Source organism: Coregonus lavaretus (genome assembly GCF_964263955.1).
Source record: "Coregonus lavaretus genome assembly, chromosome: 25".
Classification (NCBI taxonomy): domain Eukaryota; kingdom Metazoa; phylum Chordata; class Actinopteri; order Salmoniformes; family Salmonidae; genus Coregonus; species Coregonus lavaretus.
Window position 1 is genome coordinate 29,472,802 of NC_140012.1, and position 288,358 is coordinate 29,761,159.

A 288,358-nucleotide genomic window follows, 5' to 3' on the forward strand; every position below is an offset into this window, starting at 1 on the left:
ACAGCAGCTCTCTCAGCCTCAGTGACTCCTTCACCGGCCCCCTCAGCAGCCACTTCCGCACGCTGGGTGTTCTGTCCTCCGAGTCTGAGTCGGACGGGGAAGACGACGGCCATTCATGGCAGGATGCTGATAGAGAGAGCTACTACATCCCTGTGAGGTGGACTGCCTCTCAGTCTAGTTCAAATTACGTCATCTGCCCGTCTCCCAGTCTCTGTACCGTCCGGAGTCCCCGGGGCCTGCAGTCCCAGCTGAGTATGGAGTCAACAAACACCCCTGAAGAATCAAGCAGTAGAGCTTCATACACTGGAGGAGGATATAATCCCATGCCTTCACTGATGCAAGTAGGTCGACTGTCCATATCACCGTTGTCCATATCACCCTCTGTCACACAGAGAGCCAGCAGGGGGACTCTCACTACCCCAGAGCAGCTGTATGAACACCTCCCTGAGCTGGATCACCTCAGCTCCCTCAGCCCCAGGAGAGCTAACCCCATCTGGCTGGGCTCAGAGAGATGGCTGGGGCTGGAGGCCTCACCACCCAGGACCAGCTACACCCTGAGGCACTCCCAGCTGGTCAGCAGGATCCAGCAGGAGGAACCAGAGGAGGTCAGAGGGGCCAGTAGTAGTGACGGTAGTACAGAGGATACTCCGTCCTCCAGCGAAGCCTCGCACCCTGGGACCTCTGGGCTGATGGATCACCTGACCATGGCCCTCCATGACATCCGAAGGGAGGTGGCTCACATTCATATGACAAACGCACAGCAGGGGAGCGGTGCTATGGCAGCTCAGGAGGGCCAATCAGCACCGGCTACCAACCCAGAGACGTTACGCAAAATCAAAGAACGGTGAGAGGAGCTTGAGAATGGGACAAGTACTCAGTCCTTCTGTTCTTGTCATTATGTCAGATGAGTATCATCTCTAAATATAGTTACTCGTCCCTTGATAATGTTTGGCATTCACATTTATTTTGCTTACAGGTATTTTATACAGATGTAGGATCTTAATTTGACCTACACTGAGTGTACTAAACATGAAAAACACCTTTTATAAAGTAGCATGAAATCATCCTATATTCTTCATCTCATTTGTAATCTTCTAACCTCCACAGTCTGTTGGAGGAGTCGTGTGATGAGGAGGAAGGGGACCAGTGTCGTATCTGTCAGTGTGGTGCTGGCTCCCCCACCAACCCCCTGCTCACCCCCTGTCTCTGCTCCGGCAGCCTGCAGTACATCCACCACGACTGCCTGAAGAGGTGGATCCAGACTAAAATACAGTCAGGTCAGTTTGAGTTTAATGACTGATTGAATTGTTGAAATGAATCATGATGGTCTGGCTCTGAACTGACTGAAGGAATGAAGTGTGTGTTTGTGTGTGTTTCCAGGGACCACACTGTCTGCGGTCAAAACCTGTGAGTTGTGTAAGGGGAGCTTAACACTGGATCTGGACGACTTTGACATGGAGGAGTTTTACCAAAGGCATGCCCAGACACAGGTACACATCCCTTCTTTTGCATATCCCTATAGCATACTACCCAGCTGTCCAATAACTGTATCAGTCGGTTGTTGTGACTTACAATTCCGCTAGATGGGCCAGCTGCGAAGTCAAAATTGGATATATTGTAAAAATTCATCAAAATCAAAATGAGCTTTTAGCTCTTAATTTGACGTTAGGCATTTGGGTTAGCCGTGTGGTTATGGTTAATGTTAGGGTTAAAATCAGATTTTATGACTTTGTGGCTGTGCCGGCTATTGACCACTCCGCAGAGCTGCCTCCAGAACAAGATGAATGACGGAAAACGCTAACCTGCTGTGTGATATGTATGGCATGCTAGTAGGAGGAAATATTAGTAGGTTGTTTATCTCATCCATATTCTCTTTTCCCCTCCTCTGACTTCCCTGCCGTCCCAGGTGGAGCAGACCAGTCCAGAGCTGTACATGTTGCTGATCCTTCAGCAGAGGTTCTCAGAGCTGCTGCAGGCGGCCCAGTCACGTAGCAACGTCGTCTCTAGGGTAGGGAGGAACTGTTTCATGGTGATGGTGCTCATGCAGTGAGGGACTAACGTCCTGTTCCCCAATGGTGCAGATTACTCCACTGCTATCCATTTATACATACAGTATCACAAGTTAATGTTGTTGTTACTCCTTCAGAAAGTAGATAGACTTTAAAAGATACAGGCTAAGGTGAGGTGTATTAGTGAGAGAGAGGGATTTAAAACTAAATGACACACTAGGCTAACTCTAAATAATGCAGTATAACTAATTGGTACATTCATGATTATCTGTTACAGTATGAGATAGATTGAAGGTCAGAAATGTTTCTTTATCTTAGATGGCTACCAGACTGTACCTGATTCAGAGAACAGCAGCGGCTAACAGTAGGTGACAACAGTGTTGATCATTTGTTGACAGAAATACTGTACAAATCTAAATGGATCAACACTTGATAGCCAGAGCTCTTATATTGAGTTGTCTGCAATTTACTAAATAATTGTCATCTTTGTCAAATGGATTTGAGGAGTAAATCTGATTTTAAATAATTCGATTTTAAAGATTGTTAGGTTTAAAGGACAACTTTGATTGAAGAATGATTGGTCAATAGAACATGTGTTTACAGGCCTTTTATTGGGGGTTTTTTATATCGAAAAATGTAGATGTTTGATTGTCACATACACCGGATAGTTGCAGTGAAATGTGTCACATTCTCTGAATAGCTATCTCCAGTTGAAAAACAGCAGTTGACTGGTTGTCTTTAGCTCAGCTGGTAGAGCACAGCACTTGTAACGCCAAGGTAGTGGGTTCGATCCCCGGGACCACCCATACACAAAAAAATAAAAATATGCACGCATGACTGTAAGTCGCTTTGGATAAAAGCGTCTGCTAAATGGCATATTATTATTATTATTGATTCTCCATCAGGTTTGGAGGCTTCCTCTTCTTCCCCACACACTGAGGGTGAGAGCCAGCAGAGGGAGCCAGAGAGGCAATCACATGCCAGAGACACCTGACCCACCCACCTGACCTTCACCCCTCTTCCTTCCTGTTTTTAAATCCTGGGTGAAGTGATCTTAATGATTAATTTATTCTAACTTATTTCATGAAATGATTTTAACACACAATGCAGTGCATCTTGTTCAATGGTTCCATCTGGACAGAGGAGAAATAAACTTGACTGAGGTAGTGGATGTAATAAATATATTTATTACTTTCTATTTAAGTGAAATTAATTACTTATTACACTATTTATTACATTTTTATTATTAGGATTTTAACAGCAACTTTGCTTTTATATTGCACACTGTGACATTTAACAGAAATTACTTGATAGATGGAAGAAGGCTCTTTAATGCTGCTAATTGTTGAACAGTAAACAGAGATAAACATCCAGCAAATATAAATTAAATTCTTAAAGAAATCAACTACACAGTCAAAATCAGAGAGCTAGTTTTTATATCAGATGTTTGGTGTGAACCTTCTGTGAATCTTTTTACATACAGACACTGTAGTTTTACTGTACTGTTTTACTGTTTGTCTCAAAGGCTTTCTTTCTTTAATAACTTCCTGGAACCTGTAGCTGAGGAAACTTTGTTCATTGTCATGTTTCAAACCAACTTAAAACAAATTAGCGTAAATACAATCTTTCAATCAATGAGTGTGTTGTTCGGACTCGACTCAAGTTGCAGTGACCATGGGAGAGTTGTTCTTGGTAATGTGCATCAGTGTAATGTGTGTGAAATCACTGATGCTCTTCACTGAGATCCCTGTGATGTGACTCAGCTCCTCCACTACCTGGTGATCAATGGTTGGATCATTACTAGTTCACTGAGCAGCATGCACTGTAGTAACCAAACACTTGTTTTCAGCTAAAGGTTCTAATCCAACTTCAACATAATAGCTTAAACCTTACTAAGTATGGAAGAAATACAAGTTTAGAATAATAATAATAATATGACTGTTTACAAGAAGGATATTATTATAGTATCTAATCACCTGTTCCCAGTTAGTGACATTGAGGATGTATGAGCCCACAGCAATGACACCAACACCAAGGAGCATGCAGTCTTCAGTCACCGACACAAAAGTCTTTCTGTTGGTTTTCACAGGGGACACATGCTTATTTATGGCTGTTACACTGCTGTTAACTAAACACACACAGCCTACTGTTCCTAACATTGAGAAAGGAAAACTACGGCTGCCAATGTCCCTGGTCAAAAGTAGTTCACTATAGGGAATAGGGATGCAGCCTACCTCTGTTCGTCAGATGGGCTCAGGCACTGAGTGGTGGCCATGAGCAGGGAGTCATAGATGGCTGTCCTCTGGAGGTAGGTGAACTGGAGCACGTATCTGCAGAGGTGATGCAGGTGCTCCACAGGGATAGAAGAGTCATTGTACCCTGTAGGATATGGTGTGTAGTGAATAAATAGTTAGTTGCATACCGGTAACCCCAAGAGGCATTTTACTGTATAAACCTTTTACTGCAGTGGGCTAAATCAGGGTCACAGAGGGATTCTTGGTAGTCTTAAACAAATCTACTTTGAAACAAAAGTATACACCCCACACACATGGTTATGGGATAAAAAAAACTAAGACACCTGTATCATGTCAGATATATCTATTTTTATTTCACCTTTATTTAACCAGGTAAGCCAGTTGAGAACAAGTTCTCATTTACAACTGCGACCTGGCCAAGATAAAGCAAAGCAGTGCGATAAAAACAACAAAAACACAGAGTTACATATGGGGTAAAACAAAACATAAAGTCAAAAAATACAACAGAAAATATATATACAGTGTGTGCAAATGTAACAAGTTATGGAGGTAAGGCAATAAATAGGCTATAGTGCAAAATAATTACAAATAGTATTAACACTGGAATGAGATGTGCAAGAGATTATGTGCAAATAGAGATACTGGGGTGCAAATGAGCAAAATAAATAACAATATAGGGATGAGGTAGTTGGGTGGGCTAATTTCAGATGGGCTGTGTACAGGTGCAGTGATCGGTAAGGTGCTCTGACAACTGATGCTTAAAGTTAGTAAGGGAGATAAGAGTCTCCAGCTTCAGAGATTTTTGCAATTCGTTCCAGTCATTGGCAGCAGAGAACTGGAAGGAATGGTGGCCAAAGGAGGTGTTGGCTTTGGGGATGACCAGTGAGATATACCTGCTGGAGCGCATACTACGGGTGGGTGTTGCTATGGTGACCAATGAGCTAAGATAAGGCGGGGATTTGCCTAGCAGTGATGTATAGATGGCCTGGAGCCAGTGGGTTTGACGACGAACATGTAATGAGGACCAGCCAACAAGAGCGTACAGGTCACAGTGGTGGGTAGTGTATGGGGCTTTGGAGACAAAACAGATGGCACTGTGATAGACTACATCCAATTTTCTGAGTAGAGTGTTGGAGGCTATTTTGTAAATGACATCGCCTAGTCAAGGATCGGTAGGATAGTCAGTTTTACGAGGGCATGTTTGGCAGCATGAGTGAAGGTGGCTTTGTTGCGAAATAGGAAGCCGATTCTGGATTTAACTTTGGATTGGAGATTCTTAATGTGAGTCTGGAAGAAGAGTTTACAGTCTAACCAGACACCTAGGTATTTGTAGTTGTCCACATACTCTAGGTCAGACCTGTCGAGAGTAGTGATTCTAGTCGGGTGGGCGGGTGCCAGCAACGTTCGATTGAAGAGCATGCATTTAGTTTTACTAGTGTTTAAGAGCAGTTGGAGGCTACTGAAGGAGTGTTGTATGGCATTGAAGCTCGTTTGGAGGTTTGTTAACACAGTGTCCAATGAAGGGCCAGATGTATACAAAATGGTGTCGTCTGCGTAGAGGTGGATCTGAGAGTCACCAGCAGCAAGAGCGACATCATTGATATACACAGAGAAAAGAGTCGGCCCAAGAATTGAACCCTGTGGCACCCCCATAGAGACTGCCATAGGTCCAGACAACAGGCCCTCCGATTTGACACATTGAACTCTATCTGAGAAGTAGTTGGTCAACCAGGCGAGGCAGTCATTTGAGAAACCAAGGCTATTTAGTCTGCCAATAAGAATGCGGTGGTTGACATAGTCGAAAGCCTTGGCCAGGTCGATGAAGACGGCTGCACAGTACTGTCTATTATCGATCGCGGTTATAATATTGTTTAGGACCTTGAGTGTGGCTGAAGTGCACCCATGACCAGCTCGGAAACCGGATTGCATAGCGGAGAAGGTACGGTGGGATTCGAAATGGTCGGTGATCTGTTTGTTAACTTGGCTTTCAAAAACGTTCAAAAGGCAGGGCAGGATGGATATAGGTCTGTAACAGTTTGGATCTAGAGTGTCACCCCCTTTGAAGAGGGGGATGACCGCGGCAGCTTTCCAATCTCTGGGGATCTCAGACGTTACGAAAGAGAGGTTGAACAGGCTAGTAATAGGGGTTGCGACAATTTCGGCAGCTAGTTTTAGAAAGAGCTGAAATGTATTAAACTGTGAGTTTGCATCCCAATATTACACTTTATATACATCACTGAAGACTGAAATAACAAAACTGTTTGACATAGAAACATCAGATTTATCTTTTCTTTTTTTTTTATATAATCTTTTTTAATTATGAAATTATGAAAAATATGAATAACATTCTGCCCATGAGGCGCAAAGAGGGCGCTTTTGGTCATTGACTGCAGGAAAGGAGTACTACAGGCCTAATTGTAATGTAGCCTCTCATTACAGCAAAGTGTAATGTCTCTTGTTGGTTGTAAATAACTATTGACTATTATTATGGTTATCCTAAGGACTACAGAATGTGAAAGACTTACCAAGCACCTCCAGGAGTATCTCCACATAAGTCAGAGGGTTGGGGGTGTTTAGCCTGAAGTCAAGTGCTTTCAAGATCATCAGCTCCATGTCCATGATAGTTTGTTTGGAGACGCTGTGGCCCATCGAGTGAAGAAACTGCACTGCTGTGTTGTTGTCAACCACCTAGTAAAGTAAAAGGTGAGAAATGTATTATTGACATTATAAATGGTGGTACAAATGGTTATCTACAGTTGATAATGAAAAAGTTTCCCAAAACTCACAGCACTGTGCAAAGACAGTTTGCTTGCTATTTGCACACAAGAGAGGAGAATGAGATGGAACTTCTCACTCAGTTTCTCATAAACAAGGTCCTCGTAATTTCCTTTATGGACACCTGCAGGTGTGTGTGTTGTTGAAAACAGATCCTCCAGGTGCTTTATCGTAAACCTGTTAGCAGAAGATACTCATTACATTGGTCTTACTTTTAATCACATTGGCAGATAACTTAAAGTTCCTATTTGGAAATCATGAATCCTACCTTTCAAGTAACTCAACGGCATGATATCCAACCAAGGGGTCAAGTCTTAACTCTTCGGTGACTAGGAAAACGCATTCTGTGGAAAACAGAGCCAGAGGTTTTAGGCCTATTCAGATTGGATTTCATGGCCTAGTCCTACGGTTGAAGTCTGGAGATGTTTTAGCTAGTTTATTGTGGTAACGTTCGAGCATGGCACTTGCAACGCCAGGGTCGTGGGTTCATTCCCATAAGTCGCTTTGGATAAAAGTTTAAGATAAATAGCATACTGTAGCTATATATATTGTACAGGGGGGATATTGCTTATAACGTTATTGTCGACGCTTCTGTTACTTGCTACTGTGTAGCCGAATAACTTAGTCCAACCGAAGCTAACATAGTTAGCTAGCTTCAATATGAAAAATCCGACTCATCTCTTCTGTTTAAGTTGTTCATCAGTCGATCAGAAAATCGTCAAAATAATATCACATAATTTATAGCTAGTGGGTCCGTGTGCTTATGGATAATTCCTATTTACTTTCATCTCGACTCTAGTGGCATCTGTTTTTTTTTTATATTTGATATTAGATCAGTTTGGTCAACCTGTCACAGGTTACCTGTGAACCCGAAATAACGTCATGTAACGTAACTTCAGCCTAAACAAATGTGGTGCCATTCGCATCTCCGGTGGCGTGATCGCGCAAGGGCCGTTACCAAAGCACAGAGAACAATGAGATATTTGACCAAAGTCACGAACAACCGTTAGCCAGCAGCGAGCTAAAAACTTACCTATCAACCTTTTGTCTTTAAAATCCCCACTGTAACTTGATAAATTGCTCAGTTTGTCTTTGTTTCTGATATTGAGATTGTTGAGAAAGTCTGATAAAATCTCAAAAGAAGCTTCACCAAACTTTAGGTTTTTGCTTTGGCTCGGAGAGAATGGAAATCTCTTCGCCATAGCTACTAGATAACCAGACAGCTTGAGCTTGCTTCTACACGTAAAACAATGTATTGAAATGGAAATAAAATGGCAAGATTAAAAAAAAAACGTCAGATTTCGTTGTCCGCGGAGTTAATTTTAGGAAATGCAGTACTTTATTTTGCCATGAGATGGCGATTGCCACACAAAAAAACTATTTTTTTCGGGTCGAAACCGGAAATGTCTGGGGGACCTATTATAGTGTTGCACAAGCAGATCAAGTTTGTTGCAAAAATGGCTGACCAGAAACCGACAGTGGATCCCGAAGTCCCTTTTGCCAAGAGGATAGATCCAAACAAGGAGGATCTTACCAGGGACGAATTCTACTTTATCAGACAAGTGGAGCTCGCGCAATGGAAGAAAAAATCGCAGCAACTCAGGGGCCGTAATATTGCAACAGGACTTGCTATCGGAGCCATTGTAATGGGTATTTGTATCCTTGCCAATCTCAGTCACGAAAGGTGAACTGCGTAACATATGAGCTAATTTGCCCTAAACGGCATGATATAGCGAGCCATTGTAATGTTGCCATAACTATTAGCAGTTAAAGTCAACCAGACATTATTCATTTATGTCCTTGAAGCTGCAAGTCATTGTAGAAAGGTTATGAAATTCATGTTGTAGTGGTGAAGAACAGCATGACATGTGTTTGCATAACAGCCATGTACTGTAGCAAGCGAGTTAGTTAATTGAATAACTAGGTAACGTTAGCTAGTAGCCAAACAAGGATCTAACTAGAGTTAACTAAGTAGCTCTCTCAGCATGTCACTTTATTGCAAGTTACTACAGTGAACGCTGGTGATGAGTGTAATACATGTCTGCCATAAATGTATGTTGATGATGTTGAAAACGTTAATCCTTGTGCTTATGTAGTAAAGCTCGACTATAGCTTCTTACCCAGCACATACCTCTGTCAGCACATTTGCCTTGACTTTGCTCCTCCTAGATGGCTACACGTTTTACTCAGTGAAACAGGAGAAGATCATGGATGAGCTGGATGAGGAGGCCAAGGTCGCGAGGATGAGGGGTGTAAAGACAGGCGCCAACTGACGTGGCGATCAGATGGACTGAGCTCAGATCGACTGTGTGGTGTGCCACCGATCCTATCGCCTGTAGGCCTACATGCACTGGAAGGGACTAATGCTGACAAATGCTGGTACTACATATTATTCCACTGCTAGCCAATGTCAAGGCAGCATCGGACCCTGTTTTGCCCTGGATATGTAGACATTTACGTGGTTGTGTTGCTGACTTAAGTGTCTTCATTGTGATTAAACATGCTTGTCAATATAATTAATTATCTACTGCCCCCTATTACCCCTTCCCATTTCAGGATACTGAGTCTTGTTAAATAGGCACCAAGAGGACTGAAACAGGAGGGACTTGTCCATTTTAAATGGTTTCTGTTAAGTGCCCCAATGAACATTACCCTATTCTCCTTCCTTTTCTTCCCAGCGAGTAGGCACTTATTTCTATTCCCTTCAAATCAGCATCAAATGATTTCTCCCAAAACTCTATAAAACTAATTCAACTAAATGTCTATCAATAATGTTAATTCTACAGTGGCCTTGAAATAGGTGGGATTAGAATTGGAACCGCTGAACTGAGACAAAGAAACACATATTTATATTGAAATATATTTATGTTGATAAAGGATTGAGTTGTAAAAATTGTATTATGTATTTGTTTTTTCACAACACAATAAATGACATCTTATTGCAAGGTCAGTGTAATGTTTCATGCACTGATATTGCCACAATAGTACTGAAGTGGAGAGGAACACTATCATTATTTCAATTGTATTTATGTCAAAATATGATTTATGTTGTAGCCACAGAGTAAAAATATAAAATAAGACATTGCAAGGGAAAGGCACAGATTGAGCATGGCAGGACAGCAGCTTTGCACATCAAAGCAATACAATCAACCAAGAATCATAAATACATTCAAAAATGTGGATTGTGATCACATTTTCTTTCTTTAAATATAAATCTTATAAGTATCATATGCAATAGAATTCAGTGTGTGTATTTAAGGCAATGGCTTAATCCATTTGTTAGGGTAGTTGTACTCTCCCCTACTTGAGCATATAAATATGCTACTTAATTTACCAAAAAGTGTGAAATGAGTTACTACTAAAGTAGAATTTACTAAAGTGCATAGGGTGCCTGGTTTATTACGCATTGCAGCAAGGTTTATCATTGTCAATGTGTTTGTGCAAGAAAAGTAGCTTGCCAAAATGTCTTTGATTAATTTGTAAACATAATTTACAAATGCATTATTTCATATTTACACATTTACAATCATAGTGAGAACCAGTAGTCTAGACCTATGTCTGTATGTTTGATTCTTTTTGGAGAAAATATAATCTCAGCTAAAAAGTCAGGAGTTGCATCAACCATGAATAGCCAAGTTGTTTTAAATCGATGTGGCTGATTTGGCAGTACCTCCACTTGATTTGTTTTTTAAAAGGAGTAGTTTGAGTCTTAGGTAATCCTCATTTATAGAGCTGTATTGTGCCTAGCTTCCTATACTGTCTAACCTTTTTATATTCCATATGAACACATATCATAATGTGATATTCAGAAAATTATTTAAGGTACTGCCTAACGTTAGAAAACAATGTTCACATCTTTCTACACGTTGACAACAGTCGTCCTTCATAATGCTGTTGAATTAATCAGAAATATTGCATCACTATTGTACATTGGAAAACAGGCAGAACCACAACAACATATCTGGACTTCTGTAGTCAGACTCTAGAGGGCAGTAGCGCGCTACAGTCAGCATCAACAGATTGCAAACAGACAGTCAAACATTTTATATTTTAGTCAATTAGCAGACACTCTTATCCAGAGCGACTTACAGTTAGTGAGTGCATACATTTTTCATACTGCAAAGAATAGAGTGAACAATATGAAACACTGTTTTTGGAGAACCATCAGCGAGAGTTATTGAGCTTCATCTCACTCCACTGTGCTCACAATAAAAATGTCTGCGACAGTCAGATAAGCAGGAAAATATTGATCAACTGCCCCGGCCTCGATCCTATGATCCTAATATTGTAGATGGAACAACCCTTACTGCTCTGTGGCTACAAGGCAGGACTACAGCTGATCATTAAGGCTCTATGTACAATGATCACACATGTTTCTCGCTAACATTGCATAGTATGAAGAATGATGGTGCACTACTTGGCTAGTACTGTTGTGAGCCTTTTATACTCATTAGCTGAGGATTAGGCAGTTTTTAAACTTTTGACCATCTCAATTTAAACACTGTTCTGGTGGCGTTCTAGAGCAGGGGTAGGTTGCACTGAACCGTTGAATCTGGCAAGCTTCTCTTTGGGGTGACTGACAGCGGATGACAGAGGTTCCGTTGTCCCTTCATAGCAGAGGGCTCAGTGACCTCTGACGGACCTGCGACCTATGATTAACCCTGTGACTATTGGATCAGCAGAGAAGGTTCCTGGTTTCTGGGGGATCTAGGTTACTCTCCTCCAATGGGGGACCAGATAAAGGGTTTAGAGGTGATGTCACTTCTTTCCTCCAGCAGGATGGGCATGATCACTTCAGTCACATCTTAGATGAGGTAGTCTGGGCTTATTCTACAGCAAGCATGGCTGAAGATTCTTACTGGTGAGAGAGGAGACAAGGAGATGCAATGATTAAATGTGTAGAGCATCGTGCATGGCACATTATGTTTTCCAGATAAACTTTGATTTTAGACAGCAAAATAAATGTAAGACATGGGTCGTGATTCAATCAGAGGCGCGTTGTAGACAAGCGCATTGCACTACCGACAACACACCTTTGATTGAATCGTTACCATGCTCTGTGTACAGTAAATAAAGACATAATGAGATAACTCTTACCATTCTACTGACATCGGAAGCAAAGGTCACCCCTTTAGAGGGCTTCTCCAGAGAGCTGCTGCTGCTGCCACCCAGAGAGTTCCTCCTGATTATACTTTGGAGGGGGAGCATGTCCAGGCGCTGCAGGCTGTTTCTGCGGGAGGAGGAGGGGTAACTCCTCTCCTTAGAGAGACGGCGTTGGCGACTGGACAGCATGGCGGCAGGAGAGACGATCCCCGCAGGGGGAACCTTCCCCATCCTCTCATACAGCTCCTCAATCTCCCTCTTCTGGGTGGCCTGGAGACTCTGCACCTGTGCCAAGTGTCTGAGAGAGAGAAAGAGAGAGAAAGAAAGAGAGGGAGAGAAATAATGAGAAACAGATAGGTGAGATCTGAGGAGGACTTGTTTAAGTGATTTGAAATAGTTGAGTTGCAAGTTGAGTTCAAAGTAATCAAACGTAAAACCCTTTTCCGATCTCGAATGAAAATGGGTGAATGACTGGAGAGATGCTGAAGGTGAAACTCACTTCTCCCTCATCTCCTGCAGCTCCTCCCACAAGTCCTCGTCCTCGCTCTCTGAGTCGTCACTGCTCAGGTATGTGAAGTTGCGGCTGTAGCTCAGCCACAGGTGGTGCAGGGCCGAGTTGTAGGTGGGGCTCCCTGCACCTCCCTCCCACAGGCCACGCCCCTCTGAATCCACCGCCGTGGCGGACAGGCCGCTGTCTGCAGACGTACCCATCAGACTGAGGCTACACACTCTCCTCCTCCTCCTTCTCACTGTCTGCTGCTCTTCCTTCTCCTCCTCATCTTCTTCCCCCTCTTCTTCCTGCTGCTGCTCTTTGGTCCCGGCCCACCCTACCTGGACCTCCCGGTCCTCCTCCACAGGGAGGTGTCGGTCTGGGGGGGAGAGAGCGAGGGAGGTGTTCAGGCTGGTTTCTGCCCCCCCCTGCTCCTCTGTGCTGCTCTCGGAGGTGGTGGAGCTGCCCACTGACTTGGGCCTGGTGGGGCCTGGGGTGGAGCTGCCCACTGACTTGGGCCTGGTGGGGCCTGGGGTGGAGCTGCCCACTGACTTGGGCCTGGTGGGGCCTGGGGTGGAGCTGCCCACTGACTTGGGCCTGGTGGGGCCTGGGGTGGAGCTGCCCACTGACTTGGGCCTGGTGGGGTTAGAGCCCTGTCCATCTGGTACAGCAGGCACAGGGATCTCCATGCTAGGGGTGACCTGGAAACGACCGACTGTGACGGCAGTAGGCGTTGGATCTGTGGGGTGGAGGAGGTTTATGATCAATATCAATACAGTGATAATAATTATTTTTCACAATCTGCTGTTTGTGTTTACATTCTGTTCCAGTAGTGATATTAATTTCCATTGATATTGACTCATGTACACTCAAATTGATTCAAATGCATATGTCGTCTCAATCTGAAATGTACTTGAAATGTCAAGTGTGCCGTTACACGGATCTACCGCTGATCAGATAGGATCCTGGCCTTAGTTTCATAACTTTCTGTCAGAAAACCAATCCAACTGCCATATCTACTGCCAACATCTGGTTGTGGTCGTGGTGCAGCCGAGGTCTGGCACTAGGTGTCACTCTACTTTACTGGCTTGGAAAGCAGTTTTCTTCTGCTGAATGTGGCCTTGGGACTTCTCAAAAACAGAGCCTGTTCTGTCTGTCTGTTGAGCGGGACGGGCTGGGTTGGGTTGCTCGGGGACCGGAGCAGGGCGGGGTGGGGGTATAAACACAGACAGGTGGGGAGGATGTGGGAGGAGAGGCCTGTAACGAGCGTGGAAGCCTTCTGATTGGTCAGTTCTGCTGGGTAAAGCTTCCCACTGGTTACACACTGGTTGAATCAACGTTTTTCCCACGTCATTTCAATGAAATTACGTTGAACCAATGTGTAATAGACGATGAATTGACGTCTGTACCCAGTGGGTTCTAACTGGTCAATACTGGTAGGCAGGGCTATAATCACACCTACCTAATGGTGCCTTATTCAATGGAACATTCCATCCAGACATGTGGTTACGCAACAGATCCCGAGGCACTGCTAGTGCTTATAGGTGATAATGTCACCAAACACTGATGTGGACAGGATAAAACACAAAACAGAACTGAAAACAACGGGAAGGGCCAATTGGCCCTAACACAGTCATCAGGCCTTATTTAGACCAAATACAACATAAAACACACTTGCATAATAGAGAAAGAGCCTCGATGAGTGTCTGTGTATGTCTGGAGTGTGTGTGTTTTTGTATGTGTATGTGTCTGGGGTGTGTACTCTGTATTTGTTTAGTGTGCTAACAGAAGCAGCATAGGTCTGCCAGGGTCCTCCCCAACCCATCTCCTAACATCAACAGATCAACAGTAAGCTTAGGTAAGGGCCAGTACAGTACAATACAGAATACAGCTAGAGTAGAAGTAGAGAGGGGAAAGTCACTGTGAATCTTACCTGTGTAACTGGGAGATAGTCTGGGCTTGGGAGCACTGGCGTTCATCTCAGGCACCATAGGTCTCGACATTGGTGTGGTTGAGCTGAACGATGATAACTTGGGAAAAAAGAAAAGTTGGGACATTATTTGTCAGAATGGCATTACTTCTCACTGTTAGACAGTCATGTATGAGCTGGTTGGTAACTTACTGTGCTCTCGGAGCTGTCTGGGGGCGAAGGGGACAGGTCAGACCCCGACACACAGCTGGACACATCAGACTGGTCCTGAGGAACAATGTAGGACCCCTCGGAACTATTCTGTAAATGGCTTAAGGGGCTGGAGGACGCTGCTTGCTGTGATACCATCTGTGGGTTCCTTGGTGGGCTGTTGTAGCCCATCGTAGGGGGAGATATGTGATTATGCTGCCAGCCGGGGTGGCCATTTTGATAGTACACAGACCCTGAGCCATCCCTTTGCATCTGTGGTGGAGAGTCTGGGCCCTGGTAGACACTGTGCTGCTGCCCTTGGCCAGGCCTCCCACCCTGGGTGTATGGGAGCTCCACTGGAGCAGTCTGGTAGTGGGGGGAGTAGACGGACGAGTAGACCGACTGGGGGTGGGTTAGCTGGGGCTGGAAGCCTGCTATGGAGGGCATCCCCTGGTTGGCCAGGCTGTTGGCAGGGATGAAGGAGTGAGCCATGCTCATCGCCATGGAGATTACGTTGGCCAGGGAGAAGAGGGGCTGTGTGTGGGAGGGCCACATGTTGGGGTTCTGGGGGTGAGGAGGGAGGGACAGGGGGTTCCCCTCCCTGATGTACTCAGAGGGGCTCGGAGCGTCAGAGTTGGGGCCGCCGGGGGAGGCTGGGGCTGGGGAGGGGACGGAGGGGAACGTGGGGTTCCTGGCGACCCGTGTGAGGGGAGGATGGGAACCCGCTGGTTTTGGGGCGCCGGGGTTCACTGGGTAGGGGACGGGGAAGGGGAAGTGTGTGTGGCCCATGAAGGGGGGCATGTGGTAGTACTGCTGGTGTTGCTGCTGCTGGGGGTGGGGGTGCTCTGGGGAGTACATGGAGGCTGGGTGGTGGTGGTGGTAGTGAGGAGAACCTGGAACATAGAAACAAAACATGTTAGTTATTATTATTACATTCAAAACTTTTATTTCCTGAGAGGGAAGACACAAAACAACATAACATTACCTAACTCAGAAACACCACTTACAGTGAGGGAAAAAAGTATTTGATCCCCTGCTGATTTTGTACGTTTGCCCACTGACAAAGAAATGATCAGTCTATAATTTGAATGGTAGGTTTATTTGAAGAGTGAAAGACAGAATAACGACAAAAAAATCCAGGAAAACGCATGTCAAAAATGTTATACATTGATTTGCATTTTAATGAGGGAAATAAGTATTTGACCCCCTCTCAATCAGAAAGATTTCTGGCTCCCAGGTGTCTTTTATACAGGTAACGAGCTGAGATTAGGAGCATACTCTTAAAGGGAGTGCTCCTAATCTCAGTTTGTTACCTGTATAAAAGACACCTGTCCACAGAAGCAATCAATCAATCAGAATCCAAACTCTCCACCATGGCCAAGACCAAAGAGCTCTCCAAGGATGTCAGGGACAAGATTGTAGACCTACACAAGGCTGGAATGGGCTACAAGACCATCGCCAAGCAGCTTGGTGAGAAGGTGACAACAGTTGGTGCGATTATTCGCAAATGGAAGAAACACAAAAGAACTGTCAATCTCCCTCGGCCTGAGGCTCCATGCAAGATCTCACTTCGTGGAGTTGCAATGATCATGAGAACGGTGAGGAATCAGCCCAGAACTACACGGGAGGATCTTGTCAATGATCTCAAGGCAGCTGGGACCATAGTCACCAAGAAAACAATTGGTAACACACTACGCTGTGAAGGACTGAAATCCTGCAGCGCCCGCAAGGTCCCCCTGCTCAAGAAAGCACATATACAGGCCTGTCTGAAGTTTGCCAATGAACATCTGAATGATTCAGAGGAGAACTGGGTGAAAGTATTGTGGTCAGATGACACCAAAATCGAGCTCTTTGGCATCAACTCAACTCGCCGTGTTTGGAGGAGGAGGAATGCTGCCTATGACCCCAAGAACACCATCCCCACTGTCAAACATGGAGGTGGAAACATTATGCTTTGGGGGTGTTTTTCTGCTAAGGGGACAGGACAACTTCACCGCATCAAAGGGACGATGGACGGGGCCATGTACCGTCAAATCTTGGGTGAGAACCTCCTTCCCTCAGCCAGGGCATTGAAAATGGGTCGTGGATGGATATTCCAGCATGACAATGACCCAAAACACACGGCCAAGGCAACAAAGGAGTGGCTCAAGAAGAGGCACATTAAGGTCCTGGAGTGGCCTAGCCAGTCTCCAGACCTTAATCCCATAGAAAATCTGTGGAGGGAGCTGAAGGTTCGAGTTGCCAAACGTCAGGCTCAAAACCTTAATGACTTGGAGAAGATCTGCAAAGAGGAGTGGGACAAAATCCCTCCTGAGATGTGTGCAAACCTGGTGGCCAACTACAAGAAACGTCTGACCTCTGTGATTGCCAACAAGGGTTTTGCCACCAAGTACTAAATCATGTTTTTCAGAGGGGTCAAATACTTATTTCCCTCATTAAAATGCAAATCAATTTATAACATTTTTGACATGCGTTTTTCTGGATTTTGTTGTTGTTATTCTGTCTCTCACTGTTCAAATAAACCTACCATTAAAATTATAGACTGATCATGTCTTTGTCAGTGGGCAAACGTACAAAATCAGCAGGGGATAAAATACTTTTTTCCCTCACTGTATGTAAAAGGAACACCTTACAAAACCTCAATGAATTCTTTACAGTGTCCTCACACAAACCCTTATGCCAATGTCTCGATAGACATTTACTAGCAGAATCCCCTAGGTTGTAAAATAGTAAATTATATTCTTGCTCCATCACTCTCTCAGATTTTGGATTGTCTTGTCGTTCCTTCCGCCCCACTGCCAAGTGACATCAGAAAATAAATCCCTCATGTGCGGTATAAAGATGGTTTCCATGGCAGGGTTTTGTCTAACAAAATCACTGTTTAAGAGAGCTAGGATGATGATGTCATTGCATAAAGGCCCTGATTGGTTGTATGTAGGGGCATGCACAGTTATGTATGCATCCCAAATGGCACCCTATTGGCCCTGGTCAAAGTAATGCACTATATAGGGAATAGGGTGCCATTTGGGATGCAACAGGGATGTGTTTGGGATTTAGAACATGAATGGAGTGAGGAAGGACTAGTTTTGACATTTCAAGAGTCTGAAATTGAGTTGAGAACCCTACAGTGGAGACTTTAGCCAGAGATATTGATAACTCTTCAGGGACTTTTCCAAACACCATTACACTTCCCCATTCATTGATTTGACATTTAATTCAACAATGGCTCTACAGTTATGAACCAACACGCCTCCCGACACTGAAGTAAACAAGCTACTAACATGTCAATGCAGACGGAAATATACTGTACGTTAGGCAACTATAAATGAGGCGGCGAGCCAAAAGGCATTGCGAAACCGGACTGTGCTGTGGCTGGGTCCAGCAGCGAATAGAGACAACTGGGGAGGGAGGGAGGGAGGGAGATATACTTCAGATGGCCACCAAGTCTTTAGCTAGTGGGGGTGGAGGGGCAGTTGTATGTTTTTTAATTGACTTCAAATGCTTCCCTCTCTTGCAGTGGGAGTTTTGGAGGAGACTTTCTTGAAAAGTGTGGGTGTGTGTGTGCGTGCACGTGTGCTGGCAAACAGATGTTGCAGAGAATCATACTGTAGCGCAAGCTAGGCCAGGAAAGCTTATGCTTCACAGTGAGAGCATTCACGTCTCAAAAATATGCAAAAAGCGCTCTTCAGGTGAGGTAATTACCCAAGAGGCCCTGGGGCAAGGCCGGCGCCGCACCACTGAGGCACAGACCCGGGTTGTGAGGTGGGATGGTTAGTCGGAGCCATGCAAATGTCCTGACAATACTAAGAAAGGAGTCTGAGGAAGGAGGGGTTTTACGACGGTGTCGGGCCCGGTTTGTGTTCTTCTCTGCCAAGATGATGCTATGTCCCAAATGGCACCCTATTCCCTTAATAGTGCACAACTTTTGACCAGGCTCTGGTCAAAAGTAGTGCCTTATAGGTAACAGGGTGTCATTTGGGAAGCAACCTCAGTCTGCAACAGTTTTACCTCTGTGAAGAGTAAACAATGCCTCTTCACATGGGACCGTGGGGAGGAGGAAGAGGAGGAGAGGTGGGTCGTTACAGTACAGTACCTGGGGCGTTTTGGAAAGACTGGGAGCGTAATAGAGGTCTCCCTGCAGGTGAAGTCATGTCTGCTGGGCTGAAGAAGTCTCCTCCACCAGTGGGCCCTGAGGGAGAGTCACATACCCCTACACTGGGGCCAGCCATGCTGAAGTCTGGGAGAACAGACAGACAAAGACAAACACTGTCAGTCTCAGTCATTCAAATGGACATGCACAGCGGCAATAAAATGAAGGAAGCTTATAGAGACAGACACATGCAGGTCTATTTGCCATTCAAACCCAATAGAACATACACTGTGTGCACAATTATTAGGCAAGTCAGTATTTTGACCATATCATCATTATTATGCATATTTCCCAACTCCAAGCTGAATAAACGGGAATGCTTATTGGATTTAAGCATATCAGGTGATGTGTATTTGTGTAATGAGGAAGGTTGTGACCTAACGAGATCAACACCCTATATCAAGGTGTGTATAATTATTAGGCAGCTTCTTTTCCTCAGGCAAAATGGGCCAAAAAAGAGATTTAACTGACTCTGAAAAGTCAAAAAGTATTTCAGAGGGATGCAGCACTCTTGAAATTGCTAAGTTATTGGGGCGTGATCACAGAACCATCAAACGTTTTGTTGCAAATAGTCAACAGGGTCGCAAGAACCGTGTTGAGAAAGAAAGATGCAAATTAACTGCCAAAGATTTGAGAAGAATCAAACGTGAAGCTACCAGGAACCCATTATCCTCCAGTGCTGTCATATTCCAGAACTGCAACCTACCTGGAGTGCCCAGAAGTACAAGGTGTTCAGTGCTCAGAGACATGGCCAAGGTAAGGAAGGCTGAAACCCGACCACCACTGAACAAGACACATAAGTTGAAACGTCAAGACTGGGCCAAGAAATATCTGAAGACAGATTTTTCAAAGGTTTTATGGACTGATGAGATGAGAGTGACTCTTGACGGACCAGATGGATGGGCCCGTGGCTGGATCAGTAACGGGCACGGAGCTCCACTTCGACTCAGACGCCAGCAAGGTGGAGGTGGGGTACTGGTATGGGCTGGTATTATTCAAGATGAGCTAGTTGGACCTTTTCGGGTTGAAGATGGACTCAAACTCAACTCCCAAACCTACTGCCAGTTTTTAGAAGACACTTTCTTCAAGCAGTGGTACAGGGAAAAAGTCTGCATCTTTCAAGAAGACCATGATTTTTATGCAGGACAATGCTCCATCGCATGCATCGAAGTACTTCACTGTGTGGCTAGCCAGTAAAGGCCTTAAAGATGAAAGAATAAAGACATGGCCCCCTTCCTCACCTGACCTAAACCCTATTGAGAACTTGTGGTACCTTCTTAAACGGTCGATTTACGGTGAAGGAAAACAGTACACCTCTCTGACCAGTGTCTGGGAGGCTGTGGTTGCTGCTGCACAAAAAGTTGATCGTCAACAGATCAAGAAACTGACAGACTCCATGGATGGAAGGCTTATGACTGTTATTGAAAAGAAGGGTAGCTATATTGGTCACTGATTATTTTTTTAAATGTCAGAAATGTTTATTTGTAAATTTTGAGTTGTTTGTTTATTATTCTCACTTTAACAGATGAAAATAAACAAGTGAGATGGGGAACTTTTCGTTTTTCATTTAGTTGCATAATAACTCAGCACACTAATAGTTGCCCAATAATTGTGCACACATAGATATTCTCCAAAGACAGCCAAAACCTAACTTTTACTTTCTTAAATATTCAGGTTTGAGGTTTATTAACATTTTGGATTGACTGAGAGCACTGTAGTTGTTCAATAATAAAATGAATCCTCAAACATACAACTTGCCTACATAGGCCAAGTGAGGCCCAGAAATATGACCAAGACCAAGCAGCAGAAGAGGAAGATTAGAAGATTAAGGTTTAGGCATTTTACCAGGTAGAGAGTAGGAAGAGTGTGTCCGCTCCAGAATGTGACTGTGAAGATTAGGCTGGAATAGAGGACACAGATATACACAGTTATTTATATTCATGATACAGTATTCATTCATAAACTACATTAATCATTGCTCTTCCCAGGGGGTTTGTTGTGAGAAGTCAGTTGCATTTAGCCAGGGTCATTTAAAATGATAATATCCATTTTAATAAGGGGTCATTAAGGCAACAATTAAGATCTATTTAGTGTCCAACTCCTTTACTTTGGTCTAAATATTTTAACCACCATAATCTGAACGAAAAACGAACTCTAAACCCTCCTAAACAGGAAACAAACCCTCTAGTCACAGCTCTATTTTATTTCCTTGAATTACTGCAGTGTAATGACTGGTCACGAGAACATGCAGTAACGACTAGGCAAAGACATAAATGTCCAGGGGTCCACTTCGGTTCTTGTCTTCCATGAGGAGTTTTATATCAACAAATAACTTCTCAGAACCCATCTGAGATGTTGTTAAGAATAGAATAATAGAAGCAGATATGCCCCTAACCTAAACCATAACCCTAGTACACAATCAGGACAGAGACAGACAAGTTTCAAAGTTGTGGTTACATTCTCTCAGACAGAACTCATTTTCTATGTTTTTCAAGGGGAAGAGGCCCGGGGGTTTACGTGGGACACAATTAGCCCAGAAACATATAAGGCCATAGCGGTTCTCAGTTAGAGATGTGGTCGGGTTAGCAGCCTGTTTTCAATCAGGTCCTGGTCCAGAGCCAGGAAGGAAAGATTTCCAGGACAGGACAGCCTGAGGTAATTATGTACCTAGGGGGTAGTGTGTGTATGTATGTATGTATGTGTGTGTGTGGCATGCGTGTGTGTGTGTGTGTTTGTAGGAGGAGGAGTTACTGGTCCTCCCGACCCACATGAAATAACACATTGTTCTCCACTGTTCTCCTAGATCCATTTACTGGAAGGCTCAGCACAGCAGGCAGGTTGTGTTCTGAGGATAGGAACATGTCCTGGCAGTACAGACTCTTCTCTCCTGGCTGCCCCTATCTAGGTACATGTGCGTCCCAAATTGCACCCTATTCCCATTATAGTGCACTACTTTTGACCAGGGCCGATACACCCTTTCTCAGTGAACCACTCTGAACCTAAATAATGGTCTAGTTATATTATCTAGAACTGGACTCTAGTCATAGTCATAGACTAAGTCATAGACTGTTCTCTCTGCTACCACAGTCTGCTAAGTCTGGAACCAACAGGACCCTGAACAGCTTCTACCCTCAAGCCATAAGACTGCTAAATAGTTAACCAAATAGCTACCTGGACAATCTGCATTGACCCCCTCTCTTTTGACTCAACACATACGCTGCTGCTACTGCTTATTATCTATCCTGTTGCCTAGTCACTTTACCCCTACCTACACTACCGGTCAAAAGTTTTAGAACACCTACTCATTCATTTTACTATTTTCTACATTGTAGAATAATAGTGAAGACATCAAAACTATGAAATAACACATATGGAATCATGTAGTAACCAAAAAAGTGTTAAACAAATTAAAATATATTTTATATGTGAGATACTTCAAATAGCCACCCTTTGCCTTGATGACAGCTTTGCACACTCTTGGCATTCTCTCAACAAGCTTCATGAGGTAGTCACCTGGAATGAATTTCAATTATCAGGTGTGCCTTCTTAAAAGTTAATTTGTGTGGAATTTATTTCCTTCTTAATGCGTTTGAGCCAATCAGTTGTGTTGTGACAAGGTGGGGGTGGGGGGGGTATACAGAAGATAGCCCTATTTGGTAAAATACCAAGTCTATATTATGGCAAGAACAGCTCAAATAAGCAAAGAGAAATGACAGTCCATCATTACTTTAAGACACGAAGGTCAGTCAATACGGAACATTTCAAGAACTTTGAACGTTTCTTCAAGTGCAGTCACAAAAACCATCAAGTGCTATGATGAAACTGGCTCTCATGAGGACCGCCACAGGAATGGAAGACCTCTGCTGCAGAGGATAAGTTCATTAGCGTTACCAGCCTCATAAATTGCAGCCCAAATAAATGCTTCACAGAGTTCAAGTAACAGACACATCTCAACATGTTCAGAGGAGACTGTGTGAATCAGGCCTTCATGGTCGAATTGCTGCAAAGAAACCACTACTAAAGGACACCAAGAAGAAGAGACTTGATTGGGCCAAGAAACACGAGCAATGGACATTAGACCGGTGGAAATGTGTCCTTTGGTCTGGAGTTCAAATTGGGGATTTTTGATTCCAACCGCCGTGTCTTTGTGAGACGCGGTGTTGGTGAACAGATGATCTCTGCATGTGTTTATCCCACCATAAAACATGGAGGAGGAGGTGTTATGGTGTGGGGTTGCTTTGCTGGTGACACTGTCTGTGACACACTTAACCAGCATGGTTACCACTGCATTCTGCCTTACCATCTAGTTTGGGCTTAGTGGGACTATCATTTGTTTTTCAACAGGACAATGACCCAACACACCTCCAGGCTGTGTAAGGGCTATTATACCAAGAACGAGAGTGATGGAGTGCTGCATCAGATGACCTGGCCTCCACAATCCCCCGACCTCAACCCAATTGAGATGGTTTGGGATGAGTTGGACCGCAGAGTGAAGGAAAAGCAGCCAACAAGTGCTCAGCATATATGGGAACTCCTTCAAGACTGTTGGAAAAGCATTTGAGATGAAGCTGGTTGAGAGAATGCCAAGAGTGTGCACAGCTGTCATCAAGGCAAAGGGTGGCTATTTGAAGAATCTCAAATATTAAATATATTTTGAATTGTTTAACACTTTTTTGGTTACTACATGATTCCATATGTGTTATTTCATAGTTTTGATGTCTTCACTATTATTCTAGAATGTAGAAAATAGTAAAAATTAAGAAAAACCCTTGAATGAGTAGGTGTTTTAAAACCTTTGACCGGTAGTGTATATTTACATATCTACCTCAATTACCTCTTACCCCTACACCAATCGGTATTGGTACCCCGTGTATATAGCCAAGTTATTGTTACTCATTGTGTATTTATTCCTCGTGTTTTTATCTTTATATTATTTTTCTATTTTTCTCTCTGCATTGTTGGTAAGTAAGCATTTCACTGTTTGTCTACACCTGTTGTTTACGAAGCATGTGACAAATACATTTTATTTGATTTTGGTTTGATTTAGTGTACACACCGTAGGGTGGGAGAAGAAAGAGGGAGGCATGGTGGTGCACTTCCACTAATGACGTCATAGGATTTATATGGAGGTTTAAGAGCTTTTTAGTCCTGATTACAGTATTACTCCTGTTGCTTTTGTTCAGAGCACACTTTCTCCATAACTCCTGTCTCTTAGGCATTTTCCCCACTAGGCCCATACTAAACACACTCTTCTACTTGTAACATATTTATGACCTGCCCAGGATAAGCACAGCTGGGGGTATTGTATTTAAACTAATGTAATGTATAATGTACAAATGCTCCCTTACTCTATGTCTTTATTCTTTAGCCATAACTCCCTATAGCTCCCTAAAGCTCCCTATAGCTCCCTATAGTTCCCTAAATCTCCCTAAAGCTCCCTATAGCTCCCTAAATCTCCCCATAGCTCCCTAAATATCCCTATAGCTCCCTAAAGCTCCCTATAGCTCCCTATAGCTCCCTAAATCTCCCTAAAGCTCCATATAGCTGCCTAAAGCTCCCTATAGCTCCGTAAAGCTCCCTATAGCTCCATATAGCTCCCTAAATCTCCCTAAAGCTCCATATAGCTCCCTAAAGCTCCCTATAGCTCCGTAAAGCTCCCTATAGCTCCATATAGCTCCCTAAATCTCCATAAAGCTCCCTATAGCTCCCTAAAGCTCAATATAGCTCCCATAGCTCCCTATAGCTCCCTAAAGCTCCCTAAATCTCCCTAAAGCTCCCTATAGCTCCCCATAGCTCCCTATAGCTCCCTAAATCTCCCTATAGCTCCCTATAGCTCCCTAAAGCTCCCTATAGCTCCATATAGCTCCCTACAGCTCCCTATAGCTCCCCATACCTCCCTAAATCTCCCTATAGCTCTCGAAAGCTCCCTAAATCTCCCTATAGCTCCCTAAAGCTCCCTATAGCTCCCTAAATCTCACTAAAGCGCCCTATAGCTCCCTAAATCTCCCTATAGCTCCCTAAAGCTCCCTAAAGCTCCCTATAGCTTCCTAAATCTCCCTAAATCTCCCTATAGCTCCCTAAATATCCCCATAGCTCCCTGAATCTCCCTAAATCTCCCTATAGCTCCCTATAGCTCCCTATAGCTCCATATAGCTCCATATAGCTCACTAAAGCTCCCTATAGCTCCCCATAGCTCCCTAAAGCTCCCGAAAGCTCCCTAAATCTCCCTATAGCTCCCTAAAGCTCCCTATAGCTCCCTAAATCTCACTAAAGCTCCCTATAGCTCCCTAAATCTCCCTATAGCTCCCTAAAGCTCCCTATAGCTCCCTAAAGCTCCCTATAGCTCCCTAAAGCTCACTATAGCTCCCTATAGCTCCCTAAATCTCCCTAAAGCTCCCTAAAGCTCCCTAAATATCCCTATAGCTCCCTAAAGCTCCCTATAGCTCCCTATTGCTCCCTAAAGCTCCCTATAGCGCCCTACATCTCCCTAAAGCTCCCTATAGCTCCCTAAATCTCTCCATAGCTCCCTAAATCTCCCTAAATCTCCCTATAGCTCCCTAAAGCTCCCTAAAGCTCCCTATAGCTCCCTAAAGCTTCCTATCGCTACCCATAGCTCCCTAAATATCCCTATAGCTCCCTAAAGCTCCCTATAGGTCACCATAGCTCCCTAAATCTCCCTAAAGCTCCCTATAGCTCCCTAAATCTCCCTAAATCTCCCAATAGCTCCCTATAGCTCCCTATAGCTCCCTAAAATACATTGACCGCAAAAGGAAATGAAAATATGTATGTACATTCACACCTAATCCACAAGAGGATTCACACCCAATTCACATAAGATTCCTCCTCAATATATGACCACACAGCTAGCAGTACATACCATGATGACGCAGAGTCTGTGAACATTTGAACATTTGAAAGTCAGTGAAATGGTTTTGGTGATGTGGGAACCCAGAGCTGGTATTGGTACTGGTACTGTTACTGGTATTGGTACTAGTAGTGGTACTTACCTGGGATGCGGACAGTGAGTTGTGGTGTTGTGGGCGTGGTGCTCCATGGCTGCCGCCCACGTGGCCCATGTGCTCCTTCATCAGAGCCTCCGCCCTCTTGATGATGTCACCCATGCGGTGGATAAACCCCTCCTTTTCTGCTGGCAGGATGAACTCATTGTGAACCTGTAAAATACAGACGCAATTAACACATTAATAACACATGAATAACAAAATTATTATAACATTAATTACCTAATAATAACACATTGATAATATATGTCTGTCTGTCTGCCTGCCTGTCTGTCTAATTGTCCATCCTTCCGTTCATCCATCTGTCCTTCCATCTTCAGTTATTGTGTATTGTGTCATAAGTGGCTTCTTGTCCAACCTTCATAGTATACTAATTTGTTGAAGCAGTCTGAGTGTATGTGGTGCAAATTCTATGAATTGTGGGTTGTTTGGGTGGTTGGGTGGTGGGGTGTGGTGTGGTGAATAGGTTGGCTCTCCTGTCAGCATGTCTTAATTCAGCTCGTATAGTGCTGGTGTGCTGCACTAATAGGGGCATTTATGAGACCTGACCAGATCTGTGCCAAGACTGGCCTAAACAAAAGCTTGCTGTGTTTCATTCAGAGTCGGAATAAACAGAACACTCAGTGAACACAACGTTCTAGAATCTACCACCAACAGAAGCCGAAAATACCACTACCTCATCATGCCTACGTGCTTTGTGTATCCCTACGCCAGAACCTCCCCAAGTTCGTAATCAAAACTAAATTAGACACACGTGTGTAAACTGCTTATCTTCTTGCCTCACATCCCCCTAACCAAGATAAAGCTACATGACACAGAAACACAGAGACAAGAGTGTTTTAACTGGAAGTGGAATGTAGAGTCTGTGCTGCTGTGTGAGACAGGAGTAGATAGGGGTCTCTGCCATTAAGATAAGCTGATTGTGCTTCATTTGTCCTGCGTTTATAGGCTCTTCCTTCAGCATAATGAGTCTGTCACACAGAGATAATAATATGACTGTCATCACTGATAATTTGTGTAAACGTTTTTTTTTTTACGACAATAACTTCATAACAATGATATGCAGATGATTCAACTAAATAAATCCCTAAATGACCTAAGGCTATTCACACCCTAGAGGTGACAACTAACCATGACAGCTGCAATGTCCTCTGGGTTGTCTCCGTCCAGGTCGAACTTGAAGGTAACCATCTTGTCATTGTGAGTCTGCAGCTGACACTCCACCACCCGGTCGTCTTTGTCAGAGAGCTGCACAGAGACACCATCCACCAGTGTTAGTTTGTTTATGTTATGTAGAATAGAAAGACACTGGGGAAGCAGCAGAACAAAGATAGAGCACTCTGTGTGTGTGTGTGTGTGTGTGTGTGTGTGTGTGTGTGTGTGTGTGTGTGTGTGTGTGTGTGTGTGTGTGTGTGTGTGTGTGTGTGTGTGTGTATGCGTGTGTGTGTATGCGTGTGTGTGTGTGTGTGTGTGTGTGTGTGTGTGTGTGTGTGTGTGTGTATGCATACATGCACCTACTGTATGTGTATGAGGTAGAGTATGGTCTGAGTGGCACAGTTGGTAGAGCATGGCAGATGCAACGCCAGGGTTGTGGGTTTGATTCCCACTGGGGAACAGTACGAACATGTATGTACTCACTACTGTAAGTCGCTCTGGATAAGAGTGTCTGTTAAATGACTAAAATGTAAATGTTTGTTTCTGCTTCCCCAGGCCATTGAGACAAGGTGTTCTGGTCACAAGAGCATACTGTACCATCAGCATAACCTGTCACTTCTGGTTACTTTTTAAAAGGACATTCTATCCCAAAATGAATGAAAATTTAATTATGTTGACACCATCTGAAATATAATTTTCCCTTTAAAAGCATTACAACCTGTAGCCCAACTGATGCAGCATAGCAGCTTTAAATAAATAGGCTGAATCATAAAAAATGTAAATAAATGTGTCAAATGCTTAAAAGCGTGTCTCAGCAGAATATCTCCCCCAAAATAATACAATGTAATCATATTATTTTGAGTGGCGGTGACGATTTATGGGGCGTTGCTGCTAAATTAATATAGGAGAAACACTGCAAAGTATGCATATCCAAATGGCAACCTATTGGTACCCTATTCCTCCACTATATAGGGAATAGGGTGTCATTTGGGATGGGCCCTAACTGTGGACTTTCAGACTTGACAATCACTTGTATAGAATAGTCTTGATTGATTAATTGATTGATTTGTTTTACTCCAGTGATCCGCAGTCTTGAACGGGCCCTCCTCCAGAACAGCTTGCCAGCCGTGCGCCTGGCAGCAGTCTTGCCACTCCTCTCTGATAGGCCCTCGTAGCCGTCACTCAAACCCGAGGTCATGTCGGATGTGTAGCTGTGAAGATGATTGATATGTTAGTGAATTTGTGTCATAACTGCCATAACACCACTGGTGCATTTTGTGTTGCAGCCATTTATGAGTTAATATATGCTATGCTATGAGGAAGAAATTGAAATAACCAGCTGCCAAAACAGGATCTCTAAGTTTTGGGAAACAGAGCTAGACCGTTATACATGCCAAATAAAGCCCAATGTGAGGATATAGTAAACATCAGTGTGCTGTAATATGGGCCTACAGCGTTTGGGACAAATCTCCTATAGAAAACAAATACACAGTCATAGTAAAGGAACAACAAATCCACATATTCTGTTCAGCAGTGTAGTTTTTATATAATGTAAAAGTGCATGTTACACAGCCTGGGAGAACATGCATTACTTTTTAAAAAAGCTTAAATTCAGTCCCCTCGGTCTCTTAGTGCCGTGGTCCCTGATTTATCCCTCCCTCCATCCACCACTCCAGCAAAGATTTACAGACAGATGCTCTCCTGGTTGGCAGGTTCCACTGAGCTTTCTAACCATCCTCTAAAATCTGAAGTACTTTTTGATAACTTCAGTTCACGGCGGACAAAGCTGGTTGTTCACCCACTCAGGATGGAGGTAATGGGGAAATGGAAATGTTTTTGTTTACATTCTTCTTGTTTATGACATACTTGTTTGGTCTTATGTATTGGTGTTGAGTTTCAGTTTTTAAGTAGTGTTTTTGCTGACTAACTGTAAAAATGTATTTCCCACTTGCGAACTAAAGTATAATCTTTCTAATCGCCGTGTATAGATTCATTAGTAGCACACGCTGAAGATGTTTTGGAACACAAGATACCTTAGACAGAATGGGAACCAGATGACAACACACACAGGCACACGCACGCATTCACACACGCATTCACGCACGCACGCACGCACGCACTCACAAACACCCCCTAGCCAGAAACATCTGATACTAAAGTAAAACAGACAGAAACCTCAAAGTCCATTGTTCTTCAATCACTAGACTAGGGAGGGGCTGTTGTTTCCCTCAGATCAGTCTGCTATTCGGACACACAGATGTGTACGGAGGCGTATGAAGCCTAGAGGTTAGAGGGTGGAATAGGAACCTGGCAACTGGGGGTCTGTTTGTGTATTCCACTGCTGCTGGAAGCACCCCCAAAAACAGATCAAGGAATGCGGCACTGACTGACCCTGTGCCTCTCAACGAGTGTGTGTGTATGTGTGTGCGTGCGTGTGTGTGTGTACGTGTGTGTGTCTGGGTGTGATGGGAAAGGCAGTCTCTTTCTAATAAAAATAGACAATAAAGTATTTATTCTAGGGAAGAGGCTGAGGAGCGTACCTGTCCACAGGTGAGGTGAAACCACTGGGAGCACGTCCTCCAGAGTGTCCATGCTCCGTATTACCCAATACTGCAATACTCTACAAACGGGAAAAGGAGAGGGGACAGTTAAGCATAAGGCAACAGACACAGAAACATAGTGTATAATGGTAATTAAAAAACAAACAGGGACAGTTCAGGTAGAGTTGCTAGTCATCCCCTCTCTACTACTCTTAGACTTGGATAACTAGCTCACTATTTGTCCCATTCACTCACAGAGGGAAAGCGGAGGGCTGGGATGGGGTGGTGGTGAGGGTGTCCGTTGAGGGCGGTAGTCCCTGTCCCAGTGTTCAGGGTCGGCGTGGGAGGGATCAGGGTTGACCCGTTGAGGCTGACCGCTATCTCCAGGGGGTCCTGGAGACCAGAGGAGCTGAGATAGCCGTCTGTCTCACAGTCAGCTGTTACAACAAACACATGAGACATGAGCCATGAGCATGTGACTGACCAGGCAGGGCCGCATTCACTGACGTGACGCACACACACGCTGGGTTGTTTGGATGACCCAACTGCTGGGTTGCAGGCATTGGGTCACTTAGTTGGATTGTTCTCCTTTAAAATAGAAAGGTTGGGTTGTTGATGCTGGGTAAAAAGCTGAGGGATGGGGCTGGAGAAATGTAACCACTCTCAAATTCATAGACAGAGCTATGGATGAAAGGACTGACGATCCAGTGTTCGTTTACATTTACTTTGTTTACAAACATTGTAGTAAAACAAGCTTATATTTTGGGTTCTGATGGGGTATGATAGTTCAACTAAGCTCATGAGGCATTTATAAGTTATATTCTTCAAGAATCAATGGGTGCATATCATTATTTAATAAGTCCTAAATGGATCTAGCAACTGCTGATTGCCCTTTAAGGTTGAACACTGACACTTTTGTAGCGTTAATGAGGCTTACATAAGTTCCTCAAGAGCCTATGCATATCCCAGTGTTGGGATAGTTACCACTTTGTTACAATATATACATAATAATGTATAATGATTTTACACTGAACAAAAATATAAACGCAACATGTAAAAGTGTTGGTCCCATGTTTCTTGAGCTGAAATAAAAGATCCCAGACATTTTCCAAATGCACAAAAAGCTTATTTCTCAAAAATGTTGTGCACAAATTTGTTTACATCCCTGTTAGTGAGCATTTCTCCTTTGCCAAGATAATCCATCCACCTGACATGTGTGGCATATCAAGAAGCTGATTAAACAGCATGATCATTACACAGGTGCACCTTGTGCTGGCGACAATAAAAGGCCACTCTAAAATGTGCAGTTTTGTCACACAACACAATGCCACAGATGTCTCAAGTTTTGAGGGAGCGTGTAATTGGCATGCTGACTGCAGGAATGTCCACCAGAACTGTTGCCAGATAATTTAATGTTAATTTCTCCACCATAAGCCACCTCCAACGTCGTTTTACAGAATTTGGCAGTACGTCCAACCAGCCTCACAACCGCAGACCACGTGTAACCACACCAGCCCAGTACCTTCACATCTGGCTTCTTCACCTGAAGGATAGTCTGAGACCAGCCATCCGGACAGCTGATGAAACTGTGGGTTTGCACAACCGAAGAATTTCTGCACAAACTGCGTGCTCGTCATCCTCGACAGGGTCTTGACCTGACTGCAGTTCGGCGTCGTAAGTGACTTCAGTGGGCAAATGCTCACCTTAGATGGCGACTGGCACGCTGGAGAAGTGTGCTATTTACGGACGAATCCCGGTTTCAACTGTACCAGGCAGATGGCAGACAGCATGTATGGCGTCATGTGGGCGAGTGGTTTGCTGAAGTCAACGTTGTGAACAGAGTGCCCCATGGTGGCGGTGGGGTTATGGTATGGGCAGGCATAAGCTACGGACAATGAACACAATTGCATTTTATCAATGGCAATTTGAATGCACAGAGATACCGTGACGAGATCCTTAGGCCCATTGTCTTGCCATTCATCCGCCGCCATCACCTCATGTTTCAGCATAATAATGCATGGCCCCATGTCGCAAGGATCTGTACACAATTCCTGGAAGATGGAATGTCCCAGTTCTTCCATGGCCTGCATACTCACCAGACATGTCACCCATTGAGCATGTTTGGGATGCTCTGGATCGACGTGTACGACAGCGTGTTCCAGTTCCCGCCAATATCAAGCAACTGCGCATAGCCATTGAAGAGGAGTGGGACAACATTCCACAGGCCACAACCCAACCAACAGCCTGATCAACTCTATGCGGAGGAGATGTGTCGCGTTGCATGAGGCAAATGGTGGTCACACAAGGTACTGTCTGGTTTTCTGATCCATGCCCCTACCTTTTTTTAAGGAATCTGTTACCAACAGATGCATGTCATGTGAAATCCATAGATTAGGGCCTAATGAATTAATTTCAATTGACTGATTTCTTTATATGAACTGTAACTCAGTACAATCTTTGAAATTGCATGTTGTGTTTAAATATTTGTTCAGTGTACAAATGTAACATGATTAACAGGAATTACACTTACTCTCACGGCTGGCCAAAAATAACTACATGAAAGCTACGCCACTTATGGGCCACGCCTCCTGAAAATAACCTATGGATTACATTAAAAAGACCCAGCTGCTGGGTCAACCCAGAATGAAAGTGAATAAAAACCCAACTGATGGTTAAATTAACCCATGTTTGGCTAATTCCAACAACCCAACATGTTGGGTTATTCTAGCAACCCAACTGGCTGAGTCAAAATAACCCAGCGTGTGTTCTGTCCAATATTTACCCAGTGCTGGTTTACCAAATAACCCAAATTGGGTTGTTTTTAACCCAGCATTTTTTATTAGTGTGCACACACACACGGAGAGGACTCAGAGGATTCACTATTGATTAACACCATGGTGAGTACACAATGACAAATGTGGAAGAACACAGCTCCAATATCGAAACTAGATTAACATGAATTATTTGGGACCTACAGTCAAAGAGAGTTTTAATAGACTTCCTGCTGGTCACTAGAAAACATTTGAGGACAATCACATGAACACACGCACGCACGCACGCACACACACACACACACACTCAACTGGAGAGGTAAGACCATCTAGGACTTAATGATTAAGATATCCTCAGGCTCATATTTCATTCTCTCAGGGCCTAGTCAGGGCCATTCAGCACAACAACAGTTATGAAATCAACAAATACTGCCAAATACTGCCATAATGGACATTGCTTTTATAACCTCAGAGAGCTATTGAAATGCCACACCCGGTCTCAAGGTTGAAAATAGACCTTGTTGACCAGTGAGACTGTGACATGTGATATAGTCTAATTCTGCATCCCAAATGGCACTCTATTACATTTTAATCATTTTTACATTTCAGTAATTTTAGCAGACGCTCTTATCCATTCCCTATATAGTGCGCTACTATGGGCCCTGGTCAAAAGTAGTGCACTATATAGGGAATACAGTGCCATTCGGGACGCAAACACAGCCTAAATCAGCTGAAGGTTAAGTTAAGTGTTCTCACAGTTGGCCGAGGAGCAGCTGGTGTGGTGGACCTGGAAGTGCTGGTGCTGGTCTGCCTCTGGTTCCTCTGGTTCAGGGATGAAGCTGGCATTGATGCCCAAGTTGATGCTCAGAGAGCTGTTGACGGGGGACAGGGTGTGGGTCAGAGGGTTCGGGCGGGGGTGACCCTGGCTTTGGGCCAGGGTGGGGGGCGGGGTGGGGACGAGGATGGGGCTCTGAGGAGTCTCCAATGTTGATGGAGACCTGTTGATTTTCGGGGAGGGCGGCTGCGGTGCAGGCTCAGGCTCCTCCTCAATGGCCTCCTTCTTCTTCTCTGTGAGGCGGCGCAGTTTCTCCCGCTGGCGCTTGATGCCGTTGACACGGTACCGGATGGCCTTGGCCACCAGCTTGAAGTCGGCCTCGCACACGAAGCCCAGCACCACCTGGGAGACAGACAAGGAAGGGACATAGCAGAGTCAGGGCACAATACTGGGACAAACAGGGAACATTTCACGGCCCATTTGCTACAGCATGAAAATAATCCTGCAGCAACAGGAAATGTGAATTATTATGTGGATTATGTTATGTTGATACATTTTTTGTAAGGGAAAATCAAGTCTGAAATTTCAAAGTGGAAGTTTAAAACTTCAGAAGCCTTTTAAAACCTTGAATACACTACACGTTTTAAATTCTCCTGCAACAGGGTTATAAAATTAAGATCCTACATCTGTACATCATGAAATGAAAAGACGTCAAGCTCATCACGACTGTGTATGCCTTGTCTGAGCCAATGGGTGGTCAGTAGCCTAGCGGTTAAGAGCGCTGGGCCAGTAACTGAAAGGTCGCTGGTTTGAAAACCTGACCGACTAGGTGAAAAATCTGTTGATGTGCCCTTGAGCAAGGCACGAGTGTCTGTGTGTTTTTGCTCAACCCTTGTACTTGATTGACTCAAATGTAAATGTAGAAAGGCTCATAGGGAAGGAGCCTACCTCCTGTTTCTGTAGCATGAGACAGCTTGGTGTACTTAAGTACACATACAGTGGGGAAAAAAAGTATTTAGTCAGCCACCAATTGTGCAAGTTCTCCCACTTAAAAAGATGAGGGAGGCCTGTAATTTTCATCATAGGTACACATCAACTATGACAGACAAATTAAGAAAAAAAAATCCAGAAAATCACATTGTAGGATTTTTGATGAATTTATTTGCAAATTATGGTGGAAAATAAGTATTTGGTCACCTACAAACAAGCAAGATTTCTGGCTCTCACAGACCTGTAACTTCTTCTTTAAGAGGCTCCTCTGTCCTCCACTCGTTACCTGTATTAATGGCACCTGTTTGAACTTGTTATCAGTATAAAAGACACCTGTCCACAACCTCAAACAGTCACACTTCAAACTCCACTTTGGCAAAGACCAAAGAGCTGTCAAAGGACACCAGAAACAAAATTGTAAACCTGCACCAGGCTGGGAAGGCTGAATCTGCAATAGGTAAGCAAATTGGTTTGAAGAAATCAACTGTGGGAGCAATTATTAGGAAATGGAAGACATACAAGACCACTGATAATCGCCCTCGATCTGGGGCTCCACGCAAGATCTCACACCGTGAGGTCAAAATGATCACAAGAACGGTGAGCAAAAATCACAGAACCACACGGGGGGACCTAGTGAATGACCTGCAGAGAGCTGGGACCAAAGTAACAAAGCCTACCATCAGTAACACACTACGCCGCCAGGAACTCAAATCCTGCAGTGCAAGACGTGTCCCCCTGCTTAAGCCAGTACATGTCCAGGCCCGTCTGAAGTTTGCTAGAGTGCATTTGGATGATCCAGAAGAGGATTGGGAGAATGTCATATGGTCAGATGAAACCAAAATATAACTTTTTGGTAAAAACTCAACTCGTCGTGTTTGGAGGACAAAGAATGCTGAGTTGCATCCAAAGAACACCATACCTACTGTGAAGCATGGGGGTGGAAACATCATGCTTTGGGGCTGTTTTTCTGCAAAGGGACCAGGACGACTGATCCGTTTAAAGGAAAGAATGAATGGGGCCATGTATCGTGAGATTTTGAGTGAAAACCTCCTTCCATCAGCAAGGGCATTGAAGATGAAACGTGGCTGGGTCTTTCAGCATGACAATGATCCCAAACACACCACCCGGGCAACGAAGGAGTGGCTTCGTAAGAAGCATTTCAAGGTCCTGGAGTGGCCTAGCCAGTCTCCAGATCTCAACCCCATAGAAAATCTTTGGATGGAGTTGAAAGTCCGTGTTGCCCAGTGACAGCCCCAAAACATCACTGCTCTAGAGGAGATCTGCATGGAGGAATGGGCCAAAATACCAGCAACAGTGTGTGAAAACCTTGTGAAGACTTACAGAAAACGTTTGACCTGTGTCATTGCCGACAAAGGGTATATAACAAAGTATTGAGAAACTTTTGTTATTGACCAAATACTTATTTTCCACCATAATTTGCAAATAAATTCATAAAAAATCCTACAATGTGATTTTCTGGATTTTTTTTGCTCATTTTGTCTGTCATAGTTGACGTGTACCTATGATAAAAATTACAGGCCTCTCTCATCTTTTTAAGTGGAAGAACTTGCACAATTGGTGGCTGACTAAATACTTTTTTTTCCCCACTGTATATGCTATCTTAATTTGACCAGTTTCTCACAGCAGGAAAATAATCCTGCAGCAACAGGACATGTGGATTATAATACATTTAAATTTTTGTAGGGGTTGATGTCTGACAATTTAAAGGGAAAATTACAAACTTTAGAAGTCTTTTTAAAGCATGAATACACTACATGTTTGCATTTCCTGCTGCGCAGAAAAATTATCTGCGACAACAGTGATCAAATAAAAAAATAGTAGACCTGTACACCCCCTGGACAGAACGCTAGTCTTGTAATTTGCTGTGTAGATAATCAATATGTATTGAGCAGATGCTGTCTATGTATGTAGGGGCTGATGCGTGGTGCGGTCTTCCCAACGCATCACCGGGGGCAAACTACCTGCCCTCCAGGACACCTACAGCACCCGATGTCACAGGAAGGCCAAAAAGATCATCAAGGACAACAACCACCCGAGCCACTGCCTGTACACCCCGCTATCATCCAAAAGGCGAGGTCAGTACAGGTGCATCAAAGCTGGGACCGAGAGACTGATAAACAGCTTCTATTTCAAGGCCATCAGACTGTTAAATAGCCATCACTAAGCGGCTTCCACCCGGTTACTCAACCCTGCACTTTAGAGGCTGCTGCCCTATATACATAGACTTGAACTCAATGGCCACTTTAATCATGGAAAACTAGTCACTTTAATAATGTTTACATATTTTTGCTTTACGCATCTCATATGTATATACTGTATTCTATTCTACTGTACTTTAGTCTATGCCACTCCGACATTGCTCATCCTAATATTTATATATTTCTTAATTCCATTCTTTTACTTTTAGATTTGTGTGTATTGTGTGTGTTGTTGTGAATTGTTAGATATTACCACACTGTTGGAGCTAGAAACACAAGCGTTTTGCTACACCCACAATAACGTCTGCTAAATATGTGTATGTGACCAATAACATTTGATTTGATTTTGATTTGATCTGAGGCCCTTTGATATGCTTCAAGAATCAATGTAAAAGATACAGCTGTAAATCACAGAGTAGGCCTTTAAAGGATGGTGTTACATCCAAACCTGTCCCACTCAGAACACAGTGTTCCAGTCTCAGATCGGCCAGGAGGACAAGGGCTGCGTCCCAAATGGCACCCTATTTCCTATATAGTGCACTACTTTTGACCAGGGCCCATAGGGCTCTGGTCAAAGGTAGTGCACTATATAGGGCACATGTGTCAAACTCATTCCACGGAGGGCCGAGTGTCTGCGGGATTTCGCTTCACCCGTGTACTTGATTGATGAATTAAGGTCACTAATTAGCAAGGAACTCCCCTCACCTGATTGTCTAGGTCTTAATTGAAAGGATAAAACAAAAACCCGCAGACATTCGGCCCTCCGTGGAATGAGTTTGACACCCCTGATATAGGGAATAGGGTGCCATTTGGGATGTAACGAAAGTTGGTCATTTGCCTCCCTCCTCTCTCTATACCCTCGCTCAACACCTAGTCAGATTACGCTGTTAGCACTACACATCTGATTCAAATAATCAAAGCTCGATGATGAGTTGGTTATTTGAATCAGCTGTGTAGTGCTAGGGTAAAAAACGTGCACCCGGGGGGGGGCCCAGGACCGACTTTGGGAAACCCTGTTCTGGATGATAATATATGGGATCTTGATGAAAAGGCAACAGGTATGGAATTGTGGCTGGTGGCCAGGCCGGGTCCTTCTCATTAAAAGTGACCTCTGCTAAAGGGGCTGGAGGACACAAGTGCTACGTCCCAAATGGCACCCTAGTGTGTGGGCCCTGGTCAAAAGTTGTGCACTATACAGGGAATAGGGTGCCATTTGGGACACAACCAAGGAGAAGCTGTTTCGTAATGCATCCCGTCCGAGAGACAGCCATTATATTATTAAAGCCCTGACCTCTGCTATCTTCCTGAGCCACGCTCTCCTCTCACATTTCTACCGCTGATGATTAAACGCTGACCTGTGCCCTTAACACACTACGCTGTCTGCAGCCTAAGCATATGTCAGTGTATGTCCATGATTGTAATCAAATCATAAACTATGTTGCTGGTTGGGGTCTGTTGCAAATAGGATATCTATATCATCTGAATCTATACAGGATATTCCTTCTTCAACTCATCCTGTACTCATTAACACCACTGCATGGTTTGCTATCTATACATACAGTGTCTGGATATGTAAGAGTCACTTTTTTGTTTGTCTCTAAAAATAAGAATGGATGTGTACAACACCGACACTCCAACAATATGTAAGCTGATTCTACTATCTACTTGCATAATAGCTATAGTATTACACTTAGCTGTTTCCACCGGTCCTTAGCTTGTGAGAGCCACAACTGGAAACTCTTCTTTTAATCATTAATGTAGGGGAAGTAAAGGTAAAAGAGGACATGATGTTAGGTAACTGCAAAGATCAAGTGTTGTGGGAAGATACCCAGTGGTAGGCCATATTGCTTTCCCACATGGCCTATTACTGAAACAGTTATCACCTCATGAGTGGTACCAAAGGGAGTGGATACAGTATACCAATATCATGGCTTTCTTACTGTTTTCAATGCTCTGCTGAGAGCTCTGCTCTGAGTAAGATTTACAGTGCATGTATTACATGCAATATGGTAAATAAACTTGCAACTTGAAACGTGAGCTGCTCACCATCTCCTGCGCCACCTCCTCTGGCACGTCCTTGTAGAGTTCGAACAGGAACTCGATTGCGTTGTTGTCCTTGTACTTCCCGTGGAGTTTCTTGGTGTAGTCCATGCGGAGCCACAGCTTCAGGCCTGACTTCACCATGTCGTCCTCCTCAGCCAACTCAACATGGACGCCATTGTTCTCCTGGAAGAACATGTGCTCCAGCAGATCCTGGATGGTGTACCTGAGGTAAAGGAATAATATAACTATTCAATTCCTTTTAATTTGACACATTAATTGTACACCAAAGGATTTGATATATAGTTTTCTTAGCAGAACGACTGGAATTTCATTTCACCATTTGTGTAATATCTCATGTTTTATGTAATGTAAGGATATTATGAGAAGCCCAATAGCCCAATACCTTTCATCTTTGTCCATCCGGATACATCCTTCGATGATCTCTTTGAGCTCTGGGACCTTGACTTTGTAAAAACTGTCTGGTTTCATCCCCTGCGAGGAGAAGCAATCTGGTTAGCATTGGTTATTTACCTGCTTGGTTTAAAATGGAAGGTAACCTATGGTAACCTAGGGGACATAGGAGTAACATAGGGGAATGTATAGATTGCACATACTGTGACCCTTTCTCAGATGTTGCCTGACAGAAACATGTCAGACATTCCTCCCTCATGAGTGAACCCACAACAGTGAATGGGGGGGACATGGAAATGGAAATGGAAAAGACCAAATAGTCTATTTTCTGTTCGTGTTAGTGTTGTCCTTTTAAAGGGCAGTGTGGCTACAAAAAGAATGCAGACCTCTGTCTCTCATCACCCACCCCGGTGCAGCGCAGCGAGCAGTGAATTATGGGTCTGCAACTGTTTCAATCTACCTGAGACAACACTGATAAGAGATTGGAGCAAATCCCCTCGTGTTTTAAACAGCCAAGGTTAACATCACAGCTGTCCTAATGTTACCCCATGTTTATTCTAACATTAAAATAAAACCGTTGGGTAAATAAAGGTTGTCTGGTTTGGTTGGTTAGCTGGTATACATTGTTGTAATTGTGCAACAATGTTGACTTGTTATGTTTGCCTTCTGAGTTTGTGATTTGCCAAGGGGCAGACACAGGCCTGTGTTTTCCTTGATAGCCTATTTATACTGAGACAGAAGATTGAGCTGTGAGACTATGGATGGCAGGAATGGACTGTATCTAAGAGTGTGATATTCTCATTTCATGCCTGGATGAGATGATACTGTTCCCTGAAGTAGGAACAAGTCAATGGGTTCTCTTTGTAAATGCATCAGATACTGTATTATCTGGAAACATACACAGCGTGACAGTATGTTACATAACATCAATGCTCTGAATATCACTATTATCTGGAGATAATTGTGATTGTAAAGGACCCTTTTCTCTACATCGCTTCAACTCTTCCAAACACTTGATAACAAGAAAGGACCACAAAGGACACTGACCTTCAATTGGCCTCCACTATAATTACAATATCCCTATGGCTTATCAATTTAACAAAGGAACAGACAGTATACAAGCAAGCAAACCAATTGAGTATTCTCTTTTGATCTGACTCTGTTCTAATGCACTGCATACTTGCACAGTGGTCATAATGTCTCTGCTTGTGAATCTAACAGTTTATTATGTTAAAACATGACATTATATTTAAAACGTGTTCAGACTAGCAGCGGTAATCTGCCAGGTAAAGGCCCCAGACTCCCCTGAGTAGGTCCTTTTAGTTGTTTATGGAACATTGACATTATGGATGTCGAGTGGCGACCGATCAGAGATGCCTACAGTAACCTGCACTTATGACCCATACACACTCTCTCAGACTGGATCTCTGGCATTGTCACCCTCACTCCCACTCTACAGCCTCTAAAAGGCTCTGTTTGCTCTGCTGTCTGTCTCAAGAAAGAGAGAGAGAGAGAGAAAGGCGCTGTTTGTGTAGAAGGCAGACGTCATTTTCAAAACACATAATTCTACCATCGCCTGCCCAAACCCACTGTGGCGTCACCACCCTGTATGCTCCAGCCCAAAGCCCAAGAACACAGCTCTCAATGTGGAGGTTCCTGTCATTACTGACTCCCTCTCTGAGTAGTAAACACCTCTGTCAGGGAGAAGCTTGGCCTTTCATCGAGTTACTTACTTCTGGATTACTTTAATAAGGTTTTGAGAGTAGTATGCGCCCAAATGGCACCCTATTCCCTATACAGTGCACTACCTTTGACCGGGCCCATTTAGGGAATAGGGTGTCATTTGAGACGTAGCCACAGAGTTTGCGCCAGTTCAGGGAACAGAACCCAAAACTGGAAAATAACTACATTTTTCTAGGAACAGAATCAGAACCGGGAACGAAAGTGATCTATACTATTCCGGAACAGAACCGTTATTTTTAAAAGCATGGGAACCGGTTAATAATGTTATTTCACGTTCCAGGCTTTTTTTTCCAGTCCCACAAAAAAATGCTACAAAACGCCAATGCAAAGCCCTCACTCTGTCACTCAGAAACGTATTCCAGTGTTTGCCTGCCATCTTTGGCAGTCTGTGTGCGTGTAGGCTACATTTCACATTGGATTTACTAACTAAGACGTGTTTTTAATTCTGGTGTCGCTCTGCACACACAAGCCTGTTAGCTAGCTAGCTATAGGAGCCCCCATTGAAGCCGTTCCTCCGTAGGTAAGATGCCCAGCGCTTCAAGCCAAGCCTCTTCCTCCACCCTCTCTTGCTCTATCCCCACTTTATTTTGCTGGTCGGAACAGTGGAATGGAACGAAAATAATAATGGTCCTGTTCAGAATGAAAAGATTGGAAAATAATTTAGGTTCCAACCCCTTCTTCTAATAGATCCCCGCTTCTAATAGTCTGGATCTTTGCAAAAGTAGAAGCATAGAACGAGCTCGGAATCACTGAGTTAAATATAATCTATTATGAGTCATAATTGCGGGTCAGAAGAGAGACGGCATAATGCTACAACACTACAACATGGTAATGCATATTGAGCTTATAATTAAAGGCCCAGTGCAATCAAAAACGTGATTTTCCTGTGTTTTATACATATTTCCACACTATGAGGTTGGAATAATACTGTGAAATTGTGAAAATTATGATAATGCCCTTTTAGTGTAAGAGCTGTTTGAAAAGATAGCCTGAAATTTCAGCCTGTTTTGGTGAGATGGACTTTTGGCCTGCCTGGTTAATAGACCAATAAGAAAGAGAGTTCCAAACCTCTCTGTCAATAACAGTTAGTTTTCAGTTTTCCCCTCCCCACTCAAACCACTCCCAGAGTCCTAGCAAAATTCTTGCTTGAAAAATTGCTCTTTCCTAAGAAGCAATTTTTGTTTCTTATTTTTTACAATTTTAACGGAAAACAATCATGGTAAGGTACTTAACTGTTACCCAGAAAGGATTTGATATTGAGATAAAAACGGCTGCATTGGACTTTTAACAAAAATTTGGAGAGTGGAGTCTTAACATCAAGACTTCATCAAGACATCTACAAATGTAGGATCTTCATTTGATCACTATTTTGTTCCTGCAAATTGTTCTGCGCTGCAGGAAATGCAGATGAGCTTTGTGATTTACATAAATTAACTGAAAACCTACACCAACACACGGTTAAATTAACAGTATTCCACTTTTCATGTAACCTCATTTTGACCAGGTAATAGCCTAACCACCGATCAAGCAACATTATGGACTAAACGTTAAAATCCTGTTGCTGAAGGATTATTTGGCTGCGACAATACAGGCCAAATTAAGATCCTACATCTGCAGGACATCCAGAAGGTTATTTTGTCTCTTCCATTGTGCAAGGGGAGGAAAGCAAACATGTGTGTACAATTACGCTATTGAAGAACACTGCATAGAGAGAGGAGAGTCCCACTCTGTGTGGGATTATGGTCCTGTGTGGCTCAGTTGGTAGAGCATGGCGTTTGCATTTGCAACACTGGGGTTTTAAGTTTGATTCCCGCAGGGGCCACCCATACGAAAATGTGTACATGCACTACTTACTGTAAGTCGCTTTGGATAAAAGGGTCTGCCTAATTGCATATATTCCCACTTACGCTGGTGACTTTACGGTAGATCTGCGCTGCATTCTGGCACTCAGAGTAGGGGTACTCTGAGGTGGCCATCTCCAGGATACACATCCCAAAGGCATACACATCCACAGCCTCATCATACTTCTCTTCATACATCTCTGGAGCCATGAACTCTGGGGTACCTGGAGGAGAGGAGAGAGACAAGTAAATACCAGTCACAAGAACACATACACACACACACCGACAAACAGATTTACACAAACAAATCTTCTGTAGGGGACAGACATTTGACTACACAGGACATGCATCATAGGGTTGGAATCTGTGGCAGAGTGATCTAATAATGAATATCTAGAAAGGGCACTCAAAGGCAATGGCCCTAAACTTGAAAAAACTAAAACTTGAAATGAATCCCTAAAACTAGATGACCCCAGTTGGGTGAACCCCATAGCGACAACAACAGACCTTAAACACTCACCAACATAGAATTACATATTGAACTAAATTAAATTATAGGATCACCAATGACACTTTTAGCGAAGGAGGCCCTTTTGAGTGTGGCCAGGCCCAGGTCTCCTATCTTGACGGAGCCGGTGGGGCCGGTGATGAAGATGTTGTCACACTTGAGGTCCCTGTGGATGATGGGAGGGGTGCGGGTGTGGAGGAAGTGGAGCCCCTTCAGGATCTGACGGCTCCAGCGCTGCAGCAGCTTCAGCTTCATCTCCTTGAACCTCTTCAGGTACCTGCAGGTAAACACAGTCTATTAGGATGCGTCATCTAAAGAGGTTCATATACTAACTGTTCTCCTTCATTACCTACAGTACAGGCCAGACCAGAGAGGACTATCAGGAACCCATCTTTGAGTTTACATGGAAAACTATTTTATCAATCCTTGTTTTATATGAAGATTCTATGATCATGATAAAAGATAGAAAATATTAAAATGCTATGAATTTCTAAGGAGGAATGTGTAGAGGAAATGTGGCAAAACAGGCACAACAGTCTCCTCTACTACAACGTGGATTGGGGCCAGGTTGGGGCAGGAAGGACAAGCTCACGTTTTGAGGGTGCCTGAAGTCATGAGCTCGGTGACCAGAAGGATGCACTTGAGGCCCTTGGAATTGTCCTTCCAGGAGTCATAGAAGCGGACGATGTTTGGGTGCTGCAGACCCTTCAGCATCTCAACCTCCTCGCTGAACCTCTGCCGCTCCACTTTGGTCAGCTTACGCGTCTGCACGGAACAAAACATAGGTATATTCTAGAATGATTACATACACAGTCAGAATTCCATTCTATTGGCAGAGCATATTGCAGGGAACAAACACAACACACCCCATCCCTCAGGCCTGACTTTGTGACTATAGTTTATTATCAAGACTCAATACAGAATTAATAAGCTTATCAAGCTGTGTTGAAAAATATGAAAATGTGTGTGTTCTAAATGAAGAGAAAAAACAGAACCACTGACAGAGTTATTTTACCGCACTAATACGCTTTTCTGTGAAAAACCCCAAGTTGGTCGTTCATCTTGCTGAACCAGATTCCAGTGTTACAATCATATTTTTCCATAGAAACTTGAACTGTGATTTCTACACATTTTAAAAGGAGGTTTCCAAAAGCTGTGAGAAATTGAACCAAATCCAGTGTAATCACGGTGGGTAGGTGGGTGAATAAAGCCATTTTTGTGGTACACTGTTAAAATAGAAAGACTCAAAACACCATCATTGTGTACTGAAACCATGAAAAGTAGTGCACCTAAGCTGAGATCTGATGTTTTTGGAGGGTGTTTGAATGTAAACCCAATGTAATGATACACTGAATGTATTTCAAAACAGAATGGAAGTACTTTTTGGTGTTTCAGTGCATTTAAAAGGCAGCAACAAAACACAAAAATAATGTTTTAGCAGTCCGTGTCTCTCATATAATCAAATGGTTTTAAATTGCAAATGGTTTATAGCATAAATATTGATTGATTATAAATAATGATTTAATTTTCAGTCAATATTTTTAAGAAAACACTGGGAATTGAATAATGTTCTTAGAGCAGACTTTGGCACTAATTATAAGCTACAGCTGCCAGGCAACTTTGTGATATTATAAATAATGTTACAATCAAAATGCTTAGGACTATGTAGGTTATAGCAGAGGTAACATGAGGTGGGCCTTCATCACTGGTATTCATGTGAGAAGGTGGATGTGAACATTTTAGCTCTGGGATTCAAACCAGCAACCTGTCTGTTACTGGCCCAACACTCTTAACCGCTAGGCTCCCTGCCTCCCTGAACCCAGGTGTCCTGCTTGTCAACACACTCCCTTAGTCCACTCAGCCAGTCTTCAGGGCTAAACTGTTGTGGTGAACCACCTTTGTTATGCTGAGCACATTCAGACTTCAGATAATTAGACTTAACATGGACTTTGTGAAATTCAACCTATATTTTTTCTGTGTTTTGTTTAGACAGATTAGAAACAGAAGGAGACAGAGAAGGAGTTAAAGTTGGACAGGCGGAAGCAGGAATTTAACCCCTGACAGTTGGGGAAGCAAGATGCCAAATTTATTTGGAATTTTACCCACTCAACCACACACCATGTGAGGAACTTAACATATCAGAAGCCAAATGTTTAGATTAAAGGCAAAATGTGAACTTCAAACATTGTGCTGACGTACTGTTCAGAATTCCCCCAGTCTGGAGGTGGAGAGACGGCATTTGTGGCAGGTGTGCCCTCCAGCAAACTCTATGGTCAAGTATAAAAACAGGCAAGTTTGCGGGCGCCTCTGTATTCGAATCCTTCACGAACTCAGACAGGTGAGAGCACACCAAATGCTCAGATTAACTGTCCAAAAAAAATCTAAGAAGTATGTGTCAATGAAAACGTGAGTATACAATGTTATCACATTGAAGAAAGAAACCGAAAAGGAATTCACTCAATAAGAACATTTGTTTTGTGTAGCATTTCGGCTGCTAATGCTAATAGTCCAAGTAAAACAGTCATTTTGATTCATTGATTAGTTTTCTTGATGCTACATGAAGTTGTTAATTGACACGTCATTGTTTGCACCTTTCGTGCACTTGTGTTTTATGCAAATTAAGGCCTGCTTTTTAGTTAATACTGCTGGCTTGTTTGCCTACTAGATTTGAGTTTGATCTACTCTTTGATCTATACCCTACATGCTACACTACATAGCCACTGACATTTTAGCCTGCTCTAGCTTTGGCCTACCACAACACATGTTATTGCATCCCACTTTTGACATTAATATTGTTATGTTGTTGCTATATTTGCATAGCTTAATCACTTATTCTATCCACTGGCTGGCCAATCCTAATTAAAGCCAATGAAGACTAATGCCAACTGAACGGTCAACTGTCAATCATATCATCTAACTCAACTGTATTGTGATTCAATTCATCTGAACAACCTTCCATGCCATTCACCATCATCTGAATATAAACACTCGGGTCAGAAACATTAGCATAATGGATGAACGATGGATCGCATTGAGCCCTAGGCTGAACTTTTGTACAAGTTTTGTATGTGTGCTACTGCTAACATTAGCAGTCATTGGCAGATTTTTTTTTTAATGGACATTAAATATAATGCCATATCAGTTGAATTTGAGGAATAATATGATAAATATTTTACAGATTTTTGAACTGTCTTACTTTATCAATATAAAATGTTTCATGTTTTGTCATTTGATAATTTGCAAATAAAATACACCTTTTGAAGCTTCAATCATGTCTTGAAAAAGTAATGTTGTACTCATTAATTATTATCCTGGACCAACTTTTGTATTTTTGTGTGCTTTGTTTGAACATAATACTTACTGTACGTTTGACCTTTTGGAATTACCGATGAGGAGTTTATCAGTACACCATATAAGAGCAGGGAATATATAATAAGAGGGGCGACTCCCACTTACAGTATTTGGAAACTGCAGAAAAAGGGATCTAATTCTGCACTAGACAGGACTCTCAAAACCATGATAGTGTTTTCAACCTTTTCCAGGTTAGTGCTCCCAGTCTCTGGCAAGGTGTTGCACAACTCTTGATTATGTGGTGTTACAACACAACATGTCATATTTCAGAACACCTCAGGTTGAATGTTTGAATACATCTTAAATCTGTCCCAATACCCTGACAACCACGTGTTTCAATAAATACTCCAGCAAAGTTAAGGTTTTGTCTCCTTTAAGGTGGTGGCAGCTCAGTTGCCACTAGTTTTAGTGTTACAAAGCACTTCATTTTAAAGGTGTATGAATGGTTTGATTGAGTCTCTAGTGAAGTAGTGCTGCCGGGAGGCTGCAGTGGGTGGATAGCTGTTTGGAAAACCCTTGAGAGACCTCTAGACTTCTACAACCATGAATCCTGCATTGAGGCTGTTCTGGGAAAAACACTGACGGTATGTTTATGTTTACAATTGACTGACCACGACTCCTCCCTCCCCTTTAGAGAAGGGGGCTGCCACTCATGTTACCAGGTCCTGTCTGCCTCCCAAATGGCACCTTATTCCCTTTATAGTGCACTACTTTTAACCAAGGCCCTGGTCAAAGGTAGTGCACTATATATGAAATAGGGTGCCATTTGGGACGCACACCCTATCAACACTGGGAGCACACTATCTCAGAATCTCAGAGAGCAAGGCACGCAAGGGGTGCCCCAAAAAAGCTGTCCCTGTTCCCACACCGACCGACGTCCATCAACTGCCAAACACTAATTAAACTAGAACATCGATTCCAACATGGTGCCTCTGTTTTCAACACAGACCACATAGGACTTTTGACCAATTATTTTGTATGTATCTATGTGGAGAATTGGTATAACAGTGACAGGAGTATGATGCGACTACAGGTGATACATTCTAGGATTACAGTAATTGATGGGAGACAGTGTCCTTGAAGATAAATTCTGAGTAAACTGTGATCAGATTAAATAATGATCACACTGATCTGATTGGGTGCTTCCCCTGCCTCTGTTTTCATACAGATGAGACCCACTGCATGGTACAGACTGTCATTAAGTTGCAGCTGCATAAGTCTGTGTACATGCGCCTTCGCTTGTGTGCGCATACATCTGTGTATCTGTGTTAGGACACGTGTGTTTAATCAGAACCCCAGAGCAGAGGGCCATGTATCTCCTGTTGATTGAAGACTGACAACCTGACTGGCCTGTTTATCTTGAAGACCACTCTGCAGTACAGCCCATTGTGGTGTGTACGTGCATTTAGCCTCATGGCTAACAGCCTGTCCACTTGGATGCCCTGACAGCTCCTTAAACAACTGTGTTTACTAGAGAGCTCACTCACTATACCACATGGCAAGCACAACACATTAAAATACAGAATACAGAGATTTAGGAAACTTCAGAAGCTTTCCTGGAAGAGCCAATGTCTTATTCAGGCATTCCTGAACTAAAGCATGCAAGAGCCTGCAGAAATGTGCTGCTAGCTTCCAAACGCATTCTGTAACGTGCCTGATTGTCACGATCGTCGGGAACAGAGGACCAATGCGCAGCGTTGAATGCAAACATACTTATATTTATTTAAATGTTTACACGAACAAAACAACAAAAACGATACGTGACGTCCAAAAGTGCGAACACAAACCTACACAGGAAACACGGAACAAGATCCCACAAACACTGAGGGAAAACAAACTGTTTAAATATGGTTCCCAATCAGAGACAACCAGCAACAGCTGACACTCGTTGCCTCTGATTGGGAACCACTCTGGCCAACATAGAAATACAAGACCTAGAATGGAAAACAAAGAGCACAAAACATAGACTCTACACACCCTGGCTCAACATAAAAGAGTCCCTAGAGCCAGGGCGTGACAGTACCCCCCCCCAAAGGCGCGGACTCCGACCGCGCCAACAGAACACCACAGGGGAGGGACCGGGTGTTGGCGGCGGGGGAGGGACCGGGCCTTGGCGGCGGATCCGGCTCTGGGCATGATCCCCACTCCCTCTCTAACCCCCCACAGTACCCCTGGTCCGGTCTGGCCCTGCTGGCCGGAGCTGGACTGAACACTGGTGGAGCGGATTGCTCTAGCTCCGACGTGGAGCAGCTGACCGGTACCGGACCAGGCACCGGTGGAACAGGCACGGGCCGTGTCGGACTGACGACGCACACCACTGGCTTGGTGTGGGGAGCAGGAACAGGCCGAGCCGGGCTGACGAAGCGCACCACTGACTTGGTGCGGAGAGCAGGAATGGACCGGGCCGGGCTGGCGACGCGCACCACTGACTTGGTGCGGGGAGCAGGAACAGACCGGGCCGGACTGGCGACGCGCACCATCGGCTTGGTGCGGGGAGCAGGAACAGGCCGGATCGGGCTGGCGACGCGCACCATAGGCTCGGTGCGGGGAGCAGGAACAGGCCGGGCCGGGCTGGCGACGCGCACCATAGGCTCGGTGCGGGGAGCAGGAACAGACCGGGCCGGACTGGCGACGCGCACCATCGGCTTGGTGCGGGGAGCAGGAACAGGCCGGACCGGGCTGGCGACGTGCACCATAGGCCCGGTGCGGGGAGCAGGAACAGGCCGGGCCGGGCTGGCGACGCGCACCATAGGCTTGGTGCGGGGAGCAGGAACAGGCCGGGCCGGGCTGGCGACGCGCACCATAGGCTCGGTGCGGGGAGCAGGAACAGGCCGGGCCGGGCTGACGACACGCACCACAGGCTCGATGCGAGGAACAGGAACAGGCCGGACCGTACTGGGGACACACACCACTGGCCCTATGCAGGGATCAGGAACGGGCCGGACCGGACTGGTAACACACCCCAGTACCTCTCGCCGTGCCTCCACACTTTCCCTCTCCTCTGTGACCAGTGGCCCCCTTAACCTGGCGGCCTCCTCTGCAAACCCGCTGGACCGCTCCATCGCGGCCTCCTGCTGCCCCGTCGTCCACGGCGTGAGCCCCCCCCTAAAACATTTCTGGGGGTCTCTCCTCCCAGTGGGCCAGGCCTCTATAGTTCTCGCCCAACTCTCGCTCTTCTGCTTCCAACTCCAGCCTCTCTCCTCCTCACATGGCTTGACCCAGTCGAGACTCTTCCTCCACTGCTCCCAAGTCCACCCTCTCTGCTCTTCACTAGGCTTGACCCAGTCGAGGTTGCCACGGAGATCCGCTAGCGATTCCCCTGGCGATGGCTCCTGGACACGCTGCTTGGTCCAGTTTTGGTGGGATCTTCTGTCACGATCGTCGGGAACAGAGGACCAATGCGCAGCGTTGAATGCAAACATACTTATATTTATTTAAATGTTTACACGAACAAAACAACAAAAACGATACGTGACGTCCAAAAGTGCGAATACAAACCTACACAGGAAACACGGAACAAGATCCCACAAACACTGAGGGAAAACAGACTGTTTAAATATGGTTCCCAATCAGAGACAACCAGCAACAGCTGACACTCGTTGCCTCTGATTGGGAACCACTCTGGCCAACATAGAAATACAAGACCTAGAATGGAAAACAAAGAGCACAAAACATAGACTCTACACACCCTGGCTCAACATAAAAGAGTCCCTAGAGCCAGGGCGTGACACTGATTACGGATTGATTATTATTATGTTGACTCATCCAAAACCTGTATCCAATTAACTCCTATTGTTTAATTACGTAGCACTTTGGGATTGTTTTTTTAATGAAAACTGTGTTATAAATTAACTGTATTCATATTATTATTATTACTCACATAGAAAAAATGTCAGGAATAATAGGGAATACCAGAATGTGAATTAGAAGTAAAAGTGATTAAGTGATCACACATGCTATGTTGACTTAGTAGTGAGCAATCTTGGCTAGTCTGGAATGCTATAGTATAGTGGGGTCTCTGGTATTTCCTAGAAAGAGATTAGAGCACCGACAGAGAATGCCACTTGGGTGGATATCATACAACAAGGTCTTTATCCTGTTTTTCCACTGCTGCTCACTGCTGTATCAACTCACTGACAAAACACAGACACCTCATAGATGTTGCACCTTAAGATATGCAACATAACCAAATACATCATTTAAATTGTTGTGCCATATTTATATGGCCTATGACAATGCATAACATTTTAACATTAACCTAATCTAGTGTTGATCTGGTTTATTTCCTATCCTGAATACAGTAGGCCTACACATCTCCCAAAGGTATTGTTGTTGCACTACAGGGGTGTAAAATTTGAATTGGGGTCGCTAAATGTCTCCTCTCTCTTTGTTTGGCTGGAAAATATCAGAGAAGAAGAGGCGAAGCGAGAGGGTTTACTCCCGTCACAATCTGTCCACGCGGAAATTGAGAATTATTCAATGCGCATCTATGGGCTTATTGGGCTTAATAAGCAGACCGCCTGCCTTTCCGCCTTTGCGATAACAACTCCAATTGTTATTGCGGAGACAAGACCATCTCGTTATTATATACAGTGTCTCTGAGAATATGTATTCTTAGCCACTGACATGAGGGAGGAGAGGGAGGTGTGTGTTTTGTTGACTTGGGGTCTGGATAGATGGATGGAAGGGCTGCAGGGACTATTAAGGCCCTGTGCCAACTCCCTCCACAGTTACATAAGCAGTGTTGATGGTTGGACCGTTGGTATTAAGAACACCCTGGCTGCCAGCAGCACCCCTATTATGCAAACTGGGAGACAGATGGCAGCCAACCCAGCACTAAAGGAGGCGTAGACTCTATGGCTTACTTCAAAGGACAGGAAAGAAAGATCACATAACACTGTCCTCATATAACATCCAAAATCCCAAAACAAAGATGTTGTAACAGCACTGCTGTGATATCCATGCTGTGTGTGTGAGAGTGCAGTATATGGAAGATTAGGTTAGCATCAAGGGAGAGAGAGGAAGAGAGAGAGAGTGAGAAAGAGAGGGTGAGAGAGAGGAAGACGAGACAGAGAGCAATCGAAATATCACGGCATGTTTGGTCTAGAATGAATGCAGTACTTTATGTGTCTTTATCCCATTACTACAATATGTATAGGTCATACATACTCCCACATGTTCTCCAGAGGCTCCTTCAGTAAGCCATACAGATAGAGATTTCATACACAACGTTGATAACATCAGAAACAACAAAGTACCCTAACCAGTAGGGGTTAAATGGCCTCTGTTCTGACTAGCACCCATCTTGAACGGTAGGTGACGTCTGACATGTCAAGCTGGGGATTGAGGCTAAAGGGAGAGGAGAAGCTGGTTGACCCGAGCTCACATGCCTTTGATATCCCTGGTCAGGATACACACCGAGAGACAGACTGCGCAGTGTGAGGAACTGAGGTACCAGTGTACACTTTCCAAGAAAAACCTGACTTGCTCTCTGAATGTAGCGGGGAAGAGATGGGATGTTAGGGGGGTAGGGAGGTTAGCCAGTAATCGAATAAGAAATCCGGCTTCAGGCCGCCCTCTCTCTCACCGGGCTAGCACTCTGAAAACCTGACTGCTTTAGTGGCGCCTAAAGCAATTAACTACACAAGCAAAAGACTAATGGACCCAGATTCAAGATTTCTGTCTTTATGTGCATCCCAAATGACACCCTATTCCCTATAAAGTAGTACACTAAATAGGGAAAAGGGTCCCAGAGGGTAACTATTTAGGCTACAGTTGACCTGGACGTTTGGCCTGGTTTGGAGGTTTTACTAGATAGTAGGCTAGCGTGTGAAAGGAAAAACTGCACTTGTGCCTGACTGACTGTCCTTGGAACAGAATGAATTGTGTCATAAAACACTATTATCTTTTACAGCCATTCATTCATTCTTCAAGACAAAGCCAGAAACTCCCATTCCCTAGATAGGTCACTACTTTTGACCAGGGCCTCGGTCAAAAGTGATGCACTATATAGGGAATAGGGTGCCATTTGGGATGCAAACATACAGATCTTAATTTGATCATCCTGTTGAATTAAAACGTATTTCTTTGTGGGGCAAGAGTTGCTAAGATGTTTGTGGAGTAAGTCTCATAATAATAATAATAATATGCCATTTAGCAGACGCTTTTATCCAAAGCGACTTACAGTCGTGCGTGCATACATTTTTGTGTATGGGTGGTCCCGGGGATCGAACCCACTACCTTGGCGTTACAAGCGCCGTGCTCTACCAGCTGAGCTACAGAGGACCACTCATGTAAGTCATGCTTCAAATAAATAGTAAGCAGTAAGTACATGAGTTAGTCATGTCTATCCTGATGTGGAAACCATGTACAGGTATCTAGTGTGGGAAGGATCCCTCAAGCCTACTGTCTCAATATACTCCTGGGTTAGTTTTGAGTGGGGCTGATGCTGCCCTGATGACCACTCCAAAATGGAACCCTATTCCCTATATAGTGTACTACTTTTGACCAGGGCCTGCCCCATAGGTCTCTAGTCAAAAGTAGTGCACTAAATAGGGAATAGGGTGCCATTTGGGACACAACCGTTGTCTGACCTTAGGGTTACTATCTCTGATAGAAGTAAAGGGAGAGGACGTTCTGCGTTCCATCTAGTCTGATAACACTAAGAGGAGAGGAAGCTTTTAAAGTCCCAAAGGTAATTCATCTAGGTTTTATTGGCCAAAAATACAGCAGGTTTCTATTACTGCTTGCTGAGTGAACTTTCTCTAATTCTCTATTCATTTTGACCCTGCTTGACCCTGACTGAAATAGATCATACAGTAAAAATGTTAACATTGCTGCTACTGCCTTGTTTTTAGGCAGTAGCAGGCAGGCAGGCAGGCTGGCAGGCAGGCAGGCAGGCAGGCAGGCAGGCAGGCATAGATAGATAGGAGGAACATTTTAGCAAATATAATTATTTTAACATCCTCGAAAATACTGTGTATGTGTACCACTGACTGTTAGTAGCCTATTTCCACTGGCTTGAGAGACCGAATTTCACGAGGCTAATGTGTCAGAATGTAATAAACAAGTTACGTGTTATGTGAGGTTTCTTACACCTCTGGAGCTAGGTACACAACACAGGTTTTGTTGTTTTTTCAACCCAAACGTGTTCAGTGTATCGGAGCAGAAAACTTAACAGGCTGTCATGTTCCTTCACAGTTACAGTGGGGAGAACAAGTATTTGATACACTGCCGATTTTGCAGGTTTTCCTACTTACAAAGCATGTAGAGGTCTGTAATTTTTATCATAGGTACACTTCAACTGTGAGAGACGGAAAATCACATTGTATGATTTTTAAGTAATTAATTTGCATTTTATTGCATGACATAAGTATTTGATCACCTACAGTGGGGGGAAAAAGTATTTAGTCAGCCACCAATTGTGCAAGTTCTCCCACTTAAAAAGATGAGAGAGGCCTGTAATTTTCATCATATGTACACGTCAACTATGACAGACAAATTGGGGAAATGTCACGCCCTGGCTCTGGGGACGCTTGTATGTTGAGCCAGGGTGTGAGTGTTCTTTATGTTGTTCTAGTTTTGTGTTTCTAGGGTATAGTTCTTGTATTGTGTTTCTATGTTGGCCAGAGTGGTTCTCAATCAGAGGCAACGAGTGTCAGCTGTTGCTGGTTGTCTCTGATTGGGAACCATATTTAAACAGTCTGTTTTTCCACAGTGTTTGTGGGATCTTGTTCCTGTTGTAGGTTTGTGGTTTGCACCTTTGGACGTCACGTATCGTTTTTGTTATTTTGTTCGTGTATCAATAATAAAAGCATGTTCGCAAATAACGCTGCGCATTGGTCCTCTGTATACGACGATCGTGACAGAAGATCCCACCAAAACTGGACCAAGCAGTGTGTCCAGGAGCCATCGCCAGGGGAATCTCTAGCGGATCTCCGTTGCAACCTCGACTGGGTCAAGCCAAGTGAAGAGCAGAGAGGTTGGACTTGGGAGCAGTGGAGGAAGAGTCTCGACTGGGCCAAGCCAAGTGAAGAGCAGAGAGGGTGGACTTGGGAGCAGTGGAGGAAGAGTCTCGACTGGGCCAAGCCAAGTGAAGAGCAGAGAGGTTGTACTTTGGAGCAGTGGGGTGAGAGTCTGGCGAGAGATAGGGAGGCCTGGTTCCCGGGGCGGAGAGACACCCAGAATTTGTTTGGGGGGGGGGCTCACGCCGTGGACGACGGGGCAGCAGGAGGCCGCAATAGAGCGGTCCAGCGGGTTGGCAGAGGAGGCCGCCAGGTTACGGGGGCCGCTGGTCACAAAGGGGAAGGAAAGTGTAGAGGCACGGCGAGAGGTACTGGGGTGTGTTACCAGTCCGGTCCGGCCCGTTCCTGATCCCCGCGTAGGGCCAGTGGTGTGTGTCCCCAGTACGGTCCGGCCTGTTCCTGTCCCTCGCACCGAGCCTGTGGTGCGCGTCGCCAACCCAGTCCGGCCTGTTCCTGCCCCCCGCACCAAGCCTATGGTGCGTGTTACGGATACAGGTATCCTGTGTTTTTGTGTGTTTCTCTCCTTCTGCCCTAATCACAGGTGTCCTGTATGTTCCTGATTGGTGGTCGTTGAGGTGTCTGCTGATTGGACCAATCAGTGAACATTCCTGTTAATTGCACCACCTGTTATTCGTTTGTTCAATCACACATCCCATTTTATAAAAACCAGACTTGTGTTTGTTGCAAGAGAGAGAGAGACTTTTTGCCATATGTGAGTATGGACACGGTGGTGTCCTGTGTGTTGTGTACGCACTAAGTTGTTGGTTACCCTATTGGTAACTTTGTTAGAAGCTATTTCTTTATGTGAGTGTGGACACGGTGGTGTCCTGTGTATTGTGTACTCACTTAGTTGTTGGTTACCCTGTTGGTAACTTTATTAGAATCTATTTCTTTATGTGAGTGTGGATACTGTGGTGTCCTGTGTATTGTGTACTTACTTTGTTGCTGATTACCCTGTTTGGTAGCTTTGTGTGTTTCTGGGAAAAGGGGAGTTTAAGCTAGTTGCCCTTGGGCGTACATTACCCGTAGGAAGAATTCTGTCTAAAAACACTAGTTAGACCTGAGCGGACCACCCACTGTACTTTTGTATGACTAGCAGTAGCCTAGCGGTTCTTCAGGCAGGCTAGATCAGTTTAGGGGGTTTTACACTATTGTTTCATTTCTTGGGTCCTGCTCAGCCCTTTTTCCCAAACCTTTACCGTGTGTTTAGCAATAAACCATTTAAGTTTGACGGTAGTTCATGGTTGTTGTGTCATTTTTGGTTCTCACTGTTCCATGTCACACTTATAATTTGCATAATTTATGTTACGGGTCTCATGTCCATCCACCCTAGACGTTTAGAGCCACGGGGTTCGTAACATAAAGTGGGGGCTCGTCTGGGATCCGATCTATCCCATGCTACTCATGCAAATTAGTAAGTGTCTGGTTCAGTGTTGAGCTTGGCAGCTGTACTACCTGTTTTTTTTGTGTTCAGTAGTCGACGGCTCGTGTTGCTAGTAGGATGGCTACTTTTGATTTGGAAGCATTTTTGGAAAACCCTACGTGGGAGATTTTTGAGAATTGTCGTAGAGTGGATCTACAGGCTTTGGCTGACCACTTTTCTGTACCCATACCGAGGGGTTTAGTGAAAGCAGAAGTTAGGGAAGTAGTGTTAGCGATATTGTTAAACGAGCGAGTGCTTGAGTTACCGCCGCCTGAGTCTGCTGCTCCTGTAGGGGATGTGGTTGCTACGCCTGTAAGCCCATCAGTGTCTGAGGACGAGACTAAGGCTCCAGCCACATTGCCCCGTTATGACCCCCTCTCCCCACTGACTGACAGTGATGCCAGGATGGATGTCCGCTCGACACGGCTCCAAATAGAGGCGGAAGAGCGGGCACAAATCAGGCAAGACAAGCTGGAGATGCGTAAAATGGAGCTAGAGGCAGAACAGGAGACGCGTAAGATAGAACAGGAGACGCGTAAGATGGAACTGGAGACGCGTAGGCTTGATCAAGAACTGGAGACGCGTAGGCTTGATCAAGAACTGGAGACGCGTAAGATGGAACTGGAGATGCGTAAAATGGAACTAGAGGCAGAAACAGCGAGGTTAGTCTCTGCTAATACTATGCCTGCTAGTGAGCCATCCTCACCAGCTGTGTCATCTGCTACGTTTGATATTAGTAGGCAGATCACCTTGGTACCTGTGTTTAGGGAGTCAGAGGTTGATTCCTATTTCAGTGTGTTTGAACGTATAGCGGTAGCATTGAAATGGCCCGACGAGGTATGGTGCCTATTACTTCAGTGTAAGCTAACAGGTAAAGCCCAAGAGGTTCTGGCAGCGCTACCTCTTGAAGACAGTTTGAATTATGAGGTGGTCAAAGCTACTGTTCTTCGTGCCTATGAGCTTGTTCCTGAGGCATATCGACAGAGATTTAGGTCTCATAAAAAGTCTCCTACTCAGACTTATGTGGAGTTTGCTAGAGACAAAGGAAATCTGTTTGACAAATGGCACAGTGCTAGTAAGGTAACTGATTTTAACTCTCTACGGGAGTTAATCTTGTTAGAAGAGTTTAAAAATTGTTTACCGGAACGCATTGTAGTTTATCTGAACGAACAGAAAGTATCCTCACTGTCGGAAGCGTCTGTATTGGCAGACGAGTTTGTGTTGACGCATAAGAGCGTGTTTTCGGCTCGTACGGAGAGCCGGGCTGCGGAGTTGCTAACTTTTAATCCTAGTCGACCAGCAGTACATCCAGCGCGCCCAAAAGATGTGCGTCACTGTTTCTATTGTCATAAGGTGGGACATATAGTTAATGATTGCTTTCTGCTAAAACGCAAACCGGGGATGCCTCAGCACGCCAGGCCGCCAACGGGTGTTGGGCTGATTCGTACGGTTGTAAGGCCGGAATCAAGACTGAAGCCTCATAGTGAATGTGGTTTGAAAGTCCCTGTCCCAGATCACAGTTATGAACCGTTCATTTTTGAGGGGTTTGTTTCTATATCAGATGACGAAGCGTCTCAGCGTCCAGTTAGAATCCTCAGAGATACTGGTGCGGCGCAGTCGTTCATACTAGCTGATGTGTTGCCCTTGTCTAATAATACATATTGTGGTTCCAGTGTGTTAGTACAAGGAATTGAAATGGGATTTGTCCCAGTGCCATTGCACTTTGTGAACGTACACTCTGAGTTAGTCAGTGGATTGTTCAGAGTTGGCGTACGTCCTATGTTGCCAGTAAAAGGTGTGACATTTATAATGGGCAACGATATTGCCGGAGGAAAGGTGATACCCATATTGGAGGTATTGGATAAAAGTGACCAGTCTCTCTCCGAGGAGCTGGCACAGGGTTATCCAGATGTGTTCCCCGCTTGTGCTGTCACACGTGCTCAAGCACGACAAGTGGGTGAAGTGATAGATTTGTCGAACACGATTCTATTCAGAGAGTGTGACCCAGAGGATAGTTCGGGTGCTACCTCTGGTAAGCTGGTGCAGTCTGACCAACAGCCCAGAGAAAGGAAGAAGGATGTGGAACTTGTTGCTGAGGCAATACAGTTACCAGTTACTCGTGAGCAGCTAATCGCTAACCAAAAGGTTGACATTAGCCTGGCTAAATGTTTTTCTAGTGTTGTCTCAGAGGAGGAGCTAAAGAAGAAAAACATGGCATACTTCCTTGATGGTAATCTCCTCATGCGTAAATGGACATCCCATGTTGACGCTGGCGGAGATTGGAATGCTGTTTACCAAATAGTGATTCCTACAGCCTTTCGACAAAATGTTTTATCCCTCGCTCATGATCACCAGTGGTCCGGACATCTGGGAGTCACCAAGACTTATGATCGTGTTTTGCGACATTTCTTTTGGCCTGGCTTAAAACAAGATGTGGCTCAGTTCTGTCGGACTTGCCACACCTGTCAAGTAGTTGGGAAACCGAACCAGGTTATTTCCCCCGCGCCTCTTTGTCCCATACCGGCCATAGGTGAACCATTCGAACATGTGATGGTTGATTGTGTTGGACCATTACCAAAAACAAAATCTGGTAACCAGTTTATGTTGACAATTATGTGTGTGGCCGCCAGGTACCCAGAGGCCATTCCTCTGCGAAGAGGGGTTGGATAATGTGTTGGCAGATGCTTTGTCTCGTGTTTGATGATCTAGGTTTTTTTTGTTGTTATCCCGGCAGGATGATTTGTGACTTTGGGTGTTGTGATGGTACGTGTGTCGCAAACCATTGTGGTTTGCTCTTTTAAGGGTGGGAGTGTTACGGATACAGGTATCCTGTGTTTTTGTGTGTTTCTCTCCTTCTGCCCTAATCACAGGTGTCCTGTATGTTCCTGATTGGTGGTCGTTGAGGTGTCTGCTGATTGGACCAATCAGTGAACATTCCTGTTAATTGCACCACCTGTTATTCGTTTGTTCAATCACACATCCCATTTTATAAAAACCAGACTTGTGTTTGTTGCAAGAGAGAGAGAGACTTTTTGCCATATGTGAGTATGGACACGGTGGTGTCCTGTGTGTTGTGTACGCACTAAGTTGTTGGTTACCCTATTGGTAACTTTGTTAGAAGCTATTTCTTTATGTGAGTGTGGACACGGTGGTGTCCTGTGTATTGTGTACTCACTTAGTTGTTGGTTACCCTGTTGGTAACTTTATTAGAATCTATTTCTTTATGTGAGTGTGGATACTGTGGTGTCCTGTGTATTGTGTACTTACTTTGTTGCTGATTACCCTGTTTGGTAGCTTTGTGTGTTTCTGGGAAAAGGGGAGTTTAAGCTAGTTGCCCTTGGGCGTACATTACCCGTAGGAAGAATTCTGTCTAAAAACACTAGTTAGACCTGAGCGGACCACCCACTGTACTTTTGTATGACTAGCAGTAGCCTAGCGGTTCTTCAGGCAGGCTAGATCAGTTTAGGGGGTTTTACACTATTGTTTCATTTCTTGGGTCCTGCTCAGCCCTTTTTCCCAAACCTTTACCGTGTGTTTAGCAATAAACCATTTAAGTTTGACGGTAGTTCATGGTTGTTGTGTCATTTTTGGTTCTCACTGTTCCATGTCACACTTATAATTTGCATAATTTATGTTACGGGTCTCATGTCCATCCACCCTAGACGTTTAGAGCCACGGGGTTCGTAACAGTGCGCGTCGCCACCCGGCCCGGCCTGTTCCTGCTCCCCGCACCAAGCCTATGGTGCGCGTCGCCAGCCCGGCCCGGCCTGTTCCTGCTCCCCGCACCAAGCCTATGGTGCGCGTCGCCAGCCCGGCCCGGCCTGTTCCTGCTCCCCGCACCAAGCCTATGGTGCGCTTCGTCAGCCCGGTCCGGCCTGTTCCTGCTCCCCGCACCAAGCCTATGGTGCGCGTCGCCAGCCCGGTCCGGCATGTTCCTGCTCCCCGCACCAAGCCTATGGTGCGCGTCGCCAGCCCGGACCGGCCTGTTCCTGCTCCCCGCACCAAGTCAGTGGTGCGCGTCGCCAGCCCGGCCCGGTCCATTCCTGCACTCCACAGCAAGTCAGTGGTGCGCTTCGTCAGCCCGGTCCGGCCTGCTCCTGCTCCCCGCACCAAGCCTATGGTGCACGTCGCCAGCCCGGCTCGGCCTGTTCCTGCTCCCCACACCAAGCCAGTGGTGTGCGTCGTCAGTCCGGCACAGCCCGTGCCTGTTCCACCGGTGCCTGGTCCGGTACCGGTCAGCTGCTCCACGCCGGAGCTAGAGCAATCCGCTCCACCAGTGTTCAGTCCAGCTCCGGCCAGCAGGGCCAGACCGGACCAGGGGTACTGTGGGGGGTTAGAGAGGGAGTGGGGATCATGCCCAGAGCCGGATCCGCCGCCAAGGCGGAGTGCCCACCCGGTCCCTCCCCTGTGGTGTTCTGTTGGCGCGGTCGGAGTCCGCGCCTTTGGGGGGGGGGGGGTACTGTCACGCCCTGGCTCTGGGGACGCTTGTATGTTGAGCCAGGGTGTGAGTGTTCTTTATGTTGTTCTAGTTTTGTGTTTCTAGGGTATAGTTATTGTATTGTGTTTCTATGTTGGCCAGAGTGGTTCTCAATCAGAGGCAACGAGTGTCAGCTGTTGCTGGTTGTCTCTGATTGGGAACCATATTTAAACAGTCTGTTTTTCCACAGTGTTTGTGGGATCTTGTTCCTGTTGTAGGTTTGTGGTTTGCACCTTTGGACGTCACGTATCCAGAAGTCTTGAAAATCCTGAAAATCACTTTGTAGGATTTTTTATGAATTTATTTGCAAATTATGGTGGAAAATAAGTATTTGGTCACCTACAAACAAGCAAGATTTCTGGCTCTCACAGACCTGTAACTTCTTCTTTAAGAGGCTCCTCTGTCCTCCACTCGTTACCTGTATTAATGGCACCTGTTTGAACTTGTTATCAGTATAAAAGACACCTGTCCACAACCTCAAACAGTCACACTCCAAACTCCACTATGGCCAAGACCAAAGAGCTGTCAAAGGACACCAGAAACAAAATTGTAGACCTGCACCAGGCTGGGAAGACTGAATCTGCAATAGGTAAGCAGCTTGGTTTGAAGAAATCAATTGTGGGAGCAATTATTAGGAAATGGAAGACATACAAGACCACTGATAATCTCCCTCGATCTGGGGCTCCACGTAAGATCTCACCCTGTGGGGTCAAAATGATCACAAGAACAATGAGCAAAAATCCAGAACCACACGGGGGGATCTAGTGAATGACCTGCAGAGAGCTGGGACCAAAGTAACAAAGCCTACCATCAGTAACACACTACGCCGCCAGGGACTCAAATCCTGCAGTGCCAGACGTGTCCCCCTGCTTAAGCCAGTACATGTCCAGGCCCGTCTGAAGTTTGCTAGAGTGCATTTGGATGATCCAGAAGAGGATTGGGAGAATGTCATATGGTCAGATGAAACCGAAATATAACTTTTTGGTAAAAACTCAACTCGTCGTGTTTGGAGGACAAAGAATGCTGAGTTGCATCCAAAGAACACCATACCTACTGTGAAGCATGGGGGTGGAAACATCATGCTTTGGGGCTGTTTTTCTGCAAAGGGACCAGGACGACTGATCCGTGTAAAGGAAAGAATGAATGGGGCCATGTATCGTGACATTTTGAGTGAAAACCTCCTTCCATCAGCAAGGGCATTGAAGATGAAACGTGGCTGGGTCTTTCAGCATGACAATGATCCCAAACACACCGCCCGGGCAACGAAGGAGTGGCTTCGTAAGAAGCATTTCAAGGTCCTGGAGTGGCCTAGCCAGTCTCCAGATCTCAACCCCATAGAAAATCTTTGGAGGGAGTTGAAAGTCCGTGTTGCCCAGTGACAGCCCCAAAACATCACTGCTCTAGAGGAGTTCTGCATGGAGGAATGGGCCAAACTACCAGCAACAGTGTGTGAAACCCTTGTGAAGACTTACAGAAAACGTTTGACCTGTGTCATTGCCAACAAAGGGTATATAACAAAGTATTAAGAAACTTTTGTTATTGACCAAATACTTGTTTTCCACCATAATTTGCAAATAAATTCATTAAAAATCCTACAATGTGATTTTCTGGATTTATTTTTCTCATTTTGTCTGTCATAGTTGACGTGTACCTATGATGAAAATTACAGGCCTCTCTCATCTTTTTAAGTGGGAGAACTTTCACAATTGGTGGCTGACTAAATACATTTTTTCCCCACTGTACCAACCAGTAAGAATTCCGGCTCTCACAGACCTGTTAGTTTTTCTTTAAGAAGCCCTCCTGTTCTCCACTCATTACCTGTATTAACTGCACCTGTTTGAACTCGTTACCTGTATAAAAGACACCTGTCCACACACTCAATCAAACAGACTCCAACCTCTCCACAATGGCCAAGACCAGAGAGCTGTGTAAGGACATCAGGGATACAATTGTAGACCTGCACAAGGCTGGGATGGGCTACAGGACAATAGGCAAGCAGCTTGGTGAGAAGGCAACAACTGTTGGCGCAATTATTAGAAAATGGAAGAAGTTCAAGATGACGGTCAATCACCCTCGGTCTGGGGCTCCATGCAAGATCTCACCTCGTGGGGCATCAATGATCATGAGGAAGGTGAGGGATCAGCCCAGAACTACACGGCAGGACCTGGTCAATGACCTGAAGAGAGCTGGGACCACAGTCTCAAAGAAAACCATTAGTAACACACTACGCCGTCATGGATTAAAATCCTGCAGCGCACGCAAGGTCCCCCTGCTCAAGCCAGCGCATGTCCAGGCCCGTCTGAAGTTTGCCAATGACCATCTGGATGATCCAGAGGAGGAATGGGAGAAGGTCATGTGGTCTGATGAGACAAAAATAGCTTTTTGGTCTAAACTCCACTCGCCGTGTTTGGAGGAAGAAGAAGGATGTGTACAACCCCAAGAACACCATCCCAACCGTGAAGCATGGAGGTGGAAACATCATTCTTTGGGGATGCTTTTCTGCAAAGGGGACAAGACTGCACCGTATTGAGGGGAGGATGGATGGGGCCATGTATCGCAAGATCTTGGCCAACAACCTCCTTCCCTCAGTAAGAGCATTGAAGATGGGTCGCGGCTGGTTCTTCCAGCATGACATCGACCCGGAACACACAGCCAGGGCAACTAAGGAGTGGCTCCGTAAGAAGCATCTCAAGGTCCTGGAGTGGCCTAGCCAGTCTCCAGACCTGAACCCAATAGAACATCTTTGGAGGGAGCTGAAAGTCTGTATTGCCCAGCGACAGCCCCAAAACCTGAAGGATCTGGAGAAGGTCTGTATGGAGGAGTGGGCCAAAATCCCTGCTGCAGTGTGTGCAAACCTGGTCAAGACCTACAGGAAACGTATGATCTCTGTAATTGCAAACAAAGGTTTCTGTACCAAATATTAAGTTCTGCTTTTCTGATGTATCAAATACTTATGTCATGCAATAAAATGCAAATTAATTACTTAAAAATCATACAATGTGATTTTATGGATTTTTGTTTTAGATTCCGTCTCTCACAGTTGAAGTGTACCTATGATAAAAAATTACAGACCTCTACATGCTTTGTAAGTAGGAAAACCTGCAAAATCGGCAGTGTTTCAAATACTTGTTCTCCCCACTGTATGTCTTACACCAGTCGTAAAGGGCCTGGGAGGTACACAGAGCTCTTAAACTGGGCTTAAAGGAGTCTCCTGCATGGCACTGGCCAGGTAACAGTGGGCCCGTCTCAAATGGCACCCTATATAGGGCACTATGTAGGTAATAGGGTGCCATTTGGGATGCAACCTCAGTCTCCTGCATGACACCAACAACACTGAGCCATTACTTCCCTAAGTAGTGAGTGTTTTGCCTGGTATACTGGATCCATTCTCTGTTCATATATAATGTGAGCAAGGTATATCCCAGTGATTACAGAGGGCTGAATAACAGACACAGGACACAGCATAGCCCAAAAATCAGGCCACTCAGTTGCTTTTTCCACGAAACAGTGTAATGTCTAATGTTGTACTCCCCATTAATAGTGCCCATTAGATTAGCAAGAGGCATTACATGTATCATATTGCAAACAAGCAAAGAACACTGTGTGTACACAAAGATGCCCTACTAAGCATGAATGATACCAGGTTTACTGCAAGTAGTACCCTGTAATCAAATCAGAGGAGGCTGGTAGGAGGAGATATAGGAGTATGGGCTCACTGTAATAGCTGGAATGGCATTAATGGAACAGAGTCAAACATGTGGTTTCCATATGTTAAATCTGTTTGACCCCATTCCATTTAGGGCGGCAGGTAGCCTAGGGGTTAGAGAGTTGGTCCATTAACTGAAATATTGCTGGCACGAATCCCTGAGTCGACAAGGTAAAAGATCTGTCGATGTGCCCTTGAGCACGGTACTTGACCCTAATTGCTCATGTACGCCGCTCAGGAAAAGAGCGACTGGTAAATGTATTTATTCCATTCCAGCCATTACAATAAGCTAGTCCTCTTATAGCCCCTCCCACCAGCCTCCTCTGAATCAAATATTTAAAAAATATATATTATCTACTGGGTACATTTTAAGAACAAGAATGTATGGATGTACAATATTTGTGAGGGACCGAGAAATAGTCTTAGAATAAGTTTTAGAACCATGGTGTCTGGCAATCTTTAGTGCAGGTAATTCGCCTTCCACATGTGGAAATGTCCATATTCCACAGTCAAGGAGATGTGTGGTACTCTACCGTACAGATGTAGGATATTAATTTGAGCCAGTTTGCTACAGCAGGAAAATAATCCTGCATCAACTGGAAATGTGGATTATAATTAATTGATATTTTTGCAGGGGTTGATACATTCTTTGTAAGGGAAAATCAAGTCTGAAATTTCAAAGTGGAAATGTCATACTTCAGAAGCATTTTTAAACCTCAAATACACTTCAAGTTTAACATTTCCTGCATTGCAGGAAAGTTCTAATGCAACAGGGTGATTAAATTAAGATCTGTATGGTTGCATCCCAAATGGCACTCTATTCCCTACATAGTGCACTACTTTTGACCGAGGCCCTGGTCAAAAGTAATGCACTACCTAGGGAATAGGGTGCCATTTGGGACAGAACCTTTGTTCTGTTTACCACTTTTACTAAGGGGTAATGTTACAGAGAGAGGACAACACTGTATTGTCCGGTGCCAACCAGGACTACAGGATATAGTTAACAACGTGATGGTATGCAAGCGGAGAGGAGAGCCCTTCATAGTGCCCTTCAGAGTCACAGGAAGGAAGCCAACCACCTGAATGAATAATAGACCAACACTGGATACCTTGATACCTGGGGATTCAACTCTATTCAATGACGTGGCCATCCAATGAGATAGTGGCAATAACTACTAGCATTGTGTCAACATGAATTTGATATATTTGACTTTGGGCAACATTTGTTTAGATGTCCAGTTGTCCAGCTTTCCACACTCTAGTTGGGTTGCTTTCTTTAAAAAGAGCAAGGTTTGGTTGTTGATGCTGGGGTATTTATGCTGGGTTATTGAGATATGACCCAGCGCGTCAGATCAGAAGACTGGAGGAGTGGCTTAGCAGGGGTGTGGCTTTCATACAGTTATTTCTGGCCACCCGTGAGAGTAAATATATTTCCAGTTAATCTGTTCTGTTGTATTGTTATCACATGTTAAGGTTGAACACTGACACGTTTGTAACTATAATGAGGCTTGTTGGGATAGTTACCACGTTGTTAAAATAGGTCAATAATAATGTTATTAATGTTATATTAAAATATCTAATGTGCAAAAATATTCAAGGAAAATTTACATTTGCAGTGTAAAAACTTAAGATGATGAACAGGAATGACATTTACTCTCACAGGTGGTCAAAAATAACTATCTGAAATCCACGTCCCTAATAATCCACGCCTCCTAAAAAGAACTTAAGGATTGCATTAAAGAGCGACTGTACATGCCGATTGGCACGTGTGTTTTTCTGTTGCTCATTAGAAAAACAAGGTTTCAGTCCTGGAGGTGTGTTTCCTGTCCGATTCCGCATTTTGTTAATGATGTTTGTCCCCCATGAGACACTGTAGAAACGGAAGCCTATTTCACTTCCTCAAAATCCCCAGAATCAAATCAAATCAAATCAAATGTTATTTGTCACACACGTGTTTAGCAGATGTTATAGCGGGTGTAACGAAATGCTTGTGCTTCTAGCTCCGACAGTGCAGTAATATCTAACAAGTAATATCTAACAATTTCACAACATATACCCAATACACACAAAAGTAAGGAATGGGATTTAAGAATATATACATATATGGACAAGCAATGACAGAGCGGCATTGACTAAGATAGAGTAGAATATTATGGAATAGAATGCAGTATATACATATGAGATGAGTAGTGCAAGATATGTAAACATTATTAAAGTGACTAGTGTTCCATTTCTGAAAGTGGCCAGTGATTTCAATAGGCAGCAGCAGCCTCTAATGTGCTAGTGATAGCTATTTAACAGTCTGATGGCCTTGAGATAGAGGCTGTTTTTCATTCTCTCGGTTCCAGCTTTGATGCACCTGTACTGACCTCGCCTTCTGGATGATAGTGAGGTGAACAGGCAGTGGCTCGTGTGGTTGATGTCCTTGATGATCTTTTTGGCCTTCCTGTGACATCGGGTGCTGTATGTGTCTTGGAGGGCGTGTAGTTTGCCCCCGTCACTTGGCTCTGTCATATCCTCACATGGTCTCTCCTATCATTGCTATACAGACGACACACAATTCATTTTCTCCTTTCCCCCTTCTGATAACCAGGTGGCAAATCGCATCTCTGCATGTCTGGCAGAAATATCAGTGTGGATGTCGGATCACCACCTCAAGCTGAACCTCGGCAAGACGGAGCTGCTCTTCCTCCCGGGGAAGGACTGCCCGCTCCATAATCTCGCCATCACGGTTGACAACTCAATTGTGTCCTCCTCCCAGGGTGCAAAGAACCTTGGCGTGACCCTGGACAACACCCTGTCGTTCTCCGCTAACATCAAAGCGGTGACCCGATCCTGCAGGTTCATGCTCTAAAACATTCGCAGAGTACGACACTAACTCACACAGAAAGCGGCACAGGTCCTAATCCAGGCACTTGTCATCTCCCGTCTGGATTACTGCAACTCACTGTTGGCTGGGTTCCCTGCCTGTGCCATTAAACCCCTACAACTTATCCAGAACGCTGCAGCCCGTCTGGTGTTCAACCTTCCCAAGTTCTCTCATGTCACCCCGCTCCTCCACACACTCCACTGGCTTCCAGTTGAGGCTCGCATCTACTACAAGACCATGGTGCTTGCCTATGGAGCTGTGAGGGGAACGGCACCTCCTTACCTTCAGGCTCTGATCAGACCCTACACCCAAACGAGGGCACTACGTTCATCCACCTCTGGCCTGCTAGCCCCCCTACTTCTACGGAAGCACAGTACCCGCTCAGCCCAGTCAAAGCTATTCGCTGCTCTGGCACCCCAATGGTGGAACAAGCTCCCCCACGACGCCAGGACAGCGGAGTCACTGACCACCTTCTAGAGACACTTGAAACCCTACCTCTTTAAGGAATACCTGGAATAGTATAAAAGTAATCCTTCTACCCCTCCCTCCCCCACCCCCCCATAAAAGAAAAGTGGTTGTCCCACTGGCTATCATAAGTTGAATGCACCAATTTGTAAGTCGCTCTGGATAAGAGCGTCTGCTAAATGATGTAAATGTAAATGTAATGAACAGCATTCTTACATAGGTATTCCTCTTGTCCAGATGGGATAGGGCAGTGTGCAGTGTGATGGTGATTGCATCGTCTGTGGATCTATTGGGGCGGTAAGCAAATTTAAGTGGGTCTAGGGTGACAGGTAAGGTAGAGGTGATATGATCCTTGACTAGTCTCTCAAAGCACTTCATGATGACAGAGGTGAGTGCTACAGGGCGATAGTCATTTAGTTCAGTTACCTTTGCTTTCTTGGGTACAGGAATGAATCTAAGATAATGTAATTTATTAATTTTGATGTTTTTGCAGAGGATGTTTTAGTTGCGCAATTTTATATCTAACTAAGATGTTTGGTGCAGTATATCTCAAGTTGCGCAACATGTTGTCTTATGTAAACAAAGTTGGAGATGCTGGGCAGGTCTGTCTCACTGTCTATGATATTGGATAGAGAGAAATCACTGCAGTTATTCATCACGTTAGTGGAAAAATGGACATCGTCAAATCAAAACCCAACCTTAATTTACCCATTGTGATGCACGGATATTCCAAACTTCATTTTAGACGAGACTGACTATGACCAAGATTATCCTATTGTCACACCCTGGCTATGGGACTCTAGTTGTTGAGCCAGGGTGTGTTTGTTCTATGTGGTGTGTTTCTATGTTGGGGGTTCTGGGTTGTTGTTTTCTATGTTTGCCTTAGTGACTCCCAATCAGAGGCAACGAGTGTCAGCTGTTCGTTGGTTGTCTCTGATTGGGAGCCATATTTAAACTGTCTGTTTTTCATTCGGGTTTGTGGGATTTCGTTCCGTTAAGGTTTGTGTTGTGTATAACTTCAGGACGTCACGCATCGTTGTTTATTGTTTTTGTGTCGTGTTCAGTACAAATAAAGTATGTACGCTTATCACGCTGCGCCTTGGTCCTCCTCCTCATTGGTAGACGATCGTGACAGAAAATCCCACCAAGATGTGACCAAGCAGCGTGTCCAGGAGCCATCGCCAGGGAGATCCCTAACAGATCTCCTTCGCCTCCTCGACTGGGTCAAGCCGAGTGAGGAGGAGAAGGGCTTGACCTTGTGGCAGAAGGGCGAAAGGCTGGCGAGGGACATGGAGACCTGGTCCACGGGTAGGGGAGACGCCCAGAAATTTTTTAGGGGGGGGCTAACGCCGTGGACGACGGGCCAGCAGGAGACCGCGGCAGAGCGGCCCAGCGGATTGGCAGAGGAGGACGCCAGGTTACGGGAGTCACTGGTCACCAGGGGGAGGGAGGTTGTAGAGGCACGGCGAGAGGTACTGGCGTGTGTTGCCAGTCCGGTCCGGCCTGTTCCTGATCCCCACGTAGGGCCAGTGGTGTGTGTTCCCAGTACGGTCCGGCCTGTTCCTGCCACTCGCACCAAGTCAGTGGTGCGCGTCGTCAGCCCGGTCCGGCCCATTCCTGCTCCCCACACCAAGTCAGTGGTGCGCGTCGTCAGCCCAGTCCGGCCCATTCCTGCTCCCCGCACCAAGTCAGTGGTGCGCGTCGTCAGCCCGGTCCGGCCCATTCCTGCTTCCCGCACCAAGTCAGTGGTGCGCGTCGTCAGCCCGGCTCGGCCCGTTCCTGCTCCCCGCACCAAGTCAGGGGTGCGCTTCGACAGCCCGGCTCGGCCCGCTCCTGCTCCCCACACCAAGCCAGTGGTGTGCGTCATCAGTCCGGCACGGCCCGTGCCTGTTCCACCGGTGGCTGGTCCGGCACCGGTCAGAGGCTTCACGTCGGAGCTAGAGCAATCCGCTCCACCAGTGTTCAGTCCAGCTCCGGCCAGCAGGGCCAGACCGGACCAGGGGTACTTTGGGGGGTTAGAGAAGGAGTGGGGGTCAAGCCCGGAGCCAGAACCGCCGCCGAGGAGGTATGCCCACCCAGCCCTCCCCTGTTTTGCTCTTTTTGAGGCGCGGTCGCAGTCCGCGCCTTTAGGGGGGGGGTACTGTCACACCCTGGCTATGGGACTCTAGTTGTTGAGCCAGGGTGTGTTTGTTCTATGTGGTGTGTTTCTATGTTGGGGGTTCTGGGTTGTTGTTTTCTATGTTTGCCTTAGTGACTCCCAATCAGAGGCAACGAGTGTCAGCTGTTCGTTGGTTGTCTCTGATTGGGAGCCATATTTAAACTGTCTGTTTTTCATTCGGGTTTGTGGGATTTTGTTCCGTTAAGGTTTGTGTTGTGTATAACTTCAGGACATCACGCATCGTTGTTTATTGTTTTTGTGTCGTGTTCAGTACAAATAAAGTATGTACGCTTATCACGCTGCGCCTTGGTCCGCTTCATCATGTGTCAACGATCGTGACACCTACAGTGGGGGAAAAAAGTATTTAGTCAGCCACCAATTGTGCAAGTTCTCCCACTTAAAAAGATGAGAGAGGCCTGTAATTTTCATCATAGGTACATGTCAACTATGACAGACAAAATGAGGAAAAAAATCCAGAAAATCACATTGTAGGATTTTTTATGAATTTATTTGCAAATTATGGTGGAAAATAAGTATTTGGTCAATAACAAAAGTTTCTCAATACTTTGTTATATACCCCTTGTTGGCAATGACACAGGTCAAACGTTTTCTGTAAGTCTTCACAAGGTTTTCACACACTGTTGCTGGTATTTTGGCCCATTCCTCCATGCAGATCTCCTCTAGAGCAGTGATGTTTTGGGGCTGTCGCTGGGCAACACGGACTTTCAACTCCCTCCAAAGATTTTCTATGGGGTTGAGATCTGGAGACTGGCTAGGCCACTCCAGGACCTTGAAATGCTTCTTACGAAGTCACTCCTTCGTTGCCCGGGAGGTGTGTTTGGGATCATTGTCATGCTAAAAGGCCCAGCCACGTTTCATCTTCAATGCCCTTGCTGATGGAAGGAGGTTTTCACTCAAAATCTCACGATACATGGCCCCATTCATTCTTTCCTTTACACGGATCAGTCGTCCTGGTCCCTTTGCAGAAAAACAGCCCCAAAGCATGAAGTTTCCACCCCCATGCTTCACAGTAGGTATGGTGTTCTTTGGATGAAACTCAGCATTCTTTGTCCTCCAAACACGATGAGTTGAGTTTTTACCAAAACGTTATATTTTGGTTTCATCTGACCATATGACATTCTCCCAATCCTCTTCTGGATCATCCAAATGCACTCTAGCAAACTTCAGACGGGCCTGGACTTAAGCAGGGGGACACGTCTGGCAATGCAGGATTTGAGTCCCTGGCGGAGTAGTGTGTTACTGATGGTAGGCTTTGTTACTTTGGTCCCAGCTCTCTGCAGGTCATTCACTAGGTCCCCCCGTGTGGTTCTGGGATTTTTGCTCACCGTTCTTGTGATCATTTTGACCCCACGGGGTGAGATCTTGCGTGGAGCCCCAGATCGAGGGAGATTATCAGTGGTCTTGTATGTCTTCCATTTCCTAATAATTGCTCCCACAGTTGATTTCTTCAAACCAAGCTGCTTACCTATTGCAGATTCAGTCTTCCCAGCCTGGTGCAGGTCTACAATTTTGTTTCTGGTGTCCTTTGACAGCTCTTTGGTCTTGACCATAGTGGAGTTTGGAGTGTGACTGTTTGAGGTTGTGGACAGGTGTCTTTTATACTGATAACAAGTTCAAACAGGTGCCATTAATACAGGTAACGAGTGGAGGACAGAGGAGCCTCTTAAAGAAGAAGTTACAGGTCTGTGAGAGCCAGAAATCTTGCTTGTTTGTAGGTGACCAAATACTTATTTTCCACCATAATTTGCAAATAAATTCATTAAAAACCCTACCATGTGATTTTCTGGATTTTTTTCTCTCAATTTGTCTGTCATAGTTGACGTGTACCTATGATGAAAATGACAGGCCTCTCTCATCTTTTTAAGTGGGAGAACTTGCACAATTGGTGGCTGACTAAATACTTTTTTTCCCCACTGTATTTACACTTGGTAGTAGATTTTGACACTAGAATAACTGTTTCTGACTCAGACTGATGCCACATAGGCCATTTTCAAAGGGATTTGTTGCTTTTTAAAGGCAGTCGCTCTTTAAAAAATACCCAGCTGCTGCGTCAACCCAGCATGAAAGTGAATAAAAACCCAACTGATGGTTAAATTAACCCAATTTACCTGGCTGGGTGAAAAATAAACCAGCGTGTGGTCTGTCCAATATTTGCCCAGTGCTGGGTTACCAAATAACCCAAATTGGGTTGTTTTTAACCAGCATTTTTTAGAGTGCAGTATGAGCAGGGATGACTTTAGTAACCCTAAAGGGCGTCTTGCACTGTTAAAGTACATACTATTAGCTGTTGACTGAGAAAACAAGTTTAAATGTTTGTTGTTCTGTTTGGCCATGCGGTGTGAGGTGCTGGTCCCAAAAAAGGTTATAGCCATTAGTGTGTCCAACACTCATTATGCCATTAACCCATTCATTACTGTAGTCGCAACATGTACTGCAAATTGACCGAGGGTTACCTCTGAGGTGGGGTTTTGGGGCACCCTCTTTTTAGGCCCCTCTAGCCCCAGCACTCCTCTTCCTTTGTGGATGTCCATCACCCATTTCGTATGATATGTTATGAATTACAATTTGTATTATATGTTTCGAATTTACAAAACATACAATATGTTACGAATATCAAAACGTATGGTACAGTATGTTACGAGTTCTAGCAATGGTGGCTAGGTGGCTAACGTTAGCTAGCTGTCTAACGTTAGCTAGGCTAGGGGTTAGGATTAAGGTTAGGGTTAAGTTTAGGAGTTATGTTGAAGGATTAAGGTTAGGGGAAGGGTTAGTTAAAAGGGTTAGGGTTAGGGGAAGGGTTATCTAACATGCTAAGTAGTTGCAAAGTAGCTAAAAGTAGCAAGTAGTTAAAAGTTTCTAATTAGCTAAAGTTGTCCGTGATGAGATTAAAACTTGCAACCTTTGGGTTGCTAGATGTTCGTGTTATAGGCTACCCATCCACACCGACCAACCACCCTGCTTTTGTTTTTGCCTTAAGTAACCATCTGTCTTATGTAACCATACCAAACGAAACATATCATTCTAATATGAGTGTTCCGGATCCCCCCCCCCTCCCAAAACAGACGCCCTCGCTCCAAAACAGACCATGGTACACAGGCGCCCACTGTCAATACCATGGAGCTGTGGAGTGATTTCCTAGAGCCTAAACCAGTTTTACCACTTATGTGGGCCTACAGCACCATTGCAGGCGATGGATGGTTTGATATGCATGGCCAGAAACTGAAGACAGATCAAAAGAATGAACATCAGTGACTTAAGTGGTCGGAGCGGAGCAGGAGGAGGGGGCAGCCAATCAAAAACCAGGAATAGGCCTATCTTTCATAGATTGGGTAATAGGCACGGAACAAACCATCCAGTACAGCTTAATTTGAAAAAGAGAACAAAAGTAGAGCTAATCACCCATGGAAATGTGGGTCACCAAAGCATTTTTATTCATATATTTTTATAGGCTGGAAAAGTTAATGATATAGGTTCTGGCTCGTTGATATGAGTCCTAAAAACATATGAGTCCCACTAAAGTATTGATACACAGAGAGGGTTTCTTGTAATGGTAATGACTCAATAGGGACATGCCAATGCCAAGGCTACAGTCACGTGCATAAAAACAGTAAGAACAATAGCTCAATCATTACTACTGGCAGATTGAGATATGATCTTGGTCTGTTATGTTCCACTGGGTTTTCTATGAGCAGTCTTTCTGGTCTCCCATTGGTCAGAGCCAGGTTCTACCTCCAGATGAGAGGCAAGGCAACAACATGTAGGGGGTAAACCACTTCGCTAACACTCCACACAGTCAAGTTCAAGTTTCAAGTTTTAATGTCACATGTACGAGTACAGTACTAAACCCAACAATGCAGTGATCAATATCAATGTAGTACCAAAAAATAACATAAGGTAGAACAAAAAGACACAAGAAATAAAAATAAGAAATAAGAAGTTATATACAGGGTCAGTAGCAGCAGCGTAAATGAAGATTGTATGTGAGTATGTGTGTGTGCATGTCTGTAGAGTCAGTATAAATGAGTGTGGATGTTATACGTGTTTTTTCGGTCAGCGTGGCGGAGGGGATGTTGCCTACCCTCACTACCTTGGGTCGACCCGTCAGGAAGTCCAGGATCCAGATGCAGAGGGAGGTGTTCAGTCCCAGGGTCCTAAGCTTGGTGACAAGCTTGGAGGGGACAATGGTATTGAAAGCTGAGCTGTAGTCAGATGACGCAGATGTTAAGCTACAGGACTGTTTTGCTAGCACAGACTGGAATATGTTCCGTGATTCTTCCGATGGTATTGAGGAGTACACAACATCAGTCACTGGCTTCATCAATAAGTGCATCGATGACGTCGTCCCCACAGTGACCGTACGAACATACCCCAACCAGAAGCCATGGATTACAGGCAACATCCGCACTGAGCTAAAGGGTAGAGCTGCCGCTTTCAAGGAGTGGGACTCTAATCTGGACGCTCAATTGGTAGAGCATGGCGCTTGCAACACCAGGGTTGTGGGTTAGTTTCCCATGGGGGGCCAGTATGAAAATGTATGCACTCACTAACTGTAAGTCGCTCTGGATAAGAGCGTCTGCTAAATGACTAAAATGTAAAATGTAAATGTAGAGATGCCGCTTTCAAGGAGTGGGACTCTAATCTGGACACTTATAAGAAATCCCGCTATGCCCTCCGACAAACCATCAAACAGGCAAAGCGTCAATACAGGACTAAGATTGAATCGTACTACACCGGCTCCGATGCTCGTCGGATGTGGCAGGGCTTGCAAACTATTACTGACTACAAAGGGAAGCACAGCCACGAGCTGGCCAGTGACAGAAGCCTACCAGACGAGCTAAATTACTTCTATGCTCGTTTCGAGGCAAGCAACACTGAAGCATGCATGAGAGCATCAGCTGTTCCGGACGACTGTGTGATCACGCTTTCCGTAGCCGATGTGAGTAAGACCTTTAAACAGGTCAACATTCACAAGGCCGCAGGGCCAGACGGATTACCAGGACGTGTACTCCGAGCATGCGCTGACAAACTAGCAAATGTCTTCACTGACATTTGCAACCTGTCCCTGACTGAGTCTGTAATACCAACATGTTTCAAGCAGACCACCATAGTCCCTGTGCCCAAGAACACTAAGGTAACCTGCTTAAATGACTACCGACCCGTAGCACTCATATCTGTAGCCATGAAGTGGCTACACTGCCCTTTCCCACCTGGACAAAAGGAACACCTACGTGAGAATGCTATTCATTGACTACAGCTCAGCGTTTAACACCATAGTGCCCTCAAAGCTCATCACTAACCTAAGGACCCTGGGACTAAACACCTCCCTCTGCAACTGGTTCCTGGACTTCCTGACGGGCCGCCCCCAGGTGGTAAGGGTAGATAACAACACATCTGCAACGCTGATCCTCAACACAGGGGCCACTCAGGGGTGCGTGCTCAGTCACCCATGACTGCATGGCCAAGCACAACTCCAACACCATCATTAAGTTTGCAGATGACACAACAGTGGTAGGCCTGATCACCGACAATGATGAGACAGCCTATAGGGAGGAGGTCAGAGACCTAGCTGTGTGGTGCCAGGATAACAACCTCTCCCTCAATGTGATCAAGACAAAGGAGATGATTGTGGACTACAGGAAAAGGAGGACCCGAGCACACCCCCATTCTCATCGACGGGGCTGTAGTGGAACAGGTTGAGAGCTTCAAGTTCCTTGGTGTCCACATCACCAACAAACTATCATGGTCCAAACACACCAAGACAGTCGTGAAGATGGCATGACAAAGCCTATTCCCCCTCAGGAGACTGAAAAGATTTGGCATGGGTCCTCAGATCCTCAAAAAGTTATACAGCTGCACCTTCGAGAGCATCCTGACTGGTTGCATCACCGCCTGGTATGGCAACTGCTCTGCCTCCGACCGCAAGGCACTACAGAGGGTAGTGCATACAGCCCAGTACATCACTGGGGCCAAGCTTCCTGCCATCCAGGACCTCTATACCAGGCGGTGTCTGAGGAAGGCGTTAAAAATTGCTAAAGACTCCAGCCACCCTAGTCATAGACTGTTCTCTCTGCTACCGCATGGCAAGCGGTACCGGAGCGACAAGTCTAGGTCCAAAAGGCTTCTTAACAGCTTCTACCCCCAAGCTGTAAGACTCCTGAACAGCTAATCAAATGGCTACCCGGACTATTGGCATTGTCTCCCCCACCCCGCCACCTCCTCTTTTATGCTGCTGCTACTCTCTGTTTATTATCTATGCATAGTCACTTTACCTCTACCTACATGTACATATTACCTCAATTACAGTACCCCTGTATATAGCCTTGCTACTGTTATTTTACTGCTGCTCTTTAATTATTTGTTATTTATCAACAAAAAAATATATTTATATTTGATTTTTTACTTATCAATTTTTTACTAAACACTTATTTTTCTTAAAACTACATTGTTGGTTAAGGGCTTGTAAGTAAGCGTTTCACTGTAAGGTCTACACCTGTTGTATTCGGCGCATGTGACAAATAACATTTGATTTGATTTGATTTGAACAGCATTCTCACATAGGTATTCCTCTTATCTACAGTGAGGGAAAAAAGTATTTGATCCCCTGCTGATTTTGTATGTTTGCCCACTGACAAAGAAATGATCAGTCTATAATTTGAATGGTAGGTTTATTTGAACAGTGAGAGACAGAATAACAACAACAAAAACGCATGTCAAAAAAGTTATAAATTGATTAGCATTTTAATGAGGGAAATAAGTATTTGACCCCCTCTCAATCAGAAAGATTTCTGGCTCCCAGGTGTCTTTTATACAGGTAACGAGCTGAGATTAGGAGCACACTCTTAAAGGGAGTGCTCCTAATCTCAGCTTGTTACCTGTATAAAAGACACTTGTCCACAGAAGCAATCAATCAATCAGATTCCAAACTCTGCACCATGGCCAAGACCAAAAAGCTCTCCAAGGATGTCAGGGACAAGATTGTAGACCTACACAAGGCTGGAATGGGCTACAAGACCATCGCCAAGCAGCTTGGTGAGAAGGTGACAACAGTTGGTGCGATTATTCGCAAATGGAAGAAACACAAAAGAACTGTCAATCTCCCTTAACCTGGGGCTCCATGCAAGATCTCACCTCGTGGAGTTGCAATGATCATGAGAACGGTGAGGAATCAGCCCAGAACTACACAGGAGGATCTTGTCAATGATCTCAAGGCAGCTGGGACCATAGTCACCAAGAAAACAATTGGTAACACACTACGCCGTGAAGGACTGAAATCCTGCAGCGCCCGCAAGGTCCCCCTGCTCAATAAAGCACATATACAGGGCTGTCTGAAGTTTGCCAATAAACATCTGAATGATTCAGAGGAGAACTGGGTGAAAGTGTTGTGGTCAGATGAGACCAAAATCGAGCTCTTTGGCATCAACTCAACTCGCCGTGTTTGGAGGTGGAGGAATGCTGCCTATGACCCCAAGAACACCATCCCCACCGTCAAACATGGAGGTGGAAACATTATGCTTTGGGCGTGTTTTTCTGCTAAGGGGACAGGACAACTTCACCGCATCAAAGGGACGATGGACGGGGCCATGTACCGTCAAATCCTGGGTGAGAACCTCCTTCCCTCAGCCAGGACATTGAAAATGGGTCGTGGATGGGTATACCAGCATGACAATGACCCAAAACACACGGCCAAGGCAACAAAGGAGTGGCTCAAGAAGAAGCACATTAAGGTCCTGGAGTGGCCTAGCCAGTCTCCAGACCTTTAATCCCATAGAAAATATGTGGAGGGAGCTGAAGGTTCGAGTTGCCAAACGTCAGCCTCGAAACCTTAATGACTTGGAGAAGATCTGCAAAGAGGAGTGGAACAAAATCCCTCCTGAGATGTGTGCAAACCTGGTGGCCAACTACAAGAAACGTCTGACCTCTGTGATTGCCAACAAGGGTTTTGCCACCAAGTACTAAGTCATGTTTTGCAGAGGGGTCAAATACTTATTTCCCTCATTAACATGCAAATCAATTTATAACATAACATGTTCACTGTTCAAATAAACCTACCATTAAAATTATAGACTGATCATGTCTTTGTCAGTGGGCAAACGTACAAAATCAGCAGGGGATCAAATACTTTTTTCCCTCACTGTAGGTGGGTGAGGGTAGTGTGGAGTGCAGTGTGTCGTCTATGGATCTGTTAGAGCGGTATGCAAATTGGAGTGGGGCTAGGGTGTCTGGGTTGATGGAGCTGATGTGTGCCATAACTAGCAATTCAAACCACTTCATGATTACAGATGTGAGTGCTACAGGGCGGTAGCTAATTGTGGCATGAAGCCTTAGAGTTCTTGGGAACAGAAATGATTGAAGTCATCTTAAAACATTTGGGGAGTAGAACACTTAGCTAACACTCAACACAGCCATCAACATGTTCTCTCCATTCGCTCATTCCCATCAACTGAAGCGGAACAATGACCAAAATTATGAAGGAAACTTTTAGAAATTATTTTATAAAAAATATTATTTTCAATGGAATAGTCCTGTTTACCGGTATACTAGAAGGGATTAGGATAGGGCATAGGATGTACTGTAAATGAGCTGAAGAGGAGGGGCATTGACCATAGGAATATTGATTACTTGATAGCTGAGAAACTTCAATGATGAGCTTGCAGATGCAGTATGTCCATATCCTAACGCTTACTGAAATACTAGCCACTATCTGATATTGCATTCTATTTTCAGTACCAATTGCAGATGCGGCTAGAACAGGGAAAGCAATTCGTCTTCACCAAGGTCCAGAGGGCTGCACTGAAAATTGGTTACATTTCCTTGCCGTATACATTTGCAAAAATAGTCCTCTATCCATTGTTTTTGGAATTGTCAATGCTTCCTGACTATCTAGCTTTCATTTAGGTGATTATTAGCGAGCTGGACACAGTCAGGAAACTGTATGAATGTAGGTTCATTATCATTTCTACACAGTTTCGATTTGGTTTTAGTTATTTTAAATAATCCTCAGTTCGTCCCGTCCCCCCAAAAAAAAGTATGAAAAATGTATGCACTCACTAACTGTAAGTCGCTCTGGATAAGAGCGTCTGCTAAATGACTAAAATGTAAAATGTAAAAAACTAATAATATATATATGTTTGACACCCCTGGCCTCGAATATCTCTCAAAACAAATGAAGCACATCTGAAAAACATGAATTGATCAGCCCCTCCTCTTCTACAAAGTGCACACACACACGTACGTCTTGTTCTCTGAACCATGTAAAGTTAACACAAACAAACAAATAGAGCTCCTGACTCACTTCAACATGACGTGTTGGCGTCTACACTGCACCATTGTGGGCCCCCTCCACTTTCCCCAGTGAGTCAATGGACCATGAGGTAGGTGCAGATAAGATGGATCCAGTCATATTGTGGGCTCTGAGAGGATAGACAGAGTGACTTACAAGAGCAATTAGGGTTAAGTGCCTTGCTCAAGGGCACATCAGCAGATTTTTCACCTAGTCGGCTCAGGGATTAGAACCAGCGACCTTTCGGTTACTGGCACAACGCTCTTAACCACTAAGCTACCAACCTGCCAGTGTTGATGTCGGCAGCAGCTAAACTAATGAGACACTCCGATACCCTGCCTCTGTTTTGACACTGAACATTAACCACTCTGTCAGAGATAATGGATACACACACGTGTCACACCTTGATCTGTTTCACCTGCCTTATGCTTGTCTCCACTACCCACCAGGTGTCTCCCATTTTTCCCCATCTGTTTGTCTGTTGCCAGTTTGTATTGTCAGGTCGTACCAGCGTGTTTTTTCCCATTTTCCTGTTTCTCCCGGTTCAGACCCTTCTGCCTGACCTGACCCTGAGCCTGCCTGTCGTCCTGTACCTGCCTGACTCTCCTGGATTACGAACCTCTGCCTGCCCTCGACCTGCCTTTTGCGATTTTCGGATCGCTCAAAGATCACTTTGACCGCCGAAAGTGCCTGGAACCCGGAATCTCTGTTGGACACGTTCCTTCATGGATTATTGGAGGTGGTTAAAGACGAGCTCGCAGCCCGGGAGCTTCCCATGGACCTCGACTCTCTCATAGCCTTGACCATACGGATCGGTCTGTTCCCGGTCACACTCGCTCGTCCATGGCTCCCACCTCGCCTCCGAGGAATCCCGGAAGTCCCCGGCGTCTACAACACCGGGAGGTCCGATGTCACCTGAGTTCCCTTGGGAATCACAGAGGGCTGTCGACTCGCCTCCTCTGGAGCCCATGCAACTGGGCAGCGCTAGATTGTCTCCTGCTGAGCGTTTACGCAGACTGAGCACCAAGAGCTGTCTGTATTGTGGGACAACAGGACATTACATATCTACCTGTCCATTAAAAGACCAGGCTCATCAGTAGGTACGAGGACGCTGGTGAGCCGTACGGGGAGTTTCCAATCCTCCATTACTCGTACCCCTCTCCATGCCATCCTGTTGTCGGGTGACCAGTCCAAATCTCTCCGGGTGCTCATTGACTCTGGGGCCGACGAGAGCTTTATGGACGCTACCCTGGTGTCGGAGCTGGGAATCTCCACACAACCCCTCTCCATTCCCATGGACGTCAGAGTGCTGGATGGGCGCTCTATTGGCAGTCACCCACAATACTGTTCCTATTAAACGGCGAGTGTCAGGTAATCACAGTGAGTCTATGCAGTTCCTGCTCATTGAATCTCCTCATGTACCCGTGGTTTTGGGGTTTTCATGGCTCCAGAGGCACAATCCCCTGATCGACTGAGCTACTGGTTCTATCATGGGTTGGAGCCCGTTCTGCCACGCGCATTGTCTGAAGTCAGCACAGCCTGTTCCGGGACGTCTTCCTGCAGACTTGGGAGAAGCCTCGGATCTCTCCACCATTCCTGGACCTCCGGGAGGTTTTCAACAAGGCCCGCACTACATCTCTCCCTCCGCATCGACCCTACGACTGCGCTATCGACCTTCTCCTAGGAACTACACCACCTCGGGGGTGGCTTTATTCCCTGTCGGGTCCGGAGACCAAGACTATGGAAAGGTACATTGAGGACTCTCTTGCTGCAGGGAGTAGTCACCCATCTGCCTCCCCCGCTGGCGCAGGGTTCTTCTTTGTGGAGAAGAAGGACAAAACCCTGCGCCCGTGTATCGACTACCGGGCCTCAATGACAACACGGTTAAAAAACGTTACCCTCTACCACTCATCTCCTCGGCTTTTAAGCCTCTCCAGGGGGTGACGATCTTCTCGAAGTTGGACCTTCGGAACGCCTACAATCTGGTTCAGATACGGGAAGGAGACGAATGGAAGACAGCCTTTAAAATCGCTAGTGGGCACTACGAGTACCTTGTGATGCCATTCAGACTGACCAATGCTCCCGCAGTGTTCCAGGCCCTGGTCAACGATGTGCTCCGTGACATGTTGAACCGGTTTGTGTCTGTCTATGTCTACAACATCCTTGTTTTTCCCCGTTCAGCTCAAGAGCACATCCGACAGGTCATTCAGTGTCTCCTGGAGAACCAGCTTTTTGTTAAAGCACAGAAATGTGAGTTCCATCGCTCCACCATCTCCTTCCTAGGATACGTCATCGCTGCAGGAAATATTCAGATGGATTCTGACAAGGTGAGAGCGGTGGTGGATTGGCCTCAACCCACATCCAGAGTGCAGCTGCAACGTTTCCTGGGGTTTGCTAATTTCTACCAACACCTCATCCGGGGTTACAGCACCCTGGCTTCCCCCTCTCAGCACTCACCTCTCCCAAGGTTCTGTTCCATTCTCCAGCAGCTGACCGGGCCTCAAGCATCGATTCACTACAGCTCCCATCTTAATCCATCCGGACCCGTCCCGTCAGTTCGGAGTGGGGGCCGTCCTAGCATCCCTGCGCTTTCCTTTCCCATCGTCTTAACCAGCTGGGGGCCCGGCTAACCGGATCTTTGTCCCGGACTCTGTCCGTTCCCCGGTCCTGGAATGGGTACATTCCTCTAGAATGACCTGCCATCCTGGCTCCCGTCGGACCCTGGCTTTCATCCGACAACGTTTTTGGTGACCCACCTGGAGACGGCTCTTCGTTGCCTCGTCTCCGCCAGCCCCACCCCCTGGAGCCAGCAACTCGTGTGGGTGGAATACGCCCGCAACACACTTCCCTGCTCGGCCACTGGTCTCTCGCCCTTCGAGTGTTCCTTGGGATATCAGCCCCCACTCTTCCCTGAGCAAGAGGAAGATGTCAGCAAACCCTCTGCCCAGATGTTTGTCTGCCGCTGTCGCCGTACCTGGAAGAGAGCCTGGTCCGCTCTTCTCAAGACAACCTCCAGGTATCGGCGACAGGCGGACCGCCACCGGACCCCTGCTCCCCGCTATCGTCTCGGGCAGAGGGTATGGCTTTCCACTCGGGACCTGCCCCACCGGGTGGAGTCCTGTAAACTTTCTCCCCGTTTTATCGGCCCTTTCCCCATCTCTAAAATCCTTAGCCCCTCAGTATACATCCCACTTTTCATGTGTCTAGGATTAAACCTCTCTCACAGCCCTTTGTCTCCTGTTTCCAGGCCCACCCCTCTCCCCCGTCTCATCCGGCGTACACAGTGAGGCACCTCCTGAGTGTTTGACCTCGGAGCAGGGGATTCCAGTACCTGGTTGACTGGAAGGGTTATGGCCTGGAGGAGAGGTGCTGGGTCCCCACTAGGAACATCTTGTACTCAGCCCTCATCGCTGAGTTCTGCCGCCGGCACCCCGGTCAACCAGGTATGTGCCCGGGTAGGACGCCAGTTGGCGCCCCTAGAGGGGGTGGGGGGGTACTGTCACACCCTGATTGGTTTCACCTGTCTTGTGCTTGTCTCTTCCCCCCACCAGGTGTCTCAAAATTTTCCCCATTATCCCCTGTGTATTTATACCTGCGTTTTCTGTTTGTCTGTTGCCAGTTCGTCTTGTCTTGTCAGGTCGTACCATCGTGGTTTTTTCCTGTTTCTCAAGTTTTTGTTTTTAGTCTTCCCGGTTCTGACCCTTCTGCCTGTACTGACCCTGAGCCTGCCTGTCGTTAAAATAAACATTCTGAGATTCGAACTATCCGCCTCCTGTGTCTGCATCTGGGTCTTATCCTGAGTCGTGATAACATGCACATGCATGTGCACACACACATGCACACACACATTCGCAGGCTGGTGCCTGGATTACAATAGCATGATATAGAACAGTAGTAGAAATACGTAAATTAATTATTTGTATTTTGTTGTTTGAACATGATGCAAATCACCATGATAAGGGTATAATTGTACAAATGAGGGTTTAACGACTTTGTTTAATCTGGCAGTGATGACGTGAACATGCACTAGGGTTGAATGGCGGGAAACTGGTTACCGAGACTTACCGGGATTTACCGCCCCAAACCACTCCCTTTTCCCAGGATAAATAACTGCGAGAAACCCGTAAATTATAATAAATTATTTATATGAACAGCATGGCATGAAATGGAATTGTTAAATTATATGCGATGTCTAAATCTGGATTTTCTACATCCTCTGCATGATGAATCAACACTCAGGGTGGGGACAGACAGCCCATCACAGTATGGAGCGCAGTTCACAATGTATGTAGACCTATCATTTCATGGTAACTTTTTTTCTTGTGACAGGTAGGCCTACACTTGCTGCAGCATGGCCTATGCTACAGTAATATAAAGACTGAATGCGCGTCTAATTTACCATCTCCATCTGGCTTTCGGAGTCAACTTGTTTTTTAATTGTAAAGATTATACTTTTTTAAATTGCAGCTGCAGAGTTTTAAAACAGCCTATCACTCAAATATCCTTGCTTTAAATCAGGGCATGTGCAAACACTCTCTCGCAGTCTTTCTCTCCATCAACTCCATTCAAATTGCATCCAAAATAGATAATCCTGTTCTAGATTGATATATAGCCCTATATACAGTATAGATGTCGTAGCCTACTACTTTTAGGCAATACATTCAATGCACTATTAGCCTTATATTTAGCTAATTAATGATGGGTTATGCATAATAAGCTTCTAATTTATAGCCTCTCTCTTGCGCAGTACGTAAGCACCTGTGCTCCGCTGGCCTCTCCTTAAAAACGCTCCTTAGCTCTTGGAGTCCCATGCAGGAAAAGCTAGACTAGAATAGCTTGCTGGACATCATTTTTTTAGCATTTCTTATACCAATAGACTATTCGAAGAGGGACGCAAGCTCTTTTTTTCTGAACGTTAAATACAGCAGCTCAATAGAACTCACGGGTAGTTTGAAAGAAGAGTGAATGCGCGATGGTGGTAGGCTATAGCAGTTATTATTCAGACCCATAACTTTTCAATCTTCGTGAAGAAAGGTGAAAGCCTTCTGCATCTAATTCTAGTCCTATATTATTCAAGGATGACATTAGAATGATGAAGATAAGGACAACAAAACGTATTTGATTTAACTGTTGAAAGTGAGGAAGGAATGAAGCAACACTAGAGAGAGAAAGAGGAGGTAGGCTAATAACATTAGGGGAAATATTATGAAAGGTATATATGCATCAGCCTACTAACTATACAAATAGACCCTATTATATTTCAAAATTAAAATCAAATTCGCTAGCCTATACTTGTAATTTTGTAGGCTGCATGTGCTGCACCAGAATCTCATGTTGTCTTCTTCTTTATTATGGTTTGAACGATGTGCGTATTTCCAGTCCATAAAATACAGTATAATTATCACGTTTCAGGAGAAGACCAGATGCAGACAGTGTCGAAATAACAAAAGTTTATTACAAAAACAGGGGGCAGGCAAACGACAGGTCAAGGGCAGGCAGAGGTCAGTAATCCAGATCAGAGTCCAAAAGGTACAGAACGGCAGGCAGTCTCAGGGTCAGGGCAGGTAGAATGGTCAAAACTGGGAAAACTAGAAAACAGGAACTTGAAAAAGACAAGAGCAAGGGGAAAGACGCTGGTAGGCTTGACGAAACAAAATGAACTGGCAACAGAATGACACTTCCGGTTTTGGCGGGAAATATTTGGTTACCCGGGAAAAGTGATTTATTCTCGGGATGGAACATTTGTAAAATAACGGGAAGATATTCAACCCTAGCATGCACCAAAAAGCAGAGCTTAAATGTAAACACCAGAGCTTCTAGCTTCTACTCCTTCCAGAGCCCACTTTCACTGCTCTGTTACTGGTTCCAGCATTGCCTAGCGGAGCCTAGGTGATGTGATTCTACCCTCTCACTCGCCCCCTTCACTTCTGCTTCACTGTTACAAAAGACACACATCTAGTACGCCTGAGCACATAGGCTACATGACAATAACTCTCTTGTGTCTGATAGTAAATGCTTTCCATATGCTTGGCAATGTTGATTCGGTTAGGGGAAGAATAATAAAGATGAATGATTTCACCCTTTCTTTTTCTTCACCATTTTTTGCATTACACACATTACTTGCTTATACTAGCTGTGGTAACTGTAGAGTACTGCTTCCAGTTCAGCACGTGTCAGTCAGCTCTATACGCCCAAGGTATAGGCTTGAAATAGTTTATTTGTATTTGTATTGATTAAGGATCCCCATTAGCTGCTGCCAAGGCAGCAGCTACTCTTCCTGGGGTCCAGCAACATTAAGACAGTTACTGTATATACAGTTTAAAATATTACATGACATTACATTTCAGAACACTTTACCCAATGCATTTAGTGTGTTCTCTCAGGCCACTACTCCACTATCATATATTTACAATACAACATCCATGTGTACGTATGTGTAGAGACCTTTAAATGTGCACAATGCCTTATTTCCTTGGTATGTGTTTGTTATTCAACACTGTCCTCCTGCATCTGCGTTAATAGGCTCAACGTGAGTCAATATTTCAAACCTAATTTGTTTTGAGTACTGTGTGCTGTGTTTTGTCGAAAAACAACCAAGTCAAGCCCTGTATTCTGAACACGTCTCTTTACACATGGCAAGGGAAGACAAGACAGTTAGATTCAGGCATTTGTTGTTTGTCCCCAAGCATCATTAATGAGTCTGTGATGAAGGGTTCCTGAATAAGGTTTAAAAGGTGGAACAGGAGAGTTTCAGTGCTGCCGCTCTTATTAATGTGCTATGAAGGGTAGAGGAACTGGACAGTGGGAGTGTATTCTTAAACAACAACAGGTCTTACAGTCTGTTGTGCAATCCTTTTACTGGGTGCCTATTAGTGCACCAGACTTGAATGGTTCTGTGATATTAACTGAGTTTCGACTCATAGCCTCTAAGGCTCCATAATAAATAAAAACCAGAAACATCATAGGCCTATTCATTGTAGGAATAAAGGTGCTCGGATTAAAATCCATCATTGCAAGCATAGCTTCGCCACAGCTCTTTATTGAAATCAAAGGAACTAAAAACACAATTTTGTTGCGCTTTGCAGAGTTCAGGACCTCATCAACGACAGGAAGAAGCTGGAATCATGGCGACCAACAAAACGATGGAATAGGAGGTGAATGCAATGAAAACCTTGTGGCCTGCTTAGTTTACACAGACTCTTTCGTCCCATGCAACGTGAGCCAACCTCTTCCTCTAGCAGTGAAAGGGACCATGTTAGGTGTCATGTATTTTTCATTGGACCGGCTGGCTGGCACACGCTTTCTTGAATCCCCAGTTGTCACAGTAGTACAGTATATTCTGGTTTACCTGTAGGTAAGGCTTGCTAGGCACTTGCATGTTAATACCTACTTTGCAGAAATGACACAAACAGGTCATCATAATATCATTCCCAGATATCAAATTCACTGTTTATGCTATAAAACTAAATTGATAGAGGTTTTAGACTGGAGAACTACTACCATACTGCCTGTATGGTCTACTTTATCATTCACCTACTTCGGCACTATATAATTATTTATCTCAGTATTATTTCCACCCTCCATTACAACAACCATTTAATATTATCTTCACATTGTACAATTGGAATGTGTGCTGTAGTTCTAATAGTTCTAAACAAGGGCCCAGATTCACAAAACACGTCTTATGCAAAAACATAAGAAGCTTCTAAAGAAAAATGTAAGAAGTTCATAAGTGCAATTCCTCAACAATATCTTAAGATTTAATGATTTTCTTACGAACTTTTCAAACATCTTCTTACAAATCTGATTAAGATGTTTGTTGCTAGGCAACCATTTTAGCTAGCTATCTAGCTAGCAATGGCAATCATTTTAGCATATTTCTTACTGAGATTACTGTTCTAAAACATGTTATTGGGTTAAAAATAATGAATACTGAAACTTTCAGATTAAGTTGGGGGTGAATTAAAAATGTTCAATTGCTTTCATGAGCTTTTTCTCTCACAGCCCTGAGTTGAAGACAATGGTTTAGCTATCTTGGAATTAAGAACATTTCCAATACCTTTATTTTCAAGAATCTGATTTCTTCTTAACTTTTTGCTTCAGGAGAAACATAAGAAATAGCGCAATAACATTTCCAATAACCTTTTTGAGGAATAGCAACTTTGCTTAACTTTCTTCTTAAGTCTACAGTGAGGGAAAAAAGTATTTGATCCCCTGCTAATTTTGTACGTTTGCCCACTGACAAAGACATGATCAGGCTATAATTTTAATTGTAGATTTATTTGAACGGTGAGAGACAGAATAACAACAAAATAATCCAGAAAAACGCATGTCAAAAATGTTATAAATTGATTTGCATTTTAATGAGGGAAATAAGTATTTGACCCCTCTGCAAAACATGACTTAGTACTTGGTGGCAAAACCCTTGTTGGCAATCACAGAGGTCAGACTTTTCTTGTAGTTGGCCACCAGGTTTGCACACATCTTAGGAGGGATTTTGTTCCACTCCTCTTTGCAGATCTTCTCCAAGTCATTAAGGTTTCGAGGCTGACATTTGGCAACTCAAACCTTCAGCTCCCTCCACAGATTTTCTATGGGATTAAGGTCTGGAGACTGGCTAGGCCACTCCAGAACCTTAATGTGCTTCTTCTTGAGTCACTCCTTTGTTGCCTTGGCCGTGTGTTTTGGGTCATTGTCATGCTGGAATACCCATCCACGACCCATTTTCAATGCTTTGACTGAGGGAAGGAGGTTCTCACCCAAGATTTGACGGTACATGGCCCTGTCCATCGTCCCTTTGATGCGGTGAAGTTGTCCTGTCCCCTTAGCAGAAAAACACCCCCAAAGCATAATGTTTCCACCTCCATGTTTGACGGTGGGGATGGTGTTCTTGGGGTCATAGGCAGCATTCCTCCTCCTCCAAACACGGCGAGTTGAGTTGATGCCAAAGAGCTCGATTTTGGTCTCATCTGAGCACAACACTTTCACCCAGTTCTCCTCTGAATCATTCAGATGTTCATTGGCAAACTTCAGACGGCCCTGTATATGTGCTTTCTTGAGCAGGGGGACTTTGCGGGCGCTGCAGGATTTCTGTCCTTCACGGCGTAGTGTGTTACCAATTGTTTTCTTGGTGACTATGGTCCCAGCTGCCTTGAGATCATTGACAAGATCCTCCCGTGTAGTTCTGTGCTGATTCCTCAGCGTTCTCATGATCATTGCAACTCCACGAGGTGAGATCTGCATGGAGCCCCAGGCCGAGGGAGATTGACAGTTCTTTTGTGTTTCTTCCATTTGCGAATAATCGCACGAACTGTTGTCACCTTCTCACCAAGATGCTTGGCGATGGTCTTGTAGCCCATTCCAGCCTTGTGTAGGTCTACAATCTTGTCCCTGACATCCTTGGAGAGCTCTTTGGTCTTGGCCATGGTGGAGAGTTTGGAATCTGATTGATTGATTGCTTCTGTGGACAGGTGTCTTTTATACAGGTAACAAGCTGAGATTAGGAGCACTCCCTTTAAGAGTGTGCTCCTAATCTCAGCTCGTTACCTGTATAAAAGACACCTGGGAGCCAGAAATCTTTCTGATTGAGAGGGGGACAAATACTTATTTCCCTCATTAAAATGCAAATCAATTTATAACATTTTTGACATGCGTTTTTCTGGATTTTTTTGTTGTTATTCTGTCTCTCACTGTTCAAATAAACCTACCATTAAAATTATAGATTGATAATTTCTTTGTCAGTGGGCAAACTTACAAAATCAGCAGGGGATCAAATACTTTTTTCCCTCACTGTATAGTTGAAAATGGCAGATAAGAAGAAATGTCTTCTTAAGAAGGTTTTGTGAATCTGGGCCCAGGTCCAGAAAGGCATGAACCCTTGGCATGGGAGAGGAGGAGGTGTTTGAGGTTTGTCGTGTGTGTGTGTGTGTGTATGTTGTGGTAAAGAAGGTTAAATGTTGTTGCTTACACTGAGACAGTGAAGGTCATGGTTCTCTTGAGGAGGCGATGGGGTGAGGTTGTAATGGTAATGTGCCGTCGCAATCTTCGCTCTCTCTCTCCCACTACTCTCTCCTCTTCCATCCTATCATCTCTTCCCTCTGCTAAATCCTTCTCCCTCCAATCTCCTGATTCTGCCTCCTCAACCCTCCTCTCCTCCCTTTCTGCATCTTTTGACTCTCTATGTCCCCTAACCTCCCGGCCGGCTCGGTCCTCCCCTCCTGCTCCGTGGCTTGACGACTCATTGCGAGCTCACAGAACAGGGCTCCGGGCAGCTGAGCGGAAATGGAGGAAAACTAGACTCCCTGCGGACCTGTCATCTTTTCACTCCCTCCTCTCTACATTCTCTTCCTCTGTTTCTGCTGCTAAAGCCACTTTCTACCACTCTAAATTTCAAGCCTCTGCCTCTAACCCTAGGAAGCTCTTTGCCACCTTCTCCTCCCTGCTGAATCCTCCTCCTCCTCCCCTTCCCTCTTCCCTCTCTGTGGATGACTTCGTCAACCATTTTGAAAAGAAGGTTGACGACATCCGATCCTCATTTATTAAGTCAAATGACACCGCTGGTCCTGCTCACACTGCCCTACCCTATGCTTTGACTTCTTTCTCCCCTCTCTCTCCAGATAAAATCTTGCGACTTGTGATGGCCGGCAGCCCAAAAACCTGCCCGCTTGACCCTATCCCCTCCTCTCTTCTCCAGACCATTTCCAGAGACCTTCTCCCTTACCTCACCCCGCTCATCAACTCATCCTTGACCGCTGGCCATGTCCCTTCCGTCTTCAAGAGAGCGAGATTTGCACCCCTCCTCAAAAAACCTACACTCGATCCCTCCGATGTCAACAACTACAGACCAGTATCCCTTCTTTCTTTTCTCTCCAAAACTCTTGAGCATGCCATCTCTAGCCAACTCTCCTGCTATCTCTCTCAGAATGACCTTCTTGATCCAAACCAGTCAGGTTTCAAGACTGGTCATTCAACTGAGACTGCTCTTCTCTGTGTCACGGAGGCTCTCCGCACTGCTAAAGCTAACTCTCTCTCCTCTGCTCTTATCCTTCTAGACCTATCTGCTGCCTTTGATACTGTGAACCATCAGATCCTCCTCTCCACCCTCTCCGAGTTGGGCATCTCCGGTGCTGCTCACTCTTGGATTGGTCCTACCTGACAGGTCGCTCCTAGCTGGTGGCGTGGCGAGAATCTGTCTCCGCACAACGTGCTCTCACCACTGGTGTCCCCCAGGGCTCAGTTCTAGGCCCTCTCCTATTCTCTCTATACACCAAGCCACTTGGCTCTGTCATATCCTCACATGGTCTCTCCTATCATTGCTACGCAAACGACACACAATTAATTTTCTCCTTTCCCCCTTCTGATAACCAGGTGACGAATCGCATCTCTGCATGTCTGGCAGAAATATCAGTGTGGATGTCGGATCACCACCTCAAGCTGAACTTCGGCAAGACGGAGCTGCTCTTCCTCCCGGGGAAGGACTGCCCGCTCCATGATCTCGCCATCACGGTTGACAACTCCATTGTGTCCTCCTCCCAGAGTGCAAAGCACCTTGGCGTGACCCTGGACAACACCCTGTCATTCTCCGCTAACATCAAAGCGGTGACCCGATCCTGCAGGTTCATGCTCTACAACATTCGCAGAGTACGACCCTACCTTACACAGTAGGTGGCACAGGTCCTAATCCAGGCACTTGTAATCTCCCGTCTCAATTACTGCAACTCACATTTGGCTGGGCTCCCTGCCTGTGCCATTAAACCCCTACAACTGCAGCCCGTCTGGTGTTCAACCTTCCCAAGTTCTCTCATGTCACCCCGCTGCTCCGCACACTCCACTGGCTTCCAGTTGAGGCTCGCATCTACTACAAGACCATGGTGCTTGCATACGGAGCTGTGAGGGGAACGGCACCTCCTTACCTTCAGGCTCTGATCAGACCCTACACCCAAACGAGGGCACTACGTTCATCCACCTCTGGCCTGCTAGCCCCCCTACCTCTACGGAAGCACAGTTCCCGCTCAGCCCAGTCAAATCTATTCGCTGCTCTGGCACCCCAATGGTGGAACAAGCTCCCCCACGACGCCAGGACAGCGGAGTCACTGACCACCTTCCGGAGACACTTGAAACCCTACCTCTTTAAGGAATACCTGGAATAGTATAAAAGTAATCCTTCTACCCCCCCTCCCCCACAAAAAATTTTACCAAAAATTTTAAAGTGGTGTTCCCACTGGCTATCATAAGTTGAATGCACCAATTTGTAAGTCGCTCTGGATAAGAGCGTCTGCTAAATGACGTAAATGTAAATGTGTGCACTATAGCCTATTTATTGCTTTACCTCCATAACTTGCTACATTTGCACACACTGTATATATATTTTCTGTTGTATTTTTGACTATGTTTTTTACCCCATATGTAACTCTGTGTTGTTTTTATTGCACTGCTTTGCTTTATCTTGGCCAGGTCGCAGTTGTAAATGAGAACCTGTTCTCAACTGGCTTACCTGGTTAAATAAAGGTGAAATAAAAAATAAATAAATAAAGTGTGCATTTATAACTGTGTCATTAATAGGGCTTTAGACTACTTCTACTGATGGTTTCTTACTTCTAAAGAGCTTTCCTGCTTTCTGTCAGCCGTTGCCACTAACTGTCATCTGACTGTTTTTTTGGGGCTGTCAATGATTTGCCTCTGCTGAGTAGCCATTGGAGAAGGAAGATGATGGGAGATACTGATCAAACCAAAGCAGTACTAAGAGGCGGAGCAATTAAGGTAGCTTCCCCCTGAGGTAAGTCTAACTTAGTGGTAACCACACCAACAACGGCCACCTTTAAAGCTCATTAGAGGTGATTAGGGGCCTTAACCCCGCTAAAGCCTCCCTCCTGTATAAAGAGAGAGCGGAGAAACCAAATCGAACCACTGTGAACAACTGAACATGGCAGCTAGCCAGAGTAAGTCAGGTAATATACTGGCCTCTAAACCAAAATAAACTAAACTATTCTGAGTAGGTGAAGTGAGGGGAATAAGAATCAGGTAAAAATCCCTTGTCTACAGTACATCCCAAATGGCACCCTTTTCCCTTTATAGTGCACTACATAGGGAATAGGGTGCCATTTTGGATGCCCACCTTGGCTCCTGGACCTTTGCCTCCTGGGGGAGATCAGACTGTGTCCTGGCTACTGCTCACTATGCCTGGGGCTCTGTAGCTCTGTAGCCACCACTCTCCTCCTCAGTGGGAGATCTATTTTTATGGGTTGTGTTTCAAACATAAACAACACCTGGCCGGCATGCATTTCTATACAAACAAAGTTTTCAAAGACTTGATTTACCACAATACTTGGGAGTGGTACCAAGATGACTCGGTAGCTCCCCTCTGTCTCTCAATTTAAAACAAATGAACATTCAGCTGAGGTAAAGGTGGGCCACAACTTTTCCCTATAAGAAGTCTTCCCTTACCCACTTCCGCTCAACATAAGGCAGTACGGTAAGAGTTAATAAAGGACTTAAGAATACACCTTTAAATCCTTGACTCAGCTAGCCACCACACTGGAAGCTTTAGCTAGCTGCTACCAGAGCGGAGCATATCTCTATCATTGGCTCTGACTGCTGCTACCCAAGCTGTTGGGGAGCTGCATGCCGTGTTGTATTAAACTGACAGACAGCCGCTTCTGAAAGTCATCATAATAGGGTTTTAAAACAGACTGGGAGGGAGGGGATGGTGGGAACTGGGAAGTGAAATCGCCCTCACTGACTCACCTAATCCCAGAGTTTATAGTATTAGTTATACCTGTGGCAAGTGAGCTAATCCTATGGTGGGATACTTGGATGATGTCACTCATAACAACTCTAGCAATGGAGGAACTGCTCACAACGCTACCCTTTCAAGAAGTGTGTGTGTGGAGGGGTTCAGACAGACACCAAAAAAGGACCCTCAATACAAATGATTCTTACATAACAGTGAGTGAATAATCTAATAGCAGTCAGTCAGTCAGTAGTGGTCTCTTGTGGGATTGAGGATTTGTGGTTGAGAGAGAGAAGAATTCGTCATCTGTGACTTTCGGTAGTTAGCCTGCCTCAGTTCCTAGTTCACATGTGAGCGAGGCTGAGCAAGAGAGAGGCAGGGAGCTGGTGTGCTGGTGTCACTGGTTGTTAATGAAAACACAGCTTAGAGGGAATCACGGCAGGCAGACAGGCAGGCAGATACGCAGACAGGCAGGCAGGCAGACTGGCTCAGTTGGAGCAGCAGACCGTTGACAGGTTGATATGCAAGAGTGGCGCTGACCCACAGGAGCCAGCTCAAAGTCACACAGAATATGGATTACAACCAACTTCACAGAATGCTTTGGACTGAAGCTTTCACCACAGTGAGACACATGAGTTGGTGGGGGTTTGTGTACTGAGAGTGTATGCCTATGGAGTATGAATTAGGCCTATTCTAAAGTGAAGAGAGAACGTATAGGCCTAGGACTCTGAGGTGTCTATGTCCCACCTGGTCCACTGTCACCAAGACAGAAGCAGCTGGTGTCAGCAATGATCAAGCTAATTATCCCTAACCCCATACATCACATGCACAAAATTAATCAAGGATAAACTTTTATGGTGCCAATAGATTTAAAGAAACTAGGTTTTATCATATTAGCAATACACCACGATAAAAAAGGTCTGATGACATCATGATCACCTTTGTTTCATGCACAGCAAATTCTCCAGTGTTAAATCAACAGTGAAAGTTTTTAATTAACAATTAAAGTGTGGACCCATATAGACACTGGAAAGTGTTAAATTAACACACTGCGTGGTGTAAAGCCTTATTTCCCAGAGTGCCTTGCCTTTTGAGTGAATTGTAGAGTTACCACCCATGACTGTATTTGTTAGTGACAGAGACATGGTTGTTGCATATACAGTAGCTGCCATAGTGCCCTAGTAGCAGCCTAAGCACAGAGAGCCAGTAAATGTGTACATACACTGAGTGTACAAAGCACTAGGAACACCTTCCTAATATTGAGTTGCACCCCCTTTTGCCCTCAGAACAGCCTCAATTCGTTGGGGCATGGACTCTACAAGGTGTCGAAAGCATTCCACAGGGCTGCTGGCCCATGTTGACTCCAATGCTTCCCACAGTTGTGTCAAGTTGGCTGGATGTCCTTTGTGTAGAGGACCATTCTTGATACACACGGGAAACTGTTGAGTGTGAAAAATCCAGCAGCGTTGCAGTTCTTGACACACTCAAACCGTTGCGCCTGACACCTACTACAATATCCCGTTCAAAGGCCCTTAAATATTTTGTCTTGCCCATTCACCCTCTGAATGGCACACATACACAATCCATGTCTCAATTGTCTCAAGGCTTAAAAATCCTTCTTTAACCTGTCTCTTCCCCTTCATCTACACTGATTGAAGTGGATTTAACAGGTGACATCAATAAGGGATAATAGCTTTCATGTACGTTTTAAAGTAAAAATGTATGTTTTAAAGTACATTTCCTTCAATTGTACACATTTTGCCATGGGGCGGAGAAAATATTTTCCAATTTTATATAAAATCTCCTGCAAATCTACTCATTGTTCCATGAGGCTGAGAGAGAAAAATTCTGTTTTACAGCTAATTTCCTGCAATTCTACACATTTTGCCATGATTTATGCCATGTTAATGATATCTGAGTGAGAGTGAATAAAAACATCTATGGGGGCCCCATGGAGGTCAGGGCCCCTGGGCACGTGCCCTGCATGACCGGTCGGTATTCGGCCTTGATTACTACAAGTTTAGATAGCTGGTTAAACTAATTTACCAATCTAAAAATGGTTAACTGACATGGCTAATTGAGTGACTGTCAGTGACTAACATAACAAGTGAAAAATTGCTGAAGCAAAACCTAATTTCTAACTTGCACCTTATGTATTCTACTATTGTAATTCTCAACAGTAAATTGAGAACCCGACTGAGTAAAAATAAATAAAAAAATATTACTATTATTATTTTGGGTGGGGGAGTTAGGCACCTGGGGCCCTAAGCGCTTATGCCTGGAGCCGGCCCTGCTTTCAGTGTTAATTTAACACTGTGGAATTTGCTGTTTGACAATAAAATGTCCATCACTCACCTGCAGCTCGCACCATGCCACTTCCACAGTAGTCTCTGTGTCCAGTCCTTTATAAACGGTCTTGAACGATCCCCTCCCAATCTCAATGTTGAATTTCAGGTATCTTCCATCAGGTGAGGTGGCCACAGCTTTGGTCTCAATGTCCTCCCTCTCCTCCTGTTCACATTTGGTTTCATACGGACTGCGTGACAACACTTTGTGTGGTTTATTTTGAACAAGCTCATTGTCTGAGTCCGAGCTGGCATCTTGTGTGTTGGGGCTCGGGACCGAGCTCCAGTTGTTGTCCAGCGGGGTGACGGGGTCCGAGACTTGGGTACAGGGGGGCGTGCTGCCGGTGATGCTCGCGCCCGGGCTGGAGACGGGAGATGGAGACGCCGGCGGAGTATCCGTTTTGTCGTCGTCCTCCTCTACTCTGGCCTCGGTTAACGTTAAAATATTCTCCGCTGACCAGGACAGAGCCTTTGAAAGCGCCCCGCCATATAGTTGTGGGTCAATGTCCATGTTAATTTTGTGAAGGCCATAAGAGTTTCTCCTGGTCCCCAAATTGTAGGTCAATGGCATCGACGGGACTCGGCCAGATAAGCAGTCATCGTTTAGGTCGACGGAGAGGCTTGGGAAGCCGCGTCCAACCTCAACTTGTGACATTGTAGCGGTTCTTATTCCTATTTGTGAGGATCTAAATATATATTTTTAAACCAGAAATAAGAAAATTAAACCAGGCCGTTACTTTACTAAGACATCATGCTATTTTACATGTCTTTCAGCAATTGATGCTATTTTACATTGTAGCCTAGTTAAAACTTTCTAGACATTAGCCTAATTGTGGAAAATAATGGTAAAACTAACATGGCACGTAGCCTAGTAGGCTACACGACCGGTAAAAATAACTTGTTGCACCTAGTTTGCAAGACAATATAAAATATATAGGCTACTGACAAAAAATAAACGATTATCAATTGAAATAGCCTACCTCAAAATGTGTTCAAATTCGTGAAATTCACATAATACTTCTCAGATAATCCGGGTTAACGGGACCGTCCATTTCTCTTGTACGTGTGAGTTGTCAACCGTATCTCTAGTAAAGAAGGCAAAACCGCTGTCTCTATCAAGAGGGTTGTGCGGCTCGTGCGCTCACAGAGCCGCGCGCTCCCAACCCCCCGCCCCCATAGACAGTCTTCTGTAGTCTACCTGGACAAGATCCTCTTCTCAAATAACTGACTTCATGAAATGTAAGTCCTTTCCTGTGTATATAACTTATTTCCTTTGGAATAGTTGATAACACTATTTTCTTGTTCTGAATTAGGAGAAGTGGGCAGTAAGCACGTCAATTACAAGACTGGTATCTCTGTCTATGTACATTTAAGAGGTTAGGCTAAACAAGAGAAGACCCCAAAAACAGAGATCCTATAAATCTGTTATATATAGCCATTTTAAGACATTTGTCAAGTAAACACAGTTTGAATTGAATTAAATTCAGAAATTCCTAACTGACCCCAAACCTTAGCTGCTACTTTAATTAGCTCCCTACAGGAAACATGACTTGGATTATCTGGATTTGTGCCATGCCCTCACAGGCTCCCACAGTCCACCACATAGGCACAGACAGTGTGTACTGGGAAAATTACAAGATGTGTTATTCTGTTAAGGTTGTTGTGGTTTTTGTTACAAACTGTATCAAACTGATAGCTCATATGACCAATTATGTATTCGTCAGCTTTGTTTGAACTCTATTTAAATAAGGAATGCATGAATGTGAGAGGGCACAACATGCTTCTGGCAACTCATTCTTCCCTCGTGTAGTTGTCCTTATTCAGTGAAAGAAAGTCAGAGTTATGGGCTGTGTCCCAAACAGCAGTCTATTTCCTATAGTGCACTACTTTTGACCAGAGCACCACTATATAGAGAATACGGGCCATTATGGATGCAGACAAAACACTGTGAGCCATGATGAGAGTACAGAGTGGGAGAGAGACAGAATAAGTGATAGCCTGTAAAGGGAGCTTGACTAACATAGGCTGAAACAAGACACTTGTTATCACCAAGGCCACAGTTAGCCACACCTGTCACACAGACACGCTCTACAGGGAGTTATCAGCAAACACACACAACAAGACTCCCTCAGCTCAGCTGCACCAAGGACCAAGCCTATGGAGACATACCACATGGATAGTGTGTGAACTGTCAGCTAATTTGTGAAGTCCTCCTCCAACCCAGCTGGTGACTGTAATAAGTAGGTCACCACAGTAACAGCCCAGTCAACATGTCTGTCTAGTGATTCCTGGGAAATTAGTAGCAACATGGTTGTGTAGGCGATATCTTGCTTGCAATAGCTTGGTTACCTAGTCTTTGGGCTTGTTCAACATTGCAGGCGACTGCCGACTAACTCTGATCTACAAATCACTGTGCATCATAAATAACCCCTCATTACTATTTGTAGGTCAGTCAGTCTCAAACACAACCTTTAGTATTACTTTAACTAAATATTAGAAGTTGCAATGTTCTTTCCGATATAAGACTTGTTCCCATTCATAAAGGTGTAGTAAACATGTAACTATTTATCTTTTGACACTAGGGGGCACTATAATACAAATAATTAATCCAAGCTCCCCTGAGCAGAGATACTGTAATACACATTGCCACTATTGACATTTTCATTTTATATACAAAAATGATTGGCACTTGTAATAGCTCAAATTAGACCTTGGCATGTACAGAATTGTCCTCAATCATAACTGCAAGTAGGACAACGTTTCTCTCCCATTTATTTTCTTACAGGATTCCATTGGTAAAAAAAGGAGGTTGAATAGAATACAGCGACAGTGTACAGGAGTGTCACAGGTTCTGTACTAAGGGTTTACAGCAGTCAGTCTGTACATGAGACATCCATCACCATTATTACAGCTGAATTAAACCAGGATTACATTACTCCCATGTGTTTCCTCTTCCAGGGGGTTTTCAAACTCCCCAAACGTCTCCAGGGTGTCTTGACTGGGATCTCTGGTGGTAAAGAAGAACAGCAATACAGAAGGGGGAGCAGAAGTCCATACCACCACCACACCTAATCGCTGCAAGTAGACTTGTTATTAACCAGGAGGGTAAGAATAAAAACGAGTTATAAATACAAAACAGAAGAAAATAGTAAGGGAAAGATACAGATCGTGGGGAAAGTCTCTCTCTAAGAATACCTAGACGCATACGTGTATAGGACTGGCTCCCCTAAATTATTTGTTGCATGTCTGACGGACAACACCTGCCCACATCAAACATCCCAAGGGACTACAACAGAAGTCAAAATAAAGTCACCTCCTAAACTGCTCCTGCAGATGGAATTTACTAGCAAGATTGGTTCCCTTCCAATAAGAAAATGCTTTTAACTTGGGTGAACCAAAAAAGGCAACTTCCTAAACCAAAGAATGACAATTACTATCATCAACCACATGGATTGGGTGCTGAGGTGCAAATAATAGCCTTTTAAACAGCAGAACCTTCATTAAGCTGGTCCCAGATCTGTTTGCACTGTCTTGCCACCTCCTGTGTCACGCAAATGACCACAGGGAGTTGGCAGGACAGCCCAAACAGATCTGAGACCAGGCTAGCAGTACTCTCACAGCCTATAAGGATAAAGGTTCCCAGTCTGAGTTGAGCACTTGATCAATCCCACAATGCAATGCCTCTTCAGAAGAACTTGACCCCCTTCCCGTCGTCCATGGTGATGACCTCTGCCTTGCCGTCCATCTGCAGGGCCTGCAGAGAACGAATCAGCATCCAGTCCTCCAGCCCATGGAATTCTGTGGGAAATGGGTTACATCTAATTACTTTTGCTGTACAGCTCAACCGAAGGTATGAAATAGTACAGATGTCTTTAGGTACTGATGAATAGATAGAAATGCTACCTTCGCTTTCTGTGTCGTCACCGTTGGCGAGCTCATAGAGCGTAAACACTGTATTGGCCATACCGTTTTTAGAGACCTGAAATGATAGGGAGAGGGAACATGAACTCCTTTCATCAAGAAGTATCAACAGAGTACGGATAACACCAGGATTTAGACTATTACTTGCTGGAAAACTACTAGGCTACAGCATATCTTCTATAATGATGCTACATTGCAGTATTCTTCTAACAATGTACATCCCAAATGGCACCCTATTCCCTATATAGTGCATTACTTTAGATCAGGGCCTATAGCAGACCTACTCACCCACTGGTAAATCAGTTTCCCCCATTCCTCTGGCCTCCTCCACATGACTAGACACCGTGTCTTGTTCTTGTCTAACCATTCCAGGTTCCCTGCAAACAATATCGTTAAATTATTGTTAGTGTCAGAATAAGTATCAGAATCCATCCTTCAATAAAAGCAGCCCTGTTACCTTTTTTCCTTAATTCCTCAAAAACAATTAGTATGGCATCCGTTGATAGTTTTCCTGAATGATCAGTTAAGGTTTCTGAGGTGAAACATTCAGTGGGTATAATTTCAGAGAACATCCTTATTACATTTCCCTAGCCTCAAAGTCTTATTTATTTATCCCTTATTTTACCAGGTAAGTTGACTGAGAACACATTCTCATTCATAGCAACGACCTGGGGAATAGTTACAAGGGAGAGGAGGGGGGATGAATGTGCCAATTGGAAGCTGGGGTTTGATTAGGTGGCCATGAGGGCTAGATTGGGAATTTAGCCAGGACACCGGGGTTAACACCCCTACTCTTACAATAAGTGCCATGGGATCTTTAGTGACCACAGAGAGTCAGGACACCTGTTTAACATCCCATCCGAAAGACAGCACCCTACACAGGGAAATGTCCCCAATCACTGACCTGGGATATTATTTTTAGGTCAATGTCCACAATCACTACCCTGGGGCATTGGGATATTTTTCTTAAACCAGAGAAAGAGAGCCTCCTACTGGCATCTGGTCTCCCATCCAGGGACCGACCAGGACCAACTCTGCTTAGCTTCAGAGGCAAGCCACCAGTGGGATGCAGGGTGGTATGCTGCTATCCAACAACAAATAACAGGATAGTAGAGCCAGATGGCCTCCTGTGATTTCTTTGGTTTGGTTAGATCTATGACATGCGTGTCAGTAAGTGAATCTCAGAACATGATAGATAAAAGGATACTATCAATATTCTTGTGGTTGAACACTGGGCTCTCTTGGGCTTCCATGACGTCCAGAGTGTAGAGCTTGTGATGGCGGCAGTAGGACAGAGCAAGGGAGCACCATGCTGCAAGCTGTTTCTGTCTGGTGTCAACATTGGGCTGTAACCTGTCAACCACATCATTGCACCAACTTATATTGATTGACATGTACCTGTAAGTCAAGAGCTAGAAGTAGGTAACTAGCTAATCACTCACTAACGGTTATCCAAGTTTCATTTAGTTTCAGAGAGAGGTGAATAATAATCATAAACATTAGCTGGGAACACAACCATATCATACAGTATTTGTGCAAGTTAGCAAATTGAATGTAATTTCAAGACAATTTACAGTAGCTAGCAACAGATTGCAATACATCATAACGTTAGCTAACTAGCTAGCTATAATGATAAACTAAGTAGATACAACGTCAATACGAATGGCTATCTATCTAGCTAGCTACATGTTGAGAAAATCATTGCCATTGCTATCATTCATTGTATCAAATCTTGTTTCGATGTTTGCTGACACAAAATATGTTCTCCTTGCTTGTGGCTAACGCTAACGTTAGCTGATCCACATCGCTAGCTAGCTAGCGTCAACTAGCATTATTTTAAAAGTAGGTCAACAATTTGCAAACTCCAAGCAATACAATATGTTTTTATACCTGGGTATCTCATTTTTGTTAACTTACGTAAAAAACGGAGGAAAATTATATTGCCAGGGCCACTCAAAACTCATTGCAAAATGATGTAAACACAAGCTGACACCCGGAAGTAAATACAACCTCTAAATCGTTCCCTCCTAGAAAATCATATCACACCATAGAGATAGATAGAGGACTCATTGTATCTGTGGCATTATAGTTTCTAAACCCAGAGGCACAACATCGCGAGACTTCCGGGAACGCTTTCAAAGCAGACCATGGTGGGGTTTGGGGATAGAGAAGTGAAACATTCTTCCTTAGTTCTTAATTTTCTCGAAATCTAAAGGCACAACCTAGATTCGAGCCAATGTCTTAAGTTGTTCGACTCCAACCTTGTGAAAGTGACAAACTGACACGTTTTCATTTTCTTCAAAAATGACTTTATAACAAAGGAGTGCCTTTGATTTGACGGCCTGCGCAGTTCAGCGCGAGACGACCATTAGGCCCGATGACATGTTTCTACGCATGACATCGCCTACAAGTGTGATAGGGGATTTTCCATTTGAGAAGCAATTTTAGCCTATCTTCATACTGTACTGTCTTTGATTATAGTGTCTGTGATGCATGGGCATATCCATTTTGAAATAGTACATTTTCTTCTTCACGATTGGCTGATCACTCCTGATGACTCGGTTGGACATGACTCCAACAGGGTCACCAGGAGGGATCAGCCAATGAAGTTGGAAGTCCCACCCAGTTGACTACATTAAAATGGTGGAAGCCCTCAATAGCGCTGCCCATGCTAAAACAGCCTTTTGGCCACTAGAGGCCTCTATCTTTCTCTATGTATCACACCCATCTATCACATGAATGGATAAGGGTTGGGATAAATTATTTTATATATTTAACCATTTGAAACAATAAATGTTGAGAAAGCAGTGAGTCATGTTAGGTGCCATGTTTTTACAAAGTAATTTTATTAAAGGAACACGTGCATGTTCAGTAATTTACAGCATAAATATGCTATCTATTTCTATGTACAGAACAAACAAAAAAAATGTTATGCTTCTCACAACTGTCTATTCATTTAGGTCTGGCCTTTTCCAACTCTATTAATGCTAACAAACTTATTGAAATAGTATAGCCATATGTCATTATCATTCTGTGTGTTCATTTACAATGAGGATTTGTTTAATTAACATTAAATGTGCCTATTTAAAAAAAAGGTGGTATCTCATTATCCAGTAACAAATCTAGAGAGGCTGTACAAGGGATTCACAGCAGGTTGTTGGTAGTACATATTTTATATATTTCTATATTACACTTACATAATGTACATTGACTGAATAAGATACATTAGCATAACACAGGACTTCTGAGCTGTTCAGAAACATGATATACAGTAACATCAGATCAAAATGTAATTAACCTTTAAACATTTAGGTGTAATCTTTAAAATGCATCTAAAAGGGTTTGTTTGATCATGTGTTAAAACAAAGTATCAAAGCATCTTCAGGTTGCCTTGAGGATTGGGGTGTTAAGATAAAATCATGTTATTGTGATGTTACATTTTTACATGAAAGAAAGATTTCAAAGAAGGCCTATAGCAACAAAAACATTTTGAGATTGTACATAAGTGATGCCATAAGGGGGAATGCTATTTCACATAATAAGGAATGCAGTGAAGTGGCAGAAATTCAGAGAACAATCTGAATTGGCTAATGATTATCCAACTAAGATATTAGAATAACTGCCGTGCAAATATTTGACATCGCCTTCAAATAGGCCTAATGCAAGCAGCTCCTCTATGGTTGCCTCCCAATAATCTCTCCTTTCTCCTGAAGTGTGCACTTGTTCACTTCCCTTCATGATATGAAAGGACATGACTGGTAGGCCTATATGTAAACTCCCTCTAGCCCATGCCTACACCAATCCAATGCTTTTACATTTGTGGGGAGTATTGAATGAGTGCACACTTCAGAAAGAAGGAGAGATTATTTGTGATTATGATTGTTTCAACTGGAATGGAAGATGTATTCGTATTCGTTGAGGACTAGCTCCACTATCTGGTTCTGGAAAACCATGTGCATGGCGATGTTGGCTGACTCCATCTCTGGCCGGAGCAGCGTGGGACCGAAGACGATAGCCACGTTCTGCACAGTCATACGGTTTTCTTCTCCATAGTTTATCACTCTGAGAGAGAGGATGGAGAGAGAGAGAGAGAGAGAGAGAGAGAGAGAGTGTGAGTGAGTGAGTGAGTGAGTGAGTGAGAGAGAGAGAGTGAGAGAGAGTGAGAGAAGCAGAATATAATCAGTTATCATAATATCATCATTACAATAGGGCTCTGGTCAAAAACAGTCCTCTAAATAGCAAATAGGGGACCATTTGAAATACAGGAAACATGTGAGTGTGAAAGACATACTTGCGTAAATGGCTGAAGAGGAGTTCCATGGTGTCATGGTTTGGCCGAGGGAGAGATTCCACCAGCTCTCGCATGTAAGACACTTTGAGGTTGTAATCAACAGCTCCTGAAAACAAGACAGAACAATAAATGTTACACTAATGTATAGATTCAAGGGCACAAGTGTGTTATAATCTCCAATACTTCATAAAAAGGTAAGTGGAGTGGTAAACATGATTTGTCCTTCCTTGATAGTGAAGTAATAGCATAACACAGTGCTACACTGGTTAAGAAAACGGAGGTGCCATTGTGGGGCCAATACTTAACACAGTTTCAGGCTATTCTACACTGAGTGAGGAACTTGGAGGACATTGTGGGGCCACCGCGTCTGGCCTGCTGCTTACTTATGGCCTGGATGAAGTGGCTGAAGTGGCTGAAGGGGAAGAGGGGTTCCGGAAGCTCCCTGAAGAAAAGCTTCAGAGCCCCTGTGATGACGTGGATATCCTCCCACTGGCCATCCTCCAGGTCCAGTTCCTCTGTGGAACAGAATCACATCACACAACACAGTCAAAGAACAAGACACACACACACACAAATATAGACACAGACGCCACACGCACGCACACACACACACACACACACAAATGCATACACACACATACGTGCATACAGAAGGTAAAGAGATGGGCATTACCATGATCTGCCTTGAAGCGTAGTTTCTGAATGACAGCTAGGTTCCCACTGACTCTGTAGAGTCCATCCATGTCCAGACCTGTGAAGCCAAACACACATCAGCATTGGGGTCAATCTATTACCGTATATACTGTGCTGAGTAATACACTGCTATTACAATGTTATTGCTGGCATAAAACATAATCATCATCACTGTGATTACTAATCATTACCTCTCTTTTCCACTGCTCGGATACATTTCTCCACAAAGCTTGGGATTGTAGTTTTCTCCTGGGCACACAGTGCAGCCAGATGACAGCCAAACACATTGTCTGAGGGGAAGGATGATGGATGTTAGTGTACAGTATATACAATGTTGACCCGTATCACAACCACAACAACAGAAGATTTGTACAAACTTTATTGACTCATTCAAATCACATAGTCGTGACAAATCCTGACAGTAAATGTAATGTAGCCTGATTTGGAGCAAGTTAGGCATGTGCAGCATTGTAGGAATGAAGACCCTATGTGCCCACCTCGGATGTAACCCTTCTCCTTGACGGACTGCAGCGTGGGTCGTTTCAGGAGGAACTTGATCAGCTTGGTACGAACCTTCTTCTGATCCGTCTCTCCCCCAGAGGAGGTGGCCGTGCTCGGTCTGGAAGCTGGGGAGGAGGAAGTCAAGGAGGAAGACGAGGAGAAGGGGGTTAAACAGTCACGAAACATGAGCAATTTGACCTGGTGGAGGCTATTGCAGCTGAAACGTCTGCTATTTGGAGCAGGAATAGTGCACTTGGGAGAACTTACACATCCTCCTCTTGTCCAGGGCGCCTGGTGACCTGTCACCCCTGTCTGTACCGGAGGACTTCTCACTGATGTCCCCGTCCTCCTCCTCAGATTGGTGGTGATCCTGGTCCTGCAATGTCATTGGCTAACATGCATGATGTTTGAACCAGCAGCCATTAAGTTAACCATCCTAAATTGACCTTGATCAGGGAGTTTTTCTTATTTTTATTCAGTACATATTTTTCTCCATGCACCTAGAAGCACATTAAGGTGTGCAAGTTAATTTACTTCCAAACATTCAAGAAACTTACCAGCTGTCGAATGGTGTCGACTAGAACTTTGTGCCAGTCGTTGATGATACTCTCAGTGTCGTACTGTATCAGAAACTCAACGCCATTTTTGTTTTTCAACTGAAGAGACAACATACAACAGAGGTTATTATGACATTAAACATTTGCTTTACAGATTGATAGGGAGGTTAACAATCTTTGACTAATGGGAAATATATTCTCACATGATGTTGCTTCCCAGAATCACTTATCACAATGGGCAGTAAATTGTGCATTTATAGTCAATTACATTTGATTTCATAATAAATGGTAAACCCAAATGAATAATTTTATTTGATGTATTTAGTACAACTCCTGGATTATGATTTCATAGCAACCAACTGTCAACTCACCTCTACGACGTTCTTTTTGCTGGATTTATCCTTGGGAGCCCAGCCAATCGTTGCACCTCGTAGCTCCACCGTGACCTCTGGAACGATCTGATTGGTCTTGTTCTGTGGAGAGAGAAAGACATCATGGAGGACAGTTGATGAAAACTGACAGTACTGCATTCCATGAAATTAAACAGTGATGTAAGAGTTCTTTATCTGTGCAGTTAACAGGTGTGCACCTCTCACTTACCGAGGCACCTGTGGCTGCAGACTTGGGGTCTTTGTGGAAGGTCAGAACCCCTCCGTGAAGAACCGTCCATGACTGGGCCCAATTTTTCCTACAGGAAGGCCACTGAGTGTGAGCTTTACTGTACTGTAATGTAATGGATGACTATACATTCAAGTTCATGGCTGATAATTCCATCACTTGCTTCCATGTCTTTCATGTGAGTAATTATGCCAAGACTTTGGATGAGGTCAGAATTACCTTACTCTTTTCCCGTTCTCTGACACTTTAGTTTTGTTGAGAATTCCAGCTTTTTCTAAACTCTGCACCTGAAAAAGGATCCAAACATAACATGCTTTAATTATGTGAAGCCAAGTGTTCAAGTGAGACATCATTATTGATGCATTGACACAGTACAATCCTGTTAACCTCTACAAACAGAAATGCACAAAAAAGCCTGTGGCTAAACTCTCACAACAAGCTACTTTGTAATAGCTTGTTAACAGACACCTCTACCTCTATGTTTTATAATGAACAGCATGGATGGGATGAAGCCATAGACACATTTTAGACTATTGCATGCCCTCTTTCACAGTGTAGTGAGGTGTGATGAGGTGGTGCGGCAGTTGGTGGCTCTGGCTGAGAGTTTTCCCAAAAGTGTTGTGAAGTCAGCTGACCTCAACAGGGGGAAAACCCATCTATTAATATACCAGGAAATATACAATTTCCCAAGTGGCATCTGTTTTCCACTCTCTCAGGTGTAGCTATGCAATATAAGCATTGTCCCATGCAACTACTATTCTACTTACAAATTCACCAATATACGGGTGCAACACATCACTAGCCCTTAGATCAGGGGTGTCAAACTCATTTTAGCTCAGGGGCCACATGGAGGAAAATCTATTCCCAAGTGGGCCGGACCGGAAAAATCATGGTATATATAACTTAAAAACAACAACTTCAGATTGTTTTCTTTGTTTTAATACGATCAACATACAACATAAAGCTGGAGCCTGAGGACAGTGTGTCCAAAATAGTACAAGCACAACATCACTATTAATCATAAAACACGTCAAGTTTATTTGAAAATTCTAAAGAAAAAGAACACACAAACACACAATGCCTCAGTGATTAACAGAACTGTTTCACAGATCACAGAACTATATCAGGGTGTCATTTCTCAGGCAGAAATGTAGATAAAAAAATAATGAAATCCTGTTCCCCAAACAAGTGCAAGAGTCAAGAATAGGTTAAATATACAAATAAAATAAAATCAATTAAAAACAATAGCACATCAACATAAAAACATATAAACATAAATCTGAAAGCGTTGCTCAAACTCCCGTAACAGTCCAGTTATTTTATCTTTGAACCGCTTCATGTCTGCCACATGTTGGGTCGCGCACACATTTTTCAGACAGGGGAAGTGAGCTGCATCACCACCGGCAAGTTGCGTCTCCCACAATGACAGCTTCAACTTGAAAGAACGTATGCTGTCATAATACTGCGTGACAACCAGCTGTTTGTTCAAGTTATTCAGGTGCTCTGTAACATCCACCATAAATGCAAGGTCCGGCATCCATTCTGCGGAATGAAATTCTAACACTGGTTTGCCCTTTTCTTCCATGAACTGTTCAATTTCTTCTCGTAAATCAAAGAAACGCCTCAGCACAGCACCTCGGCTTAACCATCTTACCTCAGTGTGGTATGGCAGGCCATAGATGTGGTCTTTCTCTCTGAGAAGGCTGTCAAACTGACAGTGATTCAGGCTTCTGGATCGGATGAAATTAACAGTTTGGATGACCACCTTCATGACGTTATCCATCTTTAATGACTTGCAACACAAAGCCTCCTGGTGCAAAATACAGTGAAAAGTCAAAAAATCACGTCCTCCATTAGCAGATTGCACTTTCTCTCTGAACTTTGTCACAACGCCTGCTTTTTTCCCGATCATTGAGGGCGCACCATCTGTAGCCAGGCTGACAGCGCGGGACCAGTCCACTCCGACCCTGTCCAGCGCGCCGACGAGTGCGGTAAAAATATCAGCTGCTGTCGTTGTATCTGTCATCGGCACCAACTGCACGAACTCCTCGGTGACGGTCAATGTGTCATCAACTCCGCGGATGAAAAAATGGCCAGTTGTGCAACATCTGTAATGTCCGTGCTTTCATCAATTGCAACCGAAAACGCAATAAATGACTTTACTTTTTGCTTCAACTGGCTGTCCAAATCCACTGAAAGATCGGAAATCCTGTCTGCAACTGTGTTTCTTGTCAGGCTGATATTTGCAAAAGCCTGCCGCTTTTCAGGGCACACAATCTCCGCTGCCTTCATCATGCATGTTTTTACAAATTCACCCTCACTAAATGGTTTTGAAGCCACTGCGATTTCATTAGCAATGAGGTAGCTAGCTTTCACTGCAGCGTCACTGATGTCTCGGCTGTGAGTAAACACAGACTGCTGTTTCTTCAGACCCGCCAACAGTTCATTCACCTTCTCTCATCTCCGCTGTCCTTGAAAGTTGTCATATTTGTCGGCATGAAGACTCACATAGTGGCGACGAAGGTTATATTCTTTCAGCACTGCAACATGCTCTGAACACACCAAACATACAGCTTTCCCATTCAATTCCGTGATTAAATAGGATGACCATTTTTCTTGGAACACTCTGCGTCCACTTTTCTCTTTTTTGACAGAGACATATTGGGGCAATGAGGGTGCCAAAGCACATAATGTTAAAAGTAGAAGCCGTAATAAATATCGCGGGCAAAACAAAGTAGCTCATTGGCTGCACGTGCTTGACCTACTTGCTCTGCCCCGGTATAAACAGTTTGCTTGCTTAACACAATTGCTATTGCGCCATCCAGTGGACTCAATTGGAACAGCAGTTTATTTTATTGAAAAATTGCAGCGCATTTTTATACTTAAAAAAAATAAATATATATATATATATATATATATATATATTTTATTTCAAAATCATCTCGCGGGCCGGATTAAACCCGTTTGCGGGCCTGATCCGGCCCGCGGGCCGTATGTTTGACACCCCTGCCTTAGATAGACAGCATGCGGATGGATACAATATCTATCAGGGCAGTGGTAAGATATTAAAAAACCCACATTGTGCCACTGAGGCTCTGGGCTCTGATTGGAGGGGCTTCTTCTGAGTCTAAACCATTCAGCCTTCAGGAAAAGAAACAAAACACCATTCAGAGGAAAGACAGGTCAGGTCAGAGTGGTCATAGCGCTCTAGCTGGGCAACTTCACAGAACTATCATTTGAGTTAGAACAAAACTGTCATTTGAGTTAGAACAGAACTGTCATATTCAGTCGACTCAGGGCTGATCTAACCTAATGAGGATCAGTAGACTGGGGAGGACAGGGAAGGAGGACAGGAGAGGAGGAGGGGGACTCACGTGATGCTGCCCCATCTCTGGGGAGTTGTCTGCACTGGAACCCTCGCTGCCGTAGTCCGAGGCGTTTCTTCTGTGAGCCGGAAAGAACTTCTGACCAATAGGAGAATAAAGGAAGCTTTACTTTGTCGCAATGTGACCAAAACGACATCACGTCTAAACAGAATTGATTCATATTCCATTATATCAATTGAGCATAGTTCCTAGTTCCTGACTTCCTAGTGTCTGCAATCACTTAATCTTACCCCAGAGTACACAATCTACTATTTTATATGTGAGGTATAGACCACTGTATTGTTACTACAGCAAATGTTACTGGCTGAACACAGTGATCCTAAGAATAGAAGTGAAATGTAATAGAAGGTGTTCCAGGTGCTTGGCTCTCTCTCATTTAGGAAACGGTGTCAAAAGGTACTCAGTATGAGAGCTGAGAGGGTCAGGTGTTTCATATGGTTCTCCCAGTCACTTCACTCTGCCTCTCTAAACACTGCTGTCAGAGCCAGCTGACACTCCTACTGTACCTCTTATAGCTCTATTGTGGTCGGCCCTGGCTAGTGGGATGTGAGGTGTGTGTATTTGTGTGTGTGTGTGTGTGTGTGTGTGTGTGTGTGTGTGTGTGTTAGCAGCACTCACCCCTTCCTCCATGGTTGAGTTGAAGTGAGCTGGACCCATGGTGTGTCTCCAGTTCTTCATAGATAGAGACCCCCCATCCAGCGCAACACCGATTCCCACCTTGGACTGGCCTGATGCTACAGGGGCCTGGAGGGGTCAAATGATAGAGGAGAAACTCTACATAAGAAACTCCCAAATAAGTAATTAATAAGTTAGGTTATCAATGCCTAATTACCATTTGAGTGGGTAATTTCTATCTAAATCTGTATGGTAGAATTAATTGCTATGGGTGTTTAATCTTGATCTAACCTCAGGCAGGTTCCACTGGGATCTGGAGCCGTCTCTCAGGTAGTAGTACGTCTGTCCACTGTCGTCCAATGATTTGATCCACTGTTACCACACACACACGTCTAGTTAAATATCCATTCTGCACTGCATCTTCATGGAGAAAATGTACTGCATATACTGTAGCGGTATCTGACTGAACGCCACCCGATTCAGGTGGCCTGGTAATATTCCTTCAAGCTGAGTGGCATGGTTTCCCCCTAGACTGCATTCCTGGACAGGTCTCTCTTGAAAAGTATATTTTTATCTCAATGAGACTAACCTGAATAAATAACGGCTAAATAAAGGGTCTATTTACCTGCTCAGGTGAGTGTTTGCTGGAGAACACCCAGGTTCCATCAGGGTCTACATTGAGGTTCCAGCCCGCCGGGGCGCTCCTGTCCAGGCTGGCCCTGGGGATGACCGCCTGGATCACATGGCTGGGGGTGTAGTCCTTAGGGAAAGAGTGAGGGCCCACTGGGGACAAAGCCAACGGCTCCTCTTCCAGGGATTCTGGTAGGTCAGCCTCGGCTGGGTCTGGGTAGTCCTCTGCTGGGTAGTCCTGCTCAGGCAGGGGAGGCTGGACACACACATGCATCATGCGCACACACACATCATGCACACACACACGTGTGTGAACACAGATGCACACCCACAGACAGGACAGACAACACAAAGATACATACACACACACACGTTGTGAGAATGTTACATTCAAATCAAATCACATTTTATTTGTCACATGCTCTCACTGTGCTGCTTCAAAACAGATCGAGACCAGGACAATGGATAACATTCCTCTTAGTTTCCTTTTAGCTTTTCAAAGTTCCTAATTTCAACTAAGCAGTTTAAACAGCTTTTAGCTTTTTCTTTCACATCTCTGAAATTGTGAAAACACAAGAATGCAGTTCGCAAAAAGTTACCAATGAGGTCAACGTGAGAATGTACAGAAAGCATTGTCTACTAGTTTGAGGATAATTACATCATCTATGAAAAATAACTGTCTGCTATGTACTGTAGGTGTAGGACTTAGCAGGAGCTTAACTTCATTAAAAAGATGAGCGTTGTATTATTAGTAGACTTCCCATGGGTGAAACTAAAATAGACTAAGTAAGTGACTGTCTAAGTGGAGCAGGCCTTACCGGCCCTTCCTCCAGAGAGCTGTGCACACTCAGAGGCTCCATCAGAGGGGGGTAGGGGCACTCTGGCTCTGGGGGCTCCCAAGACGTCTCCCCCGATACTGGGTTGTAGAAGTACTGGATGCCACTGGTCACATCAAAGCACTGCTTCCAATCAGAGGTCCATGCAGGGGGGGAGGCGGAGGTGGGGGACTGAGAGGAGGGCGAGGGAGACGAACACACAGGCTCCTCAGCGGGAGCGTCAGGGTCTATGTGGGGGTTGTCCCAGGTGGTCTGCCCCGATTCGGGGTGGTAGTAGTACTCCTGTCCACTCTCCTGGTCAGTGTGCACCTCCCATCCCTCAGAGTCCAGGTAAGGAGGAGAGCAGGGAGGGGAGGAGGCAGAGGGAGGGGACTCGGAGATGCTTCTGCGGAGCTCCGCTACATTGACGTACACAGCGTTCTGGGCACTCTCATTGTCAACCTATGGGAAGAGCAGGAAATATGGGGTCAGGGGTCATCTGGAAATGTTTAGAACTACAGTGTGACGCCAAGTTAGCCTGGTCCTAGATCTGTTTATGCTGTGTTGATAATAACCATAGGAGTTGGCAAAACAGCACAACCAGATCTGGGACCAGGCTGAGGCCAAGTGACACTGATTCTAGGCAGTCAGAATGCTTAAATGCAGCAGAGCGCCAAATCGGTGAACAAAAAACTAACATCAACTTTAGTCTCCCAGCTCTATAGACAGTCAGTTGGTTCTGAGTAGATAAAAGTAGCTGTTATATTTCTGGAGAGAAAAAAAGGTACTCTCAATTATAGCACTTAGTACGAGGGTGGGAGAACAGTCTTTCTTCCGGTGCAGTCAGCTCAGAAAGTTAAATCTAAAGATAAACAGAGAGCATCGAGCTCCAGACCACAACCCACTGCCTCGTTTTTGTCTAAATTTACAGACACTCACTATTACGCAGTTACCCACAGACACAGACTCGACAAACTAAAACTGTAGGCCTACTTCACAGTCCGCCCAGGCATTCATGTGTGACATTGTCTTCTGTCTAGGGGTGGTGGTAATGTTCCAGTGGCAAGAAAGAACAATAACAACTGTCCACATACCAGTGCCTTGCAAAAGTATTCATCCCCCTTGGCGTTTCAAATATTTTGTTGCATTACAACCTGTAATTTAAATGATTTTTTATTTAGATTTCATGTAATGGACATACATAAAATAGTCCAAATTGGTGAAGTGAAATTAAAAAAATTACTTGTTTCAAATAATTCTAAAAAATAAATAACGGAAAAGTGGTGCGTGCATTTTATTCACCCCCTTTGCTATGAAGCCCCTAGATAAGATCTGGTGCAACCAACTACCTTCAGAAGTCACATAATTAGTTAAATAAACTCCACCTGTGTGCAATCCAAGTGTCCCATGACCTCAGTATATATACACCTGTTCTGAAAGGCCCCAGAGTCTGCAACACCACTAAGCAAGGGGCAACACCAAGCTCTGGATAAAAGCTTCTGCTAAATTACGTAAATGTAAATGTAAATGTAAAGACCAAGGAGCTCTACAAACAGGTCAAGGACAAAGTTGTGGAGAAGTACAGATCAGGGTTGGGTTATAAAAAAATATCCAAAACTTTGAACATCCCACGGAGCACCATTAAAAATCCATTATTTAAAAATGGAAAGAATATGGCACCACAACAAACTTGCCAAGAGAAGGCCGCCCACCAAAACTCACGGACCAGGCAAGGAGGGCATTAATCAGTGAGGCAACAAAGAGACCAAAGATAACCCTGAAGGAGCTGCAAAGCTCCACAGCGGAGATTGGAGTATCTGTCCATAGGACCACTTTAAGCCGTACACTCCACAGAGCTGGGCTTTACGGAAGAGTGGCCAGAAAAAAGCCCTTGCTTAAAGAAAAAAATAAGCAAACACGTTTGGTGTTCACCAAAAGGCATGTGGGAGACTCCCCAAATATATGGAAGAAGGTACTCTGGTCAAATGAGACTAAAATTGAGCTTTTTGGCCATCAAGGAAAACGCTACGTCTGGCCCAAACCCAACACCTCTCATCACCCCGAGAACACCATCCCCACAGTGAAGCATGGTGGGGGAAGCATCATGCTGTGGGGATGTTTTTCATCGGCAGGGACTGGGAAACTGGTCAGAATTGAAGGAATGATGGATGGCGCTAAATACAGGGAAATTCTTGAGGGAAACCTGTTTCAGTCTTCCAGAGATTTGAGACTGGGACGGAGGTTCACCTTCCAGCAGGACAATGACCCTAAGCATACTGCTAAAGCAACACTCAAGTGGTTTAAGGGGAAACATTTAAATGTATTGGAATGGCCTAGTCAAAGCCCAGACCTCAATCCAATTGAGAATCTCTGGCGCAACTTAAAGATTGCTGTACACCAGCAGAACCCATCCAACTTGAAGGAACTGGAGCAGTTTTGCCTTGAAGAATGGGCGAAAATCCCAGTGGCTAGATGTGCCAAGTTTATAGAGACATACCCCAAGAGACTTGCAGCTGTAATTGCTGCAAAAGGTGGCTCTACAAAGTATTGACTTTGGGGGGGGGGGTGAATAGTTATGCACGCTCAAGTTTTCTGTTTTTTAGTCTTATTTCTTGTTTGTTTCACCCCCAAAAATATTTTGCATCTTCAAAGTGGTAGGCATGTTGTGTAAATCAAATGATACAAACCCCCCAAAAATCTATTTTAATTCCGGGTTGTAAGGCAACAAAATAGGAAAATGCCAAGGGGGGTGAATACTTTCGCAAGCCACTGTAAACAAATACGCAAGGCCAATATTCAGGTTTCATTCAAAAGTTCTGCAATGGTTACTAAACTACAGTAGGCGTACTTTCAAATCTCCAAAATATAGAAATGTCAAAAATGTTAACATGACTCACACTTTTACTGAATATAGTCCAATTCAACCATTGACTGAATATAAATTAATGACATTTTATTATTCCTCTTATCTGGGACCCACAGTTATAGAAAGCATTTTACAGTATGAGGCACAGTACGAAATGCATATACAGTATGTAAATATAGGCTTAGTCAAGGCCAATACACATGGTTAGGTTAGGTGAGTTAGCCTAGTTAGCCTAAATGTTAGTCTTGTTGTCATTGTTGTTGCAGATTGCCTCAAGTAATTGCCCCTCTGAGAAAAATAAAGTTGTTTTAATTGTATTGAATAAATGAGAGTGAAGGAGAGAGAAGTAAATGACTAATGTACTTCTGTGTCCATCATTACAGAAAACATTGGCACACTCACTTACTCTAGCTAAAATCAATGTTTTTCATTTACATTTGACATTTTAGTCATTTATCCAGAGCGACTTACAGGAGCAATTAGGGTTAAGTGCCTTGCTCAAGGGCACAGACAGATTTTTCACCTAGTTGGCTTGGATATTCGAACCAGCAACTTTTTGGTTACTGGCCCAACACTCTTAACCACTAGGCTACCTACAGTTGACGTCCGAAGTTTACATACACTTAGGTTGGAGTCATTAAAACTCGTTTTTCAACCACTCCACAATTTCTTGTTAACAAACTATAGTTTTGGCAAGAAATCAGCCAAGACCTCAGAAAAATAATTATAGACCTCCACAAGTCTGGATCATCCTTGGGAGCAATTTCCAAATGCCTGAATGTACCACGTTAATCTGTACAAACAATAGTATGCAAGTATAAACACCATGGGACCACGCAGCCGTCATACCGCTCAGGAATGAGACGCGTTCTGTCTCCTAGAGATGAACGTACTTTGGTGCGAAAAGTGCAAATCAATCCCAGAACAACAGCAAAGGACCTTGTGAAGATGCTGGAGGAAACAGGTACAAAAGTATCTACATTGGGGGAAAAAAGTATTTAGTCAAATCAAATCAAATCAAATTTTATTGGTCACATGCGTCGAATACAACAGGTGCAGACATTACAGTGAAATGCTTACTTACAGCCCTTAACCAACAGTGCATTTATTTTAAACAAAAAAAGTAAAAATAAAACAACAACAACAAAAAAAAGTGTTGAGAAAAAAAAGAGCAGAAGTAAAATAAAGTGACAGTAGGGAGGCTATATATACACAGGGGGGTACCATTGCAGAGTCAATGTGCGGGGGCACCGGCTAGTTGAGGTAGTTGAGGTAATATGTACTATGTGGGTAGAGTTAAAGTGACTATGAATAAATACTTAACAGAGTAGCAGCAGCGTAAAAAGGATGGGGTGGGGTGGGGGGGCAGTGCAAATAGTCCGGGTAGCCATGATTAGCTGTTCAGGAGTCTTATGGCTTAGGGGTAGAAGCTGTTGAGAAGTCTTTTGGACCTAGACTTGGCACTCCGGTACCGCTTGCCGTGCGGTAGCAGAGAGAACAGTCTATGACTAGGGTGGCTGGAGTCTTTGACAATTTTGAGGGCCTTCCTCTGACACCGCCTGGTATAGAGGTCCTGGATGGCAGGAAGCTTTACCCCAGTGATGTACTGGGCCGTACGCACTACCCTCTGTAGTGCCTTGCGGTCGGAGGCCAAGCAGTTGCCATACCAGGCGGTGATGCAACCAGTCAGGATGCTCTCGATGGTGCAGCTGTATAATTTTTTGAGGATCTGAGGACCCATGCCAAATCTTTTTAGTCTCCTGAGGGGGAATAGGCTTTGTCGTGCCCTCTTCACGACTGTCTTGGTGTGTTTGGACCATGATAGTTACATTTTTTACATTTACGTCATTTAGCAGACGCTCTTATCCAGAGCGACTTACAGGAGCAATTAGGGTTAAGTGCCTTGCTCAAGGGCACATTTACGTCATTTAGCAGACGCTCTTATCCAGAGCCACTCACCAATTGGTGCGTTCACCCTATAGCCAGTGGGATAACCACTTTACAAAAAAAAAATTTGGGGGGGGGGGGGGGGGGGTAGAAGGATTACTTTATCCTATCCCAGGTATTCCTTAAAGAGGTGGGGTTTCAAATAATAATAGTTCGTTGGTGATGTGGACACCAAGGAACTTGAAGCTCTCAACCTGTTCCACTACAGCCCCGTCGATGAGAATGGGGGCGTGCTCAGTCCTCTTTTTTTTCCTGTAGTCCACAATGATCTCCTTTGTCTTGGTCACGTTGAGGGAGAGGTTGTTGTCCTGGCACCACACGGCCAGATCTCTGACCTCCTCCCTATAGGCTGTCTCATCGTTGTCGGTGATCAGGCCTACCACTGTTGTGTCGTCGGCAAACTTAATGATGGTGTTGGAGTCGTGCCTGGCCATGCAGTCATGGGTGAACAGAGAGTACAGGAGGGGACTGAGCACGCACCCCTGAGGGGCCCCCGTGTTGAGGATCAGTGTGGCAGATGTGTTGTTACCTACCCTTACCACCTGGGGGCGGCCCGTCAGGAAGTCCAGGATCCAGTTGCAGAGGGAGGTGTTTAGTCCCAGGATCCTTAGATCCCAGGATTGCTAGCTACCCAACACGACCAGTAGCTAAATACAATATACTTGTCCTAGCTAGCCAACGTTGAATCACTGCTGCGTCATGAAAGGAACTTGACACAGACACGAATGGTCTGTTTAGTGTGTTATCATACTATTGGTGTGTCTTGGCAGTGTCTTCGGCCGTGCCGGCTGTAGCACGAAGCGAGCTAACTAGCCGTTTTTTCGAACAGTCAGAGTCAACACAGTAGCCATTGTGTGCCGGGTGTAGCACGAAGCTAGCTAGCTAGCCGTTCTTCAAACAAAGTCAACACAGTGGCCATTGCTAGCTACCCAACACGTCCAGCTAACTGTACTGTAGTAGCTAAATACAATATACTTGTCCTAGCTAGCCAACGTTTAATCATTGCTGCGTCATGAAAGGAACTTGACACAGACACGAATGATCTGTTTAGTGTGTTATCACACTATTGGTGGTTTGTTGTGACCAAGTGTTTGTGCTAAACTGTGTGTTACTGGATGCTGGCATGCTAGCTAGCTAGTTAACACACTATTGGTGGTTTGTTGTGACCAAGTGTTGGTGCTAAACTGTGTGTTAAACTGTGTGTTATTGGATGCTAGCATGCTAGTTAGCTATGGTGTCATAGTTAGCTAGCTGAATAAAGTGGGTTGAGTCTATTCCTTTAAACATTGAACCGCTGTGGTTCACAACAATTCTGATTTCTAAAGGTGGAAGTTGGGAGAGTTTTTGTTCGGGTGGTTCAGTGAAACAATTTTAGTTTCTGAGGTAGAAGTTTTTGGTGAGGGAGGCCCTGCTCTCTCCTCTCCCAGATGCTTAGCTCATTTCATTCCGATCTCCTCTGCATTTTTGTAGCCATTTGCTACAGCCTGTCAACTATGCCTCTGCCTATCCCTGTTCTCTCCTCTCTGCACAGGCTACACAAACGCACCACACCGCGCGGCTGCTGCCTCTCTAACCTGGTGGTCCCTGCACGCACCCCTCACCTGGAGTTCCAGGTCGCAGGCAGCCTCTGGAACTGCCGTTCTGCTGCCAACAAAGCTGACTTCATCCCAGCCTATGCCAACCTCCAGTCCCTCGACTTCCTGGCGCTGACGGAAACATGGATCACCACTGAAAACACTGCTACTCCTACTGCTCTCTCCTCGTCTGACCATGTGTTCTCGCATACCCCGAGAGCATCTGGTCAGAGGGGTGGTGGTACAGGAATCCTCATCTCTCCCAAGTGGACATTCTCAATTTTTCCCCTAACCCATCTGTCTATCTCCTCATTTGAATTCCATGCTGTCACAGTCACTAGCCCATTTAAGCTTAATATCCTTGTCATCTATCGCCCTCCAGGTTCCCTTGGAGAGTTCATCAATGAGCTTGACGCCTTGATAAGTTCCTTTCCTGAGGATGGCTCACCCCTCACAGTTTTGGGGGATTTCAACCTCCCTATGTCCACATTTGACTCATTTCTCTCTGCCTCCTTCTTTCCACTCCTCTCCTCTTTTGACCTCACCCTCTCACCGTCCCCCCCTACTCACAAGGCAGGCAATACGCTTGACCTCATCTTCACTAGATGCTGCTCCTCTACTAATCTCACTGCAACTCCCCTCCATGTCTCCGACCACTACTTTGTTTCCTTTTCTCTCTCGCTCTCCTCCCACACTACTTACTCTGCCCCTACACAGATGGTAATGCGCCGCCGCAACCTTCGCTCTCTCTCTCCCACTACTCTCTCCTCTTCCATCCTATCATCTCTTCCCTCTGCTCAATCCTTCTCCCTCCAATCTCCTGATTCTGCCTCCTCAACCCTCCTCTCCTCCCTTTCTGCATCCTTTGACTCTCTGTGTCCCCTATCCTCCCGGCCGGCTCGGTCCTCCCCTCCAGCTCTGTGGCTTGATGACTCACTGCGAGCTCACAGAACAGAGCTCCGGGCAGCGGAGCGGAAATGGAAGAAAACTAAACTCCCTGCCGACCTGGCATCTTTTCACTCCCTCCTCTCTACATTTTCTTCATCTGTTTCTGCTGCTAAGGCCACCTTCTACCACTCTAAATTCCAAGCATCTGCCTCTAACCCTAGGAAGCTCTTTGCCACATTTTCCTCCCTCCTGAATCCTCCCCCCCCTCCTCTCTCTCTGTGGATGACTTCGTCAACCACTTTGAAAAGAAGGTCGACGACATCCGATCCTCGTTTGTTAAGTCTAATGACACTGCTGGTCCTGCTCACACTGCCCTACCCTATGCTTTGACTTCTTTCTCCCCTCTCTCTCCAGATAAAATCCTGCGACTTGTGACTGCAGGCCGCCCAACAACCTGCCCGCTTGACCCCATCCCCTCCTCCCTTCTCCAGACCATCTCCGGTGACCTTCTCCCCTACCTCACCTCGCTGATCAACTCATCCTTGACCGCTGGCCATGTCCCTTCCGTCTTCAAGAGAGCGAGAGTTGCTCCCCTTCTCAAAAAACCAACACTCGACCCCACTGATGTCAACAACTACAGACCAGTATCCCTTCTTTCTTTTCATTCCAAAACTATTGAGCGTGCCGTCTTTAGCCAACTCTCTTGCTATCTCTCTCAGAATTACCTTCTTGATCCAAACCAATCAGGTTTCAGGACTGGTCATTCAACTGAGACTGCTCTTCTCTGTGTCACGGAGACTCTCCGCACTGCTAAAGCTAACTCTCTCTCCTCTGCTCTTGTCCTTCTAGACCTGTCTGCTGCCTTTGATACTGTGAACCATCAGATCCTCCTCTCCACCCTCTCCGAGCTGGGCATCTCCGGCGCGGCTCACTCCTGGATTGCGTCCTACCTGACCGGTCGCTCCTACCAAGTGGCGTGGCGAGAAGCTGTCTCCGCACCACGTGCTCTCACCACTGGTGTCCCCCAAGGCTCAGTTCTAGGCCCTCTCCTTTTCTCCCTATACACCAAGTCACTTGGCTCTGTCATATCCTCACATGGTCTCTCCTATCATTGCTACGCTGACGATACACAACTAATCTTCTCCTTTCCCCCTTCTGATAACCAGGTGGCGAATCGCATCTCTGCATGTCTGGCAGACATATCAGTATAGCCCGTTCCATGATCTCGCCATCACGGTTGACAACTCCGCTGTGTCCTCCTCCCAGAGTGCGAAGAGCCTAGGCGTGACCCTGGACAACACCCTGTCGTTCTCCGCCAACATCAAGGCGGTGACCCGCTCCTGCAGGTTCATGCTCTACAACATTCGGAGAGTACGACCCTGCCTTACACAGGAAGCGGCACAGGTCCTAATCCAGGCACTTGTCATCTCCCGTCTGGACTACTGCAACTCGCTGTTGGCTGGCCTCCCTGCCTGTGCCATTAAACCCCTACAACTCATCCAGAATGCCGCAGCCCGTCTGGTGTTCAACCTTCCCAAGTTCTCTCACGTCACCCCCCTCCTCCGCACACTCCACTGGCTTCCAGTTGAAGCTCGCATCCGCTACAAGACCATGGTGCTTGCCTATGGAGCAGTGAGGGGAACGGCACCTCTGTACCTTCAGGCTCTGATCAGTCCCTACACCCAAACGAGGGCATTGCGCTCATCCACCTCTGGCCTGCTGGCTCCCCTTCCTCTGCGGAAGCATAGTTCCCGCTCAGCCCAGTCAAAACTGTTCGCTGCTCTGGTACCCCAATGGTGGAACAAGCTCCTTCACGACGCCAGGACAGCGGAGTCACTCACCACCTTCCGGAGACATTTGAAACCCCACCTCTTTAAGGAATACCTGGGATAGGATAAAGGAATCCTTCTACCCCCCCCCCCCCCCCCCCCCAATTGTAAAGTGGTTATCCCACTGGCTATAGGGTGAACGCACCAATTTGTGAGTCGCTCTGGCTAAGAGCGTCTGCTAAATGACGTTAATGTGCCCTTGAGCAAGGCACTTAACCCTAATTGCTCCTGTAAGTCGCTCTGGATAAGAGCGTCTGCTAAATGACTAAAATGAAATGAAATGAAATTAGTGATGAGCTTAGAGGGCACTATGGTGTTGAATGCTGAGCTGTAGTCAATAAATAGCATTCTCACGTAGGTGTTCCTCTTGTCCAGGTGGGAAAGGGCAGTGTGGAGTGCAATAGAGATTGCATCATCTGTGGATCTGTTGGGGCGGTATGCAAATTGGAGTGGGTCTAGGGTTTCTGGGATAATGCTGTTGATGTGAGCCATGACCAGCCTTTCAAAGCACTTCATGGCTACAGACGTCAGTGCTACGGGTCGGTAGTCATTTACAATTACATTTACATTTTAGTCATTTAGCAGACGCTCTTATCCAGAGCGACTTACAGGAGCAATTAGGGTGAAGTGCCTTGCTCAAGGGCACATTTACGTCATTTAGCAGACGCTCTTATCCAGAGCGACTCACCAATTGGGGGGGGGGGGGGTGGGGGGGGGGGGGGGGGTAGAAGGATTCCTTTATCCTATCCCAGGTATTCCTTAAAGAGGTGGGGTTTCAAATGTCTCCGGAAGGTGGTGAGTGACTCCGCTGTCCTGGCGTCGTGAGGGAGCTTGTTCCACCATTGGGGTGCCAGAGCAGCGAACAGTTTTGACTGGGCTGAGCGGGAACTATGCTTCCGCAGAGGAAGGGGAGCCAGCAGGCCAGAGGTGGATGAACGCAATGCCCTCGTTTGGGTGTAGGGACTGATCAGAGCCCGAAGGTACAGAGGTGCCGTTCCCCTCACTGCTCCATAGGCAAGCACCATGGTCTTGTAGCGGATGCGAGCTTCAACTGGAAGCCAGTGGAGTGTGCGGAGGAGGGGGGTGACGTGAGAGAACTTGGGAAGGTTGAACACCAGACGGGCTGCGGCATTCTGGATGAGTTGTAGGGGTTTAATGGCACAGGTTATCTTAGAGTCCTTGGGCACGGGGACTATGGTGGTCTGCTTGAAACATGTTGGTATTACAGACTCAGTCAGGGACATGTTGAAAATGTCAGTGAAGACACTTGCCAGTTGGTCAGCACATGCTTGGAGTACACGTCCTGGTAATCCGTCTGGCCCTGCGGCCTTGTGAATGTTGACCTGCTTAAAAGTCTTACTCACATCGGCTACGGAGAGCGTGATCACATAGTCATCCGGAACAGCTGGTGCTCTCATGCATGCTTCAGTGTTGCTTGCCTCGAAGCGAGCATAGAAGTGGTTTAGCTCGTCTGGTAGGCTTGTGTCACTGGGCAGCTCGCGGCTGTGCTTCCCTTTGTAGTCTGTAATAGTTTTCAAGCCCTGCCACATCCGACGAGCGTCAGAGCCAGTGTAGTACGAATCAATCTTAGACCTGTATTGACTCTTTGCCTGTTTGATGGTTCGTCGGAGGTCATAGCGGGATTTCTTATAAGCGTCCGGGTTAGAGTCCCGTTCCTTGAAAGCGGCAGCTCTACCCTTTAGCTCAGTGCGGATGTTTCCTGTAATCCATGGCTTCTGGTTGGGGTATGTACGTACAGTCACTGTGGGGACGACATCATCGATGCACTTATTGATGAAGCCAGTGACTGATGTGGTGTACTCCTCAATGCTGTCTGAAGAATCCCGGAACATGTTCCAGTCTGTGCTAGCAAAACAGTCCTGTAGCTTAGCATCTGCGTCATCTGACCACTTTTCCATTAACCGAGTCATTAATCAGCCCCCAATTGTGCAAGTTCTCCCACTTAAAAAGATGAGAGAGGCCTGTAATTTTCATCATAGGTACACGTCAACTATGACAGACAAAATGAGGAAAAAAAATCCAGAAAATCACATTGTAGGATTTTTTATGAATTTATTTGCAAATTATGGTGGAAAATAAGTATTTGGTCACCTACAAACAAGCAAGATTTCTGGCTCTCACAGACCTGTAACTTCTTCTTTAAGAGGCTCCTCTGTCCTCCACTCGTTACCTGTATTAATGGCACCTGTTTGAACATGTTATCAGTATAAAAGACACCTGCCCACAACCTCAAACAGTCACACTCCAAACTCCACTATGGCCAAGACCAAAGAGCTGTCAAAGGACACCAGAAACAAAATTGTAGACCTGCACCAGGCTGGGAAGACTGAATCTGCAATAGGTAAGCAGCTTGGTTTGAAGAAATCAACTGTGGGAGCAATTATTAGTAAAATGGAAGACATACAAGACCACTGATAATCTCCCTCGATCTGGGGCTCCACGCAAGATCTCACCCCGTGGGGTCAAAATGATCACAAGAACGGTGAGCAAAAATCCCAGAACCACACGGGTGGACCTAGTGAATGACCTGCAGAGAGCTGGGACCAAAGTAACAAAGCCTACCATCAGTAACACACTACGCCGCCAGGGACTCAAATCCTGCAGTGCCAGACTTGTCCCCCTGCTTAAGCCAGTACATGTCCAGGCCCGTCTGAAGTTTGCTAGAGTGCATTTGGATGATCCAGAAGAGGATTGGGAGAATGTCATATGGTCAGATGAAACCAAAATAGAACTTTTTGGTAAAAACTCAACTCGTCGTGTTTGGAGGACAAAGAATGCTGAGTTGCATCCAAAGAACACCATACCTACTGTGAAGCATGGGGGTGGAAACATAATGCTTTGGGGCTGTTTTTCTGCAAAGGGACCAGGACGACTGATCCGTGTAAAGGAAAGAATGAATGGGGCCATGTATCGTGAGATTTTGAGTGAAAACCTCCTTCCATCAGCAAGGGCATTGAAGATGAAACGTGGCTGGGTCTTTCAGCATGACAATGATCTCAAACACACCGACCGGGCAACGAAGGAGACCATAGAAAATCTTTGGAGGGAGTTGAAAGTCCGTATTGCCCAGCGACAGCCCCAAAACATCACTGCTCTAGAGGAGATCTGCATGGAGGAATGGGCCAAAATACCAGCAACAGTGTGTGAAAACCTTGTGAAGACTTACAGAAAACGTTTGAGCTGTGTCATTGCCAACAAAGGGTATATAACAAAGTATTGAGAAACTTTTGTTATTGACCAAATACTTATTTTCCACCATAATTTGCAAATAAATTCATTAAAAATCCTACAATGTGATTTTCTGGAAATTTTTTTCTCATTTTGTCTGTCATAGTTGACGTGTACCTATGATGTAAATTACAGGCCTCTCTCATCTTTTTAAGTGGGAGAACTTGCACAATTGGTGGCTGACTAAATACTTTTTTCCCCCACTGTATATCCACAGTAAAACGAGTCCTATATCGACATAACCTGAAAGGCCGCTCAGCAAGCAAGAAGCCACTGCTCCAAAACCACCATAAAAAAGCCAGACTACAGTTTGCAACTGCACATGGGGACAAAGATCATACTTTTTGGAGAAATGTCCTCTGGTCTGATGAAACAAAAATAGAACTGTTTGGCCATAATGACCATCGTTATGTTTGGAGGAAAAAGGGGGTATTGCAAGCCGAAGAACACCATCCCAACCGTGAAGCACGGGGGTGGCAGCATCATGCTGTGGGGGTGCTTTTCTGCAGGAGGGTCTGGTGCACTTCACAAAATAGATAGCATCATGAGGAAGGAAAATTATGTGGATATATTGAAGCAACATCTCAAGACATCAGTCAGGAAGTTAAAACTTGGTCGCAAATGGGTTTTCCAAATGGACAATGACCCCAAGCATACTTCCAAAGTTGTGGCAAAATGGCTTAAGGACAACAAAGTCAAGATATTGGAGTGGCCATCACAAAGCCCTGACCTCAATCCTATAGAAAATGTGTGGGCAGAACTGAAAAAGCGTGTGCGAGCAAGGAGGCCTACAAACCTGACAGTTACACCAGCTCTGTCAGGAGGAATGGGCCAAAATTCACCCAACTTATTGTGGGAAGCTTGTGGAAGGTTACCCGAAACGTTTGACCCAAGTTAAACAATTTAAAGGCAATGCTACCAAATACTAATTGAGTGTATGTAAACTTCTGACCCACTGGGAATGTGATGAAAGAAATAAAACCTGAAATAAGTCATTCTCTCTACTATTATTCTGACATTTCACATTCTTAAAATAAAGTGGTGATCCTAACTGACCTAAAACAGGGAATTTTTTGTAGGATTAAATGTCAGGAATGTTGTGAAAAACTGAGTTTAAATGTATTTGGCTAAGGTGTATGTAAACTTCCGACTTCAACTGTACTTCCGTTGAAATGACCCCCATCTAAAATAGACGATCTGATCCTACATTTTCAGAGGCCCGAGTCTAACCTGGAGTCTTTTCTCATCTGTTCCAGTGGCTTAAGTTTCACCTTCTGTATTCCAATGAGAGGTCTCTGCCTGACTTTATGATTCCTGGGAGGTCCCTCTTGGAACCCTGATGGATATGTCATCATCATGGCACTGTGAGAGGGCCTGTTGATCTCTCCCTCCCTCTCCCATAGTCTAGATTTACATAGGGACCTTGACCGGCTATGCCTTCTGTTTGGGACTATCACACCAGGATCCTTTAGACTCTGACAAAATAACATCTGGTTTGAGGAATGGTGACAGGTCGGAAGCCTATTTATATGGGTCATAAACTCTCCTCTCACAGTCAACTGCGTTTATTTTCAGCAAACTTTACATGTGTAAATATTTGTATAAACATAACAAGATTCAACAACTGAGACATAAACTGAACATGTTCCACAGACATGTGACTAACAGAAATTGAATAATGTGTCCCTGAACAAAGGGGGGGTCAAAATCAAAAGTAACAGTCAGTATCTGGTGTGGCCACCAGCTGCATTAAGTACTGCAGTGCATCTCCTCCTCATGGACTGCACCAGATTTGCCAGTTCTTGCTGTGAGATCTTACCCCACTCTTCCACCAAGGCACCTGCAAGTTCCCGGACATTTCTGGGGGGGATGGCCCTAGCCCTCACCCTCTGATCCAACAGGTCCCAGACCTGCTCAATGGGATTGAGATCCGGGCTCTTCGCTGGCCATGGTAGAACACTGACATTCCTGTCTTGCAGGAAATCACGCACAGAACAAGCGGTATGGCTGGTGGCATTGTCATGCTGGAGGGTCATGTCAGGATGAGCCTGCAGGAAGGGTACCACATGAGGGAGGAGGATGTCTTCACTGTAACGCACAGCGTTGAGATTGCCTGCAATGACAACAAGCTCAGTCCGATGATACTGTGACACACCGCCCCAGACCATGACGGACCCTCCACCTCTAAATCGATCCCGCTCCAGAGTACAGGCCTTGGTGTAACGCTCATTCCTTCAACGATAAACGCGAATCTGACCATCACCCCTGGTGAGACAAAACTGCGACTTGTCAGTGAAGAGCACTTTTTGCCAGTCCTGACTGGTCCAGCGATGGTGGGTTTGTGCCCATAGGCGACGTTGTTGCCAGTGATGTCTGGTGAGGACCTGCCTTACAACAGGCCTACAAGCCCTCAGTCCAGCCTCTCTCAGCCTATTGCGGACAGTCTGAGCACTGATGGAGGGATTGTGCATTCCTGGTGTAACTCGGGCAGTTGTTGTTGCCATCCTGTACCTGTCCCGCAGGTGTGATGTTTGGATGTACCGATCCTGTGCAGGTGTTGTTACACGTGGTCTGCCACTGCGAGGACGATCAGCTGTCCGTCCTGTCTCCCTGTAGCGCTGTCTTAGGCGTCTCACAGTATGAACATTGCAATTTATTGCCCTGGCCACATCTGCAGTCCTCATGCCTCCTTGCAGCATGCCTAAGGCACGTTCATGCAGATGAGCAGGGATCCTGGTCATCTTTCTTTTGGTGTTTTTCAGAGTCAGTAGAAAGACCTCTTTAGTGTCCTAAGTTTTCATAACTGTGACCTTAATTGCCTACCGTCTGTAAGCTGTTAGTGTCTTAACGACCGTTCCACAGGTGCATGTTCATTAATTGTTTACATTTACATTTACGTCATTTAGCAGACGCTCTTATCCAGAGCGACTTACAAATTGGATCGTTTATGGTTCATTGAACAAGCATGGGAAACAGTGTTTAAACCCTTTACAATGAAGATCTGTGAAGTTATTTGTATTCTATCTTTGAAAGACAGGGTCCTGAAAAAGGGACGTTTCTTTTTTTGTTGAGTTATATGGGTAAGTTTGACAATTTTCCTCTGATTAATAATAATCTATTTAGTTTTTTGGTGATCAGATATGGACTCGGTGTCCCATCTAGAGGTTTTTGGTCTGTCATTAGCATCATTATTGATCTCATTATCACCACAAGGTAATCAATACACATAACCAGGCAATTGACCCGAAAATAGATAAACTAAATACAGACAAGCGATCTCTCGCTGTGTTGATTCTGGAATGCCCCCTCCCCTGCCCACTGGAAAAGATATCTACCCAGAGTAAACACTGCACAGTAAACACACACTAACCAGAAGTGAGAAAGTCGGTCTTTGTGTGGGCAAAATGTCAGTGTCACCAATAAACATAAACAACGGACAAAACCCTCAATCTACCCATTACATCAACACCCACAGTAAGCACCTCACAGTAAATGTAATACCCATATGTGAGAAACTATGGTTTTGTGTTGGCAAATGTGTCAACTTACACCTGGCAAAACTCTAACTTCAAGAGTGCTTAACGGATCTATGCACTAAACATGTTACTGAGCAATACTCTCTGGGGATGACGTACACAGCAACACAGGAAAACAAAGTTGGGCTGAAGCAATATATCCGCAGTAGGGTGAGACCAAGTAGACTAAACAGGAAGCAAGAAGGTGATAACAAGGTAGACATAAATACTGTCAATGTTGTATATACTGTACAACAAACCCAACACACTCTGATCTACATTCTGAACCACCTAATTTAGCCATAGATCCATCAAAACCTAGTGCACTGCCAGTTTTACTGAGGCTGTATTGTTGCATTTAGACATACAGTATACAGTTAGTTCTGGACCTACCTGGGTTGCAATTGGTACAGCCAAGACCCCCCGTGCCTGATACCCATGCCGGGTCTTTGCATAAAGATCCACCATGTTTATGTAATCCCAATGAGTAGAGCCATATAATACAGCTGACCAGAGCACAGCTACACCACAGCTACACTAGCTACCACAGGACTGAACTGACAGGAGCTGAGGCAGGCAGGCACACACACACCGCAGTGCGCACACACACCAATGACAGAGACGCCTCGGAAAGGAGAACTGCCTACTCTGTTACAATGACAGTGGGAGGGGGGGTGTTTCAGAGGGAGGGAGGCAGAGAGAGAGCGGCAGAGAGAGAGCGGGAGGCAGAGAGAGAGCGGGAGGCAGAGCGAGAGCGGGAGGCAGAGAGAGAGTGGGAGGCAGAGAGAGAGAGAGAGAGGCAGAGAGAGAGAGAAGGCAGATAGAGGGAGGACATGTCATTTGAACCCACTTCCTTTCGGTCTTACCAATGATGAAAAAGGAAATGTCGGCATGGAAACAAAGCTTTAGGAGAGTGCATTCCTTTTACTCAAGTGGTGAATTAGATTAATTGGCGAGGAAGCCAGGACAGAACTAAGAGGATACTGAAAAAAACCTCTCTGGGTTTATCCATTTCCCAGAAAGAAGGAACTTTAGCTAGACCACTGTACTCACAAAAGTCATGGTTTGACTGTTATAACTCTGGTTTGGGTTATATCTCCTTCTCTTTGTGAAGCAGTCTTTAAATTAACATTAGAACGTCTGTAATCAGCCTGAAAGTAAACGATAACAGTTCAAATCGGACTACTACTATGGTTTCCAAATCAAATGACAACAAATGTTTAAGAATTGCTTGACAAATGTACACAGAAAAGTACAATTGTGCACTGTGTAGAGGAGAAATGTACACATTTCAATGGACAACGTTGCTGTAAAACTAGGAGGAACCCAGTGTAGCTGAAGCTCAGAATGCAGAGTTGGTGAGTGCTTGACTTGAGACAGGAAACTTTAGTGAAGGGACAGTTGCTCAACAATCACTTCCTTCCAGGCAGGATCAGACTGTTCACAGATCAGACAGTTGTACAGTTGAAGTTGGAAGTTTACATACATCTTAGCCAAATACATTTAAACTCAGTTTTTCACAGTTCCTGACATTTAATCCAACTAAAAATTCCCTGTCTTAGGTCAGTTAGGATCACCACTTTATTTTAAGAATGTGAAATGTCAGAATAATAGTAGAGAGAATGATTTATTTCAGGTTTTATTTATTTCATCACATTCCCAGTGGGTCAGAAGTTTACATACACTTAATTAGTATTTGGAAGCATTGCCTTTAAATTGTTTAACTTGGGTCAAACGTTTCGGGTAGCCTTCCACAAGCTTCCCACAATAAGTTGGGTGAATTTTGGCCTATTCCTCCTGACAGAGCTGGTGAAACTGAGTCAGGTTTGTAGGCCTCATTGCTCGCACACGCTTTTTCAGTTCTGCCCACAAATGTTCTATAGGATTGAGGTCAGGGCTTTGTGATGGCCACTCCAATACCTTGACTTTGTTGTCATTTAGCCATTTTGCCACAACTTTGGAAGTATGCTTGGGGTCATTGTCCATTTGGAAGACCCATTTGTGACCAAGCTTTAACTTCCTGACTGATGTCTTGAGATGTTGCTTCAATATATCCACATAATTTTCCTTCCTCATGATGCCATCTATTTTGTGAAGTGCACCAGTCCCTCCTGCAGCAAAGCACCCCCACAGCATGATACTACCACCCCCGTGCTTCACGGTTGAGATGGTGTTCTTCGGCTTGCAAGCACCCCCTTTTTCCTCCAAACATAACGATGGTCATTATGGCCAAACATTTCTATTTTTGTTTCATCAGGCCAGAGGAAATTTTTCCAAAAAGTACAATCTTTGTCCCCATGTGCTGTTGCAAACTGTAGTCTAGCTTTTTTATGCCGGTTTTGGAGCGGCCTTTCAGGTTATGTCGATATAGGACTCGTTTTACTGTGGATATAGATACTTTTGTGCCGGTTTCCTCCAGCATCTTCACAAGGTCCTTTGCTGTTGTTCTGGGATTGATTTGCACCTAAGAATGTTCATCTCTAGGAGAGAGAACGCGTCTACTTCCTGAGCGCTATGACGGCGGCGTGGTCCCATGGTGTTTATACTTGCGTACTATTGTTTGTACAGATGAACGTGGTACCTTCAGGCGTTTGGAAATTGCTCCTAAGGATGAACCAATTTTTTTTCTGAGGTCTTGGCTGATTTCTTTTGATTTTCCTATGATGTCAAGCAAAGAGGCACTGAGTTTGAAGATAGGCCTTGAAATACATTCACAAGTACACCTCCAATTGACTCAAATGATGTCAATTAGCCTAACAGAAGCTTCTAAAGCCATGACATCATTTTCTGGAATTTTCCAAGCTGTTTAAAGGCACAGTCAACTTAGTGTATGTAAACGTCTGACCCACTGGAATTGTGATACAGTGAATTATAAGTGAAATAATCTGTCTGTAAACAATTGATGGACAAAGTAAATGTCGTAACCGACTTGCCAAAACTATAGTTTGTTAACAAGACATTTGTGGAGTGGTTGAAAAACAAGTTTTAATGACTCCAACCTAAGTGTATGTAAACTTCGGACTTCAACTGTAGGTAGCCTAGTGGTTAAGAGTGTTGGGCCAGTAACCAAAAAGTTGCTGGTTCGAATATCCGAGCCAACTAGGTGAAAAATCTGTCTGTGCCCTTGAGCAAGGCACTTAACCCTAATTGCTCCTGTAAGTCACTCTGGATAAATGACTAAAATGTCAAATGTAAATGAAAAACATTGGTTTTAGCTAGAGTAAGCCGAAATGTAGCACCATAACATCCATACTATCACAACTAATAGTATCATAATACGTATCATACCACCGCAACTAATAGCATCATCATAATTCATCAACCAATAGTATAATGATAACACCCCAACCAAGTGTCATGATAACACACCAACCAATAGTATCATAACACACCAACCAATAGTATCACAACACCCCAACCAATAGTATTATAACACACCAACCAATAGTATCATAACACACCAACCAATCGTATCACAACACACCAACCAATTGTATCATAACACACCAACCAATTGTATCACAACACACCAACCAATAGTATCACAACACACCAACCAATAGTATCATAACACACCAACCAATATAGTGGTTGGTGTACAATAGTAGCACTACATCTCCATCAATGACTGCAGTGTGTTTCAGATTCAGGCTGGAGGTTGCGGTTGACATTTTGAATAGTTGTTGTTGTTGTTTACATCCATTGGCTTTGATGCACCAAGCAGGAATATTATCTGCAGTAAACATCAGAGCTGCCACGTGTCAACCAGTTGGCAAGACAGCAGAAACAGACTGGCACCCTGGCTAATACAGTTCCTGGAACATCCCAAATATTTCACCTATATTAGGCACCTGGGCACAAGGTGTTTTGTTATTCAAATGTGCCCGGGCCAGCAGCCTCACACACTATGCTTATGCTATTATGTAAGCACAGAGGAGGCCTGTATTTCAGACTCACAAACAAGGACCTGAGAGGACGACACACTTCATTGATGCAGACAGATAACTTACCAATGGATATGGCCCATAAAAATTCAAGTAATTTAATTCATTAATTTTTAAAAAGTTTGTCAAAGATCATATATCCTCTGTTTTGTGAGTGTTTCAAAATGAAATTCCAACTAAAAGAGATGTTGGCATCTTTCAAAAGATCTTTGGGACGTTGGTCCTATTGAGACATGAAAACATTGGACCGACATCGACATCTCTAGTTTGGATGATCAAGGCTATATATAGACAGACAGTAGTCAGTATTCAATCAAAACTTTCAGGGAAGGGTTTTCCCACCAAAAATCTCTAATCAAACGCATGCATTCTTTTTGACAGTAAATGTAATTAGAAACTGACAGTGCTTTTTATTTATTTTATTTAACCTTTATTTAACCAGGTAAGCCAGTTGAGAACAAGTTCTCATTTACAACTGCGACCTGGCCAAGATAAAGCAAAGCAGTGCGATAAAAACAACAACACAGTGTTACATATGGGGTAAAACAAAACATAAAGTCAAAAATACAACACAAAATATATATACAGTGTGTGCAAATGTAGCAAGTTATGGAGGTAAGGCAATAAATAGGCCATAGTGCAAAATAATTACAATTAGTATTAACACTGGAATGATAGATGTGCAAGAGATGATGTGCAAATAGAGATACTGTGGTGCAAATTAGCAAAATAAATAACAATATGGGGATGAGGTAGTTGAGTGGGCTAATTTCAGAAGGGCTGTGTACAGGTGCAGTGATCGGTAAGGTGCTCTGACAAGTGATGCTTAAAGTTAGTGAGGTTATTCCCTAAAAAGTGCACTACTTTCAAATGGCACCCTATTCCCTACATAGTGCACTACTTTTGATCAAAGACCAATGGTACAGTGTAAGTGAAGGCTACAGTTACAAGACATGTAAGATGATGCAATTCAGACACTAAGGCTCAGACACACCAATAACGGTTGCTGGCAAAAGAGTGAAAGCGAAGCACTGCAGAAGAGGAAACATTGTTATGATGTTGAACTAGCTCCTGAAGGAGACGATTGCAATATTTTGCCCTAAAGGAGAAAAACTCTCTCATACTGTAGCCTTGAGCAATGCTATGAAGCTGCAATCTGCCTGATTACTTAACCGCTTTAGCAATCATCCAATCAAACAATGGGGAAGCAAATTGGGGCCCAAATCACACCACAAAAACAGTCGGCCTATTGAATGAGTCTGACTCCTCCCCCGTTACATCACTCCTCATGGCCCAGAATCCTGGATTACCCCAGAGAATGCAGTGTGGAATTCTAGTTCTACCTCCTACAATCTACATACAGTACAGCACAGCACACCAGCCTTATCACGTCCCTACCTATCTCCTCACTTCACTTTACCTCAGGCCAGGCTGACTGACACTTTATTGACGCTCTTCTGACTGCACCCTGAGGCAGAAAACCAGCTCCAGTATGATCTGCAGGCAAAAAGAGCTCTCGAACATAGATATTCTAGAAAATAGATGGAACATAGATATGTATACAAAAGAGAGAAGACATAGTAATCTCTGAATATACAGTGGTGTTCTGAAACATTATAAGAACCCAATAGTCAACGATACGGGTTAACAACTGCTGCCCAAGAATGCCTGCAGTACTGTACACAGTAAAACCACTTAGCTAAAATGCATATTTACTTAAGGTATGCAGATATCAGGAGCTTTGATAGCCAAGTCCCAAGCAGTTAATGAACATAGAATATGTAAAAAATTAATAAAATAAAAACATGCATCAAGACGACATGAAAGACAATATGATTATTTGACCAAGGAGACAAGATACTTGAGACATTGGCTGTGTTTAGACAGGCAGCCCCATTCTGATATTTTTTTCCCACTAATTGTTCTTTTGACCAATCACATCAGATCTTTTCACATCAGATATTTTTCAGCACTGATCTGATTGGTCAAAAGACCAATTAGTGAAAAAAAAAGATCAGAATTGGGTTGCCTGTGTAAATGCAGCCATTGAATAGTATCTTTACAACTGAGGAGCAGTCAATTGGAGCCTCTAGAGGAGACACAACAAGTACAGAGAAAAATGATGACTTTCCACCTCCCACTCAAGTAGTGTGTGTGTTTACCAAAGCTATAAATCTAGTGAAGTATGCATGAACATGAAGATATCAACACTATTACTATCCTTTTTCACATTAATATTTTGTTTATTACATTTAAGTCATTTAGCAGACGCTCTTATCCAGAGTGACTTACAGTTAGTGAGTGCATTCATTATTTTTTTTATATATTTTTTTCATACTGGCCCCCCGTGGGAATCGAACCCACAACCCTGGCGTTGCAAACGCCATGCTCTACCAACTGAGCTACATCCCTGCCGGCCATTCCCTCCCCTACCCTGGATGACGCTGGGCCAATTGTGCGCCGTCGCATGGGTCTCCCGGTCGCGGCCGGCCTGGATTCGAACCAGGAGCTCTAGTGGCACAGCTAGCAATGCGATGCAGTGCCTTAGACCACTGCGCCACTGCGTTTATAACAATAGTTAAGGAATTGCTGAATAAATTGATCATATAAGCAATGCATTCCTACATTAACTTTCATGTCAACTGAGTTCATTTTTATTTAACTAGGATAGTCCACTCCACTCGATAGTCCAACCATTTTCCACAGAGTCTCGGGATCATGACATCACGTGTTAGCCTAAATGTTGGATTCATCTAAACGTATTCACCCATCCTTACTCTCAAATAACCTCCCCATGATTTCAGTTAAGAAGCCATGCCTAGCATGTGTCCCAAATGACCCCCTATTCTCATTGTAGTGCACTGTTTTTGAACCCTATGGGCTCCAGTAGTGATACGAGCTGTTGCTCTGGTTCACACACTAGTACCAATAAACCAAGACTAACCACTCACACTAGCAAGGCTAAATGACCACAATAAAACATAATATCCCTGAGCAGCACAGCTATAATGGAAGGCCAACAGCTTCAATTGAATATGAAAACATCTCACTCACAGATAGTCCCAAATGGCACCATATTTCCTTTAAAGTGCACTACTTTTGACCAGGGCCCATAGGGCTCTGGTCAAAAGTAGTAAGTAAAGTAAAGTGCACCATATAGGGAATGGGGTGCCATTTGGGCCAGTGTTGCTGCTGAGGAGGGGAACAATCAGACAATGGATTGACCTGTATGTCCTTTCCCTGAACAACACGTTACCCGGTGTTCTATTCTGTCAGAGAGCAGGAACAGATGAGAGTTTCCTTGCATGTGATTTTAGTCTGCAGAACAGAGCAACATACAACAGCTGCTGTATTGTCTGTCTGTAGGTTATGTTGTGATCTGTTCAGACTCAGAAGCTGTCTGTTCAGGGTTCCCAGTGCCTCTCGAAGTCCCAGTCCTAGTCCCAATCACAGCACGGGAGAATGGACACACACACAAACAAAAGTGCACACACACAGTCAGCTGAAACGACAGCGCACCCTGTCAAAACCACAAAGGGGTTGAGATACTGTATGTTGAGTCGAAAATACGTGTTGGCATCTCTTTCAAAAGATCTTTGGGACATTGGTCCTATTGAGACATGAAAACATTGGACCGACATCAACATCTCTAGTTTGGATGATCAAGGCTATAGACAGACAGTGGTCAGTATTCAATGAAAACTTTCAGGGAAGGGCTTTCCCATCAAAAATCTCTGATCAAACACATGCATTCTTTTTGACAGTAAATTTAATTAGAAACTGACAGTGCTTATTTTAACCTTCATGGGGCTTCTGCTTAGCTCTAAATATTATATGAAGGACTGCATCCCAAATGGCACCCTATTCCCTAAAAAGTGCACTACTTTCAAATCGCACCCTATTCCCTAAAAAGTGCACTACTTTTGGTACCAAATGGCACCCTATTCCCTACATAGTGTACTACTTTTGATCAAAGACCTATGGTACAGTGTAAGTGAAGGCTACAGTTACAAGACATGTAAGATGATGCAATTCAGACACAACAATAAGTGCAGAACAGCCCTAGGTTCTGTCCCAAATGGAACCTTCTATTCCCTTTATAGTGCACACATTTTGACCATAGCCCTATGGGCCCTGGTCAAAAGTACTGCACTAAATAGGGAATAGGGTGCCATTTGGAACACTTCCCTTGTTGCTGCATATCAGGGGTGCCACAGGGCCATTTATTGCCACTCATCCAGAACAGCTTAGCCAACTAACCATATCAGATGAATCAAAGGTATGTACACTGAACAAATATATAAGAGCAACATGTAGTGTTGGTCCCATGTTTCATGAGCTGAAATAAAATATCCCAGACATTTTCCAGACGCACAAAAAGGTAATTTCTCTCACATGTTTTGCACAAATTTGATTACATTCCTGTTAGTGAGCATTTCTTATTTGCCAAGATAATCCATCCACCTGACAGGTGTGGCATATCAAGAAGCTGATTAAACAGCTTGATCATTACACAGGTGCACCTTGTGCTGGGGACAATAAAAGGCCACTACAATGTGCAGTTTTGTCACACAACACAATGCCACAGATGTCTCAAGTTGTGAGGGAAAGTGCAATTGGCATGCTGACTGCAGGAATGTCCATCAGAGCTGTTGCCAGAGAATGTAATGTTCATTTCTCTACCATAAGCCACCTCCAACGTCGTTTTAGAGAACTTGGCAGTACTTCCAACCGGCCTCACAACCACAGACCACGTGTATGGTGTCATGTGGGCGAGCAGTTTGCTGATGTCAACGTTGTGAACAGAGTGCCCCATGGTGGCGGTGGGGTTATGGTATGGGCAGGCATAAGCTACGGACAACGAACACAATTGCATTTTATCGATGGCAATTTGAATGCACAGAGATACCGTCACAAGATTCTTAGGCCCATTGTCGTGCCATTCATCCGCTGCCATCACCTCAAGTTTCTGCATGGTAATGCACGGCCCCATGTCTCAAGGATCTGTACACAATTCCTGGAAGCTGAAAATGTCCCAGTTCTTCCATGGCCTGCATACTCACCAGACATGTCACCCATTCAGCATGTTTGGGATGCTGTTCCAGTTCCTGCACATATCCAGCAACTTCGCACAGCCATTGAAGACGAGTGGGACAACATTCCACAGGCCACAATCAACAGCCTGATCAACTCTATGCAAAGGAGAAGTGTCACACTGCATGAGGCAAATGGTGGTCACACCAGATACTGATTGGTTTACTGATCCACGCCCCAACTGTTTTTTATTTTTAAAGGTATCTGTGAACATTTGAACATCATGAAGAACGATCTGGCCTTAATGGCCATGTACTCTTATAATCTCCACCTAGCAAAGCCAGAAAAGGACTGGCAACCCTCCAGAGTCTGGTTCCTCTCTAGGTTTTTTCCTAGGTTCCTGCCTTTCTAGGGAGTTTCTCTTAGCCACCGTGCTTCTACATCTGCATTGCTTGCTGTTTGAGGTTTTAGGCTGGGTTTCTGTATAAGCACTTTGTGACATCTGCTTATGTAAAAAATGCTCTATAAATACATTTGATTTGATTTGACCAACAGATGCATATCTGTATTCCCAGTCATGTGAATTCCATAGATTAGGGCCTAATGAATTTATTTCAATTCACTGATTTCCATATATGAACCGTAACTCAGTAAAATCTTTGAAATTGTTGCGTTTATATTTTTGTTCAGTATATTTACCTAGAGGGCTTCAATTCAGGAAGCAATGGAACTAGCCTACAGTACATGTCATGTACAGATAGAATGAGCAAAGATTTGAGAATGACCTAAATGTGAGCTTGATTGCCAGTGTGCACAGCCTATACACACACTGCATGGCATGGCTGGCACTGCCACCTAACCTAAGCCCTAGCTAGCTGCTTCTTCTGCATTAAACTCTAAACCTCCACACATTACCATGGAGACGGGACCTCCATTGTGGGGAAGTGGGGCTCAACTTGAGAGGTCCTCGCACCTCCACATGAGTTGCAGCTTTCTGCGTCCTAAATGGCACCCTATGCCCTATACAGTTCATTGCTTTTAGTAGTGCAATACATAGGGAATAGGGTGCCATTTGGGAAGTAGGCTCTGTGTCCCGACAGACAGGGGAAAGTGAGGAGGTCATTCATTCCACTGAGGAGGATTGTTGAGAGCCACAAACCAGATCTCTGCCTTTCTGTAATTTAGGGATAGCTTATTATGGTAAAACCGATTTTAGAAAATAAACCAATATCTGCTGTGGCTTTATCTAAGCTTTTTAAATACCCATTCACTTTAATCGGAATAGATATACACGTTTCAGTTTGCAAACTAGATCAAGTTCTGTTATAGCAATGTAGGCCTACTATACAGGCTACTTTCCTACTGTCAAACTTTGCAAACTAGTTTAGTCAGCAATCTGAATGTTTTCACATTGCCACGCGCAACAATGTAATAACTTTAAAATCGTGAGTGGAGCTCATAAAATGTACCTAATATATAGGCTACTCCGAGATGGATACAAATTGTTCCATGCTTGACTGTACATCCTGATACTAGAAGCGGCATACGTCACTTTACCTCCGAACAGGTGAACCAACGATGACAGCGGACTCGCGGAAAGTTTCAGGTTTCTCTGAAAAACTATGTTGCGCCTGTCAAACCAACCAACTCTATTCAATGTAATTTGCATTCGCTAAAGTTTCATATTTTTTATGGTTGGATAATTCTCGTCAATGTCACGGGTGCTCTGGCAACGTGCAGCAGCTGGAAGCAACTACAACCAGCCGTTTGGGAGTGGTTGGTTTGTCCGTAGCCTAAATGTCTGATTAACTCTTTCCTTTCTGGTTACAGTAGGAAGCCTATCTATTCGAACCAGCAGAATGAACCTGTTATGTGGTTGCCCCAACAACTCTCCGCTAACCCCGACACACATTCACTAAAGTAAAAATAATGACTTAAGAGGTAGAAAGAGGATACCACTTTTGGGAAATCTGACAGATACCTATAAATGTTCCAATCAAATTGCATAGGTCCATACGCACCTAACAGTGATTTGGTCCCGCATAACGTATTCCAGACAGTTGCACCAACCTGACCAGATAGAACACTAGAATCAGCTGGTCTGGACCCTACAGTTGCATTCTAGGGGCACCCCTTACCCCGTTGGACTGGCACACAAAATGGTGTGTGTGTATTCATATGTAGATGAGCTGGCATAGAATAATGAATTTAGCCTACTACAGCCAATATATGCTATGCTATGTTAGGAATCTTTCCATACATTAGCAGGGATTTTACCATCTCATGCATGTCTTATGGATAAATTTTTTTATGGATAAACCAAGTTAACAGCACAACTTTCAACCGAACACACTGCATTCTGTTAACGACATTCTCACCATGTATCGTTAATGCAGATCACAAGGCTCTCTTACTGAAAACATATTTTCACTCATGTTTTTGGATCCCAGAAGGTAATACAGCATTTCTCTGAATGTGATAGTTTGTGATTCATTAGCTGAGTCCTGTAGACCACATGACCTTTTGGGAAATCTGACAGAAGTCATACACCTAGTTCTCATCTGTGACTGTGATTCATTGTGTGAGTCCCAATTTGCACCCTATTCCCCTATATAGGGCACTACTTTTGACCAGGGCCTCTGGTCAAAAGTAGTGTACTGTATAGGGAATAGGGTGCCATTTGGGATGTAAGCATTGAGTACAGTAATAATTCCTCTATGAATCATGGAACAAATCAGACCTCTCCTTTTCTTAAAATAAATACAACAGGGTTACTACAATGAAGGGTTCATGACTGGTGCAATAACAACTACCTCACACTCAACATCAACAAAACAAAATAACTGCTAATTGATTTCCGGAGGAAGGCAGACCCAGTGAGACACCTAGTCCTGGATGGTGAAGAGAGAGTGGGGAGTTAAGTACCTGGGAACCATCATGGACAGCACACTCTCTTTTAATGCCAACACTAAGAACATCAATAAAAAATGCCAACAATGACTGTACCTCCATCGCAGACCGAGACAACCGAATGTTAACACCCGGATACTCTCCAACTACTACACCTGCCATATAGAGAGAGTGTGCCGACTTTCTGTCAGTGGCTAATAAGGGTATCCTCAGGCGGACTGTGAATCTAGGGTCCAAGCTCTGCGGGCTGCAGTACAGGGGGCTTCAGGGCCTCTATGATAAACAGGCAAGGAACAAGGCCAAATGCATCATAGAGGACCCCACACACAATCTTGCCCAATGTTTAAGGGTCCCACTGTTCAGTAAGAATAGGAGCAAGGCAAGTTTCACTCCATCAGCCATCAGGCTGCTGAACAGTGGGACATAGGACAGATGCATGCCCAATAAACAGTCAGATAGTAGGCAGCAGTGACTTTGAATATGTGGAAATGTTTACTGACTTTCCAGTTTTCCATACTGCATGTACTACTGAACAAAAATCTAAACGCAAAATGTAAAGTGTTGGGCCCAACATTTTCCAGATGCACAAAAAGCTTATTTCTCTCAGATTTTGTGCACAAATTAGTTTATATTCCTGTTATTGAGCATTTCTCTTTTGCCAAGATAATCCATCCACCTGACAGGTGTAGCATATCAAGAAGCTGATTAAACAGCATGATCGTTACACAGGTGCACCTTGTGCTGCGGACAATAAAAGGCTCAGACTCACACAACACAATGCCACAGATGCATGCTGACTGCAGGAATGTCCACCAGAGCTGTTGCCAGAGAATTGAATGTTCATTTCTCTACCACAAGCCACCTCCAACGTCGATTTACAGAAATTGGCAGTACGTCCAACCGGCCTCACAACCGCAAACCACATGTACGGCTTTGTATTGGCAAGCGGTTTTCTGTCAATGTTGTGAACAGAGTGCCCCGTGGTGGCGGTGAGATTATGATATGGGCAGGCATAAGCTACAGACAACGAACACAATTGCATTTTATCTATGGCAATTTGACTGCAGAGATAGTGACGAGATCCTGAGGCCCATTGTCGTGCCATTCATCCGACTCCATCATCTCATGTTTTAGCATGATAATCAACAGCCGGATCAACTCTATGCGAAGGAGATGTGTTGCGCTGCATGAGGCAAATGGTGGACACACCAGATACTGACTGGTTTTCTGATTCTACCATTACTTTACAGTGCCCTCTGGTTTCAGAAGTTAGTAATAACAACAGTTATTTCCATTGAAGTGCAAATCACATACTTTACAAATAGCCATATATTAATCAATATAAAGTCAAATAAAATACTTGCTTATTATGAATGTATGTAGGATGTTACGCATGTCTACAGTGATCAATCAATCAATAAATCAATCACTGACTCTCAATCTTACCTGATCCGAAGGAGAAGGGGCTGTAACATCAATCGGACCACACGTTTGATCCAGGCTCTGCTGTTGTTCTGCTGGTGTTTTCATTGCAACCAGAGATCCAGCCAGTTCTGTTCCCACTATGTCTGTCAACTCTGAGCGTGGTATATCTGATATAGTCTCATAGATATTGGAGTCCTGATATAAATGAGATTGCCCACTAGGATCCCCTGCTAGTGTTTTCATCATCCGGCCGTCTGAGTTCTGCTGTTCAACTGGATCCTTGATAAGCAGAAGAGGGCTTGACTGCAACTGGGGAAGTCCACTTGTGGGCTCGGGTGGGACAAGGAGCTTTAGGGAAGGGTGCTGCAGCAAATCACCAAGGCCTGGAGCGTCTGAGGCTGAGGTGAATGAGACACCTGGAGCTAAACTATGCCTCTTCAGATCACATGGCGGAATATCTCTAGTCTCGTTGTTTGAGGTCTGCAGTCCCACCATTGTCTTCACGTGCTCATACTGCTTGATATCATCGATGTCTTGTGAGACCCCAAACGCGGACTTCCTGTGAGTGGAAAGTGATCTCGCAGAGTGATCCGTGGACACGTGGACCCTCATCACAGCGCTTGGCCTTTGACCTTTGTTAGACATCTTCAGTGGCTCACAGTCAGTTGTTGCCTGCGGGGATGTGTGACTCTGAGACCCAGGATCGGTGAGGTCCAGTGGGCCCTGGGTCTCCAGAGAGAGCTCCCTCACATACTTTGCAGGGATGTAGAAGGGCTTGGTGCCCTGGTCCTTCCGGACGTGCCACCAGTGGTCGTTGGTCCTGGAGACCAGTATGTACCTGTGAACATTACAGGCCCAAAGAGGCAATGTAAACAATGTGTTTGGGCTGTGCAAAACAGTGTGTACTGTATATGTATTGCTAAGTTGTATCATCTATATCATGTTGTCTGATCTGTTTGTTTGTAATTGTACTAATTTAACCACAAGCTGAAGACACATTTTCATTTTGTGAAATATTTTATGGACAATAAATATTTTCAATTCAATTACCTGTCGTTGGGCTTGATGGAGACCAGAGCCCCGTCCCTGCCTGTGTACTCATACTCAAACTCCACCTGCACCATCTCCATGTTACTGTAGGTAGGCCTATACAGTCAGCTGCTCCGCTAGCTGGGGCCTCTGTGTTGAGATGCAGACAGTCACATTTCAGAAGAGGTCATCTTGGAGCTGGAAACAGTCGATAGGGTACATTTTAAATTTTGTGCATCTCAAATGGCACCCTATTCCCTTTATAGTGCACTACTTTTTACCAGGGCCCATAGGTAATAGGGTGGCATTTGGGACATACACTTTATTTGCATTAGAAACATGATGAAAACAAATTCCGATCAAGTAAACTGAGACAGGACTCTGCTACAATGGTAGTAGGCGTTGGGGAACCTCAACATTGTGGGATTCACAGAATTACATATTATAACTAATTTAATAGGATCTCTGTGGTGGGAGTACTCAGTTACTAACATCCATCTTTGTCCTCTAGCAACATGATACACTTCTGCCTGACAGATTATTATTATGTAGACTGACCAGTATAGCTGTTTTTGTTCCATGATTTTAACTTGAAAAATGGGCAGGCAGACACAATTAAAGGTTGGTTCCCATCGCTGTGCATGAAAATACTGCTACAGGAAGTTGCTGACAGCAGTCACTGCATTGCAGAACGCCCTAACCCCAAATTTAGAGCACTATAGACTCACAACACAGGCACACACACACGCAAACAGAGCACACAGAACAGGAAGCCTGTAGCCCTGCACCACCCTGGGGTGACGATTCTCAGCTCACCCCACAGTCAAGCTGCAATCTCAGTTTCCCATATAAGGCCTCCAAAGACCCATGGAGAACTGCAGAAAACACAGAAGTCAGTTCCTCCCTCTAATTTAAGTATTATGAAAGCATTGACAACCAGGACCAATTACTGGTCAGAAGTCAAATTGGTCAAGTCAATTCCCTCTCCATTCTTACCCATTCAGAGTGGACCATCTGATCTGTCATCATAACACTTGTCTTTTGTTGACAATGGATATTGTACTTGGATCTAATGTCCTAGTGAGAAAGCATTTAAAACATCTTCTTTGAGTTAGAGTAACTTGCTTGATATGGTGTTGAAATAAAGTTTTGATCTTGCTAAAGCCTACAGTAAAAATCCAACCCTACATTATAACGAATCAAATAGAGATGTAATGCAGAACAAGTTACACACATTATGATTTAATCCCCACTAACAAGGGAATAGCCTAAGTGTTGTTCAAAGGGAATCCCGTCACAATAATGCACACTAACATCACAGCAAACTTTTACAATAAAACCAATGTAATTCAAGGCTTGACGATACAATAAATATGCCTACCTGGAAGTGCAAGAAGGCTTGTACCAACTTTGTCCTCTTCTCTCTGAATGTTCAGTGGCTCCCAGATGTCAGAGTGTGTTTAATAACACCTGCCATTTGCATAAAATTCCATCATATTAAACCTGGTAAATCTCTTTCAGCATATCGTTTCCATGACATTAGTTCACTTGTCCAAGAGTCCTGTGTGTTTAGAGGTCCTGTTGTGTCAGTTATAAATCCTAGTAGTCTACCACTTCCCTGTGTGTGTGCACACAGGTTTCAACTTGCCTGACTGCCTCTGTATCATTTCCTGTTCTACCGACTGTGTATAGGAACAACATTGAGAGAATGGCGAGACAGGAACGAACACACACACACACACTCACAGAGAGAGCTACAGTATGCCAAATGGTAATGACTCATTATAGTTCTATTTTCTCATAAAAAATTAAAAAATGTTTCCATTGACCATTACATTCTCTGGTTATAGGCGAACATCCCAGAGAAATTGATAAATTATCAAAAAAAATTGCATAAACTATGGGCCCTGGTCAAAAGTAGTGCACTATATAGGGAACAGGGTGACATTCGGGACACAAACATTGTCTATTAGTGTTAAATACCATCTAGCCTGCATTTAAAAACAAACATTATTAGTCATTTAGCAGACGCTCTTATCCAGAGCGACTTACAGGAGCAATTAGGGTTAAGTGCCTTGCTTAAGGGCACATCGACAGATTTTTCACCTAGTCGGCTCGGGGATTAGAACCAGCAACCTTTCGGTTACTGGCGCAACGCTCTTACCCACTAAGCTACCTGCCGCCGGTGTGTATCTGATGGTTTGGTATAATAACATGGCAGTTGGCCAAAAAGGGGACGCAAACAGACTGGTAACAAGATTATTTCTGATCTGAGTTTTGTTAGGAATTACACCCCTTTGTTTGATTCACATCCCTTTAGCCTCATATTATTTTCCTCTGCTCTGTAAAGTAAAGCAAGTAAGTCAAGTCTACAGTAAACTCATGTCTCACCCATTCCCTAGACTCCTAGAGGATGTTACAGAGGTTTGATCCCTGAGCTATGAATTTCCCTTTGTGGGGAATGTAGGACAAAAAAAACAAAAATTGAACAAGACCAATGTATGGTTTATTACAGAAACTTTATTCCCACATATGCAGTATCAGGAACAACTGCTCTAAACTATGGGCATTGTGTGTGTGTTTGGTCCCACAGCTGGCAGAACATTCCCTCTAAACGTAATGGATAATAACGGAGGTTGTCAACTGCCACGTCGGCCTGCCCGATAGGGCTCTGTTCAAAAGTAGTGCTGTTTTTGGTGCTTGCGTCTACAGCTCCATCAGGGCTCGGATTTCATCAACACGCGACGTCTTCCTCTCACTGGGGTTCTTGGTGCCAAAAGCCTTCTCCACCAGATCCTGCTTCTGCCTCTGAATCTTCACCATGTTCTCCTCCACGGAGCCCTTCACTATGAACTACACACACACAATAAATATTTGCATGTACACACACACACACTGCTTCTGCCTCTGTGTCCATTATAAAACTACACACCAAAACTATATACCGTAGTGACTACATTACCCACAACCCGCAGCCCTGTAACCTCTGACCTTAGTGATGACAACGTCTCTCTTCTGGCCGAGGCGGTGACACCGATCCACACACTGGTCCTCTGCTGCTGGGTTCCATGCCTGTAGACACACATACAAATGTCAGAGTGTGTAGGTGTATGTCTGTGTGTGAGGAAAGTGTAGATTGCTAAACAGTTGACACACTCACTGGGTCCATGAGGAAGACACGGGAGGCAGCGCTGAGGTTTATCCCCACCCCTCCAGATTTGAGTGACAGCAGCATGATCAATGGGCTGCCAGGGGCGTCACTCTGGAACTCCTGGATGACCTGAGCCCGCCTCTTCTGGCTCATAGTGCCGTCCAGACGCACAAACTTGAAACCTTCCTCCCTAGAGGCAGAGAGAGAGAGACAGAGAGTGTGAGTGATCCGGATTAAAATATAAAAAATGTGTTCTGTGTGTGTGTGTGTGTGTGTGTGTGTGTGTGTGTATGTGTGTGTGTGTGTGTGTGTTACCTGAGTGGGATCTCCAGTAGAGTGAGGAAGCGTGTGAACTGAGAGACAACCAGACTCCTGATGCTGTCGTCCTCACTGCGCAGTCTGAGCAGACTAGACATTAGAGCATCCACCTACACACACCGTTTGTTGATCAGGCTGTGCATTACAGTAGCTAGAAGCCATCAAATCTTATCTCACATGAAACCATTCGCCAGGAGTACGGATTCTATGAACATACAGTAATATACACTACCGTTCAGAAGTTTGGGGTCACTTAGAAATGTCCTTGTTTTCGAAAGAAAAGCAATTATTTTGTCCATTAAAATAACATCAAATTGATCAGAAATACAGTGTAGACATTGTTAATGTTGTAAATGGCTATTGTAGCTGGAAACGGCAGATTTTTAATGGAATATCTACATAGGCGTACAGAGGCCCATTATCAGCAACCATCAGTCCTGTGTTCGAATGGCACGTTGTGTTTGCTAATCCAAGTTTATCATTTTAAAAGGCTAATTGATCATTAGTTAGCACAGCTAAAAGCTGTTGTGCTGATTAAATAAGCTATAAAACTGGCAGTTTTCAGCTGTGCTAACAATTGCAAAAGGGTTTTCTAATGATCAATTAGCCTTTTAAAATGATAAACTTGGATTAGCAAACACAACGTGCCATTGGAACACAGGACTGATGGTTGCTGATAATGGGCCTCTGTACGCCTATGTACAGTGGGGAGAACAAGTATTTGATACACTGCCGATTTTGCAGGTTTTCCTACTTACAAAGCATGTAGAGGTCTGTAATTTTTATAATAGGTACACTTCAACTGTGAGAGACAGAATCTAAAACAAAAATCCAGAAAATCACATTGTATGATTTTTAAGTAATTAATTTGCATTTTATTGCATGACATAAGTATTTGATACATCAGAAAAGCAGAACTTAATATTTGGTACAGAAACCTTTGTTTGCAATTACAGAGATCATACGTTTCCTGTAGGTCTTGACCAGGTTTGCACACACTGCAGCAGGGATTTTGGCCCACTCCTCCATACAGACCTTCTCCAGATCCATCAGGTTTCGGGGCTGTCGCTGGGCAATACGGACTTGAAGCTCCCTCCAAAGATTTTCTATTGGGTTCAGGTCTGGAGACTGGCTAGGCCACTCCAGGACCTTGAGATGCTTCTTACGGAGCCACTCAGTTGCCCTGGCTGTCTGTTTCGGGTTGTTGTCATGCTGGATGACCCAGCCACGACACATCTTCAATGCTCTTACTGAGGGAAGGAGGTTGTTGGCCAAGATCTCGCGATACATGGCCCCATCCATCCTCCCCTCAATACGGTGCAGTCGTCCTGTCCCCTTTGCAGAAAAGCATCCCCCAAAGAATGATGTTTCCACCTCCATGCTTCATGGTTGGGATGGTGTTCTTGGGGTTGTACTCATCCTTCTTCTTCCTCCAAACACAACGAGTGGAGTTTAGACCAAAAAGCTCTATTTTTGTCTCATCAGACCACATGACCTTCTCCCATTCCTCCTCTGGATCATCCAGATGGTCATTGGCAAACTTCAGACGGGCCTGGACATGCGCTGGCTTGAGCAGTGTGGTCTTGTCCCCCTTGCGTATGCTGCAGGATTTTAATCCATGACGGCGTAGTGTGTTACTAATGGTTTTCTTTGAGACTGTGGTCCCAGCTCTCTTCAGGTCATTGACCAGGTCCTGCCGTGTTGTTCTGGGCTGATCCCTCACCTTCCTCATGATCATTGATGCCCCACGAGGTGAGATCTTGCATGGAACCCCAGACCGGGGGTGATTGACCGTCATCTTGAACTTCTTCCATTTTCTAATAATTGCGCCAACAGTTGTTGCCTTCTCACCAAGCTGCTTGCCTATTGTCCTGTAGCCCATCCCAGCCTTGTGCAGGTCTACAATTTTATCCCTGATGTCCTTACACAGCTCTCTGGTCTTGGCCATTGTGGAGAGGTTGGAGTCTGTTTGATTGAGTGTGTGGACAGGTGTTTTTATACAGGTAACGAGTTCAAACAGGTGCAGTTAATACAGGTAATGAGTGGAGAACAGGAGGGCTTCTTAAAGAAAAACTAACAGGTCTGTGAGAGCCGGAATTCTTACTGGTTGGTAGGTGATCAAATACTTATGTCATGCAATAAAACACAAATTAATTACTTAAAAATCATACAATGTGATTTTCTGGATTTTTGTTTTACATTCTGTCTCTCACAGTTGAAGTGTACCTATGATAAAAATTACAGACCTCTACATGCTTTGTAAGTAGGAAAACCTGCAAAATCGTCAGTGTATCAAATACTTGTTCTCCCCACTGTAGATATTCCATTAAAAATCTGTCATTTCCAGCTACAATAGCCATTTACAACATTAACAATGTCTACACTTTATTTCTGATCAATTTGATGTTATTTTAATGGACAAAAAAATTGCTTTCCTTTCAAAAACAAGGACATTTCTAAGTGACCCCAAACTTTTGAACGGTAGTGTATATAACATACAGTAATATACACACACATAACAAAAATTATAGGCACGACAACTTTCTACAGGGTGGTATTCAGTAGGAATCAAACAGACCCAAACAGGGAGGGACTACCTGAACGTTTCCAATAAACATTTTGCTACAGTTTGCACAAATGAATATACCCCAGATGTCCAAATGTGTGTGTAACCTTAAAAGTGGTTCTCCAGGTGTGTGTGTGTGTGTGTGTTACCTTGGAGCTGCTCCTCCAGTTCTCCAAGAGGTTGCTCTCCTCCTCCTCTTCCTCCTGAGGAAACTCCACCAGCTCACTGGCCTTGATCTGGCTTCTGCACAGGGGGCACCGCGCCTGCTCCTACACACACACAGACAATAAGTGCCCCTGGGCAATGCCTGCATCAATGGAAAGAGAGAGAGAGAGACATGGCGTGTGTGTAGTTAGCTACCTGCTCGCTGCGTATGACTTCTGCGATGCAGGGTCTGCAGTAGACGTGTGCACAGTGTGTGATGACGGGCAGACGGACAGAGTCCAGACACACAGCACACTCCTCATCAGAGCCAGTGCCCAGCACCAGCCTCAGCTTCACTATCAGACGCTCTCTCAACTCTGCAGGAGTCACAGCTACCACACCTGGAGAGGGGGGGAGAGAAAGAGGGGTGTCAGGGACGGGGTTCATTAGAAATGTATGCATGTGGGTTATTCAAAATACCAGCAAAACAATCAGTTATAAAAGTTACAATAGCTTTCCCCATATATGCGTGTTACCTGTGTATGTAGTTGTCTTGCCCAGTAGGTCAGGATGGCAGCAGAACTGTCTCAGCCTGACCAGGATAGCCAGAACATCTGCATAGTTCCTGAGGACGGTCCCCTCTGCAACGTACCTATACACACACACACACAGGTAAAACACACACGGCCACACACACACACACAGGTAAAACACACACGGCCACACACAGGTAAAACACACACGGCCACAATCACACACCTGCTAATGGTGGTGCGTCCCTCTGTGCGTGCCAGCTCGTATTCCTCCCTCTCCTTCTGTGTCAGCTCCACTTCCTCTATTCTGACGCTCCTCTCTGGCAGAGAGACCAGAGGCCGACCACACACACGGCTGGTCTTCGTACGACGCAGCGTGATACATTTCACTAGCGCCTGCAGGTTCCTACACACACACGGCGGGTCAAACACACACATTTGAGTTGTGTCAGCCATTGTTACAAATGTGAGATGCTGAAGTCAAGATCAGTTGTTGCCACTTTAGCAGGAGGGCTCTAAAAACCACGAGCCAGCCAGTCAGTCAAGCTAGCATGACTCTGTGAACGACTCTCTCGCTGTTATTGACAATATGTGTGTGTACTGACTGCAGGCCGGTCTTGTCCCCCTGTGTGACAGGTCTCTGTATGACTCTGTTCCACCACTCTCTGACGTCAAACGGCTTCAGACGCAGAAACGCCACCAGCATCCACAGATCCCTCAGGTTGTTCTGGATGGGAGTGCCTGGACACAAACGACACTGTGGGCTTATCACATGTTCTACGTCAGCACTTGACATTATCCACTAGCAGTGTGTGTGTGGGGCTAGTACCTGAGAGTATCCAGCGTCTCTGTGTGTTTAGGTTGAGTACGGCCTTGCTCTGCTGGGCATTTGGGTTTCTGATAACATGGCCCTCGTCCAAGACCACTCTCAGCCAGCTCACTGCATGGAGGGGACTAGCACTGCCCTGAGACAGAGAGAGAGACAGAGAGAGAGAGCGTTGCAGTTTACCAGTCCCAAATCCAGAGCTATAATACACACACCCCCTCCACCCACCGAGTGGTCAGCAGCAAGCACGTTGTAGGTGGTGAGGACCACGTGCTGTGAGGACAGGAAGTGTGTGTCCCTGTTGCGTTCCGAGCCGTAGTACAGATACACATTCAGCTTGACGTCCGCTCGCACATGCTGCTCCAACTGGTCCTACAACACAAGTTAACATGTTAGTGTGTGTGTGTGAGAGTGACTGACTATGTGTGTGTGCATGCGTTAAAGTGACCGTGTGTGTGTGTGCGTGTTCTCACCAGCCAGTTGCTGAGTACTGATACGGGGCAGATGATGAGAGTGGCTCTGGCTGCTGGGTCGTCTGTGCTTTGGGAGGAGGAAGCTTCTACCGGCGCAACTACACTTTTACCTTTCCCTACACACACACACACAGCAAAGAATGCAGTCATCAAATGGGTGTGGTTGTGTGTAGCTATGTTCTCACAGACCATCAGTATATCAATGCTGCATGGCAGAGCAATATAATAAATCCACCATATATTCACCACTGAACTCACCGACACGCTTCTTCTGAGGAGCTCCCTGTGTTAACCCACTCAGAGCTGCTGCAAAGTCCAGGTCCTCCAACACAGCACCCCCTACACACAAACACACACGTGACACCCAGCTTTGCATGCAAAGCCTAAGGCGACATTTTACAAACTCTTTTTCAAATCCTAAATGCCAGTACTTGTAAAGACGGCTGTCTTACCTTTCTTTGAGGTGCTGACTGCTTTCCCTTTGGTCTTAGCAGCTGAAAGGACAGATGGGATTGTATTGCAGCACAGACCACCACATATACATGGCATTAGCAGGGACAAAAATCACACGCACAGCTGATTTACCTTTCTTTGTTGGGGTGGCCTTGGATTTGCCTCCCTGTGGCCTTCCCTTTGCTGTGTGGTGAAGGACAGAGATATTAGTTCAGCTGAGTCTGCATGTGCTCACACAAACAGTAGTAGTGTGTGTATTAGGGACTTCTACCTTTCTGTTCAGGCACCCAGTCCTCGTCCCCATCCTCCTCCACCATGTCCACACACAACACCTGGGGTACAGCCTGACTGGCTCTGAAACACACACAATTTGTCCTGACAGAAACCAGAGGTGATAACATACGCAAGCAGAGAGCTATATGCTAAGGCTCTAACCTACCTCTTACAAGGGGAGTGGCCAGCGGGAGCCCCAGACGCTTCTGCCTGATCCCCATCTCCACTCTTCCCTGAGCAAGAGACACAGACAAGAGACAAGAGACAGACAGACAAGAGACAGAGAGAATCAACATCAGTGAGAGAGAGCGAGAGCAGGCACCTGAAATGTCTGAGCACACACACTTACCTTCAGGGGTTTTCCTTGCGGTGGTATAGGCCTTTGGCTCAGGGGAAGACATCTCCTAGAGACATATAGAGACACAGGTCACTGACAGGACATTCAGAGATGCATGCACAGAGGCTGTTGTCTTCACTTCATGACAGCTGACCTGAACTAGTGTTGGGGTCAATTCCATTTCAATTCAAGAAGGAAAACTTGGAATTGGGTTTACTTTCTGAATTGACTGGAGAAATAAAAATGGAATTGACCCAGTCACCCCAACCCTGATCTGAACAGATGTGAGAAATCTATCACCTAATCCTTTCACCAATCAGTGGCCACGAAGGAAACCCACTTCAGATCAGAACACTTACCGGTTCACACAGAGGCTTCCCGTGGTGGAAGTTGGAGAGGATCAGAGCGATGGTGGTCAACGTTTTCCCCTGAAAACACAAACCACAGTGGTGATGGGGAAGGGTGTGTGTGTTTGTGTACTGTACATTGTCAGTAATCAGTGTGTGTGTTCGTCTCACCAGTCCCATGTCGTCAGCCAGTATGCCCCCCCGGACCCTCAGTGGTCTCTCCCTAACAGAGGAGTGTGTGAGTGTGTTATAGAACAGCCCCCCCTTATCCTCCCAGAAGGGGGGTAGCGCCGTGTTGTTCTCACACACACACATCCAGCTCAGAGCCTGCTTCTGGTGGGGCAGCAGCGGAGTACACACCGCCTGTAGATGGACAGATACACACACACACACACACACAAATAGCCATGAGTCTATTCTGATTTCTACCTCCTCCTTTCCTGTCTTATCCACACTCTCTCCCGCTCCTCTCTTTCTCAAACACACACACGTACAAGTACACATGCACTCACCTCCGCTGCCTCCCTCTCTCCATTCTTATCCTCCATCAGGTTTTCAAATAAATTGTCAAATGCATTCTTCAACTGCAGGAGAGGGGAGGAAAGGAAACGGCGTGATACGACAACCCAGATGTGGGTAATCATCATTTTAAATATCTCAGTGTTCATCTTTATACTGTATGTAGCCTAAGTTTATTTGTTTTAGTGTATAGGGTCTGTGACCAAAATGGCACCTTATTCCCTACATCCCCCAGTCAAAAGTAGTGCACTAAATAGGGAGCCATTTGGGAAGCAGATGGTTGGAAGTATAATACCTCTTCTGCAGTCAGTAGGACAGTCTTCCTGGGCGGATCTCTGGAACCGTCTACACGCATGATACTTTTCCCAACTGAGACACACACACACACACACAGTGAGACAAGAGATTGCCCAGGAGGAGGATATGAGTGTACCTGTGTCAGCATGTGTGTGTGTACCTGTAGGCCCAGTCTGCAGTTTGAATCCGCGTGAAGTTAGCTGCCTCACCACTGCATCTCTGTTCTCCTCTCTCCCCCAGAAGGATAGAACTACAGGCATGGTGAACTGGTTGTTCACTCTGAACGGCACCACCCTAAACACACACACAAAACAGCTCATCACCTTGGCTTGTACACACACACGGCTGCTAATCAGTTAGAAACACTGATCCATGGACCTCTACATGAACTTTGACAGGACCCATGGGCACGGTCATCCCTGCTCTCACTCACCCTTCCACCCTGGCGAAGTTGTTGTCCATGATGTTAGCCAACGATGCGGCTAGCTCTCGTTTGATGTGCCCCACCTGACTGCCATAGACGTTTGCCACCATCACCGCGTTACGGTCGAACGGGTTCTGAGGCTGACGCACCAGAGACACCATCTCCCCTTTGTTCACCTACCCACACATAATAGGGTCATTAATTCTAAAGGCCTATTTGTGACACATAAGTGAAAGTAGCAAGATGTTAGTCAGCCTAAAGCCAAGAGTGTTCAGGACAAACTCCTGGAACAATTGAAGATTAACGGATTTAGCAAGGAGTTTTTCTTGACCTTTTGGTAGATAGATAGCTACTTACCACGCCGGTATAATACCGGAGGCCTACCACGCTCCCATGTAGGCTGCCAAACAGCACCCCGGCGTCTGGCTCTCGGTCCAGCTCTTCTCCTGTGCCTCGGATGGCCTGGGACAACGTCTCCGTGACTGGGTCATCTGCAAAGCTAAACCCAGCCCCGCCAAACCACCGCCTGGACTGCATGGTGCCTGAAACACACACACACAGTTGACAAGTAGCTCAGTGTTTCCCCATGGACCCACCCCAGGGTGTGCACACATTTTTTGTTATATCCCAGCACTAAGACACCTGATTAAACTAGCTAACTAGTTGAATATAGTTGAATCCAGTGTTTGACTAGCAAGTGCTGGGCTAGAAGAAAAATCTGTGGTAATGTACTGTGGGGACAGTGAAGTGTAGCATTCACGTTACAATTCTGTATCTACTGTACTTGCAACTGGCATATGCAAAATGAACTCATAACTAGCTGACATTGGAGCTAGCTAGCTGGCTACAGTACTGGATTATTGATTGATTGATTGGATCTACTGTATCTGCAACTGGCATATTCAAAATTAACTCCTAACATAACTAGCTGACATTCGAGCTAGCTAGCTAGCTAGCTACTGTACTGGATGCTTGATTGATTGGATGAATCAATCAAATGTATTTATACAGCCCTTTTTACATCAGCAGATGTCACCAAGTGCTTATATAGAAACGAGCTGAAAACCCCAAACAGGAAGCAATGCAGATGTTGAATCACGGTGGCTAGGAAAAACTGCCTAGAAAGTCAGGAACCTAGAGAAGAATCAGGCTCTGAGGGGTGGTCTCTAGTAAGAAGATGATTTCCTTAAGTTCAAGTAGCTCCAACAACCATTTGACTAGTAGTGGGCACTAGGACGTGCATGGCGTTTTGGGGCTAAAGTTAAAAATCGAAAACTAGCAAGCATCAGCTGAGCTTGTTCTAAGCTAACGCTGGTCAACTAACATCAATTACTTAGCTAGCTAAATAGATTTCTAGCAGCAGGCTGACTCGCTGTCTGAATAGCTACTACATGTATTTCACAATAAATAAGAATGCTAACAAATAATTCAAATATATCGAATTATGGATTCACCTTGAAGATAAACAACTTCTTTGCTAAATGTTCGTTTCAACGCAGGTTATCTATCTACGCGCCTTCGTCTCTCTCCTGAATAGCCAATGAGTGCTGACTATCAGTTTAGTCTCGCGTCACAAGTAAGGAACACGCCCACCACAAAGTATTCTGCGTTTTGATTGGCAAGCACGTATTCTGAATTTCCGATTCATCGAGGTACCCGGATTGGCAATATCCTTCAACTTCAAGGGGACACAGTAGCTAGCGTCATCCCGAATCAGAATCTTTCAATATAAATGTAGTTCTGTGCCAAAGTTGTGAATCAGTTCCATCAAGATGGTAAGACTCCCTCCCTAATTCTTATTTTTCTGACGGTCGAGTTACGTTTGGGCATAGAATTTAGCGTCCTGTCCAGTAGCTATCAAGTAAAGATCCCTCACGCTATAGAAACAGGTGAAATATTGGCCTGCCATATCGGCCGTTCTGGCTCGTAGATTACTTTATTTACTGTGTGTCTAGAATCAACACAGTCTCAAATCTTGCAAATGAATGTTAGAGAGGATGATGACACAGAAACAGAGACAGATAGGCCAGCAGGCAATTCCAGAACCCTGGCCCTGACGGTGTGCTCCGCTGCCATCGGTGGCACCTTCCAGTATGGCTACAACCTCTCCATCATCAACGCCCCCACCAGCCACATCCAGAGGTTCATCAATGACACATACTGGGAGCGCTGGGGAACCGGCCTGGACACCTCCCAGGTGACCCTGCTGTGGACCGTGATCGTGTCTGCCTACTCCCTGGGTGGCCTGACCGGGGCTCTTCTGGCAGGACCCATGGCTGTCCGCTGTGGCAGAAAGAACTCACTACTTCTCAATAACTCTTTCTTGTTCCTTGGTGCAGTCCTCGCCCTTACCAGCAGGGCGGCGAGGTCCGTTGAGATGATTATTCTCGCCCGCCTGCTAGCGGGGGTCAACGCTGGGGTGAGCATGAACGTCCAGCCCATGTATTTCGGAGAGAGCGCCCCCAAACACCTGCGTGGGGCTGTGGCCTTCTCCTCGGCCGTGTTCACTGCGTTCGGGATCTTCCTGGGCCAGGTGGTGGGTCTGACGGAGCTGTTGGGTACCGAGCCCCTCTGGCCCTACCTCCTGGCCAGCAACGCCCTCCCAGGCCTCCTCCAGCTACTCACCCTGCCCTGGTTCCCTGAGAGCCCCCGCTACCTGCTCATGGACCGGGGAAACAAGGAGGCGTGCGCCCGGGCTCTGGGAAGGTTCCGTGGTGGGGCCGACTTCAGCCTGGAGATGGAGGAGATGCTGCAGGAGCAGGCTGACACCGGCGGGGCCACAGCCAAGAGTCAGACCCCCTGGGACCTGTTCTCCAACCGCTCCCTCCACCCTCAGCTACGCACTGTCATGGCTGCTAGCAGCGCCATGATGCTGTGTGGTAACGACTCCATCTACTTCTATGCCTCGTACATCTTCTTAGCAGCAGGGATCCCTGTGGAGAAGGTCCAGTATGTGTCTATCGGCACGGGGGCCTGCGAGTTCACTGCTTCCGCCGTGTGTAACCTGCTGATTGAGCGTGTGGGCCGCAAGATGCTCCTCAGTGGTGGATACGCCCTGATGGCGGTCTGGGCGCTGGTCTTCACCCTGGCCCTGACTCTCCAGGGCTACTCTGTCCCAGGGATGCCCTATCTCAGCATGGCCTGTGTGTTCTGCTATATCCTCAGCTTCGGTATGGGCCCTGCCGGGGTGACGGGAATCTTGCCTGCTGAGATCTTTGACCAGACAGCTCGGCCCGCGGCCTACATGGTGGCTGGGTCCCTCATGTGGATCAACCTCTTGATAGTAGGCATGGCTTTTCCGTTCATAGTGAGTTACCTCGATGCGTTCTGCTTCATCCCATTCTGTTGCGTCTGTGTGGCGGCCTCTCTGTTTGTGGGCCTCACACTGCCCGAGACCAAGGGCAGGACACTGGCTGAGATCACAGCAGCGTTTGATAGGAGGAATCCTTTGAAGAAGTGCCCAGTGAAGCAGGGGGCTGAGCCCATGAAGAAGCATTATCAGCTGGGTAAAGCTCTCTCTCTCACCACCCTAGACCCAGAGCCCCTCTCTCTCACCGCCCTAGACCCAGAGCCCCTCTCTCTCACCGCCCCAGACCCAGAGCCCCTCTCTCTCACCGCCCTAGACCCAGAGCCCCTCTCTCTCACCGCCTAGACCAGAGCCCTCTCTCTCACCGCCCTAAACCCAGAGCATCTCTCTCTCACCGCCCTAGACCCAGAGCCTCTCTCTCTCACCGTCTTAGACCCAGAGCCTCTCTCACCGCTCTAGACCCAGAGCCTCTCTCTCACCGCCCTAGACCCAGAGCCCCTCTCTCTCACTGCCCTAGACCCAGAGCCTCTCTCTCTCACCGCCTTAGACCCAGAGCCTCTCTCTCACCACCCTAGACCCAGAGCCCCTCTCTCACCGCTCTAGACCCAGAGCCCCTCTCTCACCGCCCTAGACCCAGAGCCCCTCTCTCTCACCGCCCTAGATCCAGAGCCTCTATCTCTCACTGCCCTAGACCCAGAGCCTCTGTCTCTCACCGCCCCAGAGCCCCTCTCTCTCACAGCCCTAGACCCAGAGCCTCTCTCTCACTGCCTTAGACCCAGAGCCTCTCTCTCACCACCCTAGACCCAGAGCCTCTCTCTCACCACCCTAGACCCAGAGCCTCTCTCACCGCCCTAGACCCAGAGCCCCTCTCTCTCGGCCCTAGACCCAGAGCCTCTCTCTCACCACTCTAGACCCAGAGCCTCTCTATCTCAACGCCCTACACCCAGAGCCTCTCTCTCTCACCGCCTAGACCCAGAGCCTGGGGGGGACAGTCCGGGGGTCTGAGGGTGGGTATTATATTAATGATATTTAATTATGTGATATGAATGTGGTGCCTTGGTCCCTAAACCAAATAGCCTATACCTCCTAATGAACTCACTGTAATCAAGACTGCTGTTATAATGACAAATTAGGGCTGTCCCCGACAAAAAAGAAATATTGGTCGACCGAGAGCTATCCTGTTCTTTCGAACAATTCATTGGTATAATTTTTTTAACTTATTTTTCCATATATAGACACACACCGTATGTGTTTGAGTAAAATCAACTACATATGCACTGAGCTTGTCCGATGCTTTAAGCACACTGTTTGATTAAATAATTTTCACACAAAAATGACTCGAAAGAGTCCGATGGTCACACTGTGTTAAAAAAAAAAGACATTGAGTGCCTGTGTGACTAGCGCACGTTGTTTCGCTCTCCTCCCTACTGCAGCGAAAAGGCACCACAGCACAGCAAGTGTTTGTTGCGCTGTCCGTGCTGAAACTGCAACATAATTTCAGCCATTTAGTTTGTTACTTGTTTCTGACTGAAAAGTTCTGTTACCGAAATCCCTAATTCCCTATTCCCTAAATATTCCCTATTCCCACAACCCTTGCTCTCTTTACGTGAAACATGTAAGCATCGCATGCATGTGACCAATAGGGCCTGACCTATAGCCTATCATAATCACATCAATAAATTGGTTATAACAAACTCAGAACACAGTAATGTCGACCAGCAAAATGGATGCAGAGGACGTGTAAAAGAAACTCGAAACGGGCTAATGTTTGCTGGTTGCTCAGGAGGGAAAGGGGAAGTCAGATCTGTGGAAGACATTTGACTTAGTTGTGGAAACTACTGGAGATCAAGAAAAATGAGGGTATAGGCGCAAGCATTGCGTGAGTATTATGTGTGCAAAGCAGTTGCTGTTGGATTACAATATTATATTTTTTTCTAACCATTTGGAACCACACTAAATAAATAAGTGTACCAAAGAGTCTGTTCTAATGGGAAAATAATAATATATAAAGCCTTTATTACAGCAGACTAAAAACAGTTGCATTCTTTCGGGAATTGCGGTTTATTTATTGTTTAGGCTAATAATTCAAAGCTCTCTTTATTTAATTGTAAAACAAAAATTCTTGAGTGCATTTCAAAGCATGAATGTCTCGTATGCTGTGTGATGGCATGATCAAATTAATGATTGGTTGATTGATACAGTAGCATATATATTGAAATATAGGCCTAAGTAAGTTACGGCATTAAGACTAAACAGGACGCGCTCTTAGGCCTACAGCTCAATGGTGGTTATACAAGGTTACAATACAAAGCCTATTAATGATAACGACATTACTTATTATTATAATGATCATCATAATAATAATTGTAATAATAACAATAAGAAGGAGATCAAGAAAAAGGAGTGTGTAGGAGCGAGAGCTACGTGCATATTATGTGTGACAAACCGGTGCTGTTAGATTACAGTATTATTTTTCTGCCTGTTTGGAACAGTGTAAACAACACTAAATAAATTCTATGTAATACCAGTTTGTTCTAACGGGAAAAAAATGGTGAAGCCTTTATTACAGCATAGAAAAGATTAAAAACAGCCGAATCTGTGAAATTGCTTTAGCCAACATTTTGCCGTTGCATGAGACGTGGTGCTCATGGAATCAGTAGGTTATTAAACAAACACTCAAACAGGCAACAGAAGCAAGATCTGTCTTATTTCTGTAGATATACTGTATATATGGATGATTTATAAAGCCAGGCACATTTAACAGTTAGGTTATTGATTATAGACCTAATTAAATTTGAGTTTCCTCGCTCCTCAATTTTCTGCTGCTGCCTCCGCCGCATTGTTCTCAATCCCAATATGCTGGTTAATTTTGCTATTATGCACATAGCAACATAGGGAAAGGCGCCAATTCTACGGCGCACTGAAGATCGTTTCAGAACCGCAGACAGCGACCGTATCCAACGCGGGAGAAAACTAATTTGTTATGAAATAATATTAGATTTATTAGTGTTGCACCATTTATTTGTACATAATATAACCATATACAATTTCAGTATCACATGTCTTAGAGTGATGGGCTGTGCCATCCCCTTGGCCTCCGAAATGGATTAGTCCACTGAGACAGGAGCCAATCAGACAGGTGTCTTGTGCACCATCAACATTTTTTTTATAGTAATTGCTACTGCTCGACTAAAGTGATCTCGGTCGACCAACAGCCATTCGGCCAATTAATCGACCAGTCGACTAAATGGGATCAGCCCTATAATGAAGAATGATTTTGAATAATGATTTTGCACTATTATACTGTATGTTTACAGTATTGAATGCATGTTTTATTTATGACCAAAATGAGTGTTGGATTATGTGTTTTCATCCTATTTTGTCTGTTTGATCAGGAAATCACCAGCTATTTTCACTCTTTATGCCACAACACAAACACTTAAAACACATAATATAGACTATAATGTCGAGCGGACTATTTCAATGACTATCCAGAATGTCCATTAGGTGGCATCATTGCGCTGAGTAAACCCTTCCTTGGTATCAGGTCCACCCTACCGTTGCTCTTGGGTACCCAAAGGTTATCTATGCGCTTTCAAGCATGACAAAGAAACTCTATGAAACCAAAGCATGACTCATCATCAATTATTTGCAACTCTTGCTTTGTATGTATTAAGTGTTACACTGAAACAAGTGCTGATGACAATCCAACAATCGTTTGCAATCTTTTGACGTCATATATCAACTATATAATATATATATAACCTATAATATACTGCATGCTGTACTCTTTGCCATTTCTGTAATGATGCCAATGATATTTAAAAATACAAGAAATCTATCCTGATCTACGGTGTCTTGAGAGCAACTGTTACAAGAATGATTCAATAAGGCAATCTGTCCTATGGCTCAGCTCAGGTGCCTACACTCACCATAGACATATATATGACATATATTTATTTATTTTTACATTTTTGTAATTTAGCAAGATGCTCTTATCCAGAACGACTTAGCTAGCGTATTCATGTTAAGATATCTAGATGAGACAACCACATATCACAGTTGTAGTAAGTACATTTTTCTCAAAGTAATCAGCAAAGTCAGTGTTAGTAGGAAGTGCAAGTCTTATTTGTATTATTTTGTCGCTGTGGGATGTAATCAAGATTCTTTGTGAAGAGGTCGGTTATCAGATGTTTTTGGAAGATGGGCAGGGACTCTGCTGTCCTAACGTCCGGGGGAAGCTCGTTCCAATATTGGGGTGCCAGGACAGAGAAGAGCTTTGACTGGGACGAGCGGGAGCTGACCCCTTGTAGGGGTGACACAGCCAAGAGACTAGAGGTGGCAGAACGGAGTGCTCGGGTTGGGGTGTAGGGTTTGAGCATAGCCTGAAGGCAGTGGTGTAAAAATACTTTAAAATACTACTTAAGTCATTTTTTGGGGTATCTGTACTGTACTATTTATATGACAACTTTTACTTTTACTTCACTACATTCCTAAAGAAAATAATTTACTTTTTACTCTATACATTTTCCCTGACACCCAAAAGTACTCATTACATTTTGAGTGCAGAATATGGTCGAATTCACACACTTATCGAGAGAACATCCCTGGTCATCCCTACTGCCTCTGATCTGGCGGACTCACTAAACACAAATGCTTAGTTTGTAAATTATGTCTGAGTGTTGGAGTGTGCCCCTGGCTATCTGTAAAAAAAAAAAAAGGATGTTGTAGGGCATGACTGCAGGAGAGAGTCACTGCTTGGATGTTTGCAGAGAACGGCAGGGTGTTGTCCAGGGTCACGCTGAGGTTCTTTGCACTCTGGGAGGGGGACACCATAGAGTTGTCAACCGTGATGCAGAGGTCTTTGAGCGGGCAGGCCTTCCTGGGTGTGTGTGGTTCACTTTAAACCCCACATACTGTGGAAACTCGAGACAACGTGCTACTGCAACTGGGAGCAGAGCAGGGCGGACAGAAGCAACATAGAACACAAACACACCACACACACCGAGGTAAGTGGATCCTCCCACAGAGAGACTGCATGCAAAGCCAGCCCTCATATATCTTGCGTTTTCTTTGTCTGAATCTTTCCTCTCTCTTTTTTTTTCTTTCCTCTCTCTTTCCTCCTCTCCCCAGGTCTGCAGTTCTGAGATGGGCTGCTTCTCAGGACGCCAACCCCCGGCTCCTGTGCTTCATCCAGACCTGGACTGTGGCAGCAGCCTACCCCCCGGAGTCCCCCCATGGAGGGGACCTGGTCCTAACCCCAAAGGACAGATTGCATTTCAACTTATTGTCCACATATAAATGGCCACAATAATAGCAATGACGACCTTGGGTGTGGAAACTCAGTGATTTGAATACTAAAGGTGCTACTGAGTGTAATTTTACAGTGAACTGTACAGTGCAATATGAATGGTCTGAACACTGGGATTTTAAAGTATTTTCTAGTTGATTATTATAATTACAAAAAAAACATTTGAGTAGCATTATAAATAAAGTTTTATTTGTATTACTGTTATCATAATATCTAGTAGTCATTCATCTTGATGCTGTTAATAGTCAATGCCATCATGTTATTTGTGATAGTAAGGCTATTAACTATTTTCCTTATTTGAATATTGTTAAACAATATTCTATGTCTGCTAACATTTTCTAGTAAATTGTTACGAATTTCGACCATTGTATTCTTTTTGTATTATTATATCTTAATCGCGGGACTTTTATTTTGTTCTTGTGCATTCTTTCTGGCATCTCAGAGGTTGGTAGTTCAGAGGTTCAGAGCCCACTCACTGCGGAAACGACAGACGATTTGTCGCGACAGATGGTTTGTTTACAGGGCAGGTTAGGTGAATTAACGAGGTGAATTAACGTAGTAGGTTAGGAGAATGATGTTAATGTTAGGGTGAGGCTTAGCCTCAACGCTACAGTTGTCAACAACTGTTGTCCCCAACGCGACCACTAGGTAGCTAGTCCCCTGTAGCTCAGTTACTAAAATGTAAATGAAGCTGTAGGCCTACTCCTTCTAGCCACAACGGGAGAAACGTAAACAAACCTCTGTGGCGACAAATCAACAGTATCATAACACGGGCTTCCAAGACAGTGATGTAAAAAGCTTGATTTGGCCAGCGCTGCGTTGATAAAATGACAAATATCAGTTGTGATAATTCGCAAAGTTTATCAAAAGCTTGGATTGCACTGAGGAGACTTGATGAAAACGGTTGGTCTATTTTTTTATTAATCATTTTGGTTGGAGTTGCGTAAACGTTAGTTGTCTTTGTATTAATTGTTGCTCCTTACGCTGTGTGTTTACACCGGTTTCCATAGAAACAGTCTGAGTTACATTTTAGCTCGTGCTAGTCGTGGGTTGCAGCTGAAATAACATACAAATCTAGCTACCCCCTTACCAAGATAAAAACGGCAGCGCTAAATATTTACACTGAACAAAAATATAAACGCAGCATGCAACAATTTCAAAGATTTGACTGAGTTACAGTTTATATAAGGAAATCAGTCAATTTAATTAAATACATTAGGCCCTATTCTATGGATTACACGACTGGGAATACAGATATACATATGTTGGTCACAGATACCTTTAAAAAAAGGTAGGAGTATGGATCAGAAAACCAGTCAGTATCTGGTGTGTCCACCATTTGCTTCATGCAGCGTGACACATCTCCTTATCATAGAGTTGATCAGGCTGTTGATTGTGGTCAGTGGAATGTTGTCCCACTCCACTTCAATGGCTGTGCAAAGTTGCTGGATATTGGCGGGAACTGGAACACGCTGCCATACATGTCAGTCCAGACCATCCCAAACATGCTCAATGGGTGACATGTCTGGTGAGTATACAGGCCATGGAAGAACTTTGACAATTTCAGCTTCCAAGAATTACGACGGGCTGTGCATTATCATGCTGAAACGAGGTGATGGCGGCGGATGAATGGCAGGACAATGGGCCTAAGGATCTGGTCACGGTATCTCTTTGCAATCAAATTGCCATCGATAAAATGCAATTGTATTTGTTGTCCGTAGCTTATGCCTGCCCCATACCATAACCCCACCGACACCATGGGACACTCTGTTCACAACATTGAGCAAACCGCTTGCCCACACGACGCCATACACTCTGTCTGCCATCTGCTTCCCTGAGACGGTTTCTGACAGTTTGTGCAGAAACACAGTTTCATCAGTTGTCCAGGTGGCTGGTCTCAGACGATGGTTACACGTGGTCTGTGGTTGTGAGGCCGGTTGGACATTCTCTAAAACGACGTTGGAGGTGGCTTATGGTAGTGAAATGAACATTCAATTCTCTGGCAACAGCTCTGGTGGACATTCCTGCAGTCAGCATGCCAATTGCACGCTCCCTCAACTTGAGACATCTGTGGCATTGTGTTGTTTAACAAAACTGCACATTTTAGTGGAATTTTATAGTCCCAGCACAAGGTGCACCTGTGTAATGAAGCTGTTTAATCAGCTTCTTGATATGCCACACCTGTCAGGTGGATGGATTATTTTGGCAAAGGAGAAATGGTTACTAACAGGGATATAAACACATTTGTGGGAGAAAAAAAAAGAGAGAAATAAGCTTTTTGTGCATATGAAACATTTCTGGGATTTTTTATTTTAGCTCATGAAACATGGGGCCAACACTTTACATGTTGTGTTTATAGTTTTGTTCAGTATAATGAAAATGAAGTACATGCTTCCAGCCCAACTTCAGCCAGCTGGAAGCAGGTGGATTTGACTGTTCGGCCATCATGACAAAAGGCCATCCGCGTTGATGCACAGTTCACTGAGAAATGATAGCCAGCAAGGCTACTTGAAATTAAATGGAAGCCCCCTATCAAGGCTTCACATTATAAACCATCTGTGATTATTTCTTGCAGTTGCACACATCAAAAAGTTGAATCCATTACAAATTAGATGTGTTCCTCCTATTCCAGATGACAGAGTCATTGCATTGCAAGAGATCACCATTCCAAAGGGAATGGAGGCCACTACAGTTAAACAGGTAAGCAGAGTGGTTCAGCAGTAGGCCAAATTGTCAGGTCAGGTTTCTCCCCGGTACTAATAGCTCTCTCGCTCTCTTTCTCTCTCTCTCTCTCTCTCTCTCTCTCTCTCTCTCTCTCTCTCTCTCTCTCTTCTCTCTCTCTCTCTCTCTCTCTCTCTCTCTCTCTCTCTCTCTCTCTCTCTTTCTCTCTCTCCTTCAAGATCATAACACATTCGTTTGGATTGAATTCTGCTAATGTGACACAGACATTTAAGGTATGCCATATTTATTTTTATTAAGTTCTGATTCTTAAAAATCATTCTTAAAAGATTGTACCATGTACTGTAAACTGACTGACACTATTATAATGTATCCCTTACCAAATGATGGCATATTTCTAGATAAGAAACCACAAGGGCTGTCTGATTCCATTCAACAGCTCTATACCTGTGAACAGCAAGCACATGTAAGTACTGCAACATTCAGTATGTTACTGTGAGCCAATCATTTTCTAAAATGTGTATTGCATAATGTAAAAAATATATATATTCAAGAGTAATTCATTCTATCAGTGCATAACATTAATGTCAATATATTCTGATTCATAGGCCATATGTGCTGGAAGTGGCAACAATCTTTCAGCATGGTACACATTTAACTTATATCCTCACATTTCACATTAAAATAACATTAAAATAACAGATATACGGTGAGCTACAAAAGTATTGGGATAGTGACTTTTTTTGGGGGGGCTCTGTACTCCAGCATTTTGGATTTTAAATGATACAATGACTATGAGGTTAAAGTGCAGACTGTCAGCTTTAATTTGAGGGTATTTTCATTCAATTTCTGTACATAGTCCCCCCATTTTAGGTGACCAAAAGTATTGGGACAAATTCACTTATACACTGAGTGTACAAAACATTAAGAACACCTTCCTCTGTAGCTCAGCTGGTAGAGCACGGCGCTTGTAACGCCAAGGTAGTGGGTTCGATCCCCGGGACCACCCATACACAAAAATGTATGCACGCATGACTGTAAGTCGCTTTGGATAAAAGCGTCTGCTAAATGGCATATTATTTATTATTTATTCCTAATATTGAGTTGCACCCCACCTTTTGCCCTCAGAACAGCTTCAATTTGTCAGGGCATGGACTCTACAAGGTGTCGAAAGCTTTCCACATGGATGCTGGCCATTGTTGACTCCAATGCTTCCCACAATAAAAGTGACTGCAAAATGACACAATACATTATTTACCATTAATTTCTATTGGGCACAAAATAATCTGAAAGACAACCAAAACAAACAGCAAGTGCATCCAACAAGTATATAGTCACAAGCTTGATGTAATCATTGCATGCTAGGAATATGGGACCAAACTAAACTTTTGACTACTTTAATACACATGTAAATACATTTGCCCCAATACTTTTGGTCCCCTAAAATGAAGGGACTATATACAAAAAGTGCTGTAATTTCTAAACGGTTCACCGGATATGGATGAAAATACCCTTAAATTAAAGCTGATTGTCTGCACTTTAACATCATAGCTATTGTATAATTTCAAATCCAAAGTGCTGTAGTACAGAGCCAAAACAACAACAAAAATGTGTCACTGTCCCAATACTTTTGTAGCTCACTGTATATTATACAGTATTTCAAATATATGTTGTTTCCCTTCTTGTTAGAATGCGTGATTGATGTTGTGTGGTGTATTTGTTGATTCTCAGTCATTCCAAAACCAAGGTCCATTGCCATGACAGTAATCAATAAAAGTATGCGAACAAGACTACAGAGTGTTGTTAGAAGGGTAAGACAATATTTCTAAGGGCTTTCTATATTCATAATTCAGAGAGCAATAAGCATTGATTTGTCATTATTATTATTTATTTTTTCAGATAGTGAGACTTGAAGAACTGTTTCCTCAGATTAAATTAAGACGCCATGAGAAAATTTATCAGGTATATAATAAGAATCCATCATATTGTACAAAAAAAAAGTATAAAAATGTATGCACTCACTAATGTAAGTCGCTCTGGATAAGAGCGTCTGCTAAATGACTCAAATGTAAAATATTGAACCATAGTATCATCATACATGTAAATGCATGTCGGCTGAATTATGTTTTTATTTTAATAGGAAATAGAGTTGATGAACCAACAGTTGAGATTTCTTCATAAAAGAATGCAGGTAAGCATAAGTATTGCTTATGACAAATATAGGCAGAATTTTTTAAAAATGAATGTTGATTTTCTGTTACTGCATATAGGATGAGGGTTTACTTGAATCGAGCACAAAGAGGTGTGTACCACAAACAGTCAACTTGCTTTGTTGCATTCAGATTGTGTTTTATATAGATGCAATTATTATGTTTCAGATGGCTGATTCTCACAGCTGGATGGGGATGTTCATCAGAACCCCTATGTGGTAGAAGAAAACACCTAGGCCCAACATGTGTTTTATGTATTTTCCATTTGTTTATACTGTCAACTTTACCATTCCCATGTGAGAAGATAAACAATGGTAAATCTGGTTAATGTATACCTATTATGACATTCTATTATCTGATTTTATCTGTAGTGTAGCATATCTTGAAAATGTAAGATAGTTTGAGTGGTATAGAAATTAGATTTGCTGTTGGATATACTTGGGAAAACATTTTCAACCTTTCGCCACAAACTTTGTTCACCCCCAAAAATAAAACTGAGTTTTGTGTTTTGGGAACAGTAGTTCCAACTAGCCTGGGTACCAACCAGTCTGTTTGTGCAATCATTTCACTCCTTAACATGACAAGGGGAGTAGAATGATCACACAAAGACTAGTTCCAAACCACTTATGAGGTATGAAACTATTGGCATGATGCTTTAGTGCTTTGCTACATGATTGTGCAACATTGCCATCTCCATTACTGATTAAATAAAAAAAACAAGAGGTTTGTGTCAACTTTATTGATTTAGGGGGGGAAATAATTCATGGGATTTTTCCTGTGAAACTCAGGTTCTCAAAAAGTACCAAAATAAAAGTTACTAAAATATGTTGTGTTAACCCTTTAACTGGACATGTAAGTCAAGCGTACAAAGATACATGAGAAGTGAGGTGCTTTTGTCCCATGAATAGTTTTACGAAATCCATCAAAAGCATTTGCTAAACTTGGACCATAATTAAATTTAAGGCAGTGTTGCCACCATCTTTATGCGCAAACCAAGTCATGAGACAAAGGTAGACATTTAAATAGCATCGTGGCCATAACTCAACAGAGCAGGTTGGCAAATGTTGGGGGGGAATCTGTGAATGCAAGGAATGTAAAACGTATTCATTAAATACAGCTAGTACAAAATGTTACATGAATTGAATCATTTCAAATCTATCGAACTGTTGAAGAGAGGAGTTTCAGTGTTCTTTGCCTAAGGGGATATTTGCCTCATGCAAACAGTGATTGTCCTTGTAAAGTAAGTAGACAAGATGTCACTCGTCACATTATATAACATTTAAAAAAATGTATTTTTATGTAATTACAGAATGGTGTCAAGAGTATGCACCAAATGTCACATTGATCCACAATTACAAAGATGCATTTCTTCAATCAACAAATATTGAAAATTATATACATAAAGGGCATGGGTGACAAAAACAGTACACTAGGATTCACAGGACATGTTTCCAATGGGACAGTTAAGCAAAATCAATAATTACAAAGAGGCCGTTTTATTTTATACTTTCTCTGCGGTCTCGGGACATTAAACTAAAACTCATCCTATCCCAGAGACCATGGTCTAAACTTTTCAGAGATGGGAAAGTTCTGGCTTGTGAAAAGGACTGGAGCTATTATTGTACTTGTTGGCAGTTCTATTCGCTTTTTGACTTTTTGCTGTCATTCCCGTTCTTCTCTGGGACAATCTCTTCAGGCTTTCTCTTCTTGGTGCCGTCGGCCATGCTGTTGCCAGGGTAAGCGCTGAACGTTATGATGATGCAGGTCATGTTGTCACAGCCTGTGCCATCTCCAGATGTATCAGGTGCCAAGCAATGGTCAAGTAGCTACGGAGACAAAATAAAGTTTGAGAGCGCTAGTTCATTGTTAAATAAAGAATGAGAAATGTCATGATTACAGAGGAGTGATGGATCTCAGGTACATCAACTGAGGTGTCCCTACATAATAACAAAAATAAAGAAATATCTTACTTCTTCAACTATGGAGGATAGAGGCCTGGCAGCATCATCGGCATTAGTCTTTATTCTCTGACTGACAAAGTCTACAACCTCCTGACTGCTCATGACGTTCCTGTGGATGACACTCATTAATGAAGGGAAATTTAGCTGTGGATCCATTTCACACATTGATTATTGAAGTATGGCCTAATTTAAGAAGAAAAAAACGATCAAACGAGCTATACCAGATTCCGTCGCATGCAATGATCATGAAGTCGTGCTCTGGGTTGAGGGTGAGCACTTTGACGTCAGGCATTGAGGAGATCATCTGCTCCTCTGGGCCAAGGGCCTTGTTTCGTTTGTAAAAGTGATCGCCTGAAAACACAAAGGCCATTCAGTTATGTCCTTTCAATCTGATGTCTTTTCTTAAAACAGCAAGTTTTTTTTTTCTGGAAACAATGCCTGATTATTCAAATCAAAACAAATGCCAGGGCTAGGAAATGCAGGAGGAGGATCAATTTACCGATGGCCCTGGAGAGGTTGAGTCCTCCGTTGACACGCCCGTCCATGGTGACCTTTCCCCCAGCATTCTTTATCCTGGCCAGCTCCAGCTCATCCTCTGGCTTGTGGTCGTAGGACATGTCTATGGCCTTGCCCTTCTCAGACACCACACAGCGAGAGTCGCCGGCATTTGCCACAATCAGCTGTTTCCCTCTGATCAGAGCCACCACTGCTGTAGTGCCACTGTCTGCGCCAGGCTGGAGGGAAAATACGGGGGGGGGGGGGGGGGGGGGCACAGTGAGCTTTTATCTGAGAATAGCCGCCTTCAGTTTAAAGGGCCTGTGATTAACCCACCACACAGCTAGGGAGATTCATCCCAGAATAATATTTTGCATTTAGTGAGGCATAGAAAGTAATCTCTACTTCAGATAGACACAAAAAGCCCCATTACAACCTTTCAACAACCAGGGCTACTAAAAAAATCATTTTAATAAAGCGCTCTCCATTCAAGGTTTTAAGTTTCCCTTAGGGTCTAAATTAAGCTGAGTGTATTCTACCTCTTCTTTTCCGTCCATTCCAGGGTAGCACATCTCTTCATCCTCTTCATCCGAGTCCTCCCCCTCTTCAGTGTCTTCTTCCTCTTCCTCGTCACTGTTTTCACCTTCATCTTCCTCACTGCCATCCTGTAAAAACAGTATTACATCAGTAACGCACATAGCATTCCTTCCACAATTACAAACAGGTTTTAAACGGTTTAATTGTTGAAAAATCCAGTGGGGGAAATCTATGAACAGCAAATATGACAGTTACAGCAGAGGTGCCCAACCCTCCTCCCGGAGAACAGTCATTCTGCAGGCTTTTGCTCCAACCAGAATCTATCACAACTGATTCTACCAATAGCTGCTCACCAGGACCTTGATTAGCTTAATCAGGAGTGTAATAACTGTGTTTGGGCAAAAGCCTGAATACCCAGTAACTCTTCAGGCAAAGGGTTGTGCACCAGAGTTAGAGTAACAGGAACTTAACTCCTGAAGGCGAATTCTTCCTCCTCACCTCCTCTTCGCTGCCCTCCTCGTCTTCCTCTTCTCCTGACTCCTCACTGTCCTCAAAGAACTTGGAGCTGGTGTCTCCCGGAGCCGGAGCTGCTGAGGAGGAGCAGGAGGGCCCAGTTTCCTTCTCTCCTTCACAGGACCCTGCTGCTCCTGCCACTGAAGAGCTGTCCCCTCCTGCTCTCCTGCAGGCCCGCAGCTTGGAGAATCCCGCACCACCAGCTGCACTTCCAGCACCATCAGCCTTGGCCTTCCGATTGCTGTCCATCTCATTCTCCACTTCCCCGTTGATGCCCTTCTCCCCATGGGAATGTGGTTCACCTTCCCCAGACTCTTTTTTGCCCTCCGGACAGAGTTTCTTGTGTTTAATCGCATTGAGGTTCTGTCCATAGCGGACAAGCAGCTCTTCAATGGTCAAGGTGGCCTCTTCGTGCAAAAGTTCTGCCTCCTCATTGTCCACTAACAGACGGAAAGGAACACATGGGTTTGAATCACAAATTATTTGTTTTGAATAAAGCACTAGGAATGACAACTACATATGACACTTGGTCAGTTGCTGCAGTCTACTCACAATCATCTTCTTCAGCCACTTTTTCATTCGGTGCTTCCTCTTGTGGGCGGCCAGCTATCTGAACAAGCTCTTTGATCACTTCCTCTGTGGTCACCCTGCTATCAATGGCCAGAAATGCATCCTCCAAAGCCTGAAACACATCGACATGCATCCACCCACGTAAGACAAAATGTATGCTGTTATGGAGTAGAGTTTATCAACAAATACTAGAGCTACTTAAACCAAAGTTGGTAGTTACTCACTTCTAACAATTTGAGATTGCACATTGTTTATTGGGTATGCCTTCTATATACAATCTTACATATATGCAACAGGTTCAATTGTCCATGTCAAGAGGATTCCCTTCCCTACCCCAAAGGCATTCTTGCACTCACCTTTTGCAGTTTGCCATCTTTGTAAGTCTTCTGTTCCTTAATGATATCAGGAAGGTACTTGGAACAGTACAATGCTACTTCCTCACCTGAGAAAGCAAGTACTGATTACTTAGAATAACTAACTTAATAGTATCCGGTATTAACAAAAATAACATATGTTCAAGGTATGCTCAAAAAAGTTAATATTCAGGATAAAAAGAACAGTACCTCCATGTCCATCATACACAGCAAACATGGCCGTTTCATCATCCAGTTCTGGAATGCAGTTGTGAGCATCCTGTTGAAAGAAAGAAACGTTCCTCTCATGGAATGCCATTTCTATGAGCAGTATAACAATAGCTACATCATAGAAATCAGACAAGTGCCACTTGAATGTGAAAATGTATTAGGATGCATTTGCATTGTTAACGTTAATGGCCCAGTCTTGTCCATCTTACAGTTATCTATATCAATACATACAGGAAAGCTAGCTAGCTACATAGTTTTGTAGTTAGCCAACAATCTGGTTAGCCACAAACAAAAAGTATTCCTGCGCAACTAAAACTTAGCTAGCTGGTCAATGTTGAAGTCGGTAGTTATTAAGCCACGCATTTAATGGTTGGAATCATATAGCTAATCCAAGTTTTATATGTTTGATAACGTGTTGCCCATTACTGACAACTACAATACTTTTTATTGTTGTCTGAACCAAATCATGTCGTTAGCATTCTGGCTAACTGGTAGCTAGCTGATAGCTAGCTAGTTGGCCAATACACTGGCAACGAATGGCTGCTGAATCCAATCCAGCTAGCAATTTGATTAGACCATTTTACCTCCATAGAGACACGCCAGCCCTGCATGGCCGCAAAGCCATAGCTCATCTTTTGGTTTCCCCCATTGGAAGAGGACTTCACTGTGTTGGGTTGCGACAAGTAAGCTCCCATGATGGACCAACAATGGGTTTCAACTTCGTTGGTGTTGGAAAATCCGATGTAGCAGGAAAAAAACAAGGTGATGAAAATAAATTAGACAGATGCTCCAACTTCACCTTACAGTTCCTTATATCATGCAGTAGAGTATAAACATTGCAATTGTGTGACAAAGGGCCAAAGGCTAGTTAGCCGGTTTATTGCTAGCTTGAAAGGGCTATCTAACGACTGTTAGCTAACGTTGGCTAGGCTAACAAACGAACATAGACACCGTTCTTACTCGTAAACTACATAAGGCAAATGGGACACCATCAACCGGAAGATAATACTTGCTATCAAAACAGTTTAGGCTTAAAAGTCCCAATTTTAACATTTAACAGGAAAATACCAACACGTGTAACTGCAAACACAACAGACCTCTCAAAAAGAAGCGGATACATAAGAGAAGCGGAAACGATGTGATGAATGAGAAGTGCGCATGTCTACTTGTGAGCAGGGGCGTTCAGAAAGGGCGCCAAAACGTTAGTTGTAGAGAACGCGTACGTCCACGAGGTGTCTCCAAAGCCACCGTTTCTAATGTGGACAACAAACGTTGGAGTGGATCCCTATATCATTTCCCCGTTTCCTTTCCTTTTAACATAAAAAAAGGCGACAGGCAGCAGTATCGTAAATTCATGTTTAGTTATTTAATCAGTAGACACGAAAGAGAGGATAAATACCCAAGCATACATAACAGTAGGTGGGGGAAAACAAAGTAGATTTATTGCCGCTATCTTGTCCTGTGCTGTTGGTATTGCTGGTATTGTTTTTGTGTAACTATTCTAACCCCCTATGCACACTCAAAAAGGATCATTGACAAAAATAAAAAAAAGTTTAGGAAAAAATTGAATTGAGTAAGTTTTCTTCAAATACTGAGCCTTTCCTTAAACTTTTACAACATTTGAGATTCCCCTCCTCTCGGGGTAGATTGTCCTGTCCTGTGAACGGGAACAAACACACTCGCACAGTCGTGAAGAACGCTCGACAGTGCCTCTTCCCCCTCAGTAGGTTGAAAAAGTATGGCATGGGCCCTCAAATCCTGAAAAGGTTCTACAGCTGTACCATTGAGAGCATATTGACTGGCTGCATCACTGCTTGGTATAGCAATAGCACCGCCCTCGATCGCATGGCGCTACAGGGGGTTGTGCGGACAGCCCAGTACATTACTGGGGCCGAGCTCCCTGCCATCCAGGACCTCTATATCAGGCGGTGTGAAAAGAAGGCCCAGAAAATCGTCGAAGGCCCCAACCACCGAAGCCATAGATTATTTTATCTGCTGCCGCACGGCAAGAGGTACCGGTGCATCAAGTCTGACACCAACAGGCTCTTGAACAGCTTCTATCCCCAAGCAATACGACTGATAAATAGCTAACAAAATAGCTACAGGGCCCTACACACTCACACACACTGTCTCTCCAACACACACACACACACACACACACACACACACACACACACACACACACACGCACAAACACTCACTCCATCATTTTCTCACTCACACATAATATGCACATACATTTATACTGACTCTACACACCCGCACACCCACTCACATGTAAGCTGCTGCTACTCTGTTTATCTTATATCCTGTTACCTCTATACATATCTAGCTCCAGCACTCCAGTATCCCTGGAACTGACTTTTTAATTATTTCCTGTGCATAGTATACTTACTTAATTGTGTATTTTATATTTCTTATTCATACTTATTGTATTATTTATTTTTTTCTAGTAATACATTGTTATTGATTATTGCCTTGTTTGGTTTTGAGTTCGTAAGAAAGGCATTTCACTGTACTTGTGTATGTGACATTAAAACTTGAAACTTGAAACTTGAGTCAGTGGAGCCTCAAGGGGTCACCTAGTTCGTCATTAAACACAGGGGGGAGACACACACCAGTGCTCAGGTTGTTTTTGCCAGAATGCCAAAAACCTGCTGGTGGCCAATAACACCTCAAAGCCTTTCATCATGTAGGAGTTAGATATGTCTGAGTAACAAATACTAATGTCAATGTGTGAGTCACATTGATCTGATTCTGATTCTCACATTCAAAATCACATTTCTGATACATCACATGCCTTACTTTTATTTTACTGCATAAGTAAAAGCAGCAAATGCATCACCTATGCCTCTACTGCCATTCATTCCAATTAGACTGGTTGTGGATTTCTCCCTGACCAAGATGGCTGCCATTTTCGCCCCATTATGGAACTTTGATGGTTTATGACATAGCCCCTCCAGTAATTTAATAGGATCTCTATGGGCTAGAGGCTTAGCAGGTCATATGTGTTTAAAGACCGTTGCTTTATCTCTACACAAGAACAACACAAAGTTTTAAACATGGAATGCATTTGTGGTTAGTCTTTTAAAAGTACTTATATAGTCTTATAAAAAGGTCCCGTAAAGTAGGCTAATTGTCCTTTAGTTTTGACACAGCGTAACTTGTAATGTGGAAATTGTTGTTTATTTCAACACTGCTTTATTGACGACAGTGACGTTCGGTGCTGTTTACTATTTTTTTTATGAGCATGGTCTTATTTTTTAAAATTACAGCATATTGAATGACTGTCATTCATATTCCATTCACCCAGCTCAATGTCACATCGATAGGTTTAGGCTACTACATGATACTCACATTTTCCCTGTACCCATCATGAGGTTGCTACAACCTAGCCTATGAATGAAAGTGGTGCACAGGTCGAGAGAATTTTGAGTAATCAAGGTGACAGACTAACACATTCAATACCGCCTTGCACACTCTTGCCTGCATCTAGCTGATCTAGGGTGTAATCATTAGTCCAACAGTTGCAAATTAGAGTTTCTATTGGACAAATTCAGGTATGTATGTCCCTGTTTCGTTCCGTTTGCTTCTGTTTAAGAAACGTTTTTCACAGTTTACTTTCATAGCAGCCACATAAAAACAGCACGTTCACTTTGCTGGTTGTATATATAATTCCTTATCATTAATATCTGTGCACTCTCCTCCTCTCACTTTTTCCCTTCGCTTGTGGACTTCAGTGCACAACACATCAGCTGTATGTGACCAGGAGCAAAAAACCTTTCCAATCCTTCATATCATGACCGCTAACAGCTACACACAGCCTAAATCATTGTAACGTCATAGCAGGGATCGCAACGTTGGTTTTAGAAGTGGGGGGGACATAGTCGGATAAACACTCCAAACAGCCTACCTGACCGCTTGGAGGCATCTGCATGGTCCTAAAGCACATCATTGCCTCATTTTGCATCACATTTCAATGATAAAACTGGAGGTGACAAGAATGCAATTTCAGAATGTCCCCTCCATCCCCAGTGAAAGTTGTGCCCCTGAGTCATAGTCAACATACTAGAACTAACGCGTTAGTAAACCCGCTAAAATCATGCAGTTCAGTGTACAGTCAGAAAGCAGTTTAGCAGTTACACCGGCGGGCCCCGGTGGCAATAAATTAATAAAACCAAAAGCTTACCTTGACTTGCATTCGCAATTGAAAGTGAAAGTAAATAAAAATACAACAAATATATCTCTCTCTCTCTCTCGCGTCTCCTTAATTTTGGAAGAAATGTATTTGTTCAAAACTGTTCAACTATTGTTTTTCTCTCTTTGTGTCAACTACTCACCACATTGTATGCACTGCAGTGCTAGCTAGCTGTAGTTTATGCTTTCAGTACTAGATTCATTCTCTGATCCTTTGATTGGGTGGACAACATGTCAGTCAATGCTGTAAGAGCTATGATATGTTGGAGGACTTCCTCCGGAAGTTGTCATAATTATTGTGTATGTCTATGGAAGTGGGTGAGAACCATGGTGAGAACCTAGTGAGAACTAGGTTTTGTATTGAAGTCAATGTACCCAGAGGAGGACAGAAGCTAGCTGTCCTCCGGCTACACCATGGTGCTACCCTACAGAGTGCTGCTGAGGCTACTGTAGACCTTCATTGCAAAACAGTGTGTTTTAATCAATTATTTGGTGACCTGTGAATATATTTAGTATAGTTTTATCTAAAAAGGATACATTTATTAATGTTTCACTATTTTATTTTTATTAAATTCACTGAGGCGGATGGTCCTCCCCTTCCTCCTCCGAGGAGCCTCCACTGATTGACGAATTGATGTCCTAAAAAGTGAATCTAGAAAGAGAGACCAAAAAACAACAAATTATATATATTTTTAAACAGCCATTGTTTACCCCCAAAGTCTTCTAAAATGGGTTTGTCCCTTATGTCTGTTGAAAACTGGGGGTCCCTGCTGTGATTGACATTTGGAAAGGGGCAAGTCCAGATGGAGAGGTGTGAATCTGTGAGAACTGCTCTCTCAGAGATGGGGGATGAAAGAATTACTCCTTCAACTGCTGAGTCACAGAGAGCTCTGGATTGGATTGAGACAGCAGCTGATGTGTATCAACACACACACACGTATATGACTCCTACATGATACGAGTGTCAGACATTGCTCCATGGTAAAATAAGTCCTAACTGGAGTGTGACAATCTTTTTTAAATCATGATATTGACACACCACTATCGGTGGCCTTGATTTAGCATTCTTGTGTATTTGGGATAGACTTATGAGTCTTGTTTATTTGGGATACATCTCGAGTGTGTCTTCCAAAGAGCCGTCATTGTAAATAAGAATTTGTTCTTAACTGACTTACCTGGTAAAATAAAGGTTAAAAAAAATAAAACAATGCCTGCAGCTGTCAAAAAGACAAGTGGGTAAAAGAAGTCTACTTGGGTGTCCGTAATTATTCATGGGCATCCCTATCCCCCGGCGGCTGATAAGATAGAGGCCTAATCAGGGTTGGGGAGAGTCTTAAGTCCCCCCTTTTTGCATATGCAGAACTCTAAAATGTATTTGCGCAATTTGGGGGATTAAGAGCGAACAAGAGTCCCCTCTATCTCATTTTCTCACTCTCCCCCTCTTCCTTGGTGTGAGCAACTGATGACCCATGGATGCATGATCCCCCTTGGGGATTAGTGCTCTAAGTCTATGGGTTATGGAACGCTGCCATCTGCCACCAGGCACATTCATATACTCAGCAGAGGTCGGCATAATTTGTTGATTTAAAGGGATAACTTAACTTTCCCAGGACAGTATGACCTCAGCAGTCGCTTGAGAAATAACTACTGTCTGCACGTGAGGCGCTGAACCAGAAGAATCAGGCAGAATTTTAAGTGCCACACTAAAATAAAAGCCACCTTTCCACAAAATGATGGATGTCCCTCCGGCAATACGGCATCCTTTTTGTGGACTGAAGGATCTTGTTGATGAGGGAAATAATATGATTGCATAAGATGATGAAACATATAGGATGTCACAGCACCAGTGACAATCGTTCATTGTTGTAGCAGGCCTACAATTCATCAGTGATTGATGTTGGTCATGGGTTTTTGAATGCACCCTCAAACTGATACAAGAGCCCCAGTGTTCCATCACATCTCCTTATTGAAACTTAAACAAGCGTTGCCTGGGCTGAAATAGCTATAAAACAAAGATTAAAACCTAGAGCACCCTTAATTCACTCTCAGTGGACACCTGTGCATCAGGCCTTTGTCCACTGACCAGCTGCCTGTGGCCAGAGTGTGAGAAAGAAGAGACAGACTCATTTGAATGCAAAAGCTCTTAGACACCATAAAGCCATACTTGGGGGGGGGGAAGAACACACCAAAAGCTGTCCAAGTCCTTGAGAATGCCACAAGGTATTCTTGTCTGGGTTGAAGTGTGGGAGCAAATCCGTACATATTAGTATGGTTGGGTGACCCCGTGGGTAGTCAAAGGGTAAGTTGACGGAGACATTCTTTTATTACAGCCTTATTCAGTTTATGACACTCAAACATTTATGAATTTGCTTGAAACATTATTGTTCCCAAGAGCTTAAAGTCAACATTTGTCTCATCAATATCACCATTTATTTTTTATTGAAATATTTGATCAACATTCAATACATTGTCAAGAGCCAGCACACTCACATACACGTTAGAAGAACCCATCTGGTTTTTGGGGGACCGGAACCAGGAATTATTTGTCCTGTCCAGTTTTGGTGCCAGTGGTTTGTTGTGCTTTTTAGGGCGACGTGGTGTGCGAGGAGGATCTTGGAGGGGATTAAAAAGTGACAGGCTTGAGTGTCCTACTATCAGACTGAGCCCATGCAAGGAATTCGGTGGCTTAGGGGCTCAGATAGCATCTTTCCACTACTGCTCTATTTGCTCTTGCTTGGCGTCACTGTTTAGCTTACATGTGCCAAATGACAACCACCTTGAATAATCAAATCAAATCAAATCAAATCAAATCAAATTTTATTGGTCACATGCGCCGAATACAACAGGTGCAGACATTACAGTGAAATGCTTACTTACAGCCCTTAACCAACAGTGCATTTATTTTAAACAAAAAAGTAAGAATAAAACAACAACAAAAAAGTGTTGAGAAAAAAAGAGCAGAAGTAAAAATAAAGTGACAGTAGGGAGGCTATATATACAATAGAATAAAGTGACAGTAGGGAGGCTATATATACAGGGGGGTACCGTTGCATAGTCAATGTGCGAGGGCACCGGCTAGTTGAGGTAGTTGAGGTAATATGTACATGTGGGTAGAGTTAAAGTGACTATGCATAAATACTTAACAGAGTAGCAGCAGCGTAAAAAGTATGGGGTGGGGGGGCAGTGCAAATAGTCCGGGTAGCCATGATTAGCTGTTCAGGAGTCTTATGGCTTGGGGGTAGAAGCTGTTGAGAAGTCTTTTGGACCTAGACTTGGCACTCCGGTACCGCTTGCCGTGCGGTAGCAGAGAGAACAGTCTATGACTAGGGTGACTGGAGTCTTTGACAATTTTGAGGGCCTTCCTCTGACACCGCCTGGTATAGAGGTCCTGGATGGCAGGGAGCTTTGCCCCTGTGATGTACTGGGCCGTACGCACTACCCTCTGTAGTGCCTTGCGGTCAGAGGCCAAGCAGTTGCCATACCAGGCGGTGATGCAACCAGTCAGGATGCTCTCGATGGTGCAGCTGTAGAATTTTTTGAGGATCTGAGGACCCATGCCAAATCTTTTTAGTCTCCTGAGGGGGAATAGGCTTTGTCGTGCCCTCTTCACGACTGTCTTGGTGTGTTTGGACCATGATAGTTCGTTGGTGATGTGGACACCAAGGAACTTGAAGCTCTCAACCTGTTCCACTACAGCCCCGTCGATGAGAATGGGGGCGTGCTCAGTCCTCTTTTTTTTCCTGTAGTCCACAATCATCTCCTTTGTCTTGGTCACGTTGAGGGAGAGGTTGTTGTCCTGGCACCACACGGCCAGATCTCTGACCTCCTCCCTATAGGCTGTCTCATCGTTGTCGGTGATCAGGCCTACCACTGTTGTGTCGTCGGCAAACTTAATGATGGTGTTGGAGTCGTGCCTGGCCATGCAGTCATGGGTGAACAGAGAGTACAGGAGGGGACTGAGCACGCACCCCTGAGGGGCCCCCGTGTTGAGGATCAGTGTGGCAGATGTGTTGTTACCTACCCTTACCACCTGGGGGCAAAAGATGCTCAATTGGTGTCAACACCATTTGTGGCCGATGTGTTGTGAATGGGTTAATACTAAGCTAATGTGGACTCTCTTTTTTGGCAGAATATGGAGGAACATTCTTTAATAAGTTTGTTTTTTGCACCTCTTACTCAACTGGCAGAGTCAGCGTTGTTTTGGAGAAGATTGCTGTGAAAAGTAGCAGGTCAGATGTTTGCCCTCCTCTGTTCCTCTGCTGATCGTCAAGGGCCTATTCAGACTGAAGAGAGTTGGAGGAGAGTTTGAGGAGAGGTGTCGCAAAGAGATTTTTACTTTTCAATTTACATTACATCCTTGCCTTACCTTTGGATTATTATAAATTACAAGACAATAGCACATATAGCAATGCTAGCTGCCTAACAATCAAGTAACGTTAGCCTATAAAAAATGAACGATTACCCCTCCCATATATAAAAATACAGTAATCTTATCATACAGTGTCATTTATATTATACAGAGATATAAAAAAAAATCTGCATCCTCATGGAACATTTGCTACTATTTAGCTGAATGCTAACGTTAGCTGCTAGCTGAATCATAGGTAGATAGCTTTTACATTACAACTTTAGCGTATTTAAGTTTACTTAGAACAAACTAGGGGTGCGTTCAGTTCGCCTCATCATTTGCTAGGTTGTGTGACGGTTTTGACTGAATGACACGTTTCCCCAAAACGGTGTGCACCGTTCTAAAAGAGCCTTTGAGGTACGTTTGCTCCCGTTCGGTGGGTGTGGCAAGGTGTGGCCTGATCAATATGGGTGTCACCATTTGAAATCTTACAACTTGTGCAGCACACCATATGGTAATTGCCCTCTGGGCCACCAAAATAAAAATACAATTTAACTGGTCATTCAGTACAGTACCGTTTCTGTTGAATTCAACGTTGCACACCGTTCTTTCATAATGAACGCACCCAAGGCTTCATTTAATCAATATCATGCGAATCATTACATGAAATAAATGCAAAATTGTGAATGAAAACGTTGTTCATTCACTGGGGAGTTGACCCTGCTTGCCGTTGCATTGAAATGACTGTGTTCTGAGATTCCTTTATTTTTTTTAAATTAAAGCTACCGCAAAAATGTCAGAATGTAACAGGCTATAACTGGGATTATAGGTAAAAACTAAATAAAACACGACTCAAATAGAGGCCTGAGAATAAGCAGAGGCCTAAGAATAAAGTCTACTGAAGTCCGAAAAATAAGGGCGTGTGGGAAGGGGCTGGAAAACAATCAAATGACGTCCTTTTGCTCTCTTCCACCCGGGTTTTGTAGTTATTTTTGTTTTCTCACCCCTCTTGTTTGTGGAGAGGGCCAGTCTGCTCAATGGGGTCTGCTGTTGGAGAACAAACAGATGTGGGCTGTGGGAACCCCACTGCTGATCCATCTACATCAATTACAGCCTCTGGGAACACAAGTCTCCAGAGAGAAATATAATAACTGCCGTCCACCTTTCCCTGCTCCATTCACAGTGTCTTTTCACACTGTCACTAGGCTCATCCAAAAGTCTTTGTCTTTGAATGGACAAGGGATTGTTTGCTCGGTTTCTTCCTCTCTCTCTCTCTCTCTCTCTCTATCTCTCTCTCTCTCTCTCAATTCAATTTCAATTTCAATTTAAGGGCTTTATTGGCATGGGAAACGTGTGTTAACATTGCCAAAGCAAGTGAAGTAGATAGTAAACAAAAGTGAAATAAACAATAAATATTAACAGTAAAAATTACCTTTAAATGTGCCTTTAGAGGCCATGCAATTCAGTACTCATCTCGAAAACAAAAGCAATTTAGGTCAAAAGAGTTTATACTAAGAAAGGAAATAGAAAGTCTAACAGAACAGATAGATGGCAATAAAAACTGTAACATAGAGGCTCAGAATAAATTAGAGGAAAAACAAAAAGAAATGGAAAAACTTATTCAAGAAAGATCAAGTGTAATATATTATAAAAATAAAGCAAACTGGATGGAATATGGGGAAAAATGCACAAAATTCTTTTTTAATCTTCAACATAGGAATGCTACCAAAAAGAAAATGAAACTGGTTACAATTGACGGAGTCACCCATAATTCACCTAATGATATTTTGAAGGAAGAAACAAAGTATTTTAAGCATATGTTTTATTTTCAGTCGCCTCCATCTCCTCTAACTGAAGCTAATTGTAGAGATTTTTTTCCTATTGATAATGTCAAATTAACAGCCACACAGAAAGACTCATGTGAAGGTGAAATTACAGAGGAGGAACTTCTGGATGCAATTAAAGACTTTAAGTCCGGGAAAACTCCAGGGTTGGATGGCATACCAATCGAGGTATACCAAACCTTTTTTGAAATACTAAGAGGACCGTTATTAGCATGTTTTAACCACTCCTATGTAAATGGTAGATTATCTGACACTCAAGAAGAAGGTCTGATCTCATTATTACTGAAACAGGATACAAGTGGAAAATATAAAGATCCAGTCCATTTACAAAATTGGAGGCCCCTTACACTTCAGTGTTGTGATGCAAAAATCCTAGCAAAATGTATAGCGCATAGAATTAAAAAGGTATTGTCGGATATTATTCATTCTAATCAGACAGGTTTTTTACATGGAAGATACATTGGAGACAATATAAGGCAAGTATTGGAAACAATAGAACACTATGGAAAATATGGGAAACCAGGCCTGCTATTCATAGCAGACTTCGAAAAGGCATTTGATAAAGTTAGATTGGAATTCATATATAAATGCCTGGAGCATTTCAATTTTGGAGAATCTCTTATAAAATGGGTCAAAATCATGTATAGTAACCCTAGGTGTAAAATAGTAAATAATGGCTATTTCTCAGAAAGTTTCAAACTGTCAAGAGGAGTGAAACAAGGTTGTCCACTATCGGCATATCTATTTATTGTGGCCATCGAGATGTTAGCTATTAAAATCAGATCCAATAATAATATCAGAGGATTAGAAATACAGGGCTTAAAAACAAAGGTGTCATTGTACGCAGATGATTCATGTTTTCTTTTAGATCCACAACTAGAATCCCTCCACAGCCTCATAGAGGATCTAGATACATTTTCTAACCTCTCTGGATTAAAACCAAATTATGACAAATGTACTATATTACGTATTGGATCACTAAAAAATAAAATTTTTACATTACCATGTAGTTTACCAATAAAATGGTCTGATGGTGATGTGGATATACTCGGAATACATATCCCAAAGGAAATAAATGATCTCACTTCAATAAATTTTAATAGAAAGTTAGCAAAAATAGATAAGATCTTACTACCATGGAAAGGAAAATACCTGTCAATTTGTGGAAAAATCACCCTGATTAACTCTTTAGTATTATCCCAGTTTACCTATTTGCTTATGGTCTTGCCTACGCCTAGCAAACAGTTTTTTAAAATATATGAGAAAAAAATATTCAATTTTATTTGGAACGGCAAGCCAGACAAAATTAAAAGAGCATATTTATATAATGAATATGAATTCGGAGGACAGAAATTATTAAATATTAAAGCATTAGACCTATCACTAAAATCTTCAGTCATCCAAAAGTTATACTTAAATCCGAACTGGTTCTCAAGCAAATTAGTAAGATTGTCTCACCCACTGTTCAAGAAAGGCCTTTTTCCCTTTATTCAGATTACAACCTCTCACTTTCAGTTATTTGAAAAGGAAATAATCTCCCAAATGTCACTATTTCTAAAACAAGCCATAGAAAGTTGGTTACAATTTCAATTTAATCCTCCAGAAACGACAGAACAAATAATGCAACAAATATTGTGGTTAAATTCAAATATACTAATTGACAAAAAACCTATATTTATTGACAGAATGTTTAAAAAAGGTATAATCTTCGTAAATGATATCATCGGTAGGACTGGTGGAGTTATGTCGCACATGCAGCTAATAAAAACATATGGAAATGTCTGCTCTACCCAAAATTACAACCAAATAATTGCAGCCATACCGCAAAAGTGGAAGAGGAAAGTTGAAGGGGGAGAAAGTAAGGAACTTGTCTGTCGGCCTTGCATTAAAGAACATAATTGGTTAAGGAAAACTGTGATAAATAAAAAAGTATATCAGTTTCACTTAAGGACCAAAGGATTGACAGCAGTCCCATATAGATTGCAAAATAGTTGGGAAGAGATCTTTGACGTACCGATCCCATGGCATAGTGTTTATGAACTGACACGCAAAACGACACCGGATTCAAAAATTAGAATCTTTCAATTTAAATTATTATATAAAATTCTTGCTACCAATAGAATGTTATCTATATGGGGGATACAATCTTCCCAGCTCTGCAGATTTTGCTGTGAAGAGATAGAATCATTAGATCATTTGTTTTGGTTCTGTCCATTTGTAGCTTGTTTTTGGACACAGGTCCAGGAATGGCTAAAGGATTGCAATATTTACCTGGAACTAACCTTGCAGATGGCATTACTGGGTGATCTGAAAAGTCATAGTCAATCAATCAATAATATAATAATACTTTTAGCAAAAATGTTTATTTTTAATTCACAATCTGTAGAAGCAATGAGAATAGAAAGGTTCAGAACTTTTGTAAAACATCACAGTATGGTTGAAATATATATGGCAAATAGAAATCCTATATGGATGGTGTTAAGAGATAGATGGGAGGTATTGAATAGAGTTGAAGGATGGGACTAATAACAAATAACAACAAATAATAACAAAGATAGCTAATAATGTAAGCATACTGTGTCCATAATAAGTATATAGGTTGTATGTTGGGAGCTTTTGGGAAGGAGCACAGTTAGAAAGATATGGCATTTAGAGGCAAACCGGATGGACATCATGAAGATGATCGGAGAGGTTGAGAGTAGAAGAAGTTCAGGAGAAAAAAAATAAATAGATGTGTATATGTATATGTATGTATATATGTATATATATATATATATATATATATATATATATATATATATATATGTATATGTGTGTGTGTGTGTATGTATGTATATATATATATATATATATATATAGATATAGAATTATTGTAAAATTAACTCTGTCCATAAGGTGTAGATAGTGAGTATGGACCGGAAGTAGAGGCCTGGGCGTTGTTGTTCACTAATTTACTCCAAGTAGGGAAAGGATGGTGGGGTTGAAAAGTAATAAAGGGGAATATATATATATATAAAAAATATAAAAAATAAAAATAAAATATGGGGGATTGGAAGTGATGCAGACAATTACATTGATAGAAGATACAATCTATCTGCAATATTAAGCTGATCCTTCCCCCCAAAAAAAAAAAAAAAAAAAAAAAAAAAAAAACAGTAAACATTACACTCAGAAGTTTCAAAAGAATAAAGACATTTCAAATGTCATATTATGTATATATACAGTGTTGTAACAATGTGCAAATAGTTAAAGTACAAATTGGAAAATAAATAAACATAAATATGGGTTGTATTTACAATGGTGTTTGTTCTTCACTGGTTGCCCTTTTCTTGTGGCAACAGGTCACAAATCTTGCAGCTGTGATGGCACACTGTGGTTTTTCACCCAGTAGATGAGGGAGTTTATTAAAATTGGATTTGTTTTTGAATTCTTTGTGGATCGCTGTAATCTGAGGGAAATATGTGTCTCTAATATGGTCATACATTTGGCAGGAGGTTAGGAAGTGCAGCTCAGTTTCCACCTCATTTTGTGGGCAGTGTGCACATAGCCTGTCTTCTCTTGAGAGCCAGGTCTGCCTACGGCGGCCTTTCTCAATAGCAAGGCTATGCTCACTGAGTCTGTACATAGTCAAAGCTTTCCTTAAGTTTGGGTCAGTCACAGTGGTCAGGTATTCTGCCACTGTTTACTCTCTGTTTAGGGCCAAATAGCATTCTAGTTTGCTCTGTTTTTTTGTTTGTTCTTTCCAATGTGTCAAGTAATTCTCTTTTTGTTTTCTCATGATTTGGTTGGGTCTAGTTGTGTTGTTGTTGTTGTTGTCCTGGGGCTGTGTGGGGTCTGTTTGTGTTTGTGAACAGAGCCCCAGGACAAGCTTACTTAGGGGACTCTTCTCCAAGTTCATCTCTCTGTAGGTGATGGCTTTGTTATGGAAGGTTTGGGAATCGCTTCCTTTTAAGTGGTTATAGAATTTAACGGCTCTTTTCTGGATTTTGATAATTAGCGGATATTGGCCTAATTCTGCTCTGCATGCATTATTTGGTGTTTTACGTTGTACACGGAGGATGTTTTTGCAGAATTCTGCATGCAGAGTCTCAATTTGGTGTTTGTCCCATTTTGTGAATTCTTGGTTGGTGAGCGGACCCCAGACCTCAGAACCATAAAGGGCAATGGGTTCTATAACTGATTCAAGTATTTTTAGCCAGATCCTAATTGGTATGGCAAATTTTATGTTCCTTTTGATGGCCCTTCTTGCCTTGTCTCTCAGATCGTTCACAGCTTTGTGGAAGTTACCTGTGGCGCTGATGTTTAGGCCGAGGTATGTATAGTTTTTTGTGTGCTCTAGGGCAACGGTGTCTAGATGGAATTTGTATTTGTGGTCCTGGCAACTGGACCTTTTTTGGAACACCATTATTTTTGTCTTACTGAGATTTACTGTCATGGCCCAGGTCTGACAGAATCTGTGCAGAAGATCTAGGTGCTGCTGTAGGCCCTCCTTGGTTGGTGACAGAAGCACCAGATCGTCAGCAAACAGAAGACATTTGACTTCAGATTCTAGTAGGGTGAGGCCGAGTGCTGCAGACTGTTCTAGTGCCCTCGCCAATTCGTTGATATATATGTTGAAGAGGGTGGGGCTTAAACTGCATCCCTGTCTCACCCCACGGCCCTGTGGAAAGAAATGTGTGTGTTTTTTGCCAATTTTAACCGCACACTTGTTGTTTGTGTACATGGATTTTATAATGTCGTATGTTTTTCCCCCAACCCCACTTTCCATCAATTTGTATAGCAGACCCTCATGCCAAATTGAGTCAAAAGCTTTTTTGAAATCAACAAAGCATGAGAAGACTTTGCCTTTGTTTTGGTTTGTTTGTTTGTCAATTAGGGTGTGCAGGGTGAATACGTGGTCTGTCGTACGGTAATTTGGTAAATAACCCTCTCTTCAGGATATCCTCTACCGGACTTGTCATACACAGAGGCTCTCCAGTGTTCCCTCAATAACTCTTTAGTCTCCACCCACACACCATGCCTTCATATCAATTTTAGAACTGTCATCAACTATCTCTCTCTCTCTCTCTCTCTCTCTCTCTCTCTCTCTCTCTCTCTCTCTCTCTCTCTCTCTCTCTCTCTCTCTCTCTCTCTCTCTCTCTCTCTCTCTCTCTCTCTCTCTCTCTCTCTCTCTCTCTCTCTCTCTCTCTCTCAAAAATCTAATCAAATCAACTCAAATAAAATTGTATTTGTCACATGTACCAAATACATCAGGTGTAGACCTTACCATGAAATGCTTACTTACAAGCCCTTAACCAACAATGTTGTTCAAGAAATAGAGTTTAAGAAAATATTTACTAAATAAACTAAAGTAAAATATAAAATAAAAAGTAACACAATAAAATAACAATACCGAGGCTATATACAGGGGGTACTGGTACCGAGTCAATGTGCGGGGGTACAGGTTAGTTGAGGTCATTTGTACATGTAGTGACTATGCATAGATGATAAACAGCGAGTAGCAGCAGCAGCTCTCTCTCTCGCGCACACACAAACACACACAAACACACACAAACACACACAAACACACACAAACACACACAAACACACACAAATCCACGCGCATGCACACACACACTGAGCTGCTCATTTTGTTTTGCCTTTAATTGAAAGAACTTCCCCAGCACTTAAGTGGGGATCCTTCTGGTGAGTTATTAATACTTTTTATTGTTATTTGCGACAGACACAGGACACGGGCCTAACCCTCTCTTCAGGATATCCTCTACCGGACTTGTCATACACAGAGGCTCTCCAGTGTTCCCTCAATAACTCTTTAGTCTCCACCCACACACCATGCCTTCATATCAATTTTAGAACTGTCATCAAGTTTAGAACGGTTTAAAATGTTTTGCATGTCAGCAATCAAGTTTTCAAGATAGAACTTTCAAAATACAGAAAGTGTCACAGTATCTGTATTTTGAAAGATCTATATCTTGAAAACTTGATTGCTGACATGCAAAACATTTTGGGACTGTATCAAGAGTGGACTAATTAAACAAAAACTAAAATACACTTTAAGGACTGAGTCCTTGGTAATGTTAAATTCTCATGAAAGAGTGAAGATAATCTGATTCATTTTCTTCTTTCATGGCTTTTGGTGTAGGGGAGAATGGGGTAAGTTGAGACTTTTTTTAAATTCAGCATCACTCCGTCAAGGGAAATATAGTATTCTTTCTAACAAAGATACTGTATCTACATATATTTCAGGATGTGTATCCCTGGAAATAATCAGAATTTATGTAAACATTAAGGTTGAAAAGATTTTGTATGTGCCCTCAAATCCTCAAAATATACAGTTGCACCATTAAGGGCATCTTGACTGGCTGCATAACTGCTTGGTATGGCAACTGCACCGCCCTCGATCGCATGGCGCTACAGAGGGTGGTGCGGACAGCCTAGTACATCACTGGGGCTGCGCTCCCTGCCATCCAGGACCACTATATCAGGCGGTGTGAAAGAAAGGACCGGAAAATTGTTAAAGACTCCAGCCACCCAAGCCATAGACTGTTCTCTCTGCTTCTGCACGGCAAGTGGTACCAGAGCTAGCTAAGTCTGACACCAACAGGCTCCTGAACAGCTTTTATCCCCAAGCCATAAGACTGCTAAATACCTAATAAAATGGCTACACGGACTATCTGCATTGACCCTTCATTTTTGTTTTGCACTGATTGCACACTCTACACACTCACACCAACACACTCTCTCTCTCTCACACACACACACACATTTAATTTGCTCACACACACAACACGCACACACATTCATACTGAATCTACGCACATGCAGACACACTCACATACAATCATCATGTACGCTGCTGCTACTCTGTTTACCATATATCCTGATGCCTAGTCACTTTACCCATATACACGTCTAACCCTACCACTCCAGTATCCCTACACATTGTAAATATGGTATTGGCACTGACCCTGTACGTATATACAGTGGGGAAAAAAAGTATTTAGTCAGCCACCAATTGTGCAAGTTCTCCCACTTAAAAAGATGAGAGAGGCCTGTAATTTTCATCATAGGTACACATGAACTATGACAGACAAAATGAGAAAAAAAATCCAGAAAATCACATTATATGATTTTTAATGAATTTATTTGCAAATTATGGTGGAAAATAAGTATTTGGTCAATAACAAAAGTTTCTCAATACTTTGTTATATACCCTTTGTTGGCAATGACACAGGTCAAACGTTTTCTGTAACTCTTCACAAGGTTTTCACACACTGTTGCTGGTATTTTGGCCCATTCCTCCATGCAGATCTCCTCTAGAGCAGTGATGTTTTGGGGCTGTCGCTGGGCAACACGGACTTTCAACTCCCTCCAAATATTTTCTATGGGGTTGAGATCTGGAGACTGGCTAGGCCACTCCAGGACCTTGAAATGCTTCTTACGAAGCCACTCCTTCGTTGCCCGGGCGGTGTGTTTGGGATCATTGTCATGCTGAAAGACCCAGCCACGTTTCATCTTCAATGCCCTTGCTGATGGAAGGAGGTTTTCACTCAAAATCTCACGATACATGGCCCCATTCATTCTTTCCTTTACACGGATCAGTCGTCCTGGTCCCTTTGCAGAAAAACAGCCCCAAAGCATGATGTTTCCACCCCCATGCTTCACAGTAGGTATGGTGTTCTTTGGATGCAACTCAGCATTCTTTGTCCTCCAAACACGACGAGTTGAGTTTTTACCAAAAAGTTATATTTTGGTTTCATCTGACCATATGACATTCTCCCAATCCTCTTCTGGATCATCCAAATGCACTCTAGCAAACTTCAGACGGGCCTGGACATGTACTGGCTTAAACAGGGGGACACGTCTTGCACTGCAGGATTTGAGTCCCTGGCGGCGTAGTGTGTTACTGATGGTAGGCTTTGTTACTTTGGTCCCAGCTCTCTGCAGGTCATTCACTAGGTCCCCCCGTGTGGTTCTGGGATTTTTGCTCACCGTTCTTGTGATCATTTTGACCCCACAGGGTGAGATCTTGCGTGGAGCCCCAGATCGAGGGAGATTATCAGTGGTTTTGTATGTCTTCCATTTCCTAATAATTGCTCCCACAGTTGATTTCTTCAAACCAAGCTGCTTACCTATTGCAGATTCAGTCTTCCCAGCCTGGTGCAGGTCTACAATTTTGTTTCTGGTGTCCTTTGACAGCTCTTTGGTCTTGGCCATAGTGGAGTTTGGAGTGTGACTGTTTGAGGTTGTGGACAGGTGTCTTTTATACTGATAACAAGTTCAAACAGGTGCCATTAATACAGGTAACGAGTGGAGGACAGAGGAGCGTCTTAAAGAAGAAGTTACAGGTCTGTGAGAGCCAGAAATCTTGCTTGTTTGTAGGTGACCAAATACTTATTTTCCACCATAATTTGCAAATAAATTCATTAAAAATCCTACAATGTTGTTTTCTGGAATTTCTTTTCTCAATTTGTCTGTCATAGTTGACGTGTACCTATGATGAAAATTACAGGCCTCTCTCATCTTTTTAAGTGGGAGAACTTGCACAATTGGTGGCTGACTAAATACTTTTTTTCCCCACTGTATACTGAACAAAAATATAAACGCAACATGTAAAGTGTTTGGAAGAGCAAGCAAGCAAGGCATTTCACTGTACTTGTCCATGTGACAATAAAAACTTGAAACTTGTTTTGAAAACATAGCTTGTCCCACCCCCCGCCCCCTCCACCACCTTCAAAACCAGCTTTTAATTGCATATCTGAAGACGTGCAAGCTATTGTTAATCACTCCCTGTTCAGGTACTTTCACCACTGCATTAAACTGCTATGGTGAAACCCCGTCTGAAGAAAAGTAATCTAGATTCTTCAGCTCTTAGCAATTATTCAGCTCCTTCCATTCTTAAGTGAAATTCTGGAGAAATTGGTTTTTAAACAGCTAAATTATTTAAGTGGCAAGTATATTTTTGAAAAATTCAAATTTGGTTTTTGTGCTCACCACAGCACAGAGATCTTAGAGTCAACACAGATGCCAAAAAAGCTCTCTGTATTCTTGGATTTACAGTGGGGGGGAAAAAGCATTTAGTCAGCCACCAATTGTGCAAGTTCTTCCACTTAAAAAGATGAGAGAGGCCTGTAATTTTCATCATAGGTACACGTCAACTATGACAGATAAATTGAGAATTTTTTTCTCCAGAAAATCACATTGTAGGATTTTTAATGAATTTATTTGCAAATTATGGTGGAAAATAAGTATTTGGTCACCTACAAACAAGCAAGACTTCTGGCTCTCACAGACCTGTAACTTCTTCTTTAAGAGGCTCCTCTGTCCTCCACTCGTTACCTGTATTAATGGCACCTGTTTGAACTTGTTATCAGTATAAAAGACACCTGTCCACAACCTCAAACAGTCACACTCCAACTCATTTACATTTACATTTACATTTTAGTCATTTAGCAGACGCTCTTATCCAGAGCGACTTACAGGAGCAATTAGGGTTAAGTGCCTTGCTCAAGGGCACATTAACGTCATTTAGCAGACGCTCTTAGCCAGAGCGACTCACAAATTGGTGCGTTCACCCTATAGCCAGTGGGATAACCACTTTACAATTTGGGGGGGGGGGGGGGTAGAAGGATTACTTTATCCTATCCCAGGTATTCCTTAAAGAGGTGGGGTTTCAAATGTCTCCGGAAGGTGGTGAGTGACTCCGCTGTCCTGGCGTCGTGAGGGAGCTTGTTCCACCATTGGGGTGCCAGAGCAGCGAACAGTTTTGACTGGGCTGAGCGGGAACTATGCTTCCGCAGAGGAAGGGGAGCCAGCAGGCCAGAGGTGGATGAACGCAATGCCCTCGTTTGGGTGTAGGGACTGATCAGAGCCTGAAGGTACAGAGGTGCCGTTCCCCTCACTGCTCCATAGGCAAGCCAAGACCAAAGAGCTGTCAAAGGACACCAGAAACAAAATTGTAGACCTGCACCAGGCAGAAGAGGATTGGGAGAATGTCATATGGTCAGATGAAACCAAAATAGAACTTTTTGGTAAAAACTCAACTCGTCGTGTTTGGAGGACAAAGAATGCTGAGTTGCATCCAAAGAACACCATACCTACTGTGAAGCATGGGGGTGGAAACATCATGCTTTGGGGCTGTTTTTCTGCAAAGGACGACTGATCCGTATAAAGGAAAGAATGAATGGGGCCATGTATCGTGAGATTTTGAGTGAAAACCTCCTTCCATCAGCAAGGGCATTGAAGATGAAACGTGGCTGGGTCTTTCAGCATGACAATGATCCCAAACACACCGCCCGGGCAACGAAGGAGTGGCTTCGTAAGAAGCATTTCAAAGTCCTGGAGTGGCCTAGCCAGTCTCCAGATCTCAACCCCATAGAAAATCTTTGGAGGGAGTTGAAAGTCCGTGTTGCCCAGCGACAGCCCCAAAACATCACTGCTCTAGAGGAGATCTGCATGGAGGAATGGGCCAAAATACCAGCAACAGTGTGTGAAAACCTTGCGAAGACTTACAGAAAACGTTTGACTTGTGTCATTGCCAACAATGGGTATATAACAAAGTATTGAGAAACTTTTGTTATTGACCAAATACTTATTTTCCACCATAATTTGGAAATAAATTCATTAAAATCCTACAATGTGATTTTCTGGATTTTTTTTCCTCATTTTGTCTGTCATAGTTGACGTGTACCTATGATGAAAATTACAGGCCTCTCTCATCTTTTTAAGTGGAAGAACTTGCACAATTGGTGGCTGACTAAATCATTTTTTCCCCACTGTATGTGCTGCATTCGACACTGTTGACCATGATGTCCTTCTAGACAGACTGGAGAGGTGGAATGGCCTCTCCGGTCCAGTTTTAAATTGGTTTAGGACCTATTTAACCAGTCTAGTTTTTTGTCACCCTCGGTGAACATAACTCAAAGAAAATAGATATCACATGGCTTTCCACAAGGTTCGATTTTGGGTCATTACTGTTCAGTTGTTACCCCTTGGCAGCATTATCAGAAAGCACAAGATTGATTTTCATTGCTACGCAGACGATACATAACTTTACATTTCTGTGTCACCAGAGGATTTTAGCTCCACGGATAAATTATTAGACTGTATTGGTGATTTAAATACTTGCATGGCTCACAACTTCCTCCAGCTAAATAAAGATAAGACTGAGGTACTTTTTGCTGGAGCCAAAGCACAGAGAGCGAATCTGGCCACACATTTTAATTCACGGGCAATAAAGATAAAACACTAGGTAAAAAACCTAAGTGTCATTTCAGATTCTGAACTCAATTTCGAATCCCACATTAGGAATGTGACCAAAATAGCTTTTTACCACCTAAGGAACATTGCCAAGGTGCGGCTGTTTCTCTCTTTGGCTGATATAGAGACTCATCCATGCTTTTATTACAAGCAGGCTTGACAACTGTAATGCTCTCCTGTCTGGTCTACCCAAGAAAGCCATTGGTCAACTGTAAAACATACAGAATGCTGTTGCACGGGTAATGACGAAGACCAGTGTCACGACTTCCTCCGAAGCTGCCACCTCTCCTTGTTCGGGCAGGCTTCGGCGTTATTCGTCACTGGCCTTCTAGCCACTGCCGCTCCTCATCTCATCATTCCATTTGTTTTGTCTTGTTGATTACACACACCTGGTTCTTATCCCCTCATTAGTACTTGTATAAGTGTTCCCTCTGCCCCCTTGTCCTTGTGTGTGATTGTTTATTGTGAGGAGAGTGTAGCTCGGTTGAGCTCCGTGTATTTTGTATTGCCGGGGTATTTTTCCCCGTGTGCCTGTTTGGTTCCAGTGCGCCTGTTTTCCTCGTAACTCTGTTTTCCAGAATAAATTATGTATTCTGTGATTTACCCCTCCTGCGCCTGACTCCTTCAAATCACCCATCACAACCAGATGGAGAGCACACATTACACAGGGTTTTAAAGTCTCTGCCTGTGAGTTTTAGAATAAATTGTACGATTCTTCTATTGGTTTTTAAATCAATCCACAATTGTGCACCACAATACATGTCAGACATGCTTTTTAGTTATGTACCCAGCAGGTCCCTCAGGTCCTCTGGCACTGGCCTTTTAACTATCCCAAAGCCTAGGACCAAAAGGCATGGAGAGGCCTTTAGTTACTATGACCCCAGCCTCTGGAATAGCCTGCCAGAGAACATGAGGGCGGCCGAAACTGTGGACATATTTAAAAGGGATCTTAAAACACTCCTTTTTAGCTCTGCTTTTCCTTAAGGTGCTTTTTAGTCTTTCAATTTGTATTGTTATTATATTTTAATCCTTTGTTTGGGATAAATGTGGTTTGACCTTCTGCAGTCAAATGACCCGGCTTCAATCAAATTTGACCAACCAGGTTAAAACAGACTAAATTGAGAATGTACGCCTGTGCAAAGTTCGGTGCTGGAATTGGAACTGTGTTCGGCAGTCTCATCATTGGATATGTCAGGAACCCATCTCTGAAGCAGCAGCTGTTCTCCTATGCTATCCTGGGATTCGCCCTGTCTGAAGCCATGGGCCTATTCTGTTTGATGGTTGCTTTCTTAATCTTGTTCGCTATGTAAAAAATCTGTCTATAGAAACTGTAATTACAGATGTGACTACACATTTTATCGTGGCTACCAAAATTGTTCCGTGTTGGTGTCATGGAAATGTACATTTTCAAGTCTGTCCGACACTCTAAAAATAACGAAAACATGTATTGTAAAAATGTAAGAAATTACATAATTAAAATGCATGGATTTGACTATTTAACATATGGCAGTAAGTTTTCTATGTTAGGAATTATGTTTCACCACAATCAAGAAGACAAGCTTCTATTGAATGTCAACATGGGATTATACAAAGGAACTGCTTAGACTTAATGTAAATCAGTGTGGTGCATTTGCCATTAATGTTGTCGTTGGTTCAAGTGCAGGTCAATAGCATTGTTAGTAGGCAGCAAGTGGGCGCTTGCGCTTGTAAATGGCATTAAATAAATCTAGACCACAATTTGATTGTGCTAAATAGTGGTCACTAGTCCAGATTATTTGGGATGTTCTCTGTATGAACTTGTGTAGTCTGTCAAAAAGCCTGGAGATCATGACATAATTGCCATTAACAACTATTACAGTTTGGTTCACGCAAAGCATAAAGTTGGTTTATCCCTTGGTGATAGATTTTAGAGCTTTTCAATGTGCCTAAGAACACTAGAGGTACATTGTCAAATCGGATGGGCCTAGAGGAAATTGGATCTATAATGTATTTGACGCAATGGTTACATTCTCATACAAATGCCATAAAAGATCAGAAAGATAATGTAAAAGGAAAATGTATGTATTTTCTGGAGATGGTCACCCTTCATACCCCGGCTCCCGGATGTCGCATCCAGTTTTACCCAGGGAACAGAACATGTTAAAACTGAGGATGGTACTACTTGAACTTGTCCAACAAGAATACTAATTTTCGCTTTCAGTTATTTGAAAGGTTTTGCTATTTTGTGTGCTCTGAACAAGACCATGGTGTGTGTACATGACTGTAAGTCGCTTTGGATAAAAGCGTCTGCTAAATGGCTTATTATTATTATTATTTGTGTAGTAAGTATTTGTATTTATGTTTTTTCCCGTGAAGCACATTTCGTTGCATCCACGTCTGAAATGTGTTATGTAAATAAAGCTTGATTTGATTTGAATACCAGTAATGTCCGCAAAAACACTACAGTAAATACTGCAGTAAACTACAGTCATGTCTGCAAAAACACTATAGTAAATACTACAGTATACCACAGTCATGTCTGCAAAAACACTACGGTAAATACTGCAGTAAACTACAGTCATGTCTGCAAAAACACTAAAGTAAATACAACATTATGCTACAGTCATGTCCACAAAAACACTACAGTGAATACTATAGTACATAAATATAGTAATACTGCAGTATTTAGACCATGGTATAATATAGTATTTTTTAAATGGGAGGGTTCGAAGTGTGAGCTTCACTTTCTGGCATGTTGACTTTGTGTTCTTAGTTTATTAGGAGATTTGACTCTGCTTTGCAACAAACCACACATAACTGTTAGTTCACAGGCACCATTCTAGTAATCCCACTCCCTCACCATGATTGTTTTGAAGTATATACTCTGGTTACAATGATTCAGGTAGACCTGTAAGGGCACATCAACACAACTTTCACCTAGTCAGCTCAGGGAACACTCGCCTATAAGGACTGCCTCTGAACATCAGTGCTGGACAATGGCTTTCATTAGTTATCAGAAACATCCAAGGCATCCAGTCTGAAGGTCTTCTTCATTGGTTGAGGCTAAAATTGTAGCCCCTCCACGATGCATCAGAGGTGAACATTTCTCGTGTTGGATGGCAAGCTGAAAAGTGTTTTAATTAAATTAGGATTCTAACACATTGTTGTAAGATAGACTAGAAGTTAATGTATGACACATTTTTTAAATGTTTAGAAGCTTACCTCCTTCACATCCTTGTAGCGAACACAGTCAATGTGGGCGTCAGTGCTGCTGATGTTTTTGTTGCAAACAACACAGATTATATAGGGCTACAGAGAAAGGAGATAAAGTAAGATATTATAGACGTAGACAGTGGTTGATTGACTATATCAAATACTAAAGTGCTGCATTCGGCATGGGTGAACTTCAACTGTCCCCGTTCGCTTTGAATTCAAAGTCCAGAGTCCAGATAAATTACTTAACTGAGGTCTACACGTCTTGTGCTTCAGTTTCATTATCTACACCAATCAGAAATGATCACAGAGGGCTACACCTCTAATCACACACATGGAGGAGCCAAACTGCATGCCCCCATCCACATCGACGGGGCTGCAGTGGATCGAGTCGAGAGCTTCAAGTTCCTCGGCGTCCAAATCACTAAGTACTTAAAATGGTCCACACACATGCGCACAGCCGTGAAGAAGGCGTGACAGTGCCTCTTCCCCCTCAAAAGGTTGAAAAGGTTTGGCATGGGCCCTCAAATCCTCAAAAAGTTATACAGCTATACCATTGAGAGCATCTTGACTGGCTGCATCACTGTGAGCTCTCATTCTCCATGGCCGACGTGAGTAAAACATTTAAGGGTGTTAACCCTCGCAAGGCTGCCGGCCCAGACGGCATCCCTAGCCGCGTCCTCAGAGCATGCGCAGACCAGCTGGCTGGAGTGTTTATGGACATACACTATTTATACAAAAGTATGTGGACACCCCTTCAAATTAGTGGATTCGGGTATTTCAGCCACACCCGTTGCTGACAGGTGTATAAAATTGAGCACATAGACAAACAATGGCATTAGAATGGCCTTACTGAAGAGCTCAGTGACTTTCAACATGGCACCGTCATAGGATGCCACCTTTCCAACAAGTCAGTTCGTAAAATTTCTGCCCTACTAGAGCTGCCCCGGTCAACTGTAACTGCTGTTATTGTGAAGTGGAAACGTCTAGGAGCAACAACGGCTCAGCTGCGAAGTGGTAGGCCACACAAGCACAGAACCGCAGAGTGCTGAAGCGCGTCTGTCCTCGGTTGCAACACTCACTACCGAGTTCCAAACTACCTCTGGAAGCAACAAGAATTGTTCATCAGGAGCTTCATGAAATGGGTTTCCATGGCCGAGCAGCCACACACAAGCCGAAGATTACCAAGCGCAATGCCAAACGTCGGCTGGAGTGGTGTAAAGCTCTGGACCAGTGGAAACGCGTTCTCTGGAGTGATGAATCACGCTTCACCATCTGGCAGTCCGACGGACGAATCAGGGTTTGGCTGATGCCAGGAGAACGCTACCTGCCCCAATGCATTATGCCAGCTGTAAAGTTTGGTGGAGGAGGAATAATGGTCTGGGGCTGTTTTTCATGGTTCGGATTAGGTCCCTTAGTAACGTTACAGCATACAATGACATTCTAGACAATTCTGTGCTTCCAACTTTGTGGCAACAGTTTGGGGAAGGCCCTTTTTCTGTTTCAGCATGACAATGCCCCTGTGCACAAAGCGAGGTCCATACAGAAATAGTTTGTCGAGATCGGTGTGGAAGAACTTGACTGGCCTGCACAGAGCCCTGACCTCAACGCCATCAAACACTTTTGGAATTAATTGGAATGCCGACTGCGAGTCAGGCCTAATCGCCCGACCTCACTAATGTTCTTGTGGCTGAATGGAAGCAAGTCCCTGCAGCAATGTTCCAACATCTAGTGGAAAGCCTTCCCAGAAGAGTGGAGGCTGTTATAGCAGCAAAGGGGGGACCAAATCCATATTAATGCCCATGATTTTGGAATGAGATGTGCTGTCCTCACTTGCTTCAAGATGCCCACCATTGTTCCTGTACCCAAGAAAGGAAAGGTAACTGAACTAAATGACTATCGCCCCGTAGCATTCACTTCTGTTATCATGAAGTGCTTTGAGAGGCTAGTTAAGGATCATATCACCTCCACCTTACCTGACCTCCTAGACCCACTGCAATTTGCAGATGATTGATTGATTGCAAATCAATTTATAACATTTTTGACATGCGTTTTTCTGGATTTATCTGTTGTTATTCTGTCTCTCACTGTTCAAATAAACCTACCATTAAAATTATAGACTGATCATTTCTTTGTCAGTGGGCAAACGTACAAAATCAGCAGGGGATCAAATACTTTTTTTCCCTCACTGTATGTCAGAATGCTGTTCATAAACTACAGCTCAGCCTTCAACACCATAGTACCCTCCAAGCTCATCATTAAGCTTGGGGCCCTGGGTCTGAACCCTGCCCAGTGCAACTGGGTTCTGGACTTCCTGACGGGCCGCCCCCAGGTGATGAAGGTAGGCAACAACATCCCCCTCCTGTACTCCCTGTTCACCCATGACTGCGTGGCCACACACTTCTCCAACTCAATCATCAAGTATGATTACCGACATCGACGAGACAGCCTACAGGGAGGAGGTGAGGGCCCTGGTGGAGTGGTGCCAGGAAAATAACCTCTCCCTCAACGTCAACAAAACGAAGGAGCTGATTGTTGACCAGGAGACAGCAGAAGGAGCACGCCCCAATCACATTGACAGGGCCGCAGTGGAGAAGGTGAAAAGCTTCAAGTTCCTTGGCGTACACATCACTGACCATCTGAAATGGTCCACCCACACAGACAGTGTGGTGAAGAAGGCGCAACAGCACCTCTTCAACCTCAGGAGGCTGAAGAAATTCGCCTTGGCCCCTAAGACCCTCACAAACTGTTACAGATGCACCATTGAGAGCATCCTGTCGGGTTGTATCACCGCCTGGTACGGCAACTGCACCGTCCGCAACTGCAGGGCTCTCCAGAGGGTGGTGCGGTCTGTCCAAGGCATCACCAGGGGCACACTGCCTGCCCTGCCCTTCACAACATCTACGGCACCCTGTGTCACAGGAAGGCCAAAACGATCATCAAGGACCTTAGCTACCCAAGCCACGGCCTGTTCACCCCGCTACCATCCAGAAGGCGAAGGCAGTACAGGTGCATCAAAGCTGGGACAGAGAGACTGAAAAACAGCTTCTATCTCAAGGCCATCAGACTGTCAAATAGTCTCCACTTGCCGGCCTCCGCCCAGTATCCTACCCTGAACTTTAGTCACTGTCACTAGCCGCTACCACTCGATTATTCAACCCTACACCTTATAGGCTGCTGCTTATATACATAGACATGGAACACTGGTCACTTTAATAATGTTTACATACTGTTTTACCCACTTCATATGTATATACTGTATTCTAGTCAAGGCCTATCCCATTTAACTATTGCTGTACATACAGTGGCTTGCGAAAGTATTCACCCCCCTTGGCATTTTTCCTATTTTGTTGCCTCACAACCTGGAATTAAAATAGATTTTTGGGGGGTTTGTATCATTTGATTTACACAACATGCCTACCACTTTGAAGATGCAAAATAAATTTTCTTGTGAAACAAACAAGACCCGAAAACTTGAGCGTGCATAACTATTCACCCCCCCAAAGTCAATACTTTGTAGAGCCACCTTTTACAGCAATTACAGCTTCAAGTCTCTTGGGGTATGTCTCTATAAGTGTCACGGATTCAGCCAAGGCTGCCCCTCCTCCTTGCTCGGGCAGGCTTTGGCGTTCGTCGTCACCGGAGTACTAGCTGCTACCGATCTATGTTTCTGTGTTCGACTTGTTCTGTCTTGATTGTGTACACCTGTTTCCCATTATGTTGTATTGTCTTCCCTATTTAACCCTCTGTCTTACACTGTGTGTTGTGTGTGATTGTATTCCTGATCGGCAGTCGTTAGTGTGCGGGTTATTTCCTCCCTGTGTGGAGTTTGTGTATTCTCAGTTTACTTTCAAGTAAAGTACATTTTTGGATCTGCTCTGTGTCCTGCGTTTGACTTCGCCCACCGCATTTCACTGACGCCTTTTGACAGAATCACACACCAACGACATGGAGTCAGCAGGAGCAGTGGTGCCAGCCAGATCAATGGAAGAACGCGTACAACAACAAGCGGCCATGATCCAGGCTCTCGGCACCGCCATGGAATGTGTGGTGAACACAATGGAGCGATGGGAGAGAGGAGGTCTTCCTATACCTCCTCCGATTACACCACCACCATCATCGATACCCATCGCTTCACCTCCGGGGTCCAGTGGGATTCGTCTCTCGCTCCCGAGGGCTTATGACGGCACAGCTGCCGGGTGTCAGGGTTTTCTGCTCCAGGTAGAACTCTACCTGGCAACCATCCACCCGGCCCCCTCGGGATACGAGAGCGTGTCCGCCCTCATCTCCTGTCTGTCCGGTAAAGCGCTGGAGTGGGCCAACGCCGAGTGGGGGGGAATAGACGCCGCTACTGTCAGCTATGTCGAGTCTATCCCACCTCAGACAGGGGAAGAGGAGCGCGCAGGAATTCGCACGCGGGATGGAATGAGAGGGCCCTCATCGACCACTACCGATGTAGCTTGAGGGAGGACGTGCGTCGGGAATTGGCCTGCAGGGACACCAACCTAAGCCTGGACCAACTGGTGGACATGTCGATTCGACTGGATACCCTGTTGGCTACCCGCGGACGTCCGGATCCGGGGCCGTTCATTCCATCCCCCAGCACTTCCGAGCCGACCCCTATGGAGCTCGGAGGTGCTGCTATGAGGGAGACCAGGAGAGGGGCCGTCCCCTGCACCAACTGTGGCCACAGAGGACACACTGCTGGTCGGTGCTGGGGAGGGCCTCCTAGGAGTCGAGGCAGTAGGCAGCGCACTGATGAGCCATTCCAGGTGAGTAGGCACCCAACTCACCCAGAGCTCCTTGTTGCGCATATGTGTATGAATGTTGTGTTTCCCGAGTTTTCTCCTCAGTCCCAGCATAAGGCGCTAGTAGATTCAGGCGCAGCTGGAACTTTATTGATCGTCAGTTTACCCATAAGTTAGGGATTCCTATTGTGCCAGTCAATGTGCCCTTCCCTATCCATGCCCTAGATAGCCGCCCTTTAGAGTCAGGGTTGATTAGGGACGTCACAACGCCTCTCAGGATGAAAACACAGGAGGAGCATGAGGAGATAATTAGTTTGTATCTGATTGATTCTCCTGCGTTTCCCGTAGTGTTGGGGCTTCCCTGGTTAGCTTCTCATGACCCCACTATTTCATGGCAACAGAGGGCTCTCAAGGGATGGTCTGATCAGTGCTTGGGGAGGTGTGTAGGTGTTTCCGTAGGGGCAACGACGATGGAAAGTCCGAACCAAGTTCCCACCATGCACATTCCGCCTGAATATGCCAATTTGGCTCTCGCCTTCTGTAAAAAGAAGGCGACTCAATTACCACCCCATCGACAGGGGGATTGTGCGATAAACCTCCAGGTAGGCGCTGCGCTTCCCCGGAGTCGTGTGTATCCTCTGTCTCAGGAGGAGACGGCGGCTATGGAGACATATGTCACCGAATCTCTGAGACAGGGATACATACGGCCGTCCACTTCCCCTGCGTCATCGAGTTTCTTTTTTGTGAAGAAGGATGGTGGTTTACGCCCGTGCATTGACTACTGTGGTCTAAATCAGATCACAATAAAATACAGCTATCCACTACCTCTGATTGCTAGTATGACGGAGTCATTGCACGGGGCACGCTTCTTCACAAAATTGGATCTCGGGAGCGCGTACAACCTGGTGCGTATTCGGGAAGACAGCATTTAGTACCACCTCGGGGCACTATGAGTACCTCGTCATGCCATACGGTCTGATGAATGCTCCTTCAGTCTTCCAATCGTTTGTGGATGAGATTTTCCGGGACCTGCATGGACAGGGTGTAGTGGTGTATATCGATGACATTCTAATATACTCCGCTACACGAGCCGAGCATGTGTCCCTGGTTCGTCGGGTGCTTGGTAGACTGTTGGAGCATGACCTGTATGTGAAGGCGGAGAAATGTCCGTTCTTCCAAGAGTCCATCTCCTTCCTGGGACACCGCTTGTCCGCGTCAGGTGTGGAGAAGGAGATTGACCGCGTTTCGGCCGTGCGTAATTGGCAGACTCCAACCACGATGAAGGAGGTGCAGCGGTTCTTGGGTTTTGCCAATTACTACCGGAGGTTTATCCGGGGCTTTGGGCAGGTAGCGGCTCCCATTGACCTCCTTGCTAAAGGGAGGGCCGGTGCGTCTGCAGTGGTCGGGTGAGGCAGACAGGGCTTTTAGGCATCTGAGGGACCTGTTTACTTTGGCTCCGGTGCTGGCTCATCCGGATCCTTCCTTGGCATTCCAAGTTGAGGTGGATGCATCCGAGGCTGGGATCGGTGCTGTACTGTCTCAGCGCTCGGGTACGCCACCAAAACTCTGCCCCTGTGCTTTCTTTTCTAAGAAGCTCAGTCCGGCGGAGTGCAATTATGATGTGGGGGACAGGGAGCTGTTAGCTGTGGTTCAAGCCCTGAAGGTGTGGAGGCATTGGCTTGAGGGGGCTAAACACCCTTTTCTCATTTTGACTGACCATCGTAACCTGGAGTACATCCAGGCGGCGAGGAGGTTGAACCCTCGTCAGGCAAGATGGGCTATGTTTTTCACTCGATTTGTGTTTACGCTCACTTACAGACCAGGTTCCCAGAACGCTAAGGCAGATGCCCTGTCCCGACTATATGACACAGAGGAGAGGTCCATTGAGCCCACTCCCATACTCCCAGCGTCGTGTCTGTTGGCACCAGTGGTGTGGGAGGTTGATGCGGACATCGAGCGGGCGTTACGTACCGAGCCTACCCCCCCCCAGTGTCCGGAGGGTTGGATGTACGTGCCGCTCGAGGTTCGTGATCGATTGATCTATTGGGCTCACACGTCACCCTCCTCTGGTCATCCTGGTATCGGTCGGACAGTGCACTATCTTAGTGGGAAGTACTGGTGGCCCACTTTAGCCAAGGACGTGAGGGTTTATGTTTCCTCCTGCTCGGTGTGCACCCAGTGTAAGGCACCTAGACACCTGCCCAGAGGGAAATTACAACCCCTACCCGTTCCACAATGGCCGTGGTCTCATCTATCGGTGGACTTTGTCACGGACCTTCCCCCCTCACAGGGGAACACTACGATCTTGGTCATTGTGGATCGGTTTTCGAAGGCCTGCCATCTCATTCCTATGCCAGGTCTCCCTACAGCCCTACAAACGGCTGACGCCCTGTTTACACACGTCTTCCGGCACTACGGGGTACCTGAGGATATAGTGTCAGATCGGGGTCCCCAGTTCACCTCTAGAGTCTGGAGGGCGTTCATGGAACGTCTGAGGGTCTCGATTAGCCTTACCTCAGGTTTTCACCCCGAGGGTAATGGGAAGGTGGAGAGAGTGAATCAGGATGTGGGTAGGTTTCTGAGGTCCTATTGCCAGGACCAGCAGGGGGAGTGGTCGGGATATATCCCCTGGGCAGAGATAGCCCAAAACTCACTTCGCCACTCCTCAACTAACCTTACGCCTTTTCAGTGTGTGTTAGGTTATCAGCCGGTCCTGGCACCTTGGCATCAGAGCCAGATCGAAGCTCCTGCGGTGGACGAGTGGTTTCGGCGCTCGGAAGAGACCTGGAACGCTGCGCATGTACACCTGCAGCGGGCTATCAGGCGACAAAAGGCGAGCGCCGATCGCCACCGCAGTGAGGCTCCGGTGTATGCACCGGGAGATCGGGTCTGGCTCTCGACCCGAAACCTGCCCCTTCGCCTGCCCTGCCGGAAGCTGGGTCGGCGGTTTGTGGGGCCATTTAAAGTCCTGAGGAGATTGAACGAGGTTTGTTATAGGTTACAACTTCCTATTAATTACCGTATTAACCCCTCGTTCCATGTGTCTCTCCTCAGGCCGGTAGTAGCTGGTCCACTCCAGGAGTCTGAGGTACGAGAGGCTCCTCCGCCCCCACTGGACATCGAGGGGGCTCCGGCGTACTCAGTCCGTTCCATCTTGGATTCGAGGCATCGGGTGGGGGGCCTGCAGTATCTCGTGGAGTGGGAGGGGTACGGTCCGGAGGAACGGTGCTGGGTCCCTAGGAGGGACATCCTAGATCCCTTCATGTTGAGGGATTTCCACCAGAGTCATCCGACTCGCTCTGCTCCGCGTCCTCCTGGCCGTCCCCGAGGCCGGGGTCGGCGCACGGCTGTAGCCGCGCGTCAAGAGGGGGGGGTACTGTCACGGATTCAGCCGAGGCTGCCCCTCCTCCTTGCTCGGGCAGGCTTCGGTGTTCGTCGTCACCGGAGTACTAGCTGCTACCGATCTATGTTTCTGTGTTCGACTTGTTCTGTCTTGATTGTGTACACCTGTTTTCCATTATGTTGTATTGTCTTCCCTATTTAACCCTCTGTCTTACACTGTGTGTTGTGTGTGATTGTATTCGTGATTGGCAGTCGCTAGTGTGCGGGTTATTTCCTCCCTGTGTGGAGTTTGTGTATTCTCAGTTTACTTTCAAGTAAAGTACGTTTTTGGATCAGCTCTGTGTCCTGCATTTGACTTCGCCCACCGCATTTCACTGACGCCTTTTGACAATAAGCTTGACACATCTAGCCACTGGGATTTTTGCCCATTCTTCAAGGCAAAACTGCTCCAGCTCCTTCAAGTTGGATGGGTTCCGCTGGTGTACAGCAATCTTTAAGTCATACAACAGATTCTCAATTGGATTGAAGTCTGGGCTTTGACTAGGCCATTCCAAGACATTTAAATGTTTCCCCTTAAACCACTCGAGTGTTGCTTTAGCAGTATGCTTAGGGTCATTGTCCTGCTGGATGGTGAACCTCCGTCCCAGTCTCAAATCTCCCTCAAGAATTTCCCTGTATTTAGCGCCATCCATCATTCCTTCAATTCTGACCAGTTTCCCAGTCCCTGCCGATGAAAAACATCCCCACAGCATGATGCTGCCACCACCATGCTTCACTGTGGAGATGGTGTTCTCAGGGTGATGAGAGGTGTTGGGTTTGCGCCAGACATAGCGTTTTCCTTGATGGCCAAAGAGCTCCATTTTAGTCTCATCTGACCAGAATACCTTCTTCCATATGTTTGGGAAGTCTCCCACATGCCTTTTGGCGAACACCAAATATTTGCTTATTTTTTTCTTTAAGCAATGGCTTTTTTCTGGCCACTCTTCCGTAAAGCCCAGGTCTGTGGAGTGTATGGCTTAAAGTGGTCCTATGGACAGATACTCCAATCTCCGCTGTGGAGCTTTGCAGCTCCTTCAGGGTTACCTTTGGTCTCTTTGTTGCCTCTCTAATTAATGCCCTCCTTGCCTGGTCCGTGAGTTTTGGTGGGCGGCCCTCTCTTGGCAGGTTTGTTTTGGTGCCATATTCTTTCAATTTTTTTATAATGGATTTAATGGTGCTCCGTGGGATGTTCAAAGTTTCGGGTATTTTTTTATAACCCAACCCTGATCTGTACTTCTCCACAACCTTGTCCCTGACCTGTTTGGAGAGCTCTTTGGTCTTCATGGTGCCGCTTGCTTGGTGGTGCCCCTTGCTTAGTGGTGTTGCAGACTCTTGGACCTTTCAGAACAGGTGTATATATACTGAGATCATGTGACAGATCATGTGACACTTATATTGCACACAGGTGGACTTTATTTAACTAATTATGTGACTTCTGAAGGTAATTGGTTGCACCAGATCTTATTTAGGGACTTCATAGCAAAGGGGGTGAATACATATGCACGCACCACTTTTCCTTTATTTATTTTGTATAATTCTTTGAAACAAGTTAATTTTTTCATTTCACTTCACCAATTTGGACTATTTTGTGTATAATAATATGCCATTTAGCAGACGCTTTTATCCAAAGCGACTTACAGTCATGCGTGCATACATTTTTTGTGTATGGGTGGTCCCGGGGATCGAACCCACTACCTTGGCGTTACAAGCGCCGTGCTCTACCAGCTGAGCTACAGAGGACCATTACATGAAATCCAAATAAAAATCCATTTAAATTACAGGTTGTAATGCAACAAAATAGGAAAAACGCCAAGGGGGATGAATATTTTTGCAAGGCACTGTATATGTATACTATTATATCCTACATATTCTTCTGATATACCACATATTCTATCCATATACTGTCCATAATGTCTATACATCCCATCATATATATATATATACACAGTGGGGAGAACAAGTATTTGATACACTGCCGTTTTCCTACTTACAAAGCATGTAGAGGTCTGTAATTTTTATCATAGTTACACTTCAACTGTGAGAGACGGAATCTAAAACAAAAATCTAGAAAATCACATTGTATGATTTTTAAGTAATTAATTTGTCTGGGACTCCATGTAAGATCTCACCTCGTGGAGCATCAATGATCATGAGGATGGTGAGGGATCAGCCCAGAACTACACGGCAGGACCTGGTCAATGACCTGAAGAGAGCTGGGACCACAGTCTCAAAGAAATCCATTAGTAACACACTACGCCGTCATGGATTAAAATCCTGCAGCGCACGCAAGATCCCCCTGCTCAAGCCAGGGCATGTCCAGGCCCGTCTGAAGTTTTCCAATGACCATCTGGATGATCCAGAGGAGGAATGGGAGACGGTCATGTGGTCTGATGAGACAAAAATATAGCTTTTTGGTCTAAACTCCACTCGCCGTGTTTGGAGGAAGAAGAAGGATGAGTACAACCCCAAGAACACCATCCCATCCGTGAAGCAGGGAGGTGGAAACATCATTCTTTGGGGATGCTTTTCTGCAAAGGGGACAGGACGACTGCACCGTATTGAGGGGAGGATGGATGGGGCCATGTATCGCGAGATCTTGGCCAACAACCTCCTTCCCTCAGTAAGAGCATTGAAGATGGGTCGTGGCTGAGTCTTCCAGCATGACAACGACCCAAAACACACAGCCAGGGCAACTAAGGAGTGGCTCCGTAAGAAGCATCTCAAGGTCCTGGAGTGGCCTAGCCAGTCTCCAGACCTGAACCCAATAGAAAATCTTTGGAGGGAGCTGAAAGTCCGTATTGCCCAGCGACAGCCCCGAAACATGAAGGATCTGGAGAAGGTCTGTATGGAGGAGTGGGCCAAAATCCCTGCTGCAGTGTGTGCAAACCTGGTCAAGACCTACAGGAAACGTATGATCTCTGTAATTGCAAACAAAGTTTTCTGTACCAAATATTAAAAGTTCTGTTTTTCTGATGTATCAAATACTTATTTCATGCAATAAAATGCAAATTAATTACTTAAAAATCATACAATGTGATTTTCTGGATTTTTGTTTTAGATTCTGTCTCTCACAGTTGAAGTGTACCTATGATAAAAATTACATACTTGCTTTGTAAGTAGGAAAACCTGCAAAATCGGCAGTGTATCAAATACTTGTTCTCCCCACTGTATACTCCAGACTCTGACATTGCTCTCACTAATATATAATTATTTCTTAATTCCATTTGTTTACTTTTTTAGATTTGTGTGTACTGTTAGATATTACTGCACTGTTGGAGCTAGGAACACAAACATTTAGCTACACCCGCAATAACATCTGCTAAATATGTGTATACGACCAATAACATTTGATTTAAACCTCCCTCGATCGCATGGTGCTACAGAAGGTTGTGCGGACAGCCCAGTACATCACTGGGGTAGAGCTCCCTGCCATCCAGGACCTCTATATCAGGCGGTGTGAATGGAAGGCCCGGAAATTCGTTAAAGACTCCAGCCACTCAAGCCATAAACTGTTCTCTCTGCTTCCGCACTGCAAGCGGTACTGGTGTATCAAGTCTGACAACAACAGGCTCCTGAACAGCTTCTATCGCCAAGCCATAAGACTGCTAAATAGCTAACAAAATTGCTGCACGGACTATCTGAGTTGACCCTTTTATTTTTTGCACTGTCTCTATTCACACTCACAGGGCCCTACACACTCATGCACACTGACACTCCAACACACACATAATATGCACATACATTTATACTGACTACACACACACATACACGTTTATTCATATATCCTGATGCCTAGTCACCTTACCCCTATACATACTGTATCTACCTCTATCACTCCAGTATCTCTGCACATTGTAAATATGGTACTGGAACTGACTGACCCTGTATATAGTGTGCTTACTTACTTTCTCGTGTTCTTCTTATTTCTTATTTTTATTTCTTATGTGTTTTTGTTCTACCTGATGTTATTTGATGTATTACATTGTTATTGATTACTGCATTGTTGGGTTTACAGCTTGCAAGAAAGGCATTTCACTGTACTTGTGCATGTGACATTAAAACTTGAAACTGCTGCCATGAAGCACTGCTCTACACCAGATCATGCAGTTATCTGGAGCAGTCCAATGTGCTCTTAACAGGAGTTGAATGTATCTTCATAATTTACAAGAAAACTATTTCAAATAGTAAGTGGATATTTAAAACTCACAGCTATGATATGTTAACGAGTGATAAGAGCATAGTAGTCACACACATGGAGGATCTGAACTACTCACCCTTCCGGATTTAAATCCACATTCATTTCGATGTTTATGTTCACTGTTACTTCTGGCCTTAAGGCAGTTTGTTGCTTTCAAGTACAAGTTGATTTTAACGTCCTTAGCTTTGATCTATAGACAGAAAAAAGGGAAGGAGTGATTTATGTCAATAGTGAATCATAAACAAAGAAAATAATTACATCTTAGTCATTTAGCAGACACTCTTATCCAGAGCGACAGTTAGTGAGTGCATACATTATTTTTCATACTGGCCCCCCGTGGGAAGCGAACCCACAACCCTGGCGTTGCAACGCCATGCTCTACCAACTGAGCTACATCCCTGCCGGCCATTCCATCCCCTACCCTTGACGACGCTGGGCCAGTTGTGCGCCGCCCCATGGGTCTCCCGGTCGCGGCCGGCTACGACAGAGCCTGGATTCGAACCAGGATCTCTAGTGGCATAGCTAGACCACTGCGCCACTCGGGAGACCAATAATTCAAGACTAAAATGTATAATTGAATCTTACCACAGATTTTCCCGAAATTCTGAAGAAATTGAGGTGTTCTTTTGGATAGTTTTTCTGAAGCTCGTTATTCTTATTTGCATATGTAATAGCCATGTCAACATATTTCTTCTCAACCTCCCTCAACATATCATAGTCGCTCTGTCCCTTAGCTGTAAACAGCAAGGTTGCTGATGTGACCAATAGGACCCTCAGGAGGCCACTCATCTTCATCTCAACCCTGGACAGTTAGACTCAACGCTGGGTATTTATACAAGCAGATCAAACATTAACTTTGGATTTTGGTCAGCTGCAGTGGAAACAAGGGACTTTTATTTGGTTTGGCAGCCTCATATGTTGTCTTGTCTTCTGCTAAAGTCCAGTGAACTGATGCTAATAATGAACTCATGATGGTTTTGGCGTGCTCTCATAAAAAAAATAGTGTTTTTTACATACACTGAACACAAATATATAAACGCAACATGTAAAGTGCTGGTCCCATGTTTCATGCACTGAAATATTTAAATTTCTGTGTCACCAAAAGCTTTTTAGCTCCACGGATAAATTGTTAGACTGTATTGGTGACTTAAATACTTGGATGGCTCACAACTTTCTCCAACTAAATCAAGATAAGACTGAGGTACTTAGTGCTGGAGCAAAAGCACAGAGAGAGAATCTGGCAGCACATTTTAATTCATGGGCAATAAAGATAAAACACTAGGTAAAAAACCTAGGTGTCATTTTAGATTCTGAACTCAATTTTTTAATCACACGTTAGGAATGTGACCAAAATAGCTTTTTACCACATGAGGAACATTGCTAAGGTGCAGCCGTTTCTCTAAGGCTGAAATAGAGAGACTCATACAGTGGCTTGCGAAAGTATTCACCCCCCTTGGCATTTTTCCTATTTTGTTGCCTTACAACCTGGAATTTAATAGATTTTTTGGGGGTTTGTATCATTTGATTTACACAACATGCCTACCACTTTGAAGATACAAAATATTTTTTCTTGTGAAACAAACAAGAAATAAGACAAAAAAACAGAAAGCTTGAGCATGCATAACTATTCACCCCCCCCCCAAAGTCAATACTTTGTAGAGCCACCTTTTGCAGCTATTACAGCTGCAAGTCTCTTGGGGTATGTCTCTATAAACTTGGCACATCTAACCACTGGGATTTCTTCCCATTCTTCAAGGCAAAACTGCTCCAGCTCCTTCAAGTTGGATGGGTTCCGCTGGTGTACAGCAATCTTTAAGTCATACCACAGATTCTCAATTGGATTGAGGTCTGGGCTTTGACTAGGCCATTCCAAGACATTTAAATGTTTCCCCTTAAACCACACAAGTGTTGCTTTAGCAGTATGGTTAGGGTCATTGTCCTGCTGGAAGGTGAACCTCCATCCCAGTCTCAAATCTCTGGAAGACTGAAACAAGTTTCCCTCAAGAATTTCCCTGTATTTAGCGCCATCCATCATTCCTTCAATTCTGACCAGTTTCCCAGTCCCTGCCGAAGAAAAACATCCCCACAGCATGATGCTGCCACCACCATGCTTCACTGTGGGGATGGTGTTCTTGGGGGGATGAGAGGTGTTGGTTTTGCGCCAGACATAGCATTTTCCTTGATGGCCAAAAAGCTCAATTTTAGTCTCATCTGACCAGAGTAACTTCTTCCATATGTTTGGGGAGTCTCCCACATGCATTTTGGCGAACACCAAACATGTTCACTTCTTTTTTTCTTTAAGCAATGGCTTTCTTCTGGCCACTCTTCCGTAAAGCCCAGGTCTGTGGAGTGTACGGCTTAAAGTGGTCCTATGGACAGATATTCCAATCTCTGCTGTGGAGCTTTGCAGCTCCTTCAGGGTTATCTTTGGTCTCTTTGTTGCCGCTCTGATTAATGCCCTCCTTGCCTGGTCCGTGAGTTTTGGTGGGCGGCCCTCTCTTGGCAGGTTTGTTTTGGTGCCATATTCTTTCCATTTTTTAATAATGGATTTAATGGTGCTCCGTGGGATGTTCAAAGTTTCAGATATTTTTTTATAACCCAACTCTGATCTGTACTTCTCCACAACCTTGTCCCTGACCTGTTTGGAGAGCTCTTTGGTCTTCATGGTGCCGCTTGCTTGGTGGTGCCCCTTGCTTAGTGGTGTTACAGACTCTGGGACCTTTCAGAACTATGTGTATATATACTGAGATCATGTGACAGATCATGTGACACTTAGATTGCACACAGGTGGACTTTATTTAACTAATTATGTGACTTCTGAAGGTAATTGGTTGCACCAGATCTTATTTAGGGGCTTCATAGTAAAGGGGGTGAATAGATATATGCACGCACCACTTTTCCGTTATTTATTTTGTAGAATGTTTTGAAACAAGTAATTTTTTTCATTTCACTTCACCAATTTGGACTATTTTGTGTATGTCCATAAAAAAAAAATATATTTAAATTACAGGTTGTAATGTAACTAAATAGGAAAAAACGCCAAGGGGGATGAATACTTTTGCAAGGCTTGACTACTGTAATGCTCTCCTGTCTGGTCTACCCAAGAAAGCAACTGGTCAACTGCAAAACATACAGAATGCTGCAGCACGGGTACTGACCAAGACCAGACGGAGAGCACATTACACCGGTTTTAAAGTCTCTGCACTGGCTCCTGTGTGTTTTAGAATAAATTATTAGATTATTCTATTGGTTTTTAAATCAATCCACGATTGTGCACCCCAAAAAACATGTCAGTCATGCTTTTTAGTTATGCACCCAGTAGGTCCCTCAGGTCCTCTGGCACTGGCCTTTTAACTATCCCAAAGCCTAGGACCAAGAGGCATGGAGAGGCAGCCTTTAGTTATTATGACCCCAGCCTCCGGAATAGCCTGCCAGACAACCTGAGGGGGCCGGAACTCTGGACATATTTAAAAGGGATCTTAAAACACACCTTTTTAGCTCTGCTTTTCCTTAAGGTGCTTTTTAGTCTTTCAATTTGTACTCTAATTATTTGGTATGTTTTTTAACGTGAAGCACTTTTCTATGCATCTATAAAGCTTGATTTGATTTGAATACCAGTTGTGTCCGCAAAAACACTTTAGTAAATACTAGAGTATACTATTCATGTTCACAAAAACACTACAGTAAGTACTACAGTATACTACAATCATGTCTGCAAAAACACTACAGTAAATACTGAAGTATACTACAGTCATGTCCTCAGATACTACAATAAAATTATATAATATACTACAGTCATGTCCGCAAAAACACTACGGTAAATACTGCAGTATACTACAGTCATATCCTCAAAAACACAACGGTAAATACTGCAGTATACTACAGTCGTGTCCGCAAAAATACTACGGTAAATACTGCTGTAAACTACATTAATGTCTGCAAAAACACTACTGTAAATAATACAGAATACTACAGTAATGTCCGCAAAAACACTACAGTAAGTTTATTAGGAGATTATACTCAGCTTTGCAACAAACCACACATATCTGTTACTTCACAGGCACAATTCTAGTAATCCCACTCCCTCACCATGATTGTTTAAAAGTATAGACTCTGGTTACAATGGTTCAGGTAGACCAGTAGGCCCACATACATGCCATGCTGTGGCAGACTGACTGATTGGAGACAGTTATTTGTGGCATTCCTCTACAGCTTCAGGAAGCCCATTGTTGTTGTGGGATGGTAAAGGACCACAGTTTAATCAAACTCCAAAGCAGAACCTGCTTTGATCTGCATACCTCTTCTCGAGTCTCTGTCCTCCACACACACACATACACATCACACGTGCACGTGCACACACACACACACACACACACACACACACACACACACACACACACACACACACACACACACACACACACACACGCACACACCATTGCGCCCCCCTACTTATCACACTGCATCTGTACATGGCCGCTTTCTATTCATCATCCCTGTTTTGACACTTGGGCTCATTAAAGAGGGACAGGAGATAGCAGTGGGGGCAGAGGGAGGAGGTTTGTGGGGAAAGGTAACACCCCGGTGGCGTGAGGCTGGAGCTCAGCCCTGTCTGCTCTAACGGCACCTCTCACCCACATGCTGGCTGTTATCAGGGCTCTTCTACACTCAGGGACTGGGGAGCGTTACTGTTGACAGGGCCCAGTTACCTTCTCTCAGCTACTGCACAAGTAGAGCCATGCTGCAACATGGCCCGCTGCCATTCTCTGTGCTGCTGACTTACTCATTCCTGTTCACTAATATAAAAGATCTTTGTGAGTTTTATAGTGAAGTGCAATTTATTGATTATTTGGATGATTAGATCATCATCATTCTTCAGACTACTGCAGTCAACAAGGTGTCATTTAATATACCAATATTGCATCTCTCTCTCTCTCTCTCTCTCTCTCTCTCTCTCTCTCTCTCTTTCTCTCTCTTTCTCCCCACGCCTCTCTCTATCTTCCTCTTCCTCCATGTCTCCCTCTCTCTCTGCTCATTGCAATACATGAAATTGAATTACCAATTTCAATGCTTTCTCTACCCTGCTAGCTGGATGGCTTTTCCCACAGACAGCTCCAAAGGGAAGGAGAGGGGCGCAGAACCTACACGGAGACAACAGCTTGTGGGAAAGAGATATCATGAAATCACATCCCAAATGCAGCTTCTCTTTTCATGAAAAAAATCTATAGAATTCTAAATAGTTCATGCATTACGGAAAAACGAAAGAAACAGATGTACACTTTATTAAGTTAGAATGTTGTATTTTGTGGCAGAATGCTGGGTCACTAACAACCAAAGTATGCACTCAAGAAATTAAACCAATGCTCAGAGAGAACTGGGAAAATCTGCTGCTTGCATAAGCAAAAATGTAATGACTTAATGTAATGATTTGTTTAGTGGATAATGACAGATACGTTTTAATTGAGTTACCAAAAAAATTATAGCACATTAATGTTCCAGCATGTGTAAAACTTGACTAATGACAATTGTCATCACATATTTCGGATGACACAATTCACTTCCTGCATTTTGAGAAACGCTATACACCAAGACCCTGTATCTCAACAGACTACAGACAACAACACCATCCCTCCCTGTTGGAAAGATTTCCACTTTACGTCTTTGCCATTATGAGTGTAATAAGCCCAAAGACAGTGAACCAGAGCACTGTGAAACACACAGAGCTTCATTAGGAGTGAGAGTGTGAGTGATCTGTCCCTCTCTGTCCTCAGAATCAGTTGTGACTGTGTTATCATATGTAGCTCATTATAAGCCTAACATCCCGAGCACTTAACCTCGCTGGAACAGAATGAATGACAAAGGTATCAGTCAAAGGAAAGGTGGGGGGACATAGAGCAGGATGCAGAGTTTCTAAAAACAGCACTCAATCAAGTGATCAGAGATAGGTGTGTGGCTCCAGCTTCCCTTGACAAACCTCAGGGTGGCTACCGAGACACACAGACACTCCCTTTCACTTTGACAGTATGAGATACTCTATCATTTACATTTTATCTAGTAAAGGAAACTGGTGTATGACACTGTCACACGTTTGGAAATAGACCATTGTGTGTACTGGAATGATGTAATGAATTTGTTTGAATCTCTTGGTCTTTGTCTCTCTTCAACTTACAATCCTGTAGCAACTAGAGCCATTTATAGAGATCTATATATATGGCTCTCATATACACTACGCAATAATAATCTAAATAAAGAAAGGATTGCTTATAAACTGACAGGTGTGCGCTTCCGACAGCCCTCTTCTTGGAGAACCCTCTATTAAAATCAAATCAAATCAAATTTTATTTGCCACATGCGCCGAATACAACAGGTGTAGACATTACAGTGAAATGCTTACTTACAAGCCATTAACCAACAATGCATTATTATTTTTTCTTTCTATTTTAAAAGAATAAAAGCAAATAATTAAAAAGCAGCAGTAAAATAACAGTAGGGAGGCTATATACAGGGGGGTACCAGTGCAGAGTCAATGTGCGGGGGCACCGGCTAGTCGAGGTAATTAAGGTAATATGCACATGTGGGTAGAGTTAAAGTGACTATGCATAAATAATAAACAGAGTAGCAGCAGTGTAAAAGAGGGGGATGGGGTGGGGGTGGGGGGGCAGTGCAAATAGTCCGGGTAGCCATGATTAGCTGTTCAGGAGTCTTATGGCTTGGGGGTAGAAGCTGTTGAGAAGCCTTTTGGACCTAGACTTGGCGCTCTGGTACCGCTTGCCGTTCGGTAGCAGAGAGAACAGTCTATGACTAGGGTGGCTGGAGTCTTTGACAATTTTGAGGGCATTCCTCTGACACCACCTGGTATAGAGGTCCTGGATGGCAGGAAGCTTGGCCCCAGTGATGTACTGGGCCGTACGCACTACCCTCTGTAGTGCCTTGCGGTCGGAGGCCGAGCAGTTGCCATACCAGGCAGTGATGCAACCAGTCAGGATGCTCTCGATGGTGCAGCTGTATAACTTTTTGAGGATCTGAGGATCCATGCCAAATCTTTTCAGTCTCCTGAGGGGGAATAGGCGTTGTCGTGCCCTCTTCACGACTGTCTTGGTGTGTTTGGACCATGATAGTTTGTTGGTGATGTGGACACCAAGGAACTTGAAGCTCTCAACCTGTTCCACTACAGCCCCGTCGATGAGAATGGGGGCGTGCTCAGTCCTCTTTTTTTTCCTGTAGTCCACAATCATCTCCTTTGTCTTGATCATGTTGAGGGAGAGGTTGTTATCCTGGCACCACACGGCCAGGTCTCTGACCTCCTCCCTATAGGCTGTCTCATCGTTGTCGGTGATCAGGCCTACCACTGTTGTGTCGTCAGCAAACTTAATGATGGTGTTAGAGTTGTGCCTGGCCATGCAGTCATGGGTGAACAGGGAGTACAGGAGGGGACTGAGCACGCACCCCTGAGGGGCCCCCGTGTTGAGGATCAGCGTGGCAGATGTGTTGTTCCCTACCCTTACCACCTGGGGGCGGCCCGTCAGGAAGTCCAGGGTCCAGTTATAATATAATAATAATAATATGCCATTTAGCAGACGCTTTTATCCAAAGCGACTTTGTATGGGTGGTCCCGGGGATCGAACCCACTACCTTGGCGTTACAAGCGCCGTGCTCTACCAGTTGAGCTACAGAGGACCACAGTTGCAGAGGGAGGTGTTTAGTCCCAGGATCCTTAGCTTATTGATGAGCTTTGAGGGCACTGTGGTGTTGAACGCTGAGCTGTAGTCAATAAATAGCATTCTCACGTAGGTGTTCCTTTTGTCCAGGTGGGAAAGGGCAGTGTGGATTGCAATAGAGATTGCATCATCTGTGGATCTGTTGGGGCGGTATGCAAATTGGAGTGGGTCTAGGGTTTCTGGGATAATGGTGTTGATGTCAATCAATCAATTTTATTTTATATAGCCCTTCGTACATCAGCTAATATCTCGAAGTGCTGTACAGAAACCCAGCCTAAAACCCCAAACAGCTAGTAATGCAGGTGTAGAAGCACGGTGGCTAGGAAAAACTCCCTAGAAAGGCCAAAACCTAGGAAGAAACCTAGAGAGGAACCAGGCTATGAGGGGTGGCCAGTCCTCTTCTGGCTGTGCCGGGTGGAGATTATAACAGAACCATGTCAAGATGTTCAAAAATGTTCATAAGTGACAAGCATGGTCAAATAATAATCAGGAATAAATCTCAGTTGGCTTTTCATAGCCGATCATTAAGAGTTGAAAACAGCAGGTCTGGGACAGGTAGGGGTTCCATAACCGCAGGCAGAACAGTTGAAACTGGAATAGCAGCAAGGCCAGGCGGACTGGGGACAGCAAGGAGTCACCACGGCCGGTAGTCCCGACGTATGGTCCTAGGGCTCAGGTCTCTCAGTTGGCTTTTCATAGCCGATCATTAAGAGTTGAAAACAGCAGGTCTGGGACAGGTAGGGGTTTCGTAACCGCAGGCAGAACAGTTGAAACTGGAATAGCAGCAAGGCCAGGCGGACTGGGGACAGCAAGGTGTCAGCATGCCCGGTAGTCCTGACGTATGGTCCTAGGGCTCAGGTTCTCAGAGAGAAAGAGAGAACGAGAGAATTAGAGAGAGCATACTTAAATTCACACAGGACACTGGATAAGACAGGAGAAGTACTCCAGGTATAACCAACTAACCCCAGCCCCCCGACACATAAACTACTGCAGCATAAATACTGGAGGCTGAGACAGGAGCGGTCCGGAGACACTGTGGCCCCATCCGAAGAAACCCCCGGACAGGGCCAAACAGGAAGGATATAACCCCACCCACTCTGCCAAAGCACAGCCCCCGCACCACTAGAGGGATATCCTCAACCACCAACTTACAATCCTGAGACAAGGCCGAGTATAGCCCACAGAGGTCTCCACCACAGCACAAACCAAGGGGGGGCGCCAACCCAGACAGGAAGATCACGTCAGTAACTCAACCCACTCAAGTGACGCACCCCTCCTAGGGACGGCATGAAAGAGCACCAGCAAGCCAGTGACTCAGCCCCTGTAACAGGGTTAGAGGCAGAGAACCCCAGTGGAGAGAGGGGAACCGGCCTGGCAGAGACAGCAAGGGCTGTTCGTTGCTCCAGAGCCTTTCCGTTCACCTTCACACTCCTGGGCCAGACTACACTCAATCATATGACCTACTGAAGAGATAAGTCTTCAGTAAAGACTTAAAGGTTGAGACCGAGTCTGCGTCTCTCACATGGGTAGGCAGACTGTTCCATAAAAATGGAGATCTATAGGAGAAAGCCCTGCCTCCCGCTGTTTGCTTAGAAATTCTAGGGACAATTAGGAGGCCTGCGTCTTGTGACCGTAGCGTACGTATTGGTATGTACGGCAGGACCAACTCGGAAAGATAGGTAGGAGCAAGCCCATGTAACGCTTTATAGGTTAACAGTAAAACCTTGAAATCAGCCCTTGCCTTAACAGGAAGCCAGTGTAGGGAAGCTAGCACTGGAGTAATATGATCAAATTTCTTGGTTCTAGTCAGGATTCTAGCAGCCGTATTTAGCACTAACTGAAGTTTATTATGTGAGCCATGACCAGCCTTTCAAAGCACTTCATGGCTACAGACGTGAGTGCTACGGGTCGGTAGTCATTTAGGCAGGTTATCTTAGTGTCCTTGGGCACAGGGACTATGGTGGTCTGCTTGAAACATGTTGGTATTACAGACTCAGTCAAGGACATGTTGAAAATGTCAGTGAAGACACTTGCCAGTTGGTCAGCACATGCTCGGAGTACACATCCTGGTAATCCATCTGGCCCTGCGGCCTTGTGAATGTTGACCTGCTTAAAAGTCTTACTCACATCGGCTACGGAGAGCGTGATCACATAGTCATCCGGAACAGCTGGTGCTCTCATGTATGCTTCAGTGTTGCTTGCCTCGAAGCGAGCATAGAAGTGATTTAGCTCGTCCGGTAGGCTTGTGTCACTGGGCAGCTCGTGGCTGTGCTTCCCTTTGTAGTCTGTAATCTGGGTCAAAAACCTGAACAAAATCATGTTGTTCCCTACTTAGCAAAGCACAAGTTAAAATATAAACACCAAGGCCTTAAAAATGGAATCTGCATTAAGGGAACCAGCGCCACTGTTCTCCCTAGCCCCTCTGTTATTGTTATTGTTTTGTTGACGAAACAGAGTTCAGGAGAGTCCAAACGGAGGTGAGCAGCGTGGTAAAAAAAAATTGCACTGCAATGGTGTCCGAGGATTTAAAAAAACAGTGTTTGTTGTTTGCGGTAACTTTGTTGTTGTAATATCCCAAACAGATGTGGCAGTTCCACAATTAAGGATTCCAAAACAATGGACGTCGAAGTCACTGTATGCGTAACCTTGTGTCCCTCCCTACTTCCAGGTGTCCCTCTGTCTGTGTTGTTTCTGCCTAGATCTTTCCCAGGCCTCTGTGAAGTGGCAGCCCAGCAGGCCTTTGGCAATTGGGGATGGTCCAAGGTGAGAATGGGGGTTATTCACACCTGCCTGGCAGCAGGGGATTCTCCTCCACAGCGGTTAACGATGCGGCAGCCAGCTCCTGAGTTCCTCCTCATTGACCCCCCAATTTACTCACTCATGCACCAACACGCACACACAAACACACACACACACAGTCACACACACACTTCCCTTTGGGTCTATTATGGTCAGTCTGCTTCATTAGAACATGTATTACAGTCACCTAGAGTACAACAAGCAGGCCTTGGGCTCCTCCCTCTAAAATGTATATTAGGGAGTTCCTTGGCAGGATGCTGTTTGACAAGACCCTGCCAACGGGAAGCACATCTTCTTATCAAAGAAACAGGCTGATGTCATGTACCTGCTTATTAGGAGGGATTCCTGTTTACTGCTCAATTACCCAGCTCATGTGAAGGACGTCCTCTGTCCTTAGGATGCTGTGGTAGTTTAGGATGGGATGAGTAAGTGCACTTTACTGCTACAGTAGCAGTGGTGATTTAGATAACTCAACTCAGAGCTCACTATTTAAACAGTGGCATTCTAAGGTCCTTCCATTACAGAATCCTCACACCATAAAATTAGTGTGGAATTCCTCCTTGTTCTGCATTGGTCTACTAGTACAAAACAGTTCCATCTCTTTACGGACAAATATCACGAGGTGACATTGATTTCTTTGTGACTAACTGACTAAATGAGAAACGAACTAAATGAGTAAGCCCGCTTTTGAAGTGGTAAGTATTAGCAGCATACCATGGTTACTGTATAGTGTAATATATTGGTAGGCCTATGTCGCTTGGTTTCCTGTGGAAAGATACATCTGGATCAAAATTGGAGGTTCTCATTAGCACGGCTATAGGAGGACAGGATGGCACCATGGCCAACTCCAAGCACTTCCACTGACTCTCACCTAACAGTAGCCAGGAGGCCACATCCCTTTAAGATGTAAGATCAAGGCAACACCTCCATTCAGAAAGCTGTCTTAGCTTGGAGTCTGACAATGTGAAACATGGACAGTGCTAAAGCAGCTTCAAAGCCTTTTATTGCCACAGAGGCAGGATCAAAGGGTCTGCTCTGTCGAAGAACGGCCGCCACTTCCCCATTATTTATCATAAGGAACCCATGGGAGGGAGAAAACACCTGAGTGACTCTCCCCATGCTGATCTTCCACAGCTCAGGTCATGGAAGAGAGGACCCTGGCCCGTGGTGACCCCTGCGCCTCCCTCTTAACCCCGGGCTTCAAGCATGTGATTGACATCGGGTCAGAGGAAGAGCATGGCATCTCCTCTCCAGGTGCCATCTGGGTGGAATTAGCTAGTCCATTTATAACCCAGTGTTACTGAGTGTGGGGCTGGCTGGCAGGGGCAGAAGTTTCCATGGAAAAAAACCAGGAGGAGGAAGATGCAGGGGAATCTGAGGTTGAGACTGGGAAACCTAGCTGTGCTTGTTGGACCTGTTCAGTTCACTGGCTTTTAAATGTACATGTAATTGGCTGTTTGTGGCGTGACTGCTGTTCGGCCCAGTAGGGGTGACTCCTTGCGTAACTACAAAGGCATATGCTACTGGGAGAGTCTCGCAGCTCCTCAGTCACCGGCCCTGCTAAAGACTTGCTAAATGATCACAGGGCTCATTGGACCCGCAACGCTGCTTAGAATGTTCCAGATGTCATCTACGAGCCAACAGCAGCATGTCAATTTCTCTCACATTATCCAGAAAACATAATCAGAGATAATGATGGCCAAAGAAAAGGGCCACCAATTCCCATTTCCAATAGCATAAATCTTTGTATCATTCTGCCTGTGTCATTAAGGATAATTGGGGGATCACGGTGAGAAAGAGGCAACAGTCCAAATCCTTGGTGAAATCTTCCTAAAGGGGAGAGAATGGCTCCAGTGTTCTATTGACTACATAGCCTACTATCATCCTCACTGTCTTCACCATCTTTCTGGTGGCAATATTCTACAGAATACAGTAGCTGTAAAGAGAAAGTGAAGGGACGTTTAAGTGTAAGAATCTAGGCCACGCTAGTCTTCTGTGACCGGGAGAATGCAGCCGGCTGCAAGCCTGCTGTCCATCCCCGGCTGGTAGACTGCTGCCACAATGACCCCTGACCCATAGCGACCCCTGATTAGCGCCTGAGCACAGAGAGAAAGGGCTGCTGGGCAGCCTGCCTGCCTGCCTCCAGTAAGGCTGAGCTTGAGTCAACACATTTGTGAAGGGATGCAATTTATAAACACTGACAACTAAATATAGTGGAGAGGAATGAGACTTTGCCCAAGCCTTCCTGTTAGGAGTAAAGTTATTTAAATGTCGCTGTGTTGGGACTGGGAGCGAAACAGAGAGTTTCAGCTGAAAAGGCCAGAGTGAGAATTGGGGACTACATAATGAGAGGCTTGGTACTGGGCTAAGCACCATTTTCCCCTCCTTGTTACTTTTTATTGTATTTTCTTGTCCTTTAGGTTGACTCAGTGTCTTGCATCAAAATACACTCAAGTCTAATTTACAGAAGTCCCTCGAATGTGGGGGGAAAATAAGACTGGTTTGGATCAGTTTGCCACCAGAACCCTGAGGATTTTGGTGGTAAACCACAGCATAGAATCTGTGAGGTTTCATTCTTTTGTTTTCCTAGGGGAGGCTCTATGGCTGTGACTGGACTCACAGTCTCCAGTAAATCACAACTCTGCTATACTTAATGCTTAGCTTGTCTGAGGACATGTGCAGGCAATTTTGGCAGAATATGAAAGACCAACCGTTTTTTTTTTATGTAAGAAAATGAATCCCCCAACAAGCAAAGCGATACTCGCGCTTACAGCTACGATATATTATGTGTCCTTGTGCTTGTTGCGTCAACACCGTTTTTTCTGAGTGATTAGGGATCTGTTTGCTAATGTCAACCCCAATACATTTGTGAATTTATCAAATGTAACTAAATATTGTTTAAGATATGGCCATTACTGCTGTTTGCTAAGATTATGTGTGCTTCAGTTAGCACGGTTGTTGATCCAATCCAGTGGTAGGATCTGGGGATGTTGGTGGAGAGCTAATCAAGCCATTGTTGTAACTATTTGACGACGCTGGTTCAAAATAAACAGATCCAGAGAGAACCTGTTGAGGTTTTACTTGACTTCACATTCAGTAAAATACTGTGAACCTGGACTCCAAACCAGTTGGTGGCTAAATCAAATGTTAGCAGGATGGCATGGAGATAGGAATGGAGATGAGTGTTTACACTATATAACTGGGCCCTCTATAGGCCCCAAAACCCTTACTCCTCATTAATATGCAACCTTGGCACCTCCCTCTGTTTACCCTCAATATAGATCTAGACAAAAGCCTGCCAGAGAGGGCAATGGTTGGTGACAGTCAGTGGCACATAAACCCAGATCCAACACAATGCTGTGGGAATGAGCTGCTAATATATGAGAGCACATCATGGGAATTGTAGCTACTTGCAATAGCACTGCTATAATAAATAAGTGCCATATGTTTAACACAGAGTGGAGGGCAGGGTTTATTCTCCAGAGAGAAGAAAGGTCTCCACACCGGCCACATTAATTGGCTTATTAGCATTTCTAATAGAATGTGCCTCAGCACTTGCCCTTGATGACTGGCTGTTTATAGAATCTGCATAGTTAATTAGATGATAACATTGGAGATGGTGCATTCATCTATTCCTGCATAATATGAGTCTGACTCAATGACCTAAGCAAAAAATAAATTTTGTCCAAGGGATTTTTTTTTAAATACACTGCATATACAGTTGAAGTCTGAAGTTTACATACAACTTAGCCAAATACATTTAACTCAGTTTTTCACAATTCCTGACATTTAATCCTAGTAAACATTCCCTGTTTTAGGTCAGTTAGGATCACCACTTTATTTTAAGAATGTGAAATGTCAGAATAATAGTACAGAGAATGATTTATTTCAGCTTTTATTTATTTCATCACATTCCCAGTGGGTCAGAAGTTTACATACACTCAATTAGCATTTGGTAGCATTGCCTTTAAATTGTTTAACTTGGGTCAAACGTTTCGGGTAGCCTTCCAGAAGCTTCCCACAATAAGTTGGGTGAATTTTGGCCCATTCCTCCTAACAGAGCTGGTGTAACTGTCAGGTTTGTAGGCCTCCTTGCTCGCACACGCTTTTTCAGTTCTGCCCACACATTTTCTATAGGATTGAGGTCAGGGCTTTGTGATGGCCACTCCAATACCTTGACTTTGTTGTCCTTAAGCCATTTTGCCACAACTTTGGAAGTATGCTTGGGGTCATTGTCCATTTGGAAGACCCATTTGCGACCAAGCTTTAACTTCCTGACTGATGTCTTGAGATGTTGCTTCAATATATCCACATCATTTTCCTTCCTCATGATGCCATCTATTTTGTTATGTGCACCAGTCCCTCCTGCAGCAAAGCACCCCCACAGCATGACAGTGGGTCAGAAGTTTACATACACTCAATTAGTATTTGGTAGCATTGCCTTTAAATTGTTTAACTTGGGTCAAACGTTTTGGGTAGCCTTCCACAAGCTTCCCACAATAAGTTGGGTGAATTTTGGCCCATTCCTCCTAACAGAGCTGGTGTAACTGTCAGGTCCTCTGTAGCTCAGCTGGTAGAGCACGGTGCTTGTAACGCCAAGGTAGTGGGTTCGATCCCCGGGACCACCCATACACAAAAAATGTATGCATGCATGACTGTAAGTCGCTTTGGATAAAAGCGTCTGCTAAATGGCATATTATTATTATTATTATTATAGGTTTGTAGGCCTCCTTGCTCGCACACACTTTTTCAGTTCTGCCCACACATTTTCTATAGGATTGAGGTCAGGGCTTTGTGATGGCCACTCCAATACTTTGTTGTCCTTAAGCCATTTTGCCACAACTTTGGAAGTATGCTTGGGGTCATTGTCCATTTGGAAGACCCATTTGCGACCAAGCTTTAACTTCCTGACTGATGTCTTGAGATGTTGCTTCAATATATCCACATAATTTTCCTTCCTCATGATGCCATCTATTTTGTTATGTGCACCAGTCCCTCCTGCAGCAAAGCAACCCCACAGCATGATGCTGCCACCCCCGTGCTTCACGGTTGGGATGGTGTTCTTCGGCTTGCAAGCACCCCCTTTTTCCTCCAAACATAACGATGGTCATTATGGCCAAACAGTTATATTTTTGTTTCATCAGACCAGAGGACATTTCTCCAAAAAGTACGACCTTTGTCCCCATATGCAGTTGCAAACCGTAGTCTAGCTTTTTTATGGCAGTTTTGGAGCAGTGGCTTCTTCCTTGCTGAGCGGCCTTTCAGGTTATGTTGATATAGGACTCGTTTTACAGTGGATATAAATACTTTTGTACCTGTTTCCTCCAGCATCTTCACAAGGTCCTTTGCTGTTGTTCTGGGATTGATTAGCATTTTCGCACCAAAGTACGTTCATCTCTAGGAGACAGAACGCGTCTCCTTCCAGAGTGGTATGACGGCTGCGTGGTCCCATGGTGTTTATACTTGCGTACTATTGTTTGTACAGATGAACGTGGTACCTTCAGGCGTTTGGAAATTGCTCCTAAGGATGAACCAATTTTTTTTCTGAGGTCTTGGCTGATTTCTTTTGATTTTCCCATGATGTCAAGCAGAGGCACTGATTTTGAAGGTAGGCCTTGAAATACATCCACAGGTACACCTCCAATTGACTCAAATTATGTCAATTAGCCTATAAGAAGCTTATAATTCACTGTATCACAATTCCAGGGGGTCAGAAGTTTACAGACACTAAGTTGACTGTCCCTTTAAACAGCTTGGAAAATTCCAGAAAATGATGTCATGGCTTTAGAAGTGAAATGATCTGTCTGTAAACATTTGTTGGAAAAATTACTTGTGTCATGCACAAAGTAGATGTCCTAACCGACTTGCCAAAACTATAGTTTGTTAACAAGAAATTTGTGGAGTGGTTGAAAAATGAATTTTAATGACTCCAACCTAAGTGTATGTAAACTTCCGACTTCTACTGTAGCCCTTATTATTTTTCCCTAGGTCCATGAGTCAATTAAAATTGAATAGAAACTGTGAATGTTTTTCTCCTCAAGAAATAACACTCCCAAGTTACACTGATATTACATACTGCATAACCGACAAACATGTGGGAATGTTGTCATAAACATGATGACTTTGACAGTCATGACTTTGACATCAGCAAGTCATGACTGTTGATGTGACATACAATTATAATGTCATAAATTGTCATAATGCAGTATGTAATACCAAGCTCTAAGTCATATGAATGATACCCTTTGGTAGGAATTATGATGCAACATTCAAATAAAGCATCACCGACAGTTGACTCTAGATAAGACAAAGCTAGAGCAAGGGGTCAAAGTAAAAATATCAGTTTTTATTTTTGAGAAAGTTCTGTATCCTAAAAACATCCTACAAGCAGCAGGGACGGTTTGCCGGTCCCTTGAAGACCCGATAGAGATCTCCAGCAGCACAGGGTCAACAGCCAGAACACACCACATGAGACTGGGAAAGTCGGTCATGACCGTGCAGGCTAGAGGAAGCCCACGCCTTCCCCTCTGTGCTTGGTCTCTCACATCTCTGACCTCCATGGCAGCAGCTCGCTCCATGTGGTACTTCCATCTCCCCTGCTCTGCCCTCTGGGGGACGGCTCTCATGTGGCGCAGGGCCCTCTGCCGTGATTAGTTCACACATTGTTTTTACAAACTCTGAAGGAACTTCCTTTGGCAGCTACTGTTTTTATTGCTTTCCTCATCCTTGTCATTAAAAACGTTTTGACACGTGAAGCCCCCTACCACTTCACATTCCGACATAATTGCTCACCGTGGCACACACCCATTCACAATTCAACTACATGGAAACTTTTTTTTGTGTGTGTGTGTTGGTTGGTTTGGGTACCATTATGTTAGTGTGGGGGTACAGAGAGGCCCTTTTAAGGCCCTCAAAAATAAACAATTATTTCAGGTGTATATTTGTTCAGGCTCTCATGAACCTATAAAAACATTCCCCAATTTAGAAGAATCTAAAAGTAGGGTTTAAAAACTGAAGATGTTGTAGCCTCATGTTTGTCTGACCTGTTGTTCCAGGTATTTCACAGAACCCTGTGGTGGTGAGCTCCCGTAGTCAGTTGTGTGAGATAAAGTGCTCATGCAGCAACAATGCAAGTTCTGTCCATCCTTACACTCATCACACTACAGACCACAGATGAAGGCAACTTTCTTTGACTTTCTCCTTTGTACGTTGAATGACGTCATCTCCACCAGTTTGTCATTTTATCTGTCACTGTTTCATTCAATTAGTCCACAGAATTTTAGCAAGTCACAGCTGCAACTCATAGCCATGCCCTTGTATTAATTCAGACAAGGTTACCCAAAGAGTTTGGTGCACTTTTGAGAACTTTCCCTGCTTTGTGACTGATACAGTAGTAAGACACACGTGGGGCTGACATATGGCCACCAGGCCTGTGGAATGGAGGGTGGAGTAGGGGGTATAGGGGCTCCTTAAATCTTTGGACTGAAGTGAATACAGCATCAGTTAGATACAGTTGAGAGCAAAGTAGATGGCCAAACGGAGGCATAAGTCTTGAGGATTGGGTTTCAAGTGCTTTGACTTTCTCCCTGGTCCTTTGTGTTGGGGCGCTCCTCTCGTCTTTGTGTCTCAGGTTCACTGGAGTGACGGCAGTTGAAAGAACAGAAATCAGACACGGCTAGGCTCAACGGCACACCAAACTAGAGTGTGTGCAGCACAACTCTCGCTCTCTCTCTCTCTGAGAATGGCCTTCCTTTAGGAAATATGCCTGAGGTCTATACCCCTGAGACCATACCTACATTAATATAATGGAAAACAAGAGTATAAGTGCTTTGAAGGAGACTTTCCATTGGTAGAGACATAACATGTCCTAATATTACAAGATATGAGATAATATTGTAAGCATAATTATTTTGATGATCTAAATGTAGATATTGACAGCTCCTAATAGCAGTTTGGTATTAAGACTAATTGTACTATGCACAAAATAATTAGGTTGTTACTTTACAAAGTTTATTATTGCCTTCAAAAGCCTTTCCACTGACAAAAGTTGCTCTAGTTAACATCCAGTAGCAAAGACATTCCTATGTACTAGAAACACCAAACCTTGAGAAGAAATGTTTGTAGGCAGGGCTATTTCACTGAATGGACCCATTACCCTGGCAACAGGATCACTCCATCAGTTCAGTCAACAGATGGTGGATGTGCAACAAGCAGCATATGTTCCAATAAGCACCGGCTATTACTACAGATGGAGGGTGGGAAGGAGGCTGGCACTGAAACATAACCTGACATTTCCTCCTCATTTGGTGCTGCATTGTTACATACCACAAAGCAAGATTAGCCCTACGAGGTGAATAGCACCGGAGAATCTGAAGGCAAATTACTGACAGTCCATCGCATTTTTAGACTGAACGTTACCCAAACTGGGTTTGACAACTGGCTGTATATCACTAGGCAGGATGGGGAAAAGGAGGAATGGTTTGCTAATGCTGACATGTGTATATATTTACTTCCCCTTGCTGGGTTTTATAGCTCTGTAACAAGGGAGGGTTTCATGGTACAGATGTATGATCTTAATTTGATCACCCTGTTGCAGGGAATTTAAATCCTGTAGTCGATCTGAGGTTCAAAAAGGCTTCTGAAGTTTGTAATTTCCACTTTGGGATAATCCTTTTTGTTTTAAATAATAATTTCTCTAAATGGGCCTAGATTCCAAATACAACAAAGAGAGGGCTACAGTGTGGCGAGGGCATGATACTGTTTACTTGACATGCACAAAGGCAGACTAGCACTCACACTCACCTCAACCCACTAAATATATGCCAACATCCAGCCAGTACACTACTTGCATGCTCTTTTGGCTGTGTTCTTTTTTTCTTCCCCATTGGTTTTTGAAGTCAGTCCACAAATACAGCATCAACAAATCTGGGACCGGTTCCAGGCTTTTGAAAGAAAGGTGTCTATTTATTGTTCAGGCTGTAAATATCCCTGGCTATATTTGCTCACTTGGGCTCTTGGCATTTAAAACTATTTTTTAACTATTGTAGTATTCTATAGTTGTCCTATCCCAGCAGCTCGTCATTTTTAATTCATAAACGACTGTGTTTTGACTCAAGTTATAGGCAGTCCTAAAGGGGCTTATTATAGAAAACAGATTGGACATTCTATAATTATCATCACCACTATAAGTAAACATTTATTGACATTGTGATTGTTTATATTTTCTAAACATAAACACAAAAATGTTCAATTCAAGCCACAACTAACGGGTACTTATAATCAACACCTTGATAATGACAATCGAGAGTAGCCAACCAAGTCATAGACTGTTCTCTCTGCTACCGCACGGCAAGCGGTACCGGAGTGCCAAGTCTAGGTCCAAAAGACTTCTCAACAGCTTCTACCCCCAAGCCATAAAACTCCTGAACAGCTAATCATGGCTACCCAGACTATTTGCACTGCCCCCCCACCCCCACCCCATCTTTTTACACTGCTGCTACTCTGTTAATTATTTATGCATAGTCACTTTAACTCTACCCACATGTACATATTACTTCAACTACCTCAACTAGCCGGTGCCCCAGCACATTGACTCTGCAACGGTACCCCCCTGTATATATAGCCTCTCTACTGTTATTTTATTTTACTTCTGCTCTTTTTTTCTCAACACTTTTTTGTTGTTGTTTTATTTTACTTTTTTATTTAAAATAAATGCACTGTTGGTTAAGGGCTGTAAGTAAGCATTTCACTGTAATGTCTGCACCTGTTGTATTCGGCGCATGTGGCCAATAAAATTTGATTTGATTTGATTTGAACTGCAGCATAGGCCCTTTCACAGTTTTTGGCACATGCTACCACCACTATGCCCCCTCCCCTCTCTTCCCACACCCAACCGCCAAAACACAAAGCCAAACTGAAAACAGCAGTGTGCAGGCTTTCATTTCTTTGGGTACGGCACAGTCTCGGGGCTCTGGAATGGTTGGCTGTGCCGCCGCGCCTGCAGGCCCCACCCATCCCTCTGTCCATAGAGGAAACAGAAATGACAGTGTGCCAAGTCCTCTGGTTCCTGTGGCAGAGACCCGCCGCTCTTCCCCTCCCATCTCTCCCCCGGCCTGCCGCACAACAGACGACATGCTACCTGTTATGGCCATGAGGATGGGTGCGCCCCGCCCCTGTCACGCATTCAGCCACCGCAGCCCCCTCGCGGCACATTCAGTTCTGGCCCACTTGGCCTTGACCACAACCACAGAGCCTCTGGGGCAAAGAGACTATATTTATCATTAGGGTACATGAAGCCATGCCATAATTAAATGGGTAATTGGGGACTGTGAAACTCAAAAGGGAGGATGTGTTGCTGTTGCAGCTCCCTTGCATCTTCCTAGACTGCTTTTCAACTTACATGCACATATATGCTTCATTTAGCATTGTGTATGGGGGCCAGATTTTAAGACCTTGGTACCAAAGTTAATCTTAGTTTGGACTCTGTTTCCTTCCAGAACTCCACATCTGACCCAGCATTCTTCAGGCTAATGGTCCACCTCTAGGCTACCTGCTGCTACACCTTTGACATCATACTAATTACAGCTAAGACAAACCCTGTGGGTACTGGAAATGTATTCCAAGTACTCATGCATTCAGTCCACTGTTTTCTTCCATAATCAGATTATATGAGACAGGTTAGTGCAGTAGTGCTCTAACCAGCAGTTTCCCATCATGGTGACTTCACAGGACTTTCATTATATATTGTCTAAAAGCCCATCTATCTCAGTGTCATACTGAACCCTGTGACATCATTATCACTATATCAACAACCTGGTCCTTTTCTCCTATATTTTCTCTGTAGAAATTGATCAGATCTCTTTCCTGCTCAGTCTATATGTTGCTCTGCCGCCAAGGTCAAGTCATCTGTTTATGTGGCTTTGTTTTTCATTCCAGCATGTGTTTTATTTTCTGCAGATAAGAGGAAAGAGCTGTGCTTTGACCACTTGGGCTGTGGAACTTTCTCCATATCCTATTTCCGCTTTGGCCCGTTTTACGACGTCCCGTTGGAAGAATGCTATACTGTATAGCTTCACTGACAAAGTATAGGCATCAGTTCTCCTCTTCTTTAGATGGATACATATGACTAGAGATATCACATTCACATGATGTAATAGGAACTGAATAAGAAGATGAGGTGTTACCACACATTGATGAAGACCTTGCATGTGCTAGATAAATAGACATAGCCCCTATTCTAAAAAGGTGACAAATTACTTTCACAGAATACTTAGTGGATTCGGCTATTTCAGCCACACCCATTGCTGACAGGTGTATAAAATCAACCACACAGCCATGCAAACTCCATAGACAAACATTGGCAGTAGAATGGCCTTACTGGAGAGCTCAGTGACTTTCAACGTAGCACCGTCATAGGATGCCACCCTTCCAACAAGTCAGTTCGTCAAATTTCTGACATGCTACAGCTGACCACATCAACTATAACTGCTGTTATTGTGAAGTGAAACGTCTAGGAGCAACAATGGCTCAGCCGCGAAGTGGTAAGCCACACAAGCTCACAGAACGGGACCGCTGAGTGCTGAAGCGCGTACAAATCGTCTGTCCTCGGTTGTAACACTCACTACCGAGTTCCAAACTGCCTCTGGAAACAACGTCAGCACAAGAACGGTTTGTCAGGAGCTTCATGAAATGGGTTTCCACGGTCGAGCAGCCACACACAAGCCTAAGATCACCATGCACAATGCCAAGTGTCGGCTGGAGTGGTGTAAAGATCGCCGCCATTGGACAGGATTTGGCGGATGCCAGGAAAACGCTACCTGCCCCAATGCATAGTGCCAGCTGTAAAGTTTGGTGGAGGAGGAATAATGGTCTGGGGCTGTTTTTCATGGTTTGGGCTAGGCCCCTTAGTTCCAGTGAAGGGAAATCTTAACGCTACAGCATACAATGACATTCTAGACGATACTGTGCTTCCAACTTTGTGGCAAAAGTTTGGAGAAGGCCTTTTCCTGTTTCAGCATGGCAATTCCCCCGTGCACAAAGCGAGGTCAATACAGAAATGGTTTGTCGAGATCGGTGTGGAAGAACTTGACTGGCCTGCACAGAGCCCTGACCTCAACCCCATCGAACACCTTTGGGATGAATTGGAACGCCGACTGCGAGTCAGGCCTAATCGCCCAACATCAGTGTCTGACCTCACTAATGCTCTTGTGGCTGAATGGAAGCAAGTCCCCGCAGCAATGTTCTATCATCTAGTGGAAAGCCTTCCCAAAAGAGTGGAGGCTGCTATAGCAGCAAAGGGGGGACCAACTCCATATTAATGCCCATGATTTTGGAATGAGATGTTCGACGAGCAGGTGTCCACATACCTTTGGTCATGTAGTGTATGTGTGATTGGATTGGTTCCAAACCTCGAAGGCTGAAAGATAAGAGATCATCAGGGACTAATTACGGCCTGGGCTGAATATTCATCACTGGCCGTGTAGGCACGTACATCAGAGAGGAAGAGAAGAGCTGACTGTATCGTCACTGAGCCGTATATGACAGACAGGCATACTTACAGACAAAACATTGGAACATACTGTAATTACCCATCTACATTGCTTAAAACAATTAGGATTGTCAAGGCAAAGGGAGAAAAGCTTAACTATTTCATTGATTAGTATGTCCCTATTAATGTTTTTCTGCTAATTTGACCTCTGAACTTTGTCAGCTCATTATTTATACATCTGTGCGTTGGGGAGAGGGCCAGGGAACGTGGTGAATTACCACTTGTAGCAGGTGTTCTCTTTGACAGGAATAAGGAGCCCTGCTTGGTACACCATGCATGTCATAACCCACCTCGGATAGACCCAAACACTCTCTCCCTACGGGCAGACCCAGAGATTCTCTAAGTGCAAGCCTAGCGCTGCTCGCTGCTTAGCTGCCTTCTCGGTGGGAATGTGGGACCATTCTAAACACTGATAATGGCAGTGGAGCATGGCAATTGGTTTCGATAGCATTGGACATGCCCCTTGTTCAGGGCTTATGACTTATTTTGAAATGTGTCATTTTGAAAATGATGACAATCACATCTGCGTGAATAATAATAATCACACAGTAAATTACATAGGATATTTTTTATCATTTCAAAGTGACACTTGGTATAAATACATCAACAAAGTCAAGCCATCTCTCACAGCATCTCTGAAGTGATGCTTTGGAGTTTGCTCAGATTCAGAGTAACTTGATCACTACCTCAGATCCCACTGGCCCCTGACTAACATCCTAGCAAAGTGAGAAAATGTAGGGGAAAGTGGGGTACGAAAGTTGGGTAAGTTGAGCCATTTTTTTTGATTCAGCATCACTCCATCAAGGGAAATATAGTGTTCTTTCTAACAAAGATCAAAATATTTCAGGATCAGAATTCATGTAAACATTACAGTTTTGAAAAGATAGCTTGTCCAAAAAAAGGGCTCTCTTGGCACAACTTACCCCAGGTATGGGGTAAGTTGAGCCACGGGACATGTTAAGTTAAGCCACCTACACATTTCTGTACTGAATGAAATATTACCACTACCTTTTAAAAACAATATCTATTTCTATTTCCCAAACACAATTCAACACAATCACAATCGCCTTTTTGTCTATTAATAATTTTAAGCATCTTTTAACACCGGCTTAACACCTAACAAACACTTTGTACTTGTTAAAACACTTTTAACATAGGCCAGGCCTTGTTGTTACCTATATCCCAGCGATAATGCCTTTCATTATGCCTGGGAAGAAAACACTTTAAATTTGCTCAACTTGCCATTGGCTCAACTTATCCCAAGGCAAACATTTTGACTGTATTAGCCTACACAGCTACAAGGATGCACTTTCATGCTAGGTTTAGGACCTCATATTGAAGCTTATAGAAACCCCAACTGATGTACGGAACAATCTGAAAAGTATCTAGTTTGGTTTAGATACAAGCATCATGAAACCTCTAACACAATAAACTAATTTGACTTGGTGAAAATATTTTTTGGGGACCCAACTTGCTTACCACTTTTTCCATGTGGTTTCTTCCCTCACAGACTCCATGAAATGATGACCTCTTCCTAAATATTTTGTGTATGGTTTCCTAGAAACAAGGGCGGATCAACTTACCCCAACCTCGCCTATCCCTTCTTATTTCAGTATGTCAATACTTACTTTGGGATTTCAGATGCTAAACCAAGTGAAATGTACAGTGAGGGAAAAAAGTATTTGATCCCCTGCTGATTTTGTATGTTTGCCCACTGACAAAGAAATGATCAGTCTATCATTTTAATGAACAGTGAGAGATTTGAACAGTGAGAGACAGAATAACAACAAAATAATCCAGAAAAACGCATGTCAAAATATTTATAAATTGACTTACATTTCAATGAGGGAAATAAGTATTTGACTCCTCTGCAAAACATGACTTAGTACTTGGTGGCAAAACTCTTGTTGGCAATCACAGAGGTCAGATGTTTCTTGTAGTTGGCCACCAGGTTTGCACACATCTCAGGAGGGATTTTGTCCCACTCCTCTTTGCAGATCTTCTCCAAGTCATTAAGGTTTCGAGGCTGACGTTTGGCAACTCAAACCTTCAGCTCCCTCCACAGATTTTCTATGGGATTAAGGTCTGGAGACTGGCTAGGCCACTCCAGGACCTTAATGTGCTTCTTCTTGAGCCACTCCTTTGTTGCCTTGGCCGTGTGTTTTGGGTCATTGTCATGCTGGAATACCCATCCACGACCCATTTTCAATGCCATGGCTGAGGGAAGTAGGTTCTCACCCAAGATTTGACGGTACATGGCCCTGTCCATCGTCCCTTTGATGTGGTGAAGTTGTCCTGTCCCCTTAGCAGAAAAACACCCCCAAAGCATAATGTTTCCACCTCCATGTTTGACGGTGGGGATGGTGTTCTTGGGGTCATAGGCAGCATTCCTCCTCCTCCAAACACGGCGAGTTGAGTTGATGCCAAAGAGCTCGATTTTGGTCTCATCTGACCACAACACTTTCAGTTCTCCACTGAATCATTCAGATGTTCATTGGCAAACTTCAGATGGGTCTGTATATGTGCTTTCTTGAGCAGGGGGACCTTGCGGGCGCTGCAGGATTTCAGTTCTTCACGGCGTAACGTGTTACCAATTGTTTTCTTGGTGACTATAGTCCCAGATGCCTTGAGATCATTGACAAGATCCTCCCGTGTAGTTCTGGGCTGATTCCTCACCGTTCTCATGATCATTGCAACTCCACGAGGTGAGATCTTGCATGGAGCCCCGGCCGAGGGAGATTGACAGTTATTTTGTGTTTCTTCCATTTGCGAATAATCGCACCAACTGTTGTCACCTTCTCAACAAGCTGCTTGGCGATGGTCTTGTAGCCCATTCCAGCCTTGTGTAGGTCTACAATCTTGTCCCTGACATCCTTGGAGAGCTCTTTGTCTTGGCCATGGTGGAGAGTTTGGAATCTGATTGATTGATTGCTTCTGTGGACAGGTGTCCTTTAAGAGTGTGCTCCTAATCTCAGCTCATTACCTGTATAAAAGACACCTGGGAGCCAGACATTTTTCTGATTGAGTGGGTCAAATACTTATTTCCATCATTAAAATGCAAATCAATTTATAAAAATCTTGACATGCGTTTTTCTGGATTTTTTTGTTGTTATTCTGTCTCTCACTGTTCAAATAAACCTACCATTAAAATTATAGACTGATCATGTCTTTGTCAGTGGGCAAACATACAAAATCAGCAGGGGATCAAATACTTTTTTTCCCTCACTGTATCTGCTCCCTCAGGTCCTCTTTCACCTGTTACATTCCTGCACCTCAAACAGTTAGTAAAAAAAAAACATCCTACAAAGCCCTTCTTCCTCTCCTTGTGACCCATATCCTATCCTATTGCAACCAATGTCTCAAACTATTACGTAACATGACCTACATTTCTCCAAGCCAATCCAACTGATAGTGAAGTTATGGTAACACAAACTGTGTTCTCAAAGTTCAACACAAGTCAGTCTAATCTTAGACATATCCCCTGAGTGTGTTGGGCTGTGCTGGTCTTAACAACAGGGCAATTCTGTAGGAGGGTCCAGGCAAGGCATGATGGAGGAAGGATGTTCTGCATTTCACCAAAGTGGAGGCCCCCCTCTATCCATTCAACACTGACAGTCAGGGGAAATCAGGATGGGGGTTCTGCCACCTACAACAAAAACAGAGAGGCAAGACAAATCAGAATCTGTTGTTTTTTTCAAGGCAATGCTGAATGAATGAATGCAGCTTGCTCATGCAACAGTATAAAAAATGCTGACACTCACCTAGGAGCCAGGTGGTATCTACTTCTGTTTGGACGTGTTGATCTTGGTCTGTTATGTTCTGTGAAAAATATAATAAAATATGATTAATTATGAATGATATCACATGATTATTATGAAATTCAAGCAAAAATAAAACAAAAAAACATTACGTTTTAGTCAGCTGGTTGAAAATCATTCAACCAACAACAGAATCAAATTAGGTTGCTACTGCTTTGTTGTTGGTTGGTTGGAATAAACCTCAATGGCACTACGCCCTGGCCCAGGCAGCCACCAGCAGCTAGTGGTCTGTCTGTAGCCTACCATGTGACTGTGCTCTGGGACCTCTGCTCTGGGGTCTGTAGTGTTGAGGAGGGGGACCAAGCTGTCCTGATGGGGATCTGGTCTGGGGTCTGTAGTGTTGAGGAGGGGGACCATGCTGTCCTGATGGGGATCTGGTCTGAGGTCTGCAGTGTTGAGGAGGGGGACCATGCTGTCCTGATGGGTATCTGGTCTGGAGTCTGCAGTGTTGAGGAGGGGGACCATGCTGTCCCGATGGGGCTCCTCTTTCCCTCCACTGCTCGCTGTGATCCACATGCTTCCCTGAGGAAAACACCACACAAAATATTTAAATGCTCTTTTAATTATGAGTTTCAGAGTCTTGGTATAAATATTTCGCTGTGGAGACGAAACATTAAGAATCACTCCAAACATAAACCATACAATTCTGTGCTCGCAAAGCGCCACCACCATCTCCCCACAACCCTGGGGTAATGATTACTGGTTGAGTCTAAGACATAAATTAAAGACATACCTTTTTTATGTCTACACTGAATAAAAGGAGTAGAAAACATTTTTTTTGCAGCGTATGCAATCTATAAACTCAGAACAATCATTGTATGAAAGACAGACACTTAAAGTGAACATTGGCAAGGAGACAAAAAAATAAAAATAAATGCCAGTTCTAAAACATCGGCCTCACACACGCATGCAGGCAGACACACGTACACGCACGGTCGTGGTGGCTCTGTTTTTGTCTTGTTTTTACTTCACCACTCTAATGATTAGAGGGGCCTCATTATGTTATTAGGGTCAGAATGTTTGTTTCACCTCAGAGGAACTCAATATTCTGGGAGCATAACATAATTTTTTTCTGTAAAGCACTTTCACTACGGCATATTGTAGGGCTGTGACGATACCAATATCTCAATTTTTTACATGGCAAAAATGAAAACACAGACCAAACTCTTTGTTCCTTTAAAAACCTACTGTATGTAAAATATTGTGCGCTATAACTTGGAAAATAAATACATGTGACTGGATGACAACATATTGAAGTTTGTTTCCAACATTAGGGCTGTTTTCCTAAAGAAGTTAAATCCACTTTGTGTTTTGTTTCCTTGTCACGATACTAATGAGTATCGCGATACTGGTATCGTCCTGGCTCTACTAAGCATTCCCTAAGTTCCCATTCCCATCTATCCTTCAACAGTTATTTTGAGTTATGATAGATTTTGTTTACAGAACTAGTTGCTTATTCCAAACTGAAGCCCCCTTTCCACACTCAATATCTCATAGTATTTGTGGCCCACAGAAATAGGCTATCATACATTAACTAAAATACTGTGTGTGGACGAAGAGCAGACGTTACAAATCATATCATAGTAGCAAAACCAACCAAAACTAAACAAAATGTAGTTCATATTTCACGTGTTGTACAACGTCAAGAGAACAAACAGATGGATCATTTTTTAAATCTCCATAGAGAACCACAGTACGCTGGATGCCAGATGAGCAGTGGGGGTTGAGGACTTTGTAACAGGCTGGTCCTGGGATGTTATAATTTGGTTGTCTTGTTATGTTACCTAATATAGATCACATCCTATAAAAAGAATGATTCTTGTTATGACAAAGCATCTTGAGGAGCCAAAATGATCTTCCACTGGAACTTTGCCAATGGACAGAGGCCCAGATGGATCTTATTATAGACTGTAGAGACTACTGGGTATTGTTCCCCCACAAGGGGCACCAACAGTCCTGCATGGACTGTACACATTCTCTTTCAACTATAATTATTTCCTTTTATTCAGAACATATGGATAATAATGATAGGCTGTCTCTCCGAGCGTGGCAAAGAGTAGCAATGTCTTTGCCTCAGGAATCAACCAACATTGCAGCATAACTTTGAGGAGGATACTATGAACATTATTTTGTAAACTATTTGTTGTCATGGATTTTTTTAGCATTAGCCTAAACAAATAGTATAAGCAGATAAACATGTTTTGTAGATACAATATATTGAACAGTGATTACCCACTAACTGGGCAGAATGAGCTCCTATTACTATTACATTATTAGCACTAATGGACTGTGTTTATGTAAATATGTGTGCATTGTTCACCGACACTGGAACCTCAACACGTTTCATTAGTAAAATGAATGTGTCTCTAACCGGGATGTGTTGTCCGTGGTCTGGACTGGATGGTCTGGCCACGCCTGCTGCAGACTCCCAGGACAAGCTCTCTCAGAAAACGGAAGAGTGACACCCAGGATGCCTAAACAAGAGGATGAGTCAAGTTCAGTAAGAAAAACACTTCCCCCTTGAGCGTACACACAAGGTAGGGTTTCCCCTACATGATTTTGACTTCTATTGGTTTCAAAGACAACTTTGGAGCCACAATGCCTGGAAGTTGCTTTTAGGGCCTCATCTGGAAGATGATCTAGGGGAAAGATTGACTCAAAGTCTGAGGATCCAGTCACAACAGCTATAGTAGCTAATAGCTATAAATCAATCCTACCACCAGTTATAGTAGCTAATATCTACACTAAACAAAAATATAAAAGCAACATGTAAAGTGTTGGTCCATGTTTCATGAGCTGAAAGAAAATATCCCAGAAATGTTCAATAGAGCATATTTCTCAAATGTTGTGCACAAATTTGTTTACATCCGTTAGTGAGCATTTCTCCTTTGCCAAGATAATCCATCCACCTAACAGGTGTAGCATATCAAGAAGCTGATTAAACAGCATCATCATTAAAACAGGTGCACCTTGTGCTGGGGGTAATAAAAGATCCCTCTAAAATGTGCAGTTTTGTCACACAACACAATGCCACAGATGTCTAAAGTTTTGAGGGAGTGTGCAATTGGCATGCTGTCTGCAGGAATGTCCACCAGAGCTATTGCCAGAGAATTGAATGTTAATTTCTCTACCATAAGCCACCTCCAACGTAGTTTTAGAGAATTTGGCAATACATCCAACCGGCCTCACAACCGCAGACCACGTGTAACCACGCCAACCCAGGACCTACACATCCGGCTTCTTCACCTGCGGGATCGTCTGAGACTAGCCACCTGGACAGCTGATGAAACTGGGTTTGCACAACCGAAGAATTTCTGCACAAACTGTCAGAAACCGTCTCGGGAAACGCATCTGCGTGCTCATCGTCCTCACCAGGGTCCTGACTTGACTGCAGTTTGGTGTCGTAACTGACTTCAGTGGGCAAATGCTCACCTTCGATGGCCACTGGCACGCTGGAGAAGTGTGTTATTCACGGAAGAATCACGGTTTCAACTGTACCAGGCAGATGGCAGACAGCGTGTATGGCGTCATTTGGGTGAGCGGTTTGCTGATGTCAACGTTGTGAACAGTGTGACCAAAGTTGGTGGTGGGGTTATGGTATGGGCAGGCATAAGCTACAGACAACGAACACAATTGCATTTTATCTATGGCAATTTGAATGCACAGAGATACCGTGACGAGATCCTGAGGCCCATTGACATGCCATTCATCCGCCGCCATCACCTCAAGATTCTGCATGGTAATGCACGGCCCCATGTCTCAAGGATCTGTACACAATTCCTGGAAGCTGAAAACGTCCCAGTTCTTCCATGTCATGCATACGCACCAGACATGTCACCCATTGAGCAAGTTTGGAATGCTCTGGATCGATGTGTACGACAGCGTGTTCCAGTTCCCGACAATATCCATCAACTTCGCACAGCCATTGAAGAGGAGTGGGACAGCATTCCACAGGCCACAATCAACAGCCTGATCAACTCTATGCTAAGGAGATGTGTCCCGTTGCATGAGGCAAATGGTGGTCACACCAGATACTGACTAGTATTCTGATCCACTCTCCTACCTTTTTTAAAGGTCTCTGTGACCAACAGATGCATATCTGTATTCCCAGTCATGTGAATTCCATAGATTAGGGCCTAATTAATTTATTTCAATTGACTAATTTTCTTATATGAACTGTAACTCATTAAAATCTTTGAAATTGTTGCATGTTGTGTTTATATTTTTGTTCAGTGTATAAATCAAACCTACCACCACTGTTTCAGTAGCTAATATTTATAATCAATCCTACCACCACTGTTACAGCAGCTAATAGCTATAATCATTTTACATTTTAGTCATTTAGCAGACGCTCATTTTTTTTGTTCATACATAATCAATCCTACTACCACTGTGTACACTGACTCACATTGCCCTCCAGCAGCTCCTCCTGTGGCCTCCCCAAGTGAGCCAGCAGGTACTTTGAGTGGAAGAGCAGGCCGTCAAAGGTGTTCCAGGGCATCAGCTGCTCCATGGGGAAGGGGCATCCGCAAGCGCTGTTGGCGGCCGCCAGGTGGGTCAGCCCTCGGACAAACAGAGAGCCCAGCTGAACTGCCCGGGGCGCCACATGAGAGACCTGCAGAGCAGATAGAATGAGTAGAGCTCACATGACTCTCTATTCTACATGAAATAATCATATCTGTTCTATACCATATGTTTCTATGGGAACGTTCTGTAATGTATCGTCCTAACTGTATGGCATGACGACAGTTGAAGAGTATGCTATAGCACATACATTATGGAGCCTGGCTAGTTCCAGTTAATAAACTCTGCCCCAGAGAGTTGACCTGCAGCAACAGCACAGAGAGAGGAGAGGCAGGGGTAGCAGCAGGACAGGAGCAGTTGCTAGCTAGCCAACAGGCAGATGTTCCTTGTACAATTCCCTACATATTTATTTGGACAGGAAAGCTAAAATGTTTAATTTGGTTCTATACTCCAGCATTTTGGATTTGAGATCAAATGTTTTATATGAGGTGACAGTACAGAATGTCACCTTTTATTTTACCGTTTAGAAATGAAAACACTTTATGTACAGTGGGGAAAAAAAGTATTTAGTCAGCCACCAATTGTGCAAGTTCTCCCACTTAAAAAGATGAGAGAGGCCTGTAATTTTCATCATAGGTACACGTCAACTATGAAAGACAAAATGAGAAAAAAAAATCCAGAAAATCACATTATAGGATTTTTAATGAATTTATTTGCAAATTATGGTGGAAAATAAGTATTTGGTCAATAACAAAAGTTTTGTCAATACTTTGTTATATACCCTTTGTTGGCAATGACACAGGTCAAACGTTTTCTGTAAGTCTTCACAAGGTTTTCACACACTGTTGCTGGTATTTTGGCCCATTCCTCCATGCAGATCTCCTCTAGAGCAGTGATGTTTTGGGGCTGTCGCTTGGCAACACGGACTTTCAACTCCCTCCAAAGATTTTCTATGGGGTTGAGATCTGGAGACTGGCTAGGCCACTCCAGGACCTTGAAATGCTTCTTACGAAGCCACTCCTTCGTTGCCCGGGCGGTGTGTTTGGGATCATTGTCATGCTGAAAGACCCAGCCACGTTTCATCTTCAATGCCCTTGCTGATGGAAGGAGGTTTTCACTCAAAATCTCACGATACATGGCCCCATTCATTCTTTCCTTTACACGGATCAGTCGTCCTGGTCCCTTTGCAGAAAAACAGCCCCAAAGCATGATGTTTCCACCCCCATGCTTCACAATAGGTATGGTGTTCTTTGGATGCAACTCAGCATTCTTTGTCCTCCAAACACAACGAGTTGAGTTTTTTTTTTTTGGTTTCATCTGACCATATGACATTCTCCCAATCCTCTTCTGGATCATCCAAATGCACTCTAGCAAAACTTCAGACGGGCCTGGACATGTACTGGCTTAAGCAGAGGGACACGTCTGGCACTGCAGGATTTGAGTCCCTGGCGGCGTAGTGTGTTACTGATGGTAGGCTTTGTTACTTTGGTCCCAGCTCTCTGCAGGTCATTCACTAGGTCCCCCTGTGTGGTTCTGGGATTTTTGCTCACCGTTCTTGTGATCATTTTGACCCCACGGGGTGAGATCTTGCGTGGAGCCCCAGATCGAGGGAGATTATCAGTGGTCTTGAATGTCTTCCATTTCCTAATAATTGCTCCCACAGTTGATTTCTTCAAACCAAGCTGCTTACCTATTGCAGATTCAGTCTTCCCAGCCTGGTGCAGGTCTACAATTTTGTTTCTGGTGTCCTTTGACAGCTCTTTGGTCTTGGCCATAGTGGAGTTTGGAGTGTGACTGTTTGAGGTTGTGGACAGGTGTATTTTATACTGATAACAAGTTCAAACAGGTGCCATTAATACAGGTAACGAGTGGAGGACAGAGGAGCCTCTTAAAGAATAAGTTACAGGTCTGTGAGAGCCAGAAATCTTGCTTGTTTGTAGGTGACCAAATACTTATTTTCCACCATAATTTGCAAATAAATTCATAAAAAATCCTACAATGTGATTTTCTGGATTTTTTTTCCTCAATTTGTCTGTCATAGTTGACGTGTACCTATGATGAAGATTACAGGCCTCTCTCATCTTTTCAAGTGGGAGAACTTGCACAATTGGTGGCTGACTAAATACTTTTTTCCCCCACTGTATCTAGTCCCCCCATTTGAAAGTATCATAAGTATTTGGACAAATTCTCTTATAGTGTATTAAATTTAGTCCAAAGTTTAGTATTTGGTCCCATATTCCTAGCTTGTGACTCTACAAACTTGTTGGATGCATTTGCAGATTGTATTGATTGTGTTTCGGATTATGTTGTGCCCAGTAGAAATGAATGTTAATAATGTATTGTGTCATTTTGGAGTCACTTTTATTGTAAATAATAATAGAATATGTTTCTGAACACTTTTACATTAATGTGGATGCTACCATGATTATGGACAATCATGAATGAATCTTGAATAATGAATCGTTACAGAGGCCTAAATATCATACCCCCCAAAAATGCTAACATCCCCTGTTATTGGCAGTGGTGAGAGGTTAGCATGTTTATGGGGCATGATCTTTGTGCATCTGTAATTTTACATAAAGTGCTTCCATTTCTAAATGGTAAAACAGATATTAAAATACCCTCAATTAAAAAGTGACATTCTGTACTGTCGCCTCATATGAAACATTTGATCTCAAATCCAAAATGCTGGAGTATAGAGACAAATGAAAAGTTCCAGCTTCACTGTCCAAATAAATACGAAGGGGAGTGTATTTACCCTCAGGTCTCACCTGGGCCCTCCCATAGCAGATAAGAGAGGGCTGATTAGGCCCTGTCAAACACATCGGCCCAGAGACCTGCCTGCCACCTGCTCCCCATTTAAACACAGCTTCAGCTAAAGCAAACTAAGAGAGAAGAGAGATAGAGCTAAAGTCTGCGCCTTCCAGGCACACTGCCCCTAAACAAAGCACTCATCCCACATCTAAACACACATACAGGCAATCAAGGGAAGCTACTACTTTGGGGCTTATTTAAAACAGAGTATCTCTGAGCATAGGCCTAAACTGGCCAATTTGACACGTAGTAATTTGACAATGTGTGGCTACACATGTCCTGTACATTGGTTGAAATTGGCAGTTAAAGTAAGAAACACATACTTGTGTGTGGGATCCCTGGCCAATTAGGAAACCAGTAAAAATGTTCCTTTAACATTTCTAAACTTAGTCAAACCTCCTTTCCATAATTTGGTGTATTTTTCTCTAAATGCTTAAGTCAGAATGCTAATCTCCAGCCATGGAACCACCCTCAGTGAAGAGGATAAAAGTTGGGAAGGACTTTAAGTAGATGGGTGCAGCTGTCCTCACAGCAACTTCCCCAAAGCATAAACATTCAAATCTCCTCCAACCAGATGCCTGAGACAGCCGACACCCCTGGGGGCACCCCTCTGTGTTTTGGACAACCGTCTCCCGTCCATTACACAAGAGAGGATCTTACTAGTGTATATTTGAAACAGCACCACACATCCCATTCTGCTGTACAAGCTTAGATGATCAGTGTCTCATGACCAGGGTTGCAAAATTCTGGGAACGTTCAATATCTTCTCTGGTTTTCCCGAAATCCAGGTTGGAGGATTCCCGGAATGGGGAGGGAATAAGCAGGAAATCCAGAATCCTACAATGAGGATTTCTGGAAAACCAAGGAATTTATTGAACGTTCCTGGAATTTTGCAACCCTACTCATGACACTAGTAGAAACTAGGAATGGTCTAATTTGGAGCCCTTGCCGTTGAATAAAAGGGTTTATCTGTGTGAGTGTGGATGAGGGCTGAATGCTGGCTCCCAGCAGCTCCCTAATGCAGTGGCATCCCCTGATCCCCAGCCCTAGGCTGAATGGACATTCCCCCAGTATGAGAAAGCACTGCAGGGGGAGAGAGATTAGAGAGAGAGGAGAGAGATGGAGACTCTCCAGGGGCATCAGGCTGCCCCTGGAAAGTCTCCTGCCATCTGGCTCCCCCTCCTCCTCTCTCCAACCCTCCCCGCCCCTTCTGAGATTTCAGGCAGATGTGAAATACTTCCTGATGGGATACAACAATGGTGTGGGGCAACAGGTGCACGTGGAGCCCTGGAGTAGGAAAGGCAGACAAGCCTACACACTCTTATCTGTCCAGCATCAGGCTGTCCCCACCCAGCCCGGCGTGTGCCTCTCTCTCTCCCTCCTCCAGTCCACCCATTCAACACCTGCTACTGTGCACTTACTAAACAGAAATCTCCCCAACACAAACAATCCTTATCACCCCATATATTCTGGGATCTAGTGTTACACAAGCTGGAGTTTACTGAAGCTGTTATATAAACCAACACACACAAAAACCGTACAACGTTCAATGATCACAACAAACATAACCTTTAAAAGTAAGAGAAAGAATGGAGAGTTGCACATGATAGTGGCCACAGTGAGCCGATTTGTATTAATATCAGAGTAACAGTAACAATCCTGATTTGACAAGTCCAGAGAAACTGACTGACGCTAGCTTTAGGGAGGACGCTATGGAGGCACCGTAAATCAGGAGGAGGCTTCCTGGATGTCTCCCACCAGGCTTTAATTTGTCATTGCTATCATCCATTATCTCTACCGTAAGGAGCCGCTATCAACCCGGGCTCAGGAAAACCACTGCCCGCTCTGGGCAGCTGGGGCAGAAATAGCAGGCATAGTAGGGTTTAAATTAGGGTGGGGAGCTGCAAATAGCCGCTGTGGTCAGTGTCGGGGACAGCTTGGAGTCCGTCGCCAAAGCATCATTCTCAGGTTCAGACCACAATTAGAGCAGTTTGGTAGGAATGTCACAATGCGCCCCAAAATTACGCCCCCCTCAGCAGTTTCTACTGCTGCATCTTCTTGCATATTGAGAAAGAGTCAACTGAGTTTCTTCTGTGGGACTTGCTGTATTGTGGAAAAACGGCTTCTTGACTATACAATTCTCCCAAGACCTAGGGTGGGTCAAATAAAATCTGTGTTCTTGCACCCTACTTGCTATGGTCTCTCAGTCTGTTGTCAGTCATTTGCGATCAGCCAATCATCCTCCATCTGACCTTCAACACACACTCTAAATAGACCTTTGTCAGGCCATTATCTTAAGTGGTTGTTTATTTGCAAACATCTCAATGACTGGGTAGGAGCCATATGATCATGGGCTATACACTATACACTCTCCAACCTAATTGGCAGGTTGCCCTCACATGATGCTGGAGTTTGCAAAATTAGAAAACTTGGATGAGTAGTATAAAGATGTAGTGTATATACCGGAAAGACTTCTATGCCTTCCGAAAAGCTTTCCAACTATCTTCAGTTTTTCCTAAATAGAAGGGTCCTACTTTAAAAACAAACTACTTTATAATCTTAATGAAGTCTTCACAAACGCTTAATAAGGCCTACATAGATGATACACAAATCATTTATAAGCAAATGTATAACTATATAAGTTACAGGTCTTTATATCTGACACTTTCCCAAATGTGATATAACCCTTTTCTGAAGCATCTATAAAGACCTTAAAGGGTTTGTCAGAGACAGCCAGAGGACACTAGTGTATCTCACTCACCCTTGTGTGAAGCAGTTCTGAGTAGGATTTGTACCTGACACAGATAGCTTGGCTGAGATAAGCATCTATGTCTTCCAAGGAGAGGCCCACCTAAAAACAAGCATGAGAAGTGTTCTAGTCTGAGGGTAATGGAAACACGGTCTCGTATACAAAACAAACATCCAAGAATGAGAAATCACTGAGAAAACATGAATAATGCATTATGCATAGAGCACCTTAAGTGCAGCAGTAGACATACAGTGGGGAAAAAAGTATTTAGTCAGAAACCAATTGTGCAAGTTCTCCCACTTAAAAAGATGAGAGAGGCCTGTAATTTTCATCATAGGTACACGTCAACTATGACAGACAAATAGAGAAAAAAAAATCCAGAAAATCACATTGTAGGATTTTTAATGAATTTATTTGCAAATAATGGTGGAAAATAAGTATTTGGTCACCTACAAACAAGCAAGATTTCTGGCTCTCACAGACCTGTAACTTCTTCTTTAAGAGGCTCCTCTGTCCTCCACTCGTTACCTGTATTAATGGCACTTGTTTGAACTTGTTATCAGTATAAAAGACACCTGTCCACAACCTCAAACAGTCACACTCCAAACTCCACTATGGCCAAGACCAAAGAGCTGTCAAAGGACACCAGAAACAAAATTGTAGACCTGCACCAGGCTGGGAAGACTGAATCTGCAATAGGTAAGCAGCTTGGTTTGAAGAAATCAACTGTGGGAGCAATTATTAGGAAATGGAAGACATACAAGACCACTGATAATCTCCCTCGATCTGGGGCTCCACGCAAGATCTCACCCCGTGGGGTCAAATTGATCACAAGAACGGTGAGCAAAAATCCCAGAACCACACGGGGGGACCTAGTGAATGACCTGCAGAGAGCTGGGACCAAAGTAACAAAGCCTACCATCAGTAACACACTACGCCGCCAGGGACTCAAATCCTGCAGTGCAAGACGTGTCCCCCTGCTTAAGCCAGTACATGTCCAGGCCCATCTGAAGTTTGCTAGAGTGCATTTGGATGATCCAGAAGAGGATTGGGAGAATGTCATATGGTCAGATGAAACCAAAATATAACTTTTTGGTAAAAACTCAACTCGTCGTGTTTGGAGGACAAAGAATGCTGAGTTGCATCCAAAGAACACCATACCTACTGTGAAGCATGGGGGTGGAAACATCATGCTTTGGGGCTGTTTTTCTGCAAAGGGACCAGGACGACTGATCCGTGTAAAGGAAAGAATGAATGGGGCCATGTATCGTGAGATTTTGAGTGAAAACCTCCTTCCATCAGCAAGGGCATTGAAGATGAAACGTGGCTGGGTCTTTCAGCATGACAATGATCCCAAACACACCGCCCGGGCAACGAAGGAGTGGCTTCGTAAGAAGCATTTCAAGGTCCTGGAGTGGCCTAGCCAGTCTCCAGATCTCAACCCCATAGAAAATCTTTGGAGGGAGTTGAAAGTCCGTGTTGCCCAGCGACAGCCCCAAAACATCACTGCTCTAGAGGAGATCTGCATGGAGGAATGGGCCAAAATACCAGCAACAGTGTGTGAAAACCTTGTGAAGACTTACAGAAAACGTTTGACCTGTGTCATTGCCAACAAAGGGTATATAACAAAGTATTGACAAAACTTTTGTTATTGACCAAATACTTATTTTCCACCATAATTTGCAAATAAATTCATTAAAAATCCTATAATGTGATTTTCTGGATTTTTTTTTCTCATTTTGTCTTTCATAGTTGACGTGTACCTATGATGAAAATTACAGGCCTCTCTCATCTTTTTAAGTGGGAGAACTTGCACAATTGGTGGCTGACTAAATACTTTTTTGCCCCACTGTAACTATTGTTCCTTATCAGACACTATCAGCTTCATTGACTAGAAAGAACCACAGAGAAAAAGAGCTAGGATTTTCAAATTATCTATGTGATAATGCCGGCCCTCTTTTCATAACATAACAAAGGTCAATAATACGAGCTAGCAACATTGTAAAACCCCAGAGGGGTGACTGGTTCATGTAGACTTCTACGTTGTTCAATCATGATAACACTCTACTGAGACGAGAGGCTGAAGTACAGGCGTTTGTAAAGAATCAGACCAAAAAAACACTTCACACTAAAACATAGTATTTTCCCCACCTGCATGGCAATGTAGGTCACAAGGCACAGCACAGACATCAAAGAGCCATCCAGACGATCATGCTCCACTGAGAATTCATCCAACTCAAATACAGCCAAGAAGGTGGAGATGCGGAGGCATGTCGTTTCGGAGTCCTTCCCAAACCATAAACCTGTCAAATCTAGTTTTCCAACTTGGCAAGGAAAATATTATTTCAAGGTGAGATATATCCATCTACGGCACTTTGCATCAATATGCAATGAACTTCTTATTCCACATGAGTTGTTAAATTAATGTTAAGAATTCACAACATACCAGAGTGGTTCAGGGGCAAGGGAGATACTACTTTGGGCTCCTTTAGTGGGTTTCCAGGAAAGACAAACCATTCCCTCACGGTTGGGGCCCGTCCACCAATGTCTGAGAAAAGATGCATGATAAATGGCAACCTGTTTCATTGAGGTGGTGCTAGGTAGTAAAATTGACAACAAATAAGAATGCAATGTTGTAATAACCATGTAATAATCACCATGTAATATTGTAATAACTATGTAATATACAATACCTGGAGTTGTGGGTAACAGAATGCCGTAGATGCGTTCTCTGCAAGGTTGATACACAATTGCCTGTGGAGTGAGCTCAGCATCCTCCCTGTCTTCAAGTGTATTACTGCATTCCACCACACCATCATACAGTACATTGTATACCATAAAACACTCTGCTCGCATGTGCTTTTCTTTGGCTGCCTGTAAAACAAAAAAACAGGATTCAAAACAATCATCATCAACATCATATTGTTTGGGCTTTTTATGTTATTAGCTCTTTAAACTGCAACAATGTATGTCTGCTTCTTCTATTGAATTACCTTGAGGATGTCAGGACTCAAGTAGCTCTTCATCAGACACACAGGGCTATGAGGAGAGGTATCACTAATGTCCCATAGCGGCTGTTGACCAGGAAGTAGATAGTACTGTATTCCTTTCTCCAGAACCTCTCTATCTGTTAGAGGCAGAGAGCTAACACCATGGGCTCCCTCTCTGGACAGCTTGTTGCTACTGATGAAATCTGCTACAGCATAAATCTTCTCCCCTTGAGGTGGAGACTGTGGATGTTTCCTCCTGTAAGCTGCCAGGGCATCACTACGCAGCCGCTGCATCCGCTGCTCTGGCACCACGTCATTACCAAGGAGACACGCGAGCAGAGGGAGCTCACTCTTCTGCAGCTGGAGGGCATGGCACAGTTTGTCTCTGGAAAACAGCACAGTGATCATGGTGTCTAGCCTCAGCCGACTCACAGACAGATAGGGGACTGAGTCATAGATAATAAAGTCTGTGTCCTGCCCCAGGATGCCCATACAGTTGTGACGGAGGGCAAAGCAGGCGATCTCATAGTCGGCCTCGCGAACAGAGCACCAAGTCTCCTGGCCCAGAGACTTGAGGGCAAAGCGAGAGAAGGTGGCCAGCCCTGAGGGGAGGCAGAACAGCTCCCGGCCAGGCTGTTGACCATGACACTTTAAATGGTGGAACACCCTGGCAACCTCCTCGTTGACCTTCAGTCGCCGTTTCACCCACTCTGCCCGTTTTTCTTCTTCCACTACCCCGTCGAAGAAAAACACAAGTCGAATACCTGCAGTCGTGAATGCACCCACAAACTCCTTCAGGCAATGCATATACTCTTTCCACTGGCCACCATACACCCCGGCTTGACAGCTGTACCAGTGCCTCAGACAGGCCATGCCATCCACCACCAGTGTAGGAGGAGTGCTGCTGCTGCCCTGTTGGTGACTGTTGACATGCTGCCTTGCCATCTCCCTGAGATCCACCATCACACAGGTTTCTGGACAACATTTCTCCATGAAATACTGCAAGCCTTTTACACCCATTCCTGCTACAAAGACAAACAAATTAGATAAATACGTTTTAAATAGTGTGCTTAGCTATTCCAATAGGAGCAATATTTACACTAGATCATACCAGTCAATGTATATCATGCAAGTGAATTCATGACTGACTAAATGGGTAATGCTCACAGAATATTCAGGGCAATTCATTTCACAACATTTTAAACAGTTTCAACGGTGCACGCTCACTTTGCGCGCACTGAAATGTGCCTCCCTGGCCATGCTTTTCAGTCTGCAGGACTTGCATGTAACAGTAGCTACCTACCTTGCTAGCTAACCAACCCCTGGGCCTGGCGAGCAACTACGGGTTTGCACTGTATCTGCATTCGATGCATTGCAGTCTGCATAACTGTGTATACGTGATGCACCAAATAGCCTTCCTTAATGTGGTCTTACTTACTTCGGCGTTAAGATAACGTGGCAGCATGTGTGCTAGCTAGCTGTTAGCAGATAGGATCACTTCCTGTTTTGAACTGGACGCTGAGTTGCGTCAGCACGTAAGAGACAAAAACACACGTGCGCGCAGGGATACTTTTTGTTTAACTTTTAAAATGTAACATTCTGCAACGAGGTAACTCAAGTTTGCAACATTTGTTTCGATTTTTTAAACATCACCACAGTAGCAGTTTGGGAGACGTATTATAGCTATTGCAACTTGAAAGTTGTAACTGTTCAATGTGGTCCTCTGTAGCTCAATTGGTAGAGCATGGCGCTTGTAACGCCAGGGTAGTGGGTTCGATCCCCGGGACCACCCATACGTGAAAATGTATGCACACATGACTGTAAGTCGCTTTGGATATATTATTATACGTATTATTATTCAATAAGAAGAAGTAGGCCTAGGCTATGAGTCAGGCCTAGCCTAAAAGTTGGCCCTCTTCATACCCTAATAATTGTTGAACCTTTGGATATAAAGTTGAGGAAAGCGTTTAATCAATAGTGAAGTTGGTTAACTAGGCATAATATTGAATTGATGTTAGGCCTACTGCTGTTGAAGAGAAATAGATCATCCAGGAGTTATATTACTGCGCACACAAAGCTCTATCTTCTATTGTGGCAGTGTCTTGAAAAGTGTGAATGGGTTAGAGCATATGCGGGCTGTCACCACAGGTACTTACATCTGTTCATCTCTGGGCAGATGCTCCCAGGGACATGGGGAGCCATTCTAAAGGAGCACCGCCCCGTTAAATCCTCCATTCAGTGGGATGGCGTTGTGTCGTAATTCAGTTTGCCTTGCTACGGAATTGGGGTGAGGGGCTCATAACAACGGTCTGATGGTATCTTAGCACTGGAGCTCATCCCGAGGGTGAAATAGCGAGGGTGGTTGGTTTTATGGGTGTAGGGATGCAATTGGCTATAAACAAAAAAGACTGCAGCATACAAAGTCACAACAATATTTCCTGCTAACTTATTAGGCCTATTCTAGCCTACCTTAGGCTATGTATTTATTTTAGTTCATAATACAACAATGTAAACTATTTTACAGTGCATACTTTATTTAATTTGTAGGATCAGATGCCTTAATGTAGGCTATACGTCTAATCCACTGAATATGGGGTTTTCTTATGCTCATATGCCTAAATGACTAGGTTATAGACCTAGGCCTACGTCTTGATATCGCAGTGTGGATCACCTCTAACCTTTTATTGATTTTCTTCACACCCCCTAAGGACCCACCCTTGACACACACGTTTTTAAAAAAATACCCAGAAGAGAGGCAGATGTTCTCGGTAAAGCACGCGACTGCCCACCACTCTGCTAAAGAATTCAAGAGTGGCTCAGCAGTACAAATCCGTCCTAAAGAATGCACACGAATACAGGCACGCGCGCACGCACGCTCTCACACACAGACACACACAAACAAAGTTACCCCAATCTCCCCCCATGACCCCAACAACATACAGGGCACAAAAAACGACCTCTTTGAAATGTTTTTTTTGTCCACTCACAGAGCAGCTGGCCAGAGTAATCGGACTTCTTGAAGACAAATGAATCCCGTCTCGTTCATAGAATCACAGGTAAGAACACGGGTAGGCTATTGTCATTAAAATAGGGGTAGGGCCAAAGCGAGCAGATGATTTGCTATTGAGTTTCTGTCGTCATGGGGTGATGCTCCACTGCTGCCTATCCATCATCTGGAAGCAATCGAGACACGCGACAGATTCTTTATCATTGTAATCAACACAAGCCTTTGCAGCATCACACAGGATGCCGACGAAAGCTCCATTGTCCTAAAATAAATCTAGGCCTGGAGGTTCAGCGCACTAAACAAACGATGTCTTATGTCTGAACTCCAGTTCAGTTATATCACTGCGGGAAACGATGGAGAAAAGAGATGCCTCAGCACATCTCACCTGTTGCCTGCATGCCTATTTGATAAAGCAAAACGTTAGACATTTCTGTTATGTTCACTGGTGTCTGTTGATGTTCAAAACAATATACATTAATGTATTATTCACAACTAATAACATATTTATTCAACAGAGTTATAACAGCAGGTCATAATGTTGATCCAAAAGAGCAATTGCGCATTCCGCGGTACTTCAAATAAGGTCCTAAATGGATGATTGGGTTGTAGAACTCTAGTGTTAACATAGGCCAACGCCTGAGTTGCTATCTGGTCGTTATGGTGTGATGTTCACAGTGTTTATGTTCCCACGAGCAATCTTTCCGAAAAACTTAAGTTCTGGCTTCCCTAACCATATGGTCAGCATCATACCGTTGCAGTCTCTTTAACGTGCTTCCAGTCCAATTTGGATGAAGACTGCAATATGTAGAGAAACAGTAGAGACATGCAGTTGAAGTTGGGGGGAAAACGCCATTTGGTGAGGAGCAGATGGTTGGCTTGGGGGGCTGTCCGCGTCTAAAGGCGTGTCGTGCCCTTCAGATAGAATCCCCAAGGGCTCCCCCTTGTATTCAAAATCAATGAAAATTAAAGCGCAAAGAAAAGATGAATAGTCAGACCTCGAGTCCCTCCTTTGTTCATTGGAGCTACTGGTGGGCAGGAGTTAAAGTACAACAGCCCCCTATAGAAACACTTAAGTTAAACAGTCTCCCCATAGTCCACCTTCAGAAAGAAGGGGAGTTCGAATAAGAAGCTTTCTGCTTGATTTAACCAAGACAGAATCGCGTGGCATAAATTAAGTTTGAAAAGAATAAGTGTAGTGAGCATGATTCTGAAGGATTTCACCATGCCTTTCAGTTACGCTTTGCTGCAGTAATCGAGAAATGTGTGCCACGTCAATATAATAAATCCCTGATAGAAGGCCTATATGATGATAGAAGGGTTGGGGGAAGTGGTGAATGCGTAAACCTCAAGCACGCAGAATTGCGCACACAGCAAAAACCTGTAAAAACGTGGAGCCACATCCTTCGGATTACTGCATTGAATCAACTGGTTAAATGCAATTCGGATCTTCGAACACATATGGCCATGTAGACACATGAATAATGGTATTAGTCATAGTGTTTAAATGTTCTTTCTCCTACTTTTCCTTTGGGTACAAAGGTAGGCACCTATTCCAAATCTTTATTTGGAAGTGTCATATCTTGAACATTATAAGGATTGTAAACAAAAAAATATCAGTCAGACATTATACACACAATTTCTTAGTAAACCCAAGAGTAGATTAAAACACACGAAAAAAAAACGTTGCATAATTGCGCATGAGTAAACGCTTTCCTTGTTTTTAAACTCTGCTCAAAAATGTAAATGTCGTTGCTGCCACCCGCCAAAAATTGAAATGCCGTTTCAATTAGCGTCCTAATTAAGACCACCCCGACACACACACACACACCCTCTCAGTGTCACCAGAGAGAGGCAGAGTAATCAGCTTAAAGCCACCAATACAAATGATGTCCACTTTCACATGACACAAATGTGTTTCTAAAAGTTTCAGCAATGAAAACGAATGGACAGTTTACCACATTTTATAGGCTAGGCCTAGTTGAAAAATCTCTGTTGTTGGCTAATATCGAAATAACCAAAAAGGGGTGTATTTTTTTCTGGAATAGCAAACGACTTGTTTTTTTAACTGGACATTGTTGTAGGGACGGCAGCGTGCGCCGAGGGGAGCTCTTTCTCCCTAGTACATTGTGGAGAGAGCAGGTGCTGCTGCCTGAATTACCATACAGCTGAGAGCACAAAGAAGAAACTTATTCTTACCCCCGCACAATAACAAAGTGCCTTAATGACAGCCACGCGAACGACACACACCAACTCAGTTTTTACTGCCCAGGGTATAAGAATGGAAAATGGAAAATCTTTACATATATGCCTAAAGTCAACACAATATTTACAGTTGTAAAAATAAATAAAAATAAAATAATCCACCTGTTGATGCTAAAAGTTTTCAAAACTCATAAAAGTGTTGAGGAAACCCATGGTACATGCGTAAAGTGCAAGCATCTACGTTTGTGTAGTTTGGTTTTATTGAATTATATTGAGATAATATCCTTAGTTTTGGGCAAGATTTTCTAAGAGCTATGGGAAAACCTATTTAGGCCTATAGTTTATCGATTTTTCATTTTGATTAAATGTAAATTCATGTTGACCATTAGTTTTACATTGTGATGAAACATACTCATTGTAATGGTGTGAATAAACAGTTTATGTTGACGAACTATAACAAAATACAAAAATGAAATAAAAAACAAAGTTTCAAAGAAAAGGGTGATGAAAAGCTGGAAAATAAGGTTGAAATAGTCTTACATTGGAGGCCTAGGCTATTTGAAGCGGGTACATGGAGCCTACATGGGTCTTACGATGTGGAGATGTTCTGTGATGTAATTTGAGGTTTATGTCAGAGAGGGATGTAAAGGATTCTTGAGGTTAAAAATTTGTTGGAATGTAAATGAGAATGTTTTGTTTTGTGCCATGGGGAAGGAGGGTTGCACATTTTACAGCTCAGTGACCATTTGGCGATCTTTTGAGAGGGAGGTTTTGAAAAGTGTCCCTTTGTGACAGCTCGAGACAGATTGGGGAGTACCTCATTTGCATCTCATTACTCTAGCAGCGCAGTCTGTATATAACCAGCGGCAGGCTGACTGGGATATCAGACACACGCATAGCTACATAGGGAGAAGAACTGAGAAAGCCTTGGGGAAGTGTTTTGGATCAGTAATTTTTTTCTCATTATCAATCAAGGTGAAATAAATAAAACACAAGCAACCCTAAAACTGGGTTGTCTTCTTTGTGTTGAACTGCATTATCTAATAACTGGATTGGAATTAACGCCTTGGCACGGAATTTCGACTTCATTCCCACATTTTTCGTCGTGATTTTTCGTCACCAGCACCACTGTTCAGGATTACATTGTACTGTAAACTTTGTTCATGAAGATACACTGAGAAGCATCGAGATAAACTGAAGTTCCATTCAAGACGTCTGAAGACCGTACGGATTTTTTAATTGGGACTTTTGATAACGGAAAATAACTTTCTCGATGATTTTCTGAGCTGGGTCATACATAAATTACCCTGGCTCCTGGACATTTAACTATTTATTGAATATTCTCACCACAATGGGACACCAGTCGCTCGCGATAGCTGTCATCCTTTGTGTCTTGATATGCCAGGTATTGCGAATTTGACTCTCCTTTGAATTGATTTGTAATTTAAGTGTAGGCATATTCATTAGTCATGTGTACATATCGAAAACATATTAAACCTTCATGTTTTTATTGTGTTTTTACAGGGTCTTTGTTCAGGGGTTTTCGAGTTGAAGTTACAAGAGTTTCTCAACAAGAAAGGAGTGACAGGCAATACAAACTGCTGCAAAGGAGCCTCTGGGATTCAGCAGTGTGAATGCAAAACGTTTTTTAGAATCTGCTTGAAGCATTATCAAGTTAACGTAACACCGGAACCCCCTTGTACCTATGGCGGTGCCGTGACTCCTGTCCTCGGATCAAACTCCTTTCAAGTGCCTGAAACAACTGCAGAAGCCTTCGCCAATCCTATTCCGTTTTCTTTTGGATTCACGTGGCCGGTGAGTGTTTCAGCGCATTTTTGTCAAATTATACAATGTAATCTTTGTCAGCATGCTCAGGGCTCACCACTTATGGGGCATTGACAATATCAGTAACGGTCGTAGTGAAATGTAGTCTATATCGGGAGAGGAGGGGGACTTGGGCACGTTTAACAAATGCTATCAGGGTGGGAACTTCACGTCCTCATAGATGGCATATAATTGCCAGCTCTGCGTGAAATTCCGAAACGTTTCATTTTACAGCTGTGAGTAAGTGTGAAAGTGGTTGAATTAAGTGTGAAGCCTAAAAGTGGCACACCTCTATTATTAGGCCTAACAGACGCCACCCTTCACATGTGAATTAGCCTGATGTTTATGGACAGTGGTGCCTCAGTATCTTATAACCCTTTTGCACAGTTGTTCATTATTCGATTTTTTCCTTCTATTTTTTCATCAGGGGACATTCTCTCTCATCATTGAGGCCCTACACACAGATTCCGACGATGATCTTTCAACAGGTAAATTCCATAGAGAGCAACAGGTCACCAAATAAATTTACATAATCATTCATTGTAAATATGTATAGGGATATATGTACTAATTCCTGTATTCACCATTTTCAGATAACCCTGAACGTCTGATCAGTCGCTTCACCACTCAGAGGCATCTGACAGTGGGAGATGAGTGGTCCTCTGATTTACAGACTGGTGGAAGAACAGAGCTGAAGTACTCCTACCGATTTATTTGTGATGAGCATTACTACGGGGAGGGTTGTTCTGTTTTCTGCCGTCCACGAGATGATGCCTTTGGTCACTTCACCTGTGGGGAACGTGGTGAGATCATTTGCAACTCAGGATGGAAGGGAACCTACTGCACAGAACGTAAGTAGGCTGCATCCTCCTTACTTTTGCTTTCCCATACTTAGCCTACTTTAACTTTTGTTGTTCCGTTTTTTCTTTTTCTTTCACAAAAGTATTCTTAATGTGGTTAATTTGCAGTCTTTAGTCAGAATAAACCATGCGTTATTACCAAATAGTTTCACTTATCAAAAATGTGGGTTGCAACAGGTGTCTATGCTACTGTTTAGGCAAATTTAAATGAGAGAAGTTTGCCGAATAATCTCACGCGTGCCATAGATTAAATGTAATGCCTGATTGGCTACTTGGCAGTGCGCTTGGCGTTGATTGGCTTAGTGTGGTGAGGCATTGTTGGAAGTGGGCAGCTGCTGAGTGAGAGTAGACAATGGAGCAGCTGTCCTGCACTGGCACCATGTACACCAGCTGTCCACTCTTATCTGCACAGACTCGGGGACATTAAGGGGAGGGGCTGTATGAGCAGAAAGAAAAAAAGGGACTTCTGACCCATAGTTAGGAGAAAAAGAAGCCTTTGTGTGTGAATCTTTTGTGTGGGAGCAACTGTGTTAAGCAGAATGTTGGTCCCCCTGGTGACAAGGGGAGCGTATTTTCTAGGTAACGGCTAATGGGGCCACCAGCCCACTGAAATGAATTAGCCAGTGTTTACTGAAAAGGGCCCATCTGAAAAGAAGCTCTGCTGGTATAAACACATGTTCCAATGAGTTAGATTCCCATGATTCACGTGTGATGGTCTCTCTCATTGCAGCGATCTGTCTTCCTGGTTGTGGTGAGGAGCACGGGTTCTGTGACAAGCCTGGTGAATGCAAGTAAGTCCCAATGACCTGTCCATCTCTGTGTTAAACACCAGTCAACAGGATCACAGTTTGGTATAGTTTCATATATGCTAGTATCTAACCATTTGCATTGTGTGTGGTTACAGGTGTAGAGTTGGCTTCAGTGGGCGTTACTGTGATGACTGCATCCGCTACCCAGGGTGTCTTCACGGCACCTGCCAGCAGCCGTGGCAGTGTAACTGCCTGGAGGGATGGGGTGGCCTCTTCTGCAACCAAGGTGAGTTCTGTTTATCTCCCATATGCAACTGACTAGTGCTCTTCTGTCATTCTCCACCATATTCAGACTCTACTGGTCTTGAGACAGCATACAGTATCTCCACTAAGTTCTTTAAGCCACTATTCCAATCAGGTTCAAAGAATAGGACACTGCAATTCAAACATGGTGAAAACATTGGTGGGGGGGCTTTCTTCGCTTTAAAATAAGTCGGAAAACATCCTGGATATAACTGTACATTAACTTTCAGAAGACTAAGCCACATGTGCCATTGTCTGTTTCAGATCTCAACTACTGTACACACCACAAGCCCTGCATGAATGGAGCCACTTGTACCAATACTGGCCAGGGTAGCTACACCTGCTCCTGTAAGCCCGGCTTCTCTGGGGCCAGCTGTGAGATTGAGGTCAACGAATGTTCCGACAACCCCTGCCGGAATGGGGGAAGCTGCACTGTAAGTAGTTTTGGCTGAGCTGCCCCTCATTAGTTACATTAGAAAGCATTTCTCAGTGATGTAATGTCACATAGTGTGTGGTGCTGCTATGCTAGAGCTGGCAAGCATTCCTCGTATCATGTTGATAACAAGTTAATAACAAGTCGTTAGGGAGTTGTAACTTTTGCTAAGCAAGTGCTTTGTCTTTCCTCTGACAGGATCAAGAAAACACATTCAAATGTGCCTGCCCCCCAGGCTTCTATGGCAACAACTGTGAGCTCAGTGCCATGACCTGTGCTGATGGGCCTTGCTTTAACGGCGGACGCTGTGCTGACAACCCAGAGGGAGGATACTACTGCCAGTGTCCTCTCGGCTATGCCGGATTCAACTGTGAGAAGAAGATCGACCACTGCACCTCCAACCCATGCTCCAACGGTAAGCTGAAACAAAGTTCTCCAGTTCTGAGTTTACCAGTTGAATCTTTCTATTGAAAGTATGAGGACATGAATGAATACTTGAACAGACGGTTTAACATGTCTTTCTAATGTCTCCAGGTGCCCAGTGTATGGACCTTGTGAACTCCTACATGTGCCAGTGCCCTGAGGGTTTCTCCGGAGCCAACTGCGAGGACAACATTGACGAGTGCGCCAACTACCCCTGCCAGAATGGTGGCACATGCTCGGATGGCATGAACGATTACACCTGCACCTGCCCACCTGGATACACCGGAAAGAACTGCAGCTCGCCCATCAGCAAATGCGAGCACAACCCCTGCCACAACGGAGCCACCTGCCACGAGAGGAAGAACCGCTACGTGTGCGCCTGTGTGCCAGGCTACGGTGGCCATAACTGCCAGTTCCTCCTGCCAGCGCACCCCCAGGGACAGCCCGGGGTGGAGGGAGCTGATAAGAGATACTCTGATGACCAGGACCAAGGTACATTCCCCTGGACCGCGGTGTGTGCTGGGATAATCCTGGCGCTGCTGCTGCTGGTGGCCTGTGCCGTGCTGATGGTTTACATCCGGGTCAAGGTGCAGCAGAGGAGCCAGCAGGGAGACAACCACAGTGAGAGTGAGACCATGAACAACCTGGCCAACAACTGTCAACGACCTGACAAGGACCTATCTGTCAGCGTAATCGGCACGACAGGGGTCAAGAACACAAATAAGAAAGTGGACTTTCACTCGGACAATGCTGGAGGAGAGAAGAATGGCTACAAGTCCCGATACTCGTCAACGGATTATAATCTGGTGCATGAGCTGAAGCCAGAAGATTTGTCGAAAGAGGACCAAGAAAAGAGCGAGGCGAAGTGTTCCGAATCAAATTGTTCCGAATCTCTGTGTTCGGACAGTGATTTCGAAGAGAAACACAGAAAAAGTTTAAAGAGGTGAATATCTACACATTTGGATATAAATTATTTGTGACGTTAATGGGAGTAGTCATGCTTGTGTCTGAAGAGTCTTGGTGAATGTTAATGTCTTTATTTTTCTTGTGTTCTCAGTGACGCCTCAGAAAATAAACGTCCAGAGGAGTCAATGTGCAACGAAGCATCGATGTGCAACGACACAAAGTACCAGTCAGTCTACGTCATATCAGACGAGAAAGATGAATGTATCATTGCGACTGAGGTGAGTTGAGTTGGCTCTTTTTCACTGCTGCTAATATCTCTTTGCAGTTTGCATATTTCGTTTTCACTGGTCCGCGAATAGCTCAACACTCTGAAACTAAAACATCTTTCCCTCTTGTCCTCCCCAGGTGTAACACCACAACTGAGCTGTAGCTCATCTTCTCTACAGGAGGTTTTACTCCGGTGAATGCTGCTCAAACCCAGGGGGAAGGTTTCCCTTCTTGTGACTGCTGCTGTGAGACTAAGACATTGAAAGTGATATTCAGAATGAGCTGGTTCTCAACTGAAGTAAGCACAGTGACTGCAGATAAAGGATGTTGGACCACACTGGCCCGCGCTCTCACAAGTTATGTTTCCCAGGAACGTGCATAATATGGACTTGTTGCACTGCCTGTGAGGACAGTTTTTACCTCATTGCACTATGGAGGGTTGCTTTTTAGTATGTATTTAAACATACAAATTTGAGTTAATTACTGTGTATAATGAGTATGCACTGACTGCAGTGTATATTTGTAAATCCTTTGAGCCAGTCTTCTGAATTGGTTTAGAGAGGGGGAAACACTACCTTCAAATTTGTTAAAATACTGTTGCTTTTTTTCAAAGATGTATTCTTTTAATTTAATTACATTATGTGTTCCATTTGTTTGTGAGTACACTTTGATATAATTTAAGTTAATTTTGTTTGTTTTGCAAATATGTATAATGTATATAAGGCACTTCAGGTCAATGTGACGTTGTTTTCCAACATAAATGTATTTAAGAAGCATTGTACAGAACCTATTGGAATTGTTTTATCACTGTTGCCCATGAAGGAAATCAACTAAATATTTTTCCAAAATAAATAATGTATGAAATAATTAACATAACGTAGAAGTGTCTTTGTGATATCCACATACACCATAACATGTCACCCAAAACATCCAACATTGAATACTAGAGTTACTTCTCTTGCATTTTCTCTTTGACATACAGTACATGCACACAATGTTTGACCTCAAGTTCTCTAAGTAGTCTCACTGCAAACTGTGTTCTTGTCCTGATGCAACAGGCTGTCTCCCTGTGGTACCTCACTAAGTGAGACAAAGACACACCCGGTAATCACAAATTACTACCCTCATCTTGATGGCAATTTATTTTTAGGAAGAAAGAACCCTCTGACAAAAAAGAAACCACCCCTGGTAAATGTGCTGGTCAGAGTTTTCCAACTTTCTTTAAACCTTAGTCAATGTCATTTAGTAAGGCTGGGTGGTAGTGTACAAGCAACTTGCATTTGGTCCATACTCAAGGAGAAACCAAACCAGCATGACAAATGGTTACAAATATAGACTTTTGGAAAAAAAGGTGCCATCTAGAACCTAAAAGGATTATTCGGCTGTACCCATAGGAGAACCCTTGGAATAACCCTTTTTGGTTCCAGGTAGAACCCTTTTGGTTCCAGGTAAAACCCTTTTGGGTTCCAGGTAGAACCCTTTCCACAGAGGGTTCTACATGGAACTCAAAAGGGTTCTACCGGAACCTAAAAGGGTTATCCTATGGGGACAGTCGAAGAACCCTTTCGGAACCCTTTTTTCTAAGAGTGTATATGAAAGCAGAAAGAAAACACATAATTACTATATGCACAGTATGTAAGTCTTTCTTTCTTCATTCATAATCAGTCTTTGAAGCATTGAGTGAGCAGTGGACAGCTGAAAACTAGACTGAATAACACATTGACTTGCAGCTGTCCAGATGGTGACTAGAGAGACACCCCATTCCAGAGTTGGGGAGCATGAGGCAGATACAGTATACTGGACCAGTGTATAAGCACAAGAGAGCCAATCAATAATATTGACTATAGAATGCTGATCCAGAGTTGTCATTATGTTTATGTTCGCTCCGTTTTCTATTTGATAAATAGCATCCATCTGTAAACATGCTACAGTAAGATACCTAAGAAATGTATCAGTTAACTGACACATTGTTTCACTCTAAAGTGAAAAATTAGCTCCTCTAGTTCGCCATCTGAACAAAGATCTGACTGCAGCAGTGGCATATAGATTTAATATTCTGACCAGAATGGGTAGTTGAATGTGTACCATCAGCTTACTCACTGAAATGATAAACAAGCTCTTGAATCAAACAGCTGTGAGAGTGCTGGCATTTTTTACTAGCAACTTCAATCAGGGACGAGGAAAGTCAGTCAACCTCATGTTCTGACCATTTTAATGATGTGGCACAGCAAATGTTCATCAACCAGACCTGCTTTATAAACCTGCTATTTTTATCACAATATTTTCCCAGGTTATTGGTAATGTATAACAAGCAATCTTTTTGAGAACTCACTTTGTAGTTTATTTGGACTCTTTCTTTATTCCGAAAGCGATGTTGCTGTCTTGAATAAGGTTAAAATGAGGGAAGGGCAATAGCAGCATTGACCCTCTTTGGCATTACCTTTCTAACAACAATAATGAAAGTGTAAATATTATACTCTCCCCTGGAATATGCTTTCAAATACAAAGCAGAGTGTCTCTAAATAAATATATATTTTGTGCTTTATAAATGTAATAGAAAGTCTCCTTAGCCTTGGTTAAAACAATACAGACCACTTCCATGTGCCCTTTTTGATTGCAAATGAAATAATCTCAACTTTGTTTTATAGCCAGTCAGAGAGGAGCGGTGAGAGAGTTTGCCCTGTGAATGCAGGGAGAATATAGTAGCTCCGATAGGGACCAGTGAAAAGTATTTGCTAGTATTACACAACTGTTGGACAGTTGTTTTCACATACCATGCTAAGCTTTTAACTTAACTTTTTTCAGTCACACAATGGCTTTTCGCTGAGTTGGAAAATATCAGGAGGCAGCCCTAAAGCAGCCCTTTTGTCTCTTCATTCAGTGTAGTCCTGGTCCACGGCTCTGCGTCCAATGGGGAATATCTTATTTTTAATATTTTTATTTTCTTCAGTTTTGTGTCTATAATCAATCATAATGACAATCAAAGGTCACCGATTAATGCCAATATGCCAGAATGTTTTGAATGCAGAACTTTGAAGCTCTTTGATCGGCATGAAATAAAGGATTGTTAAAAAGGAAAGAAGGATTTTGAAAGTTTGATTTACTTTAAGTTATGTTTGGACTTACACTTAACAAAGATTAATTATCTTACTAAATGTTTACTTTTGTTTCCTACGTTTTAAACTTTGTCTACATCTGGCTTATTCTAACAGCCTGTATAAACATATAAACACTATAAATCCGTGTGGAATGCATTACATACAGTACCAGTCAAAAGTTTGGACACATCTACTCAATCAAGGGTTTTTCTTTATTTGTACTATTTTCTACATTGTAGAATAATAGTGAAGACATCAAAACTATGAAATAACACATATGGAATCATGTAGTAACCAAAAAAGTGTTAAATAAATCAAAATCTATTTTATATTTGAGATTCTTCAAAGTAGCCACCCTTTGCCTTGATGACAGCTTTGCACACTCTTGGCATTCTCTCAACCAGCTTCACATGGAATGCTTTTCTAACAGTCTTGAAGGAGTTCCCACATATGCTGAGCACTTGTTGGCTGCTTTTCCTTCACTCTGCGGTCCAACTCATCCCAAACCATCTCAATTGGGTTGAGGTCGAGTGATTGTGGAGGCCAGGTCATCTGATGCAGCACTCCATCACTCTCCTTTTTGGTCAAATAGGCCTTACACAGCCTGGAGGTGTGTTGGGTCATTGTCCTGTTGAAAAACAAACGATAGTCCCACTAAGCGCAAACCAGATGGGATGGCGTATCACTGCAGAATGCTGTGGTAGCCATGCTGGTTAAGTGTGCCTTGAATTCTAAATAAATCACAGACAGTGTCACCAGCAAAGCACCCCCACACCATCACACCTCCTCCTCCATGCTTCATGGTGGGAACCACACATGCGGAGCTCATCCGTTCACCTACTCTGCGTCTCACAAAGACACAGCGGTTGGAACCAAAATCTCAAATTTGGACTCATCAGACCAAAGGAAAGATTTCCACCGCTCTAATGTCCATTGCTCATGTTTCTTGGCCCAAGCAAGTCTCTTCTTATTATTGGTGTCCTTTAGTAGTGGTTTCTTTGCAGCAATTCGACCATGAAGGCCTGATTCACACAGTCTCCTCTGAACAGTTGATGTTGAGATGTGTCTGTTACTTGAACTCTGTGAAGCATTTATTTGGGCTGCAATAATGGAGGTTGGTAACTCTAATGAACTTATCCCCTGCAGCAGAGGTAACTCTGGGTCTTCCTTTCCTGTGGCGGTCCTCATGAAAGCCAGTTTCATCATAGCGCTTGATGGTTTTTGCGACTGCACTTAAAGAAACTTTCAAAGTTCTTGAAATATTCCGGATTGACTGACCTTCATGTCTTAAAGTAATGATGGACTGTCGTTTCTCTTTGCTTATTTGAGCTGTTCTTGCCATAATATGGACTTGGTCTTTTACCAAATAGGGCTATCTTCTGTATATCACCCCTACCTTGTCACCGCACTACTGATTGGCTCAAACGCATTAGGAAGGAAATACATTCCACAAATTAACTTTTAACAAGGCATACCTGTTAATTGAAATGGATTCCAGGTGACTACCTCATGAAGCTGGTTGAGAGAATGCCAAGAGTGTGCAAAGCTGTCATCAAGGCAATTGAAGAATCTCAAATATAAAATATATTTTGATTTGTTTAACACTTTTTTGGTTACTACATGATTCCATATGTGTTATTTCATAGTTTTGATGTCTTCACTATTATTCTACAATGTAGAAAATAGTACAAATAAAGAAAAACCCTAGAAGGAGTAGGTGTGTCCAAACTTTTGACTGGTACTGTACATAAAATATATTACATTATAATAATAATCATAATGGTTATTTTAACAAACTACACCTATACATGCTTATAAATACATTTGTAATTCAATACACACAATGTAATGGGTGTAATGCACACAAGTGTGTACTTCTTGCGTACTTGTTCATGTTTAGGCAGGATTCTACCTTGAACACAATTCATTCACACACAAAGCTCAAACCTCTTGCCATTCCATAGCAATGATCAGAGCATTGGTTTTGATGGAATCACGCAGGGCAACTGTCTGCTTTTCAGCTATTAGTGCTGGATTCATCCTTAGGATTTGCGGCTTCTATTCATTCACTGGGGGGGAGGGGGGGGGGGGGGGTGGGGGGGAGGTTGATCCAACTATATGTTTGGAATCTGGTGGGATGCCAAATGTTTGTGTGGGCATTCTTTTCTTTTGAAAAGATGCACATAAGCTCTAGGTCCTAAACATCTTCCCACCACGCAACAGGACTGAGATCCCCATGAGAACACTGAAGTTTCAACGGTTCCTGAAAATTTTGGCGCCATTCTTCAGATACATTCTTCAGTTTTCCATGAATTATATTTGAAGTAGATGTCTTTTGTCAATGGTCTTGATTAGATGTGACACCATCTAGTAATCAACTCACACAATATAGCCGCAGGATCTTTTTCGGAACTTTCTGTCACTGTGTACTGTACTGTACACCCAAGAGATGCCCAATGGTGGCGTTGTATCATTTTAACTTTTACTTAAATGTACCCAATTGTTTCAGGCTACGGCTAACAAACTGGCTTTGTTATCTGTAGGTTATTTCTTAAATCCACCCTGGGCCCTCTGTGAAGACAGAATTAGTTTGGGCCTAATCTATATTACCATGACAAGAGAGCGGTTAGTGCTCTGGTTAGTACAGTCAATGACTTGTTTAAGTGTTACTTTCCCATGATCTTATTAATCTGGTCACAGATATCCCCCTTTTTCTTCATCTGTCTTTCTTTTTATTATTTTTCAAGTAAAAAGGAGAGATGCTGGTGTTGTGGACCCCCTTTGGATGAGTCTGTATGCGCACTCTTACTTCTGCATGGATTAGTCAATATAAAGCTGTTTTCTGCTGCCAAGCCCCTCAATGGCAAGTACAATTTTGACAGATTGTGGAGAGAGGGGAACATGGGCAGAAGAAAGGGGATCCTGGTCCGACAATGAGCCATCCTTTGTTCCTGTATAGTGGTCACCTGTCACTCCCCACAATGCGGAGCCACCCCCCTTTAGAACCACTGCAACCTGGAGCCTCAGATCTCATTCGACGAGCTAAGGATAGGATTTAGGGTTGTGCCAGGGAAGTCTTGGGAAACAAAACTGTTTCATGCAGGACAATGGAAAGGACACAAAGGAAAGCAGTGGGTGTAAAAGCTAGTGTGTCATCACACACATCCCCACAAAGGGGAATACTGTTGACACAACACTCTCGACCAGTCTCCACGCCGCACACTTTAAACAGCCCTCTCCATGCTCCATTCACTATAGACCGGGGGCTAAACTGAAGACATTTGTAGATAAAGTTACTATGCAAAATGAAGAGGACATTATACAAAGGAATGAAGAGGACCACTGCTTGAAGTGAGGACGTAGTTGATAACGGACCGGCTGATATGTCCTCCTAATCACAGCAATACAAATGTTTAATCAATCAGATACTGTATAGTGAAGGAAAAGGAACACAGCATTTTTGGGGTGCACATAGATAGAACAAGAACACACATCGTTTCTCAAAGTAAATGTAGCTAAATTGATCAATTTGACAAAATAAACCTAAAGCTAGTGAATTAGATCAAAGAACTAAAGGTACAAATAGAGAAGGAATTCAAATGTGGTGAACTCAAATGATTTACAACCAGGTCTGATCATCTTTCCATTGGCATGAACCAACATTGACGACCATTCAAGACAGGAGAGGCATGCCTCCATTCCATTAGTACCACACAGGTTGAGGAAAGTAAAATTCCACATGTAGCATAATGACCATACCCACTCTGGCCCTTTGGTGCCCCTTGACTTTGCCCAAGAGGGACCACCCAGCTGGGGCGGGGGGGTGATAGTCCACCTCAGCCCCACAGGGACCATCCATCCATCACACCCCTTCTCATCTTGAAAGGGACAGAGCTCTCCACCCTCTGATACAAAACTCAGTGATCCAGAGAGCAACAACAATCCCACTTTGTTTTCTCAACGCATGTTGTAGCTGACACTTTTACTGTCCGGGGATGGCCAGCACCCTTTCGGAGAGCGTTGGTCCTCCTGAAAACCTCTTCAGGAATCCAAGGGTTCCACATTCCCTTAGTCATGGAAAACAGACAAGAAACCAGTTCAAGCTCCTCATCTGTCCAAACAGAGATTGTGTCAACATGTCAGCAAATATGACCGACTAATTCGGGCAAAGGTAGTAAACAAGCTTGAGTGTGGAGGTAGAAATGTATTGAGAAGAGCTTATTAAAATCATTGAATTTGATTGAACACTTTTGAGAATCAACCTGAACTTTGGATGAACTGTGAAATGCCAGCATCTTTGTATGCCTGAAAATCCAGCCAACATCAACATATAAAATAGTCCTGAATGCACTGAGTAAACTGAGTTAATATTTTCTGAGTGCAAGATGGACGCATGCACAAAAAATGCAAACAAGCGCCTTACATTGATTACTTTATTGATAATCAACAGACCAGCAGTTGACATTATTTACATGTAGATCTAAATTTGAAGCACAAATGTAGCTCACATAGACTGCAACAAACTCAATAAAGATTTGCTTCTCTTTAGTCTGCCATAAAGGTTAATCTTCTCTTTCCAAATGAGTGATGGCCAAACTCTTCATTAATAAACGATTGCCACATTAAAGTACAAGTACATTTAGAAAATATACGTCAGAAACTGTAAGACAGTATAATTATAAATATTTTCTGTGGTCACAAACACATTTGTTTTATAACGCACAGCTTGTCTGAAGAGCAAACACTCGCTTAGGTGCCAAATGTTATTCTTAAGTGTGGCAAAAGCAAGCCTCTTTTGTGGTGTGGCAGAAATATCATGCAAGTCTTTTATGTTGTCTGCAGCTTAGCATGCGAGTGAAACAGACCAATGGCATTCGCGCTGAGGAGGAGGACGGTGAGCAAAGTTTATCATTAACATCTGCTGTGTCTTCCCCACCAACCCCATGGTGGGCTATTCTGTTGTGACACTGTGGACATTGTCAGGAGTTAAAAGTCGGTCCCTAGGGACCAAGCTTCTTTGAATCCCTTGTGCTCGCCTCTCCCAGAAGGGGCTCTTGGAAATCGTACCAGCTGACAGATACACCCCAGGAGACAGGGAATCTACCAACTCAAACCCCAAACCCAGCTTTTACAAATCTTTTAACTGACCATATTGGACAGATAGTTAGTTCTAAGTTGTCAAAGTAAGCTGGGGTGAAAAAGCCACATGTTTATAGGTTCACTTAATTTTCTTCAACATTTTTCTGTGCTCATTAATTTTCCAGTTCAATAGAAATTTCAGCAGTTCCTCCTTGATTACCGATGTCATTAAACTCATCTTTTCAAAAGTGTATTTTTCTTCATGCCTCATAGTAAAAGTGACAATCACTGCGCAGAGGCAATGACAACAGGTTTTTAAGCATGGCAATAACTTCCTTTGCACAATTCGTGGGAACCGCCTGCGGCAGACAATGATTGAATTCACAATGGTGCATACAAAGGCCACCTTTGGGAGAAACCATATCCCACAGCATGCTGGGAAAGGGGAGCAATGGCAGCAGATGTTGTCAGAACTATAAGCAACAGATGCCTCCTTGCAAGTATTCAGCCCTGCACACAAGCCAAGCCAAAGAGCTCAAGAATGGGAGTGCGCACAAATAATAGTGGATGTCTCTATTTTGGTGGAGAGTAGGAGAATGTGATGAGATCAAGATACGATTGATTTGTGATTGTTTTAATTTTATTCAACATTGCACGTTGATGGAAACGTATTGGTTACTTTTTTACTTTTTTATATTTTTAATCATGCCAAAAGAATAAAGATGTCCAAAAAATTCTGGGTAAAGTCAACAACATACATATTTCAGACCAGGAAGACAAGTCAGTCATTTACATTTATCAAATGTTCAGTGAAATGGTTTTCATATCCATATAACATTATAATGAAATAGATGAAAAATTAAATATACAATGTTCATGTTTCATAAGCTGTGAGTAAAATAAATGGATCATAATGAGTTTTATCCAACAGACCCATTTTGGAAAAAAGCGTCTTCTAAATGGCATATTTATTTATTTTGTTTATAAAACCTAAGCTCAGACTAAAGGCTTTGAAATCACTGGTGATCCAGTCCCTGCTTGGTGTCTTTGCTTTGCTCATTCATAGACCTGCCGAAAATGGAAATGTATAATCAGAGTCAGAATGATCAACCCTTTATCACTGAGAAGCCACAAGGAACTCAGTGGCATATATGAGAGGTGATTATAAATAGTGTCAATGACTCTAGTTGCATTTATTCTGTGAGTTGCTGTTGTTGTTCCAAGTCAATAATCAATGGTGTTTTCTTCTATTTTCCTCTGTTTTGTGTTGCCTGTCCCTGTGGCCCATGTGGGTTCTGGTCAACATGGTTACGCCAGGCCACAGAGAGTCACACAGAGCAGCTGGCTGTGCTTGTTTGTGTAGATCCTCTGAATATGAGGCTTTTTCTGAGGGCTCCTCCCTGACCTATGGAGGTCACAGGACACAGGACACAGGATCTTGATCCCAGGCACCATAATCAACACAGTGGCAAGAAAAAAGCCACAACACCCCAATAAATAGCGTGCCCCTGTCACATGCGAGCAAATATAAATTATAATGTGTATATAAATGCACAGCACCTTGACTCTCGTGCTTGGAAAGCGCCGGGTTGCCAGGTCTTCTCCATTGAAGCGAGAGTGGGGCGTGCCCCTTGGAGACAGCGTTCAGTGTGGGGTGTGTGGGAATGGACCTGTGGACTGACGCCTGATTAATGACCACAAACACTGAATGCTCTGCTCTCTTGAGATGATAATCATTTCAAATGGCAGATGGGTAGGAAAGTTGAGGTTTGGCCACAATCAACTCGCAATGAATGAAAATCCCTTCAGTTGAGAACAAAGGAAAAAGTATCCCATGTTCTTCGTTGGCCTTTAGTTTAAGGCAAATTACTGGGGGGAAACAAGAGAGGGGACCGATGTGTGCTGTTCACTAGATTAACCATGAGGAGGCATCTCACTGAGATTATTGTGACAAGACATGTTAGATGTGACTCATCGTTTCTGTTGTTTATTAATAAATATAGAGTTACAACTGTGAAAAAAAAACAAGAGAGGCAGAGGAGCAAATTATATCATTTGAAATAGTACTGAAGTAATGGAAATAAATCAAATATGTGTTAAGGTAAATAACTCAACCACTTCCAGAGGAGTGTTATCCAATGTTGTTCTACAATTTTCTGCTCCAGAATTAGTAGGGTAGCAGTGGGCAGAGAGATGTAACAGGTGCGTTGACTTGATGCTACCTCACACACCTCTCTGACTTCTCATACGCCTCTAAAGCACATTCATCACTGGGCCTCTATAGCTGTAATGCACTGCTGTCATCCCTGACACTGCAACTGTATCTTTGAGCCTGCAATGCTGACACAAAACCTAGAGAAAGTCAGTCTCACATTCAGACTAATGACAATAATAATACTAATACTAATAATAATAATATTATTGCGCCTTTCCACCTACAGTAGGTGCTCAAAGCGCTTTAAATAGTAAGGGGGGAAATTCACATTTTCCACTACCAATGTGTAGCACCCAATTGGGTAATGCACGGCAACCATTTTGTGCCAGAACGCTCACCACACATCAGCTATCATGGTGGAGATGACACAAGACAGTGTGAGTATGCAAAGTAATGGCGGGGGATGGATGAAACCATATACATCAGTGCTGAACAGCCCCTATCTCACCCACCCATCCCCCGAGTGCATTGTCCTCTCCTCTTGTGTCTGTGTGGGACTGCTCTAGCCAGTGGAACTCTGGGGACCTCACTCTGGCTCCAGCCTGCCTGTGATGCCATGCGGCTGGGAGTTGACACATACGCCTCGCCACTCTGACGGACAGATGGTGAGCAACGCCCATTAATGGGCTGAGCAGCATTGCTTCGTTCCTGCCCTGGTAACTGCCGGCATGTGCTGGCATTTTCTCATCCCTCTTCTCCAGCAGACTTGCCAGGCCCTGGCTGGCTTGTCCCACACTTCTCTCCAGAGTATGTAAATAACCAGACAGAAAAGGCCTGCTTTCATCTGAATATGAATAGAGGAAAAGAGGAGGCTGAGGGAGAGAGAGAGAGAAAAGGGGGGAAACCATAGCCCCCCCCCCCCATCGCCCCTCCCTTACAGACTTCATTATAAAAACAAAACTCAGACAGGACACAATCAAACTGATTAAAACAATGAGATATGCCCCATTGTCTCCCATCTTTTTTTTCTTCTTCATTGTGCTTAGCATAACCATAACAATAATACTTGATATTTTGGTCATATAGAGCAAACAGTTTACTTGAACACAGAATGGAATTCGGAATTCGGTTTGTGATTAGTCTCATTCTTTGAAAGGAGTAACTTCTGAAGGGATCTAATGAGTGAGTTGAATTGACCCCAGTCTCTATGAATGAACACGCACATCAGAAAGTCTAATCAGAGAGCAAAGAAAGTCCTAAAGGCATGGACAAATGGCAAAACACACCCTGAACCACACTTATCAAAATGAGACAGACCACTGAGCAAATGTGTGTGAATTAGCCATGTTGTTATGTACATGTAAAAACGAATATTCCACAAACACTGAAATGTTTATTCTATTCTACTGAGTCATTTACTTTATGTTTGTATTCTTATATTTTATAATTTCTTATTGTTGTTGCATCTGCCGAACGCATTACCGGGGGCAAACTACCCACCCTCCAAGACACATACAGCACCCAATGTCACAGGAAGGCCAAAAAGATAATCAAGGACATCAACCACCCGAGCCACTGCCTGTTCACTCCGCTATCATCCAGAAGGCGAGGTCAGTACAGGTGCATCAAAGCTGGGACCGAGAGAATGAAAAACAGCTTCTATCTCAAGGCCATCAGACTGTTAAATAGCCATCACTAGCACATTAGAGGCTGCTGCTGCCTATTGAATCACTGGCCCCTTTAAGAAATGGAACACTAGTCACTTTACTAATGTTTACATATCTTGCACTACTCATCTCATATGTATATACTGCATTCTATTCTATAATATTATTCTGTATCTTAGTCCATGCCGCTCTGTCATTGCTTGTCCATATATGTATATATTCTTAAATCCCATTCCTTACTTTTTTGTGTGTATTGGGTATATGTTGTGAAATTGTTAGATATTACTGCACTGTCGGAGCTAGAAGCACAAGTATTTCGCTACACCCGCTATAACATCTGCTAAACACGTGTATGTGACAAATAACATTTGATTTGATTTGATTTGTCCAGAAGGAACCTGCAAGTAAGCATTTCGTTGGACGGTGTATACCATGTGTATCCTGTACATACGACTAATACAATTTGAAGTATTAGTCACACGGTAACAAGTGTGATTGACCTAGGTTTCATCCCTGCCTTTCTCCTTTGACACAGTACCGTAAAGTGTGTGGTTTAGCATGATGATCAGCTTGATGTGTACTGAACAAGCCTAAATACACTTTCGCCAAAGGATAATTACACTTTTTGAAATAACATTTACATAGATGAGATATTTTCCTGTCAAGGTCCAAAGTTAATTCATCTTTTGAATTTAAAGAAAATATTTGTGCTCCTTTTCACATTGAAGTACTAAAGAGACTGGGTATCAGTTTTGGAAAATTCATTTGTATCTATGCAACCCCTATTGGAAACTACAATATGGTTCAAACTAGAGTGTTCCTCCCAGACCAGGGTGGTAGAGCAAGCCTTCAAGCCAAACAACGATGCTTCCTCTGCTGGTAGGATAACAGAGAGTTGCTGATTAAGAATGTGTTGGCCGAGGGGGGATCGCAGGCTACCAGAGTTATTGCAGCAGGAAACTGTGCCTGCTTCCTCCCAGGAGGTCCCTGAATAGAGCAAAAACAAGTGATAGATTCAGACTTGGATTAGGAGATTAACACGTTGTACATGTTAATTGGTCTAATTGTCCATCAATTGAGCGCCAAAATTTTACAGACAGTTATGAACCTGTTATAGACATGGGTAATGAGGAATGCAACTGTAGTTATGTAGTTGTAATAACTGATATGATAACAATTTGACCGGAAAGTAGCACAATAACAGCATTGTCATAGAGTTGTTTCTTTTCCATGTCCTTTCCGTATTCTGTATTTGAACCTTAACCACAAAGAAACTCATTGCCCCTCAGTACGAGGGAACTTTGGGAGCAAACTGTGCATTCTGACTGGACAGAGAACCATTTGGTTAGGGTACAAATCTCTTCAATAGCTTCTCCCTGGTCCACATGGAGGGGGATAACCTCTCTGCCTGTCATCTACTCCAGTATAATCAAACTAAATCAAACTCTCTGCAATGACAGTCAACACGAGACCCTAAAACAAACACAGAACACACTTTCCCTCCCCAAGTTATCGTGTCAGAGCAAATAAAGCAGCCACGTTCCCAAATGTTGGCATTTCTTTCAGAGAAGCCCGCTGCTAGCTGTCAAGTGGGATGAACGTTAAAACCGTTTCGGGCCGGCCCAGTTCGTAACTGAAAGGGGCTTTCTGCCTGGCCTGCCTAATGGGGCGCCAGTGTTAAAAGCAAATTTGCTGCTGCACAGGGTTTACCGCATGCCCGGATTTGTCATTTGTGAGATTTCATTTGTCCAAGAATGAGCCCGAGTCAGAGGTCAGCAGGCAGGAGAGCAGACCTGCTGACAGGTTCACCGTTCACGGGGGACTAATGAGAGCGCTCCGCCAAGTAAACGGAACAAAGGCAGACGGATTACATGAACTCATTTGTTGACTGGAATCAATAACACCAGTCACTTGGACTCACATTTTCACCCTACGGTCGCCACTGGCCTGGCAAAGGCGCCCATTCAGAAAGCGTCACATGTCGTCTTCTCGCCCCATGCGCACGCCGGCTCGCGTAGCAGTGGGCGACATCGATTTTGTGTCTCATTCCACTTGGCTTGCAGCATTGTCATCATCCCTTTGGTGGGGAGCAGAGGAGGGGTAAAACAGAGCTAAATACAAAATGATCACTTTGACAAACTTAGAAACATTATTTGCTCTCTGGTTAAAGCTAATTGGGCAAGAACAGTGTGTGTGTGTGTGTGTGTGGCTTTGTGTATGTGTGTGTTCCCGAGAAATGCTTGAGATATTGTTCACACAGATGAGGTCTGGGCAAGAGATTTACTGAGGAAGTGCATGGGGACTTAGAGGAAGCCCTTGCTAGTATCCGCCCTCTATCTGCTGAACAAGGAAAGGGAAAGAGAGATGCTAGTGTAAACAGTGCTACAGCAGTAAACCATCTGATTATACCTGAAACAAAGTAGAGAGTATTTACTTTGTAACTCCAACATTGATTGATTGCTGTTGGTTGAAATTACATCATCATGTTTGTGCCCATTGGTTTAATTTGGTGTTTCCAAAAACAGGTGAGAAAAGCACAGAAATTGGCAATCCACATATGGAGCAGCAGATTATCAGTTGGGTAGTTTTATCCGAAATCACACTAGGGACTGGACTGTTTCCAAAACAGTCAGTATTCTGTCCTGACGATACATAAGTGTTACTGAAAAGTGCAAGTTTGTATTTTCTTTAAAGACGTCATAAAATTATTCCAATGCACCTGCAACAAGCTTACTCAGATGTGCAAGTGTTTTTCCTAACACCCTGACTAGATCGGACACGTTGCACGTGCAAGCGTTGCAAAATAAATGTACACATTTATGTTATTCAATCATTTCATCCACACTGCTCGCGTGCATCAATGAGCATCTGTGATGCTGAATGCTAACTGTGCTGATTAACTGAAGACAATGTGGAGCTATGAAACAAAGGAATCCATTTACATTTTTGCAAATTTATAAAAAAATACAAAACTGAAATATCACATTTACATAAGTATTCAGACCCTTTACTCAGTACTTTGTTGAAGCACCTTTGGCAGCGATTACAGCCTCGAGTCTTCTTGGGTATGACGCTACAAGTTTGGCGCAGCTGTATTTGGGGAGTTTCTTCCATTCTTGCCTGCAGATGCTCTCAAGCTCTGTCAGGTTGGATGGGGAGCGTCACTGCACAGCAATTTTCAGGTCTCTCCAGAGATGTTTGATTGAGTTCAAGTCCGGGCTCTGGCTGGGCCACTCAAGGACATTCAGAGACTTGTCCCGAAGCCACTCCTGCGTTGTCTTGGCTGTGTGCTTAGGGTCGTTGTCCTGTTGGAAGGTGAACCTTCACCCAGTCTGAAGTCCTGAGCGCTCTGGAGAAGGTTTTCATCAAGGATCTCTCTGTACTTTACTCCGTTCATCTTTCCCTCGATCCTGACTAGTCTTCCAGTCCCTGCCGCTGAAAAACATCCCCACAGCATGATGCTGCCACCACCATGCTTCACCGTAGGGATGGTGCCAGGTTTCCTACAGACGTGACGCTTGGCATTCAGGCCAAAGAGTTCAATCTTGGTTTCATCAGATCAGAGAATCTTGTTTCTCATGGTCATAGAGTACTTTAGGTGCCTTTTGGCAAACTCCAAGCGGGCTGTCATGTGCCTTTTACTGAGGAGTGACTTCCGTCTGGCCACTCTACCATAAAGGCTTGATTGGTGGAGTGCTGCAGAGATGGTTGTCCTTCTGGAAGGTGCTCCCATCTCCACAGAGGAACTTTGGAGCACTCTCAGAGTGACCATCAGGTTATTGGTCACCTCCCTGACCAAGGCCCTTCTCTCCCGATTGCTCAGTTTGGCCAGGCGGCCAGCTCTAGGAAGAGTCTTGGTGGTTCCAAACTTCTTCCATTTAAGATTGATGGAGGCCACTGTGTTCTTGGGGACCTTCAATGCTGCAGAAATGTTTTGGTACCCTTCCCCAGAGCTGTGCCTCGACACAATCCTGTCTCGGAGCTCTATGGACAATTCCTTCGACCTCATGGCTTGGTTTTTGCTCTGACATGCACTGTCAACTGTGGGACCTTATACAGACAGGTGTGTGCCTTTCCAAATCATCATGTCCAATCAATTGAATTTACCACAGGTGGACTCCAATAAAGTTGTAGAAACATCTCAAGGATGATAAATGGAAACAGGATGCACCTCAGCTCAATTTCGAGTCTCATTGCAAAGGGTCTGAATACTTATGTAAATAAGGTATTTCTGTTTTAGTTTTTTTATAAATTTGCAAACATTTCTAAAAACCTGTTTTCGCTTTGTCATTATGGGGTATTGTGTGTAGATTGATGAGGAAATAATTTAATACATTTTAGAATAAGGCTGTAACTTAACAAAATGTGTAAAAAGTCAAGGGGTCTGAATACTTTCCGAATGCGGTAAATTGGGGAAAGCTGAACTTTATGCAAATACTCGGCGATATCGTGGTGAGATTGACCAATCGAAGCTCACTATAGCTTCCAGCCCCTATTGGATTGCAGGTTTGGGGTTAATTCTGAATTGAGTTGCGAATTGCTCTTTAATTCCAATTAAATTATTACATTTTTTATTAATTTGAATTGGCCACACCCCACAGGAAGCAGAATTTGAACTGAATTTGAATTAAAGGAAGTCAAATTTAATTTAATGAAATTCAATGAAATTCAAATGGATTATCTATCCTACCCACCACCAAATACATTTTTATTTTGACATAATGTATGGTATGTATGTCACGAACGTTGAACGGAGTAGACCAAGGCGCAGCGTGATGAGCGAACATACTTTATTATCTTTAGTGATAACAAGAACAAAACAATAAACGAACAACGTGACGTCCTAGGTTAAACAACCAACACGGAACAAACCAAACGGAACAAGATCCCACAACTACTGTGGGAAAACAGCCTGTTTAAATGTGGTTCCCAATCAGAGACAACCAGCAACAGCTGACACTTGTTGCCTCTGATTGAGAACCACTCTGGCCAACATAGAAATAGAACAACTAGACTAATTAACATAGAACACAAAACACATAGAATCTACACACCCTGACTCAACATATAGAGCAGCAACGGGCCGGACCGGGCTGACGATGCGCACCCCTGGCTTGGTGCGTGGAGCAGGAACGGGCCGTACCGGGCTGACGATGCGCACCCCTGGCTTGGTGCGTGGAGCAGGAACGGGCCGTACCGGGCTGACGACTCGCACCCCTGGCTTGGTGCGAGTGGCAGGAACAGGCCGGGCCGGGCTGGCGACGCGCACCATAGGCTTGGTGCGAGTGGCAGGAACAGGCCGGGCCGGGCTGGCGACGCGCACCATTAGCTTGGTGCGGGGAGCAGGAACAGGCCGGGCCAGGCTGGCGACGCGCACCGTAGGCTTGGTGCGAGTGGCAGGAACAGGCCGGGCCGAGCTGGCGACGCACACCGTAGGCTTGGTGCGAATGGCAGGAACAGGCCGGGCCGGGCTGGCGACGCGCACCGTAGGCTTGGTGCGGGGAGCAGGAACAGGCCGGGCCGGGCTGGCAACGCGCACCGTAGGCTTGGTGCGGGGAGCAGGAACAGGCCGGGCCGGGCTGGCAACGCGCACCATTAGCTTGGTGCGGGGAGCAGGAACAGGCCGGGCCGGGCTGGCGACGCGCACCGTAGGCTTGGTGCGGGGAGCAGGAACAGGCCGGGCCGGGCTGGCGACGCGCACCGTAGGCTTGGTGCGGGGAGCAGGAACAGGCCGGGCCGGGCTGGCGACGCGCACCATTAGCTTGGTGCGGGGACCAGGAACAGGCCGGGCCGGGCTGGCGACGCGCACCATTAGCTTGGTGCGGGGAGCAGGAACAGGCCGGGCCGGGCTGGCGACGCGCACCGTAGGCTTGGTGCGAGGGGCAGGAACGGGCCGGGCTGGCGACGTGCACCATCAACTTAGTGCGGAGAGCAGGAACGGGCCGGACCGGACTGGTGACGCACACCACTTGCTTGGTGTGAGGAGCGGGACTGGGTTTCTTCATAACCCTCCGCTCCCTCAGCTGCCTACACAGTTCCTCTCGCCGTGCCTCTACTCTCACCTTCTCCCTTATCGCCTCCAGTAGCTCCACCCTCTGAACCACTAACTCCTGCTCCCTCTGGACCAATAGCCCCCTTAACCTGGTGGCCTCCTCACCTAACCTCCCAATACGCCCTGTAGCTGCCTCCTGCTGCCCTGTCGCCCATGCCGTGTGCCCCCCCTAAAAATTTTTTGGGGTTGCCTCTCGTCCGACACTGTTGACGCCGTTGCTCCTCTCTCCGTCGCGCCTCCACCGTTTCCTTCCATGGATGGCGATCCATCCCGGCCTGGATTTTCTCCCAGGTCCAGGACCCCTGCCCGTCCAATATCAGCTCCCACGTCCAGGCTGCCTGCTCCTGGATACGCTGCTTGGTCCTGGTATGGTGGGATCTTCTGTCACGAACGTTGAACGGAGTAGACCAAGGCGCAGTGTGATGAGCGAACATACTTTATTATCTTTAGTGATAACAAGAACAAAACAATAAACGAACAACGTGACGTCCTAGGTTAAACAACCAACACGGAACAAACCAAACGGAACAAGATCCCACAACTACTGTGGGAAAACAGCCTGTTTAAATGTGGTTCCCAATCAGAGACAACCAGCAACAGCTGACACTCGTTGCCTCTGATTGAGAACCACTCTGGCCAACATAGAAATAGAACAACTAGACTAATTAACATAGAACACAAAACACATAGAATCTACACACCCTGACTCAACATATAGAGTCCCCAGAGCCAGGGTGTGACAATGTATGATCCTGTTGTGGGTTGTCTATAATAATTCATAATTCCCTTGATGTTTTTAAATATCAGAAGAAGAAAAAAAAAACATGGTGTTTATACTTGCATACTATTGTTTATACAGATGAATGTGGTACCTTCAGGCGTTTGGAAATTGCTCCCAAGGATGAACCAGACTTGTGGAGGTCTACAATTCTTTTTCTGAGGTCTTTGCTGATTTCTTTTGATTTTCCCATGATGTCAAGCAAAGAGGCACTGAGTTTGAAGGTAGGCCTTGAAATACATCCACAGGTACACCTCCAATTGTCTCAAATTATGTCAATTAGCCTATCAGAAGCTTCTAAAGCCATGACATCATTTTATGGAATTTTCCAAGCTGTTTAAAGGCACAGTCAACTTAGTTTGTGTAAACCTCTGACCCACTGGAATTGTGATACAGTAAATTTTAAGTGAAATAATCTGTCTGCAAACAATTGTTGGAAAAATTACTTGTGTCATGCACAAAGTAGATGTCCTATCCGACTTGCCAAAACTATAGTTTGTTAACAAGACATTTGTGGAGTGGTTGAAAAACAAGTTTTAATGACTCCAACCTAAGTGTATGTAAACTTCCGACTTCAACTGTAGGTGTTCCTTTTGTCCAAGTGGGAAAGGGCAGTGTTGAGTGCAATAGAGACTGCGTCATCTGTGGATCTTTTGGAGTGGTATGCAAATTGGAGTGGGTCTAGGGTTTCTGGGATGATGGTGTTGATGTGAGCCATGACCAGCCTTTCAAAGCACTTCATGGCTAAAGACGTGAGTGCAACGGGTCAGTAGTCATTTAGGCAGGTTACCTTGGTGTTCTTGGGCACAGGGACTATGGTGGTCTGCTTTAAACATGTAGGTATTACAGCCTCGGCCAGGGACAGGTTGAGCATGTCAGTGAAGACACTTGCCAGTTGGTCAGCGCATCCTCGGAGAACACGTCCTGGTAACCCATCTGGCCCTGCGGCCTTGTGAATGTTGAACCGTTTAAAGGTCTTACTCACATCGGCTACGGCGAGCGTGATCACATAGTTGTCCGGAACAGCTGGTGCTCTCATGCATGCTTCAGTGGTGCTTGCCTCAAAGCGCACATAGAAGTCATTTATCTGGTAGGCTTGTGTCAATGAGCAGCTAGTGGCTGGGCTTCCTTTTGTAGTCCGTAATAGTTTGCAAGCCCTGCCACATCCGACGAGCATCAGAGCTGGTGTTGTAGGATTCAATCTTAGTCCTGTATTGACGCTTGCCTGTTTGATGGTTCATCTGAGGGCATGGCGGGATTTCTTATAAGCGTCCTGGTTAGAGTCCCGCTCCTTGAAAGCGGCTGCTCTACCCTTTAGCTCAGTGCGGATGTTGCCTGTAATCCATGGCTTCTGGTTGGAGTACAGTGGGGGAAAAAAGCATTTAGTCAGCCACCAATTGTGCAAGTTCTCCCACTTCAAAAGATGAGAGAGGCCTGTAATTTTCATCATAGGTACACGTCAACTATGACAGACAAAATGAGATTTTTTTTTCCAGAAAATCACATTGTAGGAGTTTTAATGAATTTATTTGCAAATTATGGTGGAAAATAAGTATTTGGTCAATAACAAAAGTTTCTCAATACTTTGTTATATATATACCCTTTGTTGGCAATGACACAGGTCAAACGTTTTCTGTAAGTCTTCACAAGGTTTTCACACACTGTTGCTGGTATTTTGGCCCATTCCTCCATGCAGATCTCCTCTAGAGCAGTGATGTTTTGGGGCTGTCGCTGGGCAACACGGACTTTCAACTCCCTCCAAAGATTTTCTATGGGGTTGAGATCTGGAGACTGGCTAGGCCACTCCAGGACCTTGAAATGCTTCTTACGAAGCCACTCCTTCGTTGCCCGGGCGGTGTGTTTGGGATCATTGTCATGCTGAAAGACCCAGCCACGTTTCATCTTCAATGCCCTTGCTGATGGAAGGAGGTTTTCACTCAAAATCTCACGATACATGGCCCCATTCATTCTTTCCTTTACACGGATCAGTCGTCCTGGTCCCTTTGCAGAAAAACAGCCCCAAAGCATGATGTTTCCACCCCCATGCTTCACAGTAGGTATGGTGTTCTTGGGATGCAACTCAGCATTCTTTGTCCTCCAAACACGACGAGTTGAGTTTTTACCAAAAAGTTCTATTTTGGTTTCATCTGACCATATGACATTCTCCCAATCCTCTTCTGGATCATCCAAATGCACTCTAGCAAACTTCAGATGGGCCTGGACATGTACTGGCTTAAGCAGAGGGACACGTCTGGCACTGCAGGATTTGAGTCCCTGGCGGCGTAGTGTGTTACTGATGGTAGGCTTTGTTACTTTGGTCCCAGCTCTCTGCAGGTCATTCACTAGGTCCCCCCGTGTGGTTCTGGGATTTTTGCTCACCATTCTTGTGATCATTTTGACCCCACGGGGTGAGATCTTGCATGGAGCCCCAGATCGAGGGAGATTATCAGTGGTCTTGTATGTCTTCCATTTTCTAATAATTGCTCCCACAGTTGATTTCTTCAAACCAAGCTGCTTACCTATTGCAGATTCAGTCTTCCCAGCCTGGTGCAGGTCTACAATTTTGTTTCTGGTGTCCTTTGACAGCTCTTTGGTCTTGGCCATAGTGGAGTTTGGAGTGTGACTGTTTGAGGTTGTGGACAGGTGTCTTTTATACTGATAACAAGTTCAAACAGGTGCCATTAATACAGGTAACGAGTGGAGGACAGAGGAGCCTCTTAAAAAAGAAGTTACAGGTCTGTGAGAGCCAGAAATCTTGCTTGTTTGTAGGTGACCAAATACTTATTTTCCACCATAATTTGCAAATAAATTCATTAAAAATCCTACAATGTGATTTTCTGGATTTTTTTCCCTCATTTTGTCTGTCATAGTTGACGTGTACTTATGATGAAAATTACAGGCCTCTCTCATCTTTTTAAGTGGGAGAACTTGCACAATTGGTGGCTGACTAAATACTTTTTTTCCCCACTGTATGTACGTACGGTCACTGTGGGGACAACGTCACAATGCACTTATTGATGATGCTGGGGACTGATGTGGTATACTCCTCAATGCCATCGGATGAGTCCCGCAACATATTCCACCCTGTGCTAGCAAAAGAATCCTATAGCTTAGCATCTGCGTTATCTGACCGCTTCCGTATTGAGCGAGTCACTGGTACTTCCTGCTTTAGTTTTTGCTTGTAAGCAAGAATCAGCAGGATAGAATTATGGTCAGATTTGCCAAATGGAGGGCGAGGGAGAGCTTTGTACGCGTCTCTGTGTGTGGAGTAAAGGTGTTCTAGAGTTATTTTTCCACTTGTTGCACTTGTAGAAATTGTAGAAATTTGGTAAAACAGATTTAAGTTTCCCTGCATTAAAGTCCCCGGCCACTAGGAGACCCGCCTCTGGATGAGCATTTTCTTGTTTGCTTATGGCTTTTTACAGCTCGTTGAATGTGGTCTTTTAGTACCAGCATCGGTTTGTGGTGGTAAATAGACAGCTACGAAAAATATAGATGAAAACTCTCTTGGTAAATATTTATCATGAGATACTCTACCTCAGGTGAGCAAAACCTTGAGACTTCCTTAATATTTGATTTTGCGCACCAGCTGTTAATGACAAATAGACCCACTCCCCCCCCCACCCCTTGTCTTACCGGAGAAAGCTGTTATTTCTTGCCGATGCACGTAAAACCCAGCAAATTGTATCTTATCCATGTCATCGTTCAGCCACGACTCTGTGCAACATAAGATATTACAGTTTTTAATGTCCCGTTGATAAGATAGTCTTGAACGGAGCTCATCCAGTTTATTCTCCAATGATTGCACGTTGGCCAATAGGACGGATGGTAGAGGCGGGTTACCCACTCGCCGACGAATTCTCACAAGGCACCCGGACCTGCGTCCCCTGTAACGGCGTCTTCTCTTCATGCGAATGATGGGGATTTGGGCCTGGTCGGGTGTCTGGAGTCAATCCTCTGCCTCCGACTCGTTAAAGAAAAAATCTTCGTCCAGTTCGAGGTGAATAATCGCTGTTCTGATATCCAGAAGCTCTTTTCAGTCATAAGAGACGGTAGCAGAAACATTATGTACAAAATAAGTGACAAACAATGTGAACAAACACAAAATAGCACAATTGGTTAGGAGCCCGTAAAACGGCAGCCATCTCCTCCGGCGCCATTCTTTCAGGTTTGTCAGTACTTGAGAGAGAGGTAGCCATACAGACTCTAGGCCTGCCAATCTTTATTTTGTTTTAGTTCACTTCTTCAGTTTTGGACCAGCCTTTTGGAGTTTATTTTTGTAAATATGTATATTGGTCATCCTTTTGAACAACAAACAATAATCTGCTTGGGCTAGCCGACCCATGGGAGTCAGGATGGAGCTGGGCTGGCCGACGGAGGTCATACGTACAGTGGGGAAAAAAAGTATTTAGTCAGCCACCAATTCTGCATGTTCTCCCACTTAAAAAGATGAGAGAGGCCTGTAATTTTCATCATAGGTACACGTCAACTATGACAGACAAATTGAGAAAAAGAACTCCAGAAAATCACATTGTAGGATTTTTAATACATTTATTTGCAAATTATGGTGGAAAACAAGTATTTGGTCACCTACAAACAAGCAAGATTTCTGGCTCTCACAGACCTGTAACTTCTTCTTTAAGAGGCTCCTCTGTCCTCCACTCGTTACCTGTATTAATGGCACCTGTTTGAACTTGTTATCAGTATAAAAGACACCTGTCCACAACCTCAAACAGTCACACTCCAAACTCCACTATGGCCAAGACCAAAGAGCTGTCAAAGGACACCAGAAACAAAATTGTAGACCTGCACCAGGCTGGGAAGACGGAATCTGCAATAGGTAAGCAGCTTGGTTTGAAGAAATCAACTGTGGGAGCAATTATTATGAAATGGAAGACATACAAGACCACTGATAATCTCCCTCGATCTGGGGCTCCACACAAGATCTCACCCCGTGGGGTCAAAATGATCACAAGAACGTTGAGCAAAAATCCCAGAACCACACGGGGGGACCTAGTGAATGACCTGCAGAGAGCTGGGACCAAAGTAACAAAGCCTACCATCAGTAACACACTACGCCGCCAGGGACTCAAATCCTGCAGTGCCAGACGTGTCCCCCTGCTTAAGCCAGTACATGTCCAGGCCCGTCTGAAGTTTGCTAGAGTGCATTTGGATGATCCAGAAGAGGATTGGGAGAATGTCATATGGTCAGATGAAACCAAAATATAACTTTTTGGTAAAAACTCAACTCGTCGTGTTTGGAGGACAAAGAATGCTGAGTTGCATCCAAAGAACACCATACCTACTGTGAAGCATGGGGGTGGAAACATCATGCTTTGGGGCTGTTTTTCTGCAAAGGGACCAGGACGACTGATCCGTGTAAAGGAAAGAATGAATGGGGCCATGTATCGTGAGATTTGGAGTGAAAACCTCCTTCCATCAGCAAGGGCATTGAAGATGAAACGTGGCTGGGTCTTTCAGCATGACAATGATCCCAAACACACCGCCCGGGCAACGAAGGAGTGGCGTCGTAAGAAGCATTTCAAGGTCCTGGAGTGGCCTAGCCAGTCTCCAGATCTCAACCCCATAGAAAATCTTTGGAGGGAGTTGAAAGTCCGTGTTGCCCAGCAACAGCCCCAAAACATCACTGCTCTAGAGGAGATCTGCATGGAGGAATGGGCCAAAATACCAGCAACAGTGTGTGAAAACCTTGTGAAGACTTACAGAAAATGTTTGACCTGTGTCATTGCCAACAAAGGGTATATAACAAAGTATATTGAGAAACTTTTGTTATTGACCAAATACTTATTTTCCACCATAATTTGCAAATAAATTCATTAAAAATCCTACAATGTGATTTTCTGGATGTTTTTTCTCATTTTGTCTGTCATAGTTGACGTGTACCTATGATGAAAATTACAGGCCTCTCTCATCTTTTTAAGTGGGAGAACTTGCACAATTGGTGGCTGACTAAATACTTTTTTTCCCCACTGTAGCTGTGTCCCTGAGTTTGGTCACGGTGTAAGAAGTATTTTGTCAGCAATGAAGAAGTAATTCTGCATTGATCATTTCTTGTATGCGTTCCCATAATTTAGATGTATGTATATTGTTAAAGTAGATCATAAATATGGTATTTATGATGGAGTGTCATTCAGGATATATCTACAAATCATGTAGTATCATAAAATAACCTGCAGCTCTGCAAGTAAATACTGTAAATGTGACTTTTATCAACTGACAACCTAGACACCAGTGCTGATACAAATATACCAATAAAATATGAATATACCCATAACATTTTATAGTTCTCAGCTAACAAGTGACAAGCAGTACTTAGCATCGTTGAAATAACCGTTGACTGGATTCATCATACAGCAGCAGTCCAGAGAGCGAGAGAGAAAGTTCAGTTGGTGTTAAAGGTCAGATGAGCTCTGTCTGCCCCAGGACCAGAATGGTAACTGTGGTATAGTGTTGATGTTATGGTATGTCCTAGTTGGATTTTGGCACATTGAAGAGGAACTTCCCTTTTCTGTGATGGTATGTGGATTTCCAAGGCTACCGTTGGAGCCGTTAGATGACCTGGGATGAAGGAGTGACACTGAGAAAATGTCCTCTGAGACAGACAAATGGCTCTCACTTTCACCTCTTTGTCGACTCAGGATACAGTAGTAACAGACAGAGAGAAAGTGCATTTCATGGCAAAAAACATTTGACCGGAAAAAAAAACATTTTGTCAAACAAATAGAATACTATTCTAAATGTTTCAGAGAAAAAACACAATTTCCAAAAGTAAAACGTTCTTAATTAAAAAGAGACCAGTGAAAGTGTTATGTTGCCCCAGTTTTCCCTTCTGCTGGAGCGGAGTTGTGAGTATGAGGTTAAGGCACTCTTGCCAATATTTACTGACTCAGTCAGGAAGTCCTGTACAAAGTCATTATCATTAATCTGTCTAACAATTCGCCTGACAACAATACAGTGAGAGACACTAATGCAGAGCCGTTCAGAGCAGTGTGAAAATGGACTCTAATCTGAATCCATTTATCATACTCACGCATGTCACAGTGATATACAGCAGGGGTAAATAAACTGGAAAATGATATTTGTCTCCCTTAATCTCATAAAGCACATATTAAGTATCAAATAGTTCATGAAGTTTATACATATGATCATCATTTAAAAAAAAACTGTAAACAAGTTCTGAAAGCATTTGCCTGTGTTTATCACCAATATAAACAGTAACTGAATTCACATAATCACTGTTATAAACACTAACTGAATTCATGTAATCACCATTATAAACACTAACTGAATTCATGTATGAGTACGGTCCCATGTGGCTCAGTTGGTAGAGCACGGCGCTTGCAACGCCAGGGTTGTGGATTCGTTTCCCACGGGGGGCCAGTACGAAAAAGTATGAAAATACACTACATGACCAATAGTATGTGGACACCTGCTTGTCGAACATCTCATTCAAAAATCATGGGCATTAATATGGCGTTGGTCCCCCCTTTGCTGCTATAACAGCCTCCACTCTTCTGGGAAGGCTTTCCACTAGATGTTGGAACATTGCTGTGGGGACTTGCTTCCAGTCAGCCACAAGGGAATTAGTGAGGTCGGACACTGATGTTGGGCGATTAGGCCTGACTCGCAGTCGGCATTCCAATTCATCCCAAACGTGTTCAATGGGATTGAGGTCAGGGCTCTGTGCAGGCCAGTTAAGTTCTTCCACACTAATCTCGACAAACCATTTCTGTATGGACCTCGCCTTGTGCACAGGGGCATTGTCATGCTGAAACAGAAAAGGGCCTTCCCCAAACTGTTCCCACAAAGTTCGAAGCACAGAATCGTCTAGAATGCCATTGTATGCTGTAGCGTTAAGATTTCCCTTCTCTGGAACTAAGGAGCCTAGCCCGAACCATGAAAAACAGCCCCAGACCATTATTCCTCCTCCACCAAACTTCACAGTTTGCGCTATGCATTGGGGCAGGTAGCGTTTTCCTGGCATCTGCCAAACCCAGATTCGTCCGTCGGACTGCCAGATGGTGAAGCGTGATTCATCACTACAAAAAACGCGTTTCCACTGCTCCAGAGTCCAATGGCGGCGAGCTTTACACCACTCCAGCCGATGCTTGGCATTGCGCATGGTGATCTTAGGCTTGTGTGCGGCTGCTTGGCTATGGAAACCCATTTCATGAAGCTCTTGACGAACAGTTCTTGTGCTGACGTTGTTCCAGAGGCATTTTGGAACTTGTTAGTGAGTGTTGCAACCGAGGACAGACGATTTTTACGCGCTACGCGCTTCAGCACTCGGCGGTCCCGTTCTGTGAGCTTGTGTGACCTACCATTTCGTGGCTGAGCCGTTGTTGCTCCTAGACTTTTTTCCACTTCACAATAACAGCACTTACAGTTGACCGGGGCAGCTCTAGCAGGGCAGAAATGTGACAAACTGACTTGTTGGAAAGGTGGCAGCCACATCGAAAGTCACTGAGCTCTTCAGTAAGGCCATTCTACTGCCAGTGTTTGTCTATGGAGATTGCATGGCTGCGTGCTCGATTCTATACACCTGTCAGCAACGGGTGTGGCTGAAATAGCCAAATCCACTAATTTGAAGGGGTGTCCACATACTTTTGTATATATAGTGTATATGCACTCACTACTGTAAATTGCTCTGGATAAGAGAGTCTGCTAAATGATGTAAAATGTAAATTTTATTATCAAAGACACTGGGGACCAGGGGGGCTGGTGAGTGTGTTGCTTGGCTGTGAGGAAGGCTTCAGGGGCCATTTCACTCTGCCACCCTCCTCAGGGACAGAAAGAGACGGGATAAATGCCCGTCCAGGGAAACCTGAACAAATAGTGAGTTTGTGCCTTACCCTATAGGGTTAAAGATGCACTCCAGGATCCTAAGCACAACGAATTCTTAACATATAGTACAAATTGGATTCGTAACATATCATACGAATTGCATGATGTAACAATACAAAAATGGATGACAAGGTACACAAGTTTGAGAGTGCATCTTTAACTGAGCCCCTCAATCTCTCATTTTTATTAATCAACCCAAAACAACATCCAACTGCTGGTTGTTAGATGAGATGCTTGTTGGAGTGTGTTTGTGATTTCATCTGCATTTGATGTAGTGACAGTAGATGTTATGTTGGCAGGGTGATTATAATGATACAACATCAACTAACCATGTTGTGGCTTATAGATTCACCTACTGCTTAACTAATACTGCGCTTGTCACATCCAGCAGACAGTTTGTGTACCAAATGGTGTTCCAGTAGGCTATCTGTATTATTTCAATTGTAAAAATTATTGTTGATAGCCAAGATATGAGCCTGTGATAGAAACCATGGGCTAATATGGAACTCTAAGCAATGACTCACATCATGTCCTAACAGTCTTGCCAAAGATATTCCTCCACACAGTAGTGGACTCCTCTCCTCTGTGACCTGTGCTGTTCCTACCCCTGCTCCAAAGTGCTGTCCAGACAGACAGACAGACGGACGAACAGCACTGCTGGAGGGAGAGGCTGGATCAAAGTAGAGTGCCTGCCCAAATGATTAGTCACGAACACAGACAGTTTCCTTGGAATCAGTGCCCATTTTCTTTTCAAGCTAGCGGAGAACGAGTCTTTCCTTACTCGGGCCATTTCCCTCCCATATCCTGAGCCCACCCTTTCCAACCGCCAAGCTTGTTACCAACTTAACTGTTTCAACACCCTTAAAGGAAGCATTGGGAACAATGTTCAACTCACTGTTTGGGGCCTTGTCCCAGATCTCTGCCTGCACCCTCCCCTCCATTCTGTCTTGTCATCGCTTTTGAGACCCAGTTCTTTTAGGCCACACGGACCATCGCCATGTCACTGAATGTATTTCATTTTGAACTAACCCAAAATTATATCAAGGTCTATACAGTGGTGTAAGTAAAGTACTTAAGTAAAAATACTTTAAAGGACTATTTAAGTAGTTTTTGGGGTATCTGTACTTTACTTTACTATTGATCTTTTTGCTAACTTTTACTTCACTACATTCCTAAAGAAAATAATGTACTTTTTACTCCATACATTTTTCCTGACACTCAAAAGTACTTGTTACATTTTGACAGGAAAATGGTCCAATTCACGCACTTATCAAGAGAACATCCATGGTCATCCCTACTGCCTCTGATCTGGCAGACTCACTAAACACAAATGTTTGTTTGTAAATTATGTTTGAGTGCTGGAGTGTGCCCCTGGCTATCAGTAACAAAAAAATAAAAAATAAAATAATAAAACTATTGGGCCATCTGGTTTTCTTAATATAAGGAATTTGAAATGATTTATACTTTTACTTTTGATACTTAAGTATATTTAAAACCCAATACTTTTAGACTTTTACTCAAGTAGTATTTTACTGGGTGACTTTCACTTTTACTTGAATCATTTTCTATTAAGGTATCTCTACTTTTACTCAAGTATGACAATTGAGTACTTTTTCCAGCAATGGGTCTATACTTGTTCACACACATTATATCCTCTCCACTTTTCTACATTTCCATTTGCATGTTTGGCTGTAATTTTAGGGTTCTAAATTTGTCTGGTAATAAAGGTGCATTACACAACACACACTTTTGTTCCGCATTTTTTTAACATGAAGATAAGGCCATTATACACTTTTCCATCCACAGTTTTTATGTGAGTAAAGTAATACCGTATATAAATAAATCAAGACAGCTGTGATGGAAACATGAAGTGTCAGTACAATTTCAGAAACGTCAACAGACAATTTGTTCGTTCGACATTGCTTACTTACTTAATCCTCTTTGTCCCGGTGGGTCATAAGGCTGCAACAATCCTCTGCCACTGGAGTATGTCTTTGGCCACAGTTTCCGTCCTGAGAGATCCATCTCTTCCAGCTCAGCCACCACTGTCCGTCACCACGTTGTTTTTGGCCTGCCTCTCTTGCGCTTTCCAGTTGGTGTCCATTTGAGGGCAACTTTGGGGATCCTTTCTGGCTTTGTCAGCACATGACCAAGCCAACGTAACCTGCGTATTTTTTTTTCCAGGACAATGTTCTTACAGCCCGTCCTATACAGGTTCTCGTTGGAGATCTTGTTTGGCCAGGAGATGTTGGAGAGCTTATGGGGACAACCATTGTGGAAGGCATCAACCTTGCTCATCTCACTCTTGACTACCCTCCACACTCAGAACCATATAAAAGCAGCGACTTCACATTGCAATCATAGAGCCTGATCTTAGTTTTGAGGCTGTATACTTTTGAGCTCCATATGGGTCGGAGTCGACTGAAAGGTATAATGAACTTCACAGGGTGGTGAAAGTGCACTGATGAGTTTCATCCTTTCTAATAAATATTGAGGGTCTTAATTTGCATGCTAGTGACATGATGATCAGTGCTTGGCTGCCAATTAACAAATAAGAATGATCTCATCATATAAGTTAACTTGTTTACTTTATCAGCGAATCGTTGTCTAGGGCAGGGGTTTTCAATCTGGGGTCTGCGGAATGTTGGGATATTGTTATGGGAATATCGCTAGCTGCAACAGAATACCATTGTGGATACCATTTTTATGTCTCTGCGTACAGTATGAAGGAAGTT

General features: G+C 44.0%; 10 protein-coding genes across 13 annotated transcripts; 3 read left to right on the forward strand and 7 right to left on the reverse strand.

Annotated features, from left to right (window-relative positions):
* Positions 1–3,321: 3,321 nt before the first annotated feature.
* LOC311100700 (cyclin N-terminal domain-containing protein 1-like) lies at positions 3,322–8,387 on the reverse strand. Its single transcript, XM_084141657.1, has 7 exons — positions 8,073–8,387; positions 7,308–7,383; positions 7,051–7,216; positions 6,790–6,952; positions 4,244–4,388; positions 3,986–4,082; positions 3,322–3,784 (listed from the first exon to the last, which is right to left on the reverse strand). The coding sequence occupies exons 1-7, from the start codon at positions 8,239–8,241 to the stop codon at positions 3,668–3,670; spliced, it is 933 nt and encodes a 310-aa protein (XP_083997783.1). The 5' UTR covers positions 8,242–8,387; the 3' UTR covers positions 3,322–3,667.
* Positions 8,388–11,843: 3,456 nt separating this feature from the next.
* Positions 11,844–95,816, reverse strand: LOC311100886 (serine/threonine-protein kinase WNK4-like; the record flags this gene model as incomplete). The annotated part of the gene is made up of 20 exons (XM_084141879.1): positions 11,844–11,897; positions 12,137–12,440; positions 12,642–13,371; positions 14,566–14,662; positions 14,755–15,644; positions 18,845–18,988; positions 20,747–20,801; positions 25,909–26,073; positions 27,052–27,168; positions 28,151–28,286; positions 29,616–29,695; positions 29,871–30,052; positions 33,143–33,563; positions 38,417–38,636; positions 38,817–38,905; positions 42,475–42,632; positions 42,973–43,193; positions 43,509–43,681; positions 94,775–95,436; positions 95,783–95,816. 20 exons carry the CDS (start codon positions 95,814–95,816, stop codon positions 11,895–11,897), a joined length of 4,881 nt encoding a protein of 1,626 aa, XP_083998005.1. The 3' UTR covers positions 11,844–11,894.
* A 1,703-nt stretch (positions 95,817–97,519) lies between these two features.
* Positions 97,520–100,714, reverse strand: LOC311100369 (vacuolar protein-sorting-associated protein 25). Its single transcript, XM_084141264.1, has 6 exons — positions 100,603–100,714; positions 99,893–100,038; positions 99,143–99,196; positions 98,974–99,062; positions 98,668–98,743; positions 97,520–98,562 (listed from the first exon to the last, which is right to left on the reverse strand). The coding sequence occupies exons 1-6, from the start codon at positions 100,647–100,649 to the stop codon at positions 98,450–98,452; spliced, it is 525 nt and encodes a 174-aa protein (XP_083997390.1). The 5' UTR covers positions 100,650–100,714; the 3' UTR covers positions 97,520–98,449.
* Positions 100,715–101,507: 793 nt separating this feature from the next.
* LOC311100729 (rho GTPase-activating protein 27-like) lies at positions 101,508–142,625 on the reverse strand. The gene is made up of 19 exons (XM_084141690.1): positions 142,383–142,625; positions 141,023–141,199; positions 139,994–140,810; positions 110,795–111,253; positions 109,972–110,232; positions 109,638–109,718; positions 109,350–109,475; positions 108,720–108,809; positions 105,565–105,632; positions 105,328–105,415; positions 105,099–105,200; positions 104,728–104,826; positions 104,438–104,546; positions 104,167–104,295; positions 103,861–103,959; positions 103,650–103,727; positions 103,360–103,491; positions 102,977–103,082; positions 101,508–102,747 (listed from the first exon to the last, which is right to left on the reverse strand). The coding sequence occupies exons 2-19, from the start codon at positions 141,100–141,102 to the stop codon at positions 102,570–102,572; spliced, it is 3,102 nt and encodes a 1,033-aa protein (XP_083997816.1). The 5' UTR covers positions 141,103–141,199; positions 142,383–142,625; the 3' UTR covers positions 101,508–102,569.
* An 876-nt stretch (positions 142,626–143,501) lies between these two features.
* On the reverse strand, positions 143,502–153,193 carry hltf (helicase-like transcription factor). Its single transcript, XM_084141383.1, has 26 exons — positions 153,117–153,193; positions 152,020–152,204; positions 151,672–151,838; positions 151,399–151,532; positions 151,237–151,310; positions 150,935–151,006; positions 150,594–150,785; positions 150,435–150,503; positions 150,088–150,142; positions 149,905–149,971; positions 149,737–149,819; positions 149,598–149,648; positions 149,465–149,506; positions 149,271–149,351; positions 149,013–149,128; positions 148,768–148,911; positions 148,543–148,678; positions 148,319–148,454; positions 147,940–148,119; positions 147,717–147,832; positions 147,397–147,581; positions 147,186–147,305; positions 144,468–144,580; positions 144,162–144,342; positions 143,993–144,073; positions 143,502–143,854 (listed from the first exon to the last, which is right to left on the reverse strand). Exons 2-26 carry the CDS (start codon positions 152,197–152,199, stop codon positions 143,708–143,710), a joined length of 2,922 nt encoding a protein of 973 aa, XP_083997509.1. The 5' UTR covers positions 152,200–152,204; positions 153,117–153,193; the 3' UTR covers positions 143,502–143,707.
* A 161-nt stretch (positions 153,194–153,354) lies between these two features.
* On the forward strand, positions 153,355–160,491 carry LOC311100857 (solute carrier family 2, facilitated glucose transporter member 11-like). The gene is made up of 2 exons (XM_084141849.1): positions 153,355–159,978; positions 160,103–160,491. The coding sequence occupies exon 1, from the start codon at positions 153,644–153,646 to the stop codon at positions 155,312–155,314; it is 1,671 nt and encodes a 556-aa protein (XP_083997975.1). The 5' UTR covers positions 153,355–153,643; the 3' UTR covers positions 155,315–159,978; positions 160,103–160,491.
* Positions 160,492–160,818: 327 nt separating this feature from the next.
* On the forward strand, positions 160,819–165,891 carry LOC311100859 (uncharacterized protein). The gene is made up of 9 exons (XM_084141854.1): positions 160,819–161,183; positions 162,913–162,980; positions 163,181–163,234; positions 163,361–163,425; positions 163,568–163,605; positions 164,691–164,770; positions 164,859–164,921; positions 165,100–165,150; positions 165,338–165,891. The coding sequence occupies exons 1-9, from the start codon at positions 161,108–161,110 to the stop codon at positions 165,389–165,391; spliced, it is 549 nt and encodes a 182-aa protein (XP_083997980.1). The 5' UTR covers positions 160,819–161,107; the 3' UTR covers positions 165,392–165,891.
* Positions 165,889–207,799, reverse strand: ppm1g (protein phosphatase, Mg2+/Mn2+ dependent, 1G). Of its 4 annotated transcripts, XM_084141850.1 has the most exons (15): positions 207,582–207,799; positions 207,073–207,186; positions 194,679–194,765; positions 178,196–178,309; positions 170,927–174,678; positions 170,414–170,547; positions 169,809–169,878; positions 169,602–169,687; positions 169,228–169,357; positions 168,661–169,115; positions 168,165–168,290; positions 167,630–167,864; positions 167,352–167,481; positions 167,140–167,239; positions 165,889–166,995 (listed from the first exon to the last, which is right to left on the reverse strand). In XM_084141850.1, the coding sequence occupies exons 6-15, from the start codon at positions 170,522–170,524 to the stop codon at positions 166,807–166,809; spliced, it is 1,632 nt and encodes a 543-aa protein (XP_083997976.1). In that variant the 5' UTR covers positions 170,525–170,547; positions 170,927–174,678; positions 178,196–178,309; positions 194,679–194,765; positions 207,073–207,186; positions 207,582–207,799; the 3' UTR covers positions 165,889–166,806. The 4 variants fall into 4 exon arrangements, with proteins under 4 accessions (XP_083997976.1, XP_083997977.1, XP_083997979.1 ...); XM_084141851.1 differs by lacking the exon at positions 194,679–194,765; XM_084141853.1 differs by lacking the exons at positions 178,196–178,309; positions 194,679–194,765; positions 207,073–207,186; positions 207,582–207,799 and having other exon boundaries at positions 170,902–170,938.
* A 25,527-nt stretch (positions 207,800–233,326) lies between these two features.
* On the reverse strand, positions 233,327–248,443 carry fam120b (family with sequence similarity 120 member B). Its single transcript, XM_084141413.1, has 11 exons — positions 248,394–248,443; positions 246,959–247,980; positions 246,659–246,839; positions 246,412–246,513; positions 246,117–246,289; positions 243,978–244,067; positions 238,287–238,493; positions 236,250–236,352; positions 234,122–234,400; positions 233,822–233,879; positions 233,327–233,706 (listed from the first exon to the last, which is right to left on the reverse strand). The coding sequence occupies exons 2-11, from the start codon at positions 247,973–247,975 to the stop codon at positions 233,676–233,678; spliced, it is 2,241 nt and encodes a 746-aa protein (XP_083997539.1). The 5' UTR covers positions 247,976–247,980; positions 248,394–248,443; the 3' UTR covers positions 233,327–233,675.
* Positions 248,444–253,515: 5,072 nt separating this feature from the next.
* dldh (dihydrolipoamide dehydrogenase) lies at positions 253,516–257,949 on the forward strand (the record flags this gene model as incomplete). The annotated part of the gene is made up of 10 exons (XM_084141520.1): positions 253,516–253,569; positions 253,689–253,979; positions 254,416–254,476; positions 254,582–254,839; positions 255,579–255,639; positions 255,753–255,883; positions 256,165–256,334; positions 256,532–256,748; positions 256,868–257,699; positions 257,814–257,949. 10 exons carry the CDS (start codon positions 253,516–253,518, stop codon positions 257,947–257,949), a joined length of 2,211 nt encoding a protein of 736 aa, XP_083997646.1.
* Between the last annotated feature and the right edge of the window lie 30,409 nt (positions 257,950–288,358).

Coding starts and splice junctions, on each gene's coding strand:
- fam120b (XM_084141413.1), bottom strand. CDS start 247,975: ATGGGTGTAAAAGGCTTGCAGTATTTCATGGAGAAATGTTGTCCAGAA. Junction 246,840..246,958: donor TGAGTCCTGACATCCTCAAG/GTAATTCAATAG, acceptor TTTGTTTTACAG/GCAGCCAAAGAAAAGCACAT. Junction 236,353..238,286: donor AGGAGCTGCTGGAGGGCAAT/GTGAGTCAGTGT, acceptor CCTCTTGTTTAG/GCATCCTGGGTGTCACTCTT.
- ppm1g (XM_084141851.1), bottom strand. CDS start 170,524: ATGGGAGCTTACTTGTCGCAACCCAACACAGTGAAGTCCTCTTCCAAT. Junction 169,688..169,808: donor TGTGTATGATGGACATGGAG/GTACTGTTCTTT, acceptor TTGCTTTCTCAG/GTGAGGAAGTAGCATTGTAC. Junction 167,482..167,629: donor CAACCTCTCCAGGGCCATCG/GTAAATTGATCC, acceptor TTGTGTTTTCAG/GCGATCACTTTTACAAACGA.
- LOC311100700 (XM_084141657.1), bottom strand. CDS start 8,241: ATGGCGAAGAGATTTCCATTCTCTCCGAGCCAAAGCAAAAACCTAAAG. Junction 7,384..8,072: donor TAAAGACAAAAGGTTGATAG/GTAAGTTTTTAG, acceptor TGTTTTCCACAG/AATGCGTTTTCCTAGTCACC. Junction 3,785..3,985: donor ATGTCACTAACTGGGAACAG/GTGATTAGATAC, acceptor ATTGATCACCAG/GTAGTGGAGGAGCTGAGTCA.
- LOC311100857 (XM_084141849.1), top strand. CDS start 153,644: ATGAATGTTAGAGAGGATGATGACACAGAAACAGAGACAGATAGGCCA.
- LOC311100859 (XM_084141854.1), top strand. CDS start 161,108: ATGACAAATATCAGTTGTGATAATTCGCAAAGTTTATCAAAAGCTTGG. Junction 164,771..164,858: donor TACAGAGTGTTGTTAGAAGG/GTAAGACAATAT, acceptor TTATTTTTTCAG/ATAGTGAGACTTGAAGAACT. Junction 164,922..165,099: donor GCCATGAGAAAATTTATCAG/GTATATAATAAG, acceptor TTATTTTAATAG/GAAATAGAGTTGATGAACCA.
- LOC311100369 (XM_084141264.1), bottom strand. CDS start 100,649: ATGAGTTTTGAGTGGCCCTGGCAATATAATTTTCCTCCGTTTTTTAC. Junction 99,063..99,142: donor TGAGGAATTAAGGAAAAAAG/GTAACAGGGCTG, acceptor TATTGTTTGCAG/GGAACCTGGAATGGTTAGAC. Junction 98,563..98,667: donor TGACGACACAGAAAGCGAAG/GTAGCATTTCTA, acceptor CATTTCCCACAG/AATTCCATGGGCTGGAGGAC.
- hltf (XM_084141383.1), bottom strand. CDS start 152,199: ATGCAGTCCAGGCGGTGGTTTGGCGGGGCTGGGTTTAGCTTTGCAGAT. Junction 148,120..148,318: donor GGGGACAAGACCGGCCTGCA/GTCAGTACACAC, acceptor GTGTGTGTGTAG/GAACCTGCAGGCGCTAGTGA. Junction 143,855..143,992: donor GAGACGTTGTCATCACTAAG/GTCAGAGGTTAC, acceptor GTGTGTGTGTAG/TTCATAGTGAAGGGCTCCGT.
- LOC311100729 (XM_084141690.1), bottom strand. CDS start 141,102: ATGGAGATGGTGCAGGTGGAGTTTGAGTATGAGTACACAGGCAGGGAC. Junction 104,296..104,437: donor CCTGGACAAGAGGAGGATGT/GTAAGTTCTCCC, acceptor CCTCCTCCCCAG/CTTCCAGACCGAGCACGGCC. Junction 102,748..102,976: donor CTCTTCAGCCATTTACGCAA/GTATGTCTTTCA, acceptor CCTCTCTCTCAG/AGTGATAAACTATGGAGAAG.